Source organism: Musa acuminata, unplaced genomic scaffold, assembly GCF_036884655.1.
Source record: "Musa acuminata AAA Group cultivar baxijiao unplaced genomic scaffold, Cavendish_Baxijiao_AAA HiC_scaffold_42, whole genome shotgun sequence".
Classification (NCBI taxonomy): domain Eukaryota; kingdom Viridiplantae; phylum Streptophyta; class Magnoliopsida; order Zingiberales; family Musaceae; genus Musa; species Musa acuminata.
In genome coordinates, this window is record NW_027020324.1 from 183,075 (window position 1) to 466,707 (window position 283,633).

A 283,633-nucleotide genomic window follows, 5' to 3' on the forward strand; every position below is an offset into this window, starting at 1 on the left:
TCTACTCTGATCTTTTTCTTAAAGATTCATTTGCAACCGATGGGTACAATACCTTCGGGCGCATCAACTAGGTTCCAAACCTTATTGGAGTACATAGAATCTATCTCAGAATTCATGGCTTCTTGCCACTTCCCGGAGTCTATACTCATAATAGCCTCCTCGTAGGTCTGAGGATCAATATCCTCAGCATCCTCTCCTCTAATATGTCCCACATATCTCTCAGGAGGATGAGATACTCTATCAGACCTGTGTAAAGTTGAAACGTGTGTATTAGGTACCTGAACAGACTCGGGCTGTAGAGTGGTGCTTGAGCTTGGTTCTCTAACTTCGCTCAACTTTATCATTCTCCCACTGTCTCCGCCAAGAATGTGTTCCTTCTCAAGGAACACTGCTCTCTTAGCTACAAAAACCTTTTGGTCCTCGAGATGATAGAAATAATCCCACAAATTTGCATCGCTCCGTCCTTGATTCTAACTTATCGGAGTTGTGTCTTTTAACGTGGGTAGGGCAGCCCCAAATCTTAACAACCTTAAGATCAGGCTTCTTCCCTTTCCATATCTCATATGGTGTAGACACTACCGACTTAGTTGGAACTCTGTTCAGAAGGTAAGCTGTGGTTTCTAGGGCATATCCCCAGAATGAGATGAGTAGGTCAGCGAAACTCATCATGGACCGTACCATATCTAATAACGTACGATTTCTCCTTTCAGAGACACCATTGAGCTGAGGAGTGTAAGAAGGTGTCCATTGGGATAATATCCCATGGTCCTTGAGGAAGTGAGTAAACTCTGTACTTAAGTACTCACCTCCTCGATCTGATCGAAGAGTTTTGATACTCTTTCCAGTCTGGTTCTCCACCTCATTCTTATACTCTCTGAATTTCTCAAAGGCCTCGGACTTGTACTTCATTAAGTACACATATCCATACCTTGAGAAATCATCAGTAAATGTAATGAAGTACGAGTAACCTCCAATGGCATGAGTTGACATGGGTCCACATACATCACTATGTATGAGTTCCAACAACTCAGTGGCTCTCTCTCCAGTTCCACTAAATGGAGAGTTGGTCAGTTTTCCACGAATGCAAGGCTCACAAGTTGCATATGACACATAGTCGAATGGATCTAGATATCCATCATTTAGCAACTTTTGAATCCTTCTTTCATGGATGTGACCTAGCCTACAATGCCACAGGTATGCACTGTTCAACTCATCTCGTTTCCTTTTGGACACATTTATATTCATGATATGTGGAGTGGTGTCTAACATAAATAAACCATTATGCAATGTTCCTTTCGTGATGATCTTATCATCTAATAATATCGAACAACCATTGTTCTCAAAAACAAATTTATATCCACTAACTGTTAAACATGAAATGGAGATAATGTTTTTGATAATAGAAGGAACAAAATAACATGCATCTAATGCAATAAAAGCTCCACTAGGCAGATGTAGGGCGACCTCGCCAACAGCTAATACAGCAACTTTTGCTCCATTACCCATCTTGAGGTCCATCTCGCCTCTCTCTAGTCTCCTAGGCCTTGCCAGAACCTGCAACGAATTACATATATGATAAGCACTACCGGTATCTAATACCCATGTGTTATCATAAGAGTCTGACAAATGGAGACTGATCATGAATGTACCTGAAGCTTCATCAAGCTTTTGTTTCGCCATTTCTGCAAGGTACTCTTTGCAGTTTCTCTTCCAGTGCCCATCTTTACCACAGTGGAAGCACTGGCCTTTGTCCTTTGTTGGGTCTTTCTTAGCAACCTTTGCTTTACCTTGTTTGCCCTTGCCCTTTCCCTTCTTAAGGGACCTTTCTGCTTTCCTTTTCTTTCTGGTCTCACCAGTGTAGAGAACTGGCTTCTCTTTCTTAATAGTACTCTCTGCCTCCCTCAACATATTGAGGAGCTCTGGGAGAGTCACCTCAAGCTTGTTCATATTAAAGTTCATTATGAACTGTAAAAAGGAATCTGGTAGGGACTGAAGCACAATGTCCACACACAAGTTATCCTCTAGGACCATTCCTAGACCTGTGAGTTTCTCTATCCACTCAATCATCTTTAGGACATGGTTCTGAACCGGTGTCCCCTCAGTCATCCTAGCGCGGAAAAGGCTCTTGGATATCTCATATCGTTGAGTCCTTCCCTGTTCCTCAAACAATTTACGGACATGTAGGAGAATGGATCTGGCATCCATCTTTTCATGTTGTCTCTGTAACTCTGGAGTCATAGAGCCCAACATATAGCACTGAGCAAGAGTGGAGTCATCAATGTACTTCACGTAGCGAACGATCTCATCCTCGCTTGCCCCTTCTTCGGGCGTAGGCATCACTGTATCAAGGACGTACACAATTTTCTCCGCTGTGAGAACAATTCTCAAGTTACGAAGCCAATCCGTATAATTTGGACCAGTGAGGCGGTTGACATCAAGTATGCCACGTAAGGGATTTGAAAGCGACATTTTCTGAAAATAAAGATGTAGCAAAAATGAATAACATGCAGATTTTGCAAGAAATAAACTATCAAGATATGGACTTCTATCTTAATATGCTCCCACTATTTTACTAACGAGTCACGCGACACCCTCAGCACGTGAAACGGAAGTCTCCGGCAGACTTCTAGTGGGGATCAGGATCCAATCAGCGTCTTAGTGTAACCTCGAGGGACTCGACCAATCACACTAAGCCTAAAAGGTAGACAACTCTTGCCGATCACAACTCCTTGTGATTCCCGTCCTGTTCGGCCTCCGAATCACCATGGCCTCGAGGGACTCGACCAACCATGATGCTCGGTTAAGTCAACACCTTCGTTACAAGATGAGTCTGATTTGATGATATACCCTCGAGGGACTCGACCAAGCATATCATGCCCTCAGGTCACCGGTGACATCTCTATGTCGTAAGCAAGATAGCGAATCGCGATATAGGTGAGTCTCGAGGGACTCGACCAACTCAACCTACACCGGGATTCGGTTCCTACTCATAACGATGGAAGGCCACGTGGGTCAATCTAATTGCCTCACGTTTACCGACTTAATATTATCGAGAGATGTTTCTATGATTTGGTCTCCTAATATGACATGTCACACATATACATATTTAATATATATCTACATCGCATGCAAATATATATACATATCTAGTATGTGTATAAGCAATCACACCAGATGATCATGGACCACAACCTAATATGATTAGGCCCGAGCCAGTAGGCCTAATCACTCACATCAAGATCTATGTGTGCAACGGTGCATCTCCATGCCTTGTGATCGTCCATCTCGTCCTCGTCGGTTCCGTCGACATCTTGATGCATCTCCATGCATCACGATCGTCCGTCTCGTGGGTCCCGCTATGGCTTCCACGCTCCCGCTGCGCCTCCTCATGTGATTACAACTTAATCATAGGCACGCAGGCCCGACGATAAACGAGAAATATAATGGAGGTTCGCAGACCTCAATAATAATAATCACAAGTACACACATCACACGGTCCATGATCATCCGTCCACTCATCATACATCACATGTATAAATAATCATCATCATGTAGGACTACTAGATAATAATAAAAATAATAATCAACTAAACCTTTTAATTAATTAATATTTTCTGAAATAAGGGATATATAGGGAATTTCTCAATTCCTAAGGGTATTTTCGTAATTTGGACAAAAGACAGAAACTGGAATTTCTCAAATTCCGAGGGGGCAAAACTGTCTTTTGCGCAGAAAACCCTAATACCCTTTCCCCTTTTCGCTGCTGCCGCCGCCACCCTGCTGGCGGCGGCCTGTGCGGCGAGGGCGAGGGCACTGCCCTCGCCTGCAGGTGGTACGCCCGCTGGGGTCGCTGCCGCTGCAGGTGGGCGCCCCCGCGGGTGCCGCCGCCTTCGCGGGCGGTTCTGCCCGCGAGTCAGCGCCCGCAGGTGGTGCTGTCTCGCTGGCGGCCGCCCCTGCGGGGTTTTTGCTCGTGGGAGCAGCGGCCACAGGCGCCGCTGCCCTGCGGTGCCTCAGCCCGCGCTGCTGCCCCGCGGCGCCTCTGCCCGCGGGCTCAGTGGCCGCAGGCGCTTCTACCGAGCGGGCTCCCAGCCCCGCCGGCCGCAAGCCTGCTGCAAGCAGACCGCCGGCCGGCTGCTGCAGGCACAGCGCTTGCGCATGCGCCGGCGCTGTGCTGCCTGGCTGCGGCTGCGGCTGGCTGCAGGCATGCAGATCGAGGGCAGCAACTGTTGCTGCCCTTCCTTGCTTTTGCGTCAACGATTTTGACGTCAATATTCTTCCTAAACACAACACACGCAGTTCAAAAACCAATCATTCGCACGAACAACCTGGCTCTGATACCACTGTTGGGAAATCATAGGGGGGGCGACATCATATGCGCAGCGGAAGAACAAGAAAACAAAAATCCCTGATTCCCAAAAAGATGTTCATCGTCGTGCGAAGATTGGTGCGCAAAATCCGCAAAAAAACACAAAACTGCGTATAGAGATTGTGTTACCTAGGGAGATCGTATATCCCTGTTTCCTTGCAGATCCTTAGGAGAGGGTGAAGGAGGTCAAGCGTCCTCCTCTCTAGCGGTGATCCACACAGCAGGGTTACGACGATGCTCCTCAAAACTCCAGGCCTACTCTGAGGTGGAGAGGGAGAGGAGAATAGGAAGGGCAAGCAAAGACTCTAGCCTATGAGGCTGTGAATCCCTCCTATTTATAGAGATCCCGTGTCAAAACCCTAATGGGTCCTTTCCCTAGTGGGTATTGGATCTGCATCCAATAAGACAAGGGCTCCGTCGGATATCTCATATCCGAACCTCTACTCATCGCAATGTCTACCATATGTGTGTGACCCTCTAGGCCCAATATCGAGCTGGCCGTGAGTCATACCTGTCAGAACTCCTTCTAACTCAGTGAATTATTATCTCTGTAATAATTCACTCGACTCATCGACTACGGAAGTACTAGGCCACTACGCCGTAGTCCCCAGACGATACAGGGGAATCCAATCCATTGGACCTGTCTGTCCTCAGTTACCATGTACCTATAGTCCCTCATCCATCTAATATCCCAGAGACCGTATATCGAGCATGGTGCTGTCAGACCCATACGGTTTCTACTCGAGTCTCGCTCTAATCGGATTCTCCCGGAGAACTCTTTCTCTCTCAACCCGAATGACCCTGGCCAGGGATTTGTCTGAGCAAGAACACATGGGATATTCCTCTCATGATACCGAGAGTGGATGATCCTCTATCGACACTCAATAACCCTCGTAAGGTCGACTACCACTCCCAATGACCAGCTGTACTAGATCTGGGGACAGCCAAACCTATAAGTCTGGTATCAAAGAGTGGAGCACTCATACAGGACATCCTTGGTGTCTCAAGTCTAAGGACCAGATACACCACTAGGACTACGGAATCACTGTCTGACAATAAGGCATCATCAACCATCCAGCATTCCGTAAGCGGATCAATCAGTGAACTCATTCTCCAATGAGCACCTGTACTGTATCCCTAGTGTCCCTACACGAGCAGCTATGAGACCAGCTGCATCCATCATATGGACGGGTATACAGCACACCAGTCTATCCGGTTATCACGATGTCCCTCTCGAGTAACCTATGACCGAGATTATTTAGGATATGTGTTTAAAGGTGAATCGATCTCATTATCGTGATCTCATCACGATCCGATTCCCATTGCACAAATCCAAGGACATCACAATATATATGCATTTATGCAATAGTTATAAAGTGATATACACCAAAATATAATAAGCAAAAAGATTCTGTATCAAGTCACACGTGCCATCACTCACGTGATTGGCTTGCTGGGCACTTATGACTAGCACCGACCTCCCGACCCAAGCCATCGTGAGCGGCCGCCGGGAGACCAAAGGGGGACGTCGCCAGAGATCCCCGACATCCGAACCCCTGAACCAGCCGCGTCGGCCCCGAGGCCACAGCTTAAACAGATGCCCCCCGCATCATTTTGGCGCTAGAAGGAGGGCCCGAATGTCGAGGGATCCTCAGACTAATCCCGACGAACTCCTTGTCGAGGGATCGTTCTTAGCAGGGGCGCAGGCCTTGCGTCCCTCGCGTAACGGCCTCCCCGTGACCTCTCAACGCCGCTGGCGTTCATTCGACAATCCGGATCTGCTTCCGCCCAAGGGCGCTCCGAGCGTCCCCTCACCGGTGTCATCCGAGGCCTTTCACGACCTCACTCGTCAAGTCCGAGCTCTAACGGATATGGTGCAAACCATCATCCCGCTCGTCTCCCAAATGACACCCCCCTTTATGACTCAACCGCTACGGCAACAAGAGCCGCCCGCTCGGGCCCACATGATTCAGCCCGAGGTATCATCTCCAGAATCAATGGACTCCCTGTGAGCCCAGTTATGCTTTCTCAGTCAACGGCTCGACGAACTAGAGAAGGAGTTTCGCAACTCAGAAGGAGAGCTCGGGATAAACACACGCCAAGGATCTTCGTTCGCACCAGAGATACGAGATCACGTAGTTCCCCCGAACTTCCAGCTCCCTCCTCTGGACGCATACGACGGCGCCACTGACCCAGCGGACCACATCGTCGCTTTCTGTGCCCAACTGGCGCTGCATGGAACGTCTGACGCTTTAATGTGCAGGGCGTTTCCCACGACCCTGAGGGGCCCAGCCCGCACATGGTATAGCAGCCTAAAGACCGGAATGATCAGTTCCTTCGACCAACTCGCCAAGGACTTCGAGCTCCACTTCGCAGCCCACGCCCAGCCAAAGCCCTCCGCGGCACTGCTCCTCGGACTCAAACAAAGGGAGGACGAGCCCCTCTCACATTTCGTGGATCGCTTTGCCACGCAAATCCGGAGCTTACCGGACACTCACCCCTCTCTTTTAATGCAGGCATTCATGGTAGGCTTGCGACCTTCCAGATTCTGCTGGTCCCTCGTAGAGCGACCCCCCACCATAGTACCAGATATGCTCCAGCGAGCCAACCGGTACATCGCGGCGGAAGCTTGGGTGACCGCAAGGAAGAGTGACACTGGGCGACGGGCCCCGCAGCAGCGGTCAAGCGCCCACGGTCGCTATCCGATGTAATCCTAGAGCAAGGAATCTAGTCCCTTCCTCAGTCTCTTCCAAGCGAAGGATCCATGCTTACCTGACCGCCTCTTGGCTCACGGTTAGCTTCGGTCTAACCCTCCTCTTTTTTACATTCGCACGGCTCGGTCGCAGTCTGCCGAGTCCACCTCAGCGCGGCCTACCCGCCTGAGCCACGTCACTCGGCCGCAGCTTGCCTGCGCCGAGCTTCTCGGCCATACACTGCCGAGTTCACCTCAACGCGGCCTGCCCGCCTGATTTGTCTCTCGGCCCGAGTCTGCGTCGTGCCACTCGGTCGCATGGCCCTCGCGACCACACCAGCGCGGTCAGCCCGCCTGCGTCGTGCTACTCGGCCGCATGGCCCTCGCGAACACGCATGCGCGGTCTACCCGTATGCGTCGTGCTCCTTGGCTCCTCGGCTCTACGCCACCCGAGACCACACCTGCGCGGTCACCCCGCCTGTGTTGTGCTCCTCGGCTCTTCGGCTTTACACCACCCGAGACCACACCTACTCGGCCAGCCCGCCTGCGTCGTGTTCCTTGGCCCCATGTTCCCGAGACAGGCCCACGCGGCCTACCCACCTGTATCGTGCTCCTTGGCCCCATGTTCCCGAGACAGACCCACACGGCCTACCCACCTGTGTCGTGCTCCTTGGCCCCATGTTCCCGAGACAGACCCACGCGGCCTACCCACCTGTGTCGTGCTCCTTGGCCCCATGATCCCGAGACCACACCTGCGCGGTCACCCCGCCTGCGTTGTGCTCCTAGGCCCTTGGCTCTACGCCATCTCGAGACCACACCTGCGCGGTCACGCCGCTTGCGTTGTGCTCCTCGGCCCTCGGCTCTACGCCATCCCAAGACCACACCTGCGCGGTCACCCCGCCTGCGTTGTGCTCCTCGACCCTCGGCTCTACACCATCCCGAGACCACACCTGCGTGGTCACCCCGCCTGCATTGTGCTCCTCGGCCCTCGGCTCTACACCATCCCGAGACCACACCTGCGCGGTCACCCTGCCTGTGTTGTGCTCCTCGGCCCTTGGCTCTACACCATCTCGAGACCACACCTGCGCAGTCACCCCGCCTGCGTTGTGCTCCTCGGCTCTTCGGCTTTACGCCACCCAAGACCACGCCTGCGCGACCAGCTCGCCTGCGTCGTGCTCCTCGGCTCTTCGGCTTTACGCCAACCAAGACCCCGCCTGCGCGGCCAGCCCACCTGGAAACAGAAGCCATGTGTCGGACTTCCCTTGCGTGACAACCGACGCATAGCTCCTTTCGGGGGGGGAATATGATAAGGGTAAAAATGGCCATGATGTCAACCACGCCAGGTAGACGCATTGCCCGAAGAAGCAAGCATTAATACCTACCTGATGGGCGCCAACATCAACAGCTCTCAGCCAACAACCTCAGCTTTAACTCCGTGCGCCCGGCCGAGGCAGAGCACTTCGACCGAGGCACGCCCATACCCTGCGGTAGCCCGGCTCTCCACGCAACCCTAGTGGCAATGTTAGACGCCACGCGAGGTAATGTCCTGCCCCTGCGGGCAGCCACATCAGGTAACATCAAACTCATCTATAAATACCCCAGAGTTCTAAACGAACGGGAGGAGGAACTCACTCAAACACAAAAACACTCAGAGGCTCTTCTTCTGCCTCATCCACAATCCCCTCCACATCTTTCTCTAATTTGATCGTCGGAGGGGTCGGGCCGAGCTCCCGGCCCAACCTGTGTGCAGGTGAGAGACGGTGTCGCCTCTTCCTGAAGTTGCGGCGGAGCTACCTCCCGACCCGAACCGTCGACCCGACCTGCCAAACTGACCTCCCGACCCGAGCCACCATGAGCGGCCGCTGGGAGACCAAAGGGGGACGTCGCCAGAGATCCCCGACATCCGGACCCCTGAACCAGCCGTGTCGGTCCCGAGGCCACGGCTTAAACAGATGCCCCCCGCATCAGGTACGACGAGTATTCCATGTCAACATCCTAATCTTTTTTGTACGATTTGCTATATGATGCAGGTGGAATTCACTTAGTTAATGAACACTCAATATTGATTTGATCTGATTGTGATGAAATTTAATAAATAGATTTTTACTATGAAATAAAAATCCTTAGTTTTTCTTCCCATGCCAATCCCCTTTAAGATTTGCCGTCAAAATAGATTTTTTTTTTATTTGTCCGTGAGTGTGAATGATTATTAAATAAGAGGCCTTCTAGATTATTTCCATGCCTTTTTGTAGCCTTCCATAAGTCTCCCCCCACATGGAGGAAATATATGAAAGAAAAAAATAAAAATAACATAAAACAAAATTCCATATTGACTCTTATAAAGTTAAAAGTATATTTGAAAAGGTCAAATGCTCAAATACTAACAATTAACCATAGGAGGGACAATTTAATTTCTGAAATCTAGAAGCATAAATTTGTAATTAGGTGTATTTCTAGGGATATGAATGTTATTTTCTATAGAAGCTTGGTATTTGCTGTCCTTTTTTTTTTCTTGCTATTAACATCGTCTTAAAAATATAATTTATAATTTACAATCCCTCGATTATTAATATTATCCTTTTTATTTTTCACAACCCCTTAATGTATTATTGTTTCGAGAGAGTGAAACCATGAGGTCCAATGAGATTGTGAAGAAAAAAAATATTTATGTTTGATTTAAAAATATAACAAATTTTTTAAAAATATAAATAGTAAATATTTTGTGATGAAAAAGCTAATAAAGCATTAGTCATTATAGTAATGTAGTAATAAAGGAAAACTCAATCCGTTTCTTCACTCCAATATCTCGGTTGCATTTGGTCTCTCTCATATAATTGTTAGTGTGTGTATCATCGTACAATTATATATCAAACTCTAGTAAAATCGTGATCTCGAATCCCACATTTATAATTTATCTTTTGTAAAAGAAAAAAAGTCAACTCAAACAAATCTATCAAAATAAAAGGACGAGACCAAATAGAATATCAAAATACTTAAAAAGTAACAGCAAACTTTAATAATAAATGTCAATTGGACAATCTCGATTTAGTGAATATGTATGTTTGTGGGTACAAATTGTAGTAAGTGTCTCTTATTCCCAAGAACTCATGCAAATCATATGCCAAAGATATAGTAAAATAATAATTAGAATTAAATATATATTTATTTTATAATCAAAATAACCAAATATTCTTTTAAATTAAGAATATAATTTGTACACATACAGCCTATGTGGACATAAAAGGCTGAAAATTTTGTCTACAAAGCAATATTGATTTAATCTGATTGTGAAGATATAAATATTGTGTGTGTGTGTGAATATGAAAGATTATTAAATAGCAGATCTCTACAAAGCATATTGTGACCTTTTATAAGTCTCCCCCACTTGGGGAAAGCATATGAAAGAAATAAAAAATAAAAAATAATAGAAAAACAAAACTCCATATTGACTCCTATAAAGTTAAAAGGAGTATATTTGAAAAGTAAAAAATGGAAGCAAATTATTAAATACTAATAATTAACAAAAGAGGGACAATTTAATTTTTTGAAATCTAGAAGCTTAAATTTGTAATTAGGTGTGTTTGCGGGGGGACATATATGACATTTCATGTGCATTAGGCATTACGGTAAAATAGTGGTAATGGAGACCCAATCAATCCCTTTATATATAGGACATTAGTTGTAAAGTAGTGTGACAACGGAAAAAACCCCAATCCCTTTAGCATTTGGTCTGTGTTTTCCTCTCAGTGGAGGCAGCGAGCGAAATCCATCGACACGGTGTAAGTCCTCGTTGACTCTCTCCGATCTCTCTTTCTTTCACTTCGTTTTCTCTTCGGTCGTATCTTTCCGCCTGAGCGTCGCTTGTGTTGGATTTCTCAATCGGGTTCGTTTTAATGTTATCTCAGATCGATTCTTCTTCGATGTTGTGGACGATTGTGAATTGGATGATCACTTTTATTCCATTATATCTGTCGAAGCAATCATCAGTCCTTGAAAAGAATCGGTATCTTGAGAAAGTCTAGAATTCTCTAGTGCTGTGAGCTTGCTGCGCTGAGTTGAATTGGTACCCGTTAAGGAATCGATTCCACATCAAAATTGCGTGAGGGCTTGTGATTTTAAGAATCGAAATTATATTTCAAATCCATCATTTCGAGAGAGTGGTAATCGAATTGGCACGGATTAGGGCGTTATAGTCGGTGAAGCTGTCCAATCTTGCACTTGATAGGTGGCGCAGCTGCGTTGCATCACCTTGGAGGAGAGCTTGTGGGTGGAGCACGGGCTGTGGGTGGAGCACGGGCGGGCCCCTCCACTCGATGAGAGAAGCGCTGTAGGCGTGTGGCCGAGTGTACATCTCGGGAAGTGACTGACACTGGTGGTCGCCGCTCTTCAGAGGAGCCGGGACAGAGGGCCTCATCCGAGGCACATCGCACATTTGAGCGCACCCCATATCGTCCCAACCTAGTTCCGCTTTGCCCATTGCTGCCGTGGGGGTCGACAGTAGAGTCCCCACTCATTAACAGCTTCGAGAACACAGAAAAAGCTGAGAGCTTTTTTGTTCTTTTACGGTCAGTATTATCTAAAAACATTTTCAGAGCTTAAAAGAAAACAGTCATCTCCAAATTGCTGTGAGAAACAGAACAGATGTGACCAATATTTGTTTTTTATATTTTTTCCTGCTGCTGATTTCAAGACGCTGGGGGTATGGCTCTTGAAATCTCATTGATACTTGATGGTGAGGTTGCAAACTGCAGGCACCACAGTTTTCCTGAAGAAATTGTATATGCCAGTCAACATGGTGTGCACCGAGTTGAGAGTTGTTTGGGATGAGAGTTTACACAGTGTGGGCAAGTTATTTGATAATTGAATAAAGCATTATCCATGTCTGTGGTGGATGCAGACTTATATATAAGATCAAATCACATGTGTGGTTCTTCTGACATTCTGGTTTGAGTTTGATTGCAACACAAATAATGTGATAAAATTACCTTTTAACAAAAGTGATTTGGGCTATACGAGGAAGAAAAAGATGAAGACAAAGACTTGATTGTAAACCATGTGAAAGAACACTCTTGTGTTTGTTGGGATTATACTGTGTTGTCGCAAATAGCTGCGATTCACATACAACCTCGAGTGCATAGCTTTCATCAATGCTCAGAAAAATGCTTATGAAATCTGTTGAAATAAATATAGTAGCTTTTAGCAGACATCGGGAAGAACTCATTTATTTGTACAGTCATTCATGCTCAGAAATGTTGAAAAACTATGAACTTATAAAACCAATTTTTTCTGCAGTTATATGAGCTTATTTTGTTGGGAATTATCCTCATTCTGGCACGTTTTCTGTTCAGTTCTTCACATGCCTTTTTGGTTGTTTTCGTTAGTTCTAGTTCTAGTTGGTAGCGTTCTACTTGTGGATATAATTCCAATTTGACATTGCTGTAGCTACTGCTACTACGTTATGATAGAACTCCATAAGTAATTAGTTGTTCGGCATTGCAAGAGTTGTGTTGCTTTTATCTTCATGAAAGTAGGAGGCCTAAATAATAATTTCCTGGTCGTGTTCTATCTCCAGAAGCAATGTTTCCACAAATGGATCTGACGAAGATGGACCCTGGAACACTCACTTTACTAGGGGCAGCATGCTGTGTGATTCTGACCATGCATTTCACCATACAGTTACTATCGCAACATCTTTTCTATTGGAAAAATCCAAAGGAACAGAAGGCTATAATAGTTATTATCCTTATGGCTCCTTTGTATGCTATAGACTCCTTCGTTGGTTTGGTAGATATTCAGGGCAGCAAAGCCTTTTTCACTTTTCTGGACTCTATTAAGGAATGTTATGAAGCTCTTGTAAGTCCCTATGCTTAAACCCAGAAATTTACTTTCATGTTCATTGTCATGGATTTTTTTTTTTTCAGCAAAACTCATAACACAAGTTGTGGTCTTATCGCAGGTGATTGCCAAGTTCATGGCTTTGATGTATAGTTACTTGAACATTTCTCTCAGTAAGAACATTGTGCCAGACGAAATTAAAGGAAGGGAGATCCATCATTCTTTCCCTGTATCTCTTTTTCTGGTATGGTTTATAAAAAAAACCATAATGTTATTTTATCACTATTCATGTATCAACATGTAACCCGAATTGTTTCCATACTAGTTGCTTTTTGCCTTACTGATGGTTAAGGATTTCGAATCCAATGAAAGCAGTCACCAAAGAGGAAAGACTTAATTTTCCTTGTATGAAATTAAGAAATAGTTATTAAACTAGTTTCAGTAAAATATGTAGTTTGCAATGGATCAAATTGAGATACTGAAAAACCTGATTAAAACTGAGATGAAATGTATTCTTACAGTACTTAAGCATGTTAGATACAAAGAGTGAACAACTGGGATGAACTAATTATTACTGGCTACATCTAGGGGTGGTTATGACCAGTCTGCTACTTTAATGTAATAAGAACCTCCTGATCCTTAAAAAAACACAGAACCTCCTGATCTTTCTCTGAGATTATCTACTAATTCTGGTTGTGTTAGAAAATTTGCTAGTATTGCAAAAATTTGCTAGTTAGAAAATTCGTATGTGGGGAAAAGGCTGCATAGTTGTCACCCTCTCAAGATACCTAACAGGAACTTTGTGCACTATGCCTTCCCTAATTTAATGCTCGGTAACTGCATTGATTATTCTTTGAGGCAAAATAACTACATTGTTTATTGAATGGGTGCACTAGGCTTCGACTCTAATAATGCTTAGCAACTAAATTGATTTTTATTTAAGGCAAAATAACAATGTTTATCGATAAAAAGTGTTGACTGCACTGCTAGTTACAATTTTCCTGTTATCCTTTCTGGCTTCAAATTTTACTTCATGACAACTGTATCTTGCATGCTGGAAGTATATGGTTTCAAATGCATACTCAATGACAATAACTGTAAGCATCTGACTTGTGGTAATGGGACTGTTATGACAACTGTTTATTGTCTGTACCAGAATTATATTAAGTTTATGCTTTGAAAGCAACAAAATGGTTGATGTGCGTGCTTGGAAATGCAGCCTCACACTATCCGGTTAGAGCGCCATACATTGATGCTTCTAAAGTACTGGACATGGCAATTTGTTGTAATTCGGCCTGTCTGCTCCATTCTAATGATTGCATTACAACTTCTTGGGCTGTACACCACTTGGATCAGCTGGACTTTCACCATCATACTGAACATTTCAGTTTCCATGGCATTGTATGCGTTGGTGATTTTCTACCATGTGTTTGCTAAGGAACTGGCACCACATAAGCCTCTAACGAAATTCATGTGCATCAAAGGAATAGTCTTTTTTTGCTTCTGGCAGGTACTTTTTTCTGTCATTCTTTTGTCTAGTCCTTTAATTTGATAGCTACGTCAGCATGCAGAACTTTGTTACTAAATAATGTGTGAATCATCTGATTTATTCGGAAAACAACTGGTTTTCGTTTTAAGTTTACATTCCGGTTCCATATCATGGCTCTCATGGCATCTAAGGTTGATGTTCCTTAACTTTGTAAAGCTATAATATTGATCTCAACTATGGAATTAAATTTCGACTGTATTGGGCAGTATGGACCGATATTAATTGGTCTGGTGACTTATCAGTACATGGACCAGATGATTTTGTTTAGTTTAGTTTGAAACCAGGCTTACCATTCAATAATCTTACTATATCAAGCTTACCAGGTGGTTAGTAGACCGATAATGAAATGTACTACCCTATCTACCCGGTATTGCTACCGTTTATTCTTCTTCCTATGCTTCCTATCAGTCATAATTACAATTAAGTCTATTATTTATATTTGGTTCTGTTTATACATATTTTTCATATTTGAATATCACTATGTTTACTCATGTATGATATTTATTGTTATAGTTTATATTATGTCATTGGTCGTATTAATGTCATACTGTATTGATGATCACATAATTAAACATTAAGTGTTTAAAATAATATTTAGTCATAATTCTGATTGTATGATTTTAAGTAATTTAAATTACTAATAAAATGTTTTGTGGTATTTTTTAAATTATTGATGATAGTTCACGAATTACATATCATTGCACTCTAATAATAGTTCACATCATATTCAGTAAAAATATCGTCGATAAAGTACAGCAAATTTTGGTGAACTAGTGATGCAATTTAATTAAAATTTGTTTAGATAAATTAAGAATAACACAATGATAAATAACAACATGAATGAGAATGTGATTAAATACATAAATTGCTAATAAAGTAAATATAATTACTGGCACCCCTATTGGGCTTAAGTTGGATTCTCTATTTCAGTTTTGATCTCAGTGGATCCTAATTCCAGTTCTCATTTCTATTTTCAGTTTTATGATGAATCAAATGTTACATAATTATCATGATTTAAGAGTAAAATTTTCCAATGTCAGCTTCTAGTGGTTGAAACTTCCATCGTAGTAGTAAACATGGTTAGATACATCATATGTTTCTCGTTAATCCTTTTTAGAGACCTTTATGATATAGTGCCAGATTTTAGTGTTTCTTTAGGTATAGAGATGGCAATTTCACATCTCAATCTGGATTTGCTGCAGGGAGTTGCACTCGATGTGTTAGCTACGGCAGGAGTAATTAGATCACATCATTTCTGGCTGGATGTAGAGCATATCGAGGAAGCCATACAAAATGTCTTGGTGCTTTTGGAAATGGTGGTTTTCTCTGTCCTCCAGCAGTATGCTTATAATGTTGCTCCTTATACAGGAGTTGATGCAAGAAAGTCCATATCTGACAAGAAGAACGAGTAATGATGTTCCAAAAGCTAAGATACATAAGTCCCCATCTTATATTATTTCGTTGCTTTTGTGCTTCGTTCCCATTTTGTCTTCTGGAAGTTGAGATTATAATATAACTCTTTGGAATAGAACAGATGTAGTATGTGCTCATATTTTGAACAAATATGTTGCAGATCCTTCTGTCGTTGCATCCTTTATTCACCCTTTCTTTCATGAAACTAAAAACAGGGAAGATAATAGATTTTTTTGGAGTTCATAGGCTACATTTATGATAAAAACAGATATGGAATGACATCTGATAAAAGATCATTATAGAAATAGATATAGACGTGAATGAAATGACATCTTTATATTTCTTACATTCTCAATATAATTTGAGGATCAATTACCAATTTGAGTGAGTAATTTGCATATATGATTGAGGAAAATCTCTTCTTAAAATCTTGTATGAATATGCATCATCTTAATGAATAAAATTATTTGTTTTCATAACAAGTTTTATAAATTTTTATGGTATCAGAACTTTTTTTTACCTCCAATAAGTTTTTTCCTTCCTAGTTGTTCAACGATAATAACTCCTCTCCTTCATTGATAAGGAACAGCAGCGATTCTCCTCACCAGTGATAACTCCAGCCCCACTTTCTCCTTTCGTAATCTCCATCATCAGTGTCCTCACAGACGACTTCCTCCTTAGCACCATCGTCCTCACCGGTGCCTCCTCCGACTCCTCCTCAGATACCAAACCTTCCTTTTGATTGATGATCAGATATATAGCCAAGCTCGGTGATCAAATCTATAACCAAGGAAGAGAAACCACTCACGCAAGCTCTCCTTCGACGGACATCTCTGTAGCATCGCCAAAACTACCTCTCACATCACAGTAGGTGATTTGCCCCCATCGCACATCTACAAACGAGGCGAGTGGCGAAGGCTCAGTCATCACTAGCAAAGGTCTCTCCTTCACTGGTTCAAGTCCTTCCTCTGATCCCTTCCAACAAATCAGATCAAATCTCTACTGTTTATCGACTGTCAGGTCATCAATTCGTTATGAACTTTACATCATAGCATGTCTTTCTCATCTGATGTCCCAATTATTATTACCTCATGAAATAATAGTTTATCTCAATCAATACAATAACTCTAATCCCCTTCAAATTATTTGGTAACTATACATCTTAGTAATCACAATTCTCTGATCTCTTATTTAAATATAATCTATCGTGTACTATAGCAGAAGCATAGTTAAAGTTACACACTATCATCGTCGATTGTTCTCGACATGCTAAATCTTTTATTTACTCATATAAAAATAATACAAAAGAGAAGTATTATTACTAATGACTAATAGGTCATCCCTTGAGTGATAAAGAAATCATTGACCATATTTTTAATAGCCTACGAGACAAATATAAGAAACTGACGATAATAGCTTGAGCACGAGAATCATCAATATCGTTTGACGAATTATATAATAGATTGATTAATCGTAAAACATATCTAAAATGAGAAGAAAGGATGATAGGACCAACAATCATATCTTAATTCAATCAAAAATCCAAAAAAAAGGTCAATCAAAGCAATATGAGCTTGGATCGAAAATATGCCTTTGTAATACATAAAGTCATCATCCTTTATCACACTATCAACCCCATAACCATGGTGGTGGCAACTTTAGTCTAAACAATTCAGAAAATAACTTCAACTATAACTATTAATAGTTTTGACATCCCAACACAAGTAATGAACATAAAGTCATATGCCAGCTCTGTAATAAAATTGGACACAGTAAAAATTTGTTGGTCTTGACTCAAGCTTACTACTATATCCAATTGGCCTCAAGTATGTTGGGAAACCTATGAAAGCATTACATACATAGTGAAAAAATAAAATAGAAATCAGTATCCCAAAAAACATATTTATATCAAATCATGTGCGATGATCGGAAGTGAAAAACTCCTCAAATTCGAAACTACAAAAGACGTGAGAAAATCTCACATAAGGGAACTCATATATCCATGATCTGTAGATTCTAGTCCATGGATGAAGGAGATCTCGTGTTCTCATCTTTAGCGGTGATCCACATAACGGATGAAGTAATGACATACCTTCTCTCGTGACGCATTCTTTCCTCACTTTCGCACACCACTACCAACATGGCAAGGGGTAGTCTTCTTGCTTCCCTCTCACACCAGAGAGGAGGCAATCAACTGAGGAAGGAGTAGGGGGAGGAGTTAAGAAGGTGGTGGCTAAGGGGTCCAGCCTTATAACCCTTTTAGTCCCATATCCCTTTTTATAGAGAGGTCATATTGCTGACACTAATGGATCCTACCCCATTGGGTATTGGATCTCTATCCAATTTCCCTAGTATATTAGATACTAGATCTCTATTCAATTATCCCTAGCTTAATGAAAATTGAATCTCTATCCAATTATCTACTCAAAGCTTTTATTGAGTCTCACCCAACAGATTCAATAAAATAGGAGCTTATTGAATATCATATATTCAATCATCTATTCATCGCGTCATTCATCATATGTGTGACCCTCTCGGCTCATTACTGAGCTAGTCATCAGTTGCACTTGTCAGAACTCCTTCTAATTTAATGAATTATCATATTATGATAATTCACTCAATTCATCAACTTTGGACATACTAGGCCACTACGCCATAGTTCCCAAACGGTATAGGGGGATCTAATCCATTGGACCTATTTGCCCTCAATTATCATATATTTATAATCCCTCATCCATTTAATATCCCAAAGATCATATATCGGGTATGATGCTGTTAGGCACATACTAAATCTACTCAAATCTTGCTTTAATCGGAAGAGTTTTGATTGAGTGAGAACACACAGGACATTTCTCTCATAACACTGAGAGTGGATGATCCTCTATCGACACTAAATTGCTCTTATAAGGTTCGCTATCACCCTAGATGGCCGGTTATGCTAGATTTAAAATCTTCAAACTTATAAGTTCGATATCAAAAAGTGGAATACTCATACAACATCCTTGATATCTCAAGTCTAAGGACCAAACGCACAACTAAGATCACGAAATCGCTACATCAACACATCAACTAACAATTCTCCTCTAGACCTGACTCTCTTTTCACTCTGGTTCAGTAGCACCTCACCCTCTCTACAACTAGTCTATCTACTTCTCCACTAACTCACCCTGCAATGTTCGATGAAGCAACACTCTCATCACCATAAATGACATCTTTATCCTCTCCTTGGCCTAGTGACATTGAAATGTATCACTGCAATGTTCGATGAAGTAACACTCTCATCACTACAAATGATATCTTTGTCCTCTCTTTGGTTAAGTGACATTGAAGTGTATTAACCAGATCAAGTACGTGTCAGTAATTTCACCAATTCTAATACCTCTAACATGACCCAATAATACCATCAAGCTCAAATATTACATGACAACATGCTCCAAAAATGAAATCTTCTCAATCCTTGAACTTCATGCTACCATAAGCTCTCCACCTAAACTTATTGAACTCATAACCATCACCCAAGCCTAAAACTCTCCACCTTGGCGTAAAACTATATGTGAATAATATAATGCCCTACTCCATAATATCACATGAACCCTTGTATTATTTCATTACATATAAAATATCATCAGGTGTAAATGGATCTTTTGAATTAAGTGAAACTTATATGGATCCATTATCATATATAAAACATGTCTAGTGGCCAAAATGTTTCACTAACGATCAAGTATTGATTTCGTAAAAATATTTAGTCATATTATAAAACCGACAATAATCCAACTCATCCTAAGTTTGGTTATCATTAAAGGTTAGCATATACACCAACTAGATATTAACAATACATTCTTATAGGGGACTTTAACTAAAGATGTTTTTATGCAGTAACTTCCTGGCTTTATCTACCCTCAATATCTAAGCCATATTGGTAAGCTACAAAAAATTATTTATGGACTTCGACAAGCTCCAAGAGCCTAGTATACCGAACTTGGCTTATTTTTGGCATCAGCTAGCTTTGTCAACTCTAAGTCTGACACCTCTTTATTTCTATGACAATAAAAAGAAAGTACTACATATCTACTGGTTTATGTAGATAATATTATCATCACAGGTAATAATCCCATGAAGATAAAGCAATTGACAAATCAATTTTTCATCTATTAATGTTAAGTTATTTTCTAATAATAGAAGGAATATTCACATGTTTTGGACTTTTCCCATCTTAAAAAAAGTACGATCTATTATCAAAAGATAAATATACAGAATATCAAAGAAGTTGTCACTCCACTCTCTACTACTGAATCACTCAAATTATATGATGACAACCCTACTACGGATCCCACATAGTACCAATAAGTATTTAGTTCCTTATAGTATTTATCTCTTACATGTTAAGACATCTTGTAGTCAACAAATCATCATAATTTATGCATCAACCCTCTATTATACATTGATCTGTACTAAATTGTATCTTATGATATCTCAAATGGACTTTTAATCATAGACTTCTTTTTCGTAAACACTCATTACTTCATCTCCATGCCTTCACTCATGCTGATTGGGCAAGCAACACTGATGAAAAAACGTCTCTGTCAGCCTACATTATCTTTCTTGAAATAAATATAATTAGTTGAAGTTTCAAAAACTAGAATACAATTATAAGATAAAGTTGAATATTGAGCTATTACCATCACCATTATAGAACTCAATTGGGTCACTCGTTTATGCACCGATCCGATGTTCGAAACGTATTACCATCAATTTTCACTTTATTAAAGATCAAGTAGTCAAACATTAATAACATATTTATCACATTCATACTTTAAACCAACTAATAAACTTCCTTATAAAATCATTAGCTCGTAGAACATTTCAATTATATCATATCGTCAACATAAAATCATTAGCTCGTAGAACATTTCAATTATATCGAATGTCAACATTTCAATTATATCGATTGACATTTTTGACAGAAACACATTCTTGTGAGGGCATGAAATAACGTATGATAAAAATCATGATAGAAGTAGACATAAAATGAATCTCCTCAATAAATAAAATCGCTCCTCTTCGTCACAAATTCTATAATTCTTCACACCACATATATAGCTATGGGTTCACATATACGTGCAGGTCTGTTGCACAAGCTACAAATGTATCCAATTGGAGAATTGAGATTTCAGTAAAGTGCTAGATCGGATGCGGAAGGATAATTAAGTTAGATTAAAGAATATGAATCTTTAAACATCGTATTGGGATTAAATATTTTGGATTAAAGCTTTAAGTTAATCAAGTTAATTGATCATTATCTTGCCAGGAATGAACATATTGCCATCCGAATTAATTTGCTGCAAATCCTAGGGAGATGTTCTTTCAAAGGATCACCTACTCAGGAAAGAACAGCTAAAGCTCTCAAGTATACCAAAATCTTTGATCAAGACAATCCAGTTTATAAACCACGAACCTAAATTAAAGGAGACTAATAAATCAACTGGTTCAGTGGACTGGGTAGATCAAGATCAGTGGGTGCAAGAAAAAGAAAACTTGATTAGTGAGTACAGGTAAACAACTGATGGTACAGCCAGCAAGACATTAATATGGAAAGGAAAGGGCATCAAAACCTTGCAGTCTACACAACATGGACAACATTACCAGCACTTCCATAATTCTCAATTGTCCAGAATCACTTTATTCGATGGAAGTATCAATAGAGAACAAAAACCTAGATTGAACGAAAACTTATCCGTAAAAGGTCACAGCATAACAGAACTGTGTGATACTAGGAGTCTTTTCTTACAAGCCATACACACATTGTTAACTAATTCAGACAAAACAAACAAAATAGAAAACCCTAGAAAATCTTTGGATCCGAATGAATATATGCTGTATCAGAGACGAAAGGGACATCTGCATACTTGCCGCAGAGTGCACAACTCATACATTCCACCACCGTATACAACTGCACGAACGTAACAGCAAGCCAGAAATGCATCCCCAGCTCGCCACGGTAGAGAGTCTTCGGGAACCAAGTGCATGCAATTGCTATTGCCTGGTATGCGTTCTCCAAGAGCATAGCCATGATGATGTGAAAACGCAGGAAATGAGGCCATTCTTTTCTCCTCACTACAAAATAATAGGCAGAAAACATGAGAACCATCAGGATCCAGCTTGGCATTAATGCTATCGTATCGAGGAAGGGGTTCACTAGGAAGTCCCAATCCTGCAAGAGTGGGTGGAGATGGTATGCTGAGTCGGCATGCATCCACATCAAGTGAAGAGGCAGGAGATATGGAGTGCAGGCTAGGGTCCTCCACCACCATTTGGGCTTACTGGTCATTGGAGGGTAAGTGAAGTAACTCTTTGATGCTCCAGAGATTACTGGGCTTCTGCACCTCACCTTATTACTTCTGGCCAATGAAGGCATCCTAAGTGCATTACCATGATGTTCCCAGCATAGGAAGGAGCTAGATGACCGAGATAATTGCAGAGAACCTGTTACCATTTCGATAGAACAAAATGAATAAACTGAAAAATACCATTAAAAATTCAATGGAAGTGATTTCTGTCAATCCACTACAAATTCTATCTATTCTGTGGTTTATTTCGAGAGGCAATTCACTAATCAGTTTTAATACTTAAGCTAGGCGAAAATAGCTTGTTAGTTCAATCCGTAAGGTTCAATTTGTGGACACTCCAAAACCATTTTTGAACCTTTAATCAGGAATAAGATCCCTGAAACACTACCCCTAGGCAAAAATGCTGCCTGAATTTGGAAGTCTTAGCTTGGACAGACCTTTGGTAATCCCAGAATGTATAGCCAAACAAAAGGCACAAATGTTGGTTCAGTTAAAAATCTGCCAGGAAAATTAAAGAAGACTGTGCTGCTGGTAATCCCCAACCTTGAGGGTTTTCCAATCATCAAAAGCCTTAGTCAGCTTGAACCATTCCTCGATCACTTTTGCCATAAATGAAGGTTACTCGATATATGAAAAACTCTGTTGACAACCTAGTGGTGATATTATTATTCCTAACTCTAGCAAAGCGAACAGCATTACAACATTTGGAGTACTGGCATATCGACATATATAAAACTAAAATTAAATGTATAACCAGCAACAAGAGGGAATTACCACAAAAAGTCCGGAAAATATTTAAAATTAATTGTGGTATATATCAAAATAAAAATAAAAATAAAAAACTTCTGCAGCTTCATTTGGAACCCAAGAACTTACTAAAAATTGTCCACTTCTAGTACTTAATGGTTAACAGAATAAAGTCTGATCTTTTGATCCTAAGCCAAGCTAACTTTAAAGTCTGTTTAAAATTTGCTCATATCTTCGAAAAAAAAAAACTTTCTAGTATATGCCAGTCAAATTCATAAAATTTCATGTAAGCAAAAAGAAATATCTAAATATAACAAGAATATTAACATACCGCTAAAAGGAAGAACATTCTTTCCTTCATCAGCTATAGAAAGGCTTCTAAATTTAGGAGATGTTGCAGAAACACAAAGAGGGGCATATCTGAGAGAAGAACAATGCTTCAAATAGCAAGGTCCGATTTTTATGTCTAGGCACCGAGAAGCAGTGATTCCGTTTAGAATCATATTGTTCCAGGAACCTACAAAGAAATAGGTTAAAGAAAACTATAAAAAGAAATTAGAGTTCTGGACAGAATTGCACTTGTTGTACTGATATGAAACAAGAGATCTACTTATTCCTAATCAACTCATGACACCAGGTGATTTGCATTTTGCAACACAACATATACAGGACTGACATCATACTTTTAGTTCAAATTAAGATGTCATAATCATATTGATTTTGCATTAGGTGAAGGTATATCTGTATTTTGTTACACAAGTACACAACATATACAGATTTCACATTAGCTGTATATGTATATGATTTTGCATTAGGTGAAGATATATCTGTATTTTGCTACACAGCATATACAGATTTTACATTAGCTGTATATGTACAAAAACATACACAGACATATCTGATTGTAAATCGATAAAACATGAACTCATGACAATGTTAGGCATCATCAAGAATAAAAAGATCATAAGGCCACAATTTAGAAATTTGAACAGGAACTTTGCATCAATATATTTCCACTTGTGCTTCTATTTTGATATGTATTAGATTGCTTATATTTTTGACAGAATCATTGACAGCTAAAAAGCTTTTTAACCAAAAAAAATAAACTGAAATCTGTTGCCCTCTAGAGTTGCCTGAATTGTCAAAGTGTAATTGAAATCCCCAGGCACAAGTCAAACAGAAGCATCAAATTTAAAAGAATAATCCTATCATGAACAATTGAACTTGAGATGTTGATTTTAGCAAAAGTCTTTTCTAGAAGGAAAAGAGAAGCTAAAAGGTGTAAAGCTAGAGGGTTGAATTTACTATGTGATAGAAGATAAGATTTTCTCATGAAGAAATCTCTCTATTCCGTTAAGGAAAATCCTCTATTCTGTTGAGAAAAATTCTTCCTCTTAATTTATATAAATAGGAGAGGGAACATGTTAATGTATTCAAGCTAAAGCTACTTCAATAAAGTTTCTTCAATAATTGTTCTTATCTTCTATTATTTTCATCATGGTATCAGAGCAGTGAGAAAAGCGAAACTTCGCTCTTGCCTTTGGTCAGCGACCAACGCCGCTGAGAAAAGCGAAGCTTCGCCCTTGCCTTTGGCCAGCGACCAACGTTGGTGCAGCCACATTCCTAAGAGGCTCCACAGTAAATCCTCATCTTCCTCACCGCGATAGTCTTCGCTAATCTGCCAACAGTCGACGGACTTAAGGAGAACGAAGGGAACGCCTATGCCCTCACAGCAACAGCAATCGCAGCAGCAACAACGATCTGCTTTTGCCTTACTCACGAAGACTTTTGTTTGTGAACCATTCTTTGCATCGATCCAAGATTGGTATCCTTTCAGGAGCATCATCTTGCGGCATCTTGCGGGATACACCTCTTAACCAAAAAAATATTACATATTATGTAAGATAATTCTAGGATACATGATCTTACAATCATGTCATTTTCAGTGACCAATACTACAAAATCATAATAACTTAACAAGGCATCATTGGAAAATAACATTCGTGATAAGAATTTGAAAAAAAATATATGAGCAAAGACAAAAAAGCACATCCAATGGTCAACATTTAGTAAATGAATAAAACAGATATAGTCATATATAAACAAAAAACACTTGGTAAACACCAAACTCATGGTTCTACATGGAGATCATGAGTCAATATCCAATTAGTCCTTCCTCACCATGGGACATAGTTGTTCCCGACCATAAGTTGATAACCAATGGCTCGCACTTATGCCCAATGACCATGGTCTAACTAGAAAGACAATTTTAAAGTGAGAGAAGAATAGACCTAACATATAAATAAACATTAATCACATCTCAATATCTATATCTATAACATATTGATTTAATATACTAATTAATCAACAAGTACTGAATTTTTGCCAGTTTCATATGCATTGTTGTCATTTTGTACGCATTGTCTGATCCACTTCTCAATGGTCAGTGTAATTCTTTGATATAAACATGACAGATGCAGAGCAATAAGACATGGTAACACAAAAAATTCAATTAGTCGTCAAATATCATAACAATGAAGAGAACTCTGCGTATTCAGTAATAGTTATTCGAATCATAAAAAGAGAACACAAACAACACGCACACCAAAGAAAATCTAGTGGCTCATTTGAATACATACAATAGACAGTCACAGATATCTGACATCAATTGGTTCCATTATAGAAAAATAGAACCCTCCAATTCTCAATCCGAACCGTCGATTGGGATGAGAACACCTGATCCAAAATTCTCCTTTACATTGGAGCGGACCAAACATAATCGGATCGGTTGGAAAATTAGAAAGAATCCGAAAACTATTTGCAAGCGGATCCAATAAAATCCGACCCGAGTCCGCTATTCTTTTCTTTCCTCCCAAGCAACCCATTCCCGACCGACCTACGCCACCACCATGTACCACCCCGGCACCCGACCTCCTCCCTGACCGTCGGCCGCGCTCGCGGCCAGCTTCCGCCGGCGACCAACTAGAGGATGCGTCCCTTCTCTACCTTTTTACTCCGTTATTTTTTGGTTTATTCTTTTCTGCACCAAAGCAGAACAAAGACGCTAATAGCGGTTGAGATGGCCGAAACGCCACCAACATACCTTTGGGCGAGGTCGTCTTCTCCGGCGATTTCTCCGGCTAACACGCAGTCGCTTCCTCCGTCGATGTTGAAGCGGCCTCCCAAAGGGTCCTCGACCCACAGGGCTTCGATTTGACGGGAGCCGCGCTATCGACGGAAAGAGGAACGGCCACGGCGACGGTTCGACGGCACGGATATTTATAGACGCTGAGTTGCGCTCAATTTCCCCGAGTCGGTATGCCCGCCCTGCGACGTCTGGAAGGCTCGTATTCGTCTTTACGGAGTCATCGAATCGTGCATCGCACTTTGGGCCTGATTAGTTTCGCTTCAGCCCATAGGTCATTGAATCCAATACCCTTCAGTTACTGCAGATTGGGGTCTAATTAGTTTCGCTTCAGCCTATGGGCCATTCTAAGCGAACATTAAATCCAAGACCCTTTTCTGCTGTTGCTACTAAAAACCGATGCTTTGCATGTACTTTTCTAATCCTATGCAAGATATGTATGTATGCGCTCAGATGCCCATCCATAGTTGAAATCTGCACTCGATACTTTCTGAACCAGATAATGATTACACAGATTCTCCTTTCTTCAGTATCCTCAAAACCTTGGTTGCGAGGGTTCAAAAGAGAAATAAAGGAATCATGTCTCTAACAATGCCGCTAATCGAGAATGGGTCGATCACAGAAGTGGATAAGAACTCTCCAGTTCAATTAGGATACAAGAGTTGCCTTTTGTGGCCCGCGTTCGGGTCGGATCAGATCCCATCTCGAATCGGGTCAGATTCGATCCATCACCACCCCCAGGTCACGGGGTCCAGGTCAACGATCTCCATGGCTTCAAGTAGAGGAGGCGTGGGTGTGGATGAGATCGAGCATCGGGTCTCATTGGCATCAAACAGAGGCCCTGTGCACGCGCATCTCACAGTTTCTCTACCATCTCTACCCATCGCATAGTTATATTTGTTCTGAAGCTCCTCGCCACACGCGGCGATCAGCCATTCTTCTGGCGGTGGTGCAAAGAGAATTTATTATGATGGATAGAATTCATGAACTTTCTAAAAGAGAGAAAGAACGTAAAGAATTCATGTGTAACGTGGGCAAGAAGAACGTAAAGATCTCAGCATCATCAGAAAGGCTCCGTTCTTCATGTGCACTTACACTTGCACCGATCGACAAAATGTCAAGAAAGGGGTAGGTGTGATCCATCTAACGGGGCATACAACATCCATAAACCTTGTTGTTGATGATCTGAGATCAAGGGACAACATCCTGGGCTTACAATGAACTTAGTATGCTTGCTGTGCATCAATTCTGTCCTGTTATTTATTATGAGAAATCAGTCAAATTATGACGTAAATTTACGGCCAATAAAAACATTATTTTACCCAGAACACAAACCGGTTGTCGCTGAGCACAATGACTATCCCGAATAGTGTTTAGATATCGTTGAAGCGAGAGTTGTCACTGTCGAGGGACGTGAAAGATTCACAGCTGTGGATGGCAATGGATGCTTTCGTGAAGAAGCGTGTGCACCTAACAGGAATTCTCCTAACAGGGTCGGTCGACCCTCGGTACGGTGGTCTTCAACTCCGTCCATCTTGTTTATGTCGTGCTCGATGAGTGCAAATATAATCTCGAATCACTCGTGCAATGAGAACCATGGGATTGACATGTGATGACAAGTCACTGGCTTCGTTTCCATGGACGTGTACTTGCCAGCCAGATCGACCAACTGTGTAAATATTGCGACATTTGTGGCCGACTTCCTAGATGGTAAAATGTCGATTTCTTTTAGATATGAAGCAGCCTACTTGATCCCCTTAAATCAATTTAGAATACATCATGAATCGGATTTGTTGGATGAGAACGAGGACTATGGTGGCAGGCTGCTATTGTTAATAAAATAAGGAGAAAAGGTCGCAACACCTGCCGCCCCACCTTCCCCACTCTCGCAGATAACGGTCCAATTTTTGACCGTTGGAGTCGCACTGCCCTCCGCATTTCAGTGCTTATTAAATATATTTATCCTTTGAGTGCTTATTAAATATATTTATCCTCTTTCATTTATGAAAAGAAATCCAATCCAACGAATCCCAACATCCTCCTAGTGTCAATCAAATGCAATACTTTGATCAGCAAATCCTGGTCGTCCACTACCTGTAATATCACACCCTCGAGATTTGCCGTTTGGAGTTGTTTTATTTGTCCTTTTGGGGGCAGGCTCGGCGACAAGGACGACCCCTCATCCGACGGCCCGTGTTCCATCATCGCCGTCCATCACTACCCATCAGGCTCATACGACCTCTTGATCTTTTTAAAAGTGAAACCCCAGCTCCTCCTGTTTGCTCCATTTCCCTTTGAAGCTTCGACGCGAGAGAGAGAGAGAGAGAGAGATAGAGAGAGAGAGAGAGAGACGGCTGCAATCGCTTACCAGCGGGGATGGGTTCCCGGGGCAGGAATGGCGGTGGTGGCGCGTGGGTCTCGATGGCACTTAAGGCGGCGATCGCCTCAGCCGGAGTGGTGACGGCGGCCATGGCGATCCGCCTCGCAGGCCCGCCTGTCGTCTGGTTCCTGGCCGCCGAGGTCCCCCGGGCATACGATTCTGCTCTCGCCTGGCTCCGACCGCCCTACCTCTACCTTGTCATCAACGGCATCATCATCTCCATCGCCGCCACTTCCCGCTTCCAGAAGCAGCCCTCGACGTCCACCGCGGACCTCGCGCCGCTGCCGCACCTCGCGACGATGGACCCCGTGGCGGTTGTTCAGGAGCCGGTGGAGTACGATGCGAAGCTCGCGGAGGATGCGCCTGCCGCGGAGGTCTACGGCAGGGCGAAGGCGGAAGCCGAGGACGAAGAGGTGGAGGAGGAATTCGTGATATCGAGGTCCAGCTGGTCACCGAAGCGGCGGAGTAGGGGACCTATGGAGGAGATTCCGACAGAGTATTCGGTCGCCGCGGCGGAGAAACCGCTGGTTTCCACCCGGTTCAGCCACCGGAAGGCCGTCAAGCCCAGCCCTGAAGGTAGTTACTCGCACCTCCCCTTCAGGATATTCGTACATTAGATTCAAATTTTTTTCACCGAAAAGTGGCGGTGAGCGAGTGAACGGTGACGATATCCTGTGGATACGGAAAGATGATGAGGCTCAGAGAACAAAATGGTAATTTCAGGGAAGGCGCTCGGTGTGGCAAGGCGGCCTAGGCGGAACGAGACGCTGGAGACCACATGGCGGACCATCACGGAGGGCCGGGCCGTGCCGCTCGCACGTCACCTCAAGAAGTCCGATACGTGGGACACCCGCGGCAGCGGTGGCGAGGAGGAGGCGGTGGCGAAGGCGGCGGTGATGCGAAAGTCGGAGACTTTCAACGAGAGGGGGGCGGCGGCGTCGCCCAAGAGCGGGGGATCGTCGGGCGGGAGGCTGAGGAGGGAGGCGTCTCTGGGTCAGGACGAGCTGAACCGGCGGGTGGAGGCGTTCATCAAGAAGTTTAATGAGGAGATGCGGCTGCAGCGGCAGGAGTCGATGAAGCATTACATGGAGATGATCAACCGCGACCGCCGTTAGAGGAGGAGCCCCCAGTACCAAACTCCGTGGCCGCTTCTACTCCAATCTTAGTAGTCCTTTTAAACTTGGGGACGCAGACTTGTGATTTGCTGTATGAAACTGAGAGGATGTGCTGTTGCATTTTACATTATAATACAATAGCTGTTGCATTCATATTAGGTTTAGGATTCTAAACTTCATCACATGAATTTTGAAGGTTGATTAATCCTGTATTCAATTCTTAAAATATATGTTACAAATCTCAAGAAATCTCATGCGCATGCTAGCCATCCTTGTAAATTATTGATCTTAAGATTAATGGTTTTCATATTTTTTACCACATTGAACCCAAGAGACAGAAAGAAAAAAGAAGAATTTATGAGAATAACTAAGTAATCTTTCCATCAGTATCATCTTATAAATTAAGGTACAGAATTTCATGTATCATTTCATTTTAAAGCTTAGCATTAAGGTATAGAATTCGTATCTGAAAACTTCTGTTGCATCAATATTTGACTTTATATATATATATATATATAATATTACCACTTATACAAAATTATCTTATGACGTAAAGGACCTATAATAAAGTCAAAATAGGTTTTCAGCAGGTCGACTGGTCTTTACTAACTAGTTAGAAGGCCCTTCTAATTTCCAACTTTGTAATCCTTGATCATCCATAAATTAGGTAACATCTATTGCCAATCTAAAAGGTATCATAGAACTACCGGAAAGGCAACTAATGATCCTAAACCTATAAATTCAATTTATTCAGGGGTCCTTTCATGTTTAGTTTGTGACTGCAGGTATATCAGTAAAAAAAAATTGCCATTAGACCTACTCTGTCATACATGATTATTTTTGGTGATCAAGATGGCTAATGTAAAAATTTAACTGTTTGATTCACTACTCTTCTCATAAGCAAAGACAAAGTTCAGGTATCTTCTGAAATATTCTACAGCATCACTAAGCTGTCAATAAAAAAATATAACAACAATGAGAAAAATATGAAGCACAAGTCATAATAGCATTGGCAAAAGGAAATAGAAGTTAGCAGCCTAAAGTAATACCATTAATATTCTGCAGTCGAATAAGATAAATCACAAGGCTTACATGACAAAATCTACATAGTTTTCATCTTGCCGTAGAACAATGCCTTGGTACAATCATGTAGCGGTGAGGGTAGTACGTTGAAGTAGGTTGCAAACGAAAGAGAAGCACAGCTGAATGCTACATAAATCTTGAACCAAATAGATGAGAAAAGCGTCAAGTACATTAAAGTGCCAGTTAGAACCATTACCAAGGAGCATTTTGCTAGGCAGGCCAATGTAGAAAGATCTCCTTCGGTTCCTGGATTAGGAAAATATCCAAGAGTGGTAAAATCAGCTAGGAGTTCATCCTTGACCCTGAACCTCGCTATCAGCCACTTAGCTGCCTCATTTTCAGATGTTGGGATCTCACAGAGAAGAATCCGTTGGGCATGAATATGGACTTCAGAAGGATCCACACCGAAGATATTATCAATAAGAGTTGGGCAGCGATGCTTGTAGCCAATGGTGACATCATAAACTGCATAAAATCAACAAGAAATATCATGAACATATGAACAAAGGAAGGACGACAGAAGCAGAAGACAGTATCTACAAGACAGCTGAACAGTAGTACTTGTAGCCAAGGTAACATTGCAAATTGTACAAAATCTACATGTAATGAATGAATAAACACAGGAAGAATCAGATGCAGTAGAAAGCAAGATTGTGACATGTTGGTTGACACTATAAAGTTGCAAATTCTTCTTTTTTTCTGTGATTTTCTGTGATCGAAAGGTAAAAGGCCCACAAGAGTTCATTAACAGTAACAAATAAATTCCAGCTCAAGAATAATTAGAGGAAAACAAGTATAAATAAATAAAGTAGAACTCAACCTCCAGTACAAAAAATGGTAGGGACAACAAAGTTTGATCGACATAAGAATGTCTTCTTGAAGAACAGTTTGATAAGGAGACTTACATCATAAGAAAGGGGTGAAACGTCCATGCTTGAAACTGAGATTCATAGTGACCTTTCCACGTTGCATTTTGTAGCATTTCCATAATTCATGGCAACTTTAAGTAATTCAGGTAAATGATTGCTTGGAACAACTAAAAAGGGTGATTTACATAAGTTAGTTTACTTAAGGAGCTGACTGTAATTCATCTTAATTCGATAAAATAAAATTGAAATTTAGTTGATAGATAATCTTGGAAATGACTTCCCTCATTTTCCTATGTTACAAATCAAATATATATGAGTTGGTGCTGCCTCTGTGTTGCTGAATTGTCAGGATTTTAGCAACATTCTATACTCAATAAACTATAGAACTTATACTTTTGAGGACATAATCGAATAAACTAAATGCCTCCAGCGTAACATAGTAAATAAAGAAAGACTGATAATAGAAATACAAAGGCAACCTACCTGAATCCAAGGTCTTTTTTAAAGCTCAGGATAGATACGTAAAGACAACCTACCTGCATCCAAGGAGTTTCTTAAAACTTCCAAACATGCAAAGAACCCCTTTGTTTTCGGAATAAGCAGATTTCTGAGAATCGGCAAGCCATTTTCAGCTGCAAACTGTTGACTTTTGATGCACTTCTTCTCACTGGGACACCAACGGAGGCATTATTATTACCAGCTTTAAAGCCCTTTTCATGTTCAATACTAGAACAAAAGTAGTAAAAAACCGGAAGCAAGATCTTTTTTCACAGTGACTAATTGCAGTTAAAATACCACACAAGGTAAATCAATTATAAAAATGTCTGGTATGTACCAAGACAAGTGATACTTCTAAGAGCAAGAAAATATTGATGCTTCACACATTTCCAAAATCTAAAAGGATACTAGGTGAAAGATAAACGAATGTTACGTGTAGTCGGTTCCCTCGGGAAAAATAACAAGCCAAAGAGGATCTCGAGGATCTTCAAAACTTGAAAGCTTCTTACGCATAATTGATTCATCAATTTCCCATTTTCTCTCCACTGCAATGAACTCCAAAATCTGAAATGCCCAACCAAATATCGGTAATTTCATCAAGCTGCCCTTGAGGATATATTTCAAATATCCCAAGCGACCCTTCCTCCATGCAAGATCCCATATGTACATCCAGTCAACTTCAGTTCTGTGGTTAGCAAAAAGCAGAACTCGCTCTCTCATGGGCAAAGTTTCACCAGAAAAAATCACCTTGGTCTTGTTGATTTTCTCAAACAGAAAGGGCCACAGAGATAACCATGTAGCAAAGAAAAGAGAAGTTGCTTTCCTGCTGTAATGAACGCTGAAGAGCCGCAGCAAGATAGTGGTCACAGGGGCGCAATAAACAACCATCATAAAAGCAGTCAAGAGAAGTATTACTAAACACAATACACCTCTAAATGCCCTCAATGCAGTCAGCGGGTGATGTCTCGGGGGGTTCCCCAAAATGAAAGGCCCACAAGACTCCATCTGTTTCTGGTTTCAGTTCAAAGATTCACCATTCACATCCCATATCTTATTGACAGATCTCCTGCTTACTCAGTGTAACATGCATAGACTCAATTGTCCTCAAATTACTGAGGCCACCATAAGATTGTTCAGCAACTGCTGATACTCCACAATAAGATGCATGTGTTTCATGACTGATATCACAATTATATCAGTGTAATATTATGTAGACTAAACCAAACTGGAATAAGCAATCTGCACAAGTCCAGATAAAAGAGATATGAGTACACCAGTTCTTCCATGGACATCAAAATTGTAATATAACAAGCTTCTTCAGCCATAAGTATAAAAAATAGTGACTAAATTCCCTTACTCTACAGTTGGTAATCTTGTAAAACAACTTAAATGACCATTCAACAGTTTCAAAGGTATGATCCACAATATTCATGCAAAAGTTTATGCAAGATAACTAGGTCAAACACACAAGAAGACATGTCAGATACCCACATTCTGATCTCAAATTCCTGAGATCATTATTAGTTTGCATGCACATTTTTTTCCAAAACTTAGATGCAGATACAACTGAAGAAAAAGCTGGACAACTCTTTATAATCTGGGTATTGAGGAGGAGTTGCCTCTTAGTTGATTTTAAAAAAAAATTTAAAATTCAGTACATTTTACACCAGTGCAAGACCATCAGGAATCATGGAAAAGAAAATCCACAAACAATTAAGGAATAAAAAAACTGTTAAAAGTATCAACCTGTTGTTAATTCAGTTAGTGTTCAAGTATCATGGGAGCCTTACAAAAGGAGGATTTGTGCTATGATCTTAACCTCATGCACATGAATCAGATGCAAAAGTTTTAACAAAGGGCTGGAAAGTTGTTGGCACAGTAACCACCCTCGTTATATTCATACCTTCTGCAAACAAAGTAGGTAACCTTGTGACCAGTAAGACAGTAGGAACTCAACCTGGGCATGCAGCTTTCAGCAACGACTGTAGAAGGATCCTGTCGGATATAAATGCAAGCCCATGCTTTGTTTGACAGAGAACATGCAAAATGGTAGCCTCACAAAAGCAATGAAAATTTTTGAGGTGCGCATTTGCTGGCCAGCAAGCCTGTAGTCTTGACTCTTGACATTGATCTCCAAATCCCATTTCAAACCAACTTATCTTCTTATCTGCTATGAGTCTCTATAATAATACTTTTAATACTGGTGGTGTCATGATCAAACATGCAAAGTGGTCATGTAAAATTCCAGAAATATATTTGATGATTACTAGCAATTGTTTTTGGGTTTTAGATTCCGGACATCCCGTTACTAATTTTTGCATTTTGTTTCACCAACAAAATTCCTGGGCATCCATTCAGAAACATTTTACCGTTCAATCATATATTGCTTTCCCTAAGGTACTAGCTTGCTCACACCGAAGCTTACCATGATCAAGAACTACGTATATCGCATCCATCAACTGAGTGGAAGGCGACGTGATGGCTCACCAGGCAAAACCTAGGGTAAATATGACTTCACAACAGTGTCCTATATTGAACATCGCTCATCAAATCCTAACTTATATTGATGTATCACTCACAAGGTAGTTCCTTTAGTACCCCTTACTCCCATTTCCCACCCCCCATCGACAACAGAAAGATCCACTTACTATAATCTCCACATGATTTAACAATTCTGATTCCTTTGACGGAGTAGATTGCCATCTCACATGGAAGTCCCAGTGTCGAAGGCAAAATGATCCAATGAATGAAAGAAAAAAACAAACAAAAACCAGTGATCAGCGCACAGAGCGAGTGAGAGAAAGAAACCTGGCTAGGAAAACCGGAGGGGAGGGACGTAATAGGATCTGGTGGAAGGCAGGCCAGGGGAATGGGGAAGAGAAGAGAACGAATGGGGTTAAAAATAGGGGAGATCGGGTAACAGGATTGCAGGCTGGCAGCAATTAGTAATTAGTGGAGCGGTAAAAGAAGCGAGAGTTAGGGCGAGCCGAAGAAGAGCATTCCGGAGTGCTTTTGGACGACTAGCGCCACGACAATTGGAGGGGTATAAGGTGACGTGGCGAGTGTGGGGAGAGTCCGTGTAGGCTTGATCGGTAGGTCGTCACCCAAGTCGTAGTTTTTAAAGCGTACTGTGTGGGGACCATCCGGAACGGAAGGTTTCCCCTCCGGGTAACAGAACGCACGAAAGCGACGTGAAACGTTTTCACGTCATCTTTTGTGTGTTTTTACTTTTTACTTTTTCGGAGTACTAACGTATTAATTAAAAAATGGTAAAAAGTAGATTTACACGTCATCTTCCATTCTAAAGTAACTGCTCTACGTATTTGTTTTTAATTTCGAACTACGTATATTTTTCTTATCCTTAATCTTGAATATTTTTATATTTTGTACATTGATTTTATGAATGAATTTACTAATATTAAAATTTGTAAGGGAAATAAACTGTGATAAGTAGGCAAAAAGACACATCACATGAGTAAGGCTGCCGCTTTCTTTCGTACGGTTTCATTTCCCGATCCAATTTTGCCACATACACCGCCAAACCCTCCCATCCATATCAGCCGTTGAACTGTCGGTGGGCCGCACCTGCTCAAGGTGGGTCCTCTCTGTCCATCTCACCTTACACAATGCACGGTTGAGATTTGAGATCGGAGGGTAAGTACACAAATCCGATTATATCAAGACCGTTAGCTACTTCACGAGAAGACTTAAGACGCAACCGAAGGACGTGGGCAGGAGTGGCGTGCCTCTAGATGTGCGTCACATTTTCTAGTTGTAACTTAAGTTGTGTGAAATTCCGGAAACAAAAAATGTTTCATGCTTTTATTATACGACGCTGTTGTTTTACGTATTTGTAGAAGGTAGCAATCTCATATCTCTCTGCGTGTCAACTGGTCAGAATTAAGTTGCAACATTTGAAACATTTACTTTGGAAGGTTTCATCGGAAGTACTATGAGACGTAGCATCAGGATACTCTTTTAAGAAATTAATAAAAAGAGTTTACTATTAAAGCTTTATTTTTACTATAAAAATTGATAATTTTCTTTACTATTCATAATCTCTTAAAAATTTAATAAAATAATATTATATTATTTATAATCCTTTTAATTTTCATTTTATTTTATTTTTCTTTCTTCACATCACCTACGATCGGCGTCTAAGCATTTTGTCACTATCTACTAGTCATAGATGCTAAGATAACATATGTCACGTTACACAATTTCTTTACTTATTATTATTATTAATTTTTTTATTTTATGTTGCATATAGCATTTATTATGATGTTCATGATTATTATTGATATTTTCTCATGATAATGAGATCGATTCATCTTTAAACACAGAACTTAAATAATCCCGGTTATATGTTACTGGAGAGAGATATTGAGATAATCGGATAAACTAGTGTGTTATATACTCGTCCATATGATGGAGGCGGCTAATCTCATAACTACTCGTATAGAGACATAAGGGATATAGTGCAAGTGTTCATTGGAGAATGAGTTCACTAATTGATCCGCTCACGGAATACTGGATGATTAATAATACCTCATTGTTAGACAGTAGTTTTGTGATCTCAATTATATATCTGGTCCTTAGACTTGAGACATCAAGGATGTCTTGTATGAGTTCTCTACTCTTTGATACCAGATTTATAGACTTGGAAGTTTTAGATTTAACACAATCGATCATTGGGAGTGGTAGTCAATCTTACGAGGACAAATTAGTATCAAAAGAGGATCATCCACTCTCAGTGTCATGAGAGGAATATCTTATATGTTTTCGCTTAGGTAAATCCCTGGCCAAGGTCATTGGGGTTGAGAAAAGAGTTCTCTATGAGAATCCGATTCGAGCGAGACTCAAATAGATTTCGTACAGGTTTGACAATACCATGTCTGATATATAGTCTTTGGGATATTAGATGGATAAGAGATTATAGATATACGGTAACTGATGATAAACAAGTCCAATGGATTGGATCTCATTGTATCGTTTGGGAACTATGGTGTAGTGACATAGTACGTCTATAGTCGATAAGTTGAGTGAATTATTATTGAGATAATAATTCATTGAGTCAGAAGGAGTTTTGATAGGTACAACTCATAGCCAACTCAGTATTAGGCCTAGAGGGTCACACACATATAGTAAATATTACGATGAGTAAAGATACAAATATGAGATATCTATGAAACCCATGTTTTATTAGATATCTAACAAGCCCCTATATTATTAGTTCCTATGAATGAGTTCTAATAAGAGTTACTAAGAGATTAATGAATAGAGATCTACTAATCTAAGAGACTTGGGTAATTGAATAGAGATTCAATACCCAATATGATAGAATCCAATATGGTTAAGTTATCATGCACCTCTATAAATAGGAAGTGACCACAATGCTAATAGGCTAGAGATCTCTATGGTCGCCCCTCCTACTCCTCTCCTTCTCAGCTGACAACCCTTATTTCGGGCATGTGGATAAGAAGAAGGGTCGACCTCTTCTTGAAGATAACATAATCTTGTGGTGCGTACGAAGAGGAAGATCGTGCTATGATTTAAGGAGCGTCATTGCTGCATCCACTGTGTGGATCAACACTAGAGAGGAGAACATGTGACCTCATTCATTCTCTCGTATAGATTTGGGATCCTTCAAGGATATATAATCTCCCTAAGTAACACATCTTATATGATACACGTAAATTTTTTGATTTTACAATTTTTTATGCACCAAAAATTGTATGATGATAAGATATTTTTCTTTAGGAATCTAGTTTTTTTATTTTCTATTCTTCCCCTATGTATGTGATGCTCTGATCAGATTTTTCAATAATAGTATCAAAGCCAGGTTGGTTCGTGCAATAATTATTTTGAAACTAAGTGTGTTGATGAATCACGTAGAATAATTTTATGCATTATTGTTGTGAATTTTGTCATAGTTTTCATATTTGGACAACACCTTTTCTCGCTATCAAGAGGTGCTATAGAGAGGCATTTTGACATCAAAATTATTGACGTAAAAGAGGGAGAAAGTGATAGCAACTATTGTTGCCCTATGGACTGGCCACCTATAGTAGATCAAGAGTAGCCATGCTGTTCTTAGCCAAACAACAACACCCCATGTGACCAAGGAGTCATGGCCGCTAGGGTTTCCTGATTATAGGAGGTAACCCTACGACCAGGGATTCCTATCTGTAAGGGGCAGCTTAGTGACCAGGATTTCCTGGCCGCCCATGGTAACTTGCGGCTAGGAGTCCTAGTCGTAAGGGACACCTTGGGGCTAGGCTTTCTTGGTTGCCCAAGGCTGCCCTAGTCATAGGGACCTCCCTAACGGGTAGAGTTTCCTAACAACATAAGGGACTTCCTACCATATAAGGGGCACCCTATGGTAGGGTTCCCAAAAATATTATATATAATTAATTAAATAGTTTTATTATTATTATTATTATCTAGTAGTCCTATATGATGATGTGTACATATGATGTATGATATAGATAGATGATCATGAAACGTGTGATGTGATGTATGCGATATGATTATTATTATTGAGTCCTGCGAGTCTTTATTTTTTTTTATTATTGGGCCTATGTGCCTGTGATTATATTATAATCACACGAGAAGATGCGACAGCGGAATCCACGAGATCGAAACAGATGATCGTGACACATAGAGATGCGCCAAGATGCCGACAAAATCGATGCAGATAAGATTGACGATCACAGGGAATGAAGATACGTTGATGTACAAATAGATTGTGATGTGGGTGATTGGGCCTATTAGCTCGGACCTGATCACATTATGTTATGGTCCATGATCATCCGATGTGATTGCTTATATGTGATATATGATTACTTATACACCTACTAGATATGTATATATATTTGTATATGATGAATATATATATATATATATATATATATATATATATATATATATATATATATATATATATATATATTTGTGTGTGTGTATGACACGTTATATTAGGAGACCAAATCAAAAATTCCCTCTCATAATAATATTAAGTCAGTAAGTGTGAGATAATTAGATTGACTCACGTAGCCTTACATCGTTATAGGGATAAATCAATTCCTGACATAGATTGAGTTGGTCGAGTCCTTCGAGACTCACCTATATTTTGATTCAAGATCTTGTCTATGACAAAGAGATGTCACAAGTGACCTAAGGACATGGTATGCTTAGTTGAGTCCCTCGAGGGCATAGCTTCGAATTAGACTCATCTTATAATTATGGTGATGACTTAACCAAACATCATGGTTGATCGAGGCTATCATGGTTCAAAAGCCAAACAGGATGGGAATCACAACGAATTGTGATTGACAAGAGTTGCTTGCCCTTTCGGGCTTAGTGTGATTGGTCGAGTCCCTCAAAGTTACACTAAAATGCTAATTACATCTCGATCCTCACTAGAGATCCGTCAAGGATCTCTGATTCACATACGAAATGGAGTTGTGTGTTTCGTGAGAAAATAATATGAGCAGGTTAAGATAAAAGTTCATATCTTGATTGTTTATTTTTGTAAAATATATATATTATTTTTTGTTGTTATATCTTTGTTTATCAAAAACATGTCACTTGCAAATCTCTTACATGACATACTTGATGTCAATTACCTCACTAGTCCAAACTACACGGATTGGCTCCGCAACTTGAGAATCATTCTCACAGTAGAGAAAATCGTATATGTCCTTGACACAATGATGCTCACGCCCGAGGAATGAGCAAGTAATGATAAGATCACTCGTTACGTGAAGTATTTAGACGACTCCACTCTTGCTCAGTGTCATATGTTGGGCTCCATGACTCTCGAGTTGTAGAGACAACATGAAAAGATGGATGTTAGATTCATTCTCCTATATCTCTGTAAATTATTTGAGGAACATAAAAGGACTCAGTGATATGAGATATCAAAGAGTCTCTTCCGTGCCAAGATAACTAAAGGGACATTGGTTCAGAACCATATCCTTAAGATGATTGAGTGGATAGAGAAGCTCATGGGTTTATGAATGGTCATAGAGGATAACTTCTGTGTGGATCTTGTGCTTCAGTCCCTACCAGATTCTTTTTCTCAATTCATTATGAATTTCAGTATGAATAAGCTTGAGGTGACTCTCCTTGCGCTCCTCAATATATTAAGGGAGGCTGAGAGTACAATCAAGAAAGAGAAGCCAGTTCTCTATTCTGGTGAGTCTAGAAAAAAAATGAATACAGAGAAGTTCCTTAAGAAGAGCAAGGGCAAATCGGGCAAAGCAAAGTTTGCTAAGAATGATCCGACAAAAGACAAATGTCAGTACTTCCACTATGGTAAAGATGAGCACTAAAAAAGAAATTACAAAGAGTACATTACAGAGAAGGAAAAATAGAAACTTGAAGAAGCTTCAGGTACATTCATGATCAGTCTCTATTTATCATATTTTTATGATAACACATAGGTATTGGATATTGACAGTATTTATCACATCTATAATTTATTGTAAGTTTTGGTAAGTCTTAGGAGATTAGCGAGAGGTGAGATGGACCTGAAGATGGACAATGGAGCAAAAGTTATTGCAGTAGCTATTGGCGAGATCACCCTACATTTGTCTAGTTGAGCTACAATTGCATTGGATGCATGTTATTTCATTCCTTCTATTATCAAAAATATTATTTTTATTTTATATTTGACATTTAATGGATATAAATTAGTTTTTTGGAACAATAGTTATTTAATAATATTGGATGATAAGATCATCACTAGATGAATATTGAATAATGGTTTATTTATGCTAGACATTGCTCCATATATCATGAATGTATGTGTGTCCAAGAGAAAACAAGATGAGATGAATAATGCATACCTATGACATTGTAGGCTATGTCATATAAATGAAGAAAAAATCCAAAGGTTGCTCAAGGATGTATACCTAGATCCATTCGACTATAAGTCATATATAACTTGCGAGCATTATCTTCGTAGAAAATTGATCAATTCTCCATTTAGTGGAACTGGAGAGAGAACTACTGAGTTGTTGGAACTCACATATAGTGATGTATATAGTCCTATGTCGACTCAAGCCATAAGAGGTTACTCATATTTTATCACTTTCACTGATGATTTCTCTAGGTATGAACATATGTACTTAATGAAGTATAAGTTCGAAGCCTTTGAAAAATTCATAAAATATAAGAATGAGATAGAAAACTAGACTTGAAAGAGTCTCAAGACTCTTCGATCAGATCAAGGAGGTGAATACCTAAGTACAAAGTTTACTCAGTTCCTCAAAGACAAAGGAATCCTATCTCAATGTACCCCTCCTTATACACCTCAGCTCAATGATATATCGGAAAGGAGAAATCACATGCTGTTAGACATGGTGTGGTCTATGATAAGTTTCGCTGACCTACCCATCTTATTCTGGGGATATATCCTGGAGTCCACATCTTACCTTCTGAATAGAGTTTCAACTAAGTTGTAATATCTATACCATATGAACTATAGAAAGGAAAGAAATCCAATCTTAATGTTGTTAAGATTTGGGACTGCACTGCCAATATTAGGAAGACACAACATTGACAAGTTGGAATCAAGGACGGAACGATACAAATTCATGGGATACCCCAAAGAAACTTGTATGTATTATTTCTATCACCTCGAGGACCAAAAGGTTTTTGAAGCCAAGAGAGTGATATTTCTTGAGAATGAACATATTATTGGTGGAAACAGTGGGAGCATGATAGAGTTGAATAAGGTTGGAGAACCTAGCTCAAGCATCATTCCGTAACCCGAGTATGTTTAGGTACCTAGCACACAAGTTCCAACTTTGCATAAGTTCGACATAGTATCTCACCCTCCAAAGAGATATGTGGGACATATCAAAGGAGAGGATGTTGAGGATAATGATCCTCAAACTTACGACAAGACTATTACGAGTATAGACTTCGGGAAGTGGTAATAAGCTATGAATTTTGAGATGGATTTTATGCATTCCAATATGGTTTGAAACCTAATTGAAGCACCTGAGGGTATCATACCCATTGGTTAAAAGTAGATCTTCAAGAAGAAGATTAAAATAGATGGAAAGGTGAAGACATATAAATCAAGACTAGTGGCTACGGAGTATCCTCAAAGACATAGAGTTGACTATAATGAAACATTCTCACCCGTAGTCATGTTGAACTTCATCTGAATTTTGTTAGCAATTGTAGCACACTATGACTATAAGATTTGACAAATGGATGCGAAAATCATATTCTTCAATAGCAACCTCGAGGAGGAGGCATATATGATACAACCTAAGGGATTCGTGTCTAAGGAGAGTCCAGATAAGGTGTGTAGATTATTTATATCTTTATATGGACTAAAATAAACTTTCTAAAGTTAGAACATAATATATGATGAGACGATTAGATCTTATGATTTTGTTAAGAACGAAGATGAGCCTTGTATGTACAAAAAAGTAAGTGAGAGTGCTATCACCTTCGTGGTGCTATCTATGGATGACATGTTGATCATTGGGAATGATGTGCGAATACTTTTCATAGTAAATACTTGGCTATCTAGACATTTCTCAATGAAGAACTTAAGGGAAACATCCTATATCTTGGGAATTCGGATCTATAGAGATAGATCTAAAAGATACTTGGCTTTTCTTAGTCCAGATACATAGACATTATTGTAAAAAGGTTTGACATGAAAAATTTTAAGAGATGTCTCATATTGATGAGGCATGAAATCACTTTCTAAAAGTATATTCTCAAAGACTCCTAAAGAAAGGGCAAACATGGATAGACTACCCTATGCCTTAGCGATAAGATATATTATTTATGCTATGTTATATATCAGGTCTGATATAATGCATGCTCTAAGTGTTACGAACTATATCAAGCGGATCCAAGATTGGAACATTAAAAGACAGTAAAGTATATTCTTAAGTGCTTAAAAAAGACTAAGAATCTTTTATTAGTATATGGAGGAAGTGGTCTCAGAGTGAGGGCTACACAGACTCGAGTTTCTAGTCTGATGTCGATAATAGTAGTATGTTGGAAGAATTCCAAGTAAGATATTATTGTTGACTCGACCACAGAGGCGGAGTATATTGTTGCGCAGAAATAACAACAGACGGAGTTTGGATGAAGAAGTTCATCACATATCTAGGAGTCGTGCTAGGTAGCGATGAGCCAATTTTTTTATATTAGAACAATAATGGGATGATTGCTCAAGTGAAGGAACCCAAGTCTCATTAGAAGTCTAAGCATATTCTAAGAAGGTTCCACCTAATCAAAGAGATGGTGATGTAGTAGTGGAAAGAATTTCATTTGAAGATAACATAGCAGATCCATCAATAAAGTTATTGTCTTATATTGTCTTTAAGCGTCACAAGGGACTAATTGTGATCAAGCACGTAAGTGATTAGCTTTAGGCCAAGTGGGAGATTGCTAGTCATATGTGCCCTACAAACCAATCACGTGAATAATGACACATGTGACATGCTACACAATCTCTTTGTTTATTATTATTATTATTATTATTATTATTATTATTATTATTATTATTATTATTATTATTGATATTTTCTTATTTTATGTTGCATGTTGCATATATTATGATGTCCATATATCTGTATAATGAGAATCAGATCGTGATGATATCACGATAATGAGACAAATTTGTCTTTAAACATAGACCTTAAATAATCCTAGTTATAGGTTACTCTAGAGAGACATCGAGATAACCGGACATATTGGTGTGTTATATACCCATCCAAATAATAGAGGCAGCTGGTCTCATAGCTGCTTATGTAGGGACACTAAGGATATAGTACAAGTGCTCATTAGAGAATAAGTTCACTAATTGATCTACTCACGGAATGCTATATGATTAATAATACCTCATCGTTAGATAGTAATTTCATGGTCTCAATTGTATGTTTGGTTCTTAGACTTGAGACATTAATGATACCCTATATGAGTACTCCACTCTTTGATACCGAACTTATAGGTCCGGAAGTTCTAGATCTAGCACAACCGGTCATCGATAGTGGTGGCCAACCTTATGAGGGCAATTAAGTATCGATAGAGGATAATCTACTCTCAGTGTCATGAGAAAAATATCCTATGTGTTCTCGCTTAAGTAAATCCCTAGCTAGGGTCATTTAGATTGAGAGAGAAAGAAGTTCTCCGAAAAAATCTGATTAGAGCGAGACTCGAATAGATTCTATATGTACCTGATAGCACTATGTCCAGTATACGGTCTATGAGATATTATATGGATGATGAATTATAGATACATGGTAATTAAGGGTAGACATTTTCAATGGATTGGATCCTCCTGTATCGTCTAGGGATTATGACGTAGTGGCCTAGTACATCCATAGTCGATATGTCAAGTGAATTATTATGGAGATAAAAATTCACTGAGTTAGAAAAAATTCTGATAGGTATGACTCACAATCAACTCGGTATTGAGCCTAGAGAGTCACACACATATGGTAGATATTACGATAAGTAGAGGTGCAGATATAAGATATCTACGGAACCCTTGTTTTATTGGATATCTAATAAGCTAATATATTATTGAATCCAACGGATGAGATCCAATAAAAGCTAGTAAGAGAATATTGGATAGAGATCCACTAATTTAAGAGGGTTAGATAATTGGATAGAGATCTAATACCCAATAGAGCATAATCTATTAGAGTTAAGTTGTCATGCACCTCTATAAATAAGAAGGGACCACAATGCTCATATGTTAGAGATCTTTGTAGCCGCCCCTCTCATTCTCTTCTCTTTCCTCTCATTCTCAATCGACAACCCTTGTTTGGGGTATATGGACAACAAGAAGGGTTGGCCCCTTCTTGAAGGTAACGTAATATTATGATACTCGTGGAGAGGAAGATCGTGCTACGATTTGAGGAGTGTCGTCGCTATATCCGTCGTATGGATCATCACTAAAGAGCAGGACACATGACCTCCTTCATCATCTCCTACATATCTGGGAACTTTCATGGATATATAATTTCCCTAGATAATATATCTTACATGATATGTAGTGTTTTTCGATTTTACGATTTTTTACATACCAATCGTTTTATGGTGACAAGATGTTTTTCTTTGGGAATATGGTTTTTTGTTTTCTGTTCTTCCAGATGCTCTGATAAGATTTTCCAATACTATCGATACTCCTCAATGTCACCACCCCATTTATTGCTCCCTATCTTACACTCCTCAAAATTATACTCTTCCTTTCATAAAGAGGAAGAGAAAGAAGAGGAGGAGGAGGAGGAAGAAGAAGAAGAGGGTATTTATATCCATTTATGAAAAGATAATTTTTAAGATATTAAAAAAAAAAATTAAATAGTAATATCCTTAATAATAATATTTTATCATTTATAACCACTCCAATTTTGATTTGAACTTTTTCTTCTTCTTTTTTTCCTTCCTCACCTGTAATACTACTTGTTGACCCCCAACCCATCGTTAGCTCGTGCTTATCACTTATCGTCGCCCGTACTCGTTATCAATCATTACCCCTAACTTGCTTTCCAATCATCGATCATCACCCCTTAGCTCGCACTCATTGTTGTTTATTGTTGTCCCTCATCTCACTCTCCGTTAGCCCCAACTTTATTCATTGCTCCCTTGATATTATCTTTGCACCAGATGAAAACGAAAGAAGAAAGAGATATTTATATTTTATTTATGAAATAATAATTTTAGAATAAAATTGTAAATTGTAATCTCTTGTGGTTATCGTCTTAATCTCACATTTATCCATTTGGATGCGATGATGGAATTCATCTGTTGCTATGGATCATTATATCTGTAAACAGATCATAACTACTCTGTCAGATTCTTAATCGCATTACTTTAGCAAAAGCCTGTTCTTGCTTTAGCGATCAATGATTGGGTATCCCAAGTATTATAATTCCATGTGTGTAAAGCATGAATATATTGAAGGCTAAATAGGTTTCAAAGCCAGCCAAAAGATGAACTCTTGATGATTGTTAGGCTAATTTAGACAGCCTTTGCCATCATTATATAGGTTAATTTAGCAGATGAATCCAAGCTTCCTCTTGGAAGAGAGAACCTTAAAAATGGACACCATTGAATAGAAATATCGATTCACTTTGAGCCTTCTTGGCAGTTCTCGCAGAAATCATTGCTTTGATGATATTATAATTATGCATACTTAACTTGAGTTCCTCCCCCAAAAGGTTTCCCTCTTTGTTTTGGTGGAATAATACAGCCTTTCTGTGCTTTCTTCTGGTGCTGATCGTGCAGTTCTTCTTTCTATCTCTCTGCTTTATCCTCCATGCTTAAAGGCATGCGGAGAAGTCGGTCTCTGCTTTGAGATGTGATATCACGGGCTCAGGTTAATGAATCCAAACAAAGAAAGGGCTTCACATGAGCAGGGCAATGACTGCCCAGTTGCTGAGGATGTTGGAAATGTCACATTATTGTCACCCGAGGAAGAGAGAAGTGGTCCATGAACAGAGCTGGTCCTCTTTCTTCACAGAATCACAGTAACTCAACAGCCATGATTCTCTCTCTATCACCTTTTTCTCTCTGAACTTTGGACCAGCAGGCCACAAGAAAGGACGGTCCTTCAAAGTAATAATGGTGGCACATATGTAGGGTCTTTCTCCACAGGCAAAGAACTTAATCGCTCATCACCATACAATCCATCATCTTGGATCTCTAGGCGGATCAATGGCAGATGATAGATATGTGTTGGATGGTTTTGGGATTTCTTATTTATTTTTATTTTTTTAGGTTGCTTTGTGATAAACTCATCATATGGAATTCTTGGGCTTGATAAATATTTCTTTTTTAATTTTTAATGAAAAAAATGTTTACTTCCATGTCAAGTTAATTTAAAACCTAAAGAATTCTCCTTGAAGAAAAATAAATCATTATACATTAAGGGTTGATTACACTTTAAATGTCTTACATATAACAAGATATCAGTTTGGTATGAGAAAAAAAAAATTCAGAATATATATGAGAAAGTATATAAAAGACTTTAGGATTGGATTTAAATTAATTAAATAATAAAATATTTTTTATATTTAAATTATTCTCACATATAAAGTACTAATACAGCCAAAGCTAGCTAAAGACACCTATCAAAAAGCAAGATGTCTACCTGCATGAATCATGCAAGGTACAAATAATTCAACCATAAAATCAAAATATATTTTCACCAATAATATCTATCTGATCAGATCAGTGCACAAGAGTTGTATCAATATGGGATAAGGCCATCATATATAATTTTATCTTCATATTTAAAGATAATATTTTTGATAAATCATAGAAGAAGAATCATAACATTTTATCAAGATCCACTCTAAGATATTTTACTACATCAATCACATAAATTCCATTTTAGAAGAGAAAGAAAAGAATGCAAAGGTATAAAAAATATAGAAGAAAATGAAAAATAAAAAGATGGAAATAAAAACAGCAGAAAAGGGAATAGGTAAAAGTTTTTGTAGAGGACAAGAAATGACAAGAAATAAAACAAAACAAACAAACAAAAAAGGTACCTAAACACCTTCAGTACATCATTATATTGCAATCCTGCTGGTGTCTAAACATTTTCATTGGAACTGGTGAGCAAGGAGATGTTTTCATCAGGAGAAAATTATTATATGATTGAGTCTAAAGATACCCTAGATACTTTATTCCTCACAAAAGGAAAAGAAAAAGCTCATTAAAAAATGAGCTCCCATCCATTAATATGTCCTATCATTTCCAGAATAAACTTTATTCTTATCCAAATGCTTATGCTTGATTCCTCATAGATATCATCCCTTCTGTTCCACTCTATGATAGCCACTTACCATCATCATCAAAGACAGTAAGCACTTAACTTTCATTCCAATGTTTCCAGCAAACATATCATCATTGGTTTCCACTCTTTTGCAGAATCTCCAACAGGCCAAACTACCCTCAATCTTCCAGAGGACCAAACTACCTTGTCATCAATTCCTCTAGTTAGTGAAAGGAACATTAACGAATTTAATATTCATTCAGTACCTTGTGGAATATTGTGTGGCACAAAAGTGTTTGATGGGAGTAGATGGATGAGCACCCAAGAAATAAAAAGAGTTCACAGTGGAAACCAAAGTTCTTCTTAGTCTTTGACTCCTCCAACCAAATCTCCCTTCAATTCCTCAACAACTGTGTTGCGAAAGTATGTCCCAGAATTCATGGATTCAGAGATGAGCGAAGGTTGCGGCCACAATCCACCTCAGTCTGAAGAGATATCGCTCGGACGAGCATCGGAGCTCATCACTGCGTTGATTTCCTCCACATACTGCGTCAGATCCTTCCCTCTGAAATGGCAACTGATCCGCGGCAAGCTCGACCAGCTCCACTCTGGCTTGTTGGCAGCAGCTGACCGCGGCGATTCCACCAACAATTCGGAGCTTATGGAGCTACTGGAAGCCGTGACTTCGACTTTGAAGGAGGCGCGGGTTCTCGCAAACAAGTCCAGTGATGAGTCTTACGGCGGCGGGAAGCTGCTCCTGAAGAGCGATCTTGAGATATTGAGCTCCAAGGTCGAGGTTCAATTCACAATCCTGTCTGACATGTATGTTTCTGGGGCTGTGGCGCACTCCCTAGCTATCATCCTGTCGAAACCAGAAGTGGGCGCAAGCAGGGAGGACATGAAGATCTATTTGAGAGATCTTATTTCGAGGCTGAAGATTAGTGATTCACAGATGAGAATTCGGGCATTGTGCGCCCTTAACGATGTCCTTCATGAGGACGAGAAGTATGCGAGGATCATGGCGGTAGAGATGTCCGATGGTGTCAGTCTCCTCGTGAAACTCCTTGAACAAGGTGAGACAGGCGTTCAAGAGGAGGCAGCCGAGGGAATCTCTGTAATCGCAGGGTTCGAATCCTGCAGAGGAGCTCTCGTCGTGGCCGGAGTCATTGCGCAGCTGATTCGAGTTTTGGAGACTACGGGTAGCCAACTCGCAAGAGCGAGAGCCGCTCGAGCTCTGAAGAAGCTGACGGAGAACTCCGAGAACGCATGGTCAGTTTCTGCTCAAGGTGGAGTCTCGACGCTGCTAAAGATATGCAGCGATGCCCACAGCAGCGGAGAGCTGATTCGGTCAGCCTGCGACATACTGAAGAGCCTTAGCAGTGTTGACGAGATCAAGAGGTTCATGGTGGAAGAAGGGGCGGTCTCCGTCTTCGTGAAGCTCTCAGGATCGAAGGAAGAATCGTCCAAGATCAAAGCAATCGAGTTCCTAACGATTCTGGCTTCTGATGATGACATGAAGCACGAGGTGGTGAACCAGCAAGTGGTTGGATCGCTCGTTCAGGTACTCGATCCAAGTTCTGCTCACACGTCCAAGGCGAGACAGGTTGCCCTCAGGGCTATCGAGAGCCTGTGTTTCTCATCTCCGAGTTCCATGAATCAGCTGCTGAGCTCTGGCTTCCTCGACCGTGTTCTCCTCCTCCTGAGAAACGGTGAGATATGCATACAGGAATCAGCACTCAACGCAGTGTCTCGCCTCTGCGGGCTGTCCGAGAGGAGCAAGAAAGTGATGGGCGACGCCGGATTCATGCCGGAACTCGTGAAATTACTGGAGGCTAAATCGTTTCAGGTGCGGGAGGTGGCAGCCGAGGCGCTCTGCGGCATGATGTCCATCCAAAGAAACCGGAGAAGATTCATCCAAGAGGACCAAAACGTGAATCGAATTCTGCAGCTCCTCAATCCCGAAGAGGAGAAACCAGTGGCAAAAAAGTTTCTGCTCTCCGCAGTGTTGTCCCTGACAGACAACGATGGTGTTCGACGAAAGATCATTGCTTCTGGGTGCATGAAATATCTGCAAAAACTCGCGGAGACTGATGTAACAGATGCAAAAAAGATTGTTAAGAAGCTATCCGGTAACAGATTTCGGAGTATATTGACAAGAATCTGGAGCTCATAAAATCAATCATTTGTTCATCCTGACCAAACTCTAAACATCAGCTTTATTTTCCTTTTTCTTTTCTTTTCTTCCTGCAATCGCTTTCTCTTCCTTACATTATGATGACTCGGAGCAGCTTTCTTTGGTGATGCAAGTGATCTGTAATTTGTTTGATGAGAAGAGTAGTGCTTGAGATTAGCCTTTATTGACAACTGATTGCTAGTGTGTTCCAACTTGGGTTGGGCATCTTATCACTTCTTCACGGTCTCTCGATGGCCAGCTATATTCTTCATGACACCGTGGACAAGGCCATATTTGTTGCCATGCTCTGCAGTGTCAGAATGGTCCCAAGACTGGACTGACATGTTCGTGCACTTGATGCATACTGTGGCAATGTAAGCTGATCAATAGCTCCTCACCAGATCATAATAATTTCTTAGCTCCTCTAAATTCACAAAGCTAAAAGATGTAGTAAACAACAGGAAACAAAAGTGAAAAACGAGTACTTTTGATCACATGAGAACTTGAGGTGAGCCCTGAAGTCAAGAAAGGACCGTGCTGGAACTTCTGCCTCGTGGTGTCTGCGAGAATTAAGTAGTTGATTGTGATTGTTCCTCCTTTGTCGCTTGGACGTCTGCCGCTTGGAAGATTCTTCCTGCAAGTTTTATCATTGGAATTAAATTCACAGCAGAGTGGGACTTTCAAGTCAAATCATTTGCAGATTGGGTTTGGAGTTGCTGAATCATCTTGATGCTGTGAAAGTAGATACTTGTGCATCGTAAGCTCTCATCAATCGAGGTGATGATCCATTTTGGCTCTGCATGTCTAAAGTTGATTTGATGATATTATAAGTTAAAATTATAATTATACTATAATGTAGAATAAATTTAATGTCTAAATTTAAAATTAAATATTAAAGATGCATATATTTAATATTTAATATTAAAAATTAGATGTATATATTTTTCGATATCATTGACAATATCTTTATTTAAATTATAGAATGTCTTTGTGGTTCGATTCGTAGGACGTAGAAATACTGAATTATAAAATGAACTAGGCTCACCTTATCCTTTTTTACCTACATTTGATATGGTCACTATGAACAAAGGAATAGAGACTAAACGGAGATGGGATAGATCTATAATCTTATGTATATTATTGTATATTATCGTATTGAGTCTCTGAGAGGTCCTATCTATTAATAGACAATAGCAGAGTATAAGATAAACAATTATGAGTGTCCCTCCGTTAAGGTTATATTGAGAAATCCTATAATAAGTAAACTTCTGTCTTATTTGTTGATGGCTATAATCAAAATCCATTCAAAACTATTATATATTTTATCCAATTAAATAAGACCACATATTCTTTTTTTTTTTTACTTGATCTATTATTAATTGGTAAGATATAAAAATAATTTAAAATCAAAATAAATAAATAAAATTTTATTTAAAAATATTTTTTGATTAGATTTTGAAAATTTTAAAAAGTATTTTATATATGATCATGTATTTTTTAAAAAATCAATAAGTTCAATGAGTATAAAAATATTTTATTAAGTTTAATTTTTAATGTGAGTCATAACAATTGTATGTCATCAATGTCATACATTTTTCTATGTATTACAATACTATTAATCTTTCCTAATATAGCCTATAATAACCTTTATAATTTATTTTGTTAAGATAATTTTATTATTCCATTCAACTATAATATGCTTATGCATAAATGTAAATAGGATAACAGAAAAAAATAACTTTAATTAAGTAGGCAAAAAAAATTATCAATAATAGTATCTACTTAAATATGTATCACCATATGAGTTACTTAGAAGCTTTATTCTTTAAATACTTTAGACTATGAAACTTTAATTAATAGATAAGCAATTATCAAAGTGGTACTCAAGTATCCAATTAATACTTATTATTTTTGGACTTCTCTAACTACTAAGTATTTTATCTCGATATGATTGATAATTGAGTCGATTACACCAAGTCTTAAAATAAAATTTTACAATTATAAAGTTTGATTTGTGACCTCAAAATAAGTCATAGATTCAACATCCATTATTGATGATGTAATAAATAATTATTTTATATCTTTTAAAAAAATCCTTTCGGTTAACATAAATATGAATTTTGAAATGAACTTTCTACTATCAAAGTAATTTATAACAGTAATATTTGAATATCCCATCACTTCAAGTTGAACTGATCTATTGTATATAAAAACGTAAACTTTCATCCTAAGTTACTTTGGTATTTATATAGTATTCTAACTATAAAATTACTTTATAGTCTCGTATAGGTTTGAGTATATAATAGACTTATAATTATATATATATAAAGAATATCAATCACTTGATTTATTTTTAAGTCATTAGTCTTCATTAAAATTTTTATCTCTAGTAATAGGTGTATGAATAAAGCTACAAACTAAATATCTCTAAGACTTAATCAATATACCATTTTTGATAAATACTAATAATCCTTGTAATTTATATCTGAATATCTTAATACCAATAACATAAGTTGTCTCATTCATAACAATCATCTTAAAATTCTTAGTGAAAAATATCTTGATTTTATTAAATAAACTAAGATCATTGTTGGTAAGAAAAATATCATCCACATATATGACTAATACAATAAACTTGTACTCACTAACCTTTAGATATGCACATTGATTAAGAATATTTTTTAAATCTAAAAAAAATGATATCATGAAACTTTATATATTTAAAAGATTGTTTATAATCATAAATATATTTTTTTAATTTTTGTAAGCCTAATTTTTATTTTCCTCTTTTCTCTCTCTCTCTCTCTCTCTCTCTCTCTCTGAATCATTTTAATTGTTCTATATGGATTTTCTCATCTAGATCTCTATTAAAAAAAAATACTATTTTCACATTATATATCTCAAAGTTATCATAAACTACTAATATCATAATGATTTTCAATGAGTTTTTTTTAATTATAAAGAATATCTCGTTATAATTAATGTATTCTTTTTGAGAAAACCTATGACCATGGGTTTGGCTTTATATAATTCAATATTATCTCTTAAATCATATTTTATTTTAAAGAACTATTTGCAATCGATTCTTCTATAGTCATCGGGCAATACAATGAGTTTCTAGATATTATTTTGGTCCATAAATTTTAATTCTTCTTTCATTGTATCATATCATCTTTTAAAATTACTACTTTCTATGGTTTATGAAAATGATAAAGGGTTCTTTTTTATTATCAGAAATTTCCTTTCAAATCTTCTTAAAACTATTGATTGTGGTTGTTCTACAATATCGTTAGCAATAATATCAACATTATATAGGAGTTTATCAATATTATTTTATTATTTATTCTTATCAATTTGTTTAGTATTTTGAGAAACAAAAACCTCTCAAATAGAAAATCATAATAGAGCATTAACTTGCATTTCTTTTATATCAAAATTAATTTTTTAAGATTTTTCACTCCACTGATTTTATTATTTTTTTAAATATAACATTACTAAATTCTACTATCTCATACTAATAATTAGGGCAATAAAATCTTTATCTCTTAAATTTTTTGAGATAACTAATTAAATATATAAAAATAATTCTTGAATCCATTTTTTTTATATGGATTAAATACTCTTATTTCTATATGATAATTTTGAATATGTAAATATCTCAAACTATATTTCCTACCGGTTCATAACTCAAATAAAGTTGATAAAACTAACTTATAAGAACCATATTCATGATATATGTAGCTATCATAAGAGCTTTACCTAACATCGACTCAAATATTGTCACATCCTGGATTTTTTTTTTTTCATATATTTTCACACAGGCCAAATAAATAAACATTACTTTATTCATCATCTATAACCATTTATTACAATTCATTTATTCATCAAATTACAAATAGAAAAGTAAATATAGTGATGTTAACTTCAAGAGTCATCCAAGTGGCTCTACCTAGCGGTAGAGGAAGGTCCGCTCTCCACTGGAATCCGATTTAGTACTAGAGGGAGGCTGCTCTGAAAATCAAAAACAAAGAAAATTCAGCAACGCTGAGTAGGAACCCCAAAAGTCAAATCAAGATGAATACATGATCAAAATTCAATCAATCATCCCATTGGCGTATATCAAGTACCCGAAGGAGCACTCCCCCAACAGCGGATGGAGAGGCTTTATCCTACGGGATGAGTTTATGTTCTCCCAACAGCGGATGGAGGCAAACTCATATCACACTCCCAACAGCGGATGGAGTGGTGTCCCACACCCGCCAAAGTGGGGACACGTTCCTCCCAACAGCGGATGGAGGAACCGTCCAACCGCCACGTCTGACGGCCCGCTAATCCCCGAAGGGAATCGCCCTACCTGCTCTCGGCAGGAATATAATCTCACACTGGTCATATCCATTTCGGGATGAAATAACATATTTAAAACATCTCTTTCAAAAATCATCAATATCAAATAATATAAATTAACCCTCAATTGACTTGAACTCTAGTTTAATCGATTCAATTGAACTCGATTTACTAGAGCCTAACTGAACTGATCTCTAATCCTTATTTAACTGGTCTGGAACCACCCTAAATTAGTATAATTTAGACTAGATTAAGTTCAATTTAGGTTAAACTAACTTGAATAAGTCAATCAATTCGGAATCACCCTGAATTGATCTAGACTAATCAAGTCTAGTTTAATTCAATCAATATTTGGGCTCAAGTTCAACAATAATATTGAGCTAGATTGAGCTAGTCCATCTACTGGTCATGTGCATTATACATGATTGAGCATGCATTACATAAAACTGGCCAGCCCTGGCCCATGGACTAGTCATAGTGTTGGGAAATCATAGGAGGGGCGACATCATATGCGCAGCGGAAGAACAAGAAAACAAAAATCCCCGATTCCCAAAAGATGTTCATCGTCGTGCGAAGATTGGTGCGCAAAATCCACAAAAAAACACAAAACTGCGTATAGAGGTTGTGTTACCTAGGGAGATCGTATATCCCTGTTTCCTTGCAGATCCTTAGGAGAGGGTGAAGGAGGTCAAGCGTCCTCCTCTCTAGCGGTGATCCACACAGCAGGGTTGCGACGACGCTCCTCAAAACTCCAGGCCTACTCTGAGGTGCAGAGGGAGAGGAGAATAGGAAGGGCAAGCAAAGACTCTAGCCTATGAGGCTGTAAATCCCTCCTATTTATAGAGATCCCGTGTCAAAACCCTAATGGGTCCTTCCCTAGTGGGTATTGGATCTGCATCCAATAAGACAAGGGCTCCGTCGGATATCTCATATCCGAACCTCTACTCATCGCAATGCCTACCATATGTGTGTGGCCCTCTAGGCCCAATATCGAGCTGGCCGTGAGTCATACCTGTCAGAACTCCTTCTGACTGAGTGAATTATTATCTCTGTAATAATTCACTCGACTCATCGACTACGGAAGTACTAGGCCACTACGCCGTAGTCCCCAGACGATACAGGGGAATCCAATCCATTGGACCTGTCTGTCCTCAGTTACCATGTACCTATAGTCCCTCATCCATCTAATATCCCAGAGACCGTATATCGAGCATGGTGCTGTCAGACCCATACGGTTTCTACTCGAGTCTCGCTCTAATCGGATTCTCCCGGAGAACTCTTTCTCTCTCAACCCGAATGACCCTGGCCAGGGATTTGTCTGAGCAAGAACACATAGGATATTCCTCTCATGACGCCGAGAGTGGATGATCCTCTATTGACACTCAATAGCCCTCGTAAGGTCGACTACCACTCCCAATAACCAGCTGTACTAGATCTGGGGACAGCCAAACCTATAAGTCTGGTATCAAAGAGTGGAGCACTCATACAAGACATCCTTGGTGTCTCAAGTCTAAGGACCAGATACACCACTAGGACTACGGAATCGCTGTCTGACAATAAGGCATCATCAACCATCCAGAATTCCGTAAGCGGATCAATCAGTGAACTCATTCTCCAATGAGCACCTGTACTGTATCCCTAGTGTCCCTACACGAGCAGCTATGAGACCAGCTGCATCCATCATATGGACGGGTATACAGCACACCAGTCTATCCGGTTATCACGATGTCCCTCTCGAGTAACCTATGACTGGGATTATTTAGGATATGTGTTTAAAGGTGAATCGATCTCATTATCGTGATCTCATCACGATCCGATTCCCATTGCACAAATCCAAGGACATCACAATATATATGCATTTATGCAATAGTTATAAAGTGATATACGCCAAAATATAATAAGCAAAAAGATTCTGTATCAAGTCACACGTGCCATCACTCACGTGATTGGCTTGTTGGGCACCTATGACTAACAATCTCCCACTTGACCTAAAGCCAATCACCTATGTGTCTGATCCCCATCAGACCCCTGTGACGCTCAAAGACAATCTGAGATAACGGCTTTGTCAGTGGATCTGCCATGTTATCTTCGGATGGAACTCTTTCCACTGCTACATCTCCTCGGGTTACGATCTCTCTTATAAGCTGGAACCTCCTCAGAACACTTCTGATAAGACCCGGGTTCCCTTATTTGAGTAATCACCCCATAGTTGTCGCAATATAAGGAAGTCGACTTGTCGCTATCTGTATCGACTCCCAAATCTGTGATGAACTTCTTCACCCAGACTCCCTCCTTTGTTGCATCTGATGCAGCAATGTACTCCGCCTCTGTGGTCGAGTCAGCAGTGGTATCTTGCTTGGAACTCTTCCAGCACACTGCTCCTCCATTCAAGGTGTACACATACCCTGAATTCGACTTGCTATCATCGACATCAGACTGAAAACTTGAGTCAGTGTAGCCTTCAACCTTAAGGCTATTACCTCCATATACTAGTAAAAGATCCTTAGTCCTTCTCAAGTACTTAAGGATACACTTTACTGCTTTCCAGTGCTCCAAGCCTGGATCCGCCTGATACCTGCTCGTGACACTCAGAGCATGCGCTATATCAGGCCTAGTACATAGCATGGCATACATGATAGACCCTATTGCTGAGGCATAAGGTATCATATCCATGTTCGCCCTTTCTTCTGGAGTCTTTGGGGACATACTCGTAGAAAGCGATATCCCATGTCTCATCGGTATGAGACCTCTCTTGGAATTTTCCATGCCAAACCTTTTGACAATAGTTTCTATGTACCTGGACTGGGACAAGCCAAGCATCCTTTTGGATCTATCTCTATAGATTCTAATCCCCAAGATATAAGATGCTTCTCCTAAGTCCTTCATGGAGAAGTGTCTAGATAACCAAGCCTTTACTGTGGATAGCATTCCTATGTCATTCCCAATGATGAGGATGTCATCCACATATAACACCAAAAAGCTAATAGCGCTCCCACTTACCTTTCTGTATACACAAGGCTCATCTTCGTTCTTAACGAAGTCATAAGATCTGATTGCCTCATCAAATCTTATGTTCCAACTTCGGGAAGCTTGCTTTAGTCCATAAATGGATCTAAGCAACCTACACACCTTATCTGGGCAGTTCTTGGACACGAATCCCTCAGGTTGCATCATATACACCTCCTCCTCCAGGTTCCCGTTGAGGAATGCGGTTTTTCACATCCATCTGCCAGATCTCATAATCATAGTGTGCTGCAATAGCCAATAGAATTCTGATGGATTTTTAGCATTGCTACGGGTGAGAAAGTTTCGTCGTAGTCAACACCTGGCCTTTGACGATACCCCTTAGCCACTAGCCTTGCTTTATAGGTCTCTACCTTTCCATCTACTCCGATCTTTTTCTTAAAGATCCACTTGCAACCGATGGGTACAATACCTTCGGGTGCATCAACTAGGTTCCAAACCTTATTGGAGTACATAGAATCCATCTCAGAATTCATGGCTTCTTGCCACTTCCCGGAGTCTATACTCATAATAGCCTCCTCGTAGGTCTGAGGATCAATATCCTCTACATCCTCTGCTCTAATATGTCCCACATATCTCTCAGGAGGATGGGATACTCTATCAGACCTGCGTAAAGTTGATACTTGTGTATTAGGTACCTGAACAGACTCGGGCTGTAGAGTGGTGCTTGAGCTTGGTTCCCTAACTTCGCTCAACTCTATCATTCTCCCACTGTCTCCGCCAAGAATGTGTTCCTTCTCAAGGAACACTACTATCTTAGCTACAAAGACCTTTTGGTCCTCGGGATGATAGAAATAATACCCACAAGTTTCCTTGGGGTATCCCACAAATTTACATCGCCCTGTCCTTGATTCTAACTTATCGGGGTTGTGTCTTTTAACATGGGCAGAGCAGCCCCAAATCTTAACAACCTTAAGATCAGGCTTCTTCCCTTTCCATATCTCATATGGTGTAGACACTACCGACTTAGTTGGAATTCTGTTCAGAAGGTAAGCTGCGGTTTCTAGGGCATATCCCCAGAATGAGATGGGTAGGTCAGCGAAACTCATCATGGACCGTACCATATCTAATAATGTACGATTTCTCCTTTCAGAGACACCATTAAGCTGAGGTGTATAAGGAGGTGTCCATTGGGATAATATCCCATGGTCCTTGAGGAAGTGAGTAAACTCTGTACTTAAGTACTCACCTCCTCGATCTGATCGAAGAGTTTTGATACTCTTTCCAGTCTGGTTCTCCACCTCATTCTTATACTCTCTGAATTTCTCAAAGGCCTCGGACTTGTACTTCATTAAATACACATATCCATACCTTGAGAAATCATCAGTAAATGTAATGAAGTAGGAGTAACCTCCAATGGCATGAGTTGACATGGGTCCACATACATCACTATGTATGAGTTCCAACAACTCAGTGGCTCTCTCTCTAGTTCCACTAAATGGAGAGTTGGTCAGTTTTCCACGAATGCAAGGCTCACAAGTTGCATATGACACATAGTCGAATGGATCTAGATATCCATCATTTAGCAACTTTTGAATCCTTCTTTCATGGATGTGACCTAGCCTACAATGCCACAGGTATGCACTGTTCAACTCATCTCGTTTCCTTTTGGACACATTTATATTCATGATATGTGGAGTGGTGTCTAACATAAATAAACCATTATGCAATGTTCCTTTCGTGATGATCTTATCATCTAATAATATCGAACAACCATTGTTCTCAAAAACAAATTTATATCCACTAACTATTAAACATGAAATGGAGATAATATTTTTGATAATAGAAGGAACAAAATAACATGCATCTAATGCAATAAAAGCTCCACTAGGCAGATGTAGGGCGACCTCGCCAACAGCTAATACAGTAACTTTTGCTCCATTACCCATCTTGAGGTCCATCTCGCCTCTCTCTAGTCTCCTAGGCCTTGCCATAACCTGCAACGAATTGCATATATGATAAGCACTACCGGTATCTAATACCCATGTGTTATCATAAGAGTCTGACAAATGGAGACTGATCATGAATATACCTGAAGCTTCATCAAGCTTTTGTTTCGCCCTTTCTGCAAGGTACTCTTTGCAGTTTCTCTTCCAGTGCCCATCTTTACCACAGTGGAAGCACTGGCCTTTGTCCTTTGTTGGGTCTTTCTTAGCAACCTTTGCTTTACCTTGTTTGCCTTTGCCCTTTCCCTTCTTAAGGGACCTTTCTGCTTTCCTTTTCTTTCTGGTCTCACCAGTGTAGAGAACTGGCTTCTCTTTCTTAATAGTACTCTCTGCCTCCCTCAACATATTGAGGAGCTCTGGGAGAGTCACCTCAAGCTTGTTCATATTAAAATTCATTATGAACTGTGAAAAGGAATCTGGTAGGGACTGAAGCACAATGTCCACACACAAGTTATCCTCTAGGACCATTCCTAGACCTGTGAGTTTCTCTATCCACTCAATCATCTTTAGGACATGGTTCTGAACCGGTGTCCCCTCAGACATCCTAGCGCGGAAAAGGCTCTTGGATATCTCATATCGTTGAGTCCTTCCCTGTTCCTCAAACAATTTACGGACATGTAGGAGAATGGATCTGGCATCCATCTTTTCATGTTGTCTCTGTAACTCTGGAGTCATAGAGCCCAACATATAGCACTGAGCAAGAGTGGAGTCATCAATGTACTTCACGTAGCGAGCGATCTCATCCTCGCTTGCCCCTTCTTCGGGCGTAGGCATCACTGTATCAAGGACGTACACGATTTTCTCCGCTGTGAGAACAATTCTCAAGTTACGGAGCCAATCCGTATAATTTGGACCAGTGAGGCGGTTGACATCAAGTATGCCACGTAAGGGATTTGAAAGCGACATTTTCTGAAAATAAAGATGTAGCAAAAATGAATAACATGCAGATTTTGCAAGAAATAAACTATCAAGATATGGACTTCTATCTTAATATGCTCCCACTATTTTACTAACGAGTCACGTGACACCCTCAGCACGTGAAACGGAAGTCTCCGGCAGACTTCTAGTGGGGATCAGGATCCAATCAGCGTCTTAGTGTAACCTCGAGGGACTCGACCAATCACACTAAGCCTAAAAGGTAGACAACTCTTGCCGATCACAACTCCTTGTGATTCCCGTCCTGTTCGGCCTCCGAATCACCATGGCCTCGAGGGACTCGACCAACCATGATGCTCGGTTAAGTCAACACCTTCGTTACAAGATGAGTCTGATTTGATGATATACCCTCGAGGGACTCGACCAAGCATATCATGCCCTCAGGTCACCGGTGACATCTCTATGTCGTAAGCAAGATAGCGAATCGCGATATAGGTGAGTCTCGAGGGACTCGACCAACTCAACCTACACCGGGATTCGGTTCCTACTCATAACGATGGAAGGCCACGTGGGTCAATCTAATTGCCTCACGTTTACCGACTTAATATTATCGAGAGATGTTTCTATGATTTGGTCTCCTAATATGACATGTCACACATATGCATATTTAATATATATCTACATCGCATGCAAATATATATACATATCTAGTATGTGTATAAGCAATCACACCAGATGATCATGGACCACAACCTAATATGATTAGGCCCGAGCCAGTAGGCCTAATCACTCACATCAAGATCTATGTGTGCAACGGTGCATCTACATGCCTTGTGATCGTCCATCTCGTCCTCGTCGGTTCCGTCGACATCTTGATGCATCTCCATGCATCACGATCGTCCGTCTCGTGGGTCCCGCTATGGCATCCACGCTCCCGCTGCGCCTCCTCATGTGATTACAACTTAATGATAGGCACGCAGGCCCGACAATAAACGAGAAATATAATGGAGGTTCGCAGACCTCAATAATAATAATCACAAGTACACACATCACACGGTCCATGATCATCCGTCCACACATCATATATCACATGTATAAATAATCATCATCATGTAGGACTACTAGATAATAATAAAAATAATAATCAACTAAACCTTTTAATTAATTAATATTTTCTGAAATCAGGGATATATAGGGAATTTTTGAATTCCCTAAGGGTATTTTCGTAATTTGGACAAAAGACAGAAACTGGAATTTCTCAAATTCCGAGGGGTAAAACTATCTTTTGCCCAGAAAACCCTAATACCCTTTGCCCTTTTTGCTGCTGCCGCCGCCGCCACCCTGCCGGCGGCGGCCTGTGCGGCGGGGCGAGGGCACTGCCCTCGCCTGCAGGCGGCACGCCCGCTGGCGGCGATGCCGCTGCGGGTGGGCGCCCCCTTCGGGCACCGCTGCCTCCGCAGACGGTGCTGTACCGCCGGGCGGCCGCCCCTGTGGGGGGTTTCGCCCGCGGGAGCAGCGGCGGCAGGCGCCGCTTCCTATCGGCGGCAGGCGCCGCTTCCCTGCGGCGCCTCTGCCCGTGGGTTGCCAGCCCCGCCAGCAGCAAGCCTGCTGCAAGCAGACCGCCGGCCGGCTGCTGCAGGCACAGCGCTTGCGCATGCGCCGGCGCTGTGCTGCCTGGCTGCGGCTGCAGTTGCGGCTGCCGCTGCAGGTGGCTGCAGGTATGCAGATCGAGGGCAGCAACTGTTGCTGCCCTTCCTCGCTTTTGCGTCAACGATTTTGACGTCAATATTCTTCCTAAACACAACACACGCAGTTCAAAACCAATCATTCGCACGAACAACCTGGCTCTGATACCACTGTTGGGAAATCATAGGGGGGGCGACATCATATGCGCAGCGGAAGAACAAGAAAACAAAAATCCCCGATTCCCAAAAGATATTCATCGTCGTGCGAAGATTGGTGCGCAAAATCCGCAAAAAAACACAAAACTGCGTATAGAGGTTGTGTTACCTAGGGAGATCGTATATCCCTGTTTCCTTGCAGATCCTTAGGAGAGGGTGAAGGAGGTCAAGCGTCCTCCTCTCTAGCGGTGATCCACACAGCAGGGTTGCGACGACGCTCCTCAAAACTCCAGGCCTACTCTGAGGTGCAGAGGGAGAGGAGAATAGGAAGGGCAAGCAAAGACTCTAGCCTATGAGGCTGTGAATCCCTCCTATTTATAGAGATCCCGTGTCAAAACCCTAATGGGTCCTTCCCTAGTGGGTATTGGATCTGCATCCAATAAGACAAGGGCTCCGTCGGATATCTCATATCCGAACCTCTACTCATCGCAATGCCTACCATATGTGTGTGACCCTCTAGGCCCAATATCGAGCTGGCCATGAGTCATACCTGTCAGAACTCCTTCTGACTGAGTGAATTATTATCTCTGTAATAATTCACTCGACTCATCGACTACGGAAGTACTAGGCCACTACGCCGTAGTCCCCAGACGATACAGGGGAATCCAATCCATTGGACCTGTCTGTCCTCAGTTACCATGTACCTATAGTCCCTCATCCATCTAATATCCCAGAGACCGTATATCGAGCATGGTGCTGTCAGACCCATACGGTTTCTACTCGAGTCTCGCTCTAATCAGATTCTCCCGGAGAACTCTTTCTCTCTCAACCCGAATGACCCTGGCCAGGGATTTGTCTGAGCAAGAACACATAGGATATTCCTCTCATGACGCCGAGAGTGGATGATCCTCTATTGACACTCAATAGCCCTCGTAAGGTCGACTACCACTCCCAATAACCAGCTGTACTAGATCTGGGGACAGCCAAACCTATAAGTCTGGTATCAAAGAGTGGAGCACTCATACAAGACATCCTTGGTGTCTCAAGTCTAAGGACCAGATACACCACTAGGACTACGGAATCGCTGTCTGACAATAAGGCATCATCAACCATCCAGAATTCCGTAAGCGGATCAATCAGTGAACTCATTCTCCAATGAGCACCTGTACTGTATCCCTAGTGTCCCTACACGAGCAGCTATGAGACCAGCTGCATCCATCATATGGACGGGTATACAGCACACCAGTCTATCCGGTTATCACGATGTCCCTCTCGAGTAACCTATGACTGGGATTATTTAGGATATGTGTTTAAAGGTGAATCGATCTCATTATCGTGATCTCATCACGATCCGATTCCCATTGCACAAATCCAAGGACATCACAATATATATGCATTTATGCAATAGTTATAAAGTGATATACGCCAAAATATAATAAGCAAAAAGATTCTGTATCAAGTCACACGTGCCATCACTCACGTGATTGGCTTGCTGGGCACCTATGACTAACACATAGCATATACCCATTAACAACATATATGAAAACATAATAATGTATTAAATGATAGATGAGGAGAAAAGCTTTAATACAAAGAAATAACATTCTCAATTTGACTAGAAATCATAAGACATTAAAAGAGTGATTGGGAGATAAGTTTTAACACAAGGAAATAGCTTTCTAAATTCAAATAAAAATCATGTTTTCAACACATAAAATTTCAACATATTCTAGTCATATTTTAAATCATTCAGAATAATATATTTTAAATTTCAGATCAAAGAATATCAAAAAGGGATTTTAGATAATATATTCTAGTCTAACAAGATTTTAATCCAAATAAGATTAAAGATAAACTGTAATACAGAAAATATATCATATAAAACATATACCTTTTTAACATATTTAATTCTACAATAAAAACCTCAATCATGGGTCAAAGAATATTATGAAAACTTTAACTGATTATTTTAATATAAAAAATTTGACATTTAAAGAATTGATACATATTTTTCAAACTATAAAACTTTCAACATTTAAAGAATCAAAATAAAAGCTAAAACTTTTAAGAAAGGTAGGGAAACCTACCTCTTGTCAATAGGGTGTAACTCCTCGTTCTCTTGTCAACAGAGTGTAACTCCTCGTTCCTCCCGTTGCCAGGCTCGACTAGGTAAGGAACGAAGGAGAGAAATCCCTCCCCTTTAAATAGGAGGTGGTGAGCCTCTATTAAGAGAAATAAATTTTAATTTTCATATTTATTTAATATAAATTATTTCCATTTAATATACTACCAAATATGATATCATCATATTTGGAATACTTACTAGTTATTTCCTTAATTCATATCAACAAACAAGGAAGTAGATTAGGATTTCCTTAAATTATAATAACAAGTAAGGAAAGAAAAAGAAAATCAAATCATAACTTAAATATTTGATGTGATTACATTTCTCCCCTCCTATAGGAAATTTGGTCCCCAAATTTAGCATACCTTAATAGAATAGATGAGGATACTGCTTCGCATATCTTCTTCTCTTTCCCACGTTGCCTCTTGGTCTGAATGGTGTTGCCAACATATCTTTACCAAAGGTATAATTTTGTTCCTTAGAACATGTTCTTTCCTTTCCAAGATTTGGGCTGGTTGTTCTCCAAAAGTAGCATCATCTCTTAGTTGTAGAGGTTGGTGAGATATGACATGTGATGGATCCCTGATATATCTTCGAAGCATAGACACATGGAATACATCATGGATGCCAGCCAAAGCCGGGGGCAATGCCAATTTGTATGCTACAGGCCCAACCTTTTGTAAGATCTCAAATGGGCCAATAAATCTTGGGGCTAACTTCCCCCTTTGACCAAACCTCATAACTCCCTTAGTTGGCGACACTTTTAAGAAAACGTGCCAACTTCGAACTCTAGATCTCTTCGCCTTCAATCTGCATAACTTTTCTGACGACTTTGAGCTGTTAATAATCTTTGGCGTATAATTCAAATATTATCAGCATCTTTTTGAATTAATTGAGGCCCCAAAAGCTTCCGTTCTCCCACCTCATCCCAATATACAGGTGATCTGCACTTTCTTCCATAAAGAGCTTCAAATGGAGCCATCTGTATACTAGAGTGGTAACTATTATTATAAGAAAACTCAATTAGATGTAAGTGCATATCCCAACTCCCACCAAAGTCCAAAGCACATGCTCTTAAGAGATCTTCAAGAGTTTGTATTGTTCTTTCAGATTGACCATCAGTTTGGGGGTGAAAGGCTGTACTAAACTTTAACTGCGTGCCCAAAGATTTTTGTAGACTTCCCCAAAATTTAGAGGTGAATCTTGGATCTCTATCTGAGATAATGCTAACTGGCACCCCATGATATCGAATGATTTCCTTAATATATAAGCTTGCTAGTTTATCTAATGAATACTTCTTGTTAATAGGAAGGAAGTGAGCAGATTTAGTAAGTCTGTCTACTATTACCCAAATTCCGTAATATCCTTTCACAGTCTTGGGTAATCCTGTCACAAAATCCATAGTGACTTGCTCCCACTTCCATTTAGGAATCGAAATCCTTTGCAACTTTCCCGCAGGTACTCGATGTTCTATCTTCACCTGTTGACATATCAGACATTTAGAAATAAACTCTGCTATATCTCTCTTCATACCATGCCACCAATAGTTTTGGCGTAAATCTCGATACATCTTAGTAGTCCCGAGATGGATATTAAATTTTGATCTATGTGCCTCCTCTAATAATTGCATCTTTACTGGATGGCTTTCGGGAACACAAAGTCGATTGTGGAATGTAATAGAACCATCTTCGGCTTGGAGGAATCCAGGTCTAGAACCTTGAGCTATTTCCTTAACTATCATTTGAAAATATGTATCTTCCTTTTGACCTTCTTTAACCTTTTCCACCAAAAATGATTGTGCCATCAAACACACAAGAAAACCTTTATTTGTCTCCGATAAAAGCTTAAGTTTTAAGTCTGCTAACTCTGTCATCATAGAATTCCTTTGAATATTCATATAGGCTACAAGACTGTAGGTATTTCTGCTTAAGGCATCAGCAACTACATTAGCTTTCCCATGATGGTAGTTGATATTAAAATCATAATCCTTTAGAAAGTCCAACCACCTTCTTTATCTTATATTTAAATCTTTCTGTGTGAAAATATATTTGAGACTCTTATGATCTGTGAAGATTTCGAAAGTCTGTCCATATAGATAATACCTCCAAATTTTCAGTGCAAAAATGATAACTGCTAGCTCTAAGTCATGAGTAGGATAGTTCTTTTCATGAGGCTTTAATTGTCTCGATGCATAAGCAACTACCCTCTCGTTTTGCATTAGAACGCAACCAAGCCCTTATAGTGAGGCATCACTATACACTACAAAACCTCCCCCCCCCCCTGAAGGAATCACCAGGATAGGAGCACTGGTTAATTTCTTCTTCAATTCTTGAAAACTTTGTTGACATTTATCATCCCACATGAATTTTATATTCTTTTGTGTCAACTTGGTCAATGGTGCTGCTATTTTTTAAAAGCCTTATACGAATCTTCTATAGTATCCAGCCAAACCCAAGAAGCTTCTAATCTCTGAAACATTAGAAGACTGCTTCCATTTTATCACAGCTTCAATCTTGTGAGGGTCAACAGATATACCAGCGCTCGAAATTACATGACCGAGAAACATAATTTCATTGAGCCAAAAGTTACACTTACTTAACTTGGCATATAGTTTCTCTCGCCTTAGGACTTCCAGAACTGTCTTAAGATGGTGTTCATACTCTGCTATGCTTTTGGAGTAGATCAATATATCATCAATAAACACAATTACAAATTTATCGAGATAAGAGTGGAATACTCTATTCATGAGATCCATGAAGGCAGCCGGTGCATTTGTGAGTCCAAAAGACATTACTAAGAATTCATAATGACCATATCTTGTTCTAAAGACAGTTTTCTGTATGTCTCCTTCCCTTATCTTCAGTTGATGATACCCGAATCTCAAATCAATCTTTGAGTATACCCGAGTACCTCGAAGTTGATCAAACAGGTCATCAATTCGGGGAAGAGGATATTTATTCTTTATGGTCACTTGGTTGAGCTATCTATAATCGATGCATAGTCGCATAGATCCATCTTTCTTCTTCACAAATAGGACAGGGGCACCCCAAGGTGATACACTGGGTCGAATAAAACCCTTGTCCAAAAGCTCTTGGACTTTCATTAAAAGCAATATATGGAGAGAACTGAGCCAACTCAGTGAAATGATGATCATATTCCATTACAGTTCTATTTCCTTGGTGGATGCTAAGGAACTATTGTTGTTTCTCAAAGCGAACTGAGTCAGGAAAGAACTGCTCATAAAATGCATCTTTAAACTGCTCCTAAGTTACCACATTACCTCCCACCTCTAATATCCTCCTTTTTTTAGGTCCACCAAGTGTCTGCCTTCCCTTCCAAAATGAAAGAAGCGAAAGACACTTTTTGATTTTCCCTACATTCAATAGCTTCGAATGTCTTTTCCACTTGATGAATCCAACGTTCAGCAAAGATTGGATCTGGCTTGCCCTAAAAAATTGGTGGTCCCAATCTCTTAAAGTGATCTAAGGTATTATTCCTACCTCGTGGAATTTCATCTTGTTACACCTGACGCTCAAAGTATCCCCTAATAGCATTGAGGACTCCGTGTACGTCATCTTGATCATTGACGGGTGCTGGGGCATGAGGGGCATTCTACGAAGTCGGAGAAACTGGCCCATAATTAGTGATAGGTGTACGAGAGGACTAGGTTTGCTCTACGATGCGTGGGGCTTCCAAGTTATTATTTGTTTGAACACCTCTCCGAGTGCGTAGACCAGTAGCATTGCGACCATGAGCACCCCGAGTGACAGGACCACTAATCTTTGGAATTGGCTCCATTACTCCTATAATAGGTTAAAAACAATCATTGGTTAAAGTCAATCAAGGGACCTAATACACCTACAGGCCCTAGACCATGCTCTGATACCATAAAAATATGTAACATCCTGGATATATTTTTTTTTTTCATATATTTTCACACAGGCCAAATAAATAAACATCACTTTATTCATCATCTATAACCATTTATTACAATTCATTTATTCATCAAATTACAAATAGAAAAGTAAATATAGTGATGTTAACTTCAAGAGTCATCCAAGTGGCTCTACCTAGCGGTAGAGAAAGGTCCGCTCTCCACTGGAATCCGATTTAGTACTAGAGGGAGGCTGCTCTGAAAATCAAAAACAAAGAAAATTCAGCAACGCTGAGTAGGAACCCCAAAAGTCAAATCAAGATGAATACATGATCAAAATTCAATCAATCATCCCATTGGCGTATATCAAGTACCCGAAGGAGCACTCCCCCAACAGCGGATGGAGAGGCTTTATCCTACGGGATGAGTTTATGTTCTCCCAACAGCGGATGGAGGCAAACTCATATCACACTCCCAACAGTGGATGGAGTGGTGTCCCACACCCGCCAAAGTGGGGACACGTTCCTCCCAACAGCGGATGGAGGAACCGTCCAACCGCCACGTCTGATGGCCCGCTAATCCCCGAAGGGAATCGCCCTACCTGCTCTCGATAGGAATATAATCTCACACTGGTCATATCCATTTCGGGATGAAATAACATATTTAAAACATCTCTTTCAAAAATCATCAATATCAAATAATATAAATTAACCCTCAATTGACTTGAACTCTAGTTTAATCGATTCAATTGAACTCGATTTACTAGAGCCTAACTGAACTGATCTCTAATCCTTATTTAACTGGTCTGGAACCACCCTAAACTAGTATAATTTAGACTAGATTAAGTTCAATTTAGGTTAAACTAACTTGAATAAGTCAATCAATTCGGAATCACCCTGAATTGATCTAGACTAATCAAGTCTAGTTTAATTCAATCAATATTTGGGCTCAAGTTCAACAATAATATTGAGCTAGATTGAGCCAGTCCATCTACTGGTCATGTGCATTATACATGATTGAGCATGCATTACATAAAACTGGCCCAGCCCTGGCCCATGGACTAGTCATAGCATATACCCATTAACAACATATATGAAAACATAATAATGTATTAAATGATAGATGAGGAGAAAAGCTTTAATACAAAGAAATAACATTCTCAATTTGACTAGAAATCATAAGACATTAAAAGAGTGATTGGGAGATAAGTTTTAACACAAGGAAATAGCTTTCTAAATTCAAATAAAAATCATGTTTTCAACACATAAAATTTCAACATATTCTAGTCATATTTTAAATCATTCAGAATAATATATTTTAAATTTCAGATCAAAGAATATCAAAAAGGGATTTTAGATAACATATTCTAGTCTAACAAGATTTTAATCTAAATAAGATTAAAGATAAACTGTAATACAGAAAATATATCATATAAAACATATACCTTTTTAACATATTTAATTCTACAATAAAAACCTCAATCATGGGTCAAAGAATATTATGAAAACTTTAACTGATTATTTTAATATAAAAAATTTGACATTTAAAGAATTGATACATATTTTTCAAACTATAAAACTTTTAACATTTAAAGAATCAAAATAAAAGCTAAAACTTTTAAGAAAGGTAGGGAAACCTACCTCTTGTCAATAGGGTGTAACTCCTCGTTCTCTTGTCAACAGAGTGTAACTCCTCGTTCCTCCCGTTGCCAGGCTCGACTAGGTAAGGAACGAAGGAGAGAAATCCCTCCCCTTTAAATAGGAGGTGGTGAGCCTCTATTAAGAGAAATAAATTTTAATTTTCATATTTATTTAATATAAATTATTTCTATTTAATATACTACCAAATATGATATCATCATATTTGGAATACTTACTAGTTATTTCCTTAATTCATATCAACAAACAAGGAAGTAGATTAGGATTTCCTTAAATTATAATAACAAGTAAGGAAAGAAAAAGAAAATCAATTCATAACTTAAATATTTGATGTGATTACAAATATAGAGAAATAGCTCATTATACTCCTAATCATATCCATAAGATTATTGTTTCATATTTTAGTAATATTATTCTACTACAATTCCCTTAGTAATGTATACTAAGCATAAATACATCATCTTTCTAAAAATTTAGTAAAAGAAATAGAATTTTAACTTAACTTATCATATCTATCATAAAATTCATCACTTATATCAAATCTGACAATTTTAATTTTAACAATCTAATTATCTCTCGATTTCATTTGTATATATATCAAAAGTGTTAACAACATGAGACTTTTATATATTAGATATATATAGTCATATCTTGATCGGTTATCTATAAATGTGATGAAATATTTTTCTTTACTAAGATGAAAAATATAGAGTAATATGTAGATATCAATATGAATAATTTTAAAAATTCTATTTCTTATGGTATTTTTTCTTATACGCTTAGTTTGGTTTCTTTTAATATAATCAATGCAAACATCAAAATCAATGAAGTCTAAATCTTTCAAAATATTATTTTTTTTATTAATATTTTATTAATTATAATAATTATTAAATATTAATTAGTATAAAAGAAGACTCATTTGATGACTATAATCATGATAAAATGTAAATCATAACTTTATGTGAAAAATAAATCTTATTTCATAATTTTCTTTCATGCTTATGCATTAAATAACCATATAAATATCCAAAATAATAATTAAAATTTCTAAATAACATAAGCAATTAAATTTGTAGAATAATAAATTATGTTATATGGATAATAATAAATATCTATAATTTATTTTTCATTTAATTGTAATAAAATAGTTTATTAAATTTTATGACATAATTTATGTTATTATGGTTGTTCAACAATAATGCGAAATTAGGAGGGCAAAATCATAAATAGAAGATATCGACCAAAAATAATCAATTTCATGAGGATAAAATATGAATTTTATAACTAAGGGCATAAGTCGAACATAATTAATAGCTTTCTATGGAAATTTGAAAGATAAAAAAGTTACCAAGGGATATCGATGGGAATTAATAGCTTTTATAAAGGTAAAATTGACCTTTAGTAGGGCGGATGTCTTCCTAAATTGGTCACACCACAACCTGCCTACACCAACCACGTGAGTCCTCATCGACAATACATCTCACGGTGGCATTTCCACCACCATCTACTGTTGTCGCCTGTCACCTAGAGTAGCACCACCATTGCCCCCAGTGTGGCCCATCACCATGCACTACCTATGATCTCTATAGTGTATAGCATGTCTACCACCTATAATGCTATGAAGCGATGGCCTCCATGTGCATGGTTGACTCTCCATGGGCTCCTTCCATTGTGTTCTCTTCATGATATATGACCTCTTCACCACGGTGTGGCTATGCCCTTAATGTCGACATAGCATAACCTATGGATCACCATTGTCTCCCAATCATGAGATGTAGTTTTTTTCTACAATCGATAATGCAACATCATTATCCGTCAAACCCTCGCCACAACCAGCATCACATGATAGCTACATGATTGATGACGAATCCAATAGCACCAGTCACGACAATACATGTGATCGAGATGGACGTCGTGCCTCACCACCATGAAGCTTTCTCCTTTTCGCTGTAACTCGCTTCCATGATGCCCAAGCTACCACCGACAATAGCAATCACCCACAACAAGGCCATCCTACACCAGCTCAACCAACAACCATAGTAGGTTGTTTCCCATCATAGCACCATTGCACATAGCAACATTGCAGCCCATAGTAGGGCTAACGACTATAATAATCCATTGCCCTTCGCCCGAGCTCCTATAGACAACAACAACGATGTCTTCATCATATGCAGTAGTGCCATTGTATCCTAACAAAACCAATGATCATAATAGGCCATTGACCACTTGTTGCATCACCTTCAGTAACAAGTTTCCATCCGGGATAGCATTAACAACATCTCTTTTAATCCTACGTTGGATTGTCATGGATAGTAAATCATCCATGGAAGCCCACCTACATAGTTTGCTAGTAACCTTTCAATCTTTTAAAGAATTATATATAAGAGAGAACAAAGAGTTTATGATAAGTAATTATGAGAGTCACTTGCATGAATGTTATCTGGATTTCTATCATAAATAGACTTCATTCATATTGGTCAATGATCAATATTAGATATCAATCAAAACGATAACATATCCTATCTAATTAAATATGATCATATAATCTAACATACAAAAATATTCATTTTTAATCCATCTCGATAATTAGAAGAAGATAAAAGCCTTCGATAATAGCCATAGGGGAACAAATATAAAAAGCGAATTGGACACAGTTATCGAGGTATGATTATTCTCATTCTCACATGTATTTAATTCATTTTGAAAATCTAAGTTGAGCGTTAAAGATATCATGTTGGTAACTCCACACGATATTGGTGTTAACATAGGTTGACTCCACATTAAATATATAAAGGCATATTGAAAAGATAAGTTGAATTGGTCAAATAACTCAATTTGGAGAGAAACTGAGCAGAGTTATTTTATCGGATTGAATTTGTAATAAATGGTGTATCAATGAGGACCTGTTTGATGGCTCATCATTTCCATTATTTTGATCAATTAAGACAAATCGAAGATTGCACTCATGAGGAAATCCATGTAGGTAAACTACTGGCCATTCCCAGCGTCTTAGGTCTTAACTTAGTCAGCCTTGGTTGTTTCTTTGCCTCTGTGTTTAATAGCTTCAAAGCAAAGGAAAAAAGGATTGGGGATTGTTAGAAAATTAGTCATCTTAAATGGAATTCATTGTCGATTGGGACTAATTTGGATTCTGTGTAGGCTACGAATCTATCCCTGTTTTCACATAAGAAATGACATCAAGATCCTATCAAATGGCAAAGAAGCCATAAGATGACCTTTTAATTTATTGGATACCATAACCATATGACTGTCAATACCCATAAATATTATTGAGGGACATTAACAAGAAAAGATTTCTCTTAAGTACGTTCTAATCTCGAACCTCCTAAACTAAGACAGATTGTTTATGCTTCTTATGATCTTTTACGTCCTAGTGAATGAATAAATAAATATTAAATTGATCACCGAGGATATTTTGTAAGGACACCCTAGTGAATGAATCCAAGTGTGATGTATACTTGTTCTTACTTTAGGAGATATATCCATCAACTAAATTGTGACTCTCGAACCATATTTCATATTTCTCCTTTTTTTTTATTTTAGAAAATGACATTTGAAAATGAAAATGAACCATGTCGGATTACTTTAGTCATGCCATATTAATAATCAAATTTAAATGTGTCAAATAGTTTGACATATTTAAAATTCGTATTAAAATTACCTAACAAATCCTATTGGAAACTGATATGATGCGTGATCATCTACTCAATCTCGATGGAAGGAGTGAGGGATCATCTACTCAATCATTATTGCTTAATCTAATATTAATCTTACTTAATGATTAATTTATTAGATTAAATCCTGACCGTGTCGAGTTTTTATTGAAATAAATATTTTTTCCTATATATATATATATATATATATATATATATATATATATATATATATATATATATATATATATATATATATATATATATATATATATATATATATATATATATATATATATATATATATATATATATATAGTGTGTGTGTGTGTGTGTGTGAGACTTGACTGGTGACTTGTGAGAACCTTGCTCATGAAGAAAAATATCGTGGTATAAAAGTCAAGGTGGGACCCACCTCCCTCCCAACATTATTTAGGGCACCAAAAGTTCCTCTTCCACCCACGACGCGCCCAACATATAGCATTGACTGTGTCGCCGAGACGGGCAGCTGAGAAGATGGGGGGCGGAGGACGGATGGGGAGGACTCTGCTGTCGGCTCCCTTATCCATGTTCCGATGGCCGGAACTTGGGCTCGCCAACCTCACCGGCAGCTTCTTGGACTTCTCGGGTCTCATCCCGAGTTGGCGGTGGGCAGGACTCCGGTGGCCGGGCCTCGACTTCTCGGTGGTGGACGACGTCCTCTGGTCCCTGGTCACGGCGTTCGAGTCGGTCGCCTTGGTGGCCATGCTGTGCTTCTTCTTCCTCTGCTGTGGCTGCACCGTATGATCCAAGCTTCGTCGGTAAGTTGTTCCTTCTGCAGTACTTGTGCCTGAGCTCCGTTAGATGAACAAGAAAGCTTGTAGTAGCGGTGTGTAAATGCTTGCGTTTGCTATATCCGAAGGTATTGTTGTCCTTCAAAGCTATGCTAAACCCAATTAAGAAGTAAATTGAAGAAACTCGTTCTGCTTTATTATATCATTGAATTTTAAATGAAATAAGATCGGATTTTTTTTGGGTAATCAGATTTATTAGATCCGCTTGATGAATATCCAACCCAGTTTGAAATACCTAAGATTTCAATCGAGTTTGGATTCGAATAGAATTAAATCGACCGATTCATCGGTTCCTACTCACTGAATTATTGTACCCTTGTTTTGGGAGCCGTATGCGAGACAGCTTTTAAAGCTTGACCGTGGTAGCACCGAATGCTTTAAGCTGTGTCATAGCGTGGCAGCCTCAAAGCTAAACGAGGCCACGCTGGGTGTCTCGAGGCAGGGTTCGCAATTTCTCGATCAGAAATGTGGCCTCAACCGCCAGCCCTGTTGTTTTGTGGGCGGGGATTTCTGGTTTATGTTGGGGTTCAAACAGGAAATCCTCACTTCGCTTAGGGCTAACAGACAAGTCAGGCTTTGTCGTCTACCCATCAGAAAGATACACGACAAAGTGGAGTGGGGGCGGACGAAAGACAGGAAGTTCTGTAGCAGAGGTGAATCACCCGCGAAATGTTTCAGGAGTTCTCTCACTTCTTAGAAAACAAACACGTGCGCGAACTCACCCTTTGGGCTCCCTTACTTCGTGTTTGGATTATTTATTTATATGGCGATCTTCTTGAAAAATTCTTTCTTTTTTTATTCTTTTCAAAGATATTTCCTATTTTTATTTTTTCAAATGATTTTTCTGTTCGAATAATATTTAAAATACCCTTCATTAACACATGATACTTTTGTCACTAATTACAATGTTTTGGTTTATTATAGTATTTTGATCATCACAATAAAAATAATATAAAGTATACCTAGAAACAATAGAAATGATATAAATTTGGTATCATAATAATACATGAACAATGACAAATAAAGAGATATAATATGATGTTATTTATGATATTTTTATATTTTTATAATATTTTTAATACCTCAATAAAAATATTATAGGTAAGTCAAATAAAACTAAAGTACGCTAGAAATATTTAATATGTTATATTAAGATTCAAATAGATATTTATAATAGTTTAAAAATAACATTGCTCAAATAGAGATAAAATATTGATTTGTTATAGTGTTTTGGCCATCATAAAAAAATACTATAAACCCTAAAGCCTACTTTTAAATATTGTAAATGATTCAAATGGATTTCTAACTTCAACCAAACTGTTAGTATTTTTTAATAGCTTTATAGTGTTTTCGATACCTAAATAAAAACACTGTAATGCTATTAAAAAACACTATAGATGAGTTAAATGAAAATATTGTAGTGATCCAAAATTAGCAAGAAAATTATCATTAGGGTTGATAAGCGATTTTTTTGGATATTATTTGCATCGACAAGAATGTCTTTTGAAAAAATAAAGAAGGTTTTTTTTAAGAAAAATCACCCTTATTTATATTGAAGCTATACAGTCAAATACAAGTATAAGATGCATCATTTAGTCAAATACAAGTTATATAGAATTTTCGATTGGAAAATTTTCATTTAATAAAAGTCGGTATCGGAAAGATGTTTAATTTGAAAATGTTCGTAAGCATAGTGAACAAGTAAATCAGTTTATAATAATAATGAAAAACATAAAATAAATGCAAACCAACTTTATAGTGGTTCGGTTGTCCCGACCTACGTCCACTCCCAATTCCTCTTTCGTTTAGGCTACCGACGTTCACTATCGATCTTCTTTGAATGGATGAAAATCAACTATCTTCTTACAACTCTTTAACCTTTTAACAAACTTAAGTGAGAACCTTTTCAACTTCTCTTTTATACTGTACCTTACTCTTCCCTCGAAAAGACATTTAACTCTAGAAGGAAGAGGCTATAAACTTTAAAAGAGATTATAATACTTTTTCACTCAAGTATTCTTTCCCATTTCTATTTAATTTTTTATTTTTACTATCTGAAGCATGAAAGAGTGAGGTATTTATAGACCCTACATGGCTTAGAAAATAAAGCCAAAAAGTATCACATCCCTAGTTTCAAGGGTATTGAAGGTACTACTACCTGCACCCCTAATCATTGGTGGTACTATCGCTAGTTTGAGCGGTACGATCACTTGACAATCTTGGAGATATGGCTTTAGCGGTACCACCGCTTGTTAGGTCAATACCACCGCCTGACATTAGGCAGTACCATTGCACATACACTCCTTGGGAGGCCGAGCCTCAAGTAGTTCCACCGCCAGCCCTAGTGGTGCCATCGCTAAACCTGGCTCCATGTCACCGAAAGGGCCACTCAATGAGCCCAACTCAGCCTCAAATCAAGCCCAATGGGGCTCCTAATTAAGTTAGCATGGTTACACATAAAACTAACTCAATTAGACCTAGACTATTTCGATCTAAATACACATGATTATAAGTGTGAATCATATGTTGTACGACATATTATTGGATCATCCGACGCTTCATCTGATCCTTCAGCGCATCATCCTCTCCTTCAGCGTATTGCCCAATCAGCATGTTGACCTTCCGTAACATTCGATCTCTTTTGCCGTAATGTTCGATCCATTGGCCCGATGCTTGAACTCATGACATGAAGTTCTTCTAGCACATTGATTAGTCTTCTAACTTAACGTTCAATCTTCTAACATGTTCTATTTTGGCATGTTGTCTTTTCATGATCGAAGTTAGTCCTGTGTCACTCAAATGCACATTAAATCATAACTTCATCAATTGATTTCATCATCAAAATCCGAGATTCAATCGTTTATTTTTAAAATTAATAATATATATTTTATATAATTTATAGGCAATTTGAAGTATTTGTTGCTTTACAAAACCTTTTCTTACATTGATAAATATTCTGTTACTATGAGTGCTAAATGTTATATTTTGCCTGTCAAACCATTAGTTTCTAAGTAATGAGGTATAAGAATTGTTCAAACCATTAGTTTATTCTTTATACTATTAAGTTTGATTAATGTGACTATGATTTGAACTATATCAATAATAATTAAGTATTTAGATTTATTAACAAACTAAATTTTTTTGTGGGTATCAGGATAAATATATTATCTACAATATTTAAATATGATTCTTAATCTTATGACAGGAATATGGTATGATCATAGCAGTTATTTTATTATATAACATTCATTCTAACGTGTCATTAGTTGTATGTTTAATTGTAAATATGTATTCTAATATTTGTTATTTTGAAAAATAATTGGGTCTTATATATTACTTAAGAAGTTTATGATTTCTCTAAATCTTAAATAGAAATGTAGACATATTAAACTCATAAAAGAGTTTTGGATACTAATTTATAAGGGCAAGCTACACAGGTTATAGAGTGGAATCAGAAGGGAAGGTCATGAAAAGTTGGAATCCCCATACATTGGTTAAGATTGGTTCTCGTTGAAATGCCAAACATTATTTGATTATAGTTCAACAATACGAACACGAAGACGCCTCTATGTCATCCGAGGTGTGTCGTTGATCGAATGTTGGGATCCATCACTCACATTATCGAAGATTTTGCAAGCCCAATTAGTGTTAGATTTGTTCCATATTGGTTATTACAATTCTGAGTTTCGAGGAATTATATTTGCAAGCCCAATAATTGGTTATTTTGATTCACGTTTGGCTTACAAAAGGAATATTCATGGCATCTAAAATTTGCATTTTAGCATGCATACAGGCACACGCATGCACATGCACACGTGCGCATCCATGCGAGCATGCAAACACATAAACACATACGGACATGCATATATACGACCAATGTACAAACCGACGGATGCATAACTTCACACGTGCTAACACACACCACATTGCTTGAGATTTGATACTATTTTGTAGGGGTAATAAGACAATGGTATTAAAATAATAATATAAATAATTAATAAAATAAGATATAAATTACATATACATGATTTTAAAATGTGACATTGAGGTTCCTACAATTATAAAGGTGAAACATTTAACCCAATTTATTCATTTCGTCAAAAAACAATCGCACATGTAAAAAAAAATATGAACAAAATGATGCAAACGTAATTTTATTATCTTTCCAAATTGCTCGCTCGCAACTTGCTGTGCCTTCTTGCTCGCCCACCGCACCTACTCGTTGACCGCTCACCCATTGCACCTGCTCGCTTACTGCCTCTCTTTCCACCTCTCTTTCCAACCTGCTTACTCATAGTCCTGTCATCCCCGCCCTAGCTGATGATGACTTCGTCATTGTTAGAGAAGTTTATTGCTTTTGTATGCCAAATGTGTCTCCACTTTTGCAAAAGTGTTACTTTGTAACTCTCCTCTACAAAAGTGCTATTGCGATGTATCCGTTGTTCACTAGTGGGAGAATGGCAAGCGAGCAAGTGCGATTGGCGAGCAGGAAGGTGTGACAGGTTGTAGGCAAGCAATTTAGAAAGAGGAGAAGAGAAAATTAGTAAAGTTTATATAAAATTAATAATTCAAAAAATAATAAAATTATATTTTTATCTTTTCTATTTGTGATTTTTTTATGTACGTGACAATACGTGTGATTTTTTTTATCGATAAAATTAACGATGTAAAAAGAATTGGGATTAAATGTTTCACTTTTGTAAGTGAAGATATTTCAATATTATTTTTTAAAGTATATAAACCAAGATGCTAATCATAGTTAACTATAGGGGATAATATGTAATTACCCTAGATTTATATGATTTAATACTCTTGCTTAAGTAAAAAAAAAAAAAAGTGAGAATAATAAGATAAAAGAAAAAGAACTCACCCAAACCCAATCCAAAGTCCTCCCATATAAATTTTGAAGAAAACTTACATCTAGCATAATTAATTTATAGAATATATTCTCATAAAAAAAAAACTCTTTCTAAACTTAAATTCTTGGTCAACGGAGCAAAATCTTTCTCCGAAAAAGTTGATTGTGTTTCGATTTTCCTGTAAGTAAATATAATTTAAATTAAGATATCCAAACAATTATCTGCAATTTGTTCTCACCGTGTGCCTTCCACAAGGCCAAGAAGACCATCGAGTGTCAACTACAAGCTGATGCTCGAGAGAATAAAAATACAAAAGGAGTGGACGTGGAAGCCCCGCAGGCAGGCGTCAGGCAACTTGGTTGGCCACCAAAGTAGGAGTCCTGTTTGGCGAGCCTACAGTGTTGTGAAATGGCAACTCCTCCTGAAAGGTCAACTGCACACCAAGCAGTGGACGCCTTCTGACCACAGAAAACAGCTCTACGATAGATTGCTGTGATCTCATCGTATGTGTGTGTATACATATAAGTCCAATTATGTAGAGCCAATCCATAGACAATATGATATGGCCAACACGGTTTCGTATTATTTCCACCACATGACTTACTTCGAACGTCCATCGCAATTAGAGTCGTCTTTGATTTATCATAGAACAGCATCATTCCAGATAAGCTGTGAACAAAATTACTTGTCACTCGATTGCGTACTCAATAGCATACTCATGCGTAATATAATCGAGTAGAAATCAATTGTATATAATATGTCATTCTGAAAATGACAGTAAATATTTATCTTATGCGGATGATAGGTATTGAATGATTAGATTTGATAAGATCCTGATAGGTACACATTTGAAAAGAACCTTCATCATACAACGATGATGAATGCAAGAGGTTTCTTACAAGAAAAGGCTTCAACCACAACACCTGGGGCATGTTCCTTTCGATCGAGCTTTGTGCCTTCAAAACGCTTTACGATTGACTACCAAATCCATTTAACACGCATTCCCGCAAGCAGTACTCTTTTTGTTTCGAGTTCTACCAAAATGCACTCCAAGTCATCCCCGTCTCTCGCCTGCAAAAAGTCTTGTCCTCGTTTTCATGGTGTTGCTTAGCTGATTTAGCAACTTCTTCACCCACCCTTATGTCACTCTTCGAGAAAATATTATCTTTTTCGTGCATGTTTCTAAAAGTAAATAAGCGTTGAAAAGGAACATCTGCAAAGAGAGAGAGAGGAAAAAGAGCACTTCGTCTGCCCTCCCTCATCAAACTTGGTTATGCATGCCGAGCATGTGATTTATTTATATGTATGTTTGACCACCAATTGATAATGTAGTGGACGGGACTCACTGCATGCACTTTTCAACGGCGTTGAACAATATGATATATTTTTATTATGTATATGTAGTATAGGACGGTCATCTGAGGCCATGGATCCATGTGACAGAGATGACTGGTTTTCATGTGGAGTCGACACGATTCATGAGGGTTGTGGTGATGAACGAGGCAGATTGAGCCAAGCAAATAAAAATAGCACACCAAATGCAACGAATCCATCAACCTTTGCATCACCGGGCTACGTGGATCACCACCGGGTCAAAACACCAGAATGATTGGAGAAAGGATGAGGGGAAGCTCCGTCTTCCATGCATGCATGGATCTCCGTCCATACTGAGAGCCTAGAAACAGCCTTAAAATATATATAAAAAGGGAGACACGTCGCCACTGTGACACAGAGGACGGCGCCGAATCCTCTTGACTTTGTTTATGATGGTAATAGCTCTTAGTCCCTCGTTTCTGTATAAATCATAGGAGATGTCAGTGTTCCTATTCGAACTGGTTCGGTCTTCTACTTAACTTGCCATCTGCTTCATCAACATCAGTTCGCAACGCCGATCGAGTTGTTCGATTGAGAGGGTAATCTGTGTGTCTACGGCATGGGACGAACACCTTGCTGTGATAAGAGTGGGTTGAAGAAGGGGCCATGGACACCTGAAGAGGACCAGAAGCTCATCGACTACATACAGATGCATGGACATGGGAGCTGGCGAATTCTTCCGAAGAATGCTGGTAATTGACGCTCCTCTCTCTCTCTCTCTCTCTCTCTCTCTCTCTCTCTCTCTCTCTCTCTCTCATGTAAATATTACTTTTGTGCGTGAATATGAATGGTTTAACTCATCCACATGAAGTTTTGTGAATATATAGGTCTTGCGAGGTGTGGGAAGAGCTGCAGGCTCAGATGGACGAACTATCTAAGGCCCGACATTAAAAGGGGAAGGTTCTCATTCGAAGAGGAGGAGACGATAATTCAATTACATAGCATATTGGGGAACAAGTAATATCTACTGCAATCTATCTTTTTCTACTTGTCCTCAACCAAAACATCGCTCTAGTCATTAAGTCTTTGTGATTTCATCAACTCATTAGGTGGTCGGCGATCGCTGCTCGGCTGCCCGGAAGAACCGACAACGAGATCAAGAACTACTGGAACAGTCACATCAAGAAAAGGCTTATCAGAATGGGGATTGATCCCGTCACCCACACCTCTCTTTTGAACGCCTCCTTGGGTAATCCTACACTACTGAACCTGTGTGGATTACTTGGTCTTCATCCTCTGATCAAGACCGAACTCATGAGGATAGCCACAAACCTCTTGGCATCTCAGTGTCAAAGCTCAAGCCTTGTTAACCAAAGCATCCAAGGCCAACAGTACTTGCCGCATGATGCACAAGCTCAACAGCATTTGGAGCTCTTCCAAAACCAACAGCTTCAGAATCAAACATTTCCAAACGCTCCATTCCCGGACGGAGGCCAATTCCAGGAAGCTGCTGACACCAACTTGTGGCATGACATTGTCATCTCAGACACTCATCTCATGACCGTGACGGGGGTTGACAATAACAACTTGGAGGCTTCTATTCCGGGTTTGGTCTCAGATAGCTTCTGCATTAGTGGGAACAACAGCCAGAACTACAATCTGGCATCTATCTTATCAACACCTGCTTCAAGTTCAGACAATATGATCAGCTCCCCCCCATCGACATACATGAACAGCAACACTGAGGACGAAAGGGACAGCTCCTGCAGCGATATCTACGATTTTCAAATTCCGGATCTGTTGGATGTAAGTGACTACATGTAGAAAAGGCAGATGTGTGAAAGTGGTGCAAGAGAAGAACAAGAGCCAATTACGAAGAGAGAGACGAAGATCATACAGATCGTGCGGAAGGAAAAGAAGTAGAAGAAGAAGAAGAATGTGTACAAAATGTGAATGAAAGTCATGTTTTCACTTCTTTCTTTCTTTCTTTTTTTCTTTTTATTTATTATCCTTTGTAGAGCCATTCAGTGGGTCATTGTTGAATGTGTTTGGAATCAGTTCCTATTGAAAAGATCTCCTTCCTCCATTTTATTTTCACCTCAGTGACCAAACTAACAACAGCGAGTCAAACTTTATTTTATTTTCACATCGTGATAAAAATAAGATTAATATATATATTGAGTTAAATATTAATTTAATCTAAAAATTTAAGCTATTAAATTATGGGTAAGACTCAAATATATATATATATATATATATATATATATATATATATATTATCATGTTTATCAATGTAAGATTAATTTTTAATTTTTTTACACATAAATATTTTTTAATAAAAAATAAATTTGAACCTGAAAACAATAGCTCTGACAACATATCAAAATGTGATAACGGTGATGCTATTGGAAAATAATTCTGATGCTGTATTGGAAGGCTCAAATACTTTATACACAGAGAGATATGAAAGAAGAAAATATAAGATGTAGTGAAATGAATATTTTATTCACGCAAACAAAAAAAACCTCCTTATATTTTTAACATAAACAAGATATTTATTGGAAGTAATGTCAAGCAATTTGAGGATGATGAGTTGTTTATTTTTTAATAAGAAGAGACTTGTATAATTGTTTGTTAATTACAGGACCTTTTACAATAAGAGGAACAAAGTCAGAACTACGGCTTAAAGAGTCCTGCGGACTGATGATACTTTCAAATTGGCTGCACCAATACACACTGTAGCACCTGAGTCCTGCAAACAAAATGTAAAATGTACAGAGGGAGAGATCGTGAAGCCCCTCCGTATATAGTTTATAACTTCAAAATGAGACGAGATCGATTTTCTACGTAACTTCAGGAAGAAGAAAGAAAATAATAGAAGAAACTATGAGTCTTTTCAAAGTTGGTTCACTTCACGAGGAGAAGAGAAAGAAAATAATAGAAAGAACTAGGATTCATTTAAAAGCATCTATTTATATTAATCAAAAGATAAAGTATAAATTTTTTTAAGCAATGAAAAAATTTATTATATCCCAATAAATCTTTTCACCCTCATCTATTTATTTTAATCTAATTATTTATATTTTATTTCATCTAATCCTAACTGATTTAAATTAATCTTATTACACCTCTTAATTCAAAATAATTATAACTTGAAGTTGTATCAGAAAATAAAATAAAATTTTACTTTCATTCAAGTTTTCGTAAAGATATCAACAAGTTGATGTTCGGTGCTACAGTAGTTTAATTTCGATGTGTTTAGTATGCTTGTGGAAGATAAGATTCTTCGTTATTGCAGCAATAGTAGACTCATTGTTATAATAGATTTTAGTTAGTCCACCTTGTTTTTCTTAGAGATATGTTAAAATTCTTCGAAGTTAAACTATTTGATATGCTATATTTATAATCGCAACATAGAGAGCTTGTGAGAGTAACACATTCTTTTTTTTTTTTTCTATTGTCTAAAAAATCACACCTAAGCCCTTAGCCAAATCCTAAAGTAATTTTTCTGTCATCTACCCAACTAGCCTAATCACTATCAATATAATAACACAACTTAAAATCTTTTACTTGCTCATAATAGATGTTGTCATAATTAAGAGTTCCCTTGATATATCTAAGAACTCTTTTATTTGTTCCAAAATGATGCTTGCTAGGACTATGCATGAATTTGGATAATAAACCAACTATAAACATAATATCCGACCTTTGAACATGTGAGTTTAATTAACCCTCTAATTAAACTTCTATATTATTACTCATCTCTTTTTTTTAACTCCATCATCTAACATAAGTTTATTATTTGTATTCATTGGCTTACAAATTGTCATATTAAAATTTTTTAACAAATATTTAGCATAATTTTCTTGGCACAAAAAAATTTCATTTGCATCTTGAATCATTTTCATTCCTAAGAAATAATGTAAAAGCCCTAGATCAGTAATTTCAAATTCTAACATTATATTTTTTTTTAATTTAACAAGCATATCCGATGAATTTTCAATATAAATTATATTAACCACATATAAGCAAATAAAACTTTTTTTATACGTTGGGCTCTTATATATAAAGTTGGTTCACTTCAATTTTTTTGAAAATTATATTGAAGAAAGTATTTGTGATTTCGGCTATACCATGCTCTCAGATGCTTGATTCAAGTCATAATATCACTTCATCAGTAGTGAGTACATATAAGGAGAAATTTAAAAATAATAAAAAAATACTTTATTTTTTTATCATCCTCATAGTTGCTATCAATTTATCAATTTTCTTATTATAAATTAAATAATTTTCATCATAAAAAATAGTATAATATTATTTTCTCGTAAGTTGACTTATATTAATAAGATTTTGTTTTAAACTAGGAATAAACATTACATCATTAATAAATTTTTTTATTAGATTTAGTGTTCACGTTAACTCCTTTTCTTTTCACTTGAACCTTACTATCATTTTCCATATGTAGATTTGATTGAATTATTAAGTTTTTAAAATAAATTTTTATCCTTTATCATATGATTATTATATCTATTATCCAAAAACTTTCTTCATTAGATACTATAAAAAATATATTTTTCATCCTTTTTTTCACTATTATTTTCTTTATGGTAATTTACTTGATTTTTATTCTAATAATATTTTTCAAGATGGTCTTTTTTTTTACAATGCAAGCAAAGAGAAACATTTAATTTTTTATTTTTTAACCAATAATCATTTTTAATATGTCTAATTTTTTTAATAAAAATATTTATGAGTTTATTTTTACTTTCATTAGAGTTCCCCTATCTCTCATTTGATCCGTCTCGTCCCTTACCTTGAGCACTAGATTGTTTACCGTCTTTATCATTTTGATCTCTTTCTTGAGATTTAGTTTTTTTAAAAAAAATTATTCTTATTTTGATTTATCTTTATTTAAAGAGCATATTTTGAAGTTTCATCTAAAGATATATTCACTTTTTGTTTATGAATTAAAAGAGAGCCTATTAACTCATTAATGAATAATATAATTGTATCTTTAGCTTCTTTTATAGCAATAGGAATCATATCAAATTTCAAAGATAAACTTTGTAAAATATTTTCTACTATATTTTGATCTTTTAGATTTTCACCATAAGATCTCAATTTACAATAGAAAAGATTTTGAGAAAAAACCAACGATAAATTTAGAATCTTTCATCATAAGAGTTTTTAATTCATGTCGAAGAATTTGAATTTTTAAAAGTTTTACCTTGTTTTCTTTTAAACATATTTTTAAATATTTTTTAAGCTTATGTTGATGTTGATACTATCATTATTAAAAAAAAAATAGGGACTTGTCTGTTGTTTATTGTAGCATGTAGAGGGCTTTTGCATCTTTCTATATATTCCTATTTATTATTTTTTTTTAATTTTTAGTAATATTATGATCCTGTAGATCATACTCAACAAAATTATTCTTTATCAAATTCTATAATCCTTATGAGATAAATAGAATTTTTATTTTAATGGTCCAAAATTAATAATTTTCACCTTTTAAGATAGGAATAAGTTGATTGTAAACCTTTATAATGTTTACCATCTTCTTCTTTTTTTTTCTAGATTTACTGGTCTTCCCTTCTTTCTTAATCGATGTATTTCTATTGATCTTTTTCAAAATAAACTCTGACACCATATTTATTGATTTTCTATAAGACTCTAAGAAGAAAGATAAGAAAATAGTAGAAAAAACTAAGAATACTTCTCATATGTTGTGTCATTCAAAAGCATTTATTTATATTAGTCAAAAGATAAAGTATAAAAAAATTTATGTAATAAAAAAATATATCATATACCAATGAATTTTTTCATCCTCATCTATTTATTTTAATTTTAATTTTTATATTTTATTTCATCTAATCTTAATTTATTTAAATTAATTTTATCATGTACTCATAAGTTTTGGTACTTCTATCATGAGATGCTTGTTTTACTTCTTTAATGGAAACTGCACTGTGCGGTATTGCAAAGCCAAGACTATCGTGGATTGACTGTTCAACAAGGAATTGACAAGATTCATAAGGAACCTAATGTCCAGCTTTTGGTTGAAGCCCTTAGACAAGATATATATAGTTCAACCTCCTTGATCAATTTAGATCATGGATATTTTTCACTGTTTTGATTTTTTTTTCAAATAGAAGATACATTATTTTAGAAAGTGATTATAATCATTGCCCGAGGCAGCAAAATAGCAAAATCAGGAGATCCTCCCTCAAAGTCATCCATCTTATGAATCTTAGCATAATTTACTAATAAATTTATCAGATGATTTTCCTTCCTAACCTAAATGTATGTTCTCCTTCCTAAATATATGTATCACTTTAAATTTCTCAAATAAAATCAAGACATTCAAAGTATTTTGAATAACATTTTTAAAATGTCATGGAGGCTTCTAGTGATGATTAATATGTGGTATGAGAACTAAAGAATCTAACTCTATCAAAATCGTCATCATAATACAAACTATCCTCCATCATAAATGGTTAATTGTATATGATTTGCAATTTGAGTCATCAATTTTGATTTTTTTTCTTTTAAGATTGCACATGCATAATGAAGGTGTTAACAATTTGATATCATGCAATATGACTCGATCTTATCCCGATGGCATAAGAATATCCAAGTAAGTTTTTACGGGGAAGGGACAGAGTGGTTGAGATTGGACTAAGGTTAGCGACGGTAATTCCGAGATTATCTCAAGGTGAGGCTAGGGTAGGTTCGATCTCCATCGAGCCTATGCGATAGGTTAATATCGGGTGAGATTCTCCTTCGCGTGTTGAAGATTGATTTTGATAACTACAAAGCTGGTGGGAGAGAATCGTGGCAACAAGGGTCGCCCATGCCTCTTACGACGCATTCACACAGGCGGCGATCGACCTGTACAACTCCCAACGGCACAGGTCGACATGTCCGGGCTCTTGTGGCCTGACATCGATCTGTACCATCCTGTGTGAAGCAAGGCTAATGGATAATGACTAAGGTGGTGTGGATCGTTGGCCCAACCCTCTATTATCCTCCACATTAGTTCTATGATGACTATCAACTGATGACCTACAATTAATATTAAAATACTTCATGTCGGAAGATAACAAATACACACGCTCGCTCACATCCTTTGGCAAAAGGATTCGCACTCTTCTTTTTAGTCCTTTGCTTTCTACATGTGAATATGGTATATTTTTAGGAAAAAAAGTGTGCTTATTTGAGAGCCTCCGTGAGAGTCATGCACTCAACTTGCTTAGGGCCCTATCATTTCCATGGAGCAGTCAGCAGCAATGATGGTAATTTGGGAGTTCTTGATCATGCAACTGATTCGTGAAATTCTAAGGTATTACCTTTTAAAAAAAGATAAAAGTTTTATCTTATATATAAGATAAAATTGTAAGTAAGTTTTCGTTAGATAGGATTTTAATTAATTTAAATAAAAATATATTAGATGAGATGAAATAATATCTCCTGTCTATACCTATAAATACACACAGTATCATCCAAATCTAAATTATTCAAGCCTAGAGGGCATCCAAATCTAAGTAATTTAAGCCTAGAGGGCTTAAGTCTGGATTCAAAGTTGAAGGTCATGTAGGTATTTTTGAAAAATCAGACAGATTTTTTTTTTTTATTTCTATCTCGGTTTCTTTTTCTTAGTAGTTCAAATTTTTAGCTTATTTGAGAAAGAAATATAATTGTTTGTAAGTAATGCATGCTCATTGTCAAATAGTTACGCTTAGATTATAAATTCAACCAAAGTGTTATCCTTCACGATTCCCTCCTATTGGTAGCGATCCATAGTGATGAGAGCTTTATACATATTGCGACAGTGAAAAATATAGGTGGCTGATAAATTATTAGAATTTTCGAATTCTCACATATTTTCGTAAAATAATAACTAAAGATATATGAAGCCATGGCTTGGGTCCTCAATTAATATATTAATTATTGATGAAAGTATTAAAATCTAAAGTTGACAATAAATTAAGGTATCAATTAGGTTAACTAGTAAAGATCTGAATTGCAAGCACGATCTCAATGCCGAAACCTAAAACACCATCAACAAATCACCAAACTTTTAGCACCTCCTGACTGGCATCATTGTATCTAACAGGTTAAGTACATTAAATGTAAGTACTTGGAGAGAATGAATCAAATTAACTATTAATTTTTAGAGAAAATTTTATATTAAATGCATTAGTTCTTGGAGAAAAGAGATTCATATTAAAAATATTAAATTTGAATATATCTATCTATGGACAATGCATAAACCTCATGTGCCATCAGAGACTTTCTTTATGCTTATTCTTTTGTGTTATAATTTTATCACTCTCTATCCGTTCAGTATTTAGTATCAGATTCAAATTACATCATAATCTCCTCCTCGAGCACCATCCAACCATAAATCTCTACATCTCTAGATCGAGAGAATTACGATAGCATCGACATGTTTTCTGGGTGAGAGTTTGGAAGATGAATCTGTTGAACCTTGTTCCCGTTCGAACAGAAGCTGAACAAGAAGAGCTGAGATCACAGTGGGAGGTGATTGGGAATCCGTACCTCAAACTCTGCCGAAGATTACGAAATTTATTTATCTGCTCCTGAAGACTGCTCGTGTAAGCAAACCAATTCAAAGACCAGATCTGCAGGTAGCTCATGTCCCTCTACTTGCATAGGACAACTCGGCCAAATGTATTCGAGTATAACCCATATCAGTAGATGATGGAATAATAAGGAGACAGGAGGCCTCGAAGCAACAAGAACAAAAGCATTTGCTTGAGGAGCAAATGACTAACTAGAGCAGCAAGAGGAACGGGAAGCAAAGATCTAGTCGTAGTAACCAGAGAGGTAGGAAGAAGGAGCCTGTCACTTCCTCCTCCTCGTTTCATGAGCAGCATCATCCATGTCTGCTTCGATCTTCTTCCAAGACGTCGAAGTCATTATTGGGTGCAGCGTTGGTGAAAGCCCCCATGTTCCTAATCATCGGGGAAACTGGATTCTCATCAACGCTGCACTCAATGATGCCTTCGATCCAGGTCCTCGGTATCAACCTCCCGTCCCTGCGCTGCTTATATGTACTGCTTGACGGGAAATCACGGAGCACTTGCGTCTTGCAATTGATTTGTGCTCGGCATCGTAGCAGCCTGTAGCGGAAGTCATCACCATGACCCGCAAACCATGTGAGAGGCAGTAGGAGTGTGTACTGCGTACTAACGCCCTCTCCCAACTCATCCACGCAGTACTACCGGGTAGTACTTCGAGAGCAACAGTACCCTCGGCGGCAACCCCATCACATACCCGATCACCTATAGCAACGGGACCCACCAGCGGGGCCATCGTTCTCAAGTCACAGGAGAAGGAAATTGTGGATCGGAAAAATATTGGTGTATCGAATTAATTGATGGGGCTGTACAACACATGTGTAGTACGTTGTCACGACACAGTAAAGGGCTTAAATAGAGGAATCCAAAACCTTGTAATAGACCGTACCAGGTTAGATGTCTGATATGTTTGGTTTCCGTTGACTCGGTACGATGGGAGTGGCAATGTAATGGGTGTTTTGGGAAAGTATCTGAAATATTATCATTCATGTCGTAATTTCAGACTTTTGAGTAGTATCATAAATTTTGAATTGTGAATGATACCACTATTGATAGTGTTGACAAGTATTATTTATATTTGTCAATTGACTTAAGTAATACTATCGCTTCATGTAGTACCACCACCTAAACCTGCTCAAGACAATTATTTTAACCTTCTAACGGGTCCAATTTGGCTTTCTCAACAAGTTGGTATGGTTTCGACTTAATACCAACACAATTTGACTCATAAAAATTTTGATCAAAACTTTAACAATCCAACTACATATTTGGCATAATTACAAAGCTTTCAACATATTGTATATCATTTTGACATATTATATGATCTTTCGACACTTCGTCTGAATATCTAGCGCATCGTCCTTTCCTTCGATATATCACTCTATCTATCGACATGTCGATTTTCTCACGATACCCGATCTTTTGGTATAATACCCAATCCTTTTGGCATGATGCACAAACTTATAACACCAAGTCCATTTTTCAACGTGTCAACCAATCTTTCGGCTCGACGTCCAATTTTCAATATAATACTTTTCCCTTAATAGTTCGAGTCCTTGATCAATGTGTTTCCTATATCATTTATCTCAAAAGCATATTAGTCTATAAACTCATTAATTGATTTTATCATCAAATATAAGATTTAATAATTTCTCTCTTTTTAATTATGACAATCAATTGATGATGGATTTTAACCAGGCTCCCCCTATTTATATGTCATTTTGAAATATAATAAACTTTGAATTCAAAAAATAATAACTTTTTAGTACTCGAATTTAAGTTGAAACAATTTTAATAATAAATCTTAGTAACTTTCAAAAGTCATATGCATAATTTTAAGTCCAAACAATCTTAGTGACTTTCAATAATAATCATTGCAAAAGTTATATGCATAATTTTAATTAAAACATCAAAATAATAATAATTTGCATAAATCATATATCAAAATAATCATTACACAAATCATATGCATAATCAAATAACATCATCATCATCATAAGTTAAAACATCATATATAGTTACCATGTTATCAAAAAGTAAAAACTACTTCTCGCCTTTTGTCATTAATAAAAAGGAGAAATATACAAGCTACTCGGGTAGTAGTAATCCAGAATGTCTAAATAAAATATAAAAATATGCATCAAAGGTGTCAAGACATTGATGAATCTACTGCATCTCAATCAAAATTTGATCTTGATGAAGCTCAATACGATCCAATCGGACTATTACGGAACCAGAAGATAAAGATGGTATTGGATCCATTAGAGGTCTCACCTCAAATGGACTAGTAGGAGGAGGACTACCCCTTATGTATAGGTGTTTCTAGTTCAGGTACGGTAGAGGAGGATCAATTCTTTTAGGTAATCTAATTCAAATTCTATTCAGTATAGTGCACCTCAATCTTCTTAATAGGATGCTATTAATGATATTAAATTTATCTAGTTTTATGATTTCTTCGTCTAGTGGGATACTTAAGTCATGTGCATATAGTAGTTTAGTAATCAAGCCACTATATAGATGTAGGAAAATCTAGGGGCGACATCATATGTGCAGTAGAAGAACAAAAAATAAAATCCCCAAATTTTCCAAAGATGTGTTCGTCGTCGTGTGAAGATTGATGCGCAAAATCTGTAAAATTGAAAAACATGCATGAGATAGTTATGTTACCTAGGAAGATCGTATATCCTTGAATCCCTATAGATCTGTAGGAGAGGATGAAGGAGGTCAAGCGTCCTCCTCTCTAATGGTGATCCACGCAGTAAGGCTGCGACGATGATTCTCAAATCTCTAAACCTACTATTTGAGGAGGAGAAGGGAGAGGAGAATAGGATGTGGCAACCAAAAAAACCTTTGGCCTATAGGTGTATGGTTCCCTCATATTTATAGAGGCCCTTTGTCAACTTAACCCTAATGGATCTTACCTTATTGGGTATTGGATCTCCATCCAACTACCCAAGCCTCTTAGATTAGTGGATCTATATCAAATAATCACTCATTGGCTCTTATTGGATCTCATCTATAGGATCCAATAATTTATGGGTTTATTGGATATCCAATAAGATAGGGGTTTTGACGGATATATCATATCCGAACCTCTACTCGTCACAATGCCTACCATATGTGTGTGACTCTCTAGGCCTAATATCGAGTTGGTCATGAGTCATACGTGTCAGAACTCCTTCTGGCTGAGTGAATTATTATCTTCATAATAATTCACTCGACTCATCGACTACGGACGCACTAAGACACTACGTTGTAGTCCCCAAACGATACAAGAGAATCCAATCCTTTGGACCTATCTCTCCTCAATTGCTATATATCTATAGTCTCTCATCCATCTAATATCCTAGAGGCCATAAACCGGGCATGGTACTATCAAGCTCATACAATTTCTACTCGAGTCTTACTCTAATCGGATTCTCCCAAAAAACTCTTTCTCTCTCAATCTGAATGACCCCAGCTAGGGATTTGTTTGAGCAAAAACACATGAGATATTTCTCTCATGACATCGAGAGCGGATGATCCTCTATCGACACTTAATAACTCTCATAAGGTTAGCTATCACTTCCAATGACCAAATGTGCTAGATTTGGAACCTCTAGACCTATAATTTTGGTATCAAAGAGTGGAGTACTCATATAGAACATCCTTGGTGTCTCAAGTCTAAGGATCAGATATGTCATTGGGATGACAGAATCACTGTTTGACAATAAGGTATCATCAATCATCCAGCATTCCGTGAGCGGATCAATTAGTGAACTCATTCTCCAATGAGCACTTGTACTGTATCCTTAGTATCCCCACATGAGCAGCTATGAGACCAGTTGTATCTATCATATGGATGGGTATATAGTACACTAGTCTATCTGGTTATCTTGATGTCCCTCTCGAGTAACCTATGATCGAGATTATTTATGATCTGTATTTAAAGGTGAATCGGTCTCATTATCGTGATCCCATCACGATCTAATTCTCATTGCACAGATCTATGGACATCACAATATATTCATGCAACAGATAATATAAAGTGATAAAATATCAAATAATAATAATAAGCAAAAGGACTGCGTATCAAGTCACACGTGTCATCACTTACGTGATTAGCTTGTAGAGCACCTATGACTAGTAATAAAAGCATCATGTCCTTCTTAAATATATTATTCAAATTTTAACATATTAGATATCTAAAGTAATTCTTATTAGGATCAAGTCGACACTAAGAGGGACGGGTGAATTAGTATTTACGTTAAAAATGTCAGTTTAAATCTTCGTACGATGAAAATCGATATAAAAAATATGTTAACTTAAACACACGTTTGTAAGCATACTGAAAGTAAATAAATTAGTTTATAATATGAATGAAAAGCAATAAAGTAAATACAAACTAGATTTATGGTGGTTCGATCGTTGTGACCTACATCTACTCTCGTTTCCTCTTCACTCAAGGCCACCGATTTCCAGACTGATCTTCTTTTAATGGGTGAAGATCAACTATCCTTTTACATCTTTTTCTTCTTTTCACAGGATCAGGAGAGAACTTTTATATCTCTCTTTTTTTTATACCTCATTCCTCCCTTAGAAACCTTTCAACTCTAGGAGGAAGAGACTCGCTAAACTTAGAGAGATTATAACACTTTTTAACTTAGAATTCTTTTCCATTTCTACTCAATCCTTGCATCTTCATGCAGGAATAGTTAGGGTATTTATAAAACCCAAATGACTTCAAAAATGGAGGCAAAAAATGTTTGGTTTCCCAAGTCTTGATGGTACCACCGCTTATGCTGAGCGATACTACCGCCTACATTATTAACACTGGTCGGTACCATTGCTTGACATAATCTGAGAGATTGTGTCTAGGCAGTACCACCAGCCAAACTGGCAATACTATCGCTTGACATTGGGTGGTACCATCGCCCAATCCGTTTAAACTAAACTCCCTCTATCAATATGTCATATTGATAGAAACGTAAATTCAAAAATAAACTATGAATCCAAGTAACATATCATCATAAAATCATGCATATCAAAATTTCAGTACATCATTCAATGCATGATCATCATCATAACTTCTTCCCCTCTGTCATCAACAAAAAGGTGAAGTGCAACTAGCAAATTTTTGAGATATAATTTTAAATCATTGTATTATAAATATAGTTTCAAGTTTTTAAAACATCATTGCATATATCATCATGTAAACTAGTAAGTTTTTCATATATGAAAGTTAGCAAAACTTCATCTTTTAAGATGTACAGGATAGCACATTTTTTTATCTTTTTGATGTTAAAGCTAGCAAATTTTACATTATTTTAGAACATACAAGCTAGTTAGTTTACTTTTTTTTGCAATATGTAAGCTAACGTGATTTGCTTTTTGAATTGTGCAAGCTAACAAATTTCTCCCTCTTTGTCATTGACAAAACGAGGTAAATAACATGAAGGTGCAATTCATTTTCTTTACATCAATTCTCTAAGCATCACATAAGGTATACAACCATAAATACAAAAGAATTCTATATAATAAAAATCATGTTAAGAAAGATATAATATCAAAGATCATGTGAATACCAAAATACATGATTCATTTTGATCTTTTTTTTATTTAAAAAATAAAAAAAATCTTAGGAGACCGAATAATAAGAGAAATCTTAAGTTATGAATTCTGAAAAAGATATTTTCTTTGCTAAATAGCAAAAAAGGAACATAGGAGAATAAATTTTAAGTTGTCATGATCATGATTCATTATTAAAAATTTTAAAGTTATAATTCACAAGAAAAATCATGATTCATAAAAAAAATCTCCTTTTTAGTAAACGACAAGAAGAAAGGAGAACTTGGTCCATACATGAGAAATATAGAGTCATCAAGTGAATAAATTATGATTCATGTGATAAAAAGATTGTCGATTCATGCATTTGAGTAAATTTTTTTAAACTATCATTACTTCAACTCATCATGCATAATTTTAATACATCGTAAATTATGAATTTTGAATAGTACCATCGCCACCTTTGGCCGTACCACCACCAGCAATGCTAACAAACACTATTTATTCTTATCGACTAACTCAGGTGATACCACCGCTTGGACCTAACGATGCTACTGCCCAAGCCTACTTAAGGCCACTATTTTGGCCTTCTGACGAGCCCAATTTAGCTTGGGTCTAAGACCATTGGCTTTCTAGACAAGTTGGCATAGTTTCGACCCGATACCAACACAATTTGACCCAGAACCCCGATCAAGACTTTAACAATTCAACTACATATCCAGCACAATTATGAAGCTTTCAGAACAATATGCATTATTTCAATATATCGTCGATCTTTTAGTACTTTGTCCGAACATTTGGTGCATCGTTTTTTCCTTCGGCATATCGCTCGATTTATTAGTATATCGACTTTCTCATGACACCCGATCTTTTAATGCAATACCCGATCTTTTTAGTACGATGCTCGAACTTATAGCATGAAGTCTATTTTTTAGCGTGTCGACCAATCCTTTGGCTCAACATCCAATTTTCAACATAATACTTTTTTCAACACAATATTCAATTCTCTTGCTTCGACAATTTACCCATGATGGTTCAAGTTTTTGATCAATGTATTTATTGTGCTACTTATCTCAAAAGTATATTAGTCCATAAACTCATCAATTAATTTTATTATTAAAATATAAGATTTAATAACACTTGATCTCGATTATGATATAAAAAGTCCTAAATTTTAATAACTAATTAATATATTTTTAAAAAAATAAAAAAAAATAATATTAATTATCTTAAAATCATATCATAATAATTCTGTAAAAATTTAGATTAGTTTAGTGGAAGTTGATCAAGTTACACTCAAAATTGAACTAAATTATCCTCCATCAGAAAACTTATTCAAAAAATCTTTAATTTCAATAATTAATTATCATAAAATTTTATAAAAATAAAAAAGTGATATTAATCCTCTTAGAATTATGACCAAGTAGTTTGGTGGACGTCTAAGTTAGTTGAGTAGAAGTTAAACAAGTTACACTCTAAATTTAACAAAGTTACACTCGATTATGGGATATCTACAAAAAAAAAAAAAAAAAATTAATACTTAATTATCATAAAATTTTTAAACATAGAAAAAATTAAACTAATTGCCTTAGAACCATGTTATTGTAGTTTCAAAAAAGTTTGGGTTAGTTCAATGAAAGTTAATTATAATCTAAACTGAACTAAAATATACTCGACCACAATACCGATTAAAAAATCTTAAATTTCGATAATTAATTATTATAAATTTATTAAAAAAATAAAATAATATTAATCATCTAAGAATCATATCCTAATTGTTCTATGAAGGTTTGGGTTGGTTTAGTAAAAGTTGACCTAGTTATACTTGAAATTGAATTAAACTAGACCTGATAACAAAACTTATCCAAAAATTCCTCTATTTCAATCAAGTTTGGTTCGTAAGCTTTTTTTTATCATTTAATAAAAAAATGCCCCTAGAAAAAAAACGAATAGGGGGATGTCATCCGGTAAAAAATCAATAATGGAAGCTTTTCTCAATAAAATATCCATATTTAATCTGAAAATAGAACTTTTTTCTTCCAAGCCCTCTCCCTGTGACAATATCTATCTCCTTTACCACAACAATTTGAAGGTGTCATAAAAGGAGACATCTATCTGTGACTCAGCTTAACTGTTTTAATGGAAGGAAATTTACAAGATGGAAACTGTGCCATTTAGCAAATTCCAGAAAATAAGCAGCAGCAAGACAGAATGCAGGATTGTGAAAGGCTTTTAGACGAGAATCTTATTGCATATTTACAAATACTTCTTTGATCACAAATTCCCTAATTCAATATCATTCTATTTTTTACAGTAAATCTAGCTTTACATAATTGAATGGAATTGCATTGACAGGGTGATTGTGCCCTTCCAAATTCATTCGATCTCTTCCATATACACGATTGAGCTGCACAGGGCACCAGAGTTGGATCATGAAAATTTTCGATATCACAGTCATCTATCTGCGACTTCCTTCCCAAGCCAAACACTGATCTATTACCAAGACTTCAATTATGCTGTCCTAATTGATCTGATAGGACCAGAGACTTGGAATGGCTCGTGTCTGCATTCCATGAGTGCTCACTACCATTTGATGCTCTTTCCATGCTACAAAGATCTGGAATTCTGGTTGCAAACAAAGGAGGCTTGTGGAGAGCTGTGAAGGCCTTGCTTCCTTCACCACCAGTAGCTAGGCATATTGTGTCACCCCGACCGTGCCATACGCCATTCTGGACATTGTTCATTTCCAACGTCCGCGATTCCTGATCATTACAATGAAACAGAGAATTTTATAAGAAAATCTTCCATGAGTCTAATAGAACTCTTAGTAGGATCTTATAATGACGACCTGGCATAATGTGCAACAAGGGCAAATGAGATGATTAATACAATCCAGGAGACTGTGACTTCCCTGCCAACAAAGAAACCAATGTTAGAACAATCCAGGAATATGAGCATCCAAAATTTATATATGCCATACAAATGGGCCATTAATATAGCAATGAGAAGTACAACTGGTTATGATAAATGAAATATAGCAATAGAAAATAGACAACAATGATAAATAGAAAAGAGATGCTTACTCTTATATTAAATCGCTTCTTTAATCTAGTACGAAAATGACCCAAATACAACCCGGATGAGATGGTAGAAGCAATTGCCATGTACAAGAAGCAATGCCGGTTCGTAATACCAAAGGCAATGAAACTGAACAAGGCAGCAACTATAAAGATAGAATGCGCTGTTGCCTGTACCAAAGGAAAGCCATTCTCAAATCAGAACAGCAATAGGTGAAAGAAATTTAAGCATCAACACAACACCGTAAGCAATAAAAATTTTTGCAGTACTTTGAACTAACTATGATGAATAATTCTACTCCATATGATTTGAGTATGTAAGAAGAAAACAAACTCTATATGTTCCTAATAGAATAATTACTACAGCTTTATTGCCAAAATTTAATCAAACAATATACTACAGCTTAAAAACACAAAAACAACACTATTTCATCTCCAGTGATACACATGAAACAAAATGATTTTTTTGGTGCAGATGATACAGAACATGAAGCAAAGCAAGAAGGAAGCCTCACCTGAAGAAAGCAAGACCCTAGGTTGGCCCTTCGCACGTTCATCCCAAATCTATAGCATGGGCAACTGCAGAACAAATTGGGGTTCAGCACATCGTAATGAACCACCATAATGGGACTAATGCATAGTGATATAATCATAAACAGAGAAAAAGGGGGGACAGAGTAGCATACTGCAAATTTCCAATAGAAATAAGAACCAAATATCATACATGATATGAAACAACGAATTCAACAGTTTACGACGAATCATAAGAAACCAAAGGAAGCATAAATTACTAATTTTTCCTTATCTTAAACTACAATTTAAAATGCATATCAAAAGACCTCTCTTTGCAACGAACGAACGAACATGTCTTTCAAGAAAGGAACACGAGCCACGATTGAAGAAGACGAGCTCACCATGCGGCTTCAATGGCGATGCGCCGGTCATCGAAGCAATCCGTGACGTCGCCTTCCCACATCCGCTGCACGCCACCGAAGTCCATCCCCTCGTCTTCGTCCCCCTCCTCCGCCACCGCCTCTATCCGGCGGCTCCTTCCCACGGACATCCCCTGCGTCTGCAGCGCCACGGTGGCGCACAGCATGTCGAAGTCCAGCACCGCAGCCACCTCTCCACCGACGGCCTCCTCCTCCTCCTGCGTCCCCGCCGCCGGTACCTTCTTCACCTCCGCCACCGGCATCGCCCCCAAGGAACCCATATCTTTCTCTTCTCCCTATGGATCCAATGATAAAGGAAGCGGCTTCCTCGCGATCTTATATCCTTCCCTTCTCCTCCTCCGCCACGCAACTCTACTGCCTCTCCCCCTTCGTCCACCGAGCAAAAGCAACCACCATTGGAGGCACCAAACGGAGACACTATTATTATATTTCGTCGGTTGATTGAACGGTTTCATTTGAAACGAATCCAATTGGCAGATTCTGATCTTCTATTCACATATCTGTCAGTAGAAAAATTGGATATTGACAAATGGATAAGTAGGAAACTTTTTGGAAAATACATTCCATTTTTAATAAACTCATGCCATATTTAGTAGTGGTATTTATGGTATTAGATTTCATGGTTATACCTTCTTTTTTATTTTTGTGAAATGGATATATATATTTCTAATATCCAAAATATTAAAGATTTAGTGTCAATATCGGTTCTTATAAGAGCCACAAGTTTGATGTTGAAAAATGATCAGATACGACAGAAAATATTATAATACTCAATAAGAAGGTCTTTTCTATGCTTTAGTTAGTATCAAAAAGTTAAAATTGATAGTTATATTGAATAAAGCTTAAGGGATTAAATAGAAATAAATAAAAACTAATCAAGTATTATTCGAGAGTCAATTGAATCGTCAAGTGCTATGGTTAATGGTGTCATGTCAACTATCTAAGGTTCTCTGGTTGATCGGACATTCAAATTGATGCTAAGTGATGACATGATGCTAGGTTTGCCAGAGTTATCAAACGTGATAGGGTTTGAGTTGGCAATCCATTAGCTGAGTTGTATCTCTTGTTTCTGTATGATGCAGAGAGAGAGAGAGAGAGAGAGAGAGAGAGAGATTCTTCATTTTTTTTGGCTAATCTGATTAGATATTTAATACACTTAAATTTGGGCGGATATTGCGGAACTGCAAAAAGCCAAAACATTCAACTAAATCAGGGGTGAAACGGTAATTTGAGGCACCTCGGCATGACCATTATCATATGCAGTGTATTGGCTTACTAATGTGTTTCCGCGTGAGACAGGAGGGAAATAAGGGCGCGTCGGCGTTTAGTTGTCGGCGTGGCGCGTAAATTGCGTGTGTGGCCCACATCGGCCCCAACCACTGTAGCTTTTATTTGGTTAACTTTGAAAGGCGGCCGAATTAAGAGGCGAAGATCCGCTCCATCGTGGCTTTCATCTGTAAATGTACTATGCCTGCATCCTATGGTCAATTCGCCAACACATCTGATCTGCCGTTGTTCTGTAATGAGATAGAAGCAATTTTGTATGAGATCCCACCTCTCTTCTGGTGGATCATATCCGTATCTTTACGTCATCGACAGCTGTGATCCGTGGTGCCACGCGAATTAGATATACCGGTCCACGATGATGAGCGCAACGAATGGTTGCAGGCGTGCCAGCGTCGTCGTGTGACGATTACAGTTGGATATAATATTCGTGTCCATCGAGATATCCGAGTTATTTAATGTAAATGATAGATCTCACAAATGAAGATATTTATTTGTGTAATTATTGAGATATGTTACATCAGAGATACAATCCTCATGTGCAAGTACACAAACACGATAACTAAGATAATCTAACACATGCTAAAAGAATCCATATCTTGGGAAGACTTCATTTTCTACCCACTCCGATCTAAATGACTTACAGAAATTTCAAATCTTCACGCACCAGAACTGTTTGAGGTAGTGCTTTTGACCTGGGAGCTATTGGATGTGGCACTCCTGGTCTGGGAGTCGAAGTAGAAATTGATGTTGTGATCCGGCGTTTCGTCTGCAAGAAGTTGAAGTGATCTTGGAATAGGAGGCACGTTAACTTCCAGGAATCCCTCCAGAACTTGAACGACCTGCCCCATTGTTGGCCTGGATAGCTCGTCATTCTGAATGCACCAACAAGCAAGTCTGCAAGCTCTTTCGACCTCCTCCGACTCGGCTTCGCCACCCAACCCGTAATCTAGCAAGCTTTCAACTTCCCCGTCGACAAGTTTTCCGGCCACCAATGCAGGGAAGAAACCATGACTTCCTTCCTCAGGTCCCGTCAAGTTCCTCCTGCCTGATATAATTTCTAACAGCATCATTCCATAGCTATAAACGTCTGCTTTGGCCGTGATCGCTACTCCGGCGATCCATTCGGGCGCAAGATAGCCTCTCGTTCCTCTCATAGTAGTCAGAACTCGGCTGAAGTCTCGTCCCACAAGCTTCGCTAAACCGAAGTCGGCCACTTTGGGGACGAACGATTCGTCCAACAATATGTTCTCTGGCTTTATGTCACAATGTATGATGCAGTCTCTGCATTGCTCATGGAGGTAAGCTAATCCTCTCGCGGTTCCGACGGCAATTTGGTATCTTGTCTTCCAATCCAAAGCCGTTGGAGTGGGCTCGAAGAGCAGAGTGTCTAAGGAGCCTTTTGGCATGAACTCGTAAACCAGCAGCTTCTTGTCTCCTTCGGAGCAAAAACCAAGGAGACGAACCAGGTTTACATGCTGGATTGTGCCGATGGTGCTGACCTCCGTTCGGAACTGCTTCTCTCCCTGTCGAAGGCCTTCGAGCTTCTTCACGGCGATGACGGTCGAGTCAGGTAGCCACCCTTTAAACACCGACCCGAAACCTCCTTCACCAAGCTTGTGTGAGAAGTTCTTCGTGGCATGCTGCAGCTCACCGTACCTAAAGGGCACCAGCGCACCCCCCACGGCCCTTGATACGCGGGTCATTCGTCTGCTTCGGCGCCTCCATGTTATGAACCATACGATGGCCACACAAGCTAAAACGGCCACCGTGACGCCAACAGCGATCCAGGTTATGGTTCCTTTACTGCTGCTGGAACTCGGCAACTCTGACGCAGCCAAACGAAGGTAAAGGATGCTTGCATCTGACCCGTTGAATTGTTCTTGCAGATCCATCAAATCCCCGTACCACACGGAGCAGCCACTGCTATTGTAGGAATAAGCAGTGCAAGAACAGTCGCTCAAGCAACCCACCTCACAAGCTTCTTCACTCCCGACGCCGGACAGATTCTGCGAGTTCACAGGTAACCTCATGTTTGTCATCTTAAGGAACTTATCTTTCTCTGAATTGGGTGAGCTGCTTTGACATGCCAGTGGAGTGTCCCTCACACACCCCCCGCTTTGATCACCCAAATTCCAATCGCTTTGAGACTTGGGACTGAAACCTGTGACGCAGTTGCAGAAAGGCGTGATGATCTCGTTGCAGCGGCCGAAAGCTCCACATAGAGCATACACCTGGCATTGCTGTCTCGGCTGAGACCAGAAGTATAGCCACGATTGTGTACTGAACAACCATGTAGACTGCTTGATCTGGCCGGATACATCCATGACAAATCTGGTTATGATTTTGTCATCATTGACGGTGTATGTGAAGTAGTTCTCCTTTTCATCGGAGACATATTGGAAGTCATAAATATAGTTCGATGTCATCTCAGGAACATTGCTAAAGATCTTATCATTCCAAATCCCACTTGTCCAGTACCTTGTGGTCATGTTCCATAACGTGAAGTACTGGCTGGTTCCATTTGGATCTAGCTCGAGTGAGAAAATTCCTGGAGCAGGGTCAGCAGAGTTCTTCCAGGCCGTGAGGTGTTGGGTTTGGTTGGTCACCTTGTTCAACCCAAGTTTGCCTCCAGGCAACCAAGTGTCTGTGGGGTGATCAAAGCTCTGCCAGAAGACGTGGGATTCATTGGACGCATCTCTCAGCTGGAGATTACCAGAATCAAGGATCACAGCAACGGTGGAGTTGGAGGATACGCTGGTATTAGTGGTCCATATGATGGCTTCGGACTGATCGAGGAGGACCAGGTTGCCATCATCGGAGATTCTGAGCTCTGACATGCTTGGATCTGCAACTGGGTTTTCTCTGTTGGCTACCCAAACCCGGGTGACATTGGAGATGCTGTACCAGATGCCGACATAATAGTTACCGGAGGAGTTACCTGGCTTGAAGAAGCCCAGCACAAAGGTGCCACTTGCGGATGTGATGGTTTGGCTCCCCGATAGAGAATTGTTGGCAGAGATGGTGTCAGCCGCAGAGGAGAGAGGGGCGTGGTGGAGTGCAAAGAAGGGAAGGAGGAGGAACAGAAGAGATAGGGGAAGGGGGGAGAGGCACGCAGCTCTTAGAAGAGCCATGAAGCTTTGGAATGAACAGGATCAGAAAGAAAGATCCTTGTGATATCAGCTCACAAGAACACCATCTCGAAAGCTCATAAACCAATTCTCTGATGGAAAACCAGCATGCATGTTAATAGAAAAATAATGATCAAAATGAATATGAGATTGGAAGAACCTAAGATTTTTGGTACTGAAGGTGGAATTGGTCTAAATTCCAATGTGTGAGAAGACTTTCTGCGGACTGAATAAGGAAAACACATCGAAGGAGACGATAGTATAACCGGATGACTTTTTGGTTGCAACGATGAGATCTAGAAGACGAAGAGGGTGGATCTCGTCGTCTCATGTTGCGTGCGTTGGATTCCCAGGAACACAGTAGCAGATGATCAAATTGAATAGAAGAAGCTGTGAGCTTCACGTAACGCTTTCCCCAGTGTGAATTCTTTGACTCCGAATGCGTTGGACTGACACGTTCTGTGGTGAATGTGTCAGCCGCGTCAGATGGAGTGATGTGGCCGAATTTAGCAAGCAGAGCATCTGGTCCAACACACGCAGCTAATCTAATCAGACATCAACGTGTGTTCACCTTAGCATCGTTATATCTATACCATGAGTACCGTCATAAGTCGAGACATGTCGAGTCAGTCTCACTCACGATCACGATGTGTGAATCAGTTCAATTTGATTTTAACTATTTATATAAAAATGTAAATAAAATTAAGAAGATGTTGAATACTCGATCAAATATGAGAATTTTAAATAAAATAATAATTTATTTCAATTACTATAATTTTTTATAGGCTTTTATAAATAGCTTAATTTTATAATAATTTTATAGGCTTTTATAATAATTTGATTACTGCTAGGCATCAACGTAAGAAAATTCTAACGAAGCTGAGATTAGGAATTCTCTTACAATCCAAGTGAATCGTGATAATTTATATGTCACGAAAGAACGAAGAAAATACACTAATTGAACGGTTCAATTTGACTAAGCATTGACTTTTAAGTACGTTCTAAACATAGTGAATCGCATTGAGCGAAACTAATATGACATGATTAAAGTTTCAATCATTTTGATGAGATCGTGGTTGAATATTCAAACGCAAATGGATCTTAGTTGGGTGATCTAACAAATGCTCGGCATCTAACAGATAAATATTTAAATTAATTTATAAAAAATATGATGAATAAATTACTATTAATTTTAATTTTAAATTTTAAATCAGTAATTAAAATTTAAGAAGATTAAAGAGTCAATTATTACATCCGATGGAGTATGAAAGAGTTACATAAATAAAGTTCTCTTATTGTTAGACTCGAGTCCATTGTAATTAATAATTATAAAGTGATAAATTAAATTAAATTAGACTAATTGATCCATTAACTTCATTTGACCTAAATCATTAGTTAAAATATTCGTAGTATGGCTCTATGTCATGATGAATCTTTTTGACTTCATCAACAAATAATCCTTTCCTACTTGTTTAAATATTAGATTAATTTTGATGCCAAATATCATGATCTAAACATGATAGGCTAACTATCCTATTAACTTCATTTGTTCTAAACCACTAATCAAAATACTTAAACTAAAATTAATAATAATATATTTATCAAACTTTTATAAGGGTTAATTATATAATATTATTTCATGTAATTAGCTAATTTTAATATTTCGATCTCTATACTTTCATAAGTTATACTAGAATCTCTATATTTATAAAAAGTGAAATATTAAAATCCCTATATAATATTTAAGAAATAATTTTATATAATTAAAAAAATAATTTTATTTGAATAAGATTAAATAATATCTTGATTCTAATATATAATTAGCCTCTCTTATAAGTTAATCTTAGTTTTTTCGTTATTGGTCTAATCGCGATGTCACAATTGCAATAGGTGAAATTATTATTTTTCTTTTAGTATATTAATTATTATTATTATAATAAGCTTGATTTAATAATTTTTTAATGCATTCCCAACTTTATACGACTCTTAAAAATTTAGTTCTATTCCGATAAAAATCGGTTTGCAAAATCAACCGTTGGATTTCTCGTTAAAGAATCTTAAACTTAGCAGACTGACCAACTGTTGGTTCTTTGGGCCCAACATTGACAAAATTAGGCTTCAAATATTTGGGCTGTTCTAATGTTTTAGGTTACAGATCTCTTATATTTCCATCATTAATCTCAAACATATTGACCATTTTTGGGTCTACAACTTAAATCATTACATACGTAACAACACATTTCAAGTTCAACGAGGATATTCCCAATCAATCGATCATTAATGTATATATTAACAAGAAAAATTCGTTCATAAACTCAAAACTTGCCATAAAAATGAAAATTATATTCCACCGTAAGTCAAATTTGGAATCCATGAACTAACTCATAGGGAGTTCAAATCAATCGACGAATCCCATCCATCGGAGAAACCGTGAAGTAATTAAATCCACAGCAAGATTCCAAATGCTTATAATAATCGATTCAAACATTCTCTCATCAAAAACCATGATTAATCAAATAGCATCTCCCCCATCGCCCACTGTCTCGAGCGCAGTGAGCGGAGGTGCAAAAGTCCACCAACCGGCGTCGCATTGACACCGAGGAGATGCAGAGCGGAGATGAAGACGATTCCAATCTTAGACAACACGTACAGAGAAACCATAAACTAAGGAAGAAGACGAAGATGAAGAAGAACAATAAATGCTACCTCCGTTGCTTGATTCGGAGGTGAGTATGGGTATGGAGGTGGCGGGAGACACGAGGACGATGTTGCTGTGCTCGTCACGTCATCTCTGCGTTTCCGAATCTCCACGCAGGCTGTGCCCATAACTCGGTTAACCTCTTCCCTCATCAGACCCCATGTCACGTCTTTTGCTCCCCTTCCAAGCGACGCTGTCTTAATCGTTGTTTATATGACACAGATGCTGCTGCTCGCATTTCCATTCATCGACTACATCACACCGATGTGTTCTACCTCTGTTTTTTTGGCATTCCAATCATCTATAATAAATTTGAATACCTATCTATCTATAGAACGGTTTGCGTAAGAACTCAATTGGCTTCTGGTTGTCGTGCTCTTAGAACACAAGTGCATGTCAAGCAATCTCCACTTTGTTTGCGTGTTCTTCGATCACCATGCTTCGTTCAATGTGGTCATCGTCTGTTCTCTTTCTTTGATATGCATCGCTTTGGATTCGAATGACCACACATAGAAACCTTCTTGCTCGTGTGGCCATGTTGATAACTGGATTCAAAGAACATGGTTCTCATGCATTCTCCATCACTGCTCCGCACAAGCATAGAAGAATCGAGCAGATCTCACTTCAATGCAACCAAATTCTATTACTTTAGAAGCTGGGCAGAGAGCTTTCAACTACTGGTCTATAAACTATGAGGTGAGTCAAACCAAGCAGTGAGTTCAACCCAAATCACAGATCAAAAAGAGAAGCAGCGTCAGAGGTGTCTGACCATGTTGTTGTTATCCTAATCATGGGGTCCCTGTGGACCAAAGAATTAAAATATGGTATGGGTAGCGTGTACTGAATGATTCCTCCGCTTTTAGGTTTCGAAAGGTCAGATGTTGAGTGCAGGGTGGGAACGATGTCCACACTTCATTAGTTTTCTTACCGATTAGGTACATTGGTTTCTTGTCCTGTTCTTGATGGAATCAGTAATGGATCCTCGTGTTGTCATCTCTTTTCTGAAGTCCCTTTCTTTGGTTATCCTCCATTCTCTTTTTTCTTTTCTGTCCCGTAAATCAAGTGTTCTTCGTGAAAATTGAAGCTTTTTGATGATGAAAAATCTTATGCCTGGAGAATAAAATGTTGCATGAGATGATTTGATGAAAATACTTGTGTTATTTGAATTTTGTATGGTATAAGAACAGAACAATAAAAAGTAATTATGTCATAAACTAAGAGGAAAGTGAAATTTTATTAGTTGGGTTTCTCACTCAAAAGAAAAAGGGAGAGAGAGAGAGAGAGAAAGAACAGAGCACAATTAATATAGAGTGTGTTTTCACTTTCGAGCTCCGAGTCGCCTACAAAATCCCACTTCTTCCAGCAGAACATCGAACACTGCATGTGAGAGGGTTAATTCGGTGTCAACTTGAATGTTCTCATTGCAGGTAGATCATCATCTATCGTCGCCCTGATATGATTTGGATTCACAGAGGATCCATGGAGGAAAACAGAGGTGAACGCATCAAGGCTAATATATGAACAGAATGAGATGAGCAGTATGTTTGTCTTGATTATTCATATGGCTTTTGGAGTAAATGCAAGGACATTAGATGAGTCTTTTGTTGCTTCTGCGGAGAGCTACACGCAAGGAGAGAGCATCCGAAGAAGCTTCTCCGGAGGAAGAATAAAACTTGGCCTGTCTCGTAGTCACACGCCCAATGTCTGCTTCCATTTGCCCTCACTCTACTGTACAATGGCGTGCACATCCCTCCACCCTAAATGCAGTGACAGTGCTGCGTGTTGGGTGTCCCACAACCTCAGAGCGTCCTCTGCCGCGTTCCTCGCCTGGGGCACCGTGAGATGATACCTCCTTTGGGCATTAATGGCTTCACCATTAATGTCGTGTGTCATGTCGAATACAATAACATGGACCTCAGAGGAGGTGTTATGGCTGCTGCAAAAGGAAAAGTCAAGACTTCAAGACTTGTTATGCATATATTCTTTGTATCCGAAGTGGATTACAAGGTGAAGATGGTATTATAATCATATATGTATGTCAGCCTCCTTTATAATTTTCACTGATTGATTCTCCATCATTCGAGGGGAAGTACTTTTGCTTGTTATTTGCATATGAGAAGCATCATGCCGCGTTTCTATTATTCATGTCCTGCCCACAAGCTGTTCCAGGCAGTGCAAGCAGACACAGATGACAGACAAGTCTTCCCATGAGGCTTCATAAAAGGTGCAAGTACTATGGACAATAATGATTAAAGAGGAGGAGGAGAACAGGGCATTAGCTTCACAAATAGACATCTCAATGCTCAAAAACACATCAATCCAACCGCCTCTCATTTTCATCTGCTAAAGCTACTGTTCTCCATCAGCTTTACAGGAAGGAACAAAAGCAAAATCTCAGATTCTGGTGAGACCCACTCGTCAGTAATAATATGTACAAAAAGTATGTGGGATCGATGAATCCGTGTGAGATCATGAGCACAGCCTGGGCAGCGATCTGGCATTGCTTGGACTCACCGTTCTGTTCTTCTTCGTGGCCCTTGCCATTTGTGCTTGCATCTTCCTGCAGATCCTTTCCAATTCCATCACCTTCCACTGCATTCCTTGCAGCTGGGACTTGAGCTTCTCGTTCTCCGTCGACAAGTCCACCTTCTTCGCGTAAAGAATGATCTGCTCATCATCACTGAATCTATTCTCCTTGCTCGGATTTGCCTTAGGCAGAGCACCGCTGTGCTTCTTCAATTGGTTGACCTCCTTGAGCAGACTCCTGAGCTTCGATTGCTGAGAAATGAGAGCTCGGATGGCCGTTCTTGAGGGGAACTTCCTGTTGCTCGCAAGGTGTTTGCAGGATTCTGACGACAGCTTCTCGTAGTTTATTGCACAAAACATCTTCATCTTCTCCTCGCCCGATAATTGAGTATGAACCTGAGAATTCCATGAGCACAGCAGTGAAGAATCAGCTAAAACAAATCATTCAACTGGACACTTCAAAGGTTTTGCCTCACGAATTATTCCAAGGATACCTCGAGATACATGTCGATGGCACCGTAAATCGCATCATGGGAGTCTCTTGCTTCGTCGGGCAGAGCTGTGGCGAGTGCCACGAACTTTAAAGGCTTCAAAGAGGAATCTGGGGCAACTTCCGCCAAGTACGAGTCCATCAAGCTCCCTGCCTGCTTCAACTGGGTTATGGATTTACGACCCTCGATTCTGAGGAAGGACTTCAAGAACCTTAAGATTAGATTCACATCATAGAGGCTCTTCGTCCCTGAAGGAGCTGGAACCAGTAAATTATCTAACGTCGCTTGATCGAACTTGTTGCCTATCATACTCTCCAGTTTGCTCTGGCAACACTTGCTGATCTTCAAGGACGAGGAGATTCGAAGAACACCAAACAAACCCTTGCAGGACACACAGCTTGCATCAAGAGAATGGAGCAGGTTGATGATGGTTTCAGCGGCCTCTTTCTTGTCGGACGAGGAGGCGTTGGACGCTGCACTCTTCAGGTAATGAGCAAGGAACCTACTGATCAAAACTTGATCTACTTTGTGAAGAACCATGCTCTTGACGATCTTTTCGATCATGGCGGGGTTCAGCACCACAAGATCTTCGAACCACCAAGCTCGGTGATTGCAATTTTTGGTGCTCATCGTGCTTCTCGTGTCGAACGAGAACCGGAACGCAGAGCTCTCAGGAGAGGAGACTGCCGGACTAACATCGCTGGCTGCTGTGATTCTACCAGCCAGGGATTCCAGAATTCTATCCATCAACCCCGAGGTGCTCGCCACCGGAAACAAATCTTGGCATTGTCTCAGGGCGCGTACGATCTCAGACCATGACCAGTAAGGGATCCCCTCGAGAGACTTCTGGATCAGCTTCAACAGGTTCACCGAGGAAGAAACGCCGCCATCAGTCATTTCCATGAAGTGAGCGACAGAGTGCAGAAGGCAGGTGGTGCGGGAAGTCATCCGAGTCGCGACATTGTTGTAGCATAACCTTGTCATCAACTCAAATGCCTCTGCTCCTCCAGGCAAGTCCGTGAATGCCACTTTGAGGGGTTTTGTGGCTGAAGCGATGGATGTTTGATCGATCAACTTCCTCACTCTTCCGCAGAAGGATGAGAGGACTTCCTGTAAAGAATCAATCGACTCAGACTACCAAATGCCTGCTAATAATGCTGTGAATTATGAGATGGTAACAGTGGCACACCAAAATGGCAAGCGAACAACTCACAACAAAGTAGGAATGGGTGAAACTAAAACTTCTCGAGGCGACGTTCCAAAGCATTAAATTCGTGGAAGAAACAAGGCAGCAGTAATGGAGAATGAAAAGTCCTCCCGAAGTACCGTTATTCGAAAGAGGCAAAGAAGGTGAGCTGTTAGTACATGCATTCAATATGCACAGTGAAGCAAGAGAGCAGAATCGGTCCCTCTTAAGCGTCCACAGTAACTCCGAGCATGAAGACGACATGAGAGCATTGAGTACTCACATGAAGACTTCATAAATGAGAGAGAAAAGGATCCAAAAATTAGAAGACGGGGTAAAAAAAACAAAAGGAGGGAATCTGTTTTGCTTTAAACGTTGAAAACAGATCAAAAGATTAAAATTAAAATATAGGAGGAAAAATTGTTCCTTCCGGAGAATGATAACATCGAATGCAAAAGCAGGAGGAGAAAACGAATCAGACAAAGAATCAAAATTGAACTCTCACTTCCAAGAAAAAGAAGACCTCAGTTACAATTCAAAGAAGTCCTCTTGGTGATCGTTGTGAACTGGGAAAGAAGGCTTACCTTATCAACCAGGAAGATCTCTTCCCCATTGACGTCCACTTCAAGATCGCAAGTCATCGCAGCAACTCGCAGCAGAATCACCACCAACAGGCTTTAACAAAAGGAAAAAGAAGGGCTTCGGAACGCTTCAAGAAATCCAACGAGTGAGCAGTAAGTATGACAAGAAAGTTCGCCAAAAAGCACCACAAGAAAGGACTACAATGATGAAGATGGGAAAGGAGGTGGAAGGCAAAAAAAAGGAACACACGGAATAATATCTTAAGGTGAATACAGGACAAAGGGAGGCAGCGTGAGTTCCTCGGCTGGTCAATCGACGAGAGAAGGAAAAGAAGAGAAAAGAGGGATAGGAGTCACATCGTCGAGTCACCAAGGCCCAGGAGACACAGAGGAAAGTGGGGGAGACGGGATAGAAGTAGATGAAGCGCCAAAGCAGAGTCTCCTGACATCTCTGTTGGGTCTCCCAGTGTCACAATGCTGCTTACTGATGCTCTTCCCTCTTCATGCCCAAAGCCTTGTGCACAAGGTGTCTTTCTTTTCGCTCTCCTTCTCTCCCTCTTTCAGCGCAACACCTCAACCTCACTGCTCATCACAAGTTCTCCAACAAACAACATACAAACAAAACAGTGCATCTTCCCATCTTTAAAGTGCCTAAGCTTCTCCTCTCCATCCAATCTTTATGTGCCCAAACTGTCCCTACTTCTGTTGACTGTTCAACCAGCGGACGGAGAGGGAGGAATGAGTGACAGGGACAGGGGTGGATGCAATCTTTACTGGTTCAGATCAGCCCAATTACGTATCCTCTGTCTATTTCATGTGACGACTCTATTTGACATTGCCTAATGGACCCAAATAGTACTTGGTTTACCAATGCAGCTCATTCCATATGGCCTGATACGTTGATATAAATAAACCTTCTGCCGGCCCATGAACACGTGATATATTTCATGTGACTCTATTTGAGTGAGATCTGAGAAGGTTTGATAATGTTTTAAATTAGGGGATGCTAATCAAGAATTTTTGTAACGATTTCTTCTTCTTGAACTTGGGCACTTCTTGAACTCTCACTTTAGATAGTATAGGAAATTCTTTTGACTTCAAAGAGATGTGGAGCCTAGGGATCAAAATCCTCGTTTATATAGATGTTCTGTTCTCCCATAAAAAATATTTATTATCATCAACTCATAATGTTCAAGAATTAATTTAAATTTATAATTTTTAGACCATAATTAAAAATTTTAATAATATTAAATATTTAATTTAATAATAACTATTTTATTTATAATGAATAAAATACTGAAATCATTTAAACCATAATAAATGAAAAAATTCATGATAATGAATTATGAATCTTAATGAGAACGGTTACATTATTATTAAATAAGATATTTAATAATAACGGTTATATTCTCCCATTTGATCATATGTTTAGCTTAATAATTTGAATTAAACTTTATTGAATAATTTTTTTATTAAATAAATATACAAATCATAGCGATAAGTCCTCTAAGAGTGAGTATTATCATCCATGTATCATGATGTATTTAATTTCTTAATCTTAATATGGTAATATTACTTAATGAATAAACTTTATATTTATTCTTGGTCTAGTAACAATATATTTTCTCAAATTAATGTGCATATGAATGAGAAAATTTCTAAATATATAAGAGTTTCAATATAATTATAAAGTATAAGCAAGTCTTATTTTCTCTACATGATCCTTGAATTTCAAATGTGGCATGCCTTTAGTCAAAGGATCAGCAATCATCGATTCAGTGCTAATATACTCAATGATCATTTTCTTTTCTTTTATACGTTCTCTTATGGCTAAATACTTAATGTCGATATGTTTACTTTGACTTTGACTTTTATTATTTTTAGCCATAAAGACAGTAGCTGAATTATCACATAAAATTTTTAATAGTCTAAAAATAGAATCCATAATTCTAAGCCCAAAAATAAAACTCTTAAGCTATACACCATGTGAAGTAGTCTCAAAACAAGAGACAAAATCAGCTTCTATGGTAGAAGTAGCAATCAAGGTCTGCTTAGTGCTTCTCCAAGAAATAGCTCGACCAGCCATCATAAAAATATATCCTTATGTTGATTTACGAACATTAACACAATCGGCGAAGTCTGAATCTGAGTAACCAATCATATCTAGATTGTCTGTATGTCTATACATACGCATGTAATCTTTGGTTCCTTATAGATACCTCATCACTTTCTTTATAGCTCTCCAATGGTCTATACCTGGATTACTCTGATATCGACCTAGCATCCCTATAACAAATATAATATCAGGTCTAGTACAGACCTGAGCATACATAAGGCTTCCTATGGCAGAAGCATATGGGATGTTTTTTATTGATTCCTTTTCAAGGTTGTTCTTTTGGGCATTGGTTCAAATTGAATCTATCACCTTTCACAATGGGAGCAACACTTGGTAAACAATCCTTCATCCGAAATCTTTCTAAAAATTTATCGATATAGGTTTCTTGTGATAGACCTAAAATACCTCGAGGTCTATCTCTATAGATCTTAATGCCAATGACATAAGATGCTTCACCCATATCATTTATGTCAAAATTTTTAGAAAAGAATTATTTCACCTCATGCAGTAAACCCTTATCGTTAGTTGCAAGCAAAATATTATCTACGTATAAAATAAGGAAACATATTTTACTCCCACTGACCTTCTGGTATAAGCATTTATCCATGGGATTTTCAATAAATCCAAATGAAGAAATCACTTCATAGAATTTAAAATACCATTGGCCGGAGGCTTGTTTTAAACCGTATATAGACTTTTTAAGCTTACAAACTAAGTATTCACCAATACTAGAGGAGAAACATTTAGGTTGTTTCATATAAACCTCTTCCTCCATATCTCCATTATGAAATGATATTTTCATATACATTTGTTGCAACTCAAGATTAAAATAAGCAACCAATGCCAAAATGATAAGAAGATAATCTTTCTTAGATACAGGAGAAAATGTCTCCGTATAATCGATTACCTCTTTTTGAGTAAATCCCTTTGCAACAAGTCTTACATTGTATCTTTCAATGTTGCATAACGAATCTTTCTTAGTTTTAAAGACCCATTTACAACCAATAGTCTTTGCTTCATTAGGCAACTCTACAAGATCCCAGACTCCATTGCTCATCATGGAATTCATCTCTTCTTTCATGGCATCATACCACAAATTTGACTCTTTGCAACTCATGGCTTGTGAAAATGTTTCAAGATCATTTTTGGCTCTAATATTATAGTCAGATTCTTGTAGATATACAACATAATAACTAGGAATTGCTGATCTTTATTTCTAGAATTTTTCTTAATGTTGTGCCAATGTTTCCCTAAGGAACTTGTGGTTCAACTAGTTGTTCAGGAGCTTGTTGTAATTCCTGAACTGCTTGATCTATTAGAATACTATCAGTAACTTATGGAATTTCAATGATTGATTATTCAACACTAGTTTATACTTGAGGAGTGCTATGAACTATAACCAATCTATCATTTGATGTAGAAGATTGAGATTCTATATGATCATGTGCAGAAACTATGTTCCTGAAATGATCGCTTTCACTAATCACGTCATCCTCAAGAAATTTAGCGTTTCTTGATTCCACAATCTTAGTTATATGAGATGGATAATAAAACATATAATCTTTGGACTTTTCAGCATATGCAACGAAATACCCACTAATAGTCCTCAGGTCCAGTTTCTTCTCTTGTGGACATTCTGACCTCAGACGGACATCTCCAAATGTGTATATGTCGCAAACTCGGTTTCCAACCTTTTCATAATTCAAATGGTGTCTTTTGGACAGCCTTGGTTGGAACTCTGTTTAATGTATACATAGTCATCTTTAGTGCTTCAGTCTATAAGAACTTAGAAAGATTGTAGTTGCTAAGCATACTCTGCACTATATCTAATAATGTTTGGTTTCTTCTTTCTGCAACACAATTCTGATCTGGAGAACCAGGCATAGTGTATTAGGCAACAATCCCATGTTCTTGAAGAAACTTAGCAAAAGGACCAGGTGCTTGCCCATTTTCAATATATCTATCATAATATTCTCCACCTCTATCTGATCTCACAATTTTAATTTGCTTACTACATTGGTTCTCAACTTCAGCCTTAAAGACTTTATAGGCGTTCAATGTTTTATTTTTGTTATAAAGTAAATATATATACATATATCGCGAGTAATCATCTATAAAGGAGATGAAGTATTTCTGATCATGTATGTCCATGTCTGGACAACATATATCAGTATGTATATTCTTTAATATGTCTGAACTCCTATTAGCACCCTTTTTGGATTTATTGGTCTGCTTTCCCTTAATATAGTCTACATAAGTCTTAAAATTAGTAAAATCAAGAGTATTAAGCACCATATCATTAACTAATCTCTTAATTCTTTCTATGAAGATATGTCCTAATCTCCGATGTCATAATATAGATAATATAGAGGAGTCCTCATTAATATTATACTTTTTAGTACTAGTGTGAACATGCATTGAACTTCGAGTATCATCATTTTATAATAATATATGGTAAAGATCATCAGACAAAATTACTTTCCTATCATAATCAGATTTATATAATAAATAAAATGATATATCTTTAAAATTAAAGGAATACCCAAATGGTATGAGTCTGGAAACAGAAATTAAGTTTCATGAGAAACTTGGTACATAAAAAGTCCTTTCCAATTTTAAAATAAAACCACTACTTAAAGTTAAAATGCATGTTCCAATTGCCTCCACATGTGAGCCCATCTTATTTCCTGATTAGATACTTTGCTCACTTTTCACTGGCTTTCTTAGGTTTTGCATACCCTGCAAAGAGTTTGCAATATGGATTGTTGATCTAAAGTTAATCCACCAGGTGTTAATATTAATATTAACCATATTAGATTCATAACACACAAACGAGGTTGGTTTACCTTTCTTTTCAAGCCATTGTTGGAATTTCATGTATTCTTTCTTTATGTGTCCCTTTTTTTTACAAAAGAAACAACTTGCTTCTTTCTTGATATCAGTTTGGGGTGGTATTTTACCTTTTTTCTGCTGATGAGCATTCTGATTGGCTTGATTCTTGTCAGTTTTGTTCTTTCCGTACGAGTGATTACTAGTAATGCACTCTCACCCAGTTCCATCACTAGCCTCTCTTTTTCTTGAACACACATGGTTATTAATTCATTGATTGATCATTTGTCCTTATGTGTATTATATGAAATCTTAAAAGGTCTGTATTAATGTAGAAGGGTGTTCAGAATATAGTGCACTAGGAAAGATTCTGACATATTAACCTCGACTTTCTTAATAGTTGTAATATCTCGCATTTGCATTATATGCTTACCCACACCCTTTATGTTAGTGAGTCTAAGGGATGAAAATTTCATTATTAGGGTACTTGCTAGTGCCTTTTCCAAAGTGACGAATTGCTCATCAATAGCTTGTAGCAAGTCTCAGACTTTTTTTATGCTGGTCAACAAAACCACATATGCCAATAGTTATCTTAGTCTTGATAAACATCACGCTGAGCTGATTGGATCGCTCCCATCGCTCATATAACATGACATCAGTTGGAGTGCTAGTATTAGTGACTATAGGTGGTTCGTCTTTCTTAATATTATAATCAATATTCATCCACCCTAAATGGAGGAGAACCCTCTCCTTCCATATCTTATAGTTATCACCTATAAGTTCGGGAATGTCATATCAAATATCAGATAAATTAACAGTTTGAGAAACTACATAAAATCAAATATGTTTATGTCAAAATTTGAGGCTTAATATTTTAAATTGCATGTTTTACCTATATGAAACATGCCAAAAAAATATGAATCTCATGACATAAAAATTACCTGTGGGCTAAATTTTTAATTCAAATAGATTCAAATGATCTTTATGATAAAACTATCAAATTATATTCCAATTCATAATCCCTATGGGTAACTCATGAAAATAATTTGATATTTTATCCTAATTAATTATATTGAATATAATAAAAAATCATGTGGGATAATAATTATTATATAAAATATAATCAGTCATAATATGATATCTAATTACTTATGTGATCCTTATTTTAACTTTCTATATAATTTTAATTAATTAAGGATGTTATGACTAATTTTTAATTAATTAAGATTATATGGATCACTAGACATTTTGGATATATAAAATTGACTCACAAGCATAATTAATATAACCAAATAAGCATACATAATATAAGCATTTTATTGATTGAAAAATATTGAAAATATTATATCCTTGATTCTCAATATGAAATAAATCAAGAAGTTTCAAAACGAAACCAAAATAAACCCATATTGATGATATAAAAATAAAAACTCATATCAAGGTAGAGGTCATAGGGCTCTGATACTAACTGTTAGAAATCTTTGATACCAAAATATGTTTCTAAATTATTATAATAGAAACACAATAAAAATTGATGTAGAAACGAAATAGCGTACCTTCAGCCATTGTTATCAAGAATTTCTGTAACGATTTCTTATTCTTGAACTTTGGCACTTCTCGGCTCTTAACTCTAACTTTAGATGGTGTAAGAAATTCTTATTTTAAAGAGATGTTGAGTCCAAGGACCAAAATCCTCGTTTATATAGATGTTCTCTCGTCAAGAACATTTATTATCATCAATTTTTAACGTTCAAAAATTAATTCAAATTTATAACGTTTGGATCATAATAAATTTTTTTAATAATATTAAATATTTAATTTAATAATAACGATTTCATTTATAATGAATAAAAAACTGAAATCATTTAAACCATAATAAATGAAAAAATTCATTATAATAAATTATGAATGAGAACGGTTATATTATTATTAAATAAGATATTTAATAATAACGGTTACATATACATTACATGCTAATCAAGTACACATTCCTTTTGTTTTCTCAGGCACGATCCAGGTTTTACGTTCACGTCAGAACTAGCAGCAGCACCAGCAACGCCATACTTGCCCTGGAGTGCATGCGGCAGTCAACTCATTCAAAAGGATTCGGAGACGGCATTGTTGGTGACGATGATATCGGAAATTAAATTGAATTTTAGATTAGAGATGCTGATGTTAGAAAGCTTGTAGAATATTATGGAAGTGGAATTTGTGTCCCAGTCCTAATAGAATTTGCTCAGCGAATGATCTTTTTGTATATATGATATTGGTGATGGTTAATAGAAAGTTATTAGTCTTACATGTCTCCTACACGACGGCACGTACGTGATGCTTTGAGCGATGCATGGAACTGCCAAGCTTCTATGTCGCACGTCGAATTCGACATTTGCTTGCTTTTTCGTTCTTCTTTCGCCTAATTCAATTTCATTTCGAGTGTTGTATTTGCGACATCATCCTTTTAGCAATATTTGCGGGCGGCGAGGCTACGAGCGGGAGGAGCCGCCATCAACGCGGGCAGAGGAAGCAGTGGCGCCGAAGGAGGGCGTCGCCGTGGCGGCGCTCTAGGGCTGCGATCTCGTATGACCGTGGAGCGCTGGTCACTAACGAGACGGCGGCAGTGGAGGGAGCCGCTGGTCGATCTCGTATGTTTATTGTCACTGACAGTATATTAGCCCAATTTCTTTTCCAATCATTTGAGAAAGATTGTATATTGGTCCAAAATATCCCAAATCCCCTCAAAATAACCTCGAAATGGAGGAAAGCATCAGAAGCTTTCCAAGCCGCAAGCAATTCTCAGGATTCCTCCCCTAACATGCACTTCTGCTCCTCTTCTCCCGTAGCATCGTTCGCAGCCCATGATGAGCTCGCCATGCCGTACACGGACAGGTTCTATTGTTGGCTGCTCCAAGTCTTCGTCCTCTCCGGCCTCGTCGTCTTCTTCATATGGCTGAGCCTCCGCATCTCCGACCCCTCCTACACCATCGTCGAGGTCACCATCCTGCAACCAAACAACGGCACCGCCGACTCCACCGTCTTCTTCGGCATCGAAATCGCCAACAGGAACAGAGGCTGCGGGGTTTATTACAGCGACATGAACGTGTCGCTGTACGTGATGGATGCGAGCGTGGGGTCAACGACGATACAGCCTTTCTACCAGGGCCACGGGAAGACTGCCCAGGTGAGGGGAGGGGCGAGCTGCGGCCGGTGGGTCAGCGACGCCATCAGCAGCGGAGCGGCGCAGCTGAGATTTGAGCTGATGGCGGCGGTGAAGTACAAGATGTGGTTTTGGAGAAGCAGACTGCACCGGATGAGCATGCAGGGAAGCGTCCACGTAGGGAAGGATGGGAAGCTCTCGAGAACGAGCAAAAGGGTGAGAATGCGCCCTTCTCAGAAGAAACGGAGGTCGCGGCTCAAGCCTCGGAAGTAGTATCATATTATTGCCTACATTATATATATATATATATATATATATATATATATATATATATATATATATAGATTGTAATATATCCGTGCTTTGTCTGAGGAGTTATAATGCTAAATATCATCGATAAAGCCAATTCATCAAAGAAAAATGTTCCACAAATAAATATTATATTCAGCTGCTTTTTTATTTTTTGAATTCGCATTGAAATGCCAAATGAAAACAAACACAATAAGTTCGGGCAAGAACAGAGGCCTAAACATTGATGACAGCACAGTCCTTCCTGATTTCGCCTGCAGATCCCGTCTTTACCTCAATCCTGCCCATCTTCTCCATAGACAAGCCAAATTCTTTGAAGAAGACTTCCAGGGGACTGTTCACAAGCTTAATGATCGCCGACTTGGTGGCAGCATCAGTGGCCAGAGCTGCATCAGACCGGAAGAGACCTCGTCTCTGGAGCAGGTGTTTGTAGTATCCCAGATCGAAGGTTCTGAAGCTACCCGGATCCATTTCCACAATCGTCGTCGTGTCCTTTGGAGTTTTGCACTTGTTCTTCCTCAGGTCGGCTGCGTAGAAGCTGTCTAGGGAGGGAACTTCGTCGCCTTTACCGGTGAAATTGTACAGCCGATTACTGAACGATCGGCAGTGAGAGACTCCGATAGTATGAGCTCCTACGATGAAGAGAGTTCGATATTAGTCCTCCTCTACAATCAAAATACATCTTAATTGACGAAACAATGTCGAATTGAGCACCTGACAGTACTACTAAATCTTTCAGATTTAATCCTTTGCTAGAAAAAGATGATCGAAGAGCAGTGAAGTCGAATGTTGGTGCAGGGAGCTCCTTGGATGCCTCCGACGACCTCGAGATCAGACCATCTCTACGTCCTGTTGGAACATTCCAATACGGGCCTCCCTAATGTGGTAAACAGAGTTGAATTTAAGTATATATTGGCTCTGATGGATAGGATAATCTAATTATATTTTGGCTACTTACTATGGCTACGACTGAATCCCTTGCAACCAAGGCAATGATATCTGCACAGGAAACAACCCCTGGGCATTCAGCTTCCACCAAGCTCTTCACTCTGTCCAGGAAATCGAAGCCACGGAGGCTTTGGTTCGGCAGTGCCGATTTCTCTGCTTGGTGCTTTCTGGTGGAGTTTATCAGCACAGAAGCATCGCAACCCTGAAAACAGGAAAAACGAAGAGCCATCAGAGCAGTGAAAAGGGAAGACAAAGAAGCATATCCGGTGGATGCTCACCCTCACAAAGCAGTCGTGGAAGTGCATCCTGAGAAGAGCAGCAGCAAGAGAAGGTGCATTGGGTACGTGCTGCTTTACGTAGTCAAATATCATCTTCTCCGCGGTCGGGCAGCTATTGTCATAGAAACCCAACTCAATATCCGACCTCACACAGCTCAGTGAGCTCAACACAACACATATCAGAATGCACCTGACGCTCACGTTCCTCATTTTGCTTCCTGTGGCCTGAAGCTATCTACTATGATCCTTCGATGGGGCAAATATATAGGCCTTCTCTGCTATATATATATATATATAGAGAGAGAGAGAGAGAGAGAGAGAGAGAGCAGTCTTTAAGTAATATGTTTCAGCATGTATGTTCTTGGTTTCAAGGTAAAGCCTTGAGAAACTTGCCAGTGAATTCTTTGTTTGTATTCGAGAAAATGCAATGATGAACAACCTACAAACCTTTTCGCTATTCGTGTTCTTTGGTTAATTTAAAGTGTAATTTATTTTTCTTTTGTGTAGAACTCATTAATTATCACTGGGCCATGTTCTTGCACTATACTATTCTGTCCTGCCATCAGCTTCTTCGTTGTTTTGTGTGGGATGCCCATCTAACATAGTGAGTACTACCTTACACAATATGAACAGATAGAACCAACATAACAAGAAATCTTAGATGATGCGTCTCAAAGAAAAGAAAGGATAAATAATGCATATGCAGTGGATTACCGACCTGCGTATGATGCGTTAGCTGACCTAATAAATGATGGAATTACTACAGTAAGTAAAATGGTCAGACATCGGTCACAGTCAAATCTCTCCAATGAAATTAATCTCTCCCTGCAGCAATACAAGTTTTCATTTGTTTTATCTGTGCACGACACCGAAAAGTTATTTTGCGAAGCAGATCGGATTCCCTTTGCCTTTTCTTATAGCAACTTGTTTGATATATTAGGTCTGCTTGAGCTGCTTTTGCCTTGGAAACTTGGGTAATAGGGTATCTTTTAGGTGTACTCACTGTTGTTAACGTGAAAGACAAATGGATCCAAAGAGGTTGGTATATGATTAATCTTGGATTTATTCATACCAAAATTTTCTTCTATTGGTGGAGATGGTAGAGTTTTTTTTTTCGAAAATCAAAATTTTGATTACTATAACATATTTGACCAATCAGTTGATTATCTCATTTTTCTCTCTATACACATGGAAAACATTATATACATCAAAATATTTCTCAGATATAAAAAATAATATTTTAAATTACTCATAGGATAAATATTTGAGAATTCAATTTCACTTAAATTTGTTCGAAGCTTTTGGAGCTTACTGCTTATAGCTCCATCAAAATAATTAGTCTCATAGTATTTAATATTTTTATCGTTAGTCTAACGATTGAATCATCATAGTTCAAAATTAATTAATCTACCAAGCGACTCTTATGCATAGTGCGATAAAGCACTTTGGCTCTATCATAAGCCAAGATTAATACTATGATTAAGGTGAAAAATATTTAAGATAGATAGTTTTGAGTTATTATACAGTAATATGCCTTATTACGTGTCAATCTACTATAACCCAATGACAACGATATCAAATATCCAAGAGCCCATCTTTAACTCCTAGCTGAGCTAAATTCATTCCCCGGCATGCCACTGAGATAGAAGGAAATCTGCTATTCTGCATCATATTACTTGTGGGTTTCTTCTTTATAATTAGCTATACAGACAATTATAAAGAAATCGTGAACAATTAGGAGGAGAGAAGATGGAGGATAACATTCTTCTTAAACGATTTAATAGGTGATGAGGAAATGAAGTACCGCAATGCAGTAGTTCTTCAACGATAAGAAAATTCTTAAATACATATATCCTACAGCCCTTTCTGTGATCTGTTGCTGAATTGAAGCCAATAGTGTGTTGAAACATCAGCAAGAATTCAATAAGTATTCGACAACATCATCCATGAGTCTCAATTTGCCCAACGAATAATTAAGCATTATCATAGAGCATTATTTTTTATTGTAGTGGACCTTTGAAAGGCTCACAAGTGTCTTGGCAATACCTATATATAGGCGATACAACAAACAGATAACTTTGTCTACGATGCATCACCATCGAACCAGTGTTGTTGTTCCTCTTAAGAGAGCCTTTTTCATCGAACAGAACTCTTTCCAAACATAAATTCCTTATTGTTCAGATAATTTAATCCTTCTCGTTGATAGTTGAGTACCAAATGATAAAACGAAGAGTGAAATGGTATAAACAAGGAAAGCACATCTCAATTAGTATCATTTGGTGTCTATTTATACGTGGTGAAGGAGAGGATTTCAACTGAACAATGAGATTTCTTTGTGTAGTTGAGAAAATCTCATCTGCTATGCAGTTGAGAAAATCTCTCTATTATCAAAAATAGAGAGACCGATCTTAGACCGATGTAACAAAAATAATTTATGGGCTAGAGGCTTCATGAGTGAGTCTGCTAATTGATCAGCCATATGTACATAAGAGACATGAAGTTGATGTCTGACAACTTGATCATGCACGAAGTGAAAGTTGATGGCAACGTGTTTCATGCATGAGTGGAACACTGGATTGACATATAAATAAGTAGCTCCAATATTGTTACAATATATTGTAGGAGTAATGGTAGAGCTGACTTTGAGTTCCTTGAGTAGATTTATAACCCAATTGAGTTCAGCAGCAGCGGTAGCGATACACAATATTCAGCTTCAGTTGTAGACCGAGCGACTGTCTTTTATTTTTTAGAACTCCAATTGATCGGATTAGACCCAAGAAAGATGACAGACTCTGACGTGGAGGTTCTATCATCAAAGTTTCTCGCCCAATCAGCATCAGCAAAGGCATGGAGATGAAGTGGAGTGTCTTTGCGGAGAAAGAGACTATGATTGAGGGTCCATTTAAGATATTACAAAATTTGTTTAACCATAGACCAATATATAACAGAAGGCTGGTGCATGTATTAGGATAATTTATTGACTGCAAATGAGATATCCGGATGGGTGAGAGTCAAGTACTATAAGGAACCAAGTACTTGTCTGTATTGAGTTGAGTTCATGATAGGGCTGCTATCATATAATTTGAGTGATTCACTAGTAGAGAGAGGAGCAGCAACTTATTTCACATCCTGCATATCTATCTTTGATAATAAGTCTTGAATATACTTTCTCTATGAGAGGAGGAGACCAGAGGACGTAAATGTTACTTCCATTCCTAAAAAGTAGTTCAAGAGGCCTAAATTTTTTAGGGAGAATCGATCAGCCAACTGCTTTAGAAATGTCTGAATCTCCAAGGAATCATTGCCTATGATAATAATATCATCTACATAACATAAAGATTATCATCGATAACTTAGTCTTTATAGGTCATTCCCTCAGTGATGAAGAAGTTACTATTTATATCCTCAACGGCCTAGGAGATGAGTACAAGGAACTGACAGCAGTAATACGGGCACGTGATTCACCAGTATCGTTCGAAAAACTCTACGACAAGCTAACTGACTTTGAGATATATCTCAAGTGTGAGGACAAATTGTTCGAACCAACCATCACAGCTCAAGTCAATCAAAAATCCATGAGGAGGGGCAATCAGTATAACAAGACTATCAACAAAGGTTTGACCAAGATGTCTTTTGAACCTTTGAGCTCCAACCAAACACATCCTCTACATCATCAATATTTTAATCACAACAACCAAGGTGGCTACTTCAATCATCAGCAGTCTTAGTGCCCTCAACACACAAACCAACAAAGAGTTGTCTGCCAATTATGTGATAAAGTCGGTCACTCTGCAAAGGTTTGTCGATCTCAACCCCAACTTCCTGCATAATCACATTGGCCTCAAGCAAATCTTACGACTACTCCAAATACTACTGATCATAATTGGATCGTGGACTCTAGCACATCTCATCATATTACCTCTGATTTATAAAACTTGTCGATCCATAATAACTATAGTGGACATGACGATATCATCATCTACCTCTACTGCTACAGTTACTATTCCCACGGGAACCATAGTACTTTCCAACATACAGGTCTTATCTCCATTAATGCAGCAACCTTTATTCCTTTCAAGTTATCCAAAGGTGGTAACTACGCATCCTAGCATGCTCAATTTTCTAATATTCTATTTGGCTCTAATACTATGACAAACCGAAGAGTGAAATTATAGAAATAAAGAAAACACATCTCAATTAATATCATATATGATGCCTATTTATACCGGTGAAGGAGAGGATTTCCTCACGAGCAGCAAGATTTCCTCGTCCAGTTGAGAAAATCTCATCTGCTATTCTGCTATGCAGTTGAGAAAATCTCTCTATTATCATCGAATGCATCATTAATTGATGAGAGCAAGACAAAGTATCAAAATTCTAAACAACTCATATATATATATATACATATACATATATATATATATACATATATATATATATAAATATATATATATACATATACATATATATACATGTATATATATATATACATATACATATATATACATGTATATATATATATACATATACATATATATACATACATATATATATATATATATATACATATATCTTACATCTTTGTAAAAAAGTATTTATTGTTACAACTCTATTAGTTTTATGAGTTATCAAAATAATATCATTTATAAAAAAATTGACTCATTCTATTGCTTTATTCTTCAAAATTATCTCCTATTTATACCCATTACAAAGTCAATCGAACGTGAGGGACGAATCAAGCCTTACCCTTATCCTGTTAAATGTGAAAACCTAACAATTGATTAGATCAAATTAAATCATGATAATTCTTGCAATTATGAATGTGATGATAATGTTGACTTTTACTATTTGACATGATGATGTTTATATTATTTTTTTCGATTGCAAGTATCTTAATAACATACTAACTATTCTGAAATAAAGACTATCCAGGAAGGATTTTGTTTGGCCTTTAAGAATAATTTTTATTGTGTCCACATCTAATCAAATTCTAAGATGATGATCGATATCCCTAGTAGATAATCTCCTCCATCTTGGAGAATTCTAAATATTATTAGGGATATTTTTCACTTGATATCTTACATGAATGATTGTAAAATAATGTATATATTTTGAGAAGAACTGGCCATTTATAATCTTTGGAGGAATTCATTTCTTCCTAACTTTGATAGATCTTATGGATTGTGGTGACATAAGCGAGATTCTTTCCTTTCGTTTTTTGGAGAAAAGAAATCAATGTTGGAAGCGAAGCAATTGTAGTCAACTTAATCTTCCATTTTGCTTACAAATAAATGCATGCAGACACCCACAGATTGCACGCAGACATGGCGGCATTATTGTGTATGATGAAGAATTGGACAACCATCCAAACCACAAGACCGAACTCCCAAACTCGAAGCAGACATCAAACCAGAGGACCACCAATCACAGGTTTCATGAGAACATGAAGCTTATTTAGTTGACGTAAGCGCACTTCTTTCTGATCTCGCCTTTCTGGTGTGTGAGCACTCCGATCTTTCCCATGATAACCATCGAGCTCCCAAAATCCTTGAAGAACTCCTCTGCCGACGATGCCATGGCCTGGCGCTCGACGTACGCTCTCGTCTCGGGGTCGTGGAGGAGAGCCTCATCGGATGCGAAGAGGCCTTTCCCCTCGGAGACGAGCCTGTAGTAGCACAAGTCAAATCTTCTGGGGCTGTTGGGATCCATCTTCACCAGGGTCCTCATGTCATCATGATCATGGGGCTTGCATTTCCTCTTCAACTTTTCTGCGTACTCCATGTCCAGTGATGGGTCCGTGTCACCCTTCCCACTGAAGTTATACAGTCGCTGCGAGAAGGATGAGCAATGGGAGAAACCGATGGTGTGTGCACCTAATCATGACAAGATCCAAAGTCATACTCGGATGTTTAGCCTTTTCTTCGAGAGAAGTGCGAGTAGAACTATAAAGAAAGGCTACCTGATAGAACAACAAGGTCTTTGACGGTTAGGTTTTTCTGGAGGAAGAAAGCTTTGAGCTCGGTGATGTTGGCAGTCGGTGGTGGCAGATTAGCCATGAGGTCAGAAGCTTCTGATTTGTTTCCATCTCTTCGGCCAGTTTGAATCGGAAAATATGGTCCATTTGCCTGCAGATTCAAATGACTTCAGATATCTGAAGCAACCTTCCGAAACTCATACTTCGGCTGTGTGTTGCATAAGATAACACGACTCACCAAGTAAACCGAATCACGAGCTGCCATGGCTATGATGTCAGCGCAGGAGACGATCCCCGGACAAGCTTCCTCCAGCTTAGCCTTGACCCGATCGATCACGTCGAAACCCCGAAGGCTTTTGTTGGGGATGGCATCCTTCTCAGCCACGTTGTTGTTCAAAGAATCCAACAAGATGGAAGCATCACATCCCTTCGTACAATAAACTTGTCAATATTAGCCTATATTTTCACGTCTGTGGCGAAGTAAGAAGAAGAAGAAGAAGAAGAAGAAGGACGCAGTTGCATACTCTAACAAAACAATCTTGGAATTGCATCCGCAACAACGAGCCTGCAAGTGTTGGGTCGTCAGCTATAATCCTTGTCATTTCGTGAAGAACTATAGCCTCTGCATGGGGACATGTATCGTTGTAGAATCCAAACTCGACGTGGGCTTCTGTCGAGCTACAACAAAGGAAACCAAGGAGCAAGAGCAGAAAGGAATTGGACAGAGCCATGGAAGACCTCATGTTGAGAAGAAGATGAAGGTTAAATTCTCTTTGGATGTCTGAATAGAGTAGAGAGCCATAGGTTGTTTATATAGATGAGTTGTTCAGGCTATCATACAAATAAAAATATGCTAATCTTTTGGTAAGCCCTCTTCTCTATTACGTATATAAGATTGTGGAGAGAAGATTGGAGTATAATGTGTTGGAAGAAAAGGGGTTGACTTTGTTATGCCGTAATAAAGTATACATCTGCTACGCAATCAAAGCTGTCCATTTCTATTGAGAATTTAGAAGATCCTTTTCACTTGGTAAATAACTTAAATTTCATTATCCACTACACTACATGAGGCTCACACCATCTTAGAAACAGCAAAACTATCCACTAATCTTCACCATATGGTCAAGTAATTTGATCATAATATATGACAAATAATAATTTGTTTATATCCCTTAACTATTTATTATGACCAGATCTATTCTTTCAAATAAAAATTATATTTATTAATTCGTATTCAAATATTATTAAAAATAGTTCTGAAGCACTAATAAATGATTTACCTTGTGGTATCCAAGCTAAACATAATCCTTATTGTATAACTCTTGCATGAAAAGGTATCATCAGTTCATAAGAACTATGAATGTGAGATTTATATTGGTATGTTTATATTTGTCATGCATTTTTCTTAAGGGTAGGCTAAATTAAAGGGTTATCTTCTATCTGTCAGAAGCAAATTTAGGGTTAGCTTTTATCTTATAGAGTCAGTCTACAGTAGATATACAAGATAATTAATCAACATTTATCAAATCAAAGTCTAGTAAAAAAGTAACTCTGGAGATGAAGGCACCATATTAAGTCCACTTTGCACTGTTTGTGACAGTGAAGGCTAGCATGCTGTCTGTTCTAGAGGAGATTAATGCTATATTGGAGGTTAAGTTGGACCCCTAAGTGCATGTTTTCTTTCTCTTTTGTCTTCAATGCCCATAAAATGGATTAAAACTTATCCTTGTTGTTATTGATAAGAAGGAACAATGATTCCACTAGCTTAGCTTGGTCCTCTCTCAAGATCACCCAAAAAGGTGAGTGAAGAATTGATGTATGTATTCATTTCATATTTGCCTTCAACAAAATCAAGCTAGTTGAATTACTGAAACTGACCAAATGAGTTGTACTCTTTCGTTCCATCAAAGGGTCATGTGAGACTCATCCCTGAAGTAAGGTTGTCAGCTGATAGGAGTGTACTGTGTACTTCAAGGCTAACGTACTGTGTACTACACAGGCAATTCTTCATCCAAACACCTGTTTCGGTGTCACTATTTTTATCTTCAAGTTTAGAGGTCAAAGGGATACTCGACCGCGTCAGTAGGAATATGTCAGGAGTTTATGATAGATTAGTGCTTTCTACGTGCCATAGGTTACTCAATTATTTCTGTACTTTTGGCACTGAGATTGTGGATAAGCACCATGGAAGATTGATCACACATAAATAATGAGGACTAAGTGACATAATTTGTCGGAGATGATTGCTCATAAGATTAGCTTTTACCAGCAATGTTGGATTAATCTACAACATTTTAAACTCCTTTTTTCTTGTGTGTGTTTTTGAAGTGTAAGCTCTTAATTTCAGTTTGCACATCTTCAACTGGAAGACTTCAGAGAATAGAACAATAAATATGACAGTTTTACCTGATTGGACTGCAATGAATCTTCATCAGTTTACAGCACAATATTAATCTATAATATGTATGTTTGTTTCAATCGAAATACCATGAATTCGATTATTTAAGATGTTGATGTTTGAATGTTGTTATATGTAGTGATGTGCTAACCAATTGGAGTCAGCTACTCAAGACTTTTTACGAGACATATTAATCTCGGTTCTTAAATTAAAAGTATTTAATTTTATTTATAACTCTTAATATTAGTATTATAATTTGAATTTGTGATTTTGACTCAACCAATTTAGTATATTAGTTATTTCATCGGGTCATAACAACTAATATAAGAGTTAACTTAGTATTAGAGCATGAATAGAAAAGGATTGCTCGTAAATGATCTCCGATCATATCTCACATGCACCGGTTCAATTCTGAGCTATATTGAATTTTGACGAAGATGTACAACTTGATTGACTTATAAAGATTCGATGAGAATATTATTATTTATTTTTTATGAGTTGGATGTAAGAATAAATATAATTATATCATATCGGAAAATAAAAAAAGAGAATTGGATACTTACTACTAATTTGGTTTGTTTATTGAATATAAAAATAAAAATATTGAGTTGGATAAATCGATTGGAGTTCCCCAAGAATTAAGTCTACACTTTGCAGCAGCCAAACTCAGCTGATGAGATAAGCTCATAAAAGCCGTCTGCCACCCACCCAACCGAACCACCTTGAACGTGACTTGAATCAAGAAAAAGCTTCGAGGTCCCTTCTTCCATGGCATCAGACAAAGAGGTGCCATGTGAGCTTCCGAGTTCTGCATTAAAAAGATGGCATTCCCGTCTCTAGCTGTAGAGTCCCTTCTTCCATGGCATCACACTCATATTTAGTTTTGTTTTGGACCACATGTTACAGCATTTAAGTGGATCCATGAGTCCCTTTCAAAGCTTTCCATGGAATGGAGAAGATAAGATACGATGAGAGAGAGAGAGAGAGAGAGAGAGAGAGAGAGAGGAACTCAGAAGTAACACAGTAACCGAGGATGTAGGCAACTTGTTTCTCAGTGAACTTCTTCAAACTCCAATTACTGGCTCTGTTTGAGATGAAGAGAGACAAAAAGAAGTTCAATAATGTTATCAATCACAGGCAATAACTGATTGATCTCTGAGAGGTCTTTCCACAGCTACAGTTGACAAAAGATAGATATAATACAAATATTTATGAGACAACTTCCAATTCATACTTTTAGGTAGTCATCTATTGATTGTGACCTTCCTCCCACATATTGTTGGCTTGTAGCAAGTGATAGTTTCATGTGCCTTTTTATTTGGTGTTACATGGAGTGACAAGTGATAATTGGTGTTACACCAAAAAGGACTTATATTTTCTTGTTTATGTATGTTTAAATGCATTCATTTTCCTTCAACATGTTATGTAAATCAATTCTTTATGATATTTTTCTCCATCAGTAAGTGTATATATATTTTACTTCCTCAGACTGCATGACCACTAACATGAGAAAATTATATGTGGACTATTTTTTGATGTGCACTTTAATTAAAGTTAATTAACAAAGTTTCAGCCAAAGCTACATATGAACAGAGGGGTATTTTAGTCTTTTGATGAGGATGCGGCTCAAAGATAACACGAGGTCGACGACAGTGCCCCCCCTCTTATCTTCCGATGGCGTTGGAATCGCGCCCAAGCAGGTAAACGCCAATGGCGCCATCTGACGCCCGCGTCCACCTCAGGGCAACTGCTCCAGAGATGCTTACCTCCGGATCCCATTCCTCGGATGTGCCCCCTAAGCGGAATCACCATCTCCACCGCGGCCGTCGCCTTCGCAGCCGCCGTCGCGTCGTCAAGTACCGACCTTTCCCCGCCCCCGACGCTCCCCCGCCGAGGTCGAAGCTTTGGGACGCAGATAGGTCCTCCGAAGCCGACGGCAAGCTCGCCGCAGGCGGAGCGAGTCACCGGAAGGGCGGGGATGGCGTCCGACGGGCCGCGCCGGTGGTTTCGGCGCGGCGGCTCGCTGCTGCTCTGTGGCATTTTCGTCCCTTGAGTGCTGGGGATGTTGGAAGGAGCCCTCGGCTAGGGTTTACGGTAAGACCACCACCATGATCTGGTGCCTTTTTCTCTCGTCTCCGGATCTTCTCTATTATCATTTTTACTGTCCAGATTCTGATCAGGTCTTCCACAGTATTTTCTTTATCTTATTGCGTTTGTGTCCTAAAGATTGCCTTTTAAGTCTGAAAGCGAATTGCTCTCGTAAAAAGCATATCATCATGAACATGTTAAAGTATTACCAAAATATCTTGATTTTTATGAGCAAGTTGTTCAATATTTAAATCCAAATTGGAAAAAAAAAGAAAGAGAGGGATAATTGATTTGTTAAGGAGATTACTATTGACAACCCCTAACTTCATACAACCATGTAAATAAAATAAAATATAATTTTACTAAATATAAGCCCTCAATTATCAATCATACTCTTATTTCCCACAACCACTGATGCAGACTAGCCCAGAAGATGACATGGAAAAATATCATCTTCCAGGCTTGTGATCCGATAGCTTAACCCCTAGAAACATTAAATCGATCTAACAATGTAAAGAACTATTTGTCATCTCCTTCTCTTTGATGTTCAGATCATCTCATTTGATTATCCTTTTTTTCATCATTTTGCAACATCAACCATAAAAGATGCCTCGGCAATTATGAAGAGAATGAGAAAAATAAGAAGATGATGAGAAAGAAGAAGGGGAAGAAAAAGGGATTGTACTGAAGGAATTAGAAGAGTTAGTCGAAATTAAGTGATAAGTTGAGTGCATTATAGAGGAGTATCTTAGGAATATTAAAGGTTCTTAAAATGGGGCTGTAAATAGGAAAAAGGGGTTGCCAAGAGAAATATCCTTTATTAAACTGAATATTCTGAATTCTAAAGATAATTTTGATCTCTGATATAGTCGTTCCTTTTCTAAGTTCAGTTGCTATTGGTCAAGAATAACTAGAACTTCCCAATAGCCCATAGTGTTATTCTTCATTGCTATTCTAAGCTTAATTTTCTCCCTCTCTTATTGATATATCTTTGTTGTTCGAGCATTTTTGCTTGTCATCATTGCACCTGAAACCAGAGTGTCTGTTCTTACCAAACCTCAGTTTTCATGGCAAAACAGACCAATGTGCCAGAAAAATGGCATTTTGTATAAGGTTCTGTTCTTGTTGTTGTACTACTGAATATTGTTTTTGATCTGTAATCTATTTGAGCTTACCCTATATATATTCCTCTTTTATGACCAGGCAGAAGTTTCGTCGTCATTACCCTCTTGTATAGTGGAGAAGGCAAAAAAGTGGGACTCCAGACCCTCAAATGTGATAGAGGATATCTGCCAATGCTATGGTCACCTGAAGCTTCTCGAAGACCAGCAGGTAAATGGCATCTCCGTTATGTCTGCCCTCCAACTGGAGCTAGAACAGGCTCGTAGCTATGTTATTGAGCTTGAGTCTGAGCAACGGTCAGCAAAGAAAACGCTCAATCACTTCTTGAAGAGCCTTGCGGTAGAGAAGGCATCATGGAGGAACAGAGAACATGAGCAAGTCCGCAGCATAATTGAAGCCGTCAAGTGTAATCTTAGCAAAGAAAGGAAAAACAGAAAATGGTTGGAAGTTGTGAATGCCAAGCTGGTTGATGAACTCGCTGAGGTAAAGTTGTTAACTAAGAGGTACTTGCTTGATTTTGAGGAGGAGAGGAAGGTATGCGAGCTTATGGAGGAAGTACATGATGAACTGGCCAAGGAGATCGGTGAAGGCAAAGCTGAAGTTGAAGCTTTGAAGAGGGAGTCTGTGAAACTTCAAGAGGAAATGGACGAAGAGCGGAGGATGTTGCAGATGGCAGAAGTTTGGCGTGAAGATAGGGTACAAATGAAGTTGGTAGATGCAAAGCTCATGCTTGAGGAGAAGTATCTGCAGTTGTGCAACCTCCAAGCAGATATGGAGGCATTTCTGAAAGTGCAAGGTGGTATCGACAAAGACATGGCGATGATGAAAGAAGCAGAGATGCTTAAAGATGTTTTGAGCTCAATTAAAGTTGAAGGTATCGAGTTCTACTACCAGCCTCCTGCTTCTGGGGGCGTGTCTGTCTTTGAAGAACTCCAGCCAATAGAAGAGACTAATGGGCGGGAGATAGGACAATGCTATGGATACAGCCCTGCAAGTCATGCCTCCAGAATTCATACTGTCAGCCCGGAAACTGATTTGTTTCTTCAAAACTCAGTGAAATATGCTAATGGAACGGTCAATAGGTGTAGTGATGTAGAAGATGATAGTGGCTGGGAAACTGTGAGCCAGCATGTGGGGCAGGCTTCTTGTAATTCTCCAGAAGGGAGTGACCCATCTGTGAATTGCATCTGTGAAGAAAGTTATGGATCGGTAAGAGGAACATATTGGGATGAGCAAAGAGACAATGTCAAGATAAACAGTGGAATCAGTGAAATTTGCTCGACAGCCACAAGACAGCATAGGAAGAAGTTATCTTCTATAAGTAGGTTTTGGAGGTCGTCATCTGCAACTAAAGGTGATAGCAAGAACGTTTCTGTAGAATTATCTAACGGAAGGTTCTCAAATTGTAGGACGCCAAATGCCACCCTTTCTTCCGATGCCAAGTCTGATGAAGTGGGCCAAAGCTCCCCAAGTGTGGGGCTGTGTTCCCCCGATTTGTTAGACCCTCATGTTACACCGGGAACGAAAGGATGTACCGAATGGCCTAGAGGAACTCAGAAGAACAGTGAGTATTCATTTGGCAGAAGATTCAGCTGTGTCAATCCCTAAAACTAAAAGATTTAACATGAGTATTCATTTGGCAGTTGAAGATATGCGCCCCCATGATCATGCCAGGCTAATACTGGGCTGTTATTTGGTCCCAGAGACAAGTACTCAAGTTTCGTAATGTTAATCTTGAAGGATGGTTTTCTCGCCAATCTGGAGCAGAGTTTGCTCGAAACTTGCATTCGTTGCCAATTCATGTTTCTCTGTTCCCCAACTATGGTCAGGATCACGAACACAATGTACAGTGATAGTGGTCTCATTTTATACAATCAACCAGGTCAGAATTTTCTCAAATGCGATAAATATATCGATAGTTGTAAATGTCATTGTTCGATGCTTTATCATCTGTAGACCCGAGCAATAATAGATCATCCACTGGGTCTGCCTTTGTTCTGTACATGTCTGTGAGGTGGATTCATTTGGGGAATGTGAAGCAGTCTTTGCTTCTATATTCATGTAATAAAATCATCATCAAAGTCATATTGTTTTGCATGTTACAAAGTTCATCTGCTCGTGTCAAATACATCTCTTCAGATGACAGAGAGCTCTAAACAAAGGAATGTCATTTAATACCATTAGATGATAAACAATAGCACTGATTCCCTCGAGTGTAGTGTTATCTAGTAAATGTTACCACCGCATTCCCATATTAAACGGTAAGCACATTAATCACACCTAATCATGTCGATTCCACTGTACCAATAATACCCTAATTTATTAATGGGTCATTAGGGAGGACAACTTTCGGTGATGCCACTACAGAATCTCGTGTCGCATGGAATCATACTATATGCTTCTTGGGGTCCAGCGGCAGGAAAGATTCTGATTCCTAAAACCAAGCCTTGGATCTCTCACATCTTCTCCGATCCCCAAATTCGTCTTAAACACGATGATTCGTCTATGTTTCTTTCAATCAACGTTCATTTTAACATGAAGTTAATCTGATTTATGCAGAGTGGATAAGTACAAATATCCGAAAAAATCCGATTTGTCGTCGTGCCGAGACGTGAGCTCGGCCGACGCGTCATGGTCATGTCATACAACGTCTTCGTCACGGAGCGGAGAGATAAGCCGTGCCATGACCACGCGTCGTGAGATCAGAGGCGCGAGCTCGAGCTACAGCTATCGCGGTCGCAGTCGCCAAAAAGAAGGGGTGCCCTCATGCAGCGTAAGAGCGACCCCTGTGCTTTTTGTCTTCTTACGTTGAGCGGCTCATAGCAGACCTGAACGCCGTTGTAGAAGAAGGATAAGCATTATTGAAAGAAGTAGACAGGAGAGGGAATAGAGCTCGTTGGAGGTAGGATTCCTTTGTTCGGTTCGCAGAGGACACCCAGTCTAATAAAGAAGTTGTTTCCATTCTCTCGTCAGCCACCGCGATCAATCAACAGCAATACTGCATCGTCGTCGCGGTACAGCGACACCAAAAGCGAAGGCCACATTTTTGAATTGTCGTGACGAGGACATGTTTAGAATCCAAGGAGGGGCCGACGGGACGGGTGTCGATCAAGCACAGGCTTACCGTCCGCCATCCACCGAGCACCCACGTGGGACTGGGCCCCCCCTGCCCACGTCGACGGGTCCTACGTGGAGCCCCCGCCGTCACGATTCTACTGTCAAGACGATCGAGGCTGCTGCTCCGCGCGCGCTCTATAAATGAAGCCTCCGCATCTCTCCCGAGGCCGCGATCGGAAGGTTCCGCGGAAGAAAGAGCTGTGGCACCGTCCCTTTCTCGAACAGCCGGTCTCGTTTCGATGGCGAAGGCGCGGAGGCACGCCCCGGACCGCCTCCTCGGCTGCACGCACGAAGGTCACGTGGCGGGGGCGGACTTCCCCGACCTCGCCGAGGACGAGGTGTTCTGGTCCTCGGACTACGGCTCAGCTGCCGGCGAGTCGAGCTGGCGCCGGTCCGATTTCAACAGGGCTCGCCCATGGGCCGCCCGTCGAGAGGGCGGACTCTCTCTCGCCTTCGAGGACGGATGCATGCCACGACGGAGCGCCGCGTCGGCTGCCTCGGCGCCGGTGGAGGTCCCCGTCTGGCCCAAGTTCCTCCAGGCCGAGCCTGACGCGCCGGTCGGGCTGTTCGACCGGGAGGTGGAGGAGGAGACAAGAGACGGAGGGTGGGTGCCGCCGCACGAGTACTTGGCGAGGGAGAAGGGGAGGAGCGTGGCGACGTCGGTGCTCGAAGGGGCCGGCCGCACGCTCAAGGGCCGGGACATGAGCCGCGTTCGGGACGCCGTTTGGAGTCGGACCGGATTCTTTGGTTGAAATCCAAACCCGAAACGTTTTGTGTCTGTATTGGGCCCTTTGATGACTTGTTAATAGTTCCTGTTATATTATTCGTGCAATAATTAGAAAGCCTACAGTGATTGTTACAGCCAATATTATAATAAGAAATTCCTAATGAATTATTTTAAGAGAAAAAGCTTTTGTTTGAACTGCAATTAATGCCACGGGAACGAAACAGAAATAGCGATAGTAGCCGTCACAGGAACAAACACAACAAGGCAAGAATGGAGAAGCTAAAAGGGTCCGACAAGCGACCAAAAACAGATAGGAAAGAGTCGTCAATGAATGGTGGCGTGAGCCGCACAACTCCTCTTCATGCCTCATCTGTCATCGTCGCCGGTGGATCCCACGAGTCGCGTCCCATAGAAGGAAGGCGCCTCCACGCCGGAGTCGCGCAGATGGGGCAATCCCCAGTCTGATGCCCAAACGGATGAGAAAGATCACCGGGCTCATGTCACTCGCCACCTTTTGTGTGAAAGAGATGTGTGACGTTGTACATGTATTTTAGTACTTTCTGCTATTAGTCACTACGTCAAAATAGATCGATACGATTGATGATGGCCATTCGGAAAGATGGAAGACTGTGATATGTACTCTAAAATGAAGATGAAGTTTGTAATCTTGGCTGTCCAATATGAAAGGAGCGTGCGAGGAAGATTGTTCTAAGATCCCGATCATTGAGTTGAGCAAATATTTGTAGTAGGGCAGCACAGTGCCATTGCTCTAATTCCAGACCCACTTGAGCTTTCCAATTGATAATAAACCTAAGAATATGATGATCTTTTTAAGATTTGGTTTCTTTACTCCTCGATCAATCGATACGAGAACTAAATATGCTCATCATTCCTCCATGCATGTAGATGAAAGAAAGTTCCGAATGCGTAGGTGATTTCAGGGAAATAAGAACTGGATGGAATATACTTGTCCTAGAGGAGCAATCGGAGGTCAAACACCATCAACATAGAACAAATACATGTAGAACAGCACATCTCGAGACTATCCCGCCTGGTCTCCCACGTCTTTGGAAGAAGAAAGAGGAGGTGCCTCATACTTGCTGAAGACCTCGTAAGCTGAAAGCAGTGACAGAGCCACGAAGCACACGAACGCCGCAAAGTGCAAGAACAACGACGCCTTGCCCTTGCTGCAGAACTTGCCGTAGTAACTGCACCCTTCACTCCATGAGGCTTCCGTGTCCCCCTGATATGCCAAATACATCACCTCCGTCGCAGCTGATCCCGATGTCACCATCAGGTAGGCAAACACCTGTTACGCACCATGGAGCACCGAGAACAAATCAGTAACATGTCGAACACAGGAACGCAGTCAGATTCCATGACCTGGTCCAAGATGAAGAAAAGCCAGTCGCTGTCGAAGCACCCAAGGAAAGAGAGGAGAATCGAAGCAGCAGCGTAGCCGAGGGAGATGGCATTTGTGCAGACCAAGTACCTACATGACCACAGAGCATCAAGCCACAGGAGACGAAGAGGGGAAACACATAGAGCCGGAAGCTTGTTACTTGAGTCCGGTGATGTTGCTGAATTCCACCTTCCCGTAGGCATCGTTGGCCTGCTTGTTGGTGGCCATCACCCACAGGGAGGCAGCACTGAGGGGAATAACTGTGAGCCTGAGGAAGAGATCCAGAGATCTGAAAGTCCTGCCATGGCTGGAAGAGGCAGGAGCGAATCCAGCTCCACGTCTCATGCTCCAAGCTGATGAACAACTCGGTGTAGCTGAGAGGATCTTTGCTCCTTTGGAGGACCGGCAGGTGGAGGAGATCTAAGTCGAATGCAGCCTCCTTTTCAACGGTAAGCAATTTGAAGTGCGGTGGGTGAGTCTTAAATCAGAGGGGTAGCTTTTTGGAGTGCAGCAATCATGGCCTATGGATGACCAAGTGTTTGAGATGCTTGTGGTAGCTTCTTCACCGAGTAATGACTTTATCCAAGGATTGGCTTACCCACCAAAGGAAGGACGTCACACCTCCTCCTCTCACGTCTTTGGTTGTGAGGCAAAGGAAGGACATGTTACATTAACTTACAAGGACAACACCATTCATGGCTCGAGTTGGGCCATGTAGCATTACTCCATCCTAATAAGTTAATGCATGAAGCTGTCTCCACCGTGTACTTAATACATATTTATTAGACAGTACTCCGTCATTTCGTAATATTCCTCTTTAAAATGTTGTGTGTGTTTTATGTATCTTATATATTTCTTTACCAAACTAACCTATATTAGTTATGGTTATGATATAGTTATTATTTTCGCTCGTAATGTGAAATTCATTTAAGACACCATGCCAACTATTTATTAAAAATGAAATCTTTTCGAAGATCATGTCAAAAACATTTTCATTATCATTATTTGTTGAAATAATACACTGAAATATGGTTATGTCATGCGAGGTACACGTGAGGACCAGAAGAGTTGAGAACAATAAGATTGATTGTCCATGTGAAGTGGGGCGTCCTCTTTACTGTTGGGACCCGATAGGAGGAGTAGCGGTCTCCTTCGAGTTGGATTCTGCATGACAGTGTGCGCATGTGTGAGAAGAACTGTCGGGTGACCAAGAGAGAGAGAGAGAGAGAGAGAGAGAGAGGCTATAACATGAATGATAAGGATCGGTACACAAATAAATGTTAGGGCGGTGAGAGGACGATAGAAAGAGAATAAGTTGAATAATAGAGAGAGAGAGGTGTGAAGGAAGAACTGTATTGATTGATTTCTATCGGGTCACTACAGTGGGGTAGAGGGCCCCGATGGATGTGTCTTTTGTTTTGTCAAGAGGCATGATAATTTCCTGATACATAGCTACAAATATGTTGAATGCAAACTATCATTACTCGATGATGCCACATGATCCCATGTAAGTTGGAAATGTAAGAACCACAACCTTTACAAGGCAACAAGCTTCTGCTTGCATACACCACTTCAGATCAATCAATACTTTTCATCACAACACATTCTACTATAAGAATATGATTGAACATCGCAGATGGTTTTTCTATCAATTTATTTTATCATCATACATCACACCGACGTAAACAAAGATTGATCACTCCATCGCCATTGTGGAATCCAATGGCTCATAGTGACACCACCAAGCATGTAAATTCACTCACTGACATAGAATGAACATCTCTCGTAATTAAAATGACTAAAAGTCAGTATATATATAACCCAAGCCATATCATAACCAAAATGGCCAGCAGTATATAAAGCCCCAAGCCTTTGCAATAGTTGGACCTTTTCTTTTGGTACTAGTTATGGCATAGCCAAAATACCATCAAACATCCCCGTATAGAAACATAATGTTTTAACTAGAAGTAGGCTGTCACTTTATTCTGTTAATTGTCTTAGATGATGGGGCCCGATACATTTGTCACTTGTTGAGGAACTAAAGAAGCATATTATAAATTAAATTGGGTGTTACATTATCAGCACTGAAAGAGAAAATAGTCAGAAGACCACTCCCATATATTCTATTCACTTTCCAGGTACTTCCTGAAAACCTGCTGTGCCAGTTTCCCCTTAGCACTCGCGCTTAGAAAAGATGCGGCTTCGCCTTTATTTTCTTTTATTTCTTTTTCTTTTCTTTATTTATTTCTTTTCTTTATTTTCTTTTCTTACTATAAGCAGAGAATTTCACTAGCTCCCTAGGGAGCTAGTGAAATTCGAGAAAAAGTCAATAAAGGAGCAACTTAACGACCAAAGTGAAGTGAACTACGGGCTGTACCCCGTAGCTCACTCACTAACAGGGAGTTATGTTAGCTCCGGGCAAGCAACTCGACCAGAGGGAATGACTTTAGGAATGACCGAAGGGAGTGTTTGCTTGGGGGACGTGTCCCCCAATTCCCCTCTTAAAACAACTTTTTTTTATAAACCCGAAGGCCCGTGGCCTAAGAGCCACCTTAATACAGATATACTCATTATTATATCTTATGGCATTTAGGTCAAAGAGAGCCAACTATAAATGAGATGAGCCATAAAATTTCCTACCTCACTTTAGATGGGTCTCAGACCAATATGCCGAACCACATATGTGGCCAGCATTGATATCCTGGAAGTTCCAAAAAAAGAAAATAGGGTTCTACCATGAAACACTAATTTGGCTTAGGGAACAAATATTTAAATCTATCAAGTTCCCATTATGTTTGCATAGATAACATCTCTAAGAACAAAAAGCATGATCAGGGAGAACGAGAAGTGGTTAGATAGAGATTACCATTTAGCCATTGAATGGGTAAATATATGATGATCTCAGCACTTTGTCAAAACCTCAGCACCAGTTCCGGTGATCAAAATTGTATGCTCAAACTGTGCAGCTCGGCTGCCATCCGCTGTAACGGTAGTCCATTCATCATCCCAAGTGATGCTCTCAATGCTTCCCATGGTTAGAATGGGCTCTGTAAAGATAGAACTACATAAAAAAACAAACAAATATCCTCCTTTATACAGTGTAAGTGAACGCTAATTGTGCAGCTACTACACCCAGGTGTGCACATAGCAACAACAATAACAAGCCACAAATACCAAATAGTTGGGGTTGACCATATGTATCTTTTGTCGTTCATTGAGCTTATACAAAGGTCATATATTTAGTTAAATAAGTGTACTTAAATATTTACTTATAGTTTATAATAGAGTTTTTTTGGTCTCCCTCTACTTCTCATACCACATATACCAATCATCTCACACACTTTTAACTACAACATCCATAGGTCTCCTTAGCATATATTCGATGATTTTCCTCCAATAAATACTCGAACAAAGTTACACCTAATTATTCATTCATTTCTCTTTTTCCTCTTCACAGTTCACATGTCAAAAAAGCTTCTCATCCTATCTTGCTCTCTCACAAACCCAAACAACCCATACATGGGGTTCATATGGCCTATTGGCCCTATATATTAGGTTTGTGCGAGTCAGATAAGATGGGAATTATTTTTGGAAGGTTCTTTAAAAGTTGGGAGATGCATCTGGACTTTATCTTCGAGATATCTTAATTTTAGCATCAGAGAGTACAATGACCACCCTAGGAAGCAGGTACTAGCTAACAGAAGATCCAAAACAAGTTATGTTTTTGGGAGTATAGAACCATCAGAATTGCACAAGCAAAGAAATGTTCTCATGCTTTAAATGGTTATGTTGCAGTTTGCACATATGAAATCTTGATTTTTTTTTTCATATCTTCAAAAGACCTGCTAGGGTTATTTTTGAGGAAGCTTTGGAGGAAAAAATGTGGCACGTGGGTTATGCATTTTGTTGAATGTAACTAGTTCTTTCTGCAATCTGAAATACCAGTAATGGTAAATGTTAAATTAGCAAATGAAATATAATTTGGTTTAGCTTCAAATGAAATATTCATCCACATTCTGTGTTTTGAATATGAGGGTTCTAGTTCAATGTTCAGACCCTATCATAACATATTTGATCCTACTTATTCAAGCCCACAGAGTACATACACTTACTAAGACTTGCATCCTTTTACGACCAACAAAATACTGTGGAAAAAAAGACCAGTTTACAGGGGATACACAATAACAGATTGCTGGTTTTCATCTGCAGTTACCTTTTAACTCAATATACTTGCTTCCTACTAAGTAGTTTTTATTTGTCATTTCCAATAGCTAACCTACAGTGAATTCTACAATGTAAATCATAAAAATAGCATCCAAAAACTACCAAAGATCTATAACAGAGTTTCAATGACCTTACATAGAGTAGTGCAATTCCTTCAAAAGAAAAAAAGAGGATCAACCACAACTATTTTAGCATCAACTCCATTTATAATAGATGAGCTCAACCATTTTTCATGGATTCTAAACCTAAGGATGTGAAAGCATTTATACCAGACACACTTTCTGAATTCTGACAAATGTAATTTTAAATTTGTCAATTACTCAACACAACCATAAAATATAAAACACTTACCAATTGTAAATGTTTCACCTTCAACCATACACCCAGATCTGTCATTACCTAAATAACAAAATATTTCCATCAGGATAAGGGCATATATTAATAAGTGATTTGGGCTAAAATATTAAGCTGCACAATAATGCAAATATATACATAGATCCGTCATCATGGTTCATTTTTAAATAATTTAGAAATGCTACTATAACACAAAATTGTTAAAATTTTCAAACTTTGTCAGGCATTAGTATTCCCAGGAGAGGCATTTGAGGAATGTTTAAACATTTAAGACAAGCTAAAACCTTATGCAAAGCACTAAGGAGATCCTACAGTTTTCATCTTAATGGTTTCTCCTGAATACACATAATAGCAATTTAAGAGACAGTTCATTACAAAAGAATATTGTGAAGAGACATTGTAAAAGCATAATGCATTTCATAATAAAAGAAATGATAACATAAAAGTAGGTAGAACTTCAATAATACTCATCATCATCTGCTTCTTTTCTGCTTGATATGTAATGAAGTATTGCCCTGCCTTATGCATCTATAGTCTTGCCATAAGAATCCTAGAGAACAGCCTCAAGAATGCCAGGAGGAGGAGAAGAGGACATCACACTGGAGGAGGTAAGTATTTTTCATATTTCATAATTTTCTAACGTTTTTTGCTTTATATATATATATATATATATATATATATATTCTGTTGGCAATGTTGCATCAGCACATCCATTTTCTGTGCAGAAAAAGCCACTTGCCAGGAACCCCCCCACCCTGGTTACTAGTATTTGACCTGGCAACTACATGAGTTATCAAAACAATATAGATGAACCTTGAAAGATTCATGGAATTCATGAAAATTCCATGTCTAGAAGCAATGTGTACAAGTGGATTATTTCTTTCTGATGCTTGTCAAAGCAAGATATCAGCTGCTAAATAAGAAAAAAAATGTTAAAGACCTAGCAAATGAAAGAAATTATATATATATATATATATATATATATATATATATATATATATAGCGCACAAACACACACACACCAAATCTCCAGTAGGATAGGCAAGAGTACCATCATTATAGAAACTTCTAAGCATCTCACAGTTATTGAGAATGGTACTTGCAAATATAGTGTCTTTGAAAACCTTTTCATGCCATCACATTTCAAATAACATTTCAATGTAAAATATAAAGGACGAGACAGTAAGGCAACAGATGTGAAGGTTTACTAACGATGATGCAAAATGAGTGGCTCAGAGTGGAATACCGTCCCGACACCATGACCAACAAAACGCTCCACAACACCATAGCCATATTTTTCAGCATGCTCACTACAATATTGTGCAGAAAAGGAAATAAAATATTGTTATGATTAAATAGAAGCTAAGCTTAAGAAGCAAAAGACTGACATTTGCAAGGAAATACAAATCATTATATAGCAAAAGGTTATTCGTTTATGTTATGATGCAAAAAAAAAATCCAACGTTTCTGAAAATTGAAATCATATTATCATCACCTAGATGCAGCACATCTGATAAAAGTTCAGCTGCCATTGAATTCACTGGATGTGACAACAGAACCTTACAGTTTCCAATCTACACCCACCTTAGCTTACTAACGTATGCAGCATTTTGCACTAGCATATTAAGATGTTCACATCAGAATCCTTGTTACCAATAGATTGATACTTGCAATTCAATTTTGATAAACAAACATTTCCTTAGCGAATTAACTCTAGGATTAGAATTCCATCAGTAGACTAAGATAACTAATGGCTAATTGCTTCACTAAATATCATTGTATTTTTATACTGTAATTTCAATTCTTTCGTCGAGAATGATGTATATTTGAATCACTCAAATTTTGAAGTAAAATGACTATAGCATGCAATAATTGAAGTTTAACTTTTCGAGGCACAATTAAAGATACTTTCCTATACACAAGAAAAATGGGTTCATAATAACCTACAGGTATAACTGTATAAGCACATAAAGTTTTATCCTAGCCTAATTGCAGATTTAAACAAAACCCTTTCATGTTTAAACAAGTTGTATATAGATTTATAACTCAGCCTCGAGGTGCACAATTGTCTTTTGTACATTAAAATAATTTGTGCCCACCTTTTTCCATCTAAACTAAAGCTATATCACAAAACCATTGCCTGATATTGGATGACTATTTCATATCATCCCAGTACCAATTTGTCAAAGTCAAGTCAAAATATACTGCTAAATTGAAGTGCTGGATGACCATTTTAAAAAAAGATAATACATGGTGAAGATCTGTTATCTAGTTTGGAAATTGACATAAACTTTTGACTCTGTATTTTTCAAAGAAGAATTTACCAGGTGAGACTATTATAATACCTTATTCTCTTGCCGATCTTCTTAAAACTAGCACCATCCTTGCAGACAGATATAGCCCTCTCAAGGCATTCTTCAGTCACCTATAAGAAGCAGAAAACCAAAGTAAACTTAGTTTCCAATTTGGAAACTTCTTTTTCTATTACAGTTACAAGTCAGTAATAAAAATATTGAAAATGCAACCTAAAAATGATAAAAGATGGAGAAACTCATTTCTCTGGCAGACTTCATGATTTTCTCAGGTTTGACCAGTTCAATCTGTCAGTCGAGAGCAGGAAGATGTGCAAAAAGATCTGCATCAACTTGGAGAGCAAATCCCTACATACTAAATTTCATTTTAATTCAAGTTTGTTAAAGAACCTCACAACCAGGAAACCAATTTGGTGAAAACTCGCACTTAAAATAGAATAAGAGAAGGTAAAGGAGTTATAAGGTGGAACAAGAAGATTATAGCTTGATGTTCCCTAGTATAAACCAAGGTTTTAAATTTGGGTCAAGTACCAGTATTGGTAATCTACTGGACTGGCATAGTACCCACCGTGCTGGAAGTATATCAATCCTAACACCCAGTACCCAGCCGAAAAGGGCAATAAAGAAATGTTGATTGGTTCTGGACCATATGATCCGATATCAGTACTTTATTTGAAATCTTGGCACAAACAATCATAAAAATCTCCTCCTGCTAACATGTATGAGTCCATAAGAAGTTCTACAAGCCACTTGCTGTGTCAGAAATCAGCATCTTGGGCCAACATACCAGCATATTTCAAGTTCCCTAAAGAAATGCTTTAGCCTTACTCTATCCAGAGTGTTCATTCCATGAATGTCGACAATTTTCTGGCACCAATACTGTTTTTTCTTATTTAGATTATGTTTGGTAATCTGATGATTTTCTGCTTTTCTAGTCAACCTCGTTTACTTTGTTGTCAAATTCTATCTGGTCATGTTAATTGAAAGGACTGATTCTCAATCTAGAGTTTATCTAGCATTTAAAAATTACAAGAACATGGATAGAACTTAGAAGTATCTTTGATAAGGAACAAAAGATTTTGATTATACACATGCTTCACAAACAAACATATACAAAATAAAAAACAAAGGACAAGTAGCAATCTTTGGCATTCAAATCAAGGTTCACATAACAATATGATGAAGGCCAAGAGCAAAATCAAGATTGGACTAAGGTCTTGGATTGTGATCAATATTTGACAAGCTTGGAATTGTTCAAGCAACAATTTGAAAGTAAATAACTCAAAATTTCCAAGTTGTGAATTCACTGTCCAAAGATAATAAAGCACACTTCAATATATGTGTTTCAAGTCAAGTTTTAGCAAACTAAGTAATGAAGAGCCAGCCAATTCATGAAAGTGCAATTATGTTGTCCCCTTGTTATACTAAGAATACCCACAAAATAAAGATCCATTTATCACTAAAATCTCCAAAAAGGAAAGGTGTTTCATGTTTGCTATTTAGCTCAAAAAAATAATTTAACAAATGTAAATTACCACTATTTCCTTCATTATGCATCGTCTACAACATTACTTGAAACACATATCGACACTGAAAAAACCCATATGAGATCTTAAAGGGCAATACATAGAAACAAAACTAGCATAATACATCCACAAATTACCTTTACAAGGCGCTTTGTTGGTTCATTCACATTTCCACACAGAAATGTTTTTGATGTGTCCCCATGGTAACCCTGGAATGAAAATCATGTGCAGTAATTGTAATTAAGCATAAGTCAAAGAGATTTTTCTGTTGACTACCAACCTACTCTGTTTTTTTCCATATCAAGCAAATGACTACTACTACTAACATTATAGTATATATTCTCATTCCTCTTTATGTTAAACTTGTCCATCTTTTAGTGAAAAAAAATGCTCCTCTATACCTTATTACCAAAAAAACCCACCATATTTAAAAAAGCACAATGATGTTAAAGTATGAGGCAACATACTTTAACTAAAGAACTAGATATTAAACATAAGGCAATATATAAGTCTTTATATGAGGCAACCTCAAGTTTCAAGTAGAGAACTAGACATTATAGCATAAGGCAACATACAAGTCTTAATATGCCACAAGGAATAATATTTTCTTCTGGATTCAAGTAAAAAATAAGACAGTCAAAAGAAGTTGAATAACATACATTCAAATAAACAGTCACATCAATGTTTATTATGTCTCCATCCTGCAAAAGACAGATACCATTAGCTCACAGAGACAACTAGCAATCCTATAGGAAGGTAATGTAAAAAAAAAGATGAAAAATGACATCATAAAACCTGCAGTTGGCGGGAATCAGGTATTCCATGGCACATGCATTCATTGACTGATGTGCACACGCTCTTAGGAAATCCACCATATCCAAGTGGGGAAGGATAAGCCCCAGCATCAATAATCATCTTGTGCACTGCTTTATCAATTTCATTTGTAGTTACAGATGGCTGACAAATATAGGTACCAATCCAATGTTAATAAGTTATATTGATGAATATAGTATTCTTTGGAAAAGGAAAAAATACTCTTTCTAGATTAATGAAGAAGTATTTTCTTTAGTGAAAAGTTTAAGCATGACCAAGTGTGCTGTTCATAAATAACAGATATGCACATGCAGATGTTGCAAGAGAAACAATATCATGCATAAAAAAAGCAGTAGTTTTGATAATTAAGACTGCTCTAAGGAGAACAAGAAGAGAAACAGTATCATGCATCAAAAAAGCAGTAATTTTGATAATTAGACCGCCATGAGGTGCAAGAAGAAGAAGAAGAAGAATGTTCTTACTGCTTTTACCATATATTAAAAAGATAGGTTCTTACTCTAACCAATATTCCTGCATAGTCCAGAACATGTGCAGCAAGCTCACAGGCAGCTCTCATGCAAGCAATACCCTCATCATTATGTACTTGATGCTCGCTAGATAATTCTGGCAACAAGCCTGAATCCACATATGGAGGTCTTGGAATGTGGTCTGGCACTAAAAGCTTTCCAGAGACCTTTCCACGCCTTAATGGTGGCCTCTTTCTTACTTTTACTGAACTTTGAAGCTCCCTTGCTCTTCAAGTAATTAAGAAATTTAGTTAATAACATCATCTCGTATGTCATTTCCAGATAAGTGATACTTCTTTCTAAATTCTGAAAGTAAGCATTACAACAGCAGATCATCATTAATTCTAAAATAAATCAGATTCCAAATGAATTCATGTGAACCACAACCACAATTAATTTCAAAGAATGCATCTTGTTCATCCTACACTAAGTGTGCATGTAATTATATATATATATATATATATATATATATATATATATATTATATTGGTTGTTAGAATCATCACATACAATTTCTTGAGTGATCAGTCTGGACCTTTACATACTACAAGGCCCATCATGTGAACTTGGGATTGCCAAAATAATATGGTTGAAAGGTTTTAGCCTTTTAGGTAATACTGAACCTTTCCATGTTAGTCATGCTGGAAACAGTACGTACTTGTATGGTGTGCAAAAAGCTTGGTTGGAGCATGACAGTAACACCATACTGTAATGAGCATACTAAATAAACACTGTCCATAACACATTGATACACACTCAACAGACATGATATAGTTTCCCAGCATGTGACTATGTATAAGTTGTTTCCCCTCTCTTGTTTTCCTTTTTTTTCCCTTTCACCAACTTAAAGATTCACCTTGAGTATCAAGTTACGAACTTTAACTAACTTGATCTAATGTTTAACCTTACCTAGACAAAATGTCATTAGCTTACCAATTAAAATCAAAGCCTTTGAAGCTTGCAAGGTTGAGGACAATTTCCAGCAGCTCTAGCCAGTAGATGCTATATATCCCACCTTTTCAGTCTTGAGGAGGCTCTATGATTTCCAGCTATTGTGGTTTCATTACTTATGTAGACAACTAGCAAAAAGTCAAACCTTAGTTTATGGTCAAACAACAATGACTTAACAGACCTTCAGATTTGTCAAAGCTTATAAATATATTGGGTCATTTCCTAATAGCTTAAGCTTTTAAGATTACTAGTAACCCAATCGGAATTTTTTATCATGGTATTTAAGCAGATTACCGGTCACCTTTTTGCTTGCCAATGATTAAAACAATAGAAAAGCAGGATAGAAATGCTATGATTTCATCATCTCCGTAGTATTTTGTTGACTTGGCCTTTAAGCAAAATTGTGACAGCAAGAATACATTTTTCAAATTACAATCCCATTCATGATTCTGAGATTTTATCTATAAAATATCACTACCTAACTTTAAGCTAGCTGATGATCACCAAAAAGAGATCCTGCCCTTGCTTATTTGAATGACTAAACAAAAAACATTATGAAGAGCAACAACACCAAAGAGTTGCAATAGGACAATATATCCATGTGGATGAAAGAAAACAGAGTACTATTTCTCAATTTCTCATGGCATGCTAAATTCCTCTTGAATATAACATTGCATATGCATACCTCCGAATTCGCATAGCCTCCTCCAATCCTGACAACTTTCTTGATACAATGACACATGACCTTTGGAAAATTTCTTTTCCTAATAAGAGAAAATTTTGGATAATTTGCAAGAACAAGATTATCCTTAACAAGATAAAAATGATCTCTAAAAAGTATAATCACGAGAAAAGAAATGTTCACTTGCCAATTTATTTCAATACAAGCCATATTTAACTTCAAATAACAGTTAAATTTCGAGATAATTGACAAAGACATAATCAAGTCAAAACTAGAAGGTCAACTCAGGAAGACTTGCATTTTTCGCTAAACAGAATGGTGAATTACAGAGGTGACACTAATAACTGCAAGAACTTCTAAAGCATAATCATGAAATACGAGATAAACTTAATGTGACACAGAATCTTGGGTTCCTTAGGTCATTGGATTCACTCACACCTCGAGATGAACACTATTCCTTACTACAAAACTTGTGACTTCCTTAACCCCTACCCTCTAGGCTCTTCCATGCCTGGAGGAATTTACAGGGTATTCTATTAGTTGTGCGTGTGTTTAACGGCAACCAATAAGACAGTTTCCATTCCAAAGTGAAGCTCCACACCTGGGACGGCACTGGGAAACGAGGTCTTGAGGGGTTGGCCGACTAGGAAACTCCACCTCTCACCAGGGTCTCTCGGCGGAGTTGGCGCCGGTGATACCCAGCACAACCGGCAAATCGGGACCTTCAGCGCCATACTGAGAGTACCCCGGACTGCGAGGGTTTTAGACACCCTTTTCTGGGGCTTGAGGCCGCCGCTGTTCCGAGGATGTGAGAACGGATTTGTGGCACACAAGCGACAGTGCTGCTTGGAGATTCAATTGGAACAAAGAGATGGACGGCGAAAGCCATAGTAAGGTCTAATGTGGCTTGGCCCGTTGGTACGTTTCCATAATATGGGCCACTCGGTCCGGCCCATCATGGGCGTTTCCTTGGTTGAAACGAGTGAGGCAATAGTGACGTCCAATGTGGCTTGGCCCGTTGGTACGTTTCCATAACATGGGCCACCGGCACGGCCCGGCCCATCATTTTACAAGTGATTAATAAATAATTATTTTTAGTAGTTTATGATTGAGACTGAGTGAGAGTGATGATAATATATATATATATATATATATATTAGATTGATGTATTTTTTATGATGAAATCAATAAAAATCTTTTGACGATCATTTCACGATTTGATCAGAAACAAGCAGGCAATGATTAATTAGAATTAATTAGATGCATGAAACTTATATTCAGTAAAATAAATATATAATTAATCAATAAATTTGACGGAAACAAATTGTGGTTGGTTCAGCTGCTGTGGACCCCATCCTTCCGCCCCTTCCCTCTCCACCTTTGCACGCCCTCGTCCAGAGCCTTCTCCCCCAACAATTCCACAAACTCTTACTCCTCTTCATCCTCCCTCTCTCATGGACTACCGAAGGACGCCGAACGATCCCGCGTCAAGGAACAGCCAACGAGAGAAGGCGATGAAGGAGGCCGCGCTGTCTCCGATTCAGGTGGCCACTCTGGGCGAGGACGAGGAGGTGATGGAGGAGGACAAGAAGCGACGGGTAAGCTTCTCTTCCTCAGCGGCTGCACGGACGGGGCCTGACGCCGGAGGCGGCGGTGGCGGAGTGTCGCAGCCCTGCTGCCAGGTTGACGATTGCGCCGCCGACCTCCGCGAGGCCAAACGTTACCACCGCCGGCACAAGGTCTGCGAGGCCCACTCCAAGGCTGCCGTCGTCGTGGTCGCCGGCCTCCGCCAGAGGTTCTGCCAGCAATGCAGCAGGTAAGAGAACTTTCAAGAACTGCAACATTAGGGATAGAGTAGCTACAATTGCAAGCTATAAAATAACGAAAAGGTGGAAGCTTTGAGATATTATTTCCAATTGCAAGCTGCAACTCTTCTCTCTGTTTATGAATCTTTCTACTGGATTATACTATCTTTGCTTTTTAACACGGATCTGTCATTAAGAATTCTACGTTAATGATTTGGATCTTACAATTATTTGGCTGCCGAGGAGTATCCTGAATCAAAATAAACATGCTTCATCAGAATTGTACAACAATCCATAAGCACATGAAATCAGAGTACCAATCTGTGCTTTTCGGCTACTAGTTTCCTCTAGTATGTTTTACATGAACCTTCGTTGACAACCATGTCTTGACATATGAATCCTTGCAAAGGAAGTAATTTTTGTGCACGGATATACTGAGCTTTAGTCCTTGTCTGTGCTGTGTACAGGTTCCATGAGCTAGCAGAGTTTGACGACTCCAAGAGGAGCTGCCGCAGGCGCCTGGCTGGCCACAATGAGCGGCGCAGGAAGAGCTCTACCGACACGCAGCCAGAAGGATCAAACCGCTGCAGGGAGGCTGACCTCCCTGGAAATCCTGCATACAAGCATTTCCAGATCAGATAAGAACCTGATCAGGCTCTCTCTCTTCTGTCATGCCATGGCTTCCTTCTCCACCGAGTAACATCAGCTTCCTCCATGATACAAGCGAAGAAGACATGTATTTAAGCTGGAAACTGCTATGTCAGCCATCTTCTAGTTGTAATATGGTTTGATGGGAGAGGTAAATGCAGAAGCCAGAGATGGCTTCTTTGTTTCAAGTGTTCGATTGTGTGTCCACTTCTTTACCTCAGCATTTTCCTAAATCTCAGTAAAGGGTACTGCTCATTGTACTACAGTCTTAAACATCTATTTGATCATCGTGCAATTTATTTTCAGAAGCTGAAATCATATTTCGATGTATTCAACTTGTGAATTTAATTATAGGCAACTGCATAATTGAGTTTTACAGTTGTAATATGACTTCTTCATTAGGTGAATGATTGAGGGAAGAAACTAGTGTCATCATTTTCTTCTGATGTTCAAGTATATGGTGCTGTCTAAATCTGAGTGAATGTGTCGTGTCATCAGTGATTCAGAAAAAGTAAACTCCAGTTGTAACCTTGGACTAGAAAGATCTTGTAGCTTTGCTGTTCTTCTGCTAGACACAGTTCCAGAGGGGCCCTCGTAGCTTTCGATGGTTATGCTGCAAAAGAAACTTATGGGGAGGGGGGGTGCATCCTTGGCGAGAACAATTGGAATTTGTTCATCTTCTTGTTCTTGTGGTTGTGAGAGCAGACCATAAAGCTCAACTTGTCTATGCTAATGCATTTTTAGTACTCGAGCGTGTGTGGTTTATACTCTCTCGAGCAATTCTCTCAGGTGATCCCACTTGTGCGCAGCTCAACATTCATGTCTCACTCAAAGATCAAGTTGCAACCAGAGAATTTAAGATTTGTATTCCGGCAGCATGATAGGAACTGCAGACATTAAATGGATGAGTAGGAAATAACATAGAATCTGTTTGACTATGTGTTGGTGAACAAATGTGTCGTGGCTGATGAATCAGCATGGTTAGATCCACGGATCGATGTCGGGAGTTCTATGTTGGCTGAGCTGGATGCCCAGGTAGGTCGGGCCTTCGCGACGGGGTGTTGGTCAACGTTTGTTGGTCTAAGCACTGTATGCGTCTCTCCGTTCCCGAGATAAGTGACAGCTCGACCTCCCTCACTGGGTGGCGATTTCCTGGTCGAGGCGCTCGTGGCTTGGGGCGACCGCTTTCCTGCAAAAAAGGCCTTCGTCGGGTGATTTCCGACTGTGGCCCCTCCGACGAGCAAATCAGTTGTTAGTGGAATTGTTTTCTCCCCCTGGGCCGGATGCCGGCCAAAGGTCTTTATACTATTGTCAAAGGGTCGGTCGTACACGGGTTGGCGTGGTGGACGTGCCAAACAGTGCCTTGGTATGGATTCTGACTTGTTGTGTTTTGGGGGCGGTGCCGTCTCAGGATTCCTGTGACGTGCCAAGCAGCGGCTTTCGTACGGATTCTGGCCTGGTGTGTGACACCAGGTGTGGCATGTCTTGGACCCAAAATAGGCCCTATCACATCCCTCCTACCCACCCACCCCCCCCCCCCCCCCCCCCCCCAACATGGCGTGTCATGGGGTCTTGAAAGGGCCAAGAGGGGTGTCGGGGTCGGAGTGGTGTGACCGCGTCGGTTGCTCGTGAATGGGATCTGGGACGATGAGTCGCAAGTCGTGGATAGTGATGGAGCGAGTCGCAAGTCGTAAGTCGGGGATCGTCGTGAAGCGACTCAGACAACGGACTAGGCTAGCGAGGTGTGGCCCGAAAGTTGGATCGACCGAGATGCGACTCGAACAACGGACTAGGCCGACGAGGTGTGGCCCGAAAGTTGGATCGGCTGAGATGCGACTCAGGCATTAGATTCTCCACGAGACGTGACTTGGTCTGAAGGTTAGTCCTACAGGCCGAGTGACTGAGTCTGGGCTCAGGTTTCGATGCCAACGGGTCACTAGTTGGGAGCGATCTGGAGTGACCTGGGCAGGAGTTGGGCCCTATCACATCCCTCCTACCCACCCACCCACCCCCCCCCCCCCCCCCCCAACATGGCGTGTCATGGGGTCTTGAAAGGGCCAAGAGGGGTGTCGGGGTCGGAGTGGTGTGACCGCGTCGGTTGCTCGTGAATGGGATCTGGGACGATGAGTCGCAAGTCGTGGATAGTGATGGAGCGAGTCGCAAGTCGTAAAGTCGGGGATCATCGTGAAGCGACTCAGACAACAGACTAGGCCAGCGAGGTGTGGCCCGAAAGTTGGATCGACCGAGATGCGACTCGAACAACGGACTAGGCCGACGAGGTGTGGCCCGAAAGTTGGATCGGCTGAGATGCGACTCAGGCATTAGATTCGCCGCGAGACGTGACTTGGTCTGAAGGTTAGTCCTGCAGGCCGAGTGACTGAGTCTGGGCTCAGGTTTCGATGCCAACGGGTCACTAGTTGGGAGCGATCTGGAGTGACCTGGGCAGGAGTTGGGCCGACGAACCGCAAGTCGGGAACCGATCTGGAGCGACTTGGGCAGGAGTTGGGCCGGCGAGCCACAAGTCGGGAACCGATCTGGAGCGGTCGGGCAAGAGCTGTGCCGACGGGTCGCAAGTCGGGAGCCGATCTAGAGCGACTTGGGCAAGAGCTGTGCCGGCAGGTCACAAGTCGAGAGCCGATCTGGAGCGACCCGTGCAAGAGTTAGGCCGATGAGCCGCAAGTCGGGAATCGATCTGGAGCGGCTCGGGCTGGAGTTTTGGGGCCGGCGGGTCGCAAGTCGGGAATCGATTTAGAGCGAGTTGGGCAGGAGTTGGGCCGATGAGCCGCAAGTCGGGAACCGATCTAGAGGGGCTCGGGCAAGTGCTGTGCCGACGGGTAGCAAGTCGGGAGCCGATCTGGAGCGACCAGGGCAAGAGTTGGGCCGACGAGCCGCAAGTCGGGAACTAATCTAGAGCGGGTCGTGCAAGAGCTGTGTCGATGGGTTGCAAGTCAAAAGCAGATCTGGAACGACCCAGGCAGGAGTTGGGCCGACGAGCTGCAAGTCGAGAATCGATCTAGAGCGGTTCGTGCAAGAGCTGTGTTGGCGGGTCGCAAGTCGGGAGCCGATCTGGAGCGACACGGGTAGGAGTTGTGCCAACAGGTCGCAAGTCAAGAGCTGATCTGGAGTGACCCGAGCAGGAGTTGGGCCGACGAGCCGCAAATCGGGAATCGATCTGGAGCGGCTCGTGTAAGAGCTATGCCGACGGGTCGCAAGTCGGAAGTCGATCTAGAGCGACCCGAGTAGGAGTTGGGCCGACGAGCCGCAAATCGAGAATTGATCTGGAGCGGCTCGTGCAAGAGCTATGCCGACGGGTCGCAAGTCATAAGCCGATCTGGAGCGACCCGAGCAGGAGTTGGGCCGACGAGCCGCAAGTCGGGAACCGATCTGGAGCGGCTCGTGCAAGAGTTGTGCCAACGGGTCGCAAGTCGAAAGCCGATTTGGAGCGACCCGGGCAGGAGTTTGGCCGATGAGCTGCAAGTCGGGAACCGATCTAGAGCGGCTCGTGCAAGAGCTGTGCCGGCGGGTCACAAGTAAGGAGCCGATCTGGAGCGACCCGGGCAGGAGTTGGTCGCATCGGGGCTATCGTGGTCATCCCACGAGATTGTTCCACCCTTGGCCTTTTCCTGTCCATGCGTTTTCCTGCCACTAGAGCTTCGGTGGCGACGTACTGGTTAGCACGCTGAAGCATCTCGGGGACGGTTGCAGGCAGTTTCTCGACCAGCGACTAGAAGAGCCTTGAAGGCTTCAAGCCTATTAGGAACGCCTACGTGATTAAAGAGGGGTGAGCATCCAGGAATCCCCGGATTTCAGCGACGAAGCGTGCCACAAATTGGGAGAGCGACTCATCTTTGCATTGGGACAACACGAGTAAAGTAACCATGGAAGGCTTGGGTCGCACGCTGACGAGGAAATTCTGCTCGAACTTACTTGCGAGCTGGTCGAAGGATGAGATCAAGGAGGGGCACAGCCGACTAAACCACATTCGAGCTGGTCCCCTGAAGGTGGTCAGAAATGCACGACACATTAGGGCATCAGACGTGTCGTAGAGGGCCATCTGAGCTCGGAACACGATGACGTGCTCCGTGGGGTCGGATCCACCATCATACGCCTCCAATGCTGGTAACTTGAGGTTGAGGGGGACGGGCTTGTCCCGTATTTCTTGAATGAAAGGTGATCCGCCTGAGCTGCCTTCGTGTACCTTACCCCGCGACTTCCGAAGCTCGCGTTGGAATTCGTCCAAGCGGTGGTTGACTCGGGACAGCTGGTTCCTGAACGAATCATCCACTAAGTCGGACGATATGGTTTTCGACTCGGGGGGGTGGGGGAGGGAGTGGAGCAATCCGGTCGAGTACGAGAGTGCCCTACTCGGGCAGGGTACGAAGGTCTGCATCATCCCAGCCATCGCTTGCACTTGCTTAGTCAAGCTGAAGAACGCCTCGGGTGGCATGACCAGGGTTCCCGCGAGAAGTCCGGGAGGCGACCACCCTGGGTCATTGAATAGACGCCAGTAACGATTTGGCATCGTGTCTGGGATCCCCCCGTCTCTAAGAACGGGCAGGGATGGCTCTCCGAGCCCGACAGAGGGGTGACCGACCGTCGGTTCTCCCTCGGGAAAAGCCTCGACGGGATGCTCCTACGACATGACCCTCCTTCTAGTGCCAAAACGTTGGTGAACAAATATGTCGTGATTGATGAGTCAGCACGGCTAGGTCCATGGGTCGATGTCGAGAGTTCTCTGTTGGCTGAGCTGGACGCCCAGGTAGGTCGGGCCTTCGCGACGGGGTGTTGGTCAGCGTTTGTTGGTCCGAGCATCGTTTGCGTCGAGCTGTGTCTCTCCGTTCCCGAGATAAGTGACAGCTCGACCTCCCTCACTGGGTGGCGATTTCTTGGTCGAGGCGCTCGTGGCTCGGGGCGATCGCTTTTCAGCAAAAAAGGCCTTCGTCATGTGATTCCCGACTGTGGCCCCTCCGACGAGCAAATCAGTTGTTGGTGAAATTGTTTTCTCCCCCTGGGTCGGATGTCGGTCAGAGGTCTTTATACTATTGTTCGAGGGCGATCGTACACAGATTAACATGGTGGACGTGCCAAACAGTGCCTTGGTACGGATTTTGACTTGTCGTGTCTTGGGGGCGGTGTCGTCTCGGGATTCCCGAGATGTGCCAAGCAACGACTTGATACGGATTCTGATCTGAGGTGTGACACCAGGTGTGATTTTCTTGGACCCAAAATAGATCTTATCAGTATGCATTACCGATGATGCTGGTTAGGTAGAAACACACAAGCTATCGACAAGGACTGATGCTTCACTCAACAACAACACTGTTCAAGTCGAGCATAGAGAATGACAAAAAGTTGATGGCTGCCGCCGTCATCTCGGTGCATCGAACACTCAGCAGCAACGTCGTTAAAGGTCAAGCATTTTAGGTGCACGTCTCTGTTACATGAAAGATTGACGGGGACACATAGTAGACTGCAATATGATCCACGCACTTTGAGCAATTATTGATATCGTGTTTGTCACAATTTGAGCACAAACGTCATGCGAGACGATATCTCAACCATGAGTGCAAGAAAGTTACTGTTAGAATGAATTATAGACGATATCTCAAACATGAGCACAAACGTCATGCGAGACGATCAATAATAGATATGATATGTGTACGATAGAATATACTAGCAAACTAATGTACGTCGTTTATTTAATTTTTCTCAGATTAATACTTACCATCCATATCGAATGATACATTGTGATGCGATGAATCTTGGTTATACGATTAGATAAATCAATTAATCCTGTTGTACAAATCTTACTTAAAAGCATAACCAATAACATACTTTGGATTTATATTTTCTCCTTTGTCTTATTATATATATATCTATTATTACACATGCAAACTTACACGTTATTTGTAGGAAATAAATTAACCATGAATTTTTTTTTAGAATGTCATTAGCAAAATTAGGTACATAATCGAATCCACTCATATGAATCCTACAAAACTGCATCGAGCTTGTCTCATAAAACTCTTTCAAAATTTAAATTAGCAAAAGATTCAAAGAATATGATTTGATGTAACTTACTTAGATTAGACATCAGATAATATGTAATATGGGATGATTTGATTTGATATGATATGTTATGTCATGATGGGGGACAACTATATACTTGAAGCTTTTTATAATATGTTAGAAGATTGGTAGGAGAGTAAATTATTATTGAAAGAATCAAAGGCATAATTATGGATCTATGACTCATTTGATTATTGGCGACATTTTGTGCTAAATTCGAAAATCATGAGTTCACTTGTTATTCTATCTTCTAAGAAATATAACAATCAAACGATGTGATGTGGATAAATCGACACCCACTAGATGGGTGTAATCTAGACGTAATGTAGACGTCAGTCATCACATTGTTATATTTCTTAAATGGGTTTTAATAATTTTAGGATGTATCTGGAAATATATTTGAAATGTGCATTATGAACTCAATACACATTCCAAAAAATTGATGCTTGATAAATTTTTTAAAAATCATATTTGGCCTAGATATTGTATTGAAAATAGTGATGATATCTAAAGGTAGCATTAGCATTTCAGCATTTGTAAGATGTTAATATAATATTTTGAATTTTAAAAGTACATATAACTTTTTATAATATTACACTAAAATGATTTAGTGAGAAATCAATATGATTTAATTATTCTTTTATTTTTTAAAAAATATTATATTTATTTTTATAATTATATTTTATTTATTTATTATATATAGGCCAATATTTTTTCATAAGATTACATTTATTCATTTGTTTATTTTATTTATTTAATTATTAATTTAAAATTATATATATATATATATATATATGCACCTTTGAATAAATATTAAAAATATATTAATAATAAATTTATTATAAAAATTATATTCTCCAATCTATTCTCCAATTACATATTAAAAATATAAATATATTTTCAAATATAACATTAATTAATTTAATCGATTGATCCATTTAATAGTTAAGTTTTTAATTATAATTACTATATTTCTTAATTATTGATTTTTACAAAGGATTCCGACATAATAGGATGTGAATACCTGTAACCACACCGATGGTGATTCTACTGCAACAAATAAGGATCCGGCTCACGCCTAAGCTTAAGAGATCGCATTCGGCTTGCTCCTCATTTGGGGCTGGGCCGAGAAGCCATAACGGGCTGTGCCGAGATGCTATAACGGGCTGTGCCCAAACAGCCCGTTAATAGCTCTATCAAATCACCGTATGGCGGATATAAGCTTATTCTAGTCCACAACAATTCTCTTCCTCCATGGCTTTCGTCTCCTCCTTACCCGCCTTCGCCATCTCCGACTACCGCACCCGCAGCCGCGTCCTCGCCCGAAGCCGATCCTCTCCGAACTCCGGAATTTCCGGTCCGGGCGCCGGTCTAGATAGCCTCGGCCGTGCCGCCGCCTCTTCCCGCCTCTTGAATCCATGGCACCGCCGCGGTGCTTGGAATCTCGGCCCGGTCCGGGCGGAATCGCCTGATGTCAAGAAGACGGAGCGGGAACCGATGGTCCCCCCTTATAATGTACTCATCACGGGTTCGACCAAAGGTCATTTTTTTGCTTTCCGGCGTTCTTAATGATTGGAGTTGTTATGTTTATTTATTTTAATTTTATTTCTGTGGAGGGTTACATTTTTTATGGAAAATGTTATGTGAAAAATGCTAGATCGAGTTTTTGGTTTCAGGATTAGTCTATTGGTCTAAATTTAGTGACGTTTTCCGTAGTAGGCTTTTCGTAGAGGCTTCCTTGGTTTGTTGGACGAATGGTGATGTGATTTGTTTTGTTTTGTATTCTTAGATATTAGTGAAGATGCTGTTTTTTATTGTTAGTTTTTTTACTAATTTATAGAGTCCACAATGATGATTATAACTTTTAGCTTCCTCAATGTTGTAGTTTTATTGCATGTTGAATATTAACAATTTGATAATTAGGCCTGACTTCGACAGCAGCAGCACTTCTAGTAATCTAATACTTATGGGCCTATGCAGTCAGATATCAAACAGCAGAAATGGTGCAGCTCATTTGTATCTCTTAGGCTTTCTTGTATCAACAATTGGCTGTAGATTCACAGAATTTTTTAAAAACGCATTGTATAGACTGCATAGCTTCTAATAAAAAGTAAGATATTCAAGTTTCATAGTCAAATTTGTCTTGTTAGTGGCATAGGAGGGAGATATCCTCAGTGTTATGATCATATACATTTATATGCTTTTGAGTTTGAAGTGTCAAGATAGAAACCTTATTTTACTTGGGTGCAAAGCTATCTTCATTAACACCTTATTGCATTTTGGTCTACCTAAACAATCGAACATCTTCACCCTTCTGATTACCGCCACTACCACACAAGTCAAACTTCTGGCAGTCACCATGGAGGTAAAGGGTCTGACGTTAGTGAATCACTGAATAGGGAGAGGCATGGACTGATAATTTTTCATACTTGTATTCAACTTCTTTCTTTTACTTGATTCTGTCCTCTGTTTTGGTAACTGCATTTTTGTTACTCTTTTTCTTTTTCCCAAAGAAAGATGAAAGTATATTACTTCATTTTTGTTACACTGAAATACCATGATTCCTGTGCTGTGTGCAGGAATTGGATATGCACTTGCAAGGGAATTTCTAAAGGCAGGTGATAATGTCTTAATATGCTCAAGATCAGGTATCGAGTTGCAATTGAGAAAACAAACATATATTGACTCGGGCTCCCGTTATATTTGACTAATTAATATTTTCCAATAGAAAACTATCTATTAAATTGGTTTTGGCTGATTGATGGCATCTTTCGGTGCTTTTGGACATTGTGTAATGATATTAAAGCTGTTACTCAGATAAGCTGACCCTCTGCAGTTGAACGTGTTGAATCAGCAATTCAGAGCTTGCGCAAGGAATTCGGAGAGCATCGTGTGTGGGTACCCACTGTTGAGCTCCTCTTGTTCCTTTTTCTCCCACTGCCGCACCTTTAGTGATGACAGTGCTTCATGGTATCTAATTAGGAAGCCATAAGATGCTATCTGTCATTGCAGGGAACTGCATGTGATGTCAGAGTAGCAAAGGATGTCAAAGCTCTGGTTGCTTTTGCACGTGAAACGATTGGTTACATTGATATATGGGTATATAATTTTGCCAGACATTGTCATTGCATTATATTAGAAATTAAATTCTTATCTGATGACATTTTCCACATCGTTACAGTTTTCTATTATGAAAAGGAATACTGTGTTTGGTATAGAAGATATAATTTGGCAACTTTGTTAGATGAACATTGTTATTGCATTGTATAACTTCAGTGCAAGAATCATAAACTCTGCTTTTCAATTATATAAAAGGCAATACCTCACATAAATGGTATCAATGTCATTATGATCAAACAAAAATAGAGATCATTGGATATGGGATGGACAATAAAATTTTCTCCAACAAATCTTGACATTAGATATGGAATTGTGCTGTTATTCTGTTGTCTGGGTTACTATGGTAAGCTGGAAATTCTTAAAAGAATTAGAAATATGGATGTCATGTTTGTGAACCAATATGGTTTTTCTTCTATAGACTAAATGTGCCAAGGAGACTATCAAAATGTCTCCTTGTTGCCCCTTACAACAAGGATGTATTTATTGCTAGCTCTTGTAGTTTTAAACTTTCAAATGATTTACTCTTTTCTATACCTTTTCTTTTCTTTTCTGACTCATTCGTCGTCTTCATAAAATGAGTTTGAGCTCTTGCTATTCTTTTCCATAAAAGATTTTTAGGTTTGAATGGCTTAATCTGGCAGTGATTAGCATCTGTAATTCCGCTGTCATGTCTCAGTTTTTTGTTCCTGATATGCTGCCATTATCCAGTGCTGCATTGTACTATGTTGTGCCAGCACAAACTTGGCCATGTGCCACAGTTCATTATCATAATTCTTGTTGGGGTTACAATCCTACGGATACATGCTGGTTTGTTCTGGACAAGCATTTATCAACATGGATTGGCATGTGTCAGCAAAGGTTTGCTGCAAATATAGATAAGCACTATGGCTTCTTGAACTTCTCCTGGAGATAGGATGTTGAGTCTGTTTTACGCACAGAAGCTTACTGATAATTATTTGACTTCAGCATTTTTTTTAACCAATATATCCTTCTAAGATGGAGAAATAATACAGATTAACAATGCTGGATCAAATGCATACAGTTTCAAACCATTGGCTGAAACTTCTGATGAGGATCTTATGTAAGTGTTGCTTTGTAGCAATCAAGAACCTATCAGATTTTTTATGTTGGATAATAGTTCTAAACATTAATGCTTCTAATTAATTTATATTATGCTAAGGGAAGTTGTCACCACAAATACTCTTGGTTTGATGATTTGTTGCCGTGAGGTAATGATCTTATAATAGTATTGCTCGGATTTCATCTTTTTGGCACATAGAAGCTGGTTTTCCTGCAGCATTAATAAGTTGATGGTGTTGATAGGCAATAAACATGATGCTAAACCAGCCTCGAGGTGGTCATATATTCAACATTGATGGAGCAGGTTCAGATGGAAGGCCAACACCACGGTATCTTTTTTTCTTCGTTTTCCTGCTTTTGTAATAATGGTGCTATTATAATAAGTAGGCCTTTCAACTGAGAAGTTCATTCTTCTTTTGGGTGCAATATGTTGACTATATTTTCTTTCTTCAAATCTATGTCCCCCTTTTATTATCATTAGGATCTTTGTCAACATTTTTCTCTAGGCTAGCATTTGTCCATAACTGTTGAGAACTGCATTCCAGTTTCATCTCTATTTATTTTAACAACATTTCAAATCTGTAATCTTTTATATTCTTTTGCTTGTTAACAATTTCCGAGAACATATTATAAATTTTAGTGCACTTATAATATGTTCTCTGCTTGTCTTTTCGCACAAATTTTGTGTTGCCTAATATGTGAATTCTGAGAAAGTCATTCTTTTTTCCTTCCATATCTTTGACTTATGTTCTGTAACAATTTGGCAGAAGAAGTTCCATCATTAAAAAAAGGATCATTTTCTGTATTATTTTCCTATCTTGTTTCTTTTATGTTGATCCTGTATGTGTTTAGAAATGTCTCTGTAGGATGCTTATATTTACCTTGTAAGATATATTGAATAGTGGATGTATGCTTACATGAAATTCTGTTCTGTTATCCAGTCATTATATTATGTCCTCAAATGATAAACATTGAAGTGACTTTACAAATACCATCTTATGTATTATCTATAGGTGTTTATGATTTGTTTACAGGTTTGCTGCATATGGTGCAACCAAGCGCAGTGTTGTGCACCTTACAAAGTCCTTGCAGGTAATTATTATTGAAATGAGTGAATTAATGGTTCATCTTATATGTATAGGAAGTACCTTGAGATTTTGTGTGAGTTTATTGTAGAACATGTTTAATCATAACAAGTACAAGTTTTTACCCTTATCCAAACTTTTAGAAAATTTAAATTAGCTTAGCTAGTAAAGATCTGGTTGTTCATAGTAAAGATTTGGGGTTGAATCCCACCTTCACCACTTAGCCAAATTTTGAAGGTGCTGATAAGTGTAGCTGGTAAATTCTTTGCTGTTAATTCCCAGCTTTACACTTACCCTCTAAAGAGAATACATGTTCAATCATGTCACAACTTTACTAATTGTACCTTCGACAACGATTAGGACTGATGATTTGTGGGTGGGCTGTTGCAGTATTCCCATCAGTTAACTATAATGTTAATGTTGTGGATAAAAATTTCGTGTATCACTGGATCTTGATGTGCCTTGTACAATTGGTTCTTTTGCCAACCTCTCAGTCAATTCCAGATTCTAATTGAAAAAGTCAATGTGCAAATTTGTTGTGTCTCATTGTACTTTAGTGCTATTATAGTTGGCCATATGTGCTATGGCTGTAATCCTTGTAACATTTTTGACATTCTTCCTTTGTGCATCAAGATACAAGTAGTAATTTTTCTGCAAAATCTCTACATGGCTATTTAGCTGTAGCACAAAAATGTCTTTGGATCTTAATAAGGTTTGTAGAAATTTTTGTTGTCCATGAAATTTGACCATGAATAACTTTAGATTCCTTCCAATTTCCTTTAAATGTGTTATTTATGCTAAGGCTGACAAAGGTATTGTCTATGCTCTTTTAATATGGTAAACTTATGATTGGCCTTGCTTCATTCTTCGATCAGATTTTGTTGATTGCTAATAAGTTACAATAGTTTATGGTTCCCTATGCTTTTTGTGTTCATGATGAAGCTACAAGCAATCCTAATGTTGTTTGCAACTATATTCCAGGCAGAGTTGCAGATGCAAGAAGTGAAAAATGTTATGGTGCACAACCTGTCGGTAATGGATTGTTTGCTGTTGTTCACATTCATCAAATTGCTTCAACTATATAAATTTTATCTACTTCGTTTTCTTGTCAAAGTTTGGTTTAATGGTTGTGCTTTTAAACCGACTGAAATCAATTTTCCTTGTCATCCATTTGATATGGTGCCTTTTTGCAGCCTGGTATGGTAACTACTGATCTTCTTATGTCCGGAGCCACAACAAAACAGGTATTATATTCACTTGTAAATTTATATGTGGTTTTCCAATGTCCCAGCTATTGGTTCTGCTCTAACATAAACTCAAATTACAGGCCAAATTTTTTATCAATATATTAGCCGAGCCGCCTGATGTGGTAAGGACTGCACTAATCACTTCTGTGTGATGGCATGATGCATGCTTTATTGGAGTTTGAAAGCAAACAAGATAGCATACATTTATGAGTCCAACCTTTAGCCTTTTCTGCTGGTCATATTTTTAAGGTTGAATGACAAATACTTCAATACCTTAATTTGAATATTAAATCGATCTTGAGTCATCAAATGATGATCGACCATTAGATCATATGTCTACTGGCTGTTACCCAAATCTGTACGAATCAGTGTTCCAGTTTAGGTGAATATGTAACTACTCCAAGGCACACTATTTTTTTCTGTTCTTATCCCTTCTCTTTCTTTACTGCTATTTCTGGCATCCTCAGTTGATGCTCCAGCAACTGAAGTTTTAGTTTAGTGAATACTTTCCTTATGATGACTATATATTTTCCTGCAAAGAGAACTTACACCTGTGATGTTTTATGATCTTGCCAATCTAGCTGCTAGTTACTAGTTCAAAATTTTCATTTAGTCTAGAGATGGAATGTTCGAGGTGATGGATCTCTGTGGAATAATTCACTAGTTTTTTATCAAGTGGAATATTTTTTTACAATATCTAATTTAAAAGAAAGGAATCATGCAATACATCAACGAGTGTGGGCTCGTCCCTAATCCAGTATGGTTTACAGTTTACACTATTAAACCTTCCTGATGAACTGGCTAAAGAATCGATGTATAAATTGTCATTAAGTGCTCGAGGTTGAGAATTAGATGTAAGGCATGTAATACTACTAAGTATCTTAACATGCAAAAGAAGAAAATGGTATGGGATACAATTTCTCCAGTTATGCCTTCCTGTTAGGTCCATCCAAATCTTAATTTGAATCAGATTCCCACGAGGGCAGATCCTTGTGGCGGGACATAACAAGCACAATTTAAAATATCTTTAACGTACCTCATGGTGATATTTCATTGACCTGCAGTTTGAAGAGTTCTCTACATCATTTGGCTCCACATAAATAGAAAAACCAAAGTTTCTCGGAGGTCTTATCTGAATTCTCTATAGGTTTGATTTAGTTAGGGAAAGGTCAATCTGGTCTGTTTTGACATAACTATGGTCACATGTATATTCTCCGGTATCATGTCGGGGTTGGCTATTTTGTGAATCTAACACACTGAAGTAAGGGAGGCACCATCCGTGTTGTTGTGATTTGCTTATTTAAGCCACTTTTGTTATTAGTCTATTGTATATTTTATGCTATCTAAATTTTATGCTTATGGTGCTAATAGTCGTACCAAATATTTCTCCTTTTGCAGGTTGCTGCATTCCTTGTTCCATCCATCAGATCAGTCCCTAGCAGTCAATCCATGAAGCCCACCTACATTCGATTTCTCACGGGCTTCAAAGCTTACTCCCAAATCTTTTCAGTTAAGAATTCTGTTCCTTATTAAAATTCGTTGATGCTAATATTCCTGTTACAGAATAAGCCGAACTGATTGATTCATTTATCATATTTGCTTCTTGCATCTAGAGACTTGCTTTTGGTGCACGACGGAACAGATATCTCGTCGAAGATTGAATGACTTGGCTAGCTTGTAGGTTATAATTTTGTGACAAAAAGCTTTTAAAATCTGTAATGCAACATCCTTTCGTGAAGGATTCCGAAGTAGGCTAACAATTTATTTTGATTGAGTAAATTATTGTTTGTGCTGCTTGAAGGTGCCCTTACCGATCTGTCGGCGTAAAAAGAACAAGTAGCGGAACTGCACACTTCTGCAATTGTTTGATTCGGTATAGTATTTGAATTTGCAAAATACTTTGAACGCCAAATCTATGCAAGTGTACCAGCATCTTGTAGGGAGATTTCTCTAACCCCAAGCTTAAGAATGATCCTCTCAGGGAAAAAGCAGCACCTCAGTATCTAAAATGTAAATTCCCAGTGTTCATGTCAAATCAATGTAAGTACTCTGTTTACAAAAGTTAGGTTTGGTGAGTGATGGCATATTTCAAATCTTGATAATGTTAATTTTTTCTGCAATCATTCATCACTTTGCTAAGACAATCCACATTCGTGTTGTAAGATGCTAAGATGCTGATCAACTATTTGGATACCTAAATGTCATGCTTTCTCAATTCTCCATTTTGCTTCATTGTCTACACTACTATGGAACGAAATATCAGATATCGTGATCGTGGCACCGATCTATCAGCATTTATTTGAGATCTGTAGAATCTCTTGGATTTCTTTTAGAAATTTGATGGATCTCAAATGAGATCAAGAACGATATATAAAATGCATCACGTGCTTCACTTGGGTCAGAAAAATGTGTTAGAATAACGTTAAATATTCCTTAGATGTTGGCATTCCTTGGCGTCCTCCCCAAGTCATTTTGACCGGCCAAAACCTTCTTCTCCAAGCATGATCTTATGGCCAAAAGAGGATACATCTCTCTATATATGTGCTCGGATGGATTCAAGAGTGGGCCGTGAAGAGAGTGATACAGACAGACATGGGAGAGGCGAAACAAGTGAAGTTGTATGGCTTCTGGCTCAGCCCTTACTGCACGCTGGTCCATCTTGCTCTTAAGCTCAAGGGGGTGGCCTATGAGTACGTGGAGGAAGACCTCACCAACAAGAGCGCCACGCTTCTGCAGCTGAACCCGGTGCACCAGAAGGTGCCGGTTCTTGTGGTGGACGGGAAGCCGGTGGCGGAGTCGCGTGTGATCTTGGAGTACATCGATGAGACGTGGGCGGAGCCTTCCTTCCTCCCCAGTGATCCTTACTCGAGAGCTAGGGTTCGCTTTTGGGTTGATTTCTTCTACCAAAGGGTAAATTAACGTCTTATTATTTGCATCTCAGGATACGACTTTTTCGAGTTCTTTTGGCGTTTAGGACTCTTTATGGAGTTGTTCGTTCTTCTTTCTCTTGTCTCTACCATCAGATCTCCCAGGAGGAAAGTATTAGCCAACTCAGTTAGGAAGTCATGAAACCACTGTTCGTAAACCACAGAACAATTTATGTCTACCAAGAGAGTGAGAGATCGATCTCATAGTCTGATATTTAGAATATGTGAGAGTGATATTGATAAGGTCTTAATGTGTGTAGTTTTACCTCACTCGAACTCTTTATCTCCAAGTCGCAAAGGAGCAACATTTCTGCTCTATCCAGATTACATTTCTGCTCTATCATCAGAAATCAACCAGCTTAAACTCTTATATTGTATTATAGCTAATGTATGCTTTCTCTGATTACATACCTTTTTGTGGTTTTGGGGATTGCAGATGGTGCCTCCTAGTTATGCCATTATACGTTCCCAAGGAGAGGAACTGGAGAAGGCAACAAAGGAGTTCATCGAGGTACTAAGAATACTGGAGAAAGGAATCATGGAGGACTTCCCACGGAAGAAGGGGCCATTTATCCATGGCAGCTCCCCTGGTCTCCTTGACATAATTGTAGGTGCAGGCAATCCAGGAACGAAGGCCATCGAGGAGGTGGCTGATGTGAAGCTATTTAACGAGGAGATGACACCACAACTCTACTCCTATGTTCATGCGTTTCTGAGCCTTGACCTTGTCAAGAACACAGTGGTGCCTTACGACCAAGTGTTGGAAGCTATCAAGGAACGCAGAATGATGGCTCTCTCTTCTTCTAAAGAATAGACAACATGGTTTATAGGAAGAGTGATTGCTGTTGTTCTATCGAATGCAATCTGTTTCCGCAGTGTGACTGTGTATTACCTAAAAGAAATTGTCTAAACATCACTTGGGAGTTTCTTGTGATGTGTCTGTACTCAGCAAAAGATCATCCACCAAATAAAGTGATAGATTAGTCCCTCTCTCCCATGCCGACCACACGGACGAGTGCTCGACTTCCTCGGCCGGACGTCCCCTCCGCCGGATTGGATCCTCTGCAAATTTTTGGTGTTATCTGAATTGTGTGTGTTCTACTTAATTCACCAGAAAAAGATAATTGGAGCTCTGTGAAGAAAGGGAGAGTCAAAAAAATATGCCAGAGGAATACAGCATCACTATTGTTCACTGATGACCGCTGTAGGTTTAATTATGGGTGATCAGCAATACTTTACCAAGGAATTCCTCACAGATGAGTTTGCCCATAACACAAACATATGAACATCATAAGATATCATATGATTGCATCTTACCTGAAGAAAAGAACCTATGCAAGTCATAATAATGTGACATTTCAAATATTTTATACAACATGGTACTGAGATGTGATCCACCCTTTTTGGAATAAACAATCATAAACCTTAATCTACGCTGACAGACATGTGGTCAACGAGCAGTATCCTTAAACTCATGGGTCCAGATAGCTCTAGAGATCATAGTATAACCTGGTACTTAAGTGGAAGTATATATTCCATGTAATCAAGATTTCCAATAGACAAACCAGAAAAGCAATTCATTTGAGCCGAAAGGGAAAAGGGAAATCCCACATAATTGTGTTAGATTTCAAAAGAGCTCACGGAGAAGCTTTTTGGCATTGCCAATTCCACTCAGATCAGATGAGCCACAAAAATCAAAGGTTAGGACTTTATAGCCAAAAAGAAGATTAAAACAAAAGGCAGATTGGTACTTTTTCCTTTTCCTAGTGGTCTCAGTTTCACATGGATCAAACTTGGTTAGATTAGATGCTCAAAATAGTTTCTAGGAATTCTTTTCATGTTGCTGCCTATGTGCCTTCTTCAGCACCTGAAATTTTCATCAGGTTTCTGCTTTACCCTGCAAGAAATGTTAAAGATTTGCTTTTTGTTGCACAACATCAGTAATTCTCTGAAACCCAATTGCAGGAGCAAAGACTGAGACGATCAGCATGCAATCGGTGAATCACATGGGATGCTATATGTATAATTTCACAGCCATGCAGGAGGATTACAGCATCGTAGTCGACCTGCACAAAGATCAGCATGCTGCTAAAGGATTTCTTACAGATGAATCCATGTTTCTTATTGAAATTATTAGATTTCAAGCTTCTATAACTACACAAGATCACATCTTGCATCCAAATTTACTACCAAATCACGCACAACATCAGCAGGCCATGGGAGGAAGATCACCCTTGAGGCCGTCGTTGTCGGTCGGCTGCAGCGGCGTCTTCCGGAACACCGAGCTGCCAAAGAGAAGAAAACCGACGGCGTGACCGACGACGGCGGCGATCAGCACGCCCCCGTTGAACGACATGACCGCCAGCATCACGAGGTAGGCGAGCCCGACTCGCGCCGCGTGCAGCGTCGTCCGGGCGAGCCCGGCGGCGACATGGCCGGTCCCGGGCCTGATGAGACGGCAGTGGTTGAGCCACTCGACGAGGAAGGAGAGGGCGAAGACGAGGAGGAGCGCCAGGGCGTACATGCCGCCTCTGGTGCCGGGCCATCCCGAGAAGAGGATCTCGGAGTTCTTGCCCCAGAAGAAGGTCATGTGGGTGTAGTGCCTCTTGGCCATGTTGGAATTGTTCGTGCTCATATCCCCCATCCCGCCGTGGTCCATGGTCTGAATCCTCCTGGTATGCACCTCGTCGTCGTCGTCGTCGTCGTCGGAGGTATTTTTAGTATTGAGGAGGAGGAGAACGACGATGAAGGTAAGCTTTAATGACCTTTTGGACAGGCGTGAGGAGTACTTTGCATGCAGTACAAACACCCAGAAATGGTCGTACAAGTCCGGAAGCAACGGCCGTGTTGGCACCGCTGCGATGTGACGGAGATTTTTGCTTCAGATTAGTCAACAATGGAGGCAACATTTGCGACTACGTGGCCGAACAAATTGTCCGGACTTGGGTAGAACCTGGTCAAAGTCAAATACTAATCTTTTCGATCTCCTGTAGCCATATATATATATATATATATATATATATATATAAGAATAAATAATCATAATTTCATCATTTAAAATTACTTTTTTAAGAGACACGTGTTCGACGAAAAAATAATTTCGTTAATATTCAGTTAATTCTATTATGTATAAGAGTGATCGATGTGGGAACATAACAGGATATTTTCTTGGCATTTAAATAAAAGAGGGTCTGATTTTATTTGAGTTTTTTTGTGAGGGGGAAAACAATATTTTCACTCATAATAATTCCTCCACAATATTTCCATTCCACTCAAATAATTCCTTGATAGCTCTAAAAGAAATCTGCTTTCAGAAGTTACAGGTTTATTTATTATATCATTTTAATACAAAAAATAATATTTTTTTTTCTCCCAAAGGGTGAAAACAATATTATTCCACCAGAGGACTGTAATTATCTCCCAAATTATTAGAGCAGAAAAAAAAAAAAAAGAGTCTATTGGTTTAATTAATATTTATGAGAAAGAATTATATTATATTAGTGTGCTTAATAAATGAAAATAAAAGGATTTTTTTAGTATTTGGTAAATTTTGATGAAAATAAAAAAGAATTATAAAAAAATCGCATAAATATTCTTAAAATAACAAATGAAAAATGCTCCTCTTTGCTCTGGTTGTGGTGGAGCTTTCATTAGCTTCGTCGCACCCACCGTCGCCCTCTTCGTGTCCTCTTCGGCTTAGTCTTATTTCCGGCAATAACTACGCTGCTGCCGAACTGAGACCTTCCGCGGGACCGCCGGGCCGGTCCACCATCACACCGCAAGCAAAGGCGGGCTCCTTCGTCGCCTGCGGGGATGCTTCGCCACGCGCGGCGGCGCTCCGGCTACGGCCCCCAGTTCTGCGCCGCCGCTGCTGCCCTCCTCCTCCTCGTCTCCCTCTCCGTCCTTCATTCCCGCCTCTCTTCCGCTTCCTCTTCCTTCCCTCTCCGCCTCGGCCTCCCCTCCGTCCTACCCCGTCGCGCCCCCTCGGATCGCGACCCCGCTGCCCTCTTCGACGACGCCGACGACAACGCCCTCAACGAGACCGCCGCCGAAGACGACCGGATCGACGAGCTCGACGTGCTTGAGGAGGAGGAGGAGGAGGTCGACCGCGGCCGGAGTGCCCAGGAGGAGGAGGAGGGAGACGCCGATGAGCAGGATCCCGACGAGCCAGCGGTCACCCGGACTCTTAGCTCCGGCCTGTTCTGGGATCACGCCCTCGGCGTTGCCCGGAGGCGGTTCGGCCAGCTGGAGCAGGATCCGCGCGGCGACCGCTTCCTTGATTCCTACGATGCCCGTCACTTTCGGACCAAGACCGCGTTCGGGTCGGACGACCAGCCGGTGGATGAGGACGTGCGGCTGAAGCTCGACTCGATCCGGAGGATCGAGGATGCGCTTCTGCTCAAGGCGGGCTCCGGTGACTCGCCTCTGCGGGAGGGGTGGGCGCGGTGGCTCGAGGGGAAGGGGAATTTCCTCCGGCGGGATCGGATGCTCCGCTCGAACCTCGAGCTGTTGAACCCCAAGAACCATCCTTTGCTTCAGGATCCGGACGGGCCCGGCCTGGCGACCCTCACTCAAGGCGATCGGATGGTTCAGAGGGTGCTGCTGAAGGAGATGGAGAGTATTCCATTTAATGTGGGTGGGGGTGGTGAGGCTAAAAGAGCCGACGGAAGAAGAAAACTAGAAGTGGAGAATACGAGAAGGCAAGAGGAAATTCCGGACGGACAGAGGAAAAGAACTACTTCGGAGGAGGAGGAGGGTCGAGTGCATGCCGATGGTCGGCGATGGGGGTATTTTCCTGGTATAGACGCCCATCTGACTTTTACAGATTTCATGGAGCAGTTTCTCGATAGCGGGCGGTGCAAAATAAGAGTTTTTATGGTGTGGAACAGCCCACCTTGGACTTATGGTGTCCGGCACCAGCGGGGACTGGAGAGTCTTCTGCATCATCATTGGGATGCTTGTGTTGTTGTGTTCTCGGAGACAATGGAGCTCAACTTCTTCGAGGACTTTGTGAAGGATGGGTACTGCATTCTTTGTCTAAAACGTGGTGCTTTAAGGCTGGTAGTTCAACTTAAGCATTTAGAATAAATTTTCTTGTTCCTTGTTGGTCCCTACCTCTCTTCATCACTGTCTTCCTTACTTTCCCCCTTCCTCATAACTCCTTATCCTGCTTCCAAGGTTTCATTTAATTTCTTAGTGGTTAGTGACAATACATGACATTTTGATATCAGATTTTGTGAACCACATTCTGCTGAACTGAGCCAAGGACTCCTTTTAATGCTAATGCCTAATGGCAGGGTATACAAGTTTTCTAAAAAACTGATCTTTTTTTCTTTCTCAATGCATATTGCGCACATGTAAATGCAAAAACTGAAGATGATGTCCAATTGTATTTGATCTTTATTAATCCCTCATTGCTTTGAGTAATAGGTAGGGATGTGAGGACTCTCGTATCATGATTGCCCTGGTTAAATGCTGTTAACGAGAGTATCGATGTGTTGGTAATAACATCCAGTATTGACTAAAAAGTAGGTTTTTTAAACAAAAAATATAAGAATCACATAGTGCATATGCCTAGGTGGTTGACCCTATGAATTTGTTGTATTTCCAATAAATTAAGGTTATGTGATGAATGGCACATGAACTTTTGCTGTTATAAGTAAGTTGAATTTTTTACCATGATTTGTGCTATGAAATAATATATTCTCCTTTTTCTCTTCACATTGTTAAAGATATTTATGCTCCATCAAAATTAGACTTCTAGAGTTAAATTTAAACAGTTCACAAATGTCTCTGTTAGAAAATTCATTTTGTAACTTGATGTCCGGCATACAGGTTTAGAGTTGCAGTTGCCATGCCAAATCTTGATGAACTTTTGAAGGACACTCCAGCACATATTTTTTCATCTGTATGGTTTGAGTGGAGGAAGACATTACATTATCCCATTCATTATAGCGAGCTATTACGTCTTGCTGCTCTCTACAAGTAAGTTGCCAATTTTGTTTAAAGATTTATCCTAAACTAAGGTCCTAATATTTGTTTGCTTGTTGTAGTACATTTTTGTGGATAGAAACTTCTTTGTTCTTTCTTTCTAGGTCTTTTCTCATGTAAAAGGAATTCATTTCATGCAGAAACTTGGAAAGAAGACAGCATACCCACTAAATTTTAAATCTGCAGATCCATACCTTTTGGTTGTTTGATTGCCTAAATTTTAATTTGTAAATGGATTTTATACGAGTTAATTGAAGGCATCAATTATGGATATTAGCTAGGCCATTTTGCCTCACAATTCTTGTTTGATCACAAATATCATATATGCTAACGCATCAGATAATTACTTCTAAACAAATTATTCTCTGAGATATATATATATATATATATATATATATATATATATATATATATATGTTTCTAAGATTATGAATTTCTCAACTTTCTGATCATCCAACATGATCAGAATGACAAACGCATTCCAAATAAATATCTAATGTTGGTTATGAATCTTAGTCTCTAGACCTCCTAGAGTTCCACAAGCGAAAGTGAGCAGAGCCAAATTCTCATCCACTTTCTAACTTTATGATTAAGAAGTTTTATCTCCATGGGAAGATTCCTACTTTTGGTTTATGCCTAGACCAAGGAATTATAAAGTAAAATTTATGAAATATTTTTATGCTAATATATTACATAACAAATTGGTTTCTTTTCAGAATCTTTAGTTGTACTATCCCAATGTCAAACAATAATAGCAATATAAGTGGATGGGTTTATGATTCTAAATCTTATGATTAGTTTAAATTGTGGTACTCCATATACTCATAGTATTACAACATCGGTGTCATATATTTTTTTAATTATTATCCTTATGTGTGTCCCTGTATCTCCATTTTGTCTTTTGCCGAATTTAATACTTGGATATGCATTCATATTACATTCATGTCCCCATGTCCATGTGCCATTGTTGACTTGATCTATGTGCTACCAAGGTAAAGTTAAAAGGCAGTAGCATCAAAGATGGTCTCTCGACTATAACCACATAATATTTATTTTAGAGTTTAATATAAAACACTAAACACATTTTAACTATAGGCTAACAAGGTCATTGTCACTTAATTATTCGATTTTTTTTTCTTTACAACACCTAACATTCCAGCACAAACAAGCAAAGAGTTTAAGTTTCTTTCTTTGTGTCTTATTAATGGTATATAAGATGAAATGGCAAGTCACTAGTTAATATTCAACTTATTGATGAGCCAACTCAGACCAAGCTTTGCTCCATTCAGGCTCAGCTTAACTTACGTTAGCGGAGCTCAAGCCCGGCCCAAAATCAAAATCATGCTTAAAATAATGTTCAAGATTAACTTATAATAATTTTTGCAAGCTCAATCTCGGTTTAAATTTTGTTCATTCGATAAGACAATAGTCTACAAAACTAGAGATTTTGGTTCTATCCTCAATGGAGTTGACTTTTGGTCTCATTTTTGAAGGACTTTTTTTTTTTTTTCAGTTGAGTTGATTTTGGTTCTCCTTTTTGAATGAACAATTCTTTTCACCTGCTCACCGACTTGTTAAATGGGAGTAAGACATAAATTTGCAATTAAAATGTGTCATACATAAATGAGTTTGTTGAAGAGTCTGCTCGGGAGCATCTTCACAAACTTATTAGTGAGTCGATTGGCTAGCCTAAACGAGTGGAGCTTTGCCATGTTCAAGAATGGTTCATTTAATAATTGAGCTTCATAACCTTGGCAAATGAGCTTTTTCATGAGTTGAAAACTGACTTGCTTGTGAATGGCTTTACTCATTTGCAACCCTAAGCAAATATGTGATCTCCAAAACATAATCCATTGTGTAGTTGTACTAACATCTCTTTATTTATATTTGTTTGTTAGCATCAAGTTCCATCTTATCTTTCAACTATCAGATACTATCAAGCACCATGTTTTCATTTGTCATGTTGTCAATGCACTGAAAATGAGAGCCTGGAAAATAACCTATAAAGTTTATTAGCTCACCCGTCAATAAAGAAAGTATATTGAAGGTAATTTGCATACTACATAAGCAAGCATGAGCTATATGGCACATAATACAGGCATGGCAAATGACATAACTTAGTGGTATGGTAAATGTTATGACCACTGAAGCTGTTCCATTTTGCCCTTTGTAACAAAGATATTTGTTTTTTTTCCTTTGATAATCCAGATATGGTGGTGTATACCTTGATTCAGATATTATAGTTCTAAACCCTCTGCATTCACTGAAGAATTTTGTTTCAATTGAGGATAACACAGGTGGCAATTCAGTCTTTAATGGTGCAGTGATGGCATTCGAAAAGAACAGGTACTGAAACTGTACATATTTGCCTAACTTCATGTGTTTTATGGATATAAAGGCAAATCTACTTGTTTGATTCAACTTTATGATCAATAATGCCATGTAGGATGTCTTGATCCTGATTATGTCATCTGAAGTTATCTTTTAGTGTTTGTATCCAGGTTCAAATGTAGTAACTGTGGCTTAGATCTTCATTTTGCCCAAATCAGACCATATGGACTAAGAACGCATAGTTGCACATTTGTTCTAAGCAAAGTAGGACAACTTAAGTATTGACAATAGAAGCGTGGCTGGGAATCAACTTTCTTACCTTAAATACTGAGTTTGCTACGTACATGTGAGCGTTATTTTTCATGAAGTGTGATAGATTATCCTGTTGTTTCAGAAATGCATTCTGTGAGGTGATAATTTACTTGTAAATGGAAATAAGAATGTTGAGAATGATGCCTAAAATAGAACGCACGGCATAATAGTATTTCATTTGCCTGTTAAGTGTTACAATGTCCACTGAAAGATCAGTAGTTGTAATCTATTGTAGCTTCTTTCTTTTAGGTTATAAAAGTCACAATTTTTCCAACAGGATTCACATGACTACTTGATCTGGATCTGAGAGCAGCCATATCATTTTGTATAACATTTTTCCACTAATACATCTTTAGCTTTGTGTATTAATTCTCACAAGTCTATATATTTGTCTGCAGTTCTTTGATGCTCGAGTGCCTAAATGAATACTATTCAACATATGACGATACCCTTTTAAGGTGGAATGGTGCTGATCTCATGACAAGAGTTATAAAAAGGATTTCTGACAAGGCTGGGAAATCTTCTTTACAGCTTGACATAAAGATGGAACCTCAGTTTGCATTTCATCCTATCAGTTCGATAAATATTACAAGGTGCTTCTTTCTTTGATATAGATCTTTTGTTTTGAATTCCATACCATTAACCATTCTCCTAATAGCTTCGGTTAAATGAGCAAGTTAGAACAATGTGGCTAGTAATTTGTTGGTTAGCTTGCCTACTGCTAAGACTATAGTGTGTGACCTTTACGTTATGTATACAGTGAGGCGTTTGCTCCGTCTTTAAAATTTTCTTTTAGGGAATTCTGTGGAAATTCTGTGTTGCTTTATAACCCGTATCATCTAGTCTTCTAGTTTTATACGCAACAAACATTACACTGCACTTGCATACCCCTCTTAATTCCTGGCATCACTTTCCATAAGAAAATGACATTTATCAGCAAAATTCTGACATCGCTGGACATGTTCAACAAGCTAACCACCTGTACTCTATGCTAGCATTATCGCTCAACAGTTTGAATGGATTTTGTACAGGTACTTTGCAGAGCCTGCTGATCAATTTGAAAGAGCTGAACAAGATGATCTTTTAAAAAGGATGCTGAATGAATCAATCACATTTCATTTCTGGAATGGCATGACATCTGCTTTGGTTCCTGAACCTAACAGTCTTATGGAGAGGCTTCTAAATCAGTACTGTCTCCATTGTCTTGATGTGTTGTGATTTTGCATGGGTGATCCGACCTTCCAAACATCCCTGAACCTAACAGTCTTATGGAGAGGCTTCTAAATCAGTACTGTCTCCATTGTCTTGATGTGTTGTGATTTTGCATGGGTGATCCGACCATCCAAACATCGTGTTTTCCATTGAAGGAATGACCTCTTGGTATGCCCAAGAAACGGGATGGTGCAAGGGTGCTGAAGTGAAAATTCAGGACTCGTAAGCAGAAATCAAAGAGGAGCTGCCTTCAGCTATGTTGGTCAACTTCTGAATGACAGATCTTTAATGAAATCGATTAGATTAGCATGCGATGCTGATGCAAGAAATAAAAGAGGAACCCGTGGAATCCAGATTAGATGCTTGTGTGACTAAATAGAGATTTTGAGCACAAGAATAGTTATATATTTTTGCATATTTGATAATTTAGAAGGTGTAGATTCTTTGAAATTATCACTCCAAAAGGTTTCGTCAGCGTGACTTTGGGAAAAATTGTACAATTGTTGTACCTTCAACCATTCATTATGTTGATGTTTCTCCTAAATAAGTTTTGATGTGTCATTACTCCTTGAATAATCAGATTGTTGTTTCAGTGCAATCAATCTACTTGATGTGTGAAGTTGGTGTAATTGACAAAGAGGTGACTCGGAACTCTCGAGGGAAAGAGTCTTATGGATCCTTTTTCTTTTCCTGTAGGCTCTGACATTCTAATAATGTATATCTGTTTTGCACATTCAACTTATAATTATCTGAAGTGAAATTACAGATCTAAATCATATGATGATTACACATAAATCATATGATTAAAAGTGACACCAATAATAATAGTAATAAATTGTTTATTTTTCCTCTTATGATAACGTATCAAAGTTTTATACTTTCTTTCTAGACGTCACATTAAAATTATTTTTTTAGAGTAAAAAATAAACGATGATATATTACAAGATATGTATCTCCTCAATTTATCTCTCCATTTAATTAAGATGTTGGGCTCACTCATTCGGATTGATATATCATCGTCTCCATCGAAACGAGGATCATTGATAAATGTAAATCAACTTGGATCAGACACGTCTATCGTCTTGTCTACTGACCATGTGCCATTTCTGAACTTTCGTTTTCTGCAGAGCTCAATCTCCATAGCTTTCGATTTTTGGCCATCCTCTGTCAGCTTGTGCCTTCACGAACTCTGCTAAGAGCTTGATTTCATCCTCCTGCAGCCGTGGTCCGAATGTGCACTGACCTCTCGGCGTACATCTCTCTCCGAAACCCTGATGATACAATTATAGATTCAGAGCTATTGATGCTTCGGTTGCAGACAATAATAGCATAAAGGTAAGAGGAGGCTACTTGCCGGCATCCTTCCCTGTCCATAGTATGTGATGTCGTATATTCCCTCCTCTGTGGCAACACCGTTCCTGCACAAGACAAGAAGACCACGTACCTCAGTGTGCAAAAAGAGATGCGGAAGAGCAGCGGCTGGCTTACCTTTGCAGATCTTTCATGAATAGAGTGGCACCCTGAAAGGAGGAGGAGGAGGCAAGCGAATGAGGCAGATGTGGAACCACCAAACTGGTTACATTATGGAAACGAAAGGAAATCAAAACACTCACAGGCTGCAAAAGGTTCCCTCCCATGTCATGGCAACCGATACATGCTTTCTGAAACAGAGCCGCACCATTCGATATAGACTGGCCGTAGGCCACTGCGACAAGTAACCAAACATGACTGACTTGCAAGTCTCCGATGATGATATGTATACAGGTCATTGTTGCATCGTATGAGGTGTTGCGTTCAGGATCAAAAGTCCAAGCCATTCATTCAAAAACAAAGGTCTATTTGTAGAATTTATGGGCTTCAAATTTTGATTGTGATGCATAAAAATAGTCTTTGGCTTTTCCAAAGGATTTTTCTGCCATTCAGCTTTGTGTAATGTAATAGATATAATTAGATCGATTGTCTGTCTTAATTGTTTCTAGTCAAATCTTATTAGGTTTCTAATGTAATGTGGTTTCTACATGGCATATATATGCATGCATTTGGCTTCACCCGAGGCTGAATTCGACGGCGTTATGCCGATGTGGACACCACATGGATGAGACGTCACCGACGACGCACGCATCAACGAGTCGACGTGTGCAACAACAGTACATACAGTAGAGCTGTTTCCAAGAAAGATTATGGCATCGATGACCAATGAACCCACCAAAGGACAGCCTCGAAATAATTACCAGCGACGGAGGGCAATAAGGGGAAGAGGGCGGGCGCTCACCGGGAGCGGATAAGGCGAGGATTGCAGCAGCGGCCACCAGAGGAGTCGCCAGCCGCTCCATGACTCCTCCCGGGGTTCCTCCTCCTTGCTCTTGGCGGAGCGGAGTAGCCTCTCGCCTCTTCGACCAGTCCTATGCAGAAGTTTTTAGCGTTACCTGGGAAGCTAAACGATGTTGGAAGGAGAAGCATCGCAGCTTTTGCTCTGTGAGGTTACCTTCGGGCGGAAGCAGCAGGAGCTGTTGCAGCAGGTGGAGACCAAGCAAAGAGGCTGCCGCATCTTTCTCGCAGGAAGAACTCCTAATAACAGATTTGCTTGGAGGTGAGGGAAAAGTCGCCGAGAAGTTACAAATGTGGGCTGGGAAACATTACTTGCCGGAGAAACCAAATCCAGATCAAACCGGATGATGACCCACTCAGGTTTATGATGTCAATGGGTGGTACAGGATTGGTTGGGACTTTTTTGATGTTATATGTAAGACGTTGTCCGTAATGTTCTAGATTTTAATCAACATCCCCTTTAATCGTCATCAAGAACTTTTACATGACACGAGTGCAACCTTGACTCCAGTTCAAAGAAACAAACAAATAACCTAGTAATTACATGGGAACAAAACATAAGGTTCGACAACCAAGAACGTCAGATATATGGAATCATCAAGCAGACTGCTGTCACAATTACTTTGCTGTTCCGAACAAGTCCAGCAGTCAACCTCCACATTAAAGACTAAAGAAAGCTTCAGATGTCCTTCGGAATCAAGCGGGAGTCGTAGATCCAGGAGTCCAAAAAGATCAAATTACCCCTTGGGCTTTCTCTGGCGTAAGCCATTTGTTTCTTCTCTGCTATTTTGCAGACCTGCGTAGCCTAAATGCTGAAAAATGGTTGGCGATTCGGGTTTCTGATAACTTATCGCTGCTTGCCATCTTACTATCCATTCTTTGTTTACCAGAGGATATAGATGATTGCTGCAGGATCGTAAACAATGAAGGACCTGAACTTGTATCCACCTCAGTCTTCGATGTACAAGTTGATTTCACCTTTGAGCCGTTGAACTTTGCTGATGAAGGCTTCCTATGTTGTTTTTCCATCTCATCCTGCAGGGTGCAGCCAACATACCATCAGATTTCTTCAACCATAAAACCAATTTCGTGTGTTAAGAAGTATTCATTCATTCATTCATATATGCCTAAAATATATATAATGATTTTCCTTGGAAAAGTACTACTATGTGCAGTCATTTCACTATCTACTATATTATTTCTCATTGCTAGATAAGTCACCCTTCTCATATAGTTTGATCATATCCAGATGGTTTGAAAATTTCCACTCTATCCAGCATGGATGCTGATCATGGTTTGAATTTTTCCATTCTGTTTTGACTCATTGCTATACCAACTTTCGGGCCATTCCAAATTTGAATTCCATTTCATTTTCATCATAAATACAAGATGTAAGAGAACTTCAAAGAAAAAAATAAATAAATAAAATCAAAATAACAAAGTTTCATGAGTTTTCATCTAAAAGCAACGTTGGATGCGCTTCCATACGATTGGGTGCACTTTCCCGTGAGGAAAATGTACAATTAGAAAATCTCTACACCAGACAGTTGATTGCTAACACATCCCAACAGGACCCTAATCTATAGGTGCAATTCAGGTCGGTTGGGCTGTGATGAACTTCAACCATAACCCAATTCAATCTAACCCAATTTCTATATTAACAGGCAGTATATGCTTCATATTGCCAAGTCTGAGCCAAGTTAAAGTAGCTAAAGACTGAATGCGGGTTGGGCTTTGATTTTGAGGTCATCCTGACCAACCCTATTTGGTCTGCAAAGCCTAGTGGGTAAGTAAACTCAGAGCACCAAATCCAACCTGACCCAGCAGTTGAACAAGTTGAGTTGGCTTAGTTGAACACAACCATAAGACCAACAACATATTCAATGACACACTAAAAGGCATGGAACACAGGATTGAGAATTAGGATATGCTACAGCACTGATATCAAATCAATTAAGATATTGGAAAATTCATGTATATTGCAGGATACCAATATTGAAAGCTTGCATACAAATCTACTATTCAAAGCAATATTCCATGGTGATCAACATATCCAAAGTGTAACTTGTGAGCAAAATTTATGCAGAAATAGGTGTAGATGACACTAAATGAAATTTGTCGAGCAAGATACCTAAAACGAATGAAAGGAAAAAAAAAAAACAAAAGGAGCATATAAAGCATGTTGCAAAGAACATTTCTGATTGAATTAACTAGAATACTTCTATGTTTTAGCTATTTCTAACTATTCAAATATCCTCATAGGAATGGAGCTCAAATCATATCAATATTTATATCTTGGATTACAAAGAATTCATAATCAGATTTGGGATGGAATACATGTTATTGAAGCCATAAGTACCAAGATCTCCAATTTTGAGGTTTTTGTTGTGCCAAGTTGTATAGACATCATTTCCAATGTGTTTGACTTAGTCGGTCGGCGTGGGGCATGCTAGCTAGCACATTACCAATGAGACATGCCAACAAGAAGAAAATTCCTATGAGAAAACTCCATCTTTAAAAAAAAATAACTTTTTATCTCTCTGCAGAAATAATAGTTTTGAATCGATGGATGTAGTTAGAAATATTTTTTTAGAAACACAAGAATAAATAATGTTAATAAAAATTAAAAGAGAGAGAGAGAGAGAGAGTATGTAGTTAAAGCTTATGCTTCTTTGAAGTTTGAAGAATGTCAATATATCACTATTGCAAAATAAAACAAAAAATCAAAAAAGTTTGAGCCATGAACGTCTAGAGTTACCACATTTTGATGGTTCTCAGAGGCTGTCAGACAACTCCTGCTATTACTATCATCTCGACCAAAAATGAATGCACGTGCAGTTGTTGATCCTTGTTTGTGTGAATATGGCATCGAAGAACCTTTTGCTCGACCAAGAAAAGATGCCTGCATGGTGACTTTAATTATTTGAAAGGATGCCTTGTTTAGACTGGTACGAATCCAATTATTAAACATTATAAGCATGGCATAAGAAGCTACCATATTTGTAAAACAAAAACATGCAAATCAAAGGAAAATCAATTTGCATCTAATTTACCAAAAGTTAGTTATCAACAAACCTAACATGCACAACTCAAAGTCTCAAACACTAGCAGAATAATAATCACATATATTTTACCTTTGAAGAGCTATAGTTGCTTCCCCTTATTAGCAGTCTATCAAAGTCAGCTGCAAGCATGTAAAGAGGATACAAAGAGCACATGAAAATGTTGATGTCATAAAATTCTGTATGTAAAAGAAAAAGGAAAAGCACAAATGAAAATTGTTTGTTTACATGTAATTGTTTTCTCTCTCTTTTTGGGCTCAGAAGCATTGTTCACCTTCTTAATAAGACCAAAAAATTCCCGGGAATCCCCATCATCTGCCAGAGAAATAAATGTGGATTCTTCCTGCACATTTGGAAGTTCATTATCAATAATTGTACCAAACATTAAAATAATAGAAATCTCATATATATTAAGCAATTTTTAAATGCCAGAATTCAAATTATATGGCAACAAACACTCAAAACAAAATTAGGTTTTGAATAAGTCAGAGTCAAGAATGGCTCTTGGTTACTCCATTTTTCAATTTCATTTGCTACTCTAATTTGCTCTTAGTGCCACTTCAAATAACCAAGTTGAACGAACATGCATGCCTTTGAGAATGATTTCGGTTAGAAATAATTACATAGTGCAACTGGATTTTATGCTATGGTAGAAATATGTCCAAAAAATTAAGAGAGAGGCAAAAGAAGTCATAATGCTATAGCATAACTATTTAGAAAAGAAAAGGAGAAAGACAATAAAGGGAAAATATCAAAAAAAAAAAAAAAGGGAACAAAAAGGAAGAATTCTTGACTTATACTTCATCTGACAGTCCTTCATGCAAACTTGACTTACATATAAACATGCTTAAACCCTTTTTTCTTCAATTTGTTTGGGATTCAAAAATCACTCTGCATGCAACCAAAAATAAATCACAAAATAGCTGATAAAAATTATGAAATATTTACAAAAGAAAATAATAACAAATAAAGCAAGAAGTTGATATGACTTAAATGTAGATCTAGCATTGGCTTAACCTATGACTAAACCAAAAAGATATGCACAAAGAAGTATGGGCAACTCAACCAAAGAAGTATGGGCAACTCAACCATCTACATTTCCATATTTTTGGATGATAATTTTCACCAGAATAACTTCCCCCCTTCTTATTAGGCCACCCAAATTAATAAGTTTGTCTTATAACTTCAGGCCATCTATCCTGGCATCACTCATCATCATCATCATCAAGAACAACATGAATGACAAAACACAATATATATCCAGATTCAAACCATTTGGCATATAGGCAAAATTATTATTCCCCTTAACTTGCATTCAAAGTCGTATCCACTGCTGAACTGAGAGAAATCATGCTCTTAAATGATCAACAAGCAACTATAATCTATAATCCAGAGCCAAAAGGGAAAAGATCCAGAGTCATAACGTTTGAGGTAGGTAAGTCGAATCATTCTTCTTGTTTAGCTTATATATAAAGTGATATGTCTTGCTGAAGCAAAAGAATCATATTCTAATATGATGCTTTACAAGACAAACTTTTTTGGTTCATCATTTTTTGAATGTTTATATAGTGACTTCTTATGCACTATTGGGTAGGTTTTTTATATATCTCAACTACATTAAATCAACATTCCAGTAACTCAATATTGGTTTCAGTTTTGACCCGAAAAAATGATCCAAATGTTGATAGTTTGACCCTTTTCTCTGCTATTCTAGATATTTCATACAAAAGGATAGAAGTAAATGAAATAAGAAGTTAACTTTAAAAAAAGCAAAATACAGAAAAGACAAGCTCTCTGCTTCCTATATGGTCTCAAATATGGGCACTAAAGTGTGATATACATCAGTTTAGGCATGTTCCTGTAGGTATATTAAGTCAAAAAAAGTTCCTCTATTCTTCTAAAAATTAACATTAGTTTCAAAGTTGAGCCACAATTGAATATTTTACAAAAATATAATGAAAGGAAGGGAAAATAAGAATAGATTGAATAGCATACAGTATACATGGGTCCTAAATTTTAGTTACTGTCATATGATCGCTCTAGGATAACCAAATAGTCAAAGATAATTCCTCCACAAACTTTTTTCCTTCAACTCCTCTGTCCCTTACTGCTACACTTCCTCTTTCTCCGTTCCCTCCAACTCCTCCTCTGGACCTCCATTACCACCACCTCTTCTCAAGATGGACGTGGAGGTTGGCAGGATCTAGAGGGAAGCAACGGAAAGGGCGGTAGTGGTAGTGAAGGAGCTGATGATGAAGTAGGTGGCGGTTGGCAGGATCTAAAGGAAAGCAACGGAAAGGGTGGCAGTGGTAGTGAAGGAGGTGATGATCAAGGAGGGAGAGATGGTGATGGAGAAAGCGGACATGTTACTGGTGATAGGGAGGGGTGGTGTTGGAAGAATAAAAGGACAAAACAGTTGAATGAAGGTTATGGAAGTTGGAAAGATTTGGAGCGGAAGTAAGAGGTACAATAGGAAATAGGGGAGGAATATAGTTTGACATGGCAATCAAAGACAATCAACTATTGTAGGACAAAACTTTAAACTCTATATCCTAGTTCACAATTTCTTTGTATAGATATTGGACCATTCCAGTCTGTTCCAATTTGCACACTGAATTTTGAAAAAAAAATCCTGAAAATATAGTGAAAGAATTAAAAAGACATAGGACATGTATCATCCTGTACAGGACGATACAAGCCCTAACAAAGCATATCACTTAGTTCACACTGGTCTGTATACCTGTAAACTATCGATCCAATAATTACCGCTCATATTGTTCTGTACTAAACAGTATTGCAAACCTTATTTTCTACTATAATTTATTCTCAATAGATGCTTCCATTAGCCATGTTGGCAATCTTAATGGGTGAGAGACAAACGATAACAAAAAAGGGTAAGATTCTAGGACCAAACTGAAAATTTTCTACATTGACCAATTTGAAGCTATTTTAAAACTAAGTATAAAGATCATTTAGAGGAAGAAAGCTTTCATAATATATTCATGACATGCACAAATAAAATTTGAATGGGAGATAGCATCTTAAAGGCTCCTGAAAAGATAATCCTTTAAATTCCACAAATCCTAATTAGTAAACCCTTGCCAAATCAAGTTTTCAATTTTCAGACCAAAACTTGTGCCAGTTCCTAACCCAACTAGTACATGTTTGGTACATACCAACACACCAATGCAAGGTATGTCGGCAAACCAATCTACATGGACCAAAGAGAAAAAAAAGAAAGAGAGAAGGAAGAGGAGAAGAGGAAGAGGAAGTGGAAGGGAAAGAAAAAGAGGAGGATGCAAATGTGAAGGAAGAGGAGACCACTATGTGTACAATAGGAAGATGTGACAGCCACAATGACACAAGGAGGCAATGACAGTGATGCAATGAGGTGGATGCGGTAGCAAAAGTAGAGGACAACAAAGCAGCAAGAGAAGCAACACAATTTCCCTGCCTGATTAAACCTATAAATGCAAAGAGTTACTTGTACTTATAGGGTTATAAATTAGATCTTATTAAGAGTTACCTTGTACTTATATATTTGAATGCAAGAAAAGAAGAATCTCAATTGAATGGATTGCTTAACATGATAGATATATTACGAACATGCAGGGCTAATAAATGCTCAAAGAGAAACAATGACAATGTACTAAACATATTGAGTAACTTTTAAAACTTTCTGCAAAATTTATGTGTTCTTGAGGGGTACCTGTCAGAACTGCTATCAGATACCAAACATAAAGACAAAGGAGACTATAGAAACTTACATTCTGCCTCAGTAAGCGCTGACGAGTTAAGGCTCGCTCAATCTCTTCATCATCTGACGATACATAAGCATCCTGATCATCGGTGTACATTTGTGCAACCATCTGTTTTGCCAATTTTGCATTTTTACGGGTGGCATTAGTTCGAGGTAGGTCATATGATTCTTCCTCTTCAGATTTCTCACTAAATTCTTCATTCTCCTCTTCTTCATGAAAAAAATTTGGCTCTTTCTGTTTCTGACCACATCTCAATCTTTGCAGGAAATTGTCTGTTGCAGCAGTATCCTGTTGCTCAACCCACTTCTGATGAAGCAGATTGCGACTTTCATGATCTATTGGTGCTTCCTTAAAGTCGGTTGCAATCAGATCATTAACCACGTCATCATCATCACTTTCATCATCTTCTTCATTTTCTTGAAATCTCATCAGATCATGGTCACTATCATCTTCTTCTTCAGCCTCATCATCAACAAAAGCTTTAATAGGTCCATGTTCTGGACATGAGTCCATATTAACAACCTTGTGTGGCTGAAGATCAATATTCTCATCGTCATCATCTTCTGATGATGATGAACTGGAAGGATGACCACTATCGAGCAAATTATATTGGCTATTAGCACATGAAGCTTGCTAAAAGTTTTACTGTGGTTCATTAAAATTTCAGAAGCTCCTTACTTAATACATCAGAATATCAGCAAAATCATTATCATAATGGCATGAGTATATATATCATACAAAAAATTTAAAGAACAAGGACCATGAAAGAAGTAAGATGGTTGCACATGCCTTTATAGTATATACATATATATAATGCCACAGGCATGTGTGATTGAAAAAAAACACATGAGAGAATAGGAATGCCATTTCCTGAATCGCATGATGCCTATTAAGTTGCATCCTTGCTTAAAGCTTTTCTAAATTTGAAGATATTAGAATATTAGGTAATAATACAACACAAACTTCAGAGTTTGTTGCCTCAAAAATAATTTTGTTTAAAATGATAAAGCTGCTGTTAGATCTTTTTCTCCTAATGCATTCATAGAAACAGGTAAACAGGGGTGATTGGTCATTTAACTATAAATTGACCTCTTTTTGCACATCACAACACTTGTATTCTGTTCAAAGAAAATATATTAAAGCAAAACAAAGCTGCAAAAGTATATTTCAGGATGGCCAGGAGAGTATTTCCCTAATCCCATATATGAATATCATCACAGTGTTGCAGAGGTAAGTGGAACACATGGCTTATTATTTATGTGCAACATTCAATCTTATAGCAATATCCTCATCAGATATATGCTGCATACTGATATCGCATGCATACTTCCTGAACATGTATAAAATACTTCATCTAAACAGTTGCTTTTATTTGAGGAATCATTATGAAAATGAATTTTTCAGAACATCTAAGGCAAATTCAAGGGCATTCATGAACAGCATTTATTCAAAGAATGACGATTTTTAACAATAAGAGAATATCTTTGGATTTTACCTTTACATTTAAGGCATTAAGCATCAGAAGTTCATTAAATAGAAATAAATCATTACCTCATAGTTTTCTTTCTTAATTTATGTAAATTTTACCTTCTAAAGCATTTTTTGGAAAAAAAAAAAATATATATAACTTTGCTACAGAAATAGGATGCTTTGTGCTAACCACCTACTATTTATATGATTTGCAACTTTAAATAACTACCAGTAGCAACTTCTATATTTAGCCTAAAAACAGTTGTTTGTCAGATTGTACAATATTTAACAAGATACATCACATCAGCAACTGCATACAAAGTCATAACCAGATACCGGGACTATGTTAGTGATTCAGTATAGATTTAAGACTGCTTGTTCCACATGATATAAAATGCCAAAAAGGGAGTTGGAATGCACAGGATGCAAGTCTGCACATTATACATCTTAATTACAACCATCTTCCTGTTTAATCTTCATGGACTGAATAAAGATAATAAGGCTACATAAAGATATAATTGGGTTCTCTGCCCCTTGAAATTACTTTGGTCACTTAAATTTTTAATGTGTCACATTTTTTGTTAGAACAAATTCATCACTATGTTTAAAATAACCATCGTCAAGATGTTAATATAAAAATATCATTCAGATTAAATTTAATATTAATTCTTATTGATTGATGAAAATCTATTTCTTTACCCAAACTTATTGACCAATATAAACCTATAAAAAGACCTTAATAATGACCTAACTACTGATCAACAGTAAAATATACAAGAAATATTTGTGATGGAAATAAATTAAATATATAAACAAATAACTTGCACAATAAATGAATTTGATGATGCACATGATCAAATTGCAAATTGAGATGAATTTAATCTTGTTCAGAAGAATATTAATTTTCAATTTGGAATGATAGTGTTTTGGGTGTCAAACTTTAACAAGTTACCGTGAGAAACTGTAAAATTATCCTCATAACAAAATATTTGGCATGTATCTTTCTTTCATTTCAAAAAGGACAGACTAACAATCCCTGTTCGTTTAAACTTTTAATTAGAATTATAAAGACAAATTTTCATGAACCTAATTGTAACAATGAATCGATGTAGTTCTGTAGATATTTAAGTGTCATGCAGTCAAAGCAAATCCAAGAAAACCATAATGTATCCCAGTGCTACAATAGTATGCAAGCAACAACAGCTTCATCTTTTAATTTTTCAGAAAGAAATATAAGCTTCATTGACAGAAAGAGAGGCTTGTGCATGCCTTTATAAACCATGCAACTGAAGAACATGCCACAAGGTACTTATCATGACCCTGACTTCAGTGGCACAAGTGCGAAAAGGAAATTTAATACTTGTTTCATAAAGATAGACATGCAAATAGGTGAAATAAACTTCTAAATTACAAGAATTACTTTGCATAAGAGACAAATTGACATGTATCACAATAATTTCCATGCATTACATCAGACAAAAAGAAACAAATGTGCCATGCATCCAGGTTGTTTCATGCATGGCACTGGATAATTTATTTACGGCAACCTTTTCAGATCATTTTTTTGTTTGAATCTTTATAAGAGGACTAGAAAATTTCATAACACTTACACATCCGTGGAAACAAGTTTAGGGGTGGAAGTTGGCAGTGACGAGAAGGTATCTTTTAATGTATCATTCGTATTGTAAGCCAATTGGTTATGTTCTCCACTTTGGTCAGAATCATTAGAAATAACCTGTGAAAAATGTACCCAAAAATGAGAATTGATTTAGGATAAGATATTACAACAGTATTAATTGATTGTCAAAAATCAGACCTCCGTGTCAGTGTTCAAAGTCTGATTTGCATCTTCAGAATTGGGATTAGTAGCCTGCATTTTATTAGAAAGAGTTAATCTTACTTTTCTTTTCATCAAAATAATTGAAAATTACATTTAGTACACGTGTTTGCTTACTGATGTATTAATCTTCTTTCACATTCTTTCAACTCTTTTAACATTGGAAACAGTAATAGCTATTTCTCTTTTGCTAGTGTAGTGATGCTGGGGATTTGAGCTTAATGTGCCTTCAGAATGTCAACTGCCACAGAACTTATATATAGAGAGAACAAGATATTGGGTAATAGACACATGTCTGCATCTTCATTGAATGATTTTGAATCATCCCTTTCAATTTATGCTATAGTTTCTTGCTTTGAGTTAGGAGAGTATTTTGGCAAGCCCATCACTAATCTCCTCCTGGCATGCTTCAATAATGTTATCTGACTTCCTAGAGCCAACCAGTTTGAAACTTCAAGCACTGGATCCTTAATTTACTTAAAATATTCAGTTTTGTTACTGCCAACTGAACTCTCACAGGTATATAACTGTCATGAATTCTCAATTCACACTCAACTTCACCAAAACAAACCCATGCCTCTAGATACTTTTACTCCATGTTTATGCTATCACCCACAGATCACTAAAAAATTTCCTTGTTACCAACTTACAAGGAAAGCCAGTATACACAATTGAAATCACCTTCTAAGTCTTCTTGCGGACTGTTTCCTATAAACAGACTCATTTGCATATTTAATATTCAAAGCTGTCCTACAAAATTTGGAATGAGCTTCTAGTTATAGCATTACAGGAAAACACCGATATACCTCGACCTAAATGGTACAGGTACACAAATAACAATTATGGACTTAACGGGCCTAGCAAAAACCCTAGTCATGGACCTTTCAAGAAAGTAAGCTACCCTTGAATTCCCTTTGTCAAATAAACTACAGAGCAACAAACATCTACTAGATTCAGCAAAATAATGCTCATAGGAAAGGCAACTGATTATTTCAAAAGAAAATATTGTTCAAAATTTTAAGCATTAACTAATTAAAATGCTGAACATCATATAGATGTTGACATGTGTGATATACTTGGACTCACTGGATATACCGATATATATAACCAGGTGCAACCATGAAGGAAAACATTAATACACCATATTGACAGCAATTTTTGTTAGAACAATGAGAGTAAAAAGGGTTTTGTTCAAGGCGATGAATAAATGAAAGTAACTGATAACCTGATTATGAAGATCATTTTCACAATCAGTCGGGATGCTTCCTATTTCACCCACGTCTAAAGATCTGTCATGTGGAAAATCATTCTGAAACATGATAAATTCATTAGTTTTCAATAAAATTTGAACTCAATTTTTGTATTCCTGAAATAGTATTGAACTTGTTAAGAGTACTATGGAATAACCTCTTTTAAATGTTCATCATCGCCTCTCCCATTCTCAGGCCTAGCAAGATCAAAGTCATGGCAAATATCAACCTTATTACTTGTGGAATCATTTGTAGATTCCGGATGATTGAAATAACCATACCTGCGACAACAGCAAATTGAACTACAATAAAGATTTTGTTTCAACAAAATATGGCATTAACTTGCTAACGTTTCCCCTTTAAAGCAAATATATAGATCGATACTCACTTTTCCAACAACTCTCGCTTCCTGCATCTGATCTTCTCTAAAAGAGGCGGTATGGGTATCCAAACAATTGCGGAAGCCGTAAAAGAAACATTACTAGTTTCTGGCATTAAATTTTGATTGTAAAAGCGGATAGGAATATGTTAAAGCTTTCATCAAAGTAGGCAAAAATGGAACAAACTTAAATACAGAAGGAATAAGTAATGTGATGCACACCACGCAACAACCGCTGCGACTCAGCATGAATTCGAACCAGTTCGGCCTCTCTTTCCTGTCCACCAGGATGAATTAAAAGATCAAAGATCAGCGACATACAATACCTTCGAAGCATAAATTACCAAACGAAGCCTACCTTTTCAAGCCTTCGCTTCTCCCGAGCAGATTCTTTGGGCTTCTCACCTGACTTGTTTTTCTTATACTTGCGAGTAGTCTCGACTTCTTCCTCCGAGTTCAGCCTTTTCTTCGCGGACTTCACGTCCTCGTACCCACCCTTCGCCCCCAGCACTCCAGCGCTTCCACTTTCCTCTCCCCAATCAAAACCCTGTTTCTCTCTTTCAGTCTCCATATAATTCGGTTCACACCGAGCCAGATCCGGAAACAAGGGATCAAGAACCGGTTCCGGACCCGTCTCCGTCTCCATTACATGCGATCCGGGCACTGATTCCTCGGAAGCTGGCGTCGCCGCCATCGCCGGAGACTCCACGGGATGGACCCGCGAAGGAGAGAGAACGGGATCGGCGGTGGGGATATCGCGAGGGCCAGATTGGCCTGCCTTCTTGAGGCGCCACAGCTTGGGCTTGGAAACCGGAGAGACGGACTGGCTGCGGGGCAGGAGGAGATCGTCGTCGTCGAAGCTTCCTTCCATCCCAAGCCTCGAAGTTGGAACTGGCGAGCAGGGAAGGAGGAGGAGGACTCGAAGGAGGCGGTGAAGGGAAAAAGGGGGAACGACGGATCGAGCGAAAGGAAACGGATTTGGTAATTTAGCGGGTCGATTGGAAATCTGCGGGTTTTGCCGCCAAAAGACGCCCAAGCGTTGTGATTTCGTATTGCCCCACCAAATTTTCGCTTAATATACTTATCTCATTATATTTAATCTCTATTAAGTAATATTTGAATAATAATACATGAAATTTTCAATTGATTTTGGATAATTTACCCCCAAAAAAAACTCATATTATTTATTTATTTATTATCCGATGATACCTCCTAATTCATTTTTACTTGGAGTGTCTCTTTTTTCCTATTCAATAGAAATGCCCTCTTCTTTTATGTCAAATAATACTAAAAATCAAGGAGGAATAGATAAAACGATATATAAAACATCATATTGGAAATTGGGTAATATTTCAATGCCATTAGTAAAATAAGGTTTTCCTTCTTTTTATTTGTCGGCAAGATTTGCGTTCTTATTATTGAATGGAACACTGTTCCTTCATTGGCTACAGCTTATTATAATCGATGAATATTTTTTTGGATTCTTGAAACCAATGTCCTTCCATCATATGGAATTGTTATATGGAAAGACTTATTTGTCGACATAGAAATCATTATATGAAATTACTTCTTTTTGAATACCAAATAGCTGTGGTTAGGATGGGAGGAAGGATACAAAAGAATACTTTTTGAGATTCTCTCTCTCTCTCTCTCTCTCTCTCTCTCTCTTAGGAGTACACATAACTTGATCTCATGTTTGACACTTTATATAGGAGAGAGGATGTGGGATAACACTTTGATCTATAGATTATTTATGTAAAGTTTTATAAGCACATTTATGCTTGATTTTATTTTTTTGACTCAATGGTACTTGTAATTTGATCTCACATATTTTAAAAAGTTAATTATTTTTTAAAATATAAGTAATATATATATATACATATTCTTATTTTATATAAGTAACAAATATCAGTATATATATAATTTATTATTTTCTTATTTACATTTTATTATTGATCTCTTGATATTCTCATTTAGCATCAATATATCAAAGTCCAAAAAAAACGAAGTTGATTAAAGATCTAACAATGATATTATCGGTTGTCTTTATATATTTTATTCTGAATTTTTTGGATAGAATAATTAATTTTCTTGTTTATCAAGAAAAACATTGAATTGATTATCAGACAAATATGAAAACTAGACAATGAAAATAAAAATGAAATTGAGACAAAGTATATTTTCTACATGAGGGATAAAAATAGGCACAAACACTTATAAAGATATAGAATGTTGGTGGGTAATCAAGTATTTTTAATCACCAGACTAATATCCTTAGATGACAAAGAATTCAAGCATGAGAGTATTTAGACAAAAATACTTTACCAAGGAAATAAACGCTCAAAGTTAGGGTTGGCCATTTTATACATACCACATATATTTTGCATCCTGAATTTTCCTCTAATATATTTAGAGAGGATGAGAATAAAATATTAAAATTCTTCAGGAATATGTGAGAAGGTGTAAAGGAGACTTGTGCACTAGTGTATGTAATTTTATCTTACAAAAAATTTAACCTTCGTAGGTACGATATATATATAATATCCAGTATTCTTTTATTTGTGTCTTGTTCTTGATCTCTCGATTTTCTATTGACATAAAAAAGGTATTATTTGCAGCATATGCAGATGTCACAAACAAACGAAGAGAATGATCCAAGTTTGATGAGCTAACTGATTAATAACTCCGTTTTAATCTCAAATCACTAATCAAAATATTTAAGTTGAAATTGTTATAATACACTTAGACTCATATAAGTTAATCATAGTCATTGTCTACTTTCGATGTGGGACTAATTAAAGTATTACAGAACCAATCACATAATACTGTCCCAACTAGTCCAAGACAACAGAGCTATTACGCCGATCGACCCCTGAAAGATGAGATGAAATTATAACGCAAAAAATTAACATGTATGAAACCTCAAACCATTTACAGATGATAAGTTCATGTTTTGTATCTGACAAATCATCAATCCAATGGCTGTAGAGTCACTAGTATCCATGCAGAGATTTCAAACCTAGGAAGTCATAAATCCAAATGCGACGGAACAAGCTAAAAGATGGAAGAAGACATAAATAATGTTCTTAAATATAGATATGTCTCTCATCGAGAGCTTTTTATCGGAACATGGGGATGCTGTTGTCCATGGATGATTTCTGAGGACCATATGAATCTAAGCAAACTATGCAACAGTAACTTATGGATTCATCGGAAGAATTCTTATCGAAATCTTAAGTTCAATCGTTCACACTTTATCTTATCGTCTACAAATATGCGAGTCACACGCATATTGCAGTGGCATTAGCGAATAAAATAGTCCCCGAGATGCTTGCTGTCTCTATGTATCATTAGTTTAAGCTCGGTGCAAGTCGTATCATGGAGGACGAGGAGCACCTGTCATTGCTTACACTTGGCTCAAAGGCTGGCCTCCCGTGAGAGAGGATGCTTATGGCAGCGTGCCGACTCGATGCGGTTGTTAGTGGTGCCGGTCACATGGATGAGGACGTCCGATGCTTCCCCCGATGTGGTCCTTCCGGATTAGCTCATCTCTCGGGATAGTTTATTCGGTGGCGAGATCGATTGGCTCCTTCTCTCTGCTGTGAGATCCATTTGTGAGTTAGAACTATTAACCTCTCTGTGGTAGTTTAAGGAAGCCTCTCTTCTCTTGTCCTTGCTGAAGTTAAGGAGGACGCTCTCGAGGATCTCGCTTCTTGCCACTAGTTCTCGACTGCATGCATCTCGATAACACCTGATTTCTAGTTCAAGCAACGGCATCACACATGCACTGAGGCAAGCCGCAGCATTCGTGCTTTCGTTCCCGTCGCTGGCTATTGGATAGTGGGTCATCGTCAGCAACTGCGAGTGAGTTCATCGTGATGGAGACTCTCGGCGCACACGACAAGCCCGACACCACGCCCTCCCCCGCTTTTCGAAGCTTGCGGAGAGCCGCTTCACCACCCTCGATCTCTTCCCCCTGGTCAAACGGATCCATAGATAAAAAGGACAGATGCCTTCATCCAGCTCGCAGACCTGCTTCGCCACCCTCGATGGGATCGATAGGTAAAGTACAGATGAGGGGAACAGCTCGGCGCACTGCATCCGTTTTCCTGCTACATGCATGCACGCACATGCTGCTCTTTCGACCCTTGGCTGTCTCTGATTCATTCTCTCCAATAAATAATTGTTACTCGTGAATGGCCATATCTAAAACTAATAATTTCATTGCAAAGGTGGTTTACGTCCACCCTATATATATATATATGTACATATATATATATACATATATATACATATATATATATACATATATATACATATATATATATATATTTATTTATTTATGATTGTAATGAAAAAAAGTTGAAATTTTTTTTTATTATAATTTTAATGCATTAATAGAATGCAGAAAAAAAACATATTAAAGTGATCAACTTCGAGGTTTATTTAGTGCTCGTAAAATAATATTGATATATCTAAAAAGTATGTTTAAGATTGACAATTTCAATATTATTCTCTGATCATTTGTAAAGAGTAAGTGATGGTGTTATATACATAACCAATATTATCATGATCGATTCAAAGATGATAAATTGAATATGTTATGAGGTATAGTTGTAGGCATGAATTTGAGAGCAACAGTAATGATATAGGAGTATTTTAAAAAATAAAAGGAGTTGATAATGATATGAAATGAGTGAGTAGTTGAAGATACATCATCCACTATATCGAAAAGTAGAGAAGGATAGACCCGAAATAACTTACAAGAAAGAAAATTTTGCTAGAGCATAAAACTATATAATAAAGGAAATGATTAGGTTAAATTTTTATTAATAATATGTATGAATCTATATAAACAAAGAGAGATCACAAAAATATAATAATTACATAATTATCTCAATTAATAATAAATATAAAATTTATTTAAATTATTTTATAATATAAGAGATCACGTTAAGATCATGATCCTCACTATTTGATAGAATCATGATTATATGTTATCATAATTTGTATGATTTAGAATAATAATAACAATATATTATCAAAATATTAAAAGGATCATGATTTATTTTTTTAATACATATGCCACAAAATCCATTATTTTATATTCAAACTTCATGAAGATAGGCTCAATACATTCTTCTATTAAAAAATGGATAAGGAGATTACCGTCTTGGGCGCTCTTTCAACTACAATATCCAGTAGACATTCTTTTGTCAGCCTAATAGAGATCTTGATGTGCCATTATTTTATTTTATTGAACATGTGTGACTGTCTTGGCAAAGAAATGATGCCACAAACTTTCAGGCAAATAGTTAAAACGATTGAAACCAAGAGACAAACTAAGAAAGAGGTCGTATTTGTTTAAGGATAGCATATTTGAGGCATGCAGTATGAACTATTAATGATTAGGCCAATCATGATTAGGTTCTTTTTCTTGGTCTTTGGTACGTACAATACCTGTTTAAACCCTCTTGCCTTGTCTCTCTGCGTACACTTGTGTCGTAAAACTGTGTGTGTGCATGAGAGAGAGAAAGAGAGCTGTTTGCAAACGTAGATATTTCAATCTCAGGAAGAGAAGAAGAGTGCGAGTAATACTAACTTCACTCAGGCAATATGGCAACACATCGATTTGTTCCACTCCATTCTTCACTGTCCTCTCCGTTCACATATGACAAAATGGTTGACAGTTGTTGGTCAACATCAACCCCTGTATATATTTCATCCGTCCCCTCGTATCATCCTTGAGCCACTCAGTCCATGCACGCGAATCCCTAGGCCACGCCCCTAAAGCGTTTTCCTACGAAGAAACAGCGTACCTCCAATCGCTCTCGTCTCCATCCTATAAATGGCCGTCATCATCTGTACCTGAGGGAGCTCTCCGAGTCAAGACGCCGCGGAACAAGGACTCCTTCACTTGTCCATGCGGGGGACGAGGGAACTCTCGGTATTGGAATCGACTCTGACGACGGGAAGATGGAGCGCACGGGCGTCTCGGCGGGCGTGAACGCCACTGACGCCGTGGGTCAGCGGCCGTCCAATGCAGTTGGCTCCGCACTGTCACCCTCATCTACTGCTGCCTCGACAAGGTTGGTAATGGTCGTGCGGTCTCGTTCCCCGAGGGCGGGGTTAAGGTGTGTGGAGTGCGTGGGTTCGCCTATCTCGACCGAGCCACCGAGCACGGACGATGCGGGGCCCACTGCGTGATTAGACAAGGAGGCGGTCTTTCGAGTGTTCGGTGGCGCGGCGGAGACAGGGGAACGATGTGGACCGGGCTTCTACCCCGTCCTCTGTGGCCGTGATAGGGACGTCACGTCGGCCGTGGGCGCGACGGGGCCCGCTCGCTGGTCAGACGCCGAAGACTGCGAGTTCCATCTCGGATGGACGGGCATGAAGCGGCGCGGCCAGCGGGCCCCGCGGCGGATGGGCCCCGTCGAGATTCGTGCCGCCCCCTCCCTCTCCCCTCCCCCGCTCTCGCGGCGACAGCCTCTGACCTCGCTAGAAATTTTCAACATGGAGACGGAGAGAGATCCACATGCATCCCCCTGAGTTGTCTCACCTCCAAATACCGCCATATCTCTTTACCCATACGACGTACCTCCCTCGTGATAGGAGTCATTCCTGACCCCACACGGTGGGTTGCATGCAGCTCGCAGGTAGGGGAATGCGTAAAGTATTGCGGCTCCTACACCGTCGTGATGTATGTGATCGATTCCGTAACGTGGGAATCACGCTGTCTTCCCAAAGTCCAAATCGAGGTGGTAATCACTCGTCTCGGATCCGGTGGACCACAACGAGCGAGGACTACACAACCCAACCAATGAGTGTTATCATCACCTTCATCGGTGGGTCGTGATTGGTGAGGATTGATCGAATGCGATGGGTATGGTCCACTGGATGAGTGAGTACTGTAATTTAATGGATAACTCTAAAGCACAGCTTTTGTAAAGCATGGCCGATTAGTTGTGGAATGAACGACCATTGACTAAGAGAAATCAGAGAGAAGCGGAGTTGGAAGGAGAAGAGAAGCATACATGGGAAAAAAAGACTGGGAAAACGAGAGAGAAAAGGAAGGAGGCGAAGAGTGAGGAGTAGAACGGATGAAGAGATGACGAATCGGGAGAAGGGTAGGAGGAGAGAATGAGAAGTGGGATCGAAGGCGAGTCTGAGAACGCGGGGGTGGGGGGGGGGGGGTGCCGGGGTCGGGAGAGGAAGACAAAAGGAGAGTACAAAAATAATATAACGGGAAGGGGGTCATTCACCGTTTCCGTGGAGACCAAACTCGAGCATCATATCTCTCTCTCTCTCTCTCCCTTTGACTTGCCCTAACCCTAAACCACCGCTCCCTTAAAACAATTCCCACACCCACTTCCCTCCTTCCTCCTCCCTGAAAACCCCCTACCCCCCTCCCTCATCATCACACCACCAGGTTACCAAACAAGTACTCCCCAAGAGAATTGATCCGTCATGGGGCTCTTTTGCACTTCCATTTCAGCAGCTTTTGGTTCCTAGAGAGAGAGAGAGAGAGAGAGAGAGAGAGAGAGAGAGAGAGAGAGAGATTAGAAAAGCAAAGAAAGGAGAGACAGATCGCTGCCTTCCTTTTCCCTTTAACTCATATTTTTCTTTCTCTCTTCATCAAATTGTCACCCTTCTCGATCTTTGGTTCATAAATATCTCCTCTTAGCTTCGTCTGCACTGTTCCATTTCCTGAGGCTGCACGCTAGTTTTGTGTTCTGTTTACGCAGAAGAGAAGAAGAAGAAGGAAGGAATAGGATTTAAGGAATTCATGGACCGAATTACAGCCTCCACACATGGCCATCTCCCTCCTCTTTTCCACAGCCCGGACTTCCACTCCCTCCACCACTACCAACACCTTCAGCAACAGCAGCACCCGATGCCGCCTAAGATCGAAGAAGAGCACAACGGCAGCACCGGTATTCATGGCAGCAGGAAGCGCGACCACGACGACAGTAACGATGATGGGAACAACAATTCCAACGGCGGCGAGTCCAAGGAGCTGGTGCCGACGACGTCCGCTGGAGGAGGGGACGGGGAGATCATGCGCCGGCCGCGCGGCCGCCCCGCCGGGTCCAAGAACAAGCCGAAGCCACCAATCATCATCACCAGGGAAAGCGCCAACGTGCTGAGGTCCCACGTGATGGAGATCGCTGGTGGGTGCGATATCGTCGAGAGTATCGCCACCTTCGCCTGCCGCAGGCACCGCGGCGTCTGTATCCTTAGCGGGAGTGGCACCGTCGTCAACGTCACCCTGCGCCAGCCGGCCTCCCCAAGTGCAGTCGTCACTCTCCACGGACGGTTCGAGATCCTCTCCCTCTCCGGATCCTTCCTTCCGCCGCCCGCCCCACCCGCGGCCACCGGCCTGACAATCTACTTGGCCGGCGGGCAGGGCCAGATCGTGGGTGGGAGCGTCGTAGGGGCACTAATAGCATCAAGCCCGGTGATTATAATGGCAGCATCCTTCGGAAACGCAGCCTACGAGAGGCTGCCACTGGACGAGGAGGAGCCTCTACAAGCTCAGCAAGGCGGTCTTGGGTCGCCCGGACTGGTAGGGCAGTCGCCCCCACCGCAGCAGCAGTTACTTGACCCCAACAATCCACTTCTCCATGGCCTGCCGCCGAACCTGCTAAACAATGTACAATTGCCAGCCGAGGCTTACGGCTGGGCCACCGGCGGAGGAGGACGCACGCCCTACTGATCCCAGCGATAACGCACTAGTTAGTTTTGCTTCTTCCCCACCATCCGAGGGAAAGCCTGCAGGATCAGCTAATCCTGAGGCCGTCTTTAGTATCACCATGGAGGATCCAGTCTTTCTTCATGCTTTCTTCTTTCTCAAGTTCAACTCCTGTTGTTTGCTTTCTTTGTTTTTGTTACTTTAGTTTCGCATAAGATGACTCGTCTCTCTTCTGATTCGTAGCAGCGTTGTACAAAACTATGATTTCTTGGAGTCTCGACTTCGGTGGTAGAAAGAGCTTACGGGTATAAGCCATGGACGATGACGAGAATGGAGTACATGCTTTTGCATATTTGCCGATGACTGCTAATTGGATTCCACCATTGCCTCCTTATTCCGCTCAAGGAGGAAAGAGAGGAGGAAATCTGAAGTCTGATTGTGCTTGCACTCTTTCTCCCATTTGAAGTCTTGTATTGTACACCAATATCAGCTTCTGCTTAGAGCTGCTAATATAACAGTGCTTTCTTTTGGAGAGAGATTACTATCTTCGAGTCTGCAGAACTATCAGTAATCTTACAACTTTCTTCGTTGCCTTGTGCTGTCGTTTGAAGTTAGAAGAGTAGTAGGTGGACTGTCCGACACGTGCATTGTTCTGAAATAGCTCTTGCCGAGGCAAATAGCTTCACGAAGAGGCGACAAACATGGACAAAGCGCAGGCGTTAAACTCCTTGAGCTGCTCATAGCTCAGCAGCACCTGCAGGGAGAAGGAGGAGGAGGAGGAGAGAGAAACTTATTGTTAATCTAATAGTTCCACTGCCATTCTCCCCAACACGAAGCCTCGATCAATGTGAATTTGGTGAACGGAAGGAAGGAAGCCATGTGTTGATGTCTGTGATAAACTGTATGTTGCCAATGGTGGGGATGAGTTCAATCGTTTTTTCAACCCTTTTGATTTTTCTCATACAACAAATAAATACATGCATGTCGAGATTCACTATGAGGTTTGTCTTTTCTCTTTGTGACGTTTTAGTGGCAGATATTATCAAAATTATCAATATTTTTATATTTTAAAAGTCATCAAGTATTGCTTCTAATTTTTTATTATCATATGATTGATCTTTTTTGTGGTCTTAACAAAATTTGCAATATCATGACGTATCTTTTATTATCGAATAATTACATGAAACAATAAAAGAAGAGTTGATCCGAATTGGATCTTTGGGCCAAGCCGGAATCATCGTGCACGGTCGGGCCAGCTTTAAATAAAACCGGCCCGTTACATCATAATGGACGGCCCAGATTACACCTGAAGCAGAAAACCACTATATATATATTTTTTCTGTTCGTGCATAAATAACAAGAGACGAAGCTGAAGCGAGAACAAAGCGCCTCTTCCTTTTCCGTGCTCCGGATCTCGATTGGCGAAACGACCACGAAGCCGCGGTGATGGCGGCGGCGACCACCCCCGACCTTCTCTTCGGCCTCCGCAACAGTTTCTACTTGGGCGCCTATCAGGCCGCCATCAACAGCAGCGACATCCCCAACCTCCCCGCCGACGACGCCCTCGAGCGCGATGTCCTCGTCCACCGCTCCTACATCGCCCTTGGCTCCTACCAGGTTACCCTCTTCTTATCCTCCTCCTCCGCCACTGGATCTCTTCTTCTTGATCCAAAGATCTCGATCTTTGATTGGGTCTCCGGTTTGCCTTCAGCTCGTCGTCAGTGAGATCGATTCGTCGGCTCCTACTGCCCTCCAGGCCGTCAAATTGCTCGCCCTATACCTCTCCGGCGACAAGGTTTAATACTTTTTTCTCCACCTCTTTGTGCTTTTCAGATCTTGCATGGAATTAGGTTTAGGTTCGGATAAGTTGATGTTTCTTTAGATCTGGGTTCTGGAGCCTTTGGTGCAAGTGTTTAGATCTCGTTGATACCATTCAAATCCGTGTTGGATTGTTTTGTAATTAACCTTTCAGAAATGTAGTATTAATTGTAAAGAAAAGTTATCATCTACCGTTCTGTTGCCAGGCTTTGCACAATATACCTCTGGAATATCTAAAAAGTTTTCCCAGTTTGTATGCAACAAATTGTAACCTATCCTTTTGTCTTACTAATCATAGAAAATGTATGAACACTTAAACAAAATAATTGAAGCCAACAACAAAATTATCAGATTTTAGTTGATAAAACACAATTTTGATGGGTGAATTCCAATTTACCTTATAGCACTCCAATGCTCAAAGTAAAATGGCAAGGTCTGTTGTTGCAGATATGAATTTAGTCTCTTTGCCCTTTTATGTATGTATTACCCAAAAATGGTGCCAGGAGTACTTTGTGGGATGTTCAACTTTGCAAGCATCTGGTGTCACTAGAGATTTAGTTCACTTGGAAGATGTTAAATTGTTAGGTTCCTCAGGTTTTTATGTCTTCAAAAGTTAGATGGGCAGCATTCTTGTTAGTAATTAAGAGAACACTTTCATACCCCATAGGATGGGATGAGTAACTGACTGGTGCTTTTATCTTGTTGTTATGAGAATGTGAACAACTCAATGCATATGAAGAAAGAAAACAGAGGTGCCAAATTTAACAAGTTTATCTTTAAGTGATTGATCTCTCCTGCAATCTCATATCAATTCTCTCAGGCTGGCAAGTATTTGTCGCCGATTAAATTGCCAAAATTTGGGGACAATTTGGTTGTCTAGTTAATCTATGAGTTCTATTTATTACTCAATGTTTAGGAGCTATAAAAGTTTAGTTATGTGTGTGTGTGTGTGTCTGTCTGTCTATATATATATATATGTATATACATATATATATATACACACATAATTTTCAAGACAATCCCAGTAACATGCATCAAACTAGATGCATTCACATTCAGCTCATGATCATGGCATCAGATAATCGTTTTATCATTTCTTGTATTTTTTTCTTCCTGGCATCTGAAGTCTTTTGTTGCATTTCCTTACATGTAGAAAACTTGATGTTCACTGATTATTTATTTTGGTACTTGAGAGTCGTTTCTTATGATTATCCTCCTTGAAGATTTGTGTCACTTATAAGCTTTAAAACACTGTGATGCTTTACTTTTAGTGAGAGGAAAATTTTCTTTTTGCTCATAAAAAAATTCTTGATGGAAGCAAGCAAATTTCTTGAGTTTCATTTGTTGCTATTTCTCACTATTAAATATACCTTTAATTTTTTTAGTTGATGACAATTTATATTTGAATAGACTTAGTAAAATGGCTAGTTAGGCAGGAATTTTTTTGTTATTTGCCATTTATTACATCGTAGATGTATTGTATTTTAGGGTGTTAGGGACTTCTAACAATAGGCTGAAGTCTTGTATACCTCTTAATAATAGTTTTACCAATTATGTACTTATAGGATTTTCTCTTATACATTTTTTGGTGACCAAGGAATCTGCTATTTCAAGTCTCCAAGAGTGGTTAAGTGATGCTGCAATAAGCAACAATCCCGTTCTTCGACTGATTGCTGGGATCATATACATGCATGAACAAGACTACAATGAGGCACTTAAGCATACTAATTCTGGGGGAACTATGGAACTGTAAGTGTCAAATTTCTTTGTCATCTGAAATAGAGACGTTGTTATCTTGTATATTTGATTCATAAAACTCTATTTCTGTTACTACTTGTGGTTTATGATATTTTTAAAGGAACACTAACTTTACTTTTTTCATGCTAAGATCATGAAGGATGCAAATGTCCCATTGATAATGCTTGTATTTTATGTTTATCTATTTTCCTTGGTGATCAAATCTTGCCTGTAAATTTAACTAGCTGGACAATGATATGTTTGAAATCATGAGAAATGATTTTAAAGCATATTAATGAGAACTTACAAAATCATTTATCATTTTGAGTCTATATTTATTATTTTTATAAAGTTCGACTGTTATTTAGTATTGCTATGTAGATCATTTTTCAGTTCACTTATCTCTTTCAGTTAAAATCTAACCAGGCCTGTGTTTGGTTTTGGGCATTTTGTGACCTTACACATACATGCTCGATAGAGTGTTTTCTACAATTTGACTGACACTCGAATGTTGTGCAGAATATTGAACTTTAGAGCTCACTGTAGACTCCATTCAATTTAGGTTTAAATGATAACGGGAGATTAGGTTGCTTTTGTGGCATTAGAGGAGAATCATATAAAATCATCTTCATTTATTTAAAACCAACATTGACTGCATCTGCCTAATCAATGGCGAGGTGCTAGAAAGTAAAGTTAGCAATGCAACAAAAGAAATTCTTGATTGTTGTTAACGCTGTGAATAACTTGCTGAGCACCTTTGGTGTCAACTGCTTTTTGCAGGCATGCTTTGAATGTTCAGATATTCATTAAGATGCACAGATCAGACTATGCTGAGAAACAGCTTAAGATCATGCAACAGATTGATGAGGACCACACACTTACGCAACTTGCAAATGCATGGTTGGATCTGGCAGTGGTAAGCCTTGTTTCTAACCGCATTATTGCAGAAAGAACAGAGTTGTTTAGCTTTATTTATCATTATTCTGTTGTGATTCAGGGCGGTTCCAAGATACAGGAAGCATATCTTATTTTCCAAGACTTCTCTGAAAAGTATCAGATGACTGGAATGATTTTGAATGGCAAGGCCGTCTGTTGTATGCACATGGGTCGCTTTGATGAGGCTGAGTCCTTGTTGCTTGAAGCACTGAACAAAGTAAGATAAAAGAAGTTATTGAATTTGTTTCATTTGATCCGTTACTTTCTTTTCTTAATAATTAGTAAAAGAGAACAGCATGGGGTTTCATTGCATTTGCTAGAAAAACAAAATAAAATATGGAATTCTGGTTTCAGGATGCAAAGGATGCAGAAACTCTGGCCAACCTTGCTGTGTGCAGTCTTCACCTAGGCAAACCATCATCACGATATCTCAAGTAAGTAACTGGTAGTCTTTTCAGATTAACGAATCCTAGGTGACATCTCAAAGCAACTCTCTTGAATAACATTTTGAATGGACAGTCTTTGCCTAGCGGTTTAGTTAACTGGAACATACATTTTGATAATACTTTCTCTCGGTCACTCTCTTTCTCTTTGTTAGAGAATTATTACTTATGTCGTGAAGTGACATATATTCAAAACATTGTTTGCATAAATTTTTAACCACAATCTTAAATGCTCAAATTGAATTAAAGCTTGCAAGTTTTGAATCAAAAATCATACTTTATGGTATGATGTTAATTATACTGTAATAATCTCTTGCCTGTTGCTAACAATATTATAGTCTTAGTATACTTGCTATTTTGACTTTCTTATGTTAATCGTTACTCTAGGATGAGGCAGCTTTTTCCTTGATGTTTCTGACATGCCAAACCCTCTACAGCAGAGTTAACGGAAAAGTTTGTTGATTTGAATTTTTAGAAAATTATAGTGTGGGATCTGGATCTCTGAAGGAAGCCAAATTCATAGGATGGTCATGCTGAAAGTTATATAAAAGAACTATTTCTAGTTTTCTACTTTGTCCTTCCAACAGTCCAACTTATAGCTTTTGACTCTTTGACTTGTTATTTAAAAGAAAAAAATTAAAAAAACAACTTTGTAACTTTTTGTTCATATAACATAATTTATACTGACTTCAAATTGTAATTTATTGGTCTTGCTCATCAAAAAGCCCAAAAGATCATGAAAAATTGCTATAAAGCATTGAAAAAGGACAATATTCATGTGTTAAATAGAGAATCTGGCTGACTATGAAGTAAATACTGGTTAACCAATGCCATCTCAATAATTCAAACTTCTCGTCTGTAGTCTCTGACTCTAGGAATAATCTCACAAATTCAACTTGGACATCATTTTTCTGACAATCGATCATGCTATAATAAGCATAGTCTTTGTTCCTGAAATGTCTTAACTAGGCTATTGAAGTTGTTAACCCCTCCGACTAATCTTCCATGAAGCATTCAAGTAAAACAAAAAAAAGGTTAAAATGAAGTGAGGAGCACTGGAGATGCCTTGAATTCATCTAATGATACCAACACCTGGTACAAGTGTTTTTATTTTTCCAATGAAACTTGTTCTCTGACAAAGTATGACGGAATCTTTGATGGTTTTCATGCATTTGGGCACCTATCATCGGTGTGTGTGCATCAAAAACTTCAAATAGCCAACTAGGTTTTGATGAAAATTGCTAAATCTACTCCTTAAATATTTGGAAGTCATATGGTGTCTTGTTATATTTTTCTTAGAGCAAATTTCCGAGCATTCGTGATATCTGGATGTCCTGCAAGTTCTAATTACTTCTTATTTTCTCGTCCCTCGCTTCTGCAGTCAGTTGAAGTTGTCACATCCAGACCATGTTCTCGTTGCTCGTATGGCATCCGCCGAAGATAATTTTGATAGAGCTCTTCAATCCATTGCATGAGGTCTCAGATGGAGGTTTGCGAGGAGTAACAGTAGTATCTGCTTTATTGTCGTCAAGCATTCATATCTTGTTTTGTGATTGTATTGCTAGGGTTCACAAGAGTATCCATTAATATCTTTGTCATGTAGAACCATGTTCTTGGAATATGCATTGTCATGCCTTCTTACACTTAACGTTCTTAAATAATTGCATAATTACTGTGAAAATTCATCCTTTGTTTCTGTGAGAGTTCTTTTCACAAGCAAACATGTTCTTCTTGCAGGACAATATACCTAAGCATTTGCATGTCGCTTCGGACAATAATTTATCTGATACGAAGGTGATAACTTGGCTCCAATTTTTTTTTTCATTTATGCTTTAAAAAAATTAAATAATTTTTAATAGTGACTATTTTTGAATTTTCATTTTTATAAAATATTTTCTCTGCATCACGTGGCATCGCACCTGTTTGATAGATCTGTAATAAAGATCCCTATCTCAATCCTCTGGTATCAGGTTGAGCTTTAGTTCTTATCATAAACTCGAATTGAATATCGAAAAAGATGTAACATGATGATGAGTCTTAACCCTCTGACTCGTGCTCGAGTCAGGTTTGAACTCGGTGAGAATTCCATGAAGGAATAATGCCACTTACGACTTGAATCGCTAGGGTTCGAGTCAGGAAATCGGGGAGGGTTTAATTGCGAACGACATGGTAATGCACGGATCCTAAAGCAAAGATCTGGAAAATCTAACGACGGTGAATCACTTGGAAGACCGGACTCGAAGAGAGATACTAGACAGCCACTACAAACCGGCTGTCTTCTCCTGTTTGTTCCAATCATCTCTCGCTCCCTCATTCTTGAAGTCGCCTTCACGTCTGCAATGTGGCCTCCAGCCGAAGCTGGTTGGCAAACAAATAGCAGCCAATCGATCTACACATCGAGAAGCTGGCTTTCTGTAGAGAGCCGATCGATCCCCATCTTTGAAGTTGGGGACAACGATCGTCCGGTTGTAATGGGCCCACGATGACCGAGGCCATGGAGAGTCATCATGTGTGTTCAGAGATCTGGGCCGGGAGATCTCTCAGAACAAAGAACTCGCTTCTAAGACAAGACTCGGCATCAACACTCGGTACCGTGTTGCCATGGCCCTCGAATCCAGCGCTGCCATCCAACAATCCAGCATCACTACTGTTCCCGACGTCGACTTCAGAACAACTTCAGTTTCATCTTCATCATCGTGGGTCCGAGCCACGAAACTCTCGTGACAAGGGGTTGAAGACGATGCCAGAGTGAGACTGTAGGCCACGCAGGCCGATTTATCACTCGTCCTGCACGTAATACGAATGTCTCTGAACCTCGGAACAATGATGGATAACACTCGAGTCCGAGCATTAATAGCGTCGTGTTATTTGAGTTACCAGTCTTTCACTTCATGGGTTCTCCTGTACCTGCAACAAAAAAAAAAAAAAATGGACCCATCGCGAAGGAATCCAACAAGTACTGATGCTAACAAGACGGACGGTCCCCTTTTCATCGGCATGCAAAGCCAACGAAAAGAAGTTCATTTTGCTGATGGAATCGAACTTTGGCGATCGGAGAGAAGAAAGGGAACAGTCAAAATTCCACAACAGGAACCTCCTTCGATGACAAGGATACAGTGAGCAGACGTTCCAGATTGTACAGTACGAACGACTGTAGTAGTTCTATTTCTTCAGTTAGCTCTGAGATATTCGCTGCCTCGTTTGTGTCATTTTAGACCACATTATCTGAACCCATTATTGCCCGTCTTAAACACATCTGATCTCCTTTATGATTCCGTTCATGTCCCACGTATTCTATCACAACTATTACTGTACAATTGTCACCATGACGATCCATAGCAGGTTGCCATCACAAAACATGTCACTCGGTCTCCTCCATCTCACTTCTCACCTTCTTTTCCTTGAAGAATTAGTAAACATAAAATGGAGTTTCATCAAAAACTGTCGCCTTTAGGACAATCACATTCCTGATGTTAGTTCGACAAATAATGTCCATGACTGTAGATAAGATTAGCATTCTGTGACTGATGTGTTGATGAGAAGCAAATTGGTATACATTGTGATGGGATATGTTGTCAAAGTATCTATCTACTTGGTGGCTTGAATTATGGAGTCAAGTTCTCCTAAAATGGTCAAGCGAAGTGGAGACAACATTGCAAACATTTCCAATCAGCAACAAAAGAGGGTTAAGAACTCGAACTTGGTTTTCTATAATCACTTCGCTTTTTGATTATGATATGAATAGCTTGGAGAGAAAAAAGCAAGTGGTGACAGCAACTACACCTGCAGTGGTTTGCTCCAAAGGCAAGCAGCAAGAAGAAGACCCAGACAAGATGGCCATTTGAATGAGATGGGGATTGGCCTCCATGTCTCCTCGTATCTGCATGGAACCCGTAGAAAAGAGAGACAGAGAGAGGCATTGATTTGCTCACCTCCGTCCCACCTCTCTCTCTCCAAATTGGCGGGGAAATTTCCCTTCCTTTTCCCGCCAGTCATCATAAATTATGTGTTTGGACCGAGATCTAGTTTGGATTCTTCTGCCGACAGCTTCAACTCCCATCCTTCGTCCCTGTCAGCGTATGACATGCCTGTTGGGCTGATGGCCCATATTCAGTCCATGCATGTGGGCTTTATCAGTCCACAGTCTACATCCTTTCTTAATCTAACCCTAATTAAGATTAGGGGGGTGTGGTGCTTACGTTTTAGAGGCAGATTAAGGCTATAAAAAGGCAGCAACGAGGCAGATCTTTAAGGCCACGGGATTCCAAAGAGAAGAAGGAGATCAAGGCAGAAAAGGAAGAGAAAGAAAGGGAAGAAGACAAGGACAACGCAGAGAGACTGTTCACAATCATCTAGCAGTGTTCTCATCTCAGGTTAGATCAAATCTACAGTAGACTCTTGCTGTGATTACTTGGGGAGGTTTTAAATATTGTGGGCAATGACGTGATCCTTGTATCCCAGTTATTCTCTTGTGGTTGTTGCTAGGGTTTTGGGCAAGAGATTGAGATTTGTATATTCATTATTCTCATAGTGGATTATCTCTAGTTTACCCCGTGGTTTTTACCTTTCACATTGAAGGGGTTTTCCACGTATATCTTGGTGTTCTGTTTGATTGTGTTTCCATTTTATTCCGCTGCGTATTTTGGTCTTCTAGTATTTGTTCCTATACAAAGGTTATTTCTCTTTTTATCCCCATCAACTGGTATCAGAGCGGGGTTTTGGTGATTTAATTTTTGTATTTGAACATGGAGGCCAGTAATATTTCTCGCATGATTAGTTTAAATGGAAATAATTGGATGATATGGAAACCAAGAATGGAAGATCTCTTGTATTGCAAAGATTTGTATGGACCTTTGCAGGGGGATAGTGCAAAACCTACAACTATGACAGATGTTGAGTGGAAGAGGTTAGATCGAAAAACAATTGGGTTTATTAGACAGTGGCTTGATGATAGTGTATTTCACCATGTTTCTACTGAAATTTCTGCATATTCTCTTTGGAAAAAATTGGAAAGTCTATATGAAAGAAAAACAGCTAGCAACAAAGCTTTTTTATCAGAAAACTTGTGAACCTAAAATATAGAGAGGGTGCTTCTATTGCTGAGCATTTGAATGAAATGCAGAGTATTACTAACCAGTTATCCTCTATGAGAATGTCTCTTGATGATGAGTTGCAGGCATTGTTACTTCTCAGTTCATTACCAGAATGTTGGGAGACACTGGTGGTTTCCCTCAGTAATTCTGCGCCAGATGGTATTGTCACTATAAGTCAAGTAACAAGCAGTTTGTTGAATGAGGAGTTGAGAAGAAAGAGTTCAGCAACATCTCAAAATGATTCACAGTCACTTATCTCAGAGAACAGAGGAAGGTCAAAGTTCAGAAGCAGTTCACGTATGGGTAGGAGCAAGTCAAGATCAAGAAAAGATATTGTTTGCTATAACTGTGGTGAGAAAGGACATTACAGGAACCAATGTAAGCAACCTAAGAAGAACAAGAAAAAGGGAAAAGAAGTGGAGTCTACAGAGTCAAAGGATAATACTACAGCTACAGTGCAGGGTGGTGATTATTTGATTTTGTCTCCTTCTGATGATATTTTTTCTTATGTGTGTCAGGATCTTGAGTGGGTGATTGACACAGGTGCTTCTTATCATGCTACACCTCGGAGGGAGTTTTTTGCTACATACAGGTCTGGAAACTTTGGTGTTGTCAAGATGGGCAACTATGGCACAGCAGACATCATTGGCATGGGTGATATCCATTTAAAGACCAACCTTGGCTGCAAGTTGGTACTTAAGGATGTGAGACATGTGGTTGACTTGAGGCTGAATTTAATTTCAGTTGGAAGACTAGATGATGAAGACTATGAAAGCAGATTTCACAGAGGGCAATGGAAACTCAGTAAGGGTTCTCTTGTTATAGCTAATGGAAAGAAATGTCATACTTTGTACAGGTTGCAGGCTAAAGCTTATGGTGAGCAGTTAAATGCTACAGAGAAAGACTTCAGTATGGAGTTGTGGCATAGGCGATTGGGACACATGAGCGAGAAGGGGCTGCAAACTCTTTCCAAGAGAGAGGTATTACCAGATCTCAGAGGTATACATCTGAACCCTTGTATTGATTGTTTAGCTGGTAAACAACATAGAGTTTCATTTGCTAGTGCTGCTTTGTCTAGAAAAATGCATGTCTTAGACCGTGTTTATACAGATGTATGTGGTCCTTTGAGGACAAAAACTCCTGGTGGATCTGTTGATGTTCTTGGTATAAGTGGTGCACTTTATTTTGTCACTTTTATAGATGATTTTTCTAGGAAATATTGGGCCTATGCTTTGAAGACCAAAGATCAGGTTATTAATGTCTTTAAAGAGTTTCATGCCAGGGTTGAAAGGGAGACAGAAAGGAAATTGAAATGCATAAGATCAGATAATGGTGGTGAGTATACAGGATTGTTTAATGACTATTGCAGGTCACATGGAATCCAACATGAGATGACAGTTCCTGGTACACCTCAGCATAATGCAATTGCAGAGAGGATGAACCGCACCATCATGGAAAAGATCAGATGTATGCTTTCACAGGCCAAGCTACCCAAAAGGTTTTGGGATGAGGCTTTGAGGACTGCAGTTGATGTGATCAACTTATCACCATGTACAGCCCTAGATGGTGATGTTGCAGAGCATGTATGGTCATGGAAAGATGTTTCCTACAAGCATTTGAAAGTGTTTGGTTGTCGTGCATTTGCACATGTTCCAGATAATGAGAGGTCCAAGCTGGATGGTAAGTCTAAAGAATGTATTTTTCTTGGTTACTCACATGATCAGTTTGGTTACAGGCTTTGGGATCCAGAAAAGCAGAAGGTGTTCAGGAGCAGAGATGTGATCTTCTTTGAGGATCAAACCTTTGAGGATTTGAAGAAGAAGGCACAAGCCAAGACTTATGCAGAAGGATTAGCAGATTGTGACCCAGTTACTCCTCCAGTATATCAGGGTGATGGGGGAGATATGCAGGAAGATGGTGTAGAACCTGATATTGATCTACCTGTAGGACATGTACCTGTAGGACATGTTGAGCAAGAAGAAGTAGGAGAGCAAGTTCCCGCAGAACCTCAGTTGAGAAGATCTTCTAGACAACGTCAACCTTCCAGAAGATACTCTACAGATGAGTATGTGATGCTTACTGATGCAGGTGAACCAGAGAGTTACCAGGAAGCAGTTGAGAGTGAGCAGAAAGAGAAGTGGTTAGCTGCTATGCAGGAAGAGATGGATGCTCTTCAGAAGAACCACACTTATGATTTGGTGCTGCTACCAAATGGAATGAAGGCCTTGAAGAACAAGTGGGTTTTTAGGTTGAAGACTCAAGAATATTGTTCTCAACCAAAGTACAAAGCTAGATTGGTTGTGAAAGGCTTTGGTCAAAAGAAAGGTATTGACTTTGAAGAGATATTTTCTCCTGTTGTTAAAATGTCTTCTATTCGTGTTGCTCTTGGTATTGCTGCTAGCCAGGACTTGGAGGTTGAGCAGTTAGATGTGAAGACAGCTTTCCTTCATGGTGATTTGGAGGAGGAAATTTATATGGAGCAACCAGAAGGCTTCAAAGTCAAAGGTAAAGATAATTTTGTCTGCAAGTTGAAGAAGAGCTTGTATGGGCTAAAGCAAGCTCCAAGACAGTGGTACAGAAAGTTTGATTCATTTATGACAGAAAATGGATACAAAAGAACGGCTTCAGATCATTGTGTGTACATCAAATGGTTTGGTGAGGATTTTATTATTCTCTTACTTTATGTTGATGACATGCTTATTCTTGGGAAAGATATGTCTAAAATTGACAGGTTGAAGAAGGAACTGAGTGAGTCTTTTGCAATGAAGGACATGGGGCTAGCAAAGCAAATACTGGGCATGCAGATTTCTCGTGACAGGAAAAACAAGAAGATTTGGTTGTCACAGGAGAAATACATCGAGAAGGTATTGGAAAGATTCAGTATGAGCAATGCTAAGCCAGTTGGTTCTCCTCTTGCAGGTCACTTCAAGTTGTGCTCAGAACAGAGTCCGTCAAGTGATGAGGAGAAGGAGAAAATGCAAAAGGTTCCTTATGCTTCAGCAGTTGGAAGTTTAATGTATGCAATGGTATGTACGAGGCCAGACATCGCATATGCAGTGGGTGTTACTAGCAGATTTCTTGCAAATCCAGGCAAAGAGCACTGGGCAGCGGTGAAGTGGATTTTTAGATATCTCAGAGGGAGCTCTAAGGTTTGTTTAAGCTTTGGAGGTGGACCACCTGTGTTGACAGGTTACACAGATGCAGATATGGCCAGAGATATAGATACGAGGAAGTCTACTTCAGGTTATGTACTTACTTTTGCAGGGGGAGCTGTGTCATGGCAATCCAGGTTACAAAGGTGTATTGCTCTCTCCACCACAGAAGCAGAATATATTGCTGCTACAGAGGTATGCAAAGAAATGTTATGGATGAAAGAATTCTTACAAGAATTGGGGCTGAAACAGAAAAATTATGTGGTGCATTGTGACAGCCAGAGTGCAATCCATTTGTGTAAGAACCCAATGTTTCATTCCAAGTCAAAGCATATAGATGTCAGATACCACTGGATTCGAAATGTATTTGAAGAGAAGCAGTTGCAGCTTCAGAAAATTCATACAGATGACAACGGAGCAGACATGTTGACGAAGACCTTACCAAAAGAAAGACAGGAGATATGCCGACAGTTGGTCGGCATGGCTTCACATTGAGGAGTCATGGGACAGCCTCCCTTATGGGCTGAAGGGGGAGGTTGTTGGGCTGATGGCCCATATTCAGCCCATGTGGGCTTTATCAGCCCACAGCCCACACCCTCTCTTAACCTAACCCTAATTAAGATTAGGGGGGTGTGGTGCCTGCGTTTTAGAGGCAGATTAAGGCTATAAAAAGGCAGCAACGAGGCAGATCTTTAAGGCCACGGGATTCCAAAGAGAAGAAGGAGATCAAGGCAGAAAAGGAAGAGAAAGAAAGGGAAGAAGACAAGGACAACGCAGAGAGACTGTTCACAATCATCTAGTAGTGTTCTCAACTCAGGTTAGATCAAATCTACAGTAGACTCTTGCTGTGATTACTGAGGGAGGTTTTAGATATTGTGGGCAGTGACGTGATCCTTGTATCCCAGTTATTCTCTTGTGGTTGTTGCTAGGGTTTTGGGCAAGAGATTGAGATTTGTATATTCATTATTCTCATAGTGGATTATCTCTAGTTTGCCCCGTGGTTTTTACCCTTCACATTGAAGGGGTTTTCCACGTATATCTTGGTGTTCTGTTTGATTGTGTTTCCATTTTATTCCGCTGCGTATTTTGGTCTTCTAGTATTTGTTCCTATACAAAGGTTATTCCTCTTTTTATCCCCATCAATGCCGACTTGTAGTACTGGAAGACAACAACGCTTCATGTACGAGTACAGAATGATGGGTGAAGAAGAAGAAGAAGATTGAGGTGCTGGGCGGAAAGTGGCACATCATATAGCTTTTATTTGTCGATTTGGTTTAGATCAAAGGAAAAGAATATTTGATCAGGTATCAGTCACGAAGAACATATATATATATATATATATATATATATATATATATATATATATACACGAAGATGAAAATACATTAAGATATTTTGATCGGAAGGTAACTAAATCCAGAGGGCGATATTTATTTTCTATTATACATAAAAATAATTATAATTTCTATTTTTTTGATGTATGGAGAATTCAAAACCAACTTCATCCTTGTGAGAGCTTATCAGAAGATTGATATCAAAAATGATTGAGTTTCGTTAGGGATCATACCCGATAAAGATCCTTTGGATGTTTAAGTTAAGATTGAGAAATGAAAAAGGATTCAAAGATTATTTTATTATGATATATGAAAGTTAGTAAGAATAATAAGAGTTAATTTGTAAACATGAATATGAGGATTTGTCCAAAGTTTTAGTCTAATGCTTTATCATCGGAAACTTATATAAGAACTTAAATCAAAATGAACCTTTCTATAATTTTGTCCATCTAGAGAGAAATTGAAAACATAGATATTAGAAGTAAAAATTAACAATCAAGCATAAAAAAAAAATCAATGTAAAATATGGCTTCTTGTCTACACGTCCATTGAGAACAACCTACATTTTTCATTATATGAGATCAATATAATGCAAGAAATACAATTTTATTTATCGAGTTAATTATCCAAATCGATAATTAAAATACATTATGTATTCTCTCATATAAATATCGAAATACTATTGAAATCAATAGTCTTTACACCTATTATAGAAAACCTTATTACTACTCAAAGTGTTTTTTTTTAATACAACCCTTCACTATAATTTTGAGATATATAATGTATCATTGAAACAACAAAATTCTAATTCCGAATGTATTCTTTCTTGGCATGACCTTAATCAAACACTTATCATTCCTAATTTTTTTATTTTTGGTTTAGATAAAATCAGAAAGACAATATTGATTATTTTCATGAAGATTGATTAATGTGTGTGTGTGCGCGCGCTTGTGTATCAACCCTAATAATATATTTTTTTTATTATTTCTTGATTTAAATAATATATAGACTTTTAGGGAGATTTGATCCTAACAAATAGTGGATCGATCAATTTTTCATCAAAAGAGGAAGGAAGCACTTGATCCTAAATAATCAATGTCGAACAAAAAGGACATCTATTCTGGTCATAATAGTTTAATAAGTATACTCCTAGTTCGCCAAAAATGGTCGAGTAAAAGGAACACTCTCTATCTTTCTCGCTAATTCTAAGTGATCTAAATGGTGATAGAGTTGCTTGACCTAATTTTGTTCCATCTACAATGACAGGAAGATAATAATCCTTTAGGTACTTAAAATATTTCTAATATTAATATAATTGATAAGAGATATATTGGTGATTAATTATTCAACGCGTTGCTATCACATGGTGCGTAATAGGGAGGATAAGACAAAGATTCTGATAAAAAAAAAATAATCGTAAGTTTCTTTCTCATCATTAAATATAAGAAAAATAACAAGCTTTCTTCTTATCATTTACGAGGAGAAAAACAATCGTAAGTTTCCTTTGTGCTCTTTACGACTAAATATAAAAGCTCACTGTTAACACAAAGAAAGGGGGGACTCTTTTTGAATCACTCGAACCCATATTTGGAGATTTCGGATTATTGGCTCGAGTGTTTGAGGGACCTAGGTCTCTCACTCCTAGGGACGAACTCAAGTCACTTGCTTATCCTCGCCAAGGTGTATTTAGACCGGACCTAGGTCTCTCACTCCTAGGGACGAACTCAAGTCACTTGCTTATCCTCGCCAAGGTGTATTTAGACCTCACATACTAAGCATAGATGCTCATAAGCATATACGTTCGCCACCACAGTAGGTTCTTGAATGGTCTTCTCGTTGAGTGGCTCTAGCTTCATAGTAGCCACGAATGTCAATTCGTCTTTTCACACCCCTTTCTTCAGTTGTAATGCCGATATGTGTTGGGGCTCCTTGGTTCATCTCCGAGAGATAGGAACCACGTAGGGGTCATCGCCTCGCATCATACATAGGGAGTTCAAGAATGGCATTGGCACCAACTTCGCCGTGTGCATAAACTTCATTCCAAGAATCACTTGGAAGTCATATAGTGGCACGGCCATCATGTTGGTGTTCCCGCTCCATGTCCCGATTTGGATGGGAACACCCTTCGCCAACCCGGAGATTCGCTTGGCCTCCGAGTTCACCGCCTTCATTCGGCTTGGGCTATTCTCCAAGATCAACCTAAGTCGTTGTGTTTTTTGATTGGCTATGAAGTTGTGGGTAGCACACATGTCCACCATTGCACGGGTTGTTTGGTCATTCAGCTTGATGTCCATATACATCAGCTCACTACTTCCTGCTTTTTGTAGGTTTGTCTTCATGTTCTCCCTCACTTGACCCCGCATGGCATTCAACAAACGCATTGCTCCCATTCGGGGTCCTTGCGACTCCTCGTCATCGTTGTTGGATTCAGAACTGCTCGAACTAAGAGCAACAGCTTTGCCCTTGTCCGATCGGAGGGGGGGGGGGTGAATGGAGGCCGTCAAAGCATTAAGTGCCTGTTTTTGTGGGCACTCCCTCACTATGTACGGTCCTCCGCACAAGAAACATCATCTAGGTTTTGAGGCCTTGCCTTTCGGGTTTGGCCCTTTGTGGGAACTCTTCTTCTTTTGTTTGCCCCCGAGCTCCTTCCCTCGAGACTGTTTTGGAGGGCGATTGCCTGAAGATTGTTTCCTTCTCCCTAGGTCTTCGAAAGAAACAAAGTTGGTGAGCCTTTCTGCAACAGCAATTGCCCCGACCACATCGATAACATTCCTTCGATTTAGTTCCTGTTGAGCCCATGGCTTCAAACAATCGAGGAAGCTGAACAACTTGTCCTTCTCGGACATATCCTGTATGTCCAGCATTAGCGTAGAAAATTGCTTCACGTAGTCTCGGATGGAAGTACTCTGGCGGAGTTGTCTCAACTTCCTTCTTGCGACGAACTCTGTATTCTCCGGTAGGAACTGAGTTCTCAACTCCCGCTTCAAGTTCTCCCAAGTGTCAACCCGACACCGACCTTGTTGGATCTCCTCCCAACGGGTTCGCCACCAAAGTTTCGCATCTCCGTTCAAATACATCATTGCTATAGAAACTTTGGTATCTTCAGAATCGGGCCTCGTAGCTCGAAAGTATTGTTCCATGTCGAACAGAAAATTCTCGAGCTCTTTGGCATCTCTGGCCCCTCCATAACCATGAGGCTCGGGTGCCCTCAAGTTTTGTGATGGTGCAACGCGGGTGTTGCTTCCTCCCGCATTTAGTGTTCTTGTGAGCATTGCCACCTTTGAAGTGAGTTCCGCCACAACATCCTGTAAGTGTTGCACTGAGTCTTTGGTGTCATCAGACAGTCGATCGACTAGGGCCTCGACCTTGTCGATCCTAGACTCCGCTTCCTCTTGCGAGCTCTCTACCCCAACAAGCCTTTGTTGGCCATGGTAGGGTTCCTCCATGCTCGCTTCAAGAACATCCAAGCGGGTTTCCGCCGTCGTGAGTTTCTCATTGTGACTCTTTTTCCCAGTTAGCGCTCCAGATTGCGCTTCCTCCGCTCGCGGAGAGTAGCCAACTTCTCGCTCGTCATGTTCGCTGTCGCGCTCCTCTTGAGCGACTCCAACAGCATGAGAGCAAGTGTGCACATGCAGCCCACCTGCGGTTGCTTGGGGCAAGGGTCCGGCTTGCCCCGTCTTGCTAGATTCGCCACGATGCTTTGCCATGGCGAAGTTGCAAAGTTCGTTCGCTGCTCGCTCGAAGTGCTTGCCCGCTCTGATACCACAATGTCACGACCTTAGCTGGAATTGCCTAAGGCATGAGGCACCCTTGCGGCCAAGACGCGAACTTAGCTTGCGTTGCCTAAGTCGCGCTTCGCCCTTGCGATATTGCTCAGCAAAAATTAGCCCACTTGTAACCTCTCGCAGGTCCCGAAGGACCTGTAAAAGAGAAAGTTGATTAGTTCGAAAGAACGAGCAACAGATAAGTCCCAAAGTCTCGCGAAAAGGGGAAGCTTTATAAGCAATTCAGCGAGCACCTTGCGTGCACAAAAGAAAAGAGGGAGAGGGGGAAAACAAGGGCTTTAGAAGGTTGAACGAACAACTGCAAGCCCACAAACAGCTGCTCACCGAGTCCCGGGCGTGACAACAAGTTCCCGTCAAGGCAACGTGCGAACTTGCGAATGAGTGTTCAACGCCCGACACTATACCGAAGCCCCATCCAGCCCTGTGCCACCCGGGGGGTTCAAAGGTGCTGAGATGGCTGACGTTTTGGTGAGCGGAGGCAGATTCCAGAAATCAGCCCGCGACACGTGAAAACAGAGCTGTTTTGGGGTTGTTTTGCTCGGTTCGGTGAGCGGTCGCTTTGTAACGCTGGAGCTTGTTCGAACTTACATTTTTATAAGCAAAATGACTCAAAACCAAGGCAAAACAGGCCGCCAAGTAACTGTACATTTAGATAAGAGCGACGAACGGTTCGTTGAACGGAGTTGTTGCGGGTGCACGATGACCGTTCGTGGTAGTGAGTCGGGAAGACCCAACCCGTATGAAAAGAAATCTACCACAATAAAGACACAAGGTAAAATGTATCCTAAGTGTATGAGTTAAGAAAACTTGACCCACATGAAGAACAATTCATCATAATGGAGGCACAAGGTAAAATATGTTCGAGGCACATGAGTCGAGAAAACCCAACCTTCATGAAGAAAAATCCGTCATAGTGAAGACATAAAGTAAAGTGTGCCCGAGACTCATGTATCAAAAAACCCGACCCACATGAGAAAATTTTGAATACTCATGTGTAGGATGAATTAAACAACACACTTCGAGTCCCTCTCAATGAGCATCCAAGCACGCCTTGGAGATGCGAGGGGGACAATGATAAGAGATATATAGTTACTGTCATATAGTGCTTAATAAAGGAGGATAAATCAAAGCTTTCTTCTTGTGATTTATTACAAGAAATATAATTATAAACTTCCTTCTTGTTATTAAAGATTAGAAAGATAATTACTCGAACCCAAATTACTCGAACCCAAAAGGAAAGGACAAACTCCTTTTTAATTACTTTAATTACTTGAACTCAAGTTTAGGGACCTTAAATAACTAACTTAAGTGTTTGAGGCACTTTTAAGAAATATCTTTCGATTTTGATCTTTGTGTAAGTGGCACATTAAGATTTTTATGTTTTTACCTAAAGACACTTTGAAAACCTCCAAGATACTTGGAAAAATCTTACATACAAAGGTCCAAATCCTATTGATTTGATCAAAATATCAACGATATTTTTTTATAATAAATTTTAAAAGAATTTATAATTATTTAGTTAACTCATTAATAAAATTTTATATTAAATAAAAATATTCAGGTAATGAGATCCGAGATTGAGTCTTGTCCTTATCTAAAATTATTTAATCTAATAAAAGGCATTTAGTGTCGTTAAATTTTAGAGACGCCAACCCCCTTACCTAATACCTAACCTTCGAAAAATGATCTAATGGAAGGGAGCGGCCGGTCCACGCACGCTCATAAAAATAATGCGAGCCGAGCCGGGTCCGCCAACTGGGGGCCCCACACCCACGTCGAACCACGTTGCCGGCCGTACTCATCTCTCTCTCTCTCTCTCTCCGCCTCGGCGTCGGCACGCGAGCACCCGACACAGTCTTCGACCAAAAGCAAAGCAAAGATCTCGGCGACGTGCCGCGGGCGGTGGGGCCCATGCAGGCGTGTCGGGGGTGGGTGGCTGCTGCGTTTGACTCGGGTCGGAAGATTAGCTGGCGAGCTGGTCCGGGCAGTGGCCCCCACCCCCCATGTGACACCGACCGCCGCGCCGGTCTCCGCTTTAAATATGTCGCACCGCCACCTCGCCGAGGCGGGGCCGTCTCCGTCGCCATTCCTTGTAGAGGTTAGGAGAGGCGATTGGTTCTAAGGAAGAGCGAGCTTCGAATAAAGGATCTTTTGCTGCCGCTATTGGTGGTGGTGGTGGTGGAGGAGTGATCAAGACGGGGCTTCCGAAGCCGCTGTGCTTTGTCCATCTTGTTCCCGTTCGGGGATCATATTAAAGAGCAGAGGAGGAGCAGAGAAGTCCGTGGGTGAGAGAGACGAGAGAGCTTAAGCCCGAGGAGGGAGAAGGGGGAGCTGGGGTCCTGCTTCCTGTGAGCTGAGGTTGTTCGTAGTCAGGTGGCGTCAAGAGACGAAGAGAGCGAGGCAGAGATGGAATGGCCGTCGTGCTTGAATGAGTACGAGAAGCTTATCATCCGGATGGACACCCCCAGGTGACTTGAGATCACTGCTTTTCTTCCATTCACCCTTCCTTCTTCCTTCATCGACTTCGAGTACTTCGCCGCGCCTTCTTCGGATCTGATGAAATTTCTTCCGCAAAATGTGCTCTTTTCCCACCAATTTCAATCTTTTTTCTTGATTTGGAGCACTCGTCCTCTTCAAACTCGCGTTAACACCATTCTGTTTCCGGCTCTCTGTTGCAGGGTTGTCATCGATAATGCCGTCTGCCCTACCGCGACTCTGGTCAAGGTAAGCCAAATGATCTCCAAATTCTTAGCAGTCCTTTTTACCTTCTTCTTAAGGATCAGAAAGAGTAACAGAGCTCTCTCCCTCTTTGTTCACCTGGCAATCAACAAAAGGTGGACAGCGCGAGGAAGCACGGCATCCTCCTCGAGGCCGTGCAGGTCCTTACCGACCTCAACCTCTCCATCAAGAAGGCCTACATCTCCTCCGACGGCCGCTGGTTCATGGATGTCTTCCACGTCACCGACCAGTTCGGGCGCAAGCTCGCCGACGACAGCGTCATCTCCTACCTCGAACAGGTCCGAGTACCCCTCTGTTATTCGTGTGTTCACAGCCAAAGTCTTTGTTCTTTTGGGACAGTATTTGCTCACCCGTTGAGAAAAATGCAGTCATTGGACATGAAGGAGCACGACTTCCACCGGCCCGACAGCGCAGAAGGCCTCACCGTCCTGGAGCTCACCGGCGCCGATCGTCCGGGTCTCCTCTCTGAGGTTTTCGCAGTGCTAGCCGACCTCTGCTGCGGCGTGGTGGACGCCAAGGTATGGACCCACAACGGCCGGATCGCATGCCTTGTCACCGTCAAGGACAAGCTCTCCGGCTGTCCCATCGACGGCGACCCGCAGCAGCTTCACCACGTCGAGTCCCGCCTCCGCCACGTCCTCAAGGGTGACCATGGCGTCTGCGGCGCCAGGACCGCCGTCTCGTCCATACCCGTCGCCCACACCGACCGCCGTCTCCACCAGATGATGTTCTCCGACCGCGACTACGAGCGACACTCTCCATCGGCCGCGTCGTCGACATCTCCTGCCGTTTCGGTGCAAAACTGGGTCGAGAAGGGGTACTCCGTCGTCGCCGTGCAGTGCCGGGACCGCCCGAAGCTGTTGTTCGACGTCATGTGCACGCTCACGGACATGGAATACGTCGTGTTCCACGGCACCATCGACACTGACGGGGATGTAGCTCATCAGGTTCGACCTTTTTCTAGATCAGATTCACAGAATGGAATAAAGGTTTGATTTTTGTTTCTCCATTACTCGTACTAATTGTCTCTGTTAACTCTGTTTAGGAGTTCTACATAAGGCACAAAGACGGCAGCCCCATAAGTTCAGAAGCAGAGAGACAAAGAATGATCCAATGCTTACAAGCCGCCATCGAGAGGAGAGCAACGGAGGTAACCAACCAAACCATGTCCATGTCCATTAGAAAAAGCTCCAAAAGAGCAGTCTTGTTCATAGCTTAAACCTTGTGGATGGTAACAGGGTATAAGGCTAGAGCTATGCATCGAGGACCGGGCAGGGCTCTTCTCGGAGGTGACACGGACGTTCCGAGAGAACGGCCTGTTAGTCACGAGAGCAGAGGTGTCGACCAAGGGAGACACGGCCTCGGGCGTGTTCTACGTGACCTCGGACGCTGCCGGGCAACCGGCTGACCCCAAGGCTGTCGATGCCGTCCGGCAGAGGATTGGTGCCGATTACCTTACAGTGAAGGAGGAGAAACGGCCACAATACCGCAGCAAGGCCGGCGATGACGGCGACGAGGAGGCCCAGGGTTCAGGCGGTGTCGGCATCGGGCTGTTCTACTTGGGAAATCTCTTTTGGAGAAACCTGTACAATCTGGGGTTGATCAAGTCCTGTTCGTAGGCCAACTGTTCCACCCTCCTTCACTGTATAGTTCAGGGGAGGGCCATTGGAAGATTCAGTATCTGTATGAGAGAGAGAGAGAGAGAGAGTGTTGCAGGTTTGGATCAAAAGTAGGTAGGAGGGAGCAGATCAAAGGAAGGTGAAGAAAGTGGTGGGATGTGATTGCCAGCTTGGAAAGATGGTCCTGGTGTGCACTTTTCTTTTCATTTCTTGTATTCATAGTGTTTGATACACTTTGTACATAAGGAATGGATGTTCAGTACTGACTTTTGACAACAGGAACTCAATTTACTTGGCTTCTCAGCTTTGGGAACCTTTTCTTCTCCTACTCGTGTTAAATTTGAATTCCTTCTGATTTGAGTTCAGTTTCAAGTCACGCAATGGACTATGAGAGCCCCGAACTCTACACATCTTGTGGCTGACAGATGTCACCTACTCTTGGAAGCAATGACATAAAAACATCACCCCTTGTGGTCTGAGACTCCCAAGGATTCACATGATGAAGATGATAATTTACCACCTAATTGGTCATCTTTAGGTTTCTGCTCTCAACCTTCCCCCCTGTTTGCTTTGCTGGCTGAAAGGATGAGATTTAGTCCACCAGCCTCATATAGTGCAAGAGTTCCTTCAAGAGGTACTGGAAGAGTCCTCTTGGCTTTTGATGGTGAGAGAAACAAATTGCAGCATTTGTTGATCATTCATTCATTCATTCATGTTTACAGTACTTTTCCAAATGCAATCTAGAATAAAATAAATAGAATGCTAAATATAAAAAAGATGCAAGACAGATCCTTAAAGTTATAGATCAGATTGGGCCAGGAAGATCTTGACTGATTTAAAGACAACAGCTAAGTATGACACTAACTGCTGTTCGTCTGAAGGGCTGCTGCATCCACAGAGCAGTAATCCCCCACTTATGATTAGTTCAAGATGATTGGTGTTGGGTCTACAAAGCTCAGAGATAATTAGCTTCTTAAATATGTCAGCTACTTGGGTACTATTTCCTCTAGGGACAAGGGACAAGGGACTTTTTCAAATCATACAAGGAATGTGGCTCACAAGGAATCAAACAACAACACCATGGAAGTCTGCTCATCAAGCATTAACCAGTCCTTTCTATGCCACAAGCGTACTGCTTCCTACATGTTTCTGCCATGGAATGGAAAACAGAGGGCAGATATAGCAGCACATTCTCCTTTTTCTTTTTAGCATCTAGCTGATGTTGTTTGGCTACCGAGGACAATGCATCCAAAGCAATGCAGGTTCTTTGCTTGCGCAAGATCTTGTCCCATGGATCAAGTGAGAAGATATCACTAGTCTTTCCAGGTCATTTAGAATTTGTGGTGGCATGTCATTTTCAAGCAGCTCTCATGCATGTAAACTGCAAGTACCATACAAGACATGAGACCCATCTTTAAAGACAGGTTACTTGGTTTGGCAGTATAATAAAGTTATTGGGAGATGATGCTGTGTGTCTTTAACTTGTGTTTCGACTACATTCACAAAGAGAATGAGGGAGGCCTAAGTTTGTCAGGACATCGGTTCCAACTACACATCTTTGCCCAAGAAAATGATAATGCTCAGCGGTAGGTTGATCATCCATGACGACGATTTCAAAATAACACATTGTTCCGTGTAAGAACTTGCCACCACCCTCCCCTCTCTCTGCGGCAAACTACAGCATGCAACCTTCCCTTTCCTCCTCCTCTTTTTTTTAGTTTGTCACCACGCTGGTCCTCTCCTGTTTGCAACACAATAGTAGGAGGATGCAGTCAAACTTCCGCATGATTAAACAAGTGTTCTCCAACTACGCTGGTTGGTCGATCGAGGGCTGCCTGTTTGACCTAAGTGAGGCCATGCAGGCACGGCACGCCCCCAAACTGGCGCTCCACACGCCGCAAGGCGCGCCGGCACGGCGCATCCGCTGAGCTGTGCTCCATCCTCACTCGTCCGACGGACTCATTTCCCCACGCCCATCTTTTCTTAGTATATGTTGCCTTTTGACGCCCGCCATCGTCTGCTACTGCACGCCCCCTCCAACTCACATGCAGGCTCTTCTTTTTGTATTCCTGTTGGTCTCGGTTGGCGCAGATCCAGTCGAATACTTCCGACGTCAAAATACACACATTTCATCTCGAATTTTTGTCATCATACAGCAGGCTTTCTGCTACTCGCCTTCCCTACACTCATGTTTGAGAGATGCTGATGCTTCATGGTTAAGCCATAGCTTTTAGAGCACCTCAGCCTGTGCAGCTTCTTCTGTAGATAGATTCCTTCACATGGTTGTTGATAGCGGTAGACTAGCCAGTAGCTTTACGAGTACTGAAGTATTATTACTTGATGATACGTATGTGTTCTGACAGACGCCTCACGCTGTCGCTAAACACAAGTGGGAGCGGTAGAGGGATTGAATTTATTTCATGGCGGTCTTTCTTTATGTTTTGTGCTCCTCTCCGGCCTCGCCGCTTTCAATCAAGCAACTATTAAAGCGTGTGTATGAGAGAGAGAGAGAAGGAGAGATGTGGCTATTCTCTATCAGGAAGGACTGGTCGGGGAAAGGAAGGTGACTCGTAGTCAACCGACGAAGCACAGCACAGTGAGTGGAGACGGCCCCCGCCGGCATACGTCATGGGGGCTCTAATGGCGGCGGGTCGGAGGTGACGTCCCTGCTACCGATGCTTATCCATGCCTAAGCTTATCGCGTAGATAGTATTATAACTATGGATGAAACAAAAATATGAGATTCTAAATAAGAAAGAAACAAGAGAAGATTCTAAATATGTAATGACAGTCACCAGATAAGAACGAACCTCGTTCAACTGATATTATACAATCCAAGAGGGAATATTTTATTTATATCAATAAGTATTTCATTGAGATAAATCCAATTTAAAAGTCCATCAAATAATATTACAAAGATCAATTTATAACTACCTCGAATAATGAAGGAATCTCATCATATACCTCATTTGATATTGATCTTTATATAAGTTAACTATCAATAAATATTTGAGTCATTTTCCCAATCACATCAAACTTTTTGTACACATAAATTTAAATTAAATAAGACACCTTCTAGCAGAGTTTCAATATGATTATCTTCTAAAACTCTTATACAATTCTATTGACTTTGAACTTTTTCTCTATAAAATAATTGTTTTCACATATATATTTTGTAAAGATGATTTTTTGTTAGCTTGGTTGGTAAAAGTTTCGATTCCTAATGCAAAGATATTGGAATCTAATATCATATTCATCGTTTATTATATATATATATATATATATATATACTCAATATTATGAATGTTGGTAAAGGTTTGCATAGGACTTAGCTAGAAGTAGGATCAACTCACTACCAATGAAATAATACCTTGGATTCTAAACAACAAGAAAATCTTGGCAAACCTATTCAACTGCTCTCTTACAAAGTTGGACATATCAATAGTGTTCATTGTATTAGTATAAAATCTGTAATCATGCTATTTGTAATATGAAAAAACTTTTATGTCTTCTTCAGCTTGAATCTATCTTGAAATGAGATATGAAAAAACAAACCCAAGATGAATCCAATCGATCAGAAGTCCATACCTTCAACCATTTACTAGAACTGAGAAATGGATCGCGGATGAGTACACATATATTATAAATCAATTTATATCTTTAATGTGTTCATCGCTTGACCAAGATACTTGTTTGATCCAAGGAGGTGGAATGAAGAAGAAAGGTAGGATTCAAATATATTTGATGAGATTTTGAACCCCTTAATATAATATTTGATAGGTGAGTTTGATACATCACAATAAGATCTATGCTTACGATGTAAAATAAGTAAAGATTGGCTATTAAGATATAGTATGGAGCATTAAATCATGTCATTAACTATAAAACGAGAACATGAGATAAAGATTCGACTTGTGCTAAGTTAAGTTCAATCTAGGGTTGCAAAGAACAACATTAGATGGACATGCTGTTGCAATAAGTGAGATTTGGGAAAGATTTAATTTTGGCCTGGAAAAAGAACACATCGCATCTTCAATTTCATGTGATTAGTAAGCCAAAACTGCTCCATATAAGAACATAGAAAGAAGCAATAAAACGATTAATGCACTTGTGTGAGGTTTCATTATATAAAATGAATACTTATAAGTCAATCTTTGTCATTTCCCTCCTTAAAATATATTATCCTACATTAATGTAGTTGCTTTTATAATACATTCTAATGAGTTGAATAACGTAAATGATTGAAGTTGGAACACATCCACTTACGACTACATAGGCACTTAATAGTAGTTATCCTTTTAGACAATGATATATAAATAATAAAACACATTTGCAGACATAAATCAATTAGTATAATAGCATCTTCATCATACCATACATACATATATAATATCCAGCGAATGGAGTATCCTATGTTATAATTGACTATTATTTCGGATTATAGTGGGAAATAATTGCAACGAACCATCACGTTTAGCCAACATCATTAGTGCACCAAACTATATTAATCGGATACCATGCAATCTTACATCATTACTCGAGATATGAAAAAGATACCCTAATCTTTTTGTCAAAAAAGATGAAGCTCGACAATGATCGCAATCTATGTTTATGTAACAATTGGAATAAAGAAAGAAGATTGTAATGACATATTATATACATACACGGCATGAACAAATCGACAATAAAATGTTAAGACTCAGCCTCAGGAATTTGATTTCTGCAGTACGTCCCGTAGTTGCTTCCATAGTTTAATGAACTGAAATGTGTAGGTTTAAGGGATGTTTAGGCCCTGCAAACTCATTAAAATGAGATCCACCAATGATATGGTTGGACGAAGTGAGTCCATTAGGACGAGCGGAATTAGCTGATTTATTTTAGAATAATAAAGACAATAAATGATTTTGGATTAACTACATATATTACCTCTTAACGATGATAAGAGAAAATACATGTAATCGATCCAAAATAATTAGACTAGTAAAATATGTTATTATTAGTTTTTAAATTTTAGGTCAGTGATTAGTTTTGCCTTTGATTTAATCCGACATCTCTTAACTTGTCATGCTACTCTCGTCTCGTCTCCTTTCTTTTTTTCTTTTTTTTCTTGAGCCAAAGGAAAAAGAGAAAAAAAATATTAATAATAATATTTGTTAGTCTCTCCTTTCTCTCTCTCTTTTTTATTTTTTTTCTTGAGTTGAGGACAGAAGAGAAGAAAAAAAAAGATTGAGTTATAACTCTAATAATAATAATAATAATAATAATATATGTTAGTGTGGATAGCATCATTATTGCTAAGTTGAAAATAGAGGCAATAAATCTGTAAGAAATAGTTGAGAGATCAAAGTAAATATTTTACAAAATTTACAAACAAATTACTATTTTTATGATAGTTCATAGAAGGAGATATTAGCTTGCAATATTACTAGGAATTGTGATAAGAGATTCAGATAATTTTAGATTACAATTTCACTTAATTGAATACGAGACATATGGAAAATTACTTATTTACAAACAATCAAATACTTCCAAATAAATTATTTGCAGTAAAAAAGACCAGTGGCGTGCTCGAAATTATCGTCGCAAGTAGGGCTAGTTAGGGCAAGTCACTATGCAACGGTTGCTTCCACCGGGCTTCGCCCAGCAAACCTAATTCAAAAAGAGCAATAAAAAATACCAAAACAAATCTTTATTAATATTTATATTCATTTCTTTATTTAAACAAAGACCTAACGCTATGGTGGGCAAAAAAAAAAGGTAATATATTAATTTGCCCTCTTTAATCGCATACTTCTATTCTCCCGTCCAATTAAATAATAATTAATCTAAAGTCTCTCATCATTTTTTTAAGTTTCTCTATTTTCCATAAAATTTATTCTCTATTAGCATCCATCAACCACTTCATATTATTTATTTATTTATATATGATATATATATTATATTAGTTAATTAGATCTCTTTTTATTTGGGTTTTCTTTTTTTTCTTATTTTGGGATTTCCATTGCGTCCTTCGTTTCGAGCTCTCGTCGATCGGAAGCGTCGGCGTCTTTGGTTTCTCTGCGCATGGAGGAGAGGGAAGGAGCGACGGCTACTACGGGGGCGGCGGCGGTGATGAGTCCGACGCCGGTGGAGAACGGAGAGAGCCACAAGCAGGTGGCGGGAGAGAGGGGAGAGGATAAACCCAGCCAGGGAGGTCAGGTGGCGCCATCGGCGTTGGTGTTGTCGTTGGCATCGGCACCGGCACCGGCGGCCGTGGTGGTGGATGGGCCGGCAGCTGCCGCGGAGGGGGTGGCGCTTGGGATGAAGAAGAAGAGGGGGAGGCCGAGGAAGTACGGGCCGGACGGGATGCTGGTGCGGCCACTGAATCCGTCGCCGATCTCTGCGTCGATGCCGTTAGGGGAGTACACTCCGGCGACGGCCGTCGGGGCGGTGATGAAGCGGGGTAGAGGGCGGCTGATGGGCTTTGGTCTCGGCAAGCCACTACAGTACGGATTCCAGCTGGAATCTGTAGGTATTACCACTGACTTTCCATTTTACTCCCTATTTTCTGCGTCGAAATTCTCCTTTTTTTTTCCTTAAAGTTCTTTACGTTCGTAAAATTATTGGAGTTCTTTGCTGTGATTCTGTACAAGTGCTTGAAGTTTCAGCTTTCATGGATTATATTAAATTCTTTTCCTCTCAAGGTATTTTTGCAATCACTGTTGGCTATAGATTCTTGATCTGAAACCAAATTAGTCCCTTGTAGTGTATGTTAGCCACTCTGTGTCTGTCCCTGTCTCTGTGTTAGCTATCCAACTGGGAGTTCAGAAACAAGTCGGGGATCTGCCCGTGGGACCACCGGATGAGATCTTTGGCTTCAGATCAGTACGTATCTCTTTTAGAGAAAGTCAAGTTCTCTGGTGTTGACTTGGGGATGGGGAAGCTGAAATATTGATCACTTGTCCTTTTGACCAAGAGTAGCAATCCTGTGTTTCTGGTATTGGTTGTGGAAATGGAAGGAGGAGCTGTTCTTGTGTGTATCGACTCTGAATATAATAAAAGAGAGAAGAAAAAGGAATAGGCTGTGTAAAGCATTTAAGTTGGTAACTTGTTTTGGTTATTGAATTAATGTTTTAGAGACCAATGGGAAGCAACCAGGTTGTCAGGATGTCACCCTCCACCTAGAAGTAGCCCATCATTTAGCAGCCAACCACCTAACAATGATCAATAACATTAAAAGACCTACCTAATATAATCACATATACTGAAAGAAAATTCAGAGTATGAGTATATTTCTTATTTAATCCATATTGCAAACTCATTCTTTAACAATCTAAAGAGAAAGAGAAAATAAAGTTTTTGACTGTCTTGACTACTATATTACTGTGAGAATTATCTTATTTTCTCATTTATAACTTTTTTCCATTAAACTCAAGCTTGATTTCCTATAACTTTTTTAGGCTTTCACAAAATTAGGCACCACAAGGTTTTGTAATTCTCTCAGCTTTACTATGCAGGTGAATTGATAGCTTGTTCTGCTGGGGCAAATTTTACACCTCATGTCCTTTCTGTTGCTGCTGGTGAGGTATGACTTGGTCATGTGTCAGCTTCCGTTGGCAAAGAAGCATTGGTAGAGCTTACTTGTTGCAGTTTGCTTTCTGCTAGTGAATTATAGTTACTTATAATATATTGTACTCTAGATCAACTAGGTTTTGTAGTTCAGATATCGTCGGAAACTGTTCAATTTTTTTAAGCAGTTCATAGATGCTTGTGTTAGATTCAGTCAACATGGAAACTAGTTACTAAGAATATATCAATATATATGTCATAGTTCTTAAAGAACCTCATGAAAACAAACACTATCTTGAAAGATTTACTTCCTTATTTTCAAACATTTCTTTTGAATCTGTTATATTTTCCAATGCTTTATCTATTGCTAACTGACCTTCAAAATTGCTTTTAGGATGTAACCATGAAGATAATGTCGTTTTCACAAATGGGGCCTCGAGCTATATGTATTCTATCTGCCAATGGTGTTATATCCAGTGTTACCCTTCGCCAATCTGATTCATTTGGCGGTACTCTGACCTATGAGGTTTGCTATTTTCAATTTTTGGAGACATGGCGCTATTTATGTTCTGAACAATCTATGATGATTTGACATACCATGCATATTTGTAACTTTTGTCTTGATTCCATAATTTACATAGCTCATACTCAACAATAGATTGGGGCTGGTTATTTTTTGTTCATTTGTTAAAGTAGTTTGCTCGATAGTGGGAAATAAATGCTTTTAAGTGTAGATCTTTTCTGTATGTTGGACTTTTATCATCAACTAGGAAGAAACAACTACAACCCTAGAACCTATTGGACAGATGCCCATTAAAAATTTTTACATGGAATTACTAACCATAAATTTTGTCTTTTATGCTAAATAACAAATGCTTAGGTACAATTGTGTTTTCAATATTGAAAACGTGCTTTTGTGTTCTTGTATGCTTATGATGATTGTTAGTTGTCAATCTACAAAATGACACAAACTCTTTTTGTAGGGCCATTTCCAATTGCTTTCCCTATCGGGTTCATTCATGCCGACTGAAAATGGAGGTACAAAAAGTAGATCTGGCGGGATGAGTGTTTCCTTGGCAAGTCCAGATGGTCGAGTAGTAGGTGGAGGGATTGCGGGTCTGCTGGTAGCTGCCAGTCCGGTTCAGGTAATAGAATTAAAATAATGGGCAATACATTTAGAAACAATATGGTGTATGGCTTGGCAAGATTTTCTCCCATTGGACAAGTTTCTTCTGTTGAGCATATCAATTTTGGGGTATATACTTGCTCTTAAGCAGCTGACAATTTCTTCTGGAACATCATCAATTAAAACTTTGAAAGAGCGCACGCATCTTCTGGACATAATTTAAACAGTCTGTTCTGTTTTATGATTGTATCAAGGGAGGTTATTTATTTAATTTTCTCTTCTTGCAAACTTTTGATATTTTGACAGACTATTCCAATTAATCTCTGGCTTCTATATGCTCTATAAGCTGATACCAGCGACATTTTTTACGAGCTAAGTTGTTGTATTTGTAGGTGACTATTTGTGATTCTTGCGTATTTCAGGTCGTGGTAGGAAGTTTCTTGCCAAGCTACCACTTGGAGCAGAAAATCAAGAAGGCAAAATTAGAGACTTCATCAATTTCTACACCCACAGCTACGATCCCGATTTCTAGCATGGCGACGGAGGGTGCTCACTGTGGCAGGCCTACTCACTGCAGTTCGATTACCCCAGAATCGAACCTCACCAATGCCACCTCCTTTAAGGGAGATAACTGGGCTGCTCCATTGCAATCCGTACCTGACACTAGGGATCCTACAACCAATGTTGGTATAACTTCACCTGGAAACTGAATGTGTTATTGTTTGCTCATCGGTGAGGTTACACTGACCAATAATTAGGCATTCTCATCTTCTCATTTACCTTCACATGTACCTTAGCTTCCCATCTCTCCCAAGTCAAGCAAAGTAACATGTATTTGGTTTGTTATCAATTGCTGAACCCAACTTGTTTCTCTTGACTTTTGTGATCTAGCAAAGATAAAAAATCTGAATCTTTAAGATCTTTAAGTAATTTCTTTTTTTCTTTTCCCATATAATAAGCATCGTGGTGCTTTGATTTTGTTACTACTGTGATCGACTTCATAAATCATCAAGCTTGTATTCTCTGAAGTAAAGTATACCTTTTTTTAGTTCTTATGTACCCTCTTCTTGCCATGAGGTTTTTGCTTGATGTTTGCAGCCATATCACAAGATGCATGTGTTGCCGGAGCTGAAGGTTCGTTGTTAATTCATTACTTGTTTTCCATCCACCTTTTAGCGAGAGTAATTGTCTCCTTGAAGAATATTAGGTCATTGCTGTTCTTTCAATCACCTTGCAGCATCTAATAATGAAGGAATATATACTAGGAGAATATAGCTTCTTGTGCGAAGATGGAACCTTGCAGCATCTAATAATGCAAGTGGTGTACCTCTTTGTCATGTTCTTTAAGCTATAATTAAATCCATTGGAAGAGGACTCAATTAAATTTAATTGAACTGGACAAAACTGATATGATCAAGGTTTGGATCCAAGAACTAATAAATCTGTTTTCTTATCTTTACTTAATTCTCTTCCAAATCCTTTGAAACTTTCCTGAAAAATTCATCCGCTCACTATCTTCCAGATACAATCTTGTCCATTCTTCTTGACCACAACAATGTTAATCTGAGACCTAAGCTAAGTTTCTTTTTCTCACTTGGTGATGAATTAGTGATTTTTCTCTATATATCATAACAATGATTCATCATTAGTTCTTTTTTTTAGTAGGGAATGTGTGTATAGATGCTGATAAAATTTTATTTCACTAATGCTTCCAAAATCGAACTACCGAATTGAGTGCTATCCTAGTATCAGATAAGTTCACGGGTTGGAGATAAGCGGACTCGAACCGTTATATTTGTCATAGGGTAAACCATCGTCTCTTAGGCCTCCCCTCGAATTGGGAGAAGCTGTAGATATTATTGCGGGTCAATCAATTGGGGAACCACGAGTAATTCCTACAAAGTATCAGACTAATAACGTATACAATACTTGAATTATCGATGTAGATGTTACATGGTTAGTTCTCCTCCTTTCGGAATGTAAGTATGTTATTTATATTTTATATTCTTTAGTGAATTATAATAAAGCTCTAATGTTGTTTTGATATTCTATTCTAATTCTTTTCATATCTCTCTCTTTTCCATGTCCCATCCACACAAGGGAATTTTTTTTATAATTACCTTTCTATATGCAATTATTTTGAAATCCTTATTAAGGGTTTTATTATATTACCTAAACAAGAAACATTGAGTCTTCAGATTAAAAAAAATTAAGCATTTTTATATCAGTGACTAAAAAGGAAGAGAAAAAAATTCATCAAATGGCAAGAGATAAATGACGAAGATATGATTCAAAATCAAAACCTTACGATATACTGTCAAAATCTTTACTAATTAAATTAATTAATAAATTTATATAATTTGATCAAATGGGAATAATCGAATTCACCAATTTCTTTATGAGAAAAACTCATAATTAGGATAATGTAGTGCTGAGAAATCTGCTTGTTGTAGCAACTTAACATCCAGTATCTTTAAAGATCTTATAGAGTTACTATCTCCCATATTTCTCTTTCTCTACAACCTCAGATATCTCTTCCATACTACTTTCCCTCTTCCTCTCTCTCCCTATCCCTTTCTTTCACCCACCATCTTTTTGTCTGTTCCCCTTCACCACACTCCTATCCGCTCTATGCGTTATCCCTCTTTTCTCAACTCCTCTCTCAACTTCGCCTCTCTTCTCCGTTGTCTCTCTCCACCATTAACTCCAAAATGGGGCGAAGGACCGCCTCCATTTCTCAAGAACCAAACACCTCCTCCCACTGGGATTCAGGCATCGGATCCGGACGATGGCTTCACTGTCATGCAACCAAGGGAGTAATTATGTAGTACGTGAACATCACATAATTTCATCGTCCAAGCTTATGAAGCCATTCGATCTCAATCGATGTATGATTCAATTAATTTTCTTCTTTAACCCGAGACACAGATCTAAGGGATCATCACACATTGGATTTGATCAGGCAAAATCTAATGTTGTTCTTTGTGCTTTTCTCGAAGGAACATGTCTACATACGTGGAGTACAGCTATTCGAAGGGAGGGAAAACTCACGTTTCCAATGGTTTGGATCGTGCCCGATGCAAGTCGATTCTGATGAGGCGTGTCTACAAAGGTACGCCACTGTAGTGTTAAAGATAATTCATATATATCAAGGAAACCTATGACACATAGTTCGATGCGTTCTTGTTGGTAAGGTTAAGGTTTTCATCAATGGAGTCGAGAAGTTGACTGTGGATGAGAGACTTGAAACCCTAGAGGGACGTCAAGGTGTTCACGTAATGTGATGGAAATGGCACCACAAATTCCCTTTGTTATCATCAAAACTCCATGAAGTCGGATATATCGTAGTTGGTCTATTAAAAGAGTCGTCTTAAAACTGGTTGACCTCGCCGATATTTGGTTGACCATACGAACTAACTGGGTCAAACAGATTTCAGTGCAAGGTCGACTTCATCTATCTGTGGCGTCCGGTTCATAGATCTGCAGAAACACCCACTCCATCCATATGACATGAATCAAAAGCATAAGAAGAGAGATGAGAATCTAAATTTCCAAGCCAAGAAAACTTCTGTCGGAGTAACACGGATGTTGCCTAATGAATGACTTTGGAAATGCGTGTGCTGTGTCTCTCACACACATGAACTCGGCACTCGTGCTAGGCATCTACAGTCTTCGATTTGCTACTCTGGAGCCGCAGACAACGGACATGGCTGGCTTGCTAGCTTCCATTTCGGGAGGCATCTTTGTTGCTGCTATCGTCGTCATCGATCACAAAGATTCTAACATCCAATTCATCGCCAGAGTTTACTGCACGGACGTCGAATCATGTCCTTGTCCTCCTTCAGTACAATCCTGCTGCTTTGGTGTCGACACAAATTATAACTCCTGCGCTCCGGCCCCAGCCTTGTGAACTAGTCGTTATTTCCATTAAGATCTGAAGTACTGTGGAAGAAGATAAAATCCCTACGTTTCTTTTAAGATCCGAAGAACCGAGGGCTGCTTTCAAAACCTGGAGTCAGAGAATACGAAATGGAAACACTGAGAGTGTGCTTCGGCATTCTACATTTGCCGAGCCTTCGCTTCACAATCAAACCTTTGGGAGATCGCATCACCTGGTACAGTTTTCTGTGATATCAATACCTGAACAGAACGCTCTTCGGGATGCACAATATTGTGTATGCATGTCCATGCTCGCATGTGTGACTGTACGTGCATGCATGCATGCATGGACGCGCGCGTTTCACAGGCCGGGGCACAATCGTGGGTCTAAAGATGAACAGTAAGATCGTCTATATCTCGGAGCCCAATTTGATCTTTGGCCAGAGCGCTATATGCGATCCCATAGAATATGTATTCTTGATTCTTCCATATGCCAGGATGATATACTGTCTTCATAAACCCAGATCTGATATTATCAATTCACAGATTATTATAAGAACACCAGAATAATGGGAGATTATGCTTTTGGGCATTACTGAGTTGTTTTTATGGATCAAACTGTCATGCGCTTCTTTTATATTGCACATAGAAAACTATGCTGATCATTTGTCGTAGATCGGAAGTGCCTGCTTTTGATATCTACATGCAGTCAGAGTCACAGGGAGTGTGGCATCCATGGATTCTTCCATTCTACTTGCACACCTGCTCGAAAGAGACGATCTTGGGAAGTGAATACAAAACACTATATACTAATCCAAGAACCTTTGTCACATCATTTGGTCTTACATGAAAGTGGAGAACTTGTGATCTAGAGTAAATGCTGATTGATATCTCAGAAGGGTGGTTCCTTGTGTCATCAGCACGTACGACTATTCATGCAAACCTGGAAGAAGTTGCACCAAATCAAGGTGAAAGAGGAGCAGGACACCCGTAGGAGGATAAAATAAATGGTAGTAAATGAATGTTAAGATGTGAGTGGGTACATATCGACAATTCTTTCTTAATTGACATAGTCTCATAATCTATAGCCTCTAGCTTGCTTCACCAGCTTTTCTATGTTTATGAATGGATCACATCGAACTCTGATTGATGATATCTTTCTTATTTCCACAAAGTATCTCTAAGTCATCTGTAACTCTGATTGTCCACCACCTTGGTAGGCAAACCAATTCCACTAAAGACTCATTGTCAGCAGCATCAAATCCACCGAAAACTACCGAAGCATGGTCTCTAGTCCATTCATGTGAAAGATATATATGGTCACCTAGAGAGTATGAATTGCATGACCTAACATGTCTCAGACACATACGGGCACATCCGTACTACGTGTACTACGACCTTGTTGGTGATCATTGATTGCTTGACCCCATGAACGGGGCCCATTCCACCGTTTGTAATAAGTGATTTCATCAAATGAATACTTTGCTCCTTGGTTTTTTTGTCGGCTTAATCTACGATCACAATTCCTTGCGGTTTAAACTTTGGATTAGGGTTACGGCAACTCCGCTAATTTTTGTTCTCATGTACGGTCGATAAAGCGGGAGTTTTTATTAGAGTGCGTAATCGTATGGAAATGGATGTTGATAGAGACACAAAATGACCGAGAGAGTTCTTAGTATCATGGCATGAAATGAAGCGTAGCATATACACACACTGGCATAATTTACACAATCAATCTATTTTGTAGAGTTTAGATTAATTCTTATGTAGATTTTACTTTTTGCATCCAATAAATATTTTTCTCTTTCGCTTACTCTCCTCTATTAAATTTAGTTTCGTTGGATCATGGCCATCGTGATATACCTTACCTCTATGCCATTCTTATTCCATCTTACTTTATTGCGTCTTGTTATTCTAGAATATAGGAATTTTGATCTACCTTGAACCTCAAATTGCATGGAAGATCAATCCATATCGGAAATTAAGTTTTTATTTTCTTACTCTTATTAGGTATGTGACACAAATATTATAGATTACTAACCATACTTGCTATTATTCTTATGTTTCATTACATATATAAGTAACAAATGCCAAGATTTGAATCGACTTTTTTACCTCGTCCTAATACGAATAAATTATGAGATATGTGTGACATAATCAACATATGTTTTAACAATATTTAAAATAAATTAAAAAAAACTATTTATAGTACATGAGGAGTTTGGGTTCGAGATAAGTGATACTTGACTCGGTTTGATTTTCAGTTAAAGATAGACAAACCCTACAAGAGGTCATGTGTGCAAGCGCACAATAAATTCAATAAAAAATTATCATAGATTATCATCCCATAACTTTATATATATATATATATATATATATATATATATGTATTATGTATGTATGTATGTATGTATGTATATGTACCATAACACCCTGGTTTAGTCCCAATCAAAAGTACATAAAAATTAAAATCAATTTATAAAGATATTAGTTTAGTGAAAGTGGACAAATATTCAGATTGATTTATAAAGAACAGTATGTACTTTTGTTAAATTGAACTTAAGCTAATGAGTTAGTAGTTGTGACATGTAGTGTGTAATATATTGATCCAGTGAAGAATGTCTCATCTTAAACCGTCCTCGAGTAATATTGAGTAATAGTGTCAAATATAGATGTATCTATTAAGTGGGAGCAATTACACATCTTGAACTGCCCTTGATTCCACGGATGGGTATAAACTCCTATGCAACAACACTAGAAGAAACTAATAATGATTGAGTGCAGAATACTTTCCCTTTGGACTTGGGCATGATTTATGCGTAATTTATGTGTATATTATAAATATAAGAAAGAACAAGAAAACCTTTGTAAGAGCTTTCATAAATATTGAAAGCTTAATAAGATGATCACAACACCAACCATATTTCTTTCATGCATTGGGTTCCAAAAGATGGAGATCGTATCATATAAAAAATGCATGAGATATGGTGGTTGAGGAAACTATACATCCGACGCAGTAAAAGAAGTCATCCCATCAACTGTAGTGGTAAAAGAAAAGTCAAGCGGTTCAGCTTAGAGGTTTCTTAGGAACGGAAGAGGAGGGAACAAAGAGGACTTAGTAATAATTAGTGAATACGAATCAGCAGTTCCTTGGATTTTCTGGGAACTTGGCTATGGTACAACATGAAAATGATCCATGCACCTAACTACAAATGGATGGGAGTAGAGTTTTGTTGCTATCATTTTTGGTTGTCGGCATCATCAATGTAGTCGTCTTCGTATTAGGTAAAGTTAGCTAATGCACGGATCTCACTGTTTCTGATGTCCTTCGATAGCTCAAATCAACCTTTGTGGACTTCATCACAAGTTTAATGTGAAAGAACATGGGTTGATACATGGATACATGGGTGGCGAAGAATAATAGAAGAGAGAGGAGAGGAGGCAAATCTAGAGAAATTTCTAATCCATCAATTTTGATTTGACATTGTAAGGTTTCTTCTATAAGCTAAATCCTGCCCGATTATAAGAGATTTTGACTCAAATCTTTAGATACAACGATAATCAATATATATATATATATATATATATATATATATATATGTATATCTATATATCTCCTAACTATTTGAGATTGATAATGATATCTAAAATAAAAGAAGCATTTGGTATGGATATGGCGAGAGGTCCTCACAAGTCAAATCCCGAAAAGGAGAAAGAAAAATATTAATGAACGATAAATACAAATTAAAGAGCATATATGTATTTATTTAATTAGAGAAAATAATTAGATCAAGGTTGAAAGACCCACTGGGGGTTGACTATGATGGACATCATCATGTTTGATGCATCACAGAGACGACTCCTAAATATTACATAGTTGATTCACTAATAATGTCGATAAGATTGACGTTGAATGCCCGAGGCAATGGCGAGTCTAGCAGGCCTTTTTGATGACCTTTGTCATTGTCGTTTCATTCTACTAATTGGCTGAACCACAAGTTATCATTTTCGAAGCCTAAATCTACATGTGTGTTGATCTCTCTCTCTCTCTCTCTCTCTCTCTCTCTCTCTCTCTCTCTCTCTATGGTTTCTTCTAGTTCAACATTAGAGTCAGTAGGGTTTGTGATTAGCTTAGTGATCAGCTAAGTGGCTTTGCCAGTGGATTTGGAGGTATAGTAGTTTACTATTTTACATGCGGAACTGCGGGCACATGCATGCAATTGGCAATGCCACAAGTTTCTCTTTCCAAAAGGTACCGATTCTTTCTATCTATTTAGAATTTAAATCTACAAACTGTGTTGATAGTATCATCATTTCACTTCGACTTACTTTTTGTTAGCACATGTGTAGATCGATAGATAGATAGATAGATAGATAGATAGATAGATAGATAGATAGATGGTTGTTTAGTTTATCAGCTCACCATCATGGTTTTATCATGTAGGCACAAAAGAAGGATTTGGACAAGCCAAAAGAGCACGGTAGCCTTTAAGGAGTAATTTCCGCCGATTGCTTTCTCCAGCAATCGTTCAGATGCCACTTTTTTCTGTAGGTATTCCCAAACCACATTCCTTTGTCCAGACATTGCTGCTTCTTTTATTTTACTGTTGTTTTCCTTCATCCAGTGAATTAGTGCTCGATGATGTTTACCGAATTCATCATGTTGGAACTGTTCATCCATCTCAGCTTCTTCGGATTTATCCTATTCAAATTTGAGATATGATTCCGTCGAATCGTAAATGGAGAAGAAAGGGCTCATGCACACGTATACGTAGTCGGAATACCATCGACGTCGGTAGGGGGGGATCATCGCCCTGAGGAGCCAGGAATGTGGTGATGGGAAGCGACGTTTCCTTCTTTTACCCGGCCCCGCAGGGAACGGGAGAGAACGAATGGGTCGGATCCTATCTCAGCTGCTAAAGTTCACGTTAACCATGCTATGCGAACAGTAATGAGTTCAAAGATGGGGGAAGAAAGACGAAGAAGGGGTGGTGGGCAGGAGGAAGAGGAAGAGGAAGAGGAAGAGGAAGGCGAGTGAGTGAGTGAGTCCATGGGATGTATAAAATCTAGAGGGAGGGGGAGGGGGTATCCATCCCCAAATCTTGCCGCTGGAGAGAGATTTAGCTGCAACTTACAAGAAACTTGTACGTCTTGCTTTAGTGCATCTGATGCATGTAGTACCCAAGCTAGGCTGGTCACTTACCTACTACCACTACTACTAAACACAACTTCAATACGCCCTCCCCCTATGTTTGCAGGGGCAATTCCTTTTACGAGACTAGTCAAAGCTTCCTCGCTACTACAGTGGAAAATGACTGGCACATGGCCTTTAATTCCAAGCTCACCTTTTCATTTTTCTCTCCTCGCCTCTCCTGCTCCCCTTCCCCCTCCCTTTCTTGCTTCTTTCTTCTTTCTTCTTTCTTCTTCTGCATCATTTTTTTTCTATCTTTCCATCTATCTACTCCTCTGACAGACCACAAAGTGTTCATCCAAAGTCTTCATGCATTATTTGTGTTGGACTTGACATGGTTTGGTGACTAGAATACATCCCCTTTTGTGCAGAAAAATATGCATGTCTTGATATGATGCAGAAACCCAAAACCCCCGTGACGGCACGCTTAAAGCAGGAAGGCAGTGATGTCGGGCAGATGCACCGGATCGCCGATTCATCGCATGGGCGCAAGTGAGGGCACCCGCTGCTTAAGGAGCGGCCTGCTTCCCCAGCCGACCTGTTCGATGCAAGTCTCGGTGTGAGGCGGGGAGGGGGGGGAAGCTTGTTCTTCTTTTGTTGGCGGTGGTGGCCCGAGTTTGGTGATTTGTGGGAGAGAGAGAGAGAGAGAGATTTGGATGGAGTCGGAGGCGAAGGAATCGGCAGGCGGTGGAGGGGAGGCGGAGGACGCGACGGCGAGGGCCGCACGGAAGCGGTACGAGCGGCTGGTGGCGGTGCGGTGCAAGGCGACGAAGGGGAAGGGCGCGTGGTACTGGGCCCACCTGGAACCCATCCTGGTGACGCCGGCCGGGTCGTCGCAACCATCGGCGGCGAAGCTGCGGTGCGCCCTCTGCGCTGCGCTCTTCTCCGCCTCCAACCCCTCCCGCACCGCCTCCGAACACCTGAAGCGAGGCGCCTGCCCCAACTTCTCCTCCCCCTCCTCCGCAGGCCCCGCCTCCGCCGCCGTCGATCCCGTCCCCATCTCCTCCCTTCCCCCAGCCTCTCCGCGCCTCCGTCCCCACCATCCCCCCACCCGGAGGCGCTCCGCCCCGACGCCGCTGGAGCCTAAGTTGCCCCTCCTGCTCTCCGGCGGGAAGGATGACCTCGTCGCACTCGCGAGGCTGGAGGACAGCGTGAAGAAGCTGAAAAGCCCCATGGCATCCCCCGCCGCCGCCCTTTCCAAGCCCCAGGCGGACGCCGCTCTCGCCCTGCTCGCCGACTGGCTCTTGGAATCCGCTAGCGCCGTCTCCCCCTCGGCACTCGACCACCCAAAGTTCCAATCTTTCCTCAACCAGGTCGGTCTTGCCTCTATTTCGCCTCGCCAGCTGACGCTATCACACCTCCAAGCTCGATACCTCGAGGTCCTGTCCGAGTCCGATGCCAGAATCCGCGACGCTGCCTTCTTCCAGCTCGCCTCCGACGGATGGAAGTCGTCGGCGAAGCCTTCGGAGTATGCGTTGGTGAGCCTCGTGGTGAACCTCCCCAACGGTACCGCATTGTTCCACCGTTCGGTGCTCACCACCGGAGGAGCCCCCTCCAGTTATGCCGAGGAGGTCTTGCGGGACGTCGTCGCCAAGCTATGCGGTGGTCTCGTCGACCGGTGTGCGGGCATCGTCGCGGACCGCTTCAAGAGGAAGGCTCTTCTGAACCTCGAGAACCGAAACCAAAGGATGGTGAACCTCTCCTGCCAGCTCCAGGCCTTCAACAGCTTGATCAAGGACTTTGCTCGGCAGCTTCCGCTCTTTGGAAGGGTCTCCGCTAATTGCTCGAAGCTGACTAACTTCATGAACAACCAATCTCAAGTTCGAAGCATTTTTTCCAAGTACCAGCTCGAAGAGCAGGGCCACACCCGCCTTCTAAGAAGCCCGTCGAGCAGCAGCGACGAAGCCTCTAATTTCACCGCTGACTTCACCATGGTGGAGGATGTCATGGATTTCGCTCGTCCGATCCAGATGGCTGTCCTCGACGAGGACTATAAGGTTGTTTGTCTGGAGGAGCCTAGCGCTAGAGAAATGGCGGAGCTGATTCAGGATGGTGGGTTTTGGACCGAGTCGGAGGCAGTTAACTCGTTGGTCAAGTTGCTCAAGGCCATGGCTCGAGAAATAGAGATGGAGCGGCCATTGATCGGGCATTGCCTACCGCTGTGGGATGAGCTGCGATCGAAGGTCAGAGAGTGGAGCGCTAAATACGGGATCGACGGCGGACTGGTGGACAATGTGATCCAGAAAAGATTCACGAAGAACTACCACCTGGCGTGGTCGGCGGCATTCGTTTTGGATCCGCTTTTCCTGATCAAGGACACCAGTGGGAAGTACCTCCCACCTTTCAAGCTCTTGACTCCGGAGCAGGAGAAGGATGTGGATCGGCTCATCACGCAATTGGTGTCGCCGGAGGAAGCCCACATTGTTCTGATGGAAATGATGAAGTGGAGGTCGGAGGGATTGGATCCGCTTTACGCACAAGCTGTTCAGGTGAAGCAGCATGACCCGTCGACGGGGAAGATGAGGATCGCTAACCCACAGAGTCGCAGGTTGGTATGGGAGACCTGCCTGAGTGAATTCAAATGTCTTCGGAAAGTGGCGGTGAGGCTCATTTTCCTCCACGCCACTTCGTGCGGGCTCAAGCGCAATTCGGCATTGACGCGTTGGATGTGCGCGCATGCACAGTCGGGGGTCGCGCAGAAGATGGCTTTTCTCACCGCGCATTCCAGGATTGGAAGGGGGGATTTCTTAGGCGAGGAGGAGAAGGATGCGGAGCTCTTCGGCGCAGGTGAGGATGATGTGCTCAACGAGTTTGCGGGTGCCTCAGCAGTGTAACATCTCTCTCTTCTGGATTAAGTCTTTTTTTTTTTTCTCTTTTCTGTTGCTGAGTGTAGATTAGTATTGAAGGAATGTTGATTCTTTGTATGGATTCTCTAGCCCTTGTTCTTCTAACACCTGCTCAGTATTTTGTTTGGGGTGGGAGTAGAGGCACAAAGATCTACTAAATATTTTATTTAGGGGAATATTATCTTCCAGGCTGATGAGTTTGCACAAGTCTCTGTGTTTGTTAGAAGATAGAAGAAGATATGTCTATGAATAGAAAGAGAGGGAGACTCATGTAAAGTTTTAGCACTGATTGATATTTGGGCAGATCATTCTTTTCTTGTGCTCTTTGCCATCATTTTTTTTTTCTTTTTTTTGGACTTTGAAATTGCTTAGTTTAGTTTAATGTAGGAACTGACACTGCTGCTGCCATATTCATGTCATATGATTTTCATGCCTTGGTCCTATAAATATCTATTCATATTCATAGGGGAATGTGATTTATTATATTATTGGTCCTAAAGTTGTTTCTATGATGATGCCCATATTCCAATTATATTACTGAAAAAACAAATGTTCACTGCTACTTGCTATTTGTCTGCAATGATAAACAAATTATAGTTGGGAGTACTGTGAGTTGTTGCTTTGAAATTGAATATATTATTGTTTTGTTTTTGTATGTGTGTGTGTGTGTGTTTGTGTTCATCATCATGATATGCACTCACTGGAAGGAAGAAAGATTTCCTTCCAAGTCATGAGATCTTTTGTGATTTTGTGTCTTTGTGATAAGTTGGATCAGGTGATCATTGCATTGCATGCACTTATTAGAAAATATCATTTGGGGGAAAGGATTTTTTTTATGCATAAAAAATCTTTATTGCTGGTTTAAATTGTCCGGGATATATCTATCTATCTTCTCAGTAGAATTCTGCTACTGAATTGTATGAAGCTCACATATATGTGTCAGTAGGAGAGCTCATAAGAATTAGATAGCAATTAGATAGCAGCAGCAGTCTTGTCGTCATGTTGTTCATAAGAATTTCCTGCTTGACGCATTCAAACATGTGTGAAAGACATCATTCGTTGGATTAGTTCGAGCTGCTTCCTCCTTTTTCTACATCTCCTTGGAATCTCTTCTTCCTTCCACCCATCGCATCGCATCGCATCGCATCGCATGACTAACTTCTCTGGCACCACAGGATCAAACGATGAATCGAATCTCCCACTGGCTTTGTTTCACATGTCCAATTTAAGAACATTAGAAGGTGAATCAGAGCACATCCATCTCACCATCCATCTTCCCCTTTGCGGCTTTGTTCCTCGTCTTTCATGCTGAACTGTGTAATGGAAATGGCTCTTGTTTTTGGCATGCTTTCCAATGTAATGCACCGATCCGAAGTCTACGCATGTGATGCATGCATCATCTTTCTTTCGAGTGTTGGCTGGAGACGACGGCTCTCCCATCTGCTTGCAGATTTGGTGGTAGGTTATCAACTTTTGGATGCACTTCCAGCAAAATAATTTCTTGGACTCGTACTGCACTGCACAAAAGGATACTCGCTTTGAATTTGACGTCCTGTCTTCTCCCTTCCCCATGTATGCATCCCTCTTTTGTCCCTTCAATTATTTTCTTTCTCTCTCATCATCTTTCTCTCTCCCTCGTTCATGGCATCTGATGAGTTCAATTGTCCTGCATTATTTTTTGAATGACAAGAAACATCATTTTGCCTCCATTCACCCAAATCTCCATTTTCTCCTTTATTATTATTATTATTATTATTATTATTATTATTTCTCTTTTCGAAATTAAGGATGAATCTCATATTAATGTCACTAGTGTCGTCGTCAAGGTCATATCTTGTCCTTTTCTTTTATATATATATATATATATATATATATATATATATATATATATATATATATATATATATATATATATATATATATATATATTATATTATGATGATGCGATTATTATCTCCTTTATGTTCTTTTTCCTTTTCATCCCCTTCGGAAAATTTAATATAGTTTATAGTAATTTTTTTTTATGACGATGCGATTATTGTCTCCTTTCCGCTCTTTTTCCTCTCATCCCCTTTGGAAAATTCAATGTAGTTTATAGCAAGGATAATCGGTGTGGTGATGATGATGACAACAATGACTATAGCAATATCAGTCATCATAAGATTTATATTATAACATTTGAACTAGAAATTGATCTTAGAATGGAAGAAATTATTATATATTTAGATAAATTATTAATCAAGACAGTGATAGCATGGTTGAAATTTGTATATAAATTGTAAAATCATCGATCATAGATCAAAAATATTTTATTTAAAATATGTTATATGTCTATTAAATAATAGATAATTTTCAAAATCAGTATCAGTATTATAACTTTTTGAAATAATTGTACTACTTTGATGTTGAAATATCTGAGTTTTTGAATGACTAATTTTAATAAAATAATGTAATTTCATACCAATCTTGAGCTGCCAAAACATAAAAATACAAATTGAATCTGAATTATCGCACGTTGAATCGAGAAATTAGAAAGGTGTATTCCTCTCAAGATTACATTTATATGATAAATATCGAGACATAATGCTTAAATTCAATAACGAACGATCGCTTATTAAACTGAATTTGCACAAAAGAAAAATCAATTTGGATTATTTTTTATCCATTTGCCATTCATTTAATGAAATCAAATTAACAATTGTGTGAGTGCAACAATGACAAGCGATAGTTATAATTTTTTAATATAAATTACAATAATTTCAAACAAAATAATTTCAGTAATAGTATACTAATATATATTTTATTATTTTTAGAATCATCTATATTTGTCTTAATATTATTATATTGAAACTATGTCGGGTCTTATGAATATGAATTTTTCATGTAATATATTATTTTATTATTCTAGCATGTGAATATAATGATAGGGAGTGCTCAAAGTACAAATAAAATCTGCAATTATAATAGTCTTTAGCAAATTAAATTTTATTTATATATTATATTTGAATCCCTTTAGTTTCTATTGAGTACATTCCTGAGATTTAATGTTCATCGACGGAAGATTTTTCGTAGGTATAACTACAATTCCGGCCATGGAACCGAAGAGGAAGATGAAGACGGGATGAAATCAGTCGATGAAAATGTAGGGTAGGATTGGATCATCCTTTTAGTAAACGACAAGAATAGGAGCACATTTCAATCTTTTTGGAAAGGGGGAAAAAAGGTGAGGGGAAGGGCTGTTTGCGGTACGTGATTTTTGAGGCAGGCAGTGTTCCTGTCATCCCAATCAATGATTGTTCTCCGAGAGAGAGAGAGAGAGAAAGAAAGAGAGCAAAAGAAGGGAGATGATGCACTCTTGGTCTAGAAATGGTGAGGCTTAAAGACTAATGATTGCTCCTAACTCAACATGACGAGTCCCTTCGGCCCTTGCATGCCTCCCACATGTACACACGGTACTGTTCTCAATCAGGGATGAGTAGTGGTGGTGCTGTGGACTGAGTCTGTCGAAAGCTGAGAGCCTCCATCCTGTTGAGAAAAGCTAGTGAATGAATCGACTGTTGGGGTATTACGTCAAGCTCACCGAAGAGGGCGGCCACTTCCACTGCTTTCCCTGCAGGTTGGGTGGATGGCGACGTCGACTTCAGGAAACAATGAACGAACGCAGCACAGAATCTTTGTCGGCAGATGGAGAGCACTTTATCGTCTTCCTCGAGGCCCACTGCAGCAACAGCAGCAGCAACGCCATTTCAACCCTAGTGCGCTCGTTGCAATCTAAGCAAAGAAAAGAAAAAGGAAAAGGGCGTCAAAAGGACCTTCCTTTCGCGTCACCTTTGCCTTTCTGTCTCTCCTCTTTCTTCTTCTCCTCCTCCTTCTTCTTCTTCTTCTTCTGTTTCTTTCTTTCTCGCTCTTGTTGTGGGTGACGATAAAATATAGCCTTTCTGTCTCGCAGCTCGCTTTCCATTCATTGTCTCTGCCGACTCTTTCGTCCGCGAGGCTCGAGAGTGGCTTCCATGCATCCCTCTCCCTTGTTGGCAAGCTTACTAGATTTGAGGACGGCTCTTCTTTTTTGCTATGACTCGTATAGCAAAAAGGGCCGCAAGAATTGCTAAATTAGGCAACTAATTGCATTTCAATTATGGCCTCCTGTAGATCACTTGCTTTCTGGAAAGGTGATGCTTTTAATCGCCACTCTCTCTCTCCAAAAGCTTCTCCTTATTCCACATGACATTGGATTCTCTTCATTTTCCTTCGTATTAAACCAGCAACAGTAAAGTAGTGTTGATTTGTAGTTGTAGCAAACGCTGTCCTGAGATGTAATGCCAACAAAATAAAATGATGTCAAGAGTGTGTCTACATATGCACATTTATGAGTCAATGAATCGTCAAACTATGGTTGGTAGTCAACGTGACCGAACCACACGTCGAAGGACAGAAGCTATCAGCCAACCTAACCTAGTCGATAAAGACTTCACCAGTTCACCTAACCTAGTTGGGATCATATATCCTGCCCTAACCAAGCATTTAGTGACTGTCACATCCTTCTCGATGCAAGAGGGTTCTACAGGTCGTATATAAACTGTATCTTCCATGCACGTACATGCTGCATATTTATAATTAATATCACATTTTTCTAAAATTAAATTTTGGCTTGAGCATCGAGAAAGATGTGATGGAATTCATTTTGGCCTCCACTTACTCTGTCTTGCAGGTTATATTCCAGAGTCATAGGTTGGACTTCTGAGACCTTATTAGCAAACTCTAAGCCGCCAAACTTTGACATGGTGTTGATTCAACACAAAGAAAAAGGTGAGGTCCAATCTGTCGCCCTTGCAGCGGCCAAACAATCAAAACCTCATCGTCAACATCAGATACATTAGGGTTGAAAGATCATGTGCAAGTTGGTGAAGATTTAGTTGTCATTTCAAATCCTTTTTAAGATTTTGAAAAGCACTCGAATAATGTTGGCGTAGAACAAAAACCATCTTATTCCTTTTGTTTCAGAAAGAAATTATCGTCTTGATAAATGTGTATCTTTATTGTTCTTTGGCACAAAAAATTATGAGGACAAGTTTAGGGGTTCTTTGTGCTTCTCCGGTGCAGTTTGGCCCTCTGAGGAGACAGAAACATATCCTGACATGGTTTCGATTTTGGCAGTAATCATATGGCTTCAGAAAAGAGTGCTCTCAAGTGCACTATGACATCTTTGTCTTAGTCTTTAATCAAGAGGAAGACCACATGGGGTTATGAGTGGTCTGTGCCATGTTTTCTCTCTTCTTTCCTCCCATGTTGAGTCTTAATCAACGAGATTCTTCTTTCTTCTCCCTCTCTATCCTTTCTTTTTGTTTTCTTCTTTTTCCTTACATCTCCATAAGCTCAATGTATTTAATATCTCGTGTTAAAATTCATAAATATGTTCCTCACTTTCCTCGGTCTTCAGGAAAAGATTCATACATCTGCCTATGCATTTTAGTATCTACTTCAAAATATTCATTCTTCATTTAGGTTTAAACCATATATTCATTCGGTGCGTGTTACTTTTGATTATGATCTAAGTAGGGATGCATGCATAGCGTTTTCGCTTCTACCACATTAAAAGAATTAAGTCAGATATATATATAAGAGCTTAAGATTCTACTGCTATTACATGCCTAAAGAAACTTGAAGTGAAGGAAAAAACGTTAATAGGAGTTTGGCATTTGATTGCTTCTAATGAAAAATGCCTACATGAGGTGGTCACAAATATAAATAAATACAGTAAATAGTAATTATGAATGTATATATACTTACACTGGGATCTACGATACAATGTTGTGTGTGGGAAAGGAAGGAGCATCACAATCCAAATGTCATTTTTGATGTTACATGCTGACAATAGATCCTGTAAGTGCTATCTCATAGACATCTCTTAGTCTGCAACACTTGGGGTGTAACTCCAAAAGAAAGCAACATTTAATGGCACCTCTTCATCTGGCGATAGCACATCAAAAGAGAGCCAGAAAGTACCTTCCTGTAGAATGTTATCTCTTTTAATGTTCCTTATTCAAGTGCGGCATGATAAACTAGTTGGGAGGTTCGAATTGATGAAGCCTGCAACCTGCGATGTGAAAGATGAATGCTTTCCCAAAAACATGTTCTCTAGCTTCTCTCACCTTTTTGTTTTCAAGTTCATTTTTATGATATACATTGATGACAAAGTTGATCCTATGAATGTAGGGACAAAGTTTTGGTCAATGTGTATGTTGTCATCGAGTAGAGGTCAGTGTATACGTGTAGATGTTGTAGGATGAAATTGAAAGTGACGACAATAAAGAGGAACAGTGCTTTGTGTACCATTTCCACTTGAAGTCGAACCTTTTCTGCCTTTTTTTGTTATGAAACCTGTGAGGTTTGCTTGATTTATGTTTACAACGTATGGTGAAGTCCGAAGAACGAGAAAGAGAGAGAGTGAGAGAGAGAGAGAGAGAGAGAAAGATGGGTAGATGATGAATGATGTGGTGGTGGGGAGGGCGCCCTTTAAATAAAGTCCACTGTTTCGGATTCCACCGAATCAGTGCACCAAAAGCAATAATATCTCCGCGTACGGATAAAGCGACCCGCCCTCGCTGATCCATGCAGGGGACCCCACGCTCTCGCTCACGGGACCACCTTCCGTACGGCCCGCGGAGGTGGTGGGTCCCGCCATTAGAAACCCCCTCCGACTTGACCAATCACCACCCCCCGACACTCCCCGTCGAAGCTTTACCGGGCCGGGGGAGGATGGGTACTCCTCCACGGCCGACCCCGAGCGGGGGCCACACTGGTGGATGACCGGGTGAGCCCCGGAGAAAGGGCGGAGGTGACGCAGCCGGATGGCGACGGTCGACACGAGGCTCGCCGTTGCGGAGCCCTGATGAGTTCATTATTGCGCGGGTGGCCCGCCGAGCTGCAGCACGACAAAAGGAAGAAGCGAGAGAGAGAGAAAGAAGCGTAGGAATGCCGAAACGTATAAAGGAGGAGAGAGAAAAAAGAGATGGAGAGAGAAAGCGCTGGTTGTACGAGACGAACGCTTTATTTTTCCCCTCTTTTATATCCGTTTTTTACCTTTATCTTCCTTCGTTATTTTTCCCCGTCTCGTGTTGCAGCGGCAGAGCAGCGTCGGCCGCGGGAACATTTGGGATCTCGTGAGACACCACATTCATGACCCGAGGTGGGTGGTGGTGATGATGACGACGAGAGGTTGGGATGATACGACTATCATGGGGGATTCCATACGGTAGCCGACAAATATACGTGTCTACATATACCTCTTAAATATACCGAAAGAAATACCTCGTTACCCACTCTGTTACCCACCTCGTCATTGGAGAAAGGAATGGCCCGGCCCATATGCGGAGAGCCTTGTCCATATAACTACGTGGGCTCACGTCAGTAGGCTTTTGTCGACCCAAAGTTCCGAATGGCAAGGATAAAATGGTTGAATAAGAATAGGGAAGGAGTCAGTGATGTATAAGATACTCTTCGTAGGTTATGGTAATTTCGGATGTATGCTCGGTGATCGATCTATATGATGACTAAGTTTCAATGGATTTTTCGATCCTTTCGACGCTCAAGTCTCTTATGATCCTTATATTATCATGTTAACAAATAATAATATATTTTTTTATGTTAATATTAATTACTAATCCTCGTCGGTTAGGTTAATACTATGTAATGTCACCTTTACCTTCTTTGCTCCTCGGAGTTATCATTAAAGAAGACACCCCCCTCATCTGTTCCGGTGGTGATGATGTGCTCGGCGCATATTTTTTATGTGCCACAGTTGGATTCCTTATATTGCTGCTGTTATGTCAAACTCCATGAAATGAAATGATGATCTTTTGGACAGCATGAGCTCATCATTCATCTGACTGCAGTCCTTGCGCATGATTTGCTCTTCCCTTTTATCACTGCTTCGACATAGGATGCCATGTGACAGTTCACACAGCTCTTCTTTTACCAGTCCAGCAATCAAATGGAGAAGAAGATGCTCTCCAGGACACTTGGAATTAATGGATCTCTGTGGACTGATGCCATAATAACTGGCAGCATGATTACGCTTTTGCGTAGGAGGTTCATTATGGACATGGCTTTTCCATTTAGGTGTGGAATTGCATGGATCGAACACCCAAAAGACCGCAGAAGAATCAATCACCTGCAGACCAATCCTTAGGGTTAAGGCTTTAAGCTTCGTCCCAAAAATAAGATGATCCAATCTGAATTCTTCTATAAAGACAACGAATCTATAGTCTTCCCTCTGATAGGATGTAGAAGATACTCATATCATGGTGGTACGATAGATTACTCCGCTAATTGCATGGTTTCACTGAGTAAATATATTTTTACTGGGAATATTATGTTAAATTAGGTTGTTATTATTCTTATTCGATCACTTGTTCTTCGTCGGAATGATAGTTGACGATGCTAGAGAAACCTATGAGAGACTAGAATTTCTTATCCGAGAAAAAAGAAAGATAAAAACAAACAGCACCATGCAAGATCAAGCAAACAACTATTATTCAGTCCGCAGCCTAACTTGTTTGTGTTTGGGTTCAGATTCTGAGCTTGTGAACTGGGTGCTGTATTCCCCCAGTCAACCGAGCTTTGGAAGGGACCATCTAATCGCTGGGTTTGTGTGTGTGAGAATTGATTTTCTTCGATAAAATATATAACATAATTAATTTAATTCTGATAATATATATTAGTCTATAGAAAAAAAGATCATATTAAAATATGATTCCTCGTAAGATGCTTGAAGAATGTTCCTAATTACTTATCTTAGACCCAGAGAATAAGAGAGGTCATGTATCTTATAGAGGATTAAAAAATTATAGTATCTCTCAACTCTTCTTTTTAACAATCAATCTAATTAATTCTGTGAAAGAATAGGAAGAGAATAGAAAGATCTAATTCTTAATTGATAAAATCTTATTTTTTTAGATGACATCAAAATGTACACGTCATAAAATTATATCTAATTTTATTTGATTTTAATCTTAACATAAAAGATTATTTTCGTATTTAATATAAATATTAATTTTATACTAATATATTTAATATAATATAATTGATTTTCATCTTAACATAAAAGATTATTTCCGTATTTAATATAATATATTGATTTTATATCAAATTCGAGTACACATTTCTGAAAGATGATATGACAAATGTCATAATCTGAGATCAAAATCAAGCAATCCATGTCCGCATAAAAAGAGTACATATATGGCTTCAAATTTATATTATAGTTAATGCGCATCTCAATTAATCTCTGACATGACAAAGATAAATCATCCAATCACTTTGGCCAAATGTTTAAGTCTTAGTGGGAGAGCAAAATATATGGAAAGGCTCTTAGATGTTCTTGGTTTTCTTTCTAATAGATTCAAAAGCAATGAAAAAAATTATTATAATTTTTCAGAATTTATATGAGAGGTTATACAAGAGGATTTGTATTTAAGTTAGATGCTTATAATTGAACACATACTGAATAATTTTGATTTTCTCTGTAAGTAAATTTAATATGTTATTATAATTTTAATTTTCTCTGTGAATGTAAGTAAATAATATCATATCATGTTAATCTTATGTCGATTTTTAATATACTATTTATTTGTTAATTTTTGAGATTCTTTCTCTTAATTTAAAGACTTTCATTTCTTGATTGTTTATATGGGAAGATGAACTGTTTCAATACAATTTTGAGACAGCCAAAGTCCTGCCAAGAACACCAAGCAGTTGTTTATATCCTTCTAATTTACTTACATAAGCAATGAAAATACAATATCTATCATTTGGTTAATTTGCAGATCCTTCTAATTCTCCACTATAAAAGTATGCATGAGCAATGAAAATAACTAAGATCAATATTCATACCAAGTAGTAATTGACTGCTAAAAGCCTGATTGCTTATATGGGAAGATGAACTATCAAGAATTTTCGTTTCCATACAATTTGAAGACAGGCCAAAATACTTCCAAGGACAGATAAAACTTTTTCCTTTTTTTGGTAGAAAGGAAACAAGACAGAGTTAGTACATTGACAAAGCAGAATTAAGCCACAAGGTTTCTACAGCTGCATCAGTCGACAAAGATTACATACACAGATCAAGGAGTAGCAATAAGAGTATGCCACATGACTTGGTTACCCAACAGGCAGAGGTCTTTGATCAAGGACATGTCTATTTTTCTTGATCAGTGGTTAGCAATGGTCACAGGAGTCTTCCCATCATCTTGCACTAAACATTCCCAGAACTGAAAGTGCAGTATGTTGGAAAGAGGAAACAACGACTACAGTCCACAGAAATCAGCAGCTGATGCTCAGTTGTTGAAGCACCGCCTCCATCGTCGGCCTCTGGTTCGCCATCTCACTCATACAAATCATCGCGATCCCCACCAGCTTCGTGGCCTCTGGTTTGGAGAAATTACCGTGAAGATTCTCATCGAGGGTGTCTTCTAGCTTGATGGAATCTGGACCTAGTCGCAACTGAGTTACGTTTGTCTTTCCTGTGAGGATTTGGAAGATGACAACTCCAAACGAGTAGACATCACTTTTCTCGGTGAACCGTCCAACTGTGGTGTACTCAGGAGCCAGATAACCCATTGCAGCACTGGCTTTGAGGGTCGAGAAGACGACATCATCAGCAAGAAGTTTGTGCAGACCAGAGCCGGAGAGCCGAGGGGCGAAATGCTGATCGATAAGGATTTTTTCAGCTGATATGTTTTGGTGGACGATCGAGGGTTTGTTCGGTCTGCTACTGTGTAAATAATGGATGCCTGTACATACAAAGAAATTATCGAGGAAGCTTTAGTCACCTTATTACGATTACAAACCAGCAGGGAACATAATCACCATATCCATAAATACTATGCTAAGTTAAATCACTTTCATTCATGAAGAGAGGACACTGTTCGGTAAGGTTTCTCCTTGAGCCAGCAATTTAAATCTCAGGATTTATAATAAGAACAGTGGTGAATAGAAGCATCATTTAAAAATGTAAATGCCATTAACACGAGGTTAGTTTTGCTACCTTTTGCAATGCCTTTAATGATGGAAACTCTTGTAGGCCAGTCAAGAACTCTTTGGGCATTGTCCTTCACATCGAGATACTGCAATAAGCTCCCGTTTGTGACAAAATCATAGACGAGGAAGCACTCTCCCCTTCCCCTTGAGCAGCAGAACCCTCTCAGAGCTATGAGATTTTCGTGATGCAGAAGTGTGAGCAATTTCAGCCCTTTCAAGAATTCAGCCTCCTCGGTTTTGCAGCTTGTCTTGTTGATGCTTTTAATAGCAACAATGCTCCCATCTCGCAAGATGCCCTTATAAGTTGCAGCAAAATTGCTCTTCCCGAGCAAATTAACCTCTGAAAAGTACTGAGTCGCGCACTCCACCTCCTCCAGATTGAACCTAAAGCTCCGGGAGACCTCCTGAGAGAACCCAACACCACTCCTACCGTCAGCCAAAGGATCCCATCCATTGGAGTACTCGAGGCTGATGAGTGGGGAGGCACTCTTCCGAAACATTTCCTTTGGCTGGTCAGTGCTACACCGACTGTTTGAAACCTCAAGGGCACTGCCAATCTTTTGCTTCCTGCGACGGTACCACACAAAGGCAAATAGCCCACAGACCATCACACCAACTGCAACCACAACTATTCCGACAATGACAGTTCCACTGAAGGACTTCGGGGAGTTCAAGCAGCGAGAGGCATTGCAATTTGAGTTTAAGTTAGCTGACTCAGGAATCTGTTGCGGCCTGAATCCACGAGAATCAGGCCCGAAGGGTTCAGGTTTGTTCGGCATGAGGGGATCATCAGAATCACAAACTCCAAGCGAAGCAAATCCAACTCCACAAAGACCTTTATTGTTTCCATAATGGAATCCTCCACTCAGCCGCCTTAAACCTTCATTTATATCATAGAACAATGTTCAAGTCAATAGAAACAGCTTAAGGTGCAACATGAGGACCGTACACAAAGAAAAGAGATAACTTGGGTTTACCAGATGGGACATTGCCGGAAAGAGAGTTATTTCGAACATCGAGCACAGTCAACTGAGGGATCTGAGCTAGCTTGACAGGTATTGAACCAAATAGCCGATTAAAGCTCAAGTCCAATCGCGTCAACTGGGTTAGGTCTCCCAAGCTCGCGGGGATAGCGCCACTTAATTGATTGGATTGCAGAGCAAGAACACTAAGCTTCTTCAAACGCCCCAACTGGTTCGGTATACTCCCGGTAAGCTGGTTGTAGCACAGCTGCAAGACTGCAAACATGATGTATAAATGAAAAGGCAAGAAGTTTCACAATGAACTAAATCTAACTAGAGTTAAAACTAAAAGCATAAAGCCAATTTATCAGTTATGAAAGAAATGGAGGACTCTAATACACCATACAGCATTAATATATCCATATTCCACTATGCAAATTACATGGAATCTACACAAAAATTGCCGAAAAAGATAGAAACATGGAGTTAATGGAGACCTTTAGGAAGGATAGATACCAATGCTAGAACAAAGCAAAGCAGCTCTGACCCTACATATGTCAGCATCATTTTCTCGGGGGAACTTGACATTAAAGAGATGAGTTCCAAAACTTTAATGGCATATCTGCAGCTAAGAGAAAATGTTGGAACAAAACCAATCTTGACAATTAATATGGCAACAGCATATGCCATCATACCATAACAACTTCATATGAAAGGGAGAATCAAATAAACCTGATTATAAATTAGTAAAAATATGGGAATATAACCTGAGTTTCTTGTAGTCAGAATGTTTAAAATATAAAGTCAATCATTGAAGCAAAAAAAAATAAAAAAATGAAATCTCGGAGAAAAATCCATCTTCTTCTTCTACTAAGCCAAATAGTACGCAAAATGCAGACTGTTGGTGAACAAAATCAACATTTTTCCTGTCTACTTGTGACTTTATAGTGCAAACAAACATGGAGGCGAGTCAAAAAAACAAGTGCAACGTCACTATTTTTCTCCTGTTGTCCCATCTCTTAGCCGGAAAGAAACAAGAAAAGGTGGGAAAAGAACTCACCTTGGAGGCTCGTCATGGTCCCAAGCTCCACGGGAATGCTTCCGGAGAGATTGTTCACGTTGAGGTAGAGGTCGGACAGCTCGGTGAGGTTGGCGATTTCTATCGGTATCTTCCCGCTGATGGCATTGTAGTGCAGGTATAGCCCGGAGAGGCACTTGAGGCCCGCAACCGCCGGCGAGATGGAGCCCGTGAGCCCCTTCCCTTGCAGCGATATGTTCGCCACCTTCCCGTGCTCATTGCAGGCCACTCCCTCGAAGTTTCCTCGGCACGGGTCCCCTTCGCTGGTCCATGATGAGAGGATCCGGTCCTCCGGATCCAGAGCCGCCTTCACCTCCATCAGCGCCCTCACCTCCGGGTTACCCCATGAGAGCTCGAGCTCCACAGCGAGAAGAAACAAGAGAACGAACCTGAACACAGGAACTAACGCCATTGGCCTAGAACCACCGGAAAAGACCGGAGACTTGGTGGCTTCGCTATATATCTCTCTCCAAAATCCGGTTTTTTTGAGGCCTTTGGAGTCGGAAATACAGGAAAAGGAAGAAAGGCGGCAGATTTCTCTGCTCTCTCACCCCCAAGTTTTGATTTTTATCGTCGCAACACCTAAGCCAGGATAGAAGGGAAGAAAGCCAGGATCTTTCTCTATATTTTATCTCCAAAACTCGATCTTTTCACAGGTGTGGGAGCGATGAAAAGGAGAGAAAGGAGTCAAAGCTCGCTGCCTTCGTTAGGGAGAGGAGTGGGAGCAGCCACAGCGGAAAAGGACAAGAGTGGGGAGGGAGAAAAGAGAGTGTGCTTTCTTTAATGAAAGAACCAACAGGAGAAACAGTGAATTGGAAATAAAATCAGATGGTGTCCACCATAATATTCCAAATTCCATACAAGAGTTTCTAATGCTTCCAAGTCAACAAAAGTTTTTGTAAGGTTTGGTGGCTAACAACTAGTAGATCAAAAGCTACCTTCTTGCAACCAAAAACAATATAAACTTTGGCAAATGCGGTGCTGTTACAATTTCCAGCCTTTTATTTGTCCAAAAAATCTTTTCTGGGCTGACAAGACTCTGCCTTCATCAGCTGCTCTTTCTTTTTGTCACCTTTTCCCAAGATAAGAAAAAGGATGACAATATAGTAACCTCTACCCCCTTGGGTGAGGAGTACCACAAGGCTACCCCTGGAAAGCTGCCATTGTGAGCTGTCCAACACAATAAAATGACACTTATTTCAAATTTTGAATCCCCACACCATGGGCCATGCAATCTTATAATTGTTTACCATAATACTTTCAACCACCCAATGGAGCACCCAAGCAACAGTACCAACATGTCAAGTGAGGTACTGACATGGTAGATAAGGTCTCTATCTTGAGGAAATCAGAAAGAGTTGTCTCATATATAAAAAGCATAGATGGAGAAGAGTGCCAAGTGCAGAGCCAGAACAGACAGGTGTCGAGACAAGGAAAAGAAGTCTGACACCTCGAGCCATTGCCATGGATGAGAGAGATGGGAAAGCGAACCTGACACCTCAAGCCATGCCCATGGTTTCCTCCGTGAGGCTAGCTCGGAGTAGCTGGGTTGATGTGATGGCTTGGCCATGGATACGTTTGGCTTCGGAGCCCTCAGTCAATGGACTGATGGATGGATGGATGGAAGGTGTGCGGCAATCTGTCGGTGAAACCAACGGAAATCTGCCTTCAATTAGGAAGCATCGTTTCATAGGCTCGAACTGTGTTTTCTAAAGTAAATGATATGATGATTTCACTGATCCCATATTGTGATTAAAACGATTAAAATCGACCAACATATTACGATTCATATGTCAACTCAATTTGACCTGTGAGTTCTTTGTAGCTGCTGACATTTATGATGAACCAAATCGATCAAGAATTTACCCGATCCAATTAATCGACTGTATCCGACATCGATAATTATGATAGGACACAGTAGCTTTAGGCCTTCAGGAATCAATATGAATCCCCACCACAAAACACTTTCTGAATGAGACAAAGTAGGATCTAAAAAGATGAGCATGACGAGCACTGTGTGACTAAGTGGCAGATATCAAAAGCCTAAAACATAGAGACATTTTAAATCTGTGGCTATGACATTGTTTAAAGAAAGATTATTAGTTTCTATCAAAGAAAACTCTTTCTGACTCTCATCATCATTTGAATCGAGCTGGAAACTAATTCGATTTCGATTCTATTTTCGAAATAAAAATATATTATTTTCAATATTATGATCGAAATAAACTATATATTGGACTAACATTTCATTGAACTCAAGATCCCAAGTTGGATTTGATGATGTTTATATAAATCATCAAAGTGCTTAGCTTCTAAAACATTAAAGCGAGGTTGTCTCGCACACCTTTTTCCTCGAGATTCCGAGGCATCAAAGCTTTCGATTCCCAATGCTTGTTTTGGTCCAAATTCCATCCTTTCAGCCGATGGGTGAGTACTTCAAATCGACCCTTTACAACCAATGCCAAAAGAGAAGAAAAAGCACCACCATCATGCAAAGCACTACTCCTCTCGCCATACACGAACGAACACGAAAGGAAAGGACACTCCACCCCCCCCCCCCCCACATCGCACCGAACCCCCTCCTCTCCCCTTCGTTTGAATTCACATCGCATTACATGATGATTACCTACACATGTAACCTCGAGAACAGCACCAACATCAGCATGCATTGATGGTAGGGCTATTTATTGGAAGGAATCGATTGAATACTCAATTAGGATTGAGTTGGGGGAGGGTATTCAATTAGGATTTAAAGAGGCCGGTTAGGTAAGTGTGAAATGGGGAGGGAGGACGAGGACAAGCGTTGAAACAGGAGATGCAAATCATGCATCCAATCTTCTAGTATTCTCTTGTCTGAATTCAAATTGTTGGAACCAGTTTGGTTGGATGAGTTGGAAAGTAGGCAAGAACCTAATAAAATAAAATAAAATTTTCCATTAAAGTAATCACATTTTTATTTTAATTAGGAATTACAGAATGAGACTATCATATTGATTCCGATCATAAGAGGATAATTTTGATCCCTAAACATAATACTGTTAGGAGCATAAATGTCACTCAAAGGGGGTGGATTAGTACTGTCATAAAATTAAGTTGATTTGAAAACTAATTCGATCAAACCCGTATCAAAAATATATTTAATTTAAAAATATTTATAAGAATAGTAAACAAGTAAATCAATAAGTAATATGAATCAAAAGCATAAACAAAAATATAAATCGATTTATAATTATTCAGTCAATCTCGACCTACGTCCATTGTCGATTTATTCAAGGCTACAGGTTTTTACTACCGATCTTCTTTCGATGAACGAATATATTATAATTATTTCTCTTTTTCACAAGCTCAGAAGAGAACATTAACATCTCTCTTTCACATAAGACATCACTCCTCCTTTACAAAACTTCTATCTCTACGAGAAAGAGACTCTAAACTTTAAAATAGATTACAACACTTTTTACTTAAGGTTTTTTTCTCTCTTTCTGTTCTTTTTCTTATTATCCCAAGTAGGAATAATTGGGGTATTTATAGACTCCAAATGACTTCAAAAAATAAAGATAAAATTCAAATCCTCGGGATTTCGGAGTACTAGCGGTACCACCGCATGTAGCCTAGTGTATTAACGGTACCATTGCCTATGCTAGGCGATACCACCACCTGACACAGTTTGGAAGATTGTATCTGGGCAATACTACTGCGGTGGTACCACCATTATGATAACATACACTTCGTATGAACGTACACTGTATTTGAGCAGTACCGCTGTTGTGGGAAACAACTTTTTAAGCCTTGGCCTCGGGGCCGACGCGGCTCGGTTCGGGGGTCCGGATGTCGAGGATCTCTGGCGGCGTCCCTCGGGGTCTCCCGACGGCCGAGCGCGGTGGTTCGGGTCGGGAGGTCGGGTCGGTAGGTCGGGAGGAAGCTCCGCCGCAGCGCCGGGAAGAGGCGACCCCGTCTCGCACCTACACACAGGTCGGGCCGGGAGCTCGGCCCGACCCCTCCGACGATCAAGTTAGAGATGTGGAGAGGGTTTTGGAGGAAGAGATGCCTCCATACAAGTGTTGTGTGTGAGTTCGTCCTTCTCCCCGTTCGTTTAGAACTATAGGGTATTTATAGATGAGTTTAATGTTACCTGATGTCTGCTGCCTGCAGGAGGCAGGCTGATAGCGTCTGACATGGGGTTGGCGTGGCGTGAAGAACCAAGCCTGAGTTAGGTGTTAATGCGCCTCAACTAGTGTTCCGGCTCGGTTAACCGAGTGCAGTTGCGTCGATCGAGGAATGAGGCGTCGGCTAACGTCACGGTGTTGCACATCGCCATTTTTACCCTTATCATATTCCCCCCCCCCCCCAAAGGAGCTATGCGTCGACTGTTGTATGAGGGGAGATCGATGTATGGCTTCTGTCTTTAGGTGGGCGGGTCGCGCAGACGCGGTCTCGGGGAACATGGAGCCGAGGAGCTGAGGAGTCGAGGAGCACGACGCAGGCGGGCTGGCCGCGCAGGCGTGTCTCGGGAGGCATGAACCGAGGAGCACGATGTAGGCGGGCAGGCCGCGTAGGTGTGTCCTGGGAACATGGAGCCGAGGAGCACGACGCAGGCCGCGCAGGTGTGTCTCGGAAGGTATGGAGCCGAGGAGCACGACGCAGGAGGGCAGGCCGCGTAGGTGTGTCTCGGAAGGCATGGACCGAGGAGCACGACACAGGCGGGCGGGCCGCGCAGGTGTGTCCCGGGAACATGGAGCCGAGGAGCACGACGCAGGCGGCCAGGCCGTGCAGGTGTGGTCTCGGGCACCATGCGGCCGAGGTGGTCGGCGCAGGCAGACTATGGCCGCGCGGACGCCGCTCAGGCGGGCAAGGCGCGCTGAGGTGGGCTTGGCCGTCTATGACCGAGGGATATGGCAAAAAGCCTGGGGACTCGAATCAAGCGGGCAGAACGCGCTGAGGTGCATCTCGGCGGTGTGGCCAAGGGACACCGCTCAAGCGGGCAGACCGCGCTGAGGTGAACTTGGCAGCGTATGGCCGAGAAGCTCGGCGCAGGCAGGCTGCGACCGAGGGACGTGACCCAGGTGGGCAAGCCGCCCTGAGATGGACTCGGTAGTGAATATGACCGAGGAGCTCGGCACAGGCGGGCTGGCCGCGCAGGCGTGTCTCAGGGAGTATGGAGCCGAGGAGCACGACGCAGGAGGGCAGGCCGCGTAGGTGTGTCTCGGAAGGCATGGACCGAGGAGCACGACACAGGCGGGCGGGCCGCGCAGGTGTGTCCCGGGAACATGGAGCCGAGGAGCACGACACAGGCGGCCAGGCCATGCAGGTGTGGTCTCGGGCACCATGCGGCCGAGGTGTTCGGCGCAGGCAGACTATGGCCGCGCGGACGCCGCTCAGGCGGGCAGGGCGCGCTGAGGTGGGCTTGGCCGTCTATGACCGAGGGATATGGCAAAAAGCCGGGGGACTCGAATCAAGCGGGCAGAACGCGCTGAGGTGCATCTCGGCGGTGTGGCCAAGGGACACCGCTCAAGCGGGCAGACCGCGCTGAGGTGAACTTGGCAGCGTATGGCCGAGAAGCTCGGCGCAGGCAGGCTGCGACCGAGGGACGTGACCCAGGTGGGCAAGCCGCCCTGAGATGGACTCGGTAGTGAATATGACCGAGGAGCTCGGCACAGGCGGGCTGGCCGCGCAGGCGTGTCTCAGGGAGTATGGAGCCGAGGGGCACGACGCATGCGGGCTGGCGGCGCTGGTGTGTCTCGGGAACATGGAGCCAAGGAGCACGACGCAGGCGGGCTGGCCGCGCAGGTGTGGTCTCGGGCATCATGCTGCCGAGGAGCACGACGCAGGCGAGCAGACCGCGCAAGCATGGTCGCGAGGGCCATGCGACCGAGTAGCACGACGCAGGTGGACAAGACGCGCGAATGTGGTCTCGGGCACCATGCTGCCGAGGAGCACAACGCAGGCGAGCAAACCGCGTAGGCGTGGTCGCGAGGGCCATGCGGCCGAGTAGCACGACTCAGGCGGACAGGCCGTGCCGAGGTGGATCTTGGCAGTGTGTGGCCGAGGTGCTCGGCGCAGGCAGGCTGCGACCGAGGGGCACCGCTCAAGCGCGCAGGCCGCGCTGAGGTGGACTCGGGCCGTCTAAGACCGAGCCGTGCAAATGCAAAAAAGAGGGGGGTTAGGCCGAAGCTAACCGTGAGCCAAGAGGCGGTCAGGTAAACATGGAGCCTTCGCTTGGAAGAGACTGAGGCAGGGGCTAGATTCCTTGCACGAGGATTACACCGGATAGCAACCGCGGATGCTTTGACCGTTGCTACGGGGCCCGTCGCCCAGAGTCACTCCTCTTCCTTGCGGTCACCCAAGCTTCCGCCGCGATGTACTGGTTGGCTCGCTGGAGCATATCTGGTACTGTGGTGGGGGGTCGCTCTACGAGGGACCAGCAGAATCTGAAAGGTCGCAAGCCTATCATGAATGCCTATACTAACAGAGAGGGGTGAGTGTCCGGTAAGCTCCGGATTTGCGTGGCAAAGCGATCCACGAAATGTGAGAGGGGCTCGTCCTCTCTTTGTTTGAGTCTGAGGAGCAGTGCCGTGGAGGGCTTTGGCCGGGCATGGGCTGCGAAGTGGAGCTCGAAGTACTTGGCGAGTTGGCCGAAGGAAGTGATCGTTCCGATCTTCAGGTCATTGTACCATGTGCGGGCCGGACCCCTCAGGGTCGTGGGAAACACCCTGCATATTAAAGCGTCAGACGTTCCGTACAATGCCAATTGGGTACGGAAAGCGGCGACATGGTCCGCTGGGTCAGTGGAGCCGTCGTATGAGTCCAAAGAAGGGAGCTGGAAGTTCGGGGGAACCGCGTGATCTCGTATCTCTGGTGCGAACGGAGATCCTCGGTATGTGTCCATCCCGAGCTCTCCCTCTGAGTTGCGAAACTCCTTCTCTAGTTCGTTGAGCCGCTGACTAAGAAAGCATAGTTGGGCTCGCAGGGAGTCCGTTGACTCCGGAGATAATACTTCGGGCTCCGGGGGGCCGCTCGGGTCTGCCATCACTGGATCCCCGAGTGGGGTCGGTCGGACCCGAGGCGAAGCGGGAGGCTCCGGAAGCGTCATGTGGGCCCAAGCGGGCAACTCTTGTTGCCGTAGCGGCTGAGTCATAAGCGGGGGTGTCGGTTGGGAGACGAGTGGGATGATGGTTTGCACAATATCCGTCAGAGCTCGGACTTGACGAGCGAGGTCGTGAAAGGCCTCGGATGACACCGGCGAGGGGACGCTCGGAGCGCCCTCGGGCGGAAGCAGATCCGAGTTGTCGAATGAACGCTAGTAGCATTCCGAGGTCGCGGGGAGGTCGTCAGCCCGCGACCCGTCACGCACGGTCTGCGCCCCTGCTAAGAACGATCCCTCGGCAGGGAGTTCGTCAGGATCAGTTTGAGGATCCCTCGATATTCGGGCGGGCCCTCCTTCTAGCGCCAATATGTTGTGGGAAACAACTTTTTAAGCCGTGGCCTCGGGGCCGACGCGGCTCGGTTCGGGGGTCCGGATGTCGAGGATCTCGGGCGGTGTCCCTCGGGGTCTCCTGGCGGCCGAGCGCGGTGGTTCGGGTCGGGAGGTCGGGTCGGGAGGAAGCTCCGCCGCAGCGCCGGGAAGAGGCGACACCGTCTCGCACCTGCACACAGGTCGGGCCGGGAGCTCGGCTCGACCCCTCCGACGATCAAGTTAGAGATGTGGAGAGGGTTTTGGAGGAAGAGATGCCTCCATACAAGTGTTGTGTGTGAGTTCGTCTTTCTCCCGGTTCGTTTAGAACTCTGGGGTATTTATAGATGAGTTTAATGTTACCTGATGTCTGCTGCCTGCAGGAGGCAGGCTGATAGCGTCTGACATGGGGTTGGTGTGGCATGAAGAACCAAGCCTGAGTTAGGTGTTAATGCGCCTCAACCAGTGTTCCAGCTCGGTTAACAGAGTGCAGTTGCACCGATCGAGGCATGAGGCGTCGGCTGACGTCATGGTGTGTCACATCGCCATTTTTACCCTTATCAACCGCTACTAATCTAAACTGTATTTGGTCTTCGAAAAAACGTACATTTTGTACGTTCTAACTCATAAGCAGTTCCACCTCCTATTATGGTGGCGTCATTACCTAATCTGACTTGGGGTCACTGAATGGGCCTCTCATTGGGCTCAAATCAGCCTTGACTTAGAACTAATGGATCCCTATTTGAGTTGAGATAGTTAGACCTAAAATCAACTCAATTACAACCTAAACTACCTCAATCAAGACATGACCAAATTATAAGACAAAAATACTCTATTGTTCAGCATGTCATTGGTCCATCTAGTACTTCATCCAAACCTTCGGTATATTTTCTTCTCCTTTAGTGTGTTGCCCGATTGACATATTAACCTCTCGTAACATTCGACCTTATTGGCGCAGTGTTCAATCCTTCTAGCTTGATGTCTGAATAAATGATACAAAATCCTTCCAAGACGTCAATTAGCCCTCCGATCTGATGTCCAATCTTTTGACATGAAGCTCTCCAGCCCATCGTATGATTCTCCGACTTCAGTCGATTTGTCTTTCCATAATCGAAATTAATCTTACGTCACTTAAACGTTGATTAGTTTATAATTTTATCAATTGATTTTATCATCAAAATTTAAGATTGAACGAATACTTATTTGATGCTACATCTATTTGAATATATAATCATATACACTTAAATCATTTTATAATTAGAGTAATATAAATATTAGTGTTGAAATTAGTCGTTGATTCATGTCTAAGGTGATGCGATATAAGTAGTAGCCTATCAATATGATTTACCATATTATGGAGTATGGGGCGTCGATCGTGTCTAAGGCATCACACATTTTGCTCGTTTAGGGCACGAGCAATGTTGTGTGCTTATGTCTAGTTACAGAGCATGGTAAGTAAGAGATTATATCATATACTTGAGATGTCATGATCGCAATAAATATGTATCATACTTGTTTTATTTAATGATATGATGAACTAAGAAGTCACATATTTTGAGCTAATGATATAGTTAATCATTTTCGTGACATGTAAAGCCCAATCAATCAATCAATCAAAAGGATCATATAAGCATGAGTCAAAGCATAAAATATTATTTATTACTCAGGTATTTCTCTAGTCTTACTATAACATTTGACATAAACATTCACCTCTTAGAAGATCTGGTTGGTAGAACGCAATGCCTCATAGGAAGTGGTCTCGATTAGCTCAACTTCATTCGATAATCAATTTTACACTAACAATAGCCATATATATATATATATATATATATATATATATAATATGTAGTAAAAAATTAATTTAATACTATTATAATGATCCCAAAAAATATATCCATAAATATCGTCTCATTCCAATCATAAACCCACTAAATTCATAGTCCATAACCCGAACTTGAATCTACCTATTTGTCCACCAATTTTGAATTCGAATCAGACTCAAATGTCTATTTTTGTTCCTCAATTAGAGACTATCAAAACATAGTTTGTGCATGTATGATAGACCTGAATAAAAAAAAAGAAAAAAAAGAAGAAAAAAAATAGGAAATCCGATCCTCTACCGTTCGTATGCTTCTTCCAACTCCTTTAGAAGCCCAAAGCCTCATGGAAGTGTTTGGGCTACGAGTCTTAAGCAATCCTATAGATCGCCATTAATTCAAAGACAGGAGATAAAAGTGAGGGGCCATGAAGAACTAAGTTTTCTAATCCACACGCGTCTCTCTCGCAAACCTCGTCTTAGCTATTAAGAAGGTTTGAACATTCATAGCAATATGGCTTGTAATCATTTACTTTACTTTTGCATTATTTGGATATAATAATATCTCAACAAAATTAGTTTCCATATTGTAATACTGCTCTTATAGGGGGCAACCAAATGTGACCCAAATCCGCCCGAATTGGATCAAAATCCGGATCCGACCCGTGCCCGTTTCTTTACTAACTCTTCTCCCTCCCGTCACGTCGGTTCGATCTTAGTTCTCGAGCTTTCCCGAATCGTCTCGGTCCGGTACCGACGTTAGGGTTTGGAGATCGATTCGACGCCCATGGATCCGCCAGGGAAGCGGAGACCCCCGGAGGAAGACGACGACTTGGAGGCGGCGGCGATCAAGAGGCAGCGGATATCTGATGGGGAAGAGGACGAAGAGGGCGGAGGCGAGGAAGGGACCGACGCTGCTGCTCTCCCCGGCCTCGCTGTCTACAAGGACGACGATGACGAGGAGGAGGAAGGGGCGGGCCGTAGAGATCAGTGGATGGGACAAGAGAACGGTCGTGGGGAAACTATTGAAAATGGCGGTGGTCAAGTTAGAGTGAGGGCTGGGGATGAAGAAGTGATGGAGGCGTTGCATCAGAAGGATGTTTCTCGCCCTCCAGCTCCGGTGAGGCAGCAGCGACAGGTGGAGCGCCGGAGGGACTGCCCATATCTTGATACCGTGAACCGTCAGGTTATCTCTCCTCCTTATCAATTCGCACATGAGAAAAATCTTCAGTTAGATGGAGGAAATTGATTCTCGAGTCTTGTTTATAGGGATAAGGAAATATCGATACTTACACTCGAAATTATGAAACTTTACTTGAGAGTGACCGAAATGAAGGCCAAGACGAAGAGTCATTGTGTTTGAAAAGCAGCTTGGTTTTGCGATAGGGCGTTATTAAGTTTCATTTGGATATATGTTCCTGTCCTAGACTTTAGTTTCTCATTTTTGGGTTTCAGATGGTTTTGGTTCTGAAGTTCAACTGAAACAAAGTGGAACCTGTCTACTAGGGCTTCGAACAAGATGCTTTTTGTTTGTCATCTTTCTTTTTCTTAAGCTTTTGATAAGCAATTTTGAGAACTTGTTACGATCTAACCACTCCCTGAAATCTTACACTGAAGATCTGATATATTTGGGTACACAATGAACCAAAACGTGCTGCATATCTGAAAGCAAACTTATTTCTTTGCTTCGTTTCTATAGCTTGTTAGAAGTGGCATACGAGCTAAATATTTTATGCAAACTTCACATAACTAACTTGTCTGAAAGTTCTCGATGATTATTCCGACTAGTGTATGCTGACTTTCATGGCATACAAATTAGGGAGTGGGAGATTTTGATCTATGTGAAAGTTTTTTGCGGAGTGCATCTTTAACTGACATAAGGTTCGATATGATAGTAAATGGTAATTGGGTGATGCAACATGCTTGTTATCGTAGTTGTTTGTAATGATAATTCTGTATATAATGCTAATTCAGACCTAAAATTACCAGAACTATATGTGACTAGATTATGAGAATGTAAATGACTAAAAATGAGTATTTGGGCTTATATTATGGATCATTTGTTTTTTCTAATTTTGATACATTTTAGATCACGAATCATAAATATGGATTAAGAATTACTAAAGCCATCAGTCGATCCCAATGACATGTTTATATTTTGGATGTTATTCATCTCTTTTGATTATAACTTCAGGAGAGAAGAAAAAGGAAAAGAAGGGGACAGAAGAGAAGGGAAAAGATGTTAAGGCAATGACAGAATACAAGGAGAGAATATTAGACCAATTTCTTGTCCTGTGTTTGAAACAATAGGAAAGAAGAGAAGGATCAGTTAGAATTCTCTCTCTTTCTCTCCAAATCTCTCCACTTGAGAATACAAAATAAAATGGATCTAGAAAGTAGTTAGTAGTGATTTAAAAAGTGCTAGGCACTAAGGTCGCAAAATATCCAAGACGTTTTGAAATATTAAAATATAAAAAATATATAATTTAATTGATAAATATGATTATATAAATAAAAATATGATATTAAACTAGTGTTAACAGTAGTTATAGGGGGAGAAAAGAACTATTAAGAGGAGGGGGTGAAAAAGTCACCAATAGTGGAACTTTCGGACAACAGTGGCGGTGGTGGAGGAAGCTGTGGACAGCAGCAGTGGCAACGGCGGAAGCTGCAGACGATAGCAGCAACAGTGAAAGTTGCGGTCCTCTCCCTCGACAGTGGAAGGAGTTGCACATGGAAGCAACGACGGCTGAAGGAAGCTGCGGACAAAGGCTAGGCTGTCGGACCTGTCCGTTGACGATAGGGGAAGCCTTGGTCCGCTGTGTCTGCGGCGGAGGCTGCAGAAAGCGTTGGCGACGGAGGCAGAAGTTGCACTAGGGTTGATGGCTCGAGGTCGCGTGGGGGAGCGGGGGGTGGCTTTTGTGGGTAAGAAAGTGGCTAGTTGGTTCAATTGAACCAACTAGCCATTGTTGAACCGAACCAGACTTAAAAAGTCTGGTTTGGTTGCTTCATTTGAACTTGGCGCTTGCCCGCGGTGACAAAGAAATTGAAGTTTTGATGTTCTGGAGTGCTTCATATGGTTTGTCATGTCCAATTACATTGATAAGTGTTCTTTGTTTGTTGACATTTGACTTGGATAAATATACTCCACATTACAAATTTCACATTTTTATTTGTGATGTGAATTGTGATTTAATTATCATATTTTGGTCATCTAGTAGCACGTAGGTTGCTTTGTATCTGATCATTGTAATTTTTGTTATATACGTAATGCAGGTCTTGGATTTTGATTTTGAGAAGTTCTGTTCCATCTCTCTCTCAAACTTAAATGTTTATGCGTGCTTGGTTTGTGGAAAGTACTACCAAGGAAGAGGTCTGAATTCTCATGCACATACACATAGCCTTGAAGCAGGTCACCATGTATATATTAATCTTCAAACGGAGAAAGTTTATTGCCTTCCTGATGGATATGAGATAGATGATCCATCATTAGATGATATTCGGCATGTTCTAAATCCTAGGTATGTGTACTGTTACATACAACTCTTGCTTCTTTGCTTCTAGATGTTATAGTATGGATTCAGCAGGGATTTATGCTTTGATCCAGTAGAATTTTGAAACCTGCCCCCTCTTGTTTTAAGAAACTTGAATATTTTGATACCCTTTTCTAGGATCCAAAGGGATGTCAGCAATGGTTATAACATTTTCCCTGTATTGGTATTGACTCTGACTTGATTCATGTTACAGTCAGCTAAATTGCTGTTTAATTGGATTCCAAGACCTACTCATATAAAGACATTAGTGTAACAGTTCGCTCAGCTACCTTTTGATTGAACCTATATACCAACTCAAAAATGAAAACATATTGTATCTGGCTCTTGCTACTAGTACACCACCCCCCAATTTTTCCAGAGAAAGTGGATCAATGAGGAGCAATATTGCATAACAGAAGCCTTAGATGATCTCATGGATGATTTTGGGATTAATTTGAGTTTTATTATTGTGTCAATTTTTGTCTTTTTTCTATATCAGATGTTATGGAAATTTTCTTGTACTTAGGCCAACTTTGTACGGTTTTTTCATTCAGGTTTTCAAGAGAACAAGTTCTGCACCTTGATGAAAACAGGCAATGGTCGAGAGCACTGGATGGGTCCAACTATCTACCTGGAATGGTAAGTTCCACCTGCATACATACGGCATTTTTAGACCATGCTGTATCATTAATATGGTTAGGTTTTGGAAAGAGACGACAGCTTGTAGTTCTGTTTGTAATTGAATTGAATGAATGCAGTTAAAAAGAGGGTTTGTTGGTATGCATTTTTCTAGTATGTATGTCTGCATAAGGGATGCAAAGTTGCTCGGGTTCTAGAATCTTTAATGATCATCACTATGTATTCATTGTTAACACTTTGTTTAGATGGAATCCTTTGGTAGCTCTACAAGTCAATCTGCTTAGTTATCTAATTGTTTGCTGCATATAGTACAAAATGCAACAAAAGCCGTATGTTCCTTGTTTAAGGCTTATATCCCTGAAAGCAAGTGCCATGATATAAGTTCTTATGCTGTTACAACTATATTTTGCTATTGGCACTTTCTTCAGAATTAGTACATCAGCTATGATCATCAATTTCATGTATTGATCAATTTTTTCCTTGTTTTTAGGTGGGTCTCAACAATATTAAGGAGACTGATTTTGTGAATGTCACAATTCAGTCTTTAATGAGAGTGACTCCTCTGAGGAACTTTTTCCTGATCCCTGAAAATTATCAGCACAGTAAATCTCCACTTGTTCATCGGTTTGGAGAACTTACACGAAAAATTTGGCACACAAGGAACTTTAAGGGACAGGTTGATTCATCTTTTTCTGTATGTTGCTATTTTCATTGTTGGCAATGCTCCTCATTGATTATTCCATTTCAGGTCAGCCCCCATGAGTTTCTACAGGCTGTTATGAAAGCTAGTAACAAGCGGTTCCAAATTGGTGTTCAGTCAGATCCTGTTGAATTTATATCCTGGCTGTTAAACACATTGCATGCACAACTTAGACATTCAAAGAAAAAGGATCGAAGTATAATTTATGACTGCTTTCAGGTTTTTCCTAACATAAATCATTTGTTTGTGTTTTTCCTTTGCTATCTGTAATGCTGATTATTCTAGAATGCAGGGTGAATTGGAGGTTGTGAAAGAGATCCAGAAGAAACATCTTATTGAGAAGAAAGATAATGATGATGAGGAGAACAAGGTAATTGTTGCAGAGGGCGGGTCATCAAATGACAGTGTTGTGAGGGAAACATCTAAAGTGCCATTTCTAATGCTTGGTCTTGACTTGCCACCACCTCCCCTTTTTAAGGATGCAATGGAGAAAAACATTATACCTCAGGTATTTATTTAAATGCCTCTGCTTGTATTTGTCTTGAGTCTTATATAAAGACATTCACGGTCTAGATTGCCACTTACTGCTAATCGAATGCAATTCTTCTGAACCTTACAGAATCTCGTTCATTCTTTTGAATGTTGAAGTGATATTTTGGATTCTTTTATAGTATCCTGTTCTTTTCTTTTGAGCGAAAAAGGAAATACTTTTAGAGGGTTATCATAGGAATATCTTCTAAAAGATATGCTGTCCTGATTGACTCTAATATTAGTTGAATCTTCTCAGAGTGCTATATGTTCTTTCGACTATACCAATGTCCAGCAAAACTGTTTATATATTAGAAAAGCTAAGGGGTTTGACTGCCACATTAGTTATGTCTGAGAAGGTCCAATATAGAGATGAGCAAATCATATCACATAATCATTAGGTTTGCAGCACCCATAACATGCAGAAATTCAATGGGAAGATGTTAGTATAATATTCTAATGCTAGTGCATAATAGGTTTTGCAGTTCTGTTGCTAGTAATTTCTGAACAAAGCACAATTATTTCCCTCTTTTGTGTAACACAGTTGGCACTTTTATTCTGATAGTTCTTGGCCATAAGTTTTGAAATTGTTGATTTAGTTTATTGGGTAATTCATTTTGAATTTGCTTCTGAAATCTTCTGAAATGTAATTGTTAGTGGAATTAACTGATGGCATGTCAAATTTGGTGATGAGTTTACTTAGGTACAAACAGAAGATTGTTTGTTTAATTGTGATGGTTGGAGTAGATGTTATCGGAGTTCCTTTTCTTTTGGATTGTCTTGGATAGGTTATTCTCTTTATTTTGGTTCAGTTTCTAGGGGCCTAATTGGAGTAAATTATAATAAGCTAATAGCTGTTATTCCTAAAGGGTATTTGGTAGAGTGGGTCTTTTTGGTCTCAGAAAAAAGCCATTTATTTTGTTGACGAAAGCAAGGAAATTTGAATTGTTGCATGATTATCCTGGCTCGAATGTCTGTTCTGTTCATAAAGCTTAGTTTTTTCCTTTCCAGATCAGCAAGTTTAGACCGTATCTTTTTGTTAGTTTCCTAGTTAGTTTCCTGTTACAGGATGAATGGAAGAAACCTATTCTGCTATTGCTTTGTGTAGGTTCCCCTCTTCAACATATTGAAGAAGTTTGATGGTGAGACTGTAACAGAGGTTGTGCGGCCTTGCATAGCAAGGATGAGATATCGTGTCACCAGACTGCCAAAGTATCTTATTCTTCACATGCGTCGATTTACAAAAAACAACTTCTTCATAGAAAAGAACCCTACTCTTGGTATACTATGTCTCTTTTTGTATATGAGATGTTCTATGTTTTTAGTCATTATTTGTTTGTTGATACTCTCCTCTTTCAGTGAACTTTCCTGTGAAGAATCTTGAATTGAAGGATTATATTCCATTACCACCACCAAAGGTCAAGAAGAAGTTAAGGTCAAAATACGATCTTATTGCAAATATAGTTCATGATGGCAAGCCAGGAGAAGGATGTTACAGGGTTTTTGTGCAGCGTAAATCGGAAGAACTCTGGTACGTTTGTTATTGAAGTTAAGTGTTTCAGTGTTGTCTGTATGCATGCTGACCACTGTGTTCCTTTTGGTATTGTTGCCTGTATGCACGCCGACCATTGTGTTCCTTCAGGTTTGAGATGCAGGACCTCCATGTCAACGAAACTCTTCCTCAAATGGTTGCTCTATCTGAGGCTTACATGCAAATATATGAGCAGCAAGAGTGACTACAGAGTCAATTTTTTGTTTGGTCTTGAGATAGGCTGGAAAGTTAGCACGAGAAGCTCCTAAACTCTCGCATTATGAATGACATGATCGACTGGCCTATCTGTTTATTCAGCAGAAGCTTTGTACCCATTTGTGGCTGGCACTCGGGCCAAGAAGAATGTGCTGATCATGTACCAGTGGACCTTTTTGCCTGGTTCAACTCATGCTTCTGGCGGTTGAGAGCAAACTGCTGCATGGTGGATAGCTGTTCTTAAGCGGATGATCGATATTTCAGAACTTTTTTGTGTTTATTGTCCGCCAAAATGGTAAATGAAAACTATATTTCGATGATGCAGGCAAAATTGTTTCAAAAGAGTAATCAGCAGCCTCATTAGAATGGAAGCAAAAAGAATTCATAGTCTGTAAAAGTGGTGAATGAGACAGCCTTGCTAAAGCCCAGACGTTGTATGTTTCAACTGATTTCTGTCGTCAATTTCTTCTATGATAATGGAAAATATTTCCAACTTCGTCCAGAAGTACTCTTATTATTGGTCGGTGGATTGGACATGTAGTTGGATTTGCAATCAAGCAAACAAGCAATAGTGTAATAAGGGGCATAAGAATTCATGACCTGATTCAGTCTACAGCATATTACACGTATTTGGTTGGATGTTTCCAAATAAAATGACATATACCAACGCGTCCTCTACCCAAAAAAACTCAATTCAGATACAAAGGTGTCTTGAGATAACAACCTGCATAGGCAGCGCAAGTCACATTATTGAGCAGCAAAACAAAGAATCGTCCATCACAAAATAGTGACAAATTTAGAGAGGTTTCTCTGCAGACCCGGGGATTGGAACTTCGCTCTACTCTTTTTGGGAGGTCCCATTTCAATGCTTTGTAAACCTCTGTAAAACATCAAAATAGTCGGGGAATGTCTTCCTAGTGCAACCTGGGTCTCTGATTGTGACAGGAACATCGGCACAAGCAGCTATCGAGAATGCCATTGCCATCCTGTGATCATCGTACGTGTCAATCGCTGTTATATTCAACTTTTCTGGGGGAGTTATGATACAAAAGTCGGGGCCTTCCTCCACCGTTGCTCCGAGCTAGTTCATCACATACAGAGCAAGAATACTTGTCAGGAAATGAAACAAGATGACTGAGTTACACAGAAGATCGAACTTTACCAACCTTTCTAAGTTCTGTACAAATGGCTACCATCCTTTCAGTCTCCTTAACTCTCCATGAAGCCACTGAAACCAGAAAATAAGGGTGAATTGTTTTCAGGTCAAACAAGTAATGCAGTATTTCTGCCAGACACCACCGCATAGACTACTACATTTAGTTCTTCCTGTCGAAAGAGAATATACAGCAAAAACTGAAACTAACCATCTCTTATGGCTGTAGGGCCATCAGCAAATAGTGCGACAACAGCAAGGGTCATGGCAACATCAGGCATCTTATTCATATTGACATCAATTCCACGCAAATGTCCCTTCTTGGAAGGATCCTGTGGTGGACCAGTAACAGTCACACTATTTTCAGTCCATGAAACTTTTGCTCCCATTTTCTCAAGAACTTCAGCAAATTTCACATCTCCCTGCATTTAGGGTAAAAGGAAAAACCGGGCAAATAAATAAATAAATAAAACAAAAGCTACGTGCTTCAAGATCATGAAATTTTGCGGAGCAAGAATCACCTGTAGACTGCTTGTACCACAACCTTCCACAGTGACAGTGCCACCAGTGACTGCAGCGCCTGCTAAGAAATAACTAGCACTTGATGCGTCACCTTCGACATATGCATTTCCAGGAGACCTATGGAACAGAAGTATACCAAAAAATGTAATCTTTATAAATTTAGCAAGTAGTATTACCATCATCAATATTGCAATCGAAAACTTACTTGTATTTTTGAGCACCCTTGATATAGAATCTATCCCAATTATCAGAATGCTCAACCTTAACTCCAAAACGTTCCATCAATTTCAAAGTCATTTCTACATATGGAATGGAGATAAGCTTATCAATGATCTCAATCTCCACATCCCCAAGAGCCAAGGGAGCTGCCATGAGCAAAGCAGTCAAGTACTGGCTGCTAATGGATCCAGAAAGTTTCACCTGAACAAAGTGATGCATAAACAAAAAGAAAAGAAAAGTCAATATCAGCAAAGTAAATATGTGAATCCAAAGTATATAAACATAATCCAGAAACATATAGGCTAAGTTGTGTGTCCCAAAGCAAAAGAAAAAGATCCAAACCAATATTATTGCACAGATAAAGATTCGGTAGACTCATTCTTGGTCCTCAAATAGAATGTCATAAGAGATGTATGCATCCTTGTATTGCACCAAATGATTTCAAGTCACAGTGGCCCATAAAATCAAATTGATACTAATAAAACTTATGCAAGCTAATATTGATTAGACATAATAAATAATTGATCATTAAGATCTTCCCCATTCCACCCAAATATAACCTTGTTAACTAGCAGAGGTAACCATAATAAAGCACAATCATAATAAAGTTGGCCTGTATAGATCCTCATTGGCTGTGTTATCATAGTGAACATTCCTCTTATAACACCTATGCTTTTCCCTGTTACACATGTTCAGACTTTGCTTAATTTTACAGATTGCTTGGATAAAGAATAAGCTCTTACCTCCAACCTTTTCTCTGCTTCTATTTTCATGAGGAAGCACAAGCTCTTAGTGTAGAACTAGTAAGTCAAAAGCAAATAATTCTTCACCATTTCAGGTGGATTAACCAGATTTTGGTATAAAGAAAAAAAGATATACAATGACTGATGCACTCCACGATTTCTTGAGTGTGCTATTAGCACCAAGTACTAGAAGTATGTTTACTCCATTTAGAAAAAAGAAAGAGTATTAGCAAGATGTAACATCCTTTTGTCATTTTCTTACAAAGCAAAATTAACTACGCACTGGCTCCTGAACAAGCAATTATTCTACTCGGCCAAAGGTTATGATGCTTATGTAATTGAGGAAGAAGACAAAAGAAAAGGTGATACATATTAGAATCCCAAACTAGTAACAGGATAAAAGGTAGTAAAGAGAGACTAACCTTTCCCCCTGGAAGACCACCCATTGCATTTACACGAACAGGAGGGCAATTGGTGCCCATGAAACAATCAACATCTGCACCAAGCTGTTTCAGACCGGCAACCAAATCTCCTATAGGTCTTTCCCTCATTCTTGGGACCCCGTCAAGTACGTAGCTGAAACATCAAACGAAAAAAGTTCAAAATACAGTATAATTAAATGTACCGAGATGAAGACACCTAATTCAGACAATAAATAATAGTAGACCTTGCATTTCCACCAGCGGCTGTGACAGCTGCTGTCAATGGCCGCATTGCAGTCCCTGCATTTCCCAAGAAGAGCTCAACTTCTTGTTTAGAATCTTTACCCACCGGGAATTGGCCACCGCATCCTACAACTGTTGCTCTCTTAGTTGCAACATCATCTTCCACCGAAAGGCCAAGGGTTCTCAAAGCAGCAAGCATATAGCGAACATCATCACTGTTCAACAAGTTGTCCACCACGGTGGTACCCTGAAAAAGGTTTATGGTGGATCATAAAATAAGGAAAAGGAAAGAAGAGGGAGATTCGATGGATTTAACCTCGATATCCACCAAATAAAATTTGAACTCTTTCGTATCCATTTAGATTTATATATGCATGGTATTTTTTGTTCATCGTGGAAATTAAGCTAATTATCTGGATCCAACAGAGAATCAAGTAATCATTCCAACCGCGAAAGCTTTCATCAAAGAGAGCACTCAAAAATCATTTTTCCCCGCAAATTCACCAAAGAGGCACATCCCACCACGCCAAACCCGCAAAAGTTTCAATCTTTCGACGAAGCACCTCACCTCGGAAAGGGCAGCAAGGAGGAGGATCCGATTCGACAAGGACTTGGATCCGGGGAGCTTAACCGTACCGGAGATCTCCTTAATGGGCTGCAACACGATCTCCGGCGCCGCCGATGGTTTCTCGGCAGCCACGGCGACAGAGGCCGAGACCCTAAGAGGCGATGCGCGCCTCCCGCAGCCTCGCGCTCTCAAGCCACCGAAAGGCCCGGGCCTGGCCACTGATCCAAAAGGAAGGGAGTAAGGAACAGGCGTCGGCCTCCGAGCTCCGCCGATATGAGCAGGCGTCAGCGCAGGATTCGCCTCCAATCCCTTTGACATGATCGCCTGCGCCATCTCTCTTCTCTCTCTCTCTCTCTCTCTCTCTCTCTCTCTCTCCGTGCGCTCCGGTTGCTCTGGAAGAACGAGGGGAATTGGGATGGGATTTAAAGTAGCAAAACCAGCAACCCTTCAACGAGGCTGCGTCACGTAGCAATGAAAGTTACGACTTCAGGTACGAAGGACGCCGTCTGTGCACGTCAGAGTATTAGCCTCTAGATGCGAGCCACGTCAAGGTGCGTATCCTAACTCGGGTTCTCATGCACCACCGAACTCCCACCAACCCCGCCCCCCTCTCCGATACTACGAGAGCACCGCCACCAACCCCTTCCGAAGCGGTGCGCTGCTCCGCCCGAATTCATCTGACCCCGACCCCAACTGGCGTGGCAGGAGACTATTCGTTATTCTCTGTGGGGTCCGCGTGGGATGTGGTTGGTTGGTGAATCGAGTGGTGACGAGCGACCAGCGATCGCGAGGAAGGCGCGCAGGAAGTCTGCATGCTGCCGACTCACCTAACCCAACTCAGTTTGGTGGTGGGAAGGAACCTTGAATTCTCTTACATTTTTCACATATATATATATATATATATATATATATATATATCATCTCTTACAAATTGGATGGGGCTTGGAATTGCCATTTGCACTTCAAAACTCATCACTTTATAAATATATCATCACAAGAAATTTCCATGATCATGGCTGGGTTGTGAATTAACAGTCTCTAATTGATCCACCAACATCAGTGCCAGATGGCTTGAATCTACTGATATCACATCCTTTGCCAATAATTTCTCATGCGCAGCGAATGGGGCGGGTTAGTTGTGGCCAGCATGCATGCACATGTTAAACATGGCCGCTATATGACAAATTAGCCAGTTGAAGTATGACCACACGAATCATATGGCACGTCGTCACACGTGAGGATGGATTGAGAATTACCCATCGGTGCATAAAATGGTGTCACACATGAGATTATGGATTAGTCATTGCCCCATGGTGGTCACTTGACTTCATTTGCTTTGCTTGGATAAGTAGTACAAGAGGATTCCCCTGCAACAACTCAATACACGTTTTTTGCGTGTATATTTTGTCCCTTCCTATAGCATGCTTCGCTTCAAGGAGTATATATAGTGTTTATAAATACAGATATTTTGTCCATTCCTGTAGCATGTTTCCACTGATCTCTAATTCTAACTTATGCTGTAATCAGTTTAAATGTTAAACCCAAACGACATTTTAACTATAAAATATATTGAAAGAAAGAATCATCCAAAATGTCCTTTGGGTTTAACATTTAAAACTGCAAATCCTTGGTTTTAATAGATCTAAGCACCATATATAGCTGGGAAAAATCAGCCCGAAACTTTCACGATCGACATCAGGTTATACCATACATAGCACACTTGCAAGAGAACCACATCAACCCTGAAAACTTTCAGAGGCGGGACACCCCAGCTATGCAGCTTAACTCAAAATGGGCAGCAAAAAGTCATACTTGATCAAGGAACAATATCCAAAGTTGAAATGGTTCAATTTTGGTCGCTTGTTAGATTAGTAGAAGATGCAAATAGGACAGCCAGTCTTAAAAACTAAGTAGCCCCAACATTATTGATGAGCAATAGAACAACAATGCCAAGTGTGATTATGACTACCATTTCGGGATTTTTTTTTTTTTGCACATCCAGTTCCAGTATGTACTGTTGCAAGCATCTCTAACGATGCAGCATCTGAACAAACATCAGGAACGAAGCAAAGTGTAGCAGTTTGGAAGCAACAAACATCTCAATCTAACCAGATGCCCCTGCAGATTCAGTGGCTTCAGCTTCCTTCTGAGTTTCCAGGGCCGTGACACGCCTGTTTAGAGCTTCGTAACGTTCATCAAGAGTTCCATAGATTCCATTCACCTGGTAAAAGCAAGCATCCACACTCAGTGCTAAAATAAATAATTTATTAGGCCATCTAAAGAACAAGGCAAAATTGAGAATGCACTGAACCAAAAGCTTCCAAACATTGATGCCACATTAGCATTTTCATACTATAGCAATTGAAACTAATTTGATACCCAAAAGAGAATAGCAGAATCTGTACGAGAGACCCGGTAAGACATTTAGAATTTCTATCAAATCATATAACAATATTCATGGAAAGAATGAACTGTATAGTAGATTATTTAACATTATTGAATATTCATATACAAAACACCAGCAGCTGTAGAAACCACCATTAGAATTCCTGTACAGGTTTAGAAAACTCGAGATAATCCCAAACATCTATAAATAAGGATCAACACCAGTAACTGAAAACGTCTCTTAAGGTAATCCATTCTCATCAATCATCAACCAGCCTATCCTTAAATGAGAAAGGTACAAAAAGAACAAGGTTTCATCCTTCTATCTTCAGAGAAGGGCTTCAACTTGCACTTAAATTGTTCTTAGAGCCTAAAAGATTTAATTGAGCTATACTTGCCTCATCCAACTTAGGGATCTCTCCAAAATATTTTGAGAAACTCCGAGCCTTATTTGCTGCTTCATCTGTTCTCCACCTCCTCCCTCACACTATTTCATTCAAGTGAGTTTCCTAAGCTTGCTTTTCATCCAACATCCTTTTTGGTGAGCCATTAATAAATGAATCCTCCTAAAAGACAAAAATAATAGACTACCTCGAGGAGGTGGAGGAACCTACAAGCGGATGCAGACCATTTTGCTAAACCATTACATATATTGCCTTCTTCTTGATCTTTGTGTTTGTTCTTTTACCTGTGCTCTTATTGGGCTTTTGGAAATTTTGTTATCCACACATTATTTTCAGTAAGCTTAGTGCCTAAATGATTCAACAAGAACTTTAGATATTCAAAACAAGATTTAACATCATATTACCTTAAAAACTCTTGTTGCTGTCTTGGATGCCCTGGTGAAAGTACAAAGAAAATGGGCGATTTAGTTACAATTTTTATAGAGTGTGTTTTAGGATTATGTACATAAATATATTGGTCACCAAACCATCTATTTATTTTAAATACGTTCAAACCAAGAATGAAGTGTACAAAAGGATGATGTGGTTGGTAGGGCTAAGAATGCTCTGAAATATAACAGGTATAAGGATGCATAATAACAAATGGAGACTACAGCGCTAAGTAGAAGGCAAAATATCAATATCGTACACATCATATCAGATTTTTCTATTAACCCGATTTTATGATTCTGCTTATGTTATTTTTCATGCTCTAGGAGATATAGCACATAAAGACCTAGTGAAGATAAGTATATGGTGCTGGAACACTACATGTGTTGAACAAGATAGCATCAGATTCTGATGAATGAAGTGCTTGCTTAAGTGTTTTGTTAAATTCAATGCATCAAGGCTCTTTTGCTGCAGTCACTGCATTCATTGACTTAGCAACAATGGATGTTATATAATGGACAACTTTTGGATCTGAAAATCTGAAACTCACAGAAGATGCACAAACCATTTTGGATCATCCAGGCACTACATCATCTTCTAAAAGGAATTGGACTACTGACTCTCATATCCACCAGACTAACATAAACAGATTAGCTTTTCAATTTATTTTTCAGATGCATTTGTGTGATGCAACTTTTTAATGTCAAAAATATAGGTTGAGCTCATCATGAGCTTATAAGCCGTGCTCATCCAATCAAATATTTGTCTGTTGTCAAGGTCTGAAAAGAAAATCCACAAAGGACCATTTAGGGAATAAAACAAGGACACACAGGACAGTGCTATGGATATTTCTCATACGAGACCAAAGAAAATGTAATGTTCGTCATTTGATAATGATGGCTTTGATAATGCAGTGGTCAAGATGTAAGCAACAACACAAATGTCCATACGATTCATGAATTGCTTCCCAAAGTACCACTAATCCATCTAAAGCAATGCCTCCTGTTAGATTTCAACTTCATTCAACTTGAAGCACTATCATCTTTTAAAGATGGAAAAGAAGACAGGTGTGGCTTCATCTTCTAAAACATTTTGCTGCAGTAATTCTTCTAAGATCTTTTTGAGGAGTCATTATTTCTATGGAGCATTTGCAACTATACATAAATTTGTTTTTTATGTCATGAGAACTGAGATATCGATAATTCTGACAGCATTGAAGTAGTTTGATAGAATCAGGTAACTACATAACTCTGAATAAACAAATTTATTACATTCCCTTGAACAAACCTTTTCATTTAGTTCCTTTTTCAAAGGGACTATCTGCTAGAGTCTACAATGAGATAATAACAGGCATTCTTGCAGCACAATAAATGACAGAAAACAAACAATGAGAAAAATAATGAGTAGATCAGCCTTCTTAAATTTGATAAATGCAACAGAATGATATGCCTTCCCAAGCTTATTTTGAAATGCTTCTTACGGAATGTATCAATATACTTAAGATTTATAAGTCTTATCAACACAAAATACCAATATTGCATTTTATTAACCAATTTTTTTTATATGAAACAACAAACTACTGAAAAACTGTCTCAGAGAAAATTAGCCCTCCTAATTAACATACACAAAACAGAGAGTTCCTAACCATGAGCAGAATGTAACGATAAATTTACACCAAACTTCCAAGAAAAAAAAAGGAAAAACGTGTCCCTTTGACTTGAACACTTCTCAAAAAAATAAAAAATAAAACTAGCATGTAGCTGCATTGTTGAAGTTGACATGAGATTTCCCTATTTATAGAAACTCACATATTATATATAAGTAATTATACAGATAAGTACTACTAGACTAGAATCACCCTTGATTATCGCTTGGATAGAACTTCATTTTGAAGTAGTTCAGAGAAACAAAAATTTCCAATAAAATAACAAGGATGATACTGGAAATTTCATATTCAAAACAAGGGAACTCAAAAGGACTTTTGAAATAAGAAGAGTAATAAAAACTTCAGCCAATCTACTTACTGCAGCTCAACCAAAAAGATCCTGCATCAAAATAGAAATGTTCAAATTATAGAAGATTATTATAGTAAAGTTTTAACATAGGGCAAAAAGATCCTAGGAAACAAATTCCATTATGCAAGTCATGTCAAAAAGACATAACACACTCCCCCGCCCCCCGCCCCCCTCCCCATCAAGAAAAAAGAATTCTCTCTGAATTAAAATGTGAACAAGGTTCATCAATCAGCACCCAGTTTTTACATGTTCTAGAACTGATTTCCCAATCCTTTTCTCCTATTAATCATAACATGAATAACATAAATGTGGATACGACATCTTTGCCAATGTGATTCTAACAGTCCTACAAGCAATGTTTGACATCTCAAACATCTAGGTTAACCCTTTCAGCTATTACCTTACAGAAAACTATATAACCTAACGTACGGTGCAACAAAAGGAATCACCCTAGAAGGCACCCGATCGGTTCCCCCCTCACATTCAACTTCTCATTTCTTTCGAAATCAATCCTTTTCTCAGGCCAACCTTCCTTTGCGATTTGTCGATCAACGAGTAACGGGGTCGAAGAAAAGGTGCAGGATTCACAGATAATTAGTGGAAATGCAGAAAGACGGGATTTTTCTTCAAGAAATCCATCTACTCGCCACGTACAATCATCGAAAGCGAATATATGATTGCAAGCTAAAAGAAATAAACTAGAGGCGAGGACAAAGGGAGAGGACAACCTGTTGGGCGATGGCGTCATGGGAGAGCATGTAGTCCCTGTAGAGGAGATAGAAGCCGGCAATGGACGCTGTGGCGGCTCCGGCAAAGAAGGATGCCAACCTCACCCGGAAGAGGAACCCCATCTCTCTCTTCCCCCTCCTATGATGCCTTCTTCGATCCCCTTGCCTTCCCGGCTTTTATAGCCGCCCCAACAGCGACGGCCAGGTGTTTGCGTTTTGGTCGGGTAAAGATGGGGGGAGGAGGAATACAGACAAGTGTTCCAAGAATTTGGATCATTATTATTTTTTATCTAAGCTCAATATTTTTTTTATCCAAATAGAAAATAAACTATTAAATCAAAACACGATAAGAGAAGTTTTCCTTTTTTTTCACAAATATATAGTGCTAGATTTCCTGACCTGGTTTGCAACCTTGTTGGTGGGAATTTTCTGTTCTTTTTTTTTTTGGTTGTTTTCCAAGAACGACTTTTGATCCTACGATTTGCTATGATGATCTGATAAAATTTATCTTAGGATGATCTGAAAATAATCTACTCAGAAAGGGGATTCTTATAGTTACGAGCCTCCACTATATTAAGAGCAGCATGACCTTCAATGCCTATTCCAAACTTCCTGTACGGTAATGAATTCATTAGTTTTCGCTTGGTTTCCCTCACAAGAACATTCTACCTGCAAAATCACAAATGAAAAATATAATGCCTTGAGGTTTTCCCATCTAACCAAAATATGACATCTCATGCGATCCTTTGGGCCTCTAAGATTCCACGTATAACAAATATAAGCAATAGTGTTCTTAGGAGACACCAGATGTCTTTTGCTCAGACTGATCAAGTTTGCCTTCATTTACAGAATCCAAAGGCTATATTTGCTTCATTCCTGACACCAGATCAATGAGAATATACTCGAACATAATAAATAAATACCTGCGACATCGAATATAAATGGCAACAAGGGATTCACGAAACGCCCCTTTGAGCAACCATGGCTAGTGCTCATCTCATCATCTCTCTATATGGCCGAAGTTGTAGACATGACGCGCGTCTGATAAAAACTTGTCCCCTCTTACTTGAAAAGTCTTAACTTATTTTGACTCGATCAAGTCGAGACGAGTATACAAAGCATTCAAAGCTGATGCACCTCTGCTAGTTTCCCAACCCCAATTTACCATCCAAATATCTGAGCCCGTCCCAAAGGAAATTGTAATAGGCATCTGGGTATTTGAACCAGGAACAAAGACTATCAAACTAATCATCAAATCAAGTCAAGTAGATGCATTAAAATTTGCACAGTTGCAAAGAATTCTTGTTCTTTTTTTTTCACTTTCAATTTGAAACATGAACTCAAGTACAAGTTGGCAGAGAAGAAAAAATTCACACAAAGGAAAAGCCCCTGGTTATGGTTCAACATAAAAACCTGGGAAAAGATGATCAGAGAGCTTTATCCTGAAATAAATTCCAAACTTTGTTTGGCTGCAATTTCCATCCAAGTAATTGGGTTGCAAGTTTCAACTGGTAACACCTGCCATTAAATAAACCAAACATGTTGGTATTAGTCATGAGTTAAGAGTGGTGCAAAATATGTTTACCACCACCAGAATAATATGACGTGAAAATGATTGGATATGCATGTTAGATCTCAAAATGTATAACCACCAAATAACTGATAGAAACCATAACAACCCAAACTGCAGCTTCTAATCATTCATTTATCAATAATTCAAACCACTATGTAACAGAACCTCTGCATAGAGATTGCCCTTGTACATTGATCAAAACACAAGTTACAGGCAACACTTTGAACAAGTGATAAGTTTTGCCAACTAGTTTGTACTTCAATTAGGTGATATTATCTTGGACCAATTGCCTGCCATATTAGATAGAAAATATGCAATAAATTTCAAAGATATCCTGTTTGAGAAAAAGTGCAAAAAGACTTTTCAAATGTTGTTTATTAGAGTTTATTAACAATATGTTTCAAATGTTGGTGTTTGTTTCACTTTATCTACTATCTACCTTACCGGTTGAGTTAGGAGCATTTGGTTATATATTTCATCAAACTATAGTTGACTAGTGTCGCTACTGAGATTTGGTACACCTAGAAGTTTTGAATTTGATGATTGCATATTTTGCTATTGCAAGGTTTCCTTGAGCAGTTTTGGAGCAAAGATTTTAATTCAATTCATT

The 283,633-nt window shown here is 39.5% G+C and overlaps 32 protein-coding genes across 48 annotated transcripts in view; 17 read left to right on the forward strand and 15 right to left on the reverse strand.

Annotated features, from left to right (window-relative positions):
- Positions 1–10,707: 10,707 nt before the first annotated feature.
- Positions 10,708–16,039, forward strand: LOC135653874 (uncharacterized). Of its 3 annotated transcripts, none has more exons than XM_065175497.1 (6): positions 10,759–10,837; positions 10,964–11,623; positions 12,631–12,911; positions 13,015–13,137; positions 14,113–14,403; positions 15,645–16,039. In XM_065175497.1, the coding sequence occupies exons 3-6, from the start codon at positions 12,636–12,638 to the stop codon at positions 15,852–15,854; spliced, it is 900 nt and encodes a 299-aa protein (XP_065031569.1). In that variant the 5' UTR covers positions 10,759–10,837; positions 10,964–11,623; positions 12,631–12,635; the 3' UTR covers positions 15,855–16,039. The 3 variants fall into 3 exon arrangements, with proteins under 3 accessions (XP_065031568.1, XP_065031569.1, XP_065031570.1); XM_065175498.1 differs by having other exon boundaries at positions 10,964–11,560; XM_065175496.1 differs by lacking the exon at positions 10,964–11,623 and having other exon boundaries at positions 10,708–10,837.
- Positions 16,040–21,512: 5,473 nt separating this feature from the next.
- LOC103970511 (protein TIC 20-I, chloroplastic) lies at positions 21,513–26,323 on the reverse strand. 2 transcript variants are annotated; one of them, XM_065175500.1, is made up of 4 exons: positions 26,056–26,323; positions 24,491–24,824; positions 23,284–23,469; positions 21,513–22,341 (listed from the first exon to the last, which is right to left on the reverse strand). In XM_065175500.1, exons 3-4 carry the CDS (start codon positions 23,453–23,455, stop codon positions 21,701–21,703), a joined length of 813 nt encoding a protein of 270 aa, XP_065031572.1. In that variant the 5' UTR covers positions 23,456–23,469; positions 24,491–24,824; positions 26,056–26,323; the 3' UTR covers positions 21,513–21,700. The 2 variants fall into 2 exon arrangements, with proteins under 2 accessions (XP_065031572.1, XP_009382586.2); XM_009384311.3 differs by lacking the exon at positions 24,491–24,824 and having other exon boundaries at positions 26,056–26,316.
- Positions 26,324–28,360: 2,037 nt separating this feature from the next.
- Positions 28,361–29,850, forward strand: LOC135653868 (uncharacterized). The gene is made up of 2 exons (XM_065175488.1): positions 28,361–29,053; positions 29,201–29,850. The coding sequence occupies exons 1-2, from the start codon at positions 28,474–28,476 to the stop codon at positions 29,590–29,592; spliced, it is 972 nt and encodes a 323-aa protein (XP_065031560.1). The 5' UTR covers positions 28,361–28,473; the 3' UTR covers positions 29,593–29,850.
- A 771-nt stretch (positions 29,851–30,621) lies between these two features.
- On the reverse strand, positions 30,622–35,016 carry LOC103970529 (probable 1-acyl-sn-glycerol-3-phosphate acyltransferase 5). The gene is made up of 4 exons (XM_009384335.3): positions 34,851–35,016; positions 32,476–33,281; positions 32,081–32,211; positions 30,622–31,140 (listed from the first exon to the last, which is right to left on the reverse strand). Exons 2-4 carry the CDS (start codon positions 33,045–33,047, stop codon positions 30,695–30,697), a joined length of 1,149 nt encoding a protein of 382 aa, XP_009382610.2. The 5' UTR covers positions 33,048–33,281; positions 34,851–35,016; the 3' UTR covers positions 30,622–30,694.
- A 13,084-nt stretch (positions 35,017–48,100) lies between these two features.
- LOC135653880 (vacuolar protein 8-like) lies at positions 48,101–50,004 on the forward strand. The gene has a single exon (XM_065175506.1). The coding sequence runs from the start codon at positions 48,251–48,253 to the stop codon at positions 49,982–49,984; it is 1,734 nt and encodes a 577-aa protein (XP_065031578.1). The 5' UTR covers positions 48,101–48,250; the 3' UTR covers positions 49,985–50,004.
- A 30,884-nt stretch (positions 50,005–80,888) lies between these two features.
- LOC103970912 (transcription factor MYB102-like) lies at positions 80,889–82,391 on the forward strand. Its single transcript, XM_009384831.3, has 3 exons — positions 80,889–81,104; positions 81,240–81,369; positions 81,462–82,391. Exons 1-3 carry the CDS (start codon positions 80,972–80,974, stop codon positions 82,174–82,176), a joined length of 978 nt encoding a protein of 325 aa, XP_009383106.2. The 5' UTR covers positions 80,889–80,971; the 3' UTR covers positions 82,177–82,391.
- Positions 82,392–96,704: 14,313 nt separating this feature from the next.
- Positions 96,705–98,959, reverse strand: LOC135653873 (uncharacterized). 2 transcript variants are annotated; one of them, XM_065175494.1, is made up of 5 exons: positions 98,491–98,959; positions 98,092–98,155; positions 97,583–97,747; positions 97,345–97,410; positions 96,705–97,261 (listed from the first exon to the last, which is right to left on the reverse strand). In XM_065175494.1, the coding sequence occupies exons 1-5, from the start codon at positions 98,787–98,789 to the stop codon at positions 97,007–97,009; spliced, it is 849 nt and encodes a 282-aa protein (XP_065031566.1). In that variant the 5' UTR covers positions 98,790–98,959; the 3' UTR covers positions 96,705–97,006. The 2 variants fall into 2 exon arrangements, with proteins under 2 accessions (XP_065031566.1, XP_065031567.1); XM_065175495.1 differs by having other exon boundaries at positions 97,348–97,410; positions 98,491–98,955.
- A 1,326-nt stretch (positions 98,960–100,285) lies between these two features.
- Positions 100,286–103,325, reverse strand: LOC135653879 (G-type lectin S-receptor-like serine/threonine-protein kinase At2g19130). Its single transcript, XM_065175505.1, has one exon. The coding sequence runs from the start codon at positions 102,945–102,947 to the stop codon at positions 100,473–100,475; it is 2,475 nt and encodes an 824-aa protein (XP_065031577.1). The 5' UTR covers positions 102,948–103,325; the 3' UTR covers positions 100,286–100,472.
- A 4,631-nt stretch (positions 103,326–107,956) lies between these two features.
- On the reverse strand, positions 107,957–110,622 carry LOC135653899 (BTB/POZ domain-containing protein At3g22104-like). The gene is made up of 3 exons (XM_065175531.1): positions 110,430–110,622; positions 108,663–109,769; positions 107,957–108,564 (listed from the first exon to the last, which is right to left on the reverse strand). Exons 1-3 carry the CDS (start codon positions 110,484–110,486, stop codon positions 108,112–108,114), a joined length of 1,617 nt encoding a protein of 538 aa, XP_065031603.1. The 5' UTR covers positions 110,487–110,622; the 3' UTR covers positions 107,957–108,111.
- Positions 110,623–118,183: 7,561 nt separating this feature from the next.
- LOC135653887 (NDR1/HIN1-like protein 2) lies at positions 118,184–118,798 on the forward strand. Its single transcript, XM_065175515.1, has one exon. It carries the CDS (start codon positions 118,184–118,186, stop codon positions 118,796–118,798), a length of 615 nt encoding a protein of 204 aa, XP_065031587.1.
- A 159-nt stretch (positions 118,799–118,957) lies between these two features.
- LOC135653870 (peroxidase 3-like) lies at positions 118,958–120,323 on the reverse strand. The gene is made up of 4 exons (XM_065175490.1): positions 120,061–120,323; positions 119,793–119,984; positions 119,549–119,711; positions 118,958–119,466 (listed from the first exon to the last, which is right to left on the reverse strand). The coding sequence occupies exons 1-4, from the start codon at positions 120,268–120,270 to the stop codon at positions 119,051–119,053; spliced, it is 981 nt and encodes a 326-aa protein (XP_065031562.1). The 5' UTR covers positions 120,271–120,323; the 3' UTR covers positions 118,958–119,050.
- A 4,975-nt stretch (positions 120,324–125,298) lies between these two features.
- Positions 125,299–126,800, reverse strand: LOC103970589 (peroxidase 1). The gene is made up of 4 exons (XM_009384420.3): positions 126,559–126,800; positions 126,273–126,461; positions 126,020–126,185; positions 125,299–125,933 (listed from the first exon to the last, which is right to left on the reverse strand). The coding sequence occupies exons 1-4, from the start codon at positions 126,775–126,777 to the stop codon at positions 125,515–125,517; spliced, it is 993 nt and encodes a 330-aa protein (XP_009382695.2). The 5' UTR covers positions 126,778–126,800; the 3' UTR covers positions 125,299–125,514.
- Positions 126,801–130,088: 3,288 nt separating this feature from the next.
- On the forward strand, positions 130,089–133,739 carry LOC135653891 (uncharacterized). Its single transcript, XM_065175520.1, has 3 exons — positions 130,089–130,526; positions 131,724–133,206; positions 133,286–133,739. Exons 1-3 carry the CDS (start codon positions 130,143–130,145, stop codon positions 133,366–133,368), a joined length of 1,950 nt encoding a protein of 649 aa, XP_065031592.1. The 5' UTR covers positions 130,089–130,142; the 3' UTR covers positions 133,369–133,739.
- Positions 133,740–134,915: 1,176 nt separating this feature from the next.
- Positions 134,916–135,625, forward strand: LOC135653876 (protein S40-6-like). Its single transcript, XM_065175499.1, has one exon. The coding sequence runs from the start codon at positions 134,999–135,001 to the stop codon at positions 135,509–135,511; it is 513 nt and encodes a 170-aa protein (XP_065031571.1). The 5' UTR covers positions 134,916–134,998; the 3' UTR covers positions 135,512–135,625.
- Positions 135,626–136,305: 680 nt separating this feature from the next.
- LOC135653901 (CASP-like protein 2D1) lies at positions 136,306–137,587 on the reverse strand. Its single transcript, XM_065175542.1, has 3 exons — positions 137,049–137,587; positions 136,870–136,978; positions 136,306–136,795 (listed from the first exon to the last, which is right to left on the reverse strand). Exons 1-3 carry the CDS (start codon positions 137,231–137,233, stop codon positions 136,529–136,531), a joined length of 561 nt encoding a protein of 186 aa, XP_065031614.1. The 5' UTR covers positions 137,234–137,587; the 3' UTR covers positions 136,306–136,528.
- Positions 137,588–139,636: 2,049 nt separating this feature from the next.
- Positions 139,637–149,130, reverse strand: LOC135653900 (methionine aminopeptidase 1B, chloroplastic-like). 4 transcript variants are annotated; one of them, XM_065175540.1, is made up of 10 exons: positions 148,879–149,130; positions 148,281–148,359; positions 146,635–146,872; positions 146,100–146,261; positions 145,964–146,005; positions 145,442–145,513; positions 143,812–143,891; positions 142,713–142,776; positions 141,464–141,511; positions 139,637–139,949 (listed from the first exon to the last, which is right to left on the reverse strand). In XM_065175540.1, exons 1-10 carry the CDS (start codon positions 149,009–149,011, stop codon positions 139,908–139,910), a joined length of 960 nt encoding a protein of 319 aa, XP_065031612.1. In that variant the 5' UTR covers positions 149,012–149,130; the 3' UTR covers positions 139,637–139,907. The 4 variants fall into 4 exon arrangements, with proteins under 4 accessions (XP_065031612.1, XP_065031610.1, XP_065031613.1 ...); XM_065175538.1 differs by having other exon boundaries at positions 139,637–139,935; positions 142,679–142,776; XM_065175541.1 differs by having other exon boundaries at positions 139,783–139,935.
- Positions 149,131–149,651: 521 nt separating this feature from the next.
- On the forward strand, positions 149,652–151,060 carry LOC135653902 (squamosa promoter-binding protein 1-like). The gene is made up of 2 exons (XM_065175543.1): positions 149,652–150,093; positions 150,550–151,060. Exons 1-2 carry the CDS (start codon positions 149,732–149,734, stop codon positions 150,722–150,724), a joined length of 537 nt encoding a protein of 178 aa, XP_065031615.1. The 5' UTR covers positions 149,652–149,731; the 3' UTR covers positions 150,725–151,060.
- Positions 151,061–158,026: 6,966 nt separating this feature from the next.
- On the forward strand, positions 158,027–165,424 carry LOC135581043 (chlorophyll(ide) b reductase NOL, chloroplastic-like). Of its 4 annotated transcripts, XM_065175534.1 has the most exons (14): positions 158,030–158,339; positions 159,379–159,447; positions 159,636–159,697; positions 159,812–159,898; positions 160,933–161,000; positions 161,100–161,148; positions 161,243–161,328; positions 162,034–162,091; positions 163,066–163,116; positions 163,278–163,328; positions 163,412–163,453; positions 164,730–164,840; positions 164,945–165,008; positions 165,133–165,424. In XM_065175534.1, the coding sequence occupies exons 1-13, from the start codon at positions 158,054–158,056 to the stop codon at positions 164,990–164,992; spliced, it is 1,068 nt and encodes a 355-aa protein (XP_065031606.1). In that variant the 5' UTR covers positions 158,030–158,053; the 3' UTR covers positions 164,993–165,008; positions 165,133–165,424. The 4 variants fall into 4 exon arrangements, with proteins under 4 accessions (XP_065031608.1, XP_065031607.1, XP_065031606.1 ...); XM_065175535.1 differs by lacking the exon at positions 165,133–165,424 and having other exon boundaries at positions 158,029–158,339; positions 159,379–159,417; positions 164,945–165,124; XM_065175533.1 differs by lacking the exon at positions 165,133–165,424 and having other exon boundaries at positions 164,945–165,124.
- A 273-nt stretch (positions 165,425–165,697) lies between these two features.
- LOC103970644 (glutathione S-transferase U10) lies at positions 165,698–167,253 on the forward strand. Its single transcript, XM_009384511.3, has 2 exons — positions 165,698–166,241; positions 166,695–167,253. The coding sequence occupies exons 1-2, from the start codon at positions 165,924–165,926 to the stop codon at positions 167,070–167,072; spliced, it is 696 nt and encodes a 231-aa protein (XP_009382786.2). The 5' UTR covers positions 165,698–165,923; the 3' UTR covers positions 167,073–167,253.
- Positions 167,254–168,247: 994 nt separating this feature from the next.
- On the reverse strand, positions 168,248–169,026 carry LOC103970654 (copper transporter 6). Its single transcript, XM_009384524.3, has one exon. The coding sequence runs from the start codon at positions 168,915–168,917 to the stop codon at positions 168,465–168,467; it is 453 nt and encodes a 150-aa protein (XP_009382799.2). The 5' UTR covers positions 168,918–169,026; the 3' UTR covers positions 168,248–168,464.
- An 844-nt stretch (positions 169,027–169,870) lies between these two features.
- LOC103970662 (uncharacterized protein At4g19900) lies at positions 169,871–176,680 on the forward strand. Of its 2 annotated transcripts, none has more exons than XM_018822558.2 (5): positions 169,871–171,315; positions 172,094–172,243; positions 174,458–174,595; positions 175,291–175,485; positions 175,924–176,680. In XM_018822558.2, exons 1-5 carry the CDS (start codon positions 170,072–170,074, stop codon positions 176,108–176,110), a joined length of 1,914 nt encoding a protein of 637 aa, XP_018678103.2. In that variant the 5' UTR covers positions 169,871–170,071; the 3' UTR covers positions 176,111–176,680. The 2 variants fall into 2 exon arrangements, with proteins under 2 accessions (XP_018678103.2, XP_009382810.2); XM_009384535.3 differs by having other exon boundaries at positions 169,871–171,279.
- A 374-nt stretch (positions 176,681–177,054) lies between these two features.
- LOC103970669 (cytochrome c6, chloroplastic) lies at positions 177,055–178,808 on the reverse strand. Of its 2 annotated transcripts, none has more exons than XM_009384548.3 (6): positions 178,590–178,808; positions 178,377–178,506; positions 177,718–177,809; positions 177,593–177,624; positions 177,459–177,522; positions 177,055–177,375 (listed from the first exon to the last, which is right to left on the reverse strand). In XM_009384548.3, the coding sequence occupies exons 1-6, from the start codon at positions 178,650–178,652 to the stop codon at positions 177,235–177,237; spliced, it is 522 nt and encodes a 173-aa protein (XP_009382823.2). In that variant the 5' UTR covers positions 178,653–178,808; the 3' UTR covers positions 177,055–177,234. The 2 variants fall into 2 exon arrangements, with proteins under 2 accessions (XP_009382823.2, XP_009382832.2); XM_009384557.3 differs by having other exon boundaries at positions 178,377–178,494; positions 178,590–178,796.
- Positions 178,809–178,976: 168 nt separating this feature from the next.
- Positions 178,977–191,165, reverse strand: LOC135653878 (uncharacterized). 2 transcript variants are annotated; one of them, XM_065175503.1, is made up of 12 exons: positions 190,550–191,165; positions 190,414–190,468; positions 190,201–190,300; positions 189,970–190,093; positions 189,788–189,871; positions 188,542–188,595; positions 188,336–188,460; positions 185,262–185,847; positions 181,723–181,837; positions 181,567–181,616; positions 181,194–181,334; positions 178,977–179,467 (listed from the first exon to the last, which is right to left on the reverse strand). In XM_065175503.1, exons 1-12 carry the CDS (start codon positions 191,060–191,062, stop codon positions 179,216–179,218), a joined length of 2,199 nt encoding a protein of 732 aa, XP_065031575.1. In that variant the 5' UTR covers positions 191,063–191,165; the 3' UTR covers positions 178,977–179,215. The 2 variants fall into 2 exon arrangements, with proteins under 2 accessions (XP_065031575.1, XP_065031574.1); XM_065175502.1 differs by having other exon boundaries at positions 181,191–181,334.
- A 6,092-nt stretch (positions 191,166–197,257) lies between these two features.
- On the forward strand, positions 197,258–199,419 carry LOC103970699 (AT-hook motif nuclear-localized protein 22). 2 transcript variants are annotated; one of them, XM_009384588.3, is made up of 2 exons: positions 197,258–198,926; positions 199,127–199,419. In XM_009384588.3, exon 1 carries the CDS (start codon positions 197,978–197,980, stop codon positions 198,905–198,907), a length of 930 nt encoding a protein of 309 aa, XP_009382863.1. In that variant the 5' UTR covers positions 197,258–197,977; the 3' UTR covers positions 198,908–198,926; positions 199,127–199,419. The 2 variants fall into 2 exon arrangements, with proteins under 2 accessions (XP_009382863.1, XP_009382873.1); XM_009384598.3 differs by having other exon boundaries at positions 199,130–199,419.
- An 825-nt stretch (positions 199,420–200,244) lies between these two features.
- Positions 200,245–205,502, forward strand: LOC135653872 (coatomer subunit epsilon-1). The gene is made up of 7 exons (XM_065175492.1): positions 200,245–200,500; positions 200,595–200,678; positions 202,299–202,450; positions 203,219–203,354; positions 203,436–203,591; positions 203,729–203,808; positions 205,199–205,502. The coding sequence occupies exons 1-7, from the start codon at positions 200,330–200,332 to the stop codon at positions 205,290–205,292; spliced, it is 873 nt and encodes a 290-aa protein (XP_065031564.1). The 5' UTR covers positions 200,245–200,329; the 3' UTR covers positions 205,293–205,502.
- A 13,736-nt stretch (positions 205,503–219,238) lies between these two features.
- On the forward strand, positions 219,239–221,862 carry LOC103970718 (ACT domain-containing protein ACR8). The gene is made up of 6 exons (XM_009384623.3): positions 219,239–219,649; positions 219,860–219,905; positions 220,016–220,198; positions 220,289–220,867; positions 220,966–221,070; positions 221,159–221,862. The coding sequence occupies exons 1-6, from the start codon at positions 219,588–219,590 to the stop codon at positions 221,537–221,539; spliced, it is 1,356 nt and encodes a 451-aa protein (XP_009382898.2). The 5' UTR covers positions 219,239–219,587; the 3' UTR covers positions 221,540–221,862.
- Positions 221,863–227,523: 5,661 nt separating this feature from the next.
- On the forward strand, positions 227,524–231,139 carry LOC135653898 (AT-hook motif nuclear-localized protein 1-like). The gene is made up of 5 exons (XM_065175530.1): positions 227,524–228,050; positions 229,036–229,103; positions 229,482–229,613; positions 230,071–230,232; positions 230,636–231,139. The coding sequence occupies exons 1-5, from the start codon at positions 227,603–227,605 to the stop codon at positions 230,921–230,923; spliced, it is 1,098 nt and encodes a 365-aa protein (XP_065031602.1). The 5' UTR covers positions 227,524–227,602; the 3' UTR covers positions 230,924–231,139.
- An 8,304-nt stretch (positions 231,140–239,443) lies between these two features.
- On the forward strand, positions 239,444–242,446 carry LOC135653877 (uncharacterized). The gene has a single exon (XM_065175501.1). The coding sequence runs from the start codon at positions 239,940–239,942 to the stop codon at positions 242,115–242,117; it is 2,178 nt and encodes a 725-aa protein (XP_065031573.1). The 5' UTR covers positions 239,444–239,939; the 3' UTR covers positions 242,118–242,446.
- Positions 242,447–252,125: 9,679 nt separating this feature from the next.
- On the reverse strand, positions 252,126–255,960 carry LOC135653881 (LRR receptor-like serine/threonine-protein kinase GSO1). The gene is made up of 4 exons (XM_065175507.1): positions 255,189–255,960; positions 254,144–254,404; positions 253,174–254,046; positions 252,126–252,919 (listed from the first exon to the last, which is right to left on the reverse strand). Exons 1-4 carry the CDS (start codon positions 255,616–255,618, stop codon positions 252,450–252,452), a joined length of 2,034 nt encoding a protein of 677 aa, XP_065031579.1. The 5' UTR covers positions 255,619–255,960; the 3' UTR covers positions 252,126–252,449.
- Positions 255,961–265,181: 9,221 nt separating this feature from the next.
- On the forward strand, positions 265,182–272,124 carry LOC135653896 (uncharacterized). The gene is made up of 9 exons (XM_065175529.1): positions 265,182–265,658; positions 267,749–267,993; positions 268,560–268,644; positions 269,135–269,320; positions 269,393–269,563; positions 269,637–269,852; positions 270,981–271,152; positions 271,232–271,403; positions 271,515–272,124. Exons 1-9 carry the CDS (start codon positions 265,260–265,262, stop codon positions 271,606–271,608), a joined length of 1,740 nt encoding a protein of 579 aa, XP_065031601.1. The 5' UTR covers positions 265,182–265,259; the 3' UTR covers positions 271,609–272,124.
- A 67-nt stretch (positions 272,125–272,191) lies between these two features.
- Positions 272,192–275,891, reverse strand: LOC103970764 (3-phosphoshikimate 1-carboxyvinyltransferase 2). Its single transcript, XM_009384682.3, has 8 exons — positions 275,490–275,891; positions 274,924–275,168; positions 274,679–274,832; positions 273,500–273,714; positions 273,294–273,411; positions 272,984–273,194; positions 272,786–272,847; positions 272,192–272,700 (listed from the first exon to the last, which is right to left on the reverse strand). The coding sequence occupies exons 1-8, from the start codon at positions 275,820–275,822 to the stop codon at positions 272,482–272,484; spliced, it is 1,557 nt and encodes a 518-aa protein (XP_009382957.2). The 5' UTR covers positions 275,823–275,891; the 3' UTR covers positions 272,192–272,481.
- Positions 275,892–277,388: 1,497 nt separating this feature from the next.
- Positions 277,389–283,633, reverse strand: part of LOC103970775 (uncharacterized) — a 19,161-nt gene continuing 12,916 nt past the window's right edge. For all 3 annotated transcript variants that reach the window (XM_065175510.1, XM_065175513.1, XM_065175512.1), the window contains 3 exons: positions 281,451–282,968; positions 278,683–278,713; positions 277,389–277,710 (listed from right to left, as the gene is read on the reverse strand). In XM_065175510.1, coding sequence (XP_065031582.1) covers position 282,968 — 1 coding nt within the window. In that variant the 3' untranslated portion in view covers positions 277,389–277,710; positions 278,683–278,713; positions 281,451–282,967. The remainder of the gene's footprint in view (positions 277,711–278,682; positions 278,714–281,450; positions 282,969–283,633) is intronic.

Bases quoted from the DNA above. Each gene is read 5' to 3' on its own strand.
- LOC103970764 (XM_009384682.3), bottom strand. From the start codon at position 275,822: ATGGCGCAGGCGATCATGTCAAAGGGATTGGAGGCGAATCCTGCGCTG. The intron at 273,715-274,678 runs GTTAGTCTCTCT...CACTTTGTTCAG, and splicing joins GTGGTCTTCCAGGGGGAAAG to GTGAAACTTTCTGGATCCAT. The intron at 273,195-273,293 runs GTGATTCTTGCT...CCCTAAATGCAG, and splicing joins GTGGTACAAGCAGTCTACAG to GGAGATGTGAAATTTGCTGA.
- LOC135653900 (XM_065175538.1), bottom strand. From the start codon at position 149,011: ATGGCGCTGAAGGTCCCGATTTGCCGGTTGTGCTGGGTATCACCGGCG. The intron at 142,777-143,811 runs GTATTATAATAG...ACAATATTGTAG, and splicing joins AAGATCGGCAAGAGAATAAG to TGAGCATGCTGAAAAATATG. The intron at 139,936-141,463 runs GTAAGTGTTTTA...CTATCTTTACAG, and splicing joins AGGTGAAACATTTACAATTG to AGCCCATTCTAACCATGGGA.
- LOC135653873 (XM_065175494.1), bottom strand. From the start codon at position 98,789: ATGGGTTCCTTGGGGGCGATGCCGGTGGCGGAGGTGAAGAAGGTACCG. The intron at 98,156-98,490 runs GTGAGCTCGTCT...TTTGTTCTGCAG, and splicing joins ATCGCCATTGAAGCCGCATG to TTGCCCATGCTATAGATTTG. The intron at 97,262-97,344 runs GTCATTATAAGA...TGTAATGATCAG, and splicing joins GTTGCACATTATGCCAGGTC to GAATCGCGGACGTTGGAAAT.
- LOC103970644 (XM_009384511.3), top strand. From the start codon at position 165,924: ATGGGAGAGGCGAAACAAGTGAAGTTGTATGGCTTCTGGCTCAGCCCT. The intron at 166,242-166,694 runs GTAAATTAACGT...TGGGGATTGCAG, and splicing joins TTGATTTCTTCTACCAAAGG to ATGGTGCCTCCTAGTTATGC.
- LOC135653887 (XM_065175515.1), top strand. From the start codon at position 118,184: ATGCACTTCTGCTCCTCTTCTCCCGTAGCATCGTTCGCAGCCCATGAT.
- LOC103970662 (XM_018822558.2), top strand. From the start codon at position 170,072: ATGCTTCGCCACGCGCGGCGGCGCTCCGGCTACGGCCCCCAGTTCTGC. The intron at 172,244-174,457 runs GTAAGTTGCCAA...TTGATAATCCAG, and splicing joins CGTCTTGCTGCTCTCTACAA to ATATGGTGGTGTATACCTTG. The intron at 175,486-175,923 runs GTGCTTCTTTCT...GATTTTGTACAG, and splicing joins AGTTCGATAAATATTACAAG to GTACTTTGCAGAGCCTGCTG.
- LOC135653878 (XM_065175502.1), bottom strand. From the start codon at position 191,062: ATGGAAGGAAGCTTCGACGACGACGATCTCCTCCTGCCCCGCAGCCAG. The intron at 190,301-190,413 runs GTGTGCATCACA...ATTTAATGCCAG, and splicing joins GTCGCAGCGGTTGTTGCGTG to AAACTAGTAATGTTTCTTTT. The intron at 179,468-181,190 runs GTAACTCTAGAC...TGCACCCTGCAG, and splicing joins CTGAGAACCATCAAAATGTG to GATGAGATGGAAAAACAACA.
- LOC135581043 (XM_065175534.1), top strand. From the start codon at position 158,054: ATGGCTTTCGTCTCCTCCTTACCCGCCTTCGCCATCTCCGACTACCGC. The intron at 159,698-159,811 runs GTACCCACTGTT...CTGTCATTGCAG, and splicing joins TCGGAGAGCATCGTGTGTGG to GGAACTGCATGTGATGTCAG. The intron at 161,149-161,242 runs GTAATGATCTTA...TGGTGTTGATAG, and splicing joins TGATGATTTGTTGCCGTGAG to GCAATAAACATGATGCTAAA.
- LOC135653868 (XM_065175488.1), top strand. From the start codon at position 28,474: ATGGGTTCCCGGGGCAGGAATGGCGGTGGTGGCGCGTGGGTCTCGATG. The intron at 29,054-29,200 runs GTAGTTACTCGC...TGGTAATTTCAG, and splicing joins CGTCAAGCCCAGCCCTGAAG to GGAAGGCGCTCGGTGTGGCA.
- LOC103970699 (XM_009384588.3), top strand. From the start codon at position 197,978: ATGGACCGAATTACAGCCTCCACACATGGCCATCTCCCTCCTCTTTTC.
- LOC103970654 (XM_009384524.3), bottom strand. From the start codon at position 168,917: ATGGACCACGGCGGGATGGGGGATATGAGCACGAACAATTCCAACATG.
- LOC103970669 (XM_009384548.3), bottom strand. From the start codon at position 178,652: ATGCGGCAGCCTCTTTGCTTGGTCTCCACCTGCTGCAACAGCTCCTGC. The intron at 177,810-178,376 runs GTGAGCGCCCGC...TACTTGTCGCAG, and splicing joins CCTCGCCTTATCCGCTCCCG to TGGCCTACGGCCAGTCTATA. The intron at 177,523-177,592 runs GTAAGCCAGCCG...TGTCTTGTGCAG, and splicing joins TTCATGAAAGATCTGCAAAG to GAACGGTGTTGCCACAGAGG.
- LOC103970718 (XM_009384623.3), top strand. From the start codon at position 219,588: ATGGAATGGCCGTCGTGCTTGAATGAGTACGAGAAGCTTATCATCCGG. The intron at 219,906-220,015 runs GTAAGCCAAATG...AATCAACAAAAG, and splicing joins CTACCGCGACTCTGGTCAAG to GTGGACAGCGCGAGGAAGCA. The intron at 221,071-221,158 runs GTAACCAACCAA...GGATGGTAACAG, and splicing joins TCGAGAGGAGAGCAACGGAG to GGTATAAGGCTAGAGCTATG.
- LOC135653879 (XM_065175505.1), bottom strand. From the start codon at position 102,947: ATGGCTCTTCTAAGAGCTGCGTGCCTCTCCCCCCTTCCCCTATCTCTT.
- LOC135653876 (XM_065175499.1), top strand. From the start codon at position 134,999: ATGGCGAAGGCGCGGAGGCACGCCCCGGACCGCCTCCTCGGCTGCACG.
- LOC135653901 (XM_065175542.1), bottom strand. From the start codon at position 137,233: ATGAGACGTGGAGCTGGATTCGCTCCTGCCTCTTCCAGCCATGGCAGG. The intron at 136,979-137,048 runs GTAACAAGCTTC...GTGGTCATGTAG, and splicing joins AGCAACATCACCGGACTCAA to GTACTTGGTCTGCACAAATG. The intron at 136,796-136,869 runs GTCATGGAATCT...GGTGCGTAACAG, and splicing joins TTTTCTTCATCTTGGACCAG to GTGTTTGCCTACCTGATGGT.
- LOC103970529 (XM_009384335.3), bottom strand. From the start codon at position 33,047: ATGGAGTCTTGTGGGCCTTTCATTTTGGGGAACCCCCCGAGACATCAC. The intron at 32,212-32,475 runs GTAACATTCGTT...TTGGTGTCCCAG, and splicing joins CCCGAGGGAACCGACTACAC to TGAGAAGAAGTGCATCAAAA. The intron at 31,141-32,080 runs GTAGGTTGTCTT...GATTTTATGCAG, and splicing joins AAGAAACTCCTTGGATGCAG to TTTATGATGTCACCATTGGC.
- LOC135653872 (XM_065175492.1), top strand. From the start codon at position 200,330: ATGGCGGCGGCGACCACCCCCGACCTTCTCTTCGGCCTCCGCAACAGT. The intron at 200,501-200,594 runs GTTACCCTCTTC...GTTTGCCTTCAG, and splicing joins TCGCCCTTGGCTCCTACCAG to CTCGTCGTCAGTGAGATCGA. The intron at 203,592-203,728 runs GTAAGATAAAAG...TTCTGGTTTCAG, and splicing joins TGCTTGAAGCACTGAACAAA to GATGCAAAGGATGCAGAAAC.
- LOC135653877 (XM_065175501.1), top strand. From the start codon at position 239,940: ATGGAGTCGGAGGCGAAGGAATCGGCAGGCGGTGGAGGGGAGGCGGAG.
- LOC135653881 (XM_065175507.1), bottom strand. From the start codon at position 255,618: ATGGCGTTAGTTCCTGTGTTCAGGTTCGTTCTCTTGTTTCTTCTCGCT. The intron at 254,047-254,143 runs GTAAACCCAAGT...ATATAAATGAAG, and splicing joins TTCCGGCAATGTCCCATCTG to GTTTAAGGCGGCTGAGTGGA. The intron at 252,920-253,173 runs GTAGCAAAACTA...TTGTATGTACAG, and splicing joins CATTAAAGGCATTGCAAAAG to GCATCCATTATTTACACAGT.
- LOC103970589 (XM_009384420.3), bottom strand. From the start codon at position 126,777: ATGAGGTCTTCCATGGCTCTGTCCAATTCCTTTCTGCTCTTGCTCCTT. The intron at 126,462-126,558 runs GTATGCAACTGC...TATTGTACGAAG, and splicing joins TCCAAGATTGTTTTGTTAGA to GGATGTGATGCTTCCATCTT. The intron at 125,934-126,019 runs GTAGCCTTTCTT...TGTCATGATTAG, and splicing joins AGACCTTGTTGTTCTATCAG to GTGCACACACCATCGGTTTC.
- LOC135653870 (XM_065175490.1), bottom strand. From the start codon at position 120,270: ATGAGGAACGTGAGCGTCAGGTGCATTCTGATATGTGTTGTGTTGAGC. The intron at 119,985-120,060 runs GTGAGCATCCAC...TCCTGTTTTCAG, and splicing joins TCCACGACTGCTTTGTGAGG to GGTTGCGATGCTTCTGTGCT. The intron at 119,712-119,792 runs GTAAGTAGCCAA...TTACCACATTAG, and splicing joins GGGATTCAGTCGTAGCCATA to GGAGGCCCGTATTGGAATGT.
- LOC135653880 (XM_065175506.1), top strand. From the start codon at position 48,251: ATGGATTCAGAGATGAGCGAAGGTTGCGGCCACAATCCACCTCAGTCT.
- LOC135653896 (XM_065175529.1), top strand. From the start codon at position 265,260: ATGGATCCGCCAGGGAAGCGGAGACCCCCGGAGGAAGACGACGACTTG. The intron at 268,645-269,134 runs GTAAGTTCCACC...CCTTGTTTTTAG, and splicing joins CCAACTATCTACCTGGAATG to GTGGGTCTCAACAATATTAA. The intron at 271,153-271,231 runs GTATACTATGTC...CTCCTCTTTCAG, and splicing joins AGAAAAGAACCCTACTCTTG to TGAACTTTCCTGTGAAGAAT.
- LOC135653902 (XM_065175543.1), top strand. From the start codon at position 149,732: ATGGACTACCGAAGGACGCCGAACGATCCCGCGTCAAGGAACAGCCAA. The intron at 150,094-150,549 runs GTAAGAGAACTT...TGCTGTGTACAG, and splicing joins TTCTGCCAGCAATGCAGCAG to GTTCCATGAGCTAGCAGAGT.
- LOC103970511 (XM_065175500.1), bottom strand. From the start codon at position 23,455: ATGATTCTAAACGGAATCACTGCTTCTCGGTGCCTAGACATAAAAATC. The intron at 22,342-23,283 runs GTATGTTAATAT...AAATGGTAACAG, and splicing joins GAATGTTCTTCCTTTTAGCG to GTTCTCTGCAATTATCTCGG.
- LOC135653891 (XM_065175520.1), top strand. From the start codon at position 130,143: ATGGCGCCATCTGACGCCCGCGTCCACCTCAGGGCAACTGCTCCAGAG. The intron at 130,527-131,723 runs GTAAGACCACCA...TTTTATGACCAG, and splicing joins GCCCTCGGCTAGGGTTTACG to GCAGAAGTTTCGTCGTCATT. The intron at 133,207-133,285 runs GTGAGTATTCAT...TTCATTTGGCAG, and splicing joins TAGAGGAACTCAGAAGAACA to TTGAAGATATGCGCCCCCAT.
- LOC135653898 (XM_065175530.1), top strand. From the start codon at position 227,603: ATGGAGGAGAGGGAAGGAGCGACGGCTACTACGGGGGCGGCGGCGGTG. The intron at 228,051-229,035 runs GTATTACCACTG...TTTACTATGCAG, and splicing joins ATTCCAGCTGGAATCTGTAG to GTGAATTGATAGCTTGTTCT. The intron at 229,104-229,481 runs GTATGACTTGGT...AATTGCTTTTAG, and splicing joins TTTCTGTTGCTGCTGGTGAG to GATGTAACCATGAAGATAAT.
- LOC103970912 (XM_009384831.3), top strand. From the start codon at position 80,972: ATGGGACGAACACCTTGCTGTGATAAGAGTGGGTTGAAGAAGGGGCCA. The intron at 81,105-81,239 runs GTAATTGACGCT...GTGAATATATAG, and splicing joins AATTCTTCCGAAGAATGCTG to GTCTTGCGAGGTGTGGGAAG. The intron at 81,370-81,461 runs GTAATATCTACT...TCAACTCATTAG, and splicing joins CATAGCATATTGGGGAACAA to GTGGTCGGCGATCGCTGCTC.
- LOC135653899 (XM_065175531.1), bottom strand. From the start codon at position 110,486: ATGACTTGCGATCTTGAAGTGGACGTCAATGGGGAAGAGATCTTCCTG. The intron at 109,770-110,429 runs GTAAGCCTTCTT...GATTCTTTACAG, and splicing joins AGATCTTCCTGGTTGATAAG to GAAGTCCTCTCATCCTTCTG. The intron at 108,565-108,662 runs GTATCCTTGGAA...TGGAATTCTCAG, and splicing joins CCATCGACATGTATCTCGAG to GTTCATACTCAATTATCGGG.
- LOC135653874 (XM_065175496.1), top strand. From the start codon at position 12,636: ATGTTTCCACAAATGGATCTGACGAAGATGGACCCTGGAACACTCACT. The intron at 12,912-13,014 runs GTAAGTCCCTAT...GTCTTATCGCAG, and splicing joins AGGAATGTTATGAAGCTCTT to GTGATTGCCAAGTTCATGGC. The intron at 13,138-14,112 runs GTATGGTTTATA...TTGGAAATGCAG, and splicing joins TCCCTGTATCTCTTTTTCTG to CCTCACACTATCCGGTTAGA.